The sequence below is a fragment of the Crotalus tigris genome, unplaced genomic scaffold (genome assembly GCF_016545835.1).
Source record: "Crotalus tigris isolate CLP2741 ecotype Arizona unplaced genomic scaffold, ASM1654583v1 scf7180000017740.3459589, whole genome shotgun sequence".
Taxonomy (NCBI): Eukaryota; Metazoa; Chordata; class Lepidosauria; order Squamata; family Viperidae; genus Crotalus; species Crotalus tigris.
Genome location: NW_024096607.1, coordinates 1 through 223,204, shown reverse-complemented (window position 1 = coordinate 223,204; position 223,204 = coordinate 1). Strand labels below are relative to the sequence as shown.

General features: G+C 39.4%; 2 protein-coding genes across 10 annotated transcripts; one reads left to right on the top strand and one right to left on the bottom strand.

Moving 5' to 3' along the window:
* Window positions 1–2,563: 2,563 nt before the first annotated feature.
* Window positions 2,564–141,362, bottom strand: GRPR (gastrin releasing peptide receptor). 5 transcript variants are annotated; one of them, XM_039339879.1, is made up of 7 exons: window positions 141,160–141,190; window positions 123,508–123,706; window positions 119,079–119,225; window positions 85,582–85,752; window positions 15,516–15,867; window positions 4,357–4,751; window positions 2,564–2,846 (listed from the first exon to the last, which is right to left on the bottom strand). In XM_039339879.1, exons 3-7 carry the CDS (start codon window positions 119,117–119,119, stop codon window positions 2,801–2,803), a joined length of 1,005 nt encoding a protein of 334 aa, XP_039195813.1. In that variant the 5' UTR covers window positions 119,120–119,225; window positions 123,508–123,706; window positions 141,160–141,190; the 3' UTR covers window positions 2,564–2,800. The 5 variants fall into 5 exon arrangements, with proteins under 5 accessions (XP_039195813.1, XP_039195815.1, XP_039195816.1 ...); XM_039339881.1 differs by lacking the exon at window positions 123,508–123,706 and having other exon boundaries at window positions 141,160–141,362; XM_039339882.1 differs by lacking the exons at window positions 119,079–119,225; window positions 123,508–123,706 and having other exon boundaries at window positions 141,160–141,198.
* Window positions 141,363–171,281: 29,919 nt separating this feature from the next.
* On the top strand, window positions 171,282–217,872 carry AP1S2 (adaptor related protein complex 1 subunit sigma 2). 5 transcript variants are annotated; one of them, XR_005556331.1, is made up of 7 exons: window positions 171,282–171,630; window positions 185,651–185,829; window positions 190,396–190,504; window positions 191,589–191,726; window positions 205,026–205,119; window positions 215,736–215,744; window positions 216,287–217,872. XR_005556331.1 is itself a non-coding variant. In XM_039339873.1 (6 exons), the coding sequence occupies exons 2-6, from the start codon at window positions 185,651–185,653 to the stop codon at window positions 216,332–216,334; spliced, it is 483 nt and encodes a 160-aa protein (XP_039195807.1). In that variant the 5' UTR covers window positions 171,283–171,630; the 3' UTR covers window positions 216,335–217,872. The 5 variants fall into 5 exon arrangements, 4 of the variants coding, with proteins under 4 accessions (XP_039195807.1, XP_039195809.1, XP_039195810.1 ...); XM_039339873.1 differs by lacking the exon at window positions 205,026–205,119 and having other exon boundaries at window positions 171,283–171,630; XM_039339875.1 differs by lacking the exon at window positions 215,736–215,744 and having other exon boundaries at window positions 171,283–171,630.
* The last annotated feature ends 5,332 nt before the right edge of the window (window positions 217,873–223,204 follow it).

Genomic DNA, 223,204 nt, shown 5'->3' with positions numbered 1-223,204 from the left:
CACAAAAAATGTGTTCTGACGTGCAACCCAAATGTTGGAGATGTGGTTATAAGGAGGCTTCTATCATATTTGGTGGTCATGCAAGCTGGTGGAATATCCAGAGAATTTTTAGAAGGAGGGTAAAATTTACTCCGCAATTATTTTTGTTAGGTATTGTTACAGATTGTGATACAAAGGAGGTTGTATTGATGTTAAATTTGATCACAGCCGCGAGGCTGTTAGTTGGACAATATTGGAAGAAGGAATCTTTGCCTACATTGCAGGAATGGTTTTTTTTAGCTTATCTGGCGGAAATGGCAAAGATTTCGGCTTTCTTAAAGCAACAACGCAAGAGAAGTTTTTTGCTATCTGGGACAAATGGATAAAATTTATACAATTTAGATTGGGTATACAAAAATATCAGATAGCTTTTTCATAAGTTTTATTTTTATATATATTATAGGTTTTTAATTTAATTTTTATTTTTTTTTATTGCTTAAGCCTATATTCTGCTCTGGGAAGCTCAGGGGGGGGGAAGGGAGGGTTTTTGGGAGGGGTGTGGGGTGGGGTTTTTTTTTTATATGTATTGTTTAAATATGTTGTTTTTTGTTTTGTATTGTTCTTGTTTTTCTTGTAAAATTTATAAAACTTTTAATAAAAAAAAAAAAAAAAAAAAAAAAAGAATCACATATGGAGCTGGCATCACAGGTTAGCTGATTTCCTACTTTCACAATGCACCACACTTTGCACAGCCACGGGGCCCAACAGAACTCTGCTGGGGTCGCCACCTCATCACTAAACTGGACAGGTTGCACCCAGACTGGGTGGCTTCACAGCTGTGGGCACCTAGGAGAGTACAGGTGGGCGATCTGGTCTGGACAAGGAACTATGGACCTGGACATCTCTGGGTCACAGCAGTGGTATGCAAGGTCCCTGAGCCGCTGTCATATGAAGTGGCCTTGGATGATGGTCTTGTGAAACGATGTCACATTGACCAACTGCGCTGGAGACTTCCCAGCAACACTTCCGCTCCTGGCTCTGCTCTCGGGGGGGAGAGGAGGACCACAATTACAATTGTGGACCACAGTCTCTCTGGCCAAGCACTTCATCTATTGCTCCAGAAGGGGGGTTTGCCTGGCCAAGTGGACATTCACAGGCTTCAGCTATTGCTCCAGAAGGGGAGGTTGCCATGGCACCTGCAGCACAGACACTGGGGCAATGGGACATTGGGGTAAATTGGCTATTCAGGCCACTCCAGCTGCTGGTCTTGGGCTCGAGGGACAATGCTTCCAAGAGGGGTCCATTGTGGACTTGGGGAATTCCACCCCACCACCGGACCTGGGGAATTCCACCCCACCAAGGAACTCTGGCTTGGATTTAGCGGATCCAGCCAGTCAGCACTGGGTGGGTCACCTGGGTCCTTGGGGCAACAAAGTCCTGGTCTGCCTAGCCTGGCAGGTGAGCTGGCAGGCCAGGCACACACACCGGCCATAAGAAGGTCACAGTGGGCCAAGGGTCCACCCAAACATCTTAAGGGCTATGTGAGGTTTCTGTCAAGCCTGAGGGAATCTTGCTAGTTCTTTAAAATGCAAAACAAACACTCAAATGAAGGGGTGTTATATTTCAGTGTATTAAACTTTTTGCTGTATTCTTGTACATATAAAATGCAAGATTGGGTCTGCCTGTGTGCAGGCATAATGTGTTTAACAATAACAAATGCCAATAGAACACATGTATATGTTTGCTGCTATAACAGTAAGGGTTACTTATTGTTTTATCCTGGGGGGAAGGGTGTTATGTCCTGGGCCTGCTGAATTGCTCAGCAGGCTCAGGAAGGCTGCAGAGAGTCCCGGGCAGACCACATGGTTGCCTGGGACCAGACAGGCTGTTGCCAGCCTTGTGCACATGCGCAAGGCGCGAAACCAGCCTTGCATTGATTGGTTGACGCTGTCCTTGCAAGGAGACTATAAAATGCCTGTGCATCATTTTATTTACTGTTCTGTTGCTGACTTGCAATAAAGAAGACTTGCTTTTGTGTTACTCGCTTTGTCTAAATGCCTTGGATTTGCGAACAGAACAGTAACTATTTTTGAAAGTCTTGTCAATACTTTTCCCATGACTAATCTGCCTCTGGGGAATCAAACTGAGAACAAGACGAGCTCTAGGCTAGCTATTCTCCATCCTGTTTCATCCTTTTTGGTTAAAATACATGCCAGATGTTGAAAATGTTTTTGTCATTGCAAAATCTGGAATTTCTATTTGTTTTGAGTCTATTAATATCAAAACATTGCAACTATATTACTTATATCATCTGGAAGTATAATGCTGCAATGAAGAAAAATGGTAGAGATTTTAGCAGTAGTCACATGATTACTATAGTCTATTTTTGAAAATGTAAGGAAGACATGGAGATTTCTTTTACATTTGTTCACCATAAAGAAACATATATACAGAACAATATGACTTATCTGGATACCATTGATGCATGGGCTAATGACATTTTTATAAAAACTTTATGACATTTGGAGAAATCAGTGCTTTATTCTCCCCACACTCCATCCCACATATGATAAAATGCATACACTTGTAAACATAATGAAGCTTCCATTTATTGAATTGGCACCCCTTTTCACATTCAAATTATATGCAATATACTTTTGCATTCAGATGGGGGAAAGGTAGTGAGACAAACCCAAGTAAATTCAATTCTCTTTACACCTTTTTTTAAAAACACCATGAATTAATACTGCCTGAAAAGTCACTGGAAACACCAAGTTGACAAAGTTCTTGAAAACGAACAGGTCAAGATCCTGTGGAACTTTCAGATCCAAATAGATAGACATCTGGCCCCAACATGCTTGACATCACTATTGTCAAAAAGAAAAAAAGTCTGGTTCATTGATATTGCAAAGCAGTTGATGCACAAACTGAACAGGAAAAAATGAAATATTGTGAATTGCAAATTGAAGTCGAGCGATTGTAGAGGAAGAAATCAATGATTGTAATAGTAATAGGAGTCCTTGGACAAATATCCACAGGGCTGTCTAGATACATAAATTTTGAACTTATTAGATCTGAATATTTTGACTTTGCAAAAAACCACCCTACTCAGAACTGCCTATCTACTCAGACATTACCTTAACAGTCCTTAGGTCCTTCCCAGACTGAACTGAATTGAAAACTAAATAATAATAATAAAGCTCTTCCACTTAGTTACATGACTCTAAAGAGGTTTCAACATGTTTCTTTTGAAGAGAATGGTGCTTTTCCTTTAGCAAACTAGCTTACTTTTCTTTAATATAGAAAGTGAAGAACTATGAATGCATGTTCTTAAGCTTGAATGTGGACAAATGGAGAAGTAGAGATTCTGTAAGATATCAGCCCAAGGGAGAAGAACAATCTCATGCTGTACACATTTATCCAGGGCTTTTTTTGTCATAGAATGCCCAGAACAGAGTTCCAGCACCCTTTTTGGATGAAACCTTGTAGGGTAGGCAAGGTGTTTGTATGACATGTGTGAGTTCTGGCACCTTTTTTTTTTTTTTTACAAAAAATGCACTGCATTTATCTGTTATCTGAATGCAAGTGCTTGGCATTGCTCTGCTTGGCCTTTAGAGTTCTTCAGATTGTCCTGAAGCTCCCACTGACTTTCCACTTTAAAAAAGAGAATTTAAATACCAGTGATGTACTAGGAGTGGGAAAGCTAAGAAGAACAGTTCAGAAGGGACTAAAAAGCTGGGTTTGCACTGAATCCTGTGCTTGTTTTTTGTACATCACAGAAAACCCAGTGAGGGACAGGCTCATCTCAGCAATAAAGTCCAAAGCTTCCTATATCAAAAATAGTTTCTCTGAAATTATTTTCTTTCATTAAGCCCCCTGCCTTTGTTTGGGTTTAGAGAGGTGTTTCCCAATCTTGGACCCTTCAAGTTGTGTAGATTTCAGCCTCCAGAATTCCCAGCCAGTCATGCTGGCTGCAGAATTCTAGGAGTTGAAGTCCACACATCTTCAAGGGGCCAAAGTTGTGAAACACTATGCTAGACCACCCTTTCTCTAACAGGGGCCCTCCAAATATGTTTGATTTGAACTCTCAGAATTCCTGGCTTGTGTGGGAATGCCAGATGTTGCAGTCCCTTCACATCTACAAAGCATCAAAATGTGAATGAAAATGGACCAGCATAATACAAAATCATAAAAACAAAAAGCAGGTATCGACAGCCGTTTAAGTCTGCATTAATTTTTTTTCTTGTACACTGCCTAGTTCATGGTCTGGTCACTGACCTATTTCTTTATGTACATATGTACATTTGTTGCTGACTACATACAAATAGGCAACAATGGCTAGTAAACACTTGCAGTAAGTATTAATTTCATGCATACTGTACATTTTCTTCATGGCAGTTGTGGTTGCCATTAATAAAACTGAAGGTGATCATGGACTGCTGGTTGGTGCTCTTGAAAGATGTCATCTGGGTGGTACTTCTGGCTGTACTCTGGGATCGAATGAGAAGACGGGTTTTATAACAAGATAACTGGTGATTAAACTGTTTCCGAAAACTTTTGCTGAGCAAGTACAAGGCAAAAGGATTTATGCAAGAGTTAATAAATGCCAATATTCGAGCACAAAGAGAAGTGATAAAGTGCAGGACTGATGTATCCACCTCTGAATAATGATACGACCGATATAAGTAGATGATGTGGTTAGGGAGCCAACAGAAAGCAAAGATACAGACAAAAACTAGTACTGTTTTGGCGAGGCGTTTCCGAGATTCCATCTGAAAAGAAAAAAGAGATCTTAGGTCAATAACATCAAAGATAAGATGGAACCCTATGTTTAGTTTTAGTTTAGTTTAGTTTAGTTTTAGTTATCTAGTTATTTAGTTATCTATACATGGATGCTCACACTGACTTCCAGTTCTCTTGGGTCATTCATTTATGTATTTTCTTAAAGAATGGCTTTTCTCTTGAAATTGGTCATTCTAAATATCACTCATGCTCTGCACCCGATTACAACCATTTGAAATCCCACCCAAGTACTTATAGAAATATGGCTTTTATGTCTTGTATTTTAGGACCACATTATAATGCAATTATGTAGGCAGAGGTCTACATAATCTGATTCAGGCTAACTTTTGAAATTAGTGCTCCATTTTAACTTTTACTAGTTGATACTCAGCATAAGAAGCAGCCATGTTTTCTGCATTAAATCTCATTATATGCCACAAGACCAAATGCTAACCCTCATATCAGTCATTTATTGGCTGCTATTATATGGTATGCCAAGCTTTACTGCAAGGGGCAGGGTAAGTATAGTTCAGTATGTTTAGTGATCACAGTCTTTATCTTAACCTGACACAAAAACTAGGCATTACACCAAATCATAATATGATTTAGTATTTTTTCCACTTATGTTTAGAGGTTCCTATGGAAAAGTAATTGGGAGCACACTGACTGGGTAAGCTGACTCCCAGTTACTTTTCCATAGTGAAAAGACTCACAGAATTTGTGAAAAAGCCACCATAGTTGTTATGTCCCGGGCCTGTGATTAACAGAGCAGGTGCAGGAAGCTGCAGAGAGACCCAGGCAGACCACATGGCTGCCCAGGCCAGACAGGCTGTCTCCAGCCTATTGCGTACGTGCAAAGCAGGAAAAATACATTGCATTTATTGGCTGACACTGTCCCTGCAAAAGGGTATAAAAGAGATCCGCGCCATCTTGTTGGTGGTTCTGTTGAGGTTCTGTTGAAGCTTAATAAAGTAACAACTGTTATTACTCCTGCCTCATCTCAATGCCTTACCAACACACAGAACAGAACATTGGCGACGAAGGTGGGATCGTGCTGCAGAGAAAAGTAGGCTGACCACGGAAGCCGAAGGGCTGGGAAGTTCGACTTGTGTGATTCTGCCTGTCAGTATGAAAATGCTGGAGGAGAGTTCGGCAAGATTCGTTCTGGAACCCCTTCACAAGCCGGAGCAGCACAAGGTGTTGATGAGGTCACCAAGGAGGAGCAATGGTTAAGATTGGGCGTCTGTCCAAATTCGATACAGTGCACCCTGAACGTTGGAGTTCATACATTGCCCAGGTAGAAAACTATTTTCAGGTAAACCAAGTTCAGGAGGATGGACTCAAAGCCGTAACGTTACTTTGTGTCTGTGGGCAAGAGACATTTGATATTGCTGAGAATCTGCTCGCCACAGCACTGTTGGAATCCATCGCTTATGCTGAACTTAAGAAAATGTTAAGAGAGCATTTTGAACCAAACCTTTTGGTGATTGCATGGCGTCATGCATTTGAGCAGCAGGCCCAACATCCAAGAGAGTCTGCTGTGGACTTTATTGCTGCTCTACGGCAAGCTGCAAGGCCCTGTAAATTCAAGGATTTAGAAGAATGGCTGCGTGATCAGCTAGTTTTTGGCTTGAGGAGTCGAGAGCTGCAACAAAAGATTTTTGCGAAGGAAGACGTTTCCTTCCAAGATGCGCTAAGGGAGATCACGGCTGACGAAGCAGCGGGAGTTGTTAAGGCCTTGCAGCTTTCCAAGAACCCTACAAGTTTGGGCTCCATCCATCAAGAGGTTGCTCAAGAGGTATCTGAACTGGTTCCGAAAATGAGGCCGACCGTCTGCAGCAGCCAGCAAAGAGAAGGCCCCAAGAGCGAGCTGACAAGGGGTCTGACAAGGCAGTTATATTCCCTCGGTGTTTTGGATGTGGAGAATGCCACAAGCACTCCAACTGCCGTTTTCGCTCTGCTACTTGCTGGGTGTGTGGCCGGCAAGGCCACATAGCCATCTGTTTGGGTCGCAAGAAAGACCATCCATCGGAAGAGTTGCCTCAGAAAGGTATCAGGGTCCCTAGTCAAAATAGGGTGGGCTTCTGCACGTCCCGCAGGAGCGTTTTGAGAACAGGGGCTCACTGGCCATTAAAAAAGAAGCTGTGTCTTGATGTCAAATTGCAGGGAGCTGGACATGGGTTCAGCTCTGTCAATCATTTCCCAGAAAACCCTCAAGCAGATCTGCTAAAGGAGTGGCCAGAGAATTAAACTCAGGCCATCGGATCTTATTTTAACTGACTTCCAGAATTCCTGAGTCAGTGTGAGAGGGGAGGCCATGCTCAGAGTGCAGCATAAGCATTTCAAGGGGTTTCTAGACATCGTCGTGGTTGAGGGTGGCCGCACGAGTCTAATCGGACTCGATTGGTTCGAGGCACTTGGGATTCGTGACTGGGCTACACAGCGTGCAAACAGCCAACCTTGCAGAAGTTTGCAAGGAGTTTGCTGATGTGTTCAGCCCAGAACTAGGATCATACAAGGGGCCTCCAATTGCTTTGCGGTTAGATCCCTCCATTGCACCGATTAGGATTAAGCCTTGTTGGGTGTCTTTTGCGCTTAAGCAAAAGATTAATGCCGAGCTGGATAAACTGCTACAGCAAGGTATTTTGGAACCTGTGGATAGCAGTCCATGGGAAACACCCATAGTCACCCCACTCAAGGCCAATGGGGAAGTCCGCATTTGTGCTGACTATAAATGCATGCTAAACAAAGCGTTACAGCAGCACTCTTATCCGGTGCCTGTGGTGAGCCACATTTTGGCCTCACTTAAAGGAGGCCGAATTTTCGACAAACTTAATTTGGCTCAGGCCTATCAACAGCTACCGGTTGATGATGCAATGACGGAGGCCCAGATGATCGTAAGGCACTGGGGAGCTTTCAAAGTCAGAAGACTGCAGTTCGGGGTTAACATAGACCCTGGCATTTTTCAAAGCGCGATGAAGTGAATGCTCCGTAACATTCAGGGAGTTTGTCTTTACTTCGATGTGTCCTCATCGCTGGGGAATCACTCGAAAACCTGGCTGAAAGGCTTTGGTCCATTTTGCTGCTGAAGCTCAAGCAGGAAAAATGCAAAATTGGAGTAACTTCCACTGAATTCCTGGGGTTTCGCATAGATGCCGAAGGCATCCATCCTGCTGAATCTAAGCTCAAAGGATTCAGCAGGCTCCAAGTTGAAGAGCGAGCTTCAAGCCTTCCTTGGGCTTCTAAATTTTTATCATTTCTTCCTCCCCCACAAAGCTGCAGTGGCAGAGCCATTACACCGGCTCTTGGACAAACAGGCTCCATGTAAGTGGACAAAAGTCCACAAAAGGAGTTTTGCTGAGGTCAAGGCATTGTTGTCTTCAAATGCTGTTCTCGCTCATTTCAATGAGCAGCTGCTAGTGTGTATAGCCTGCGATGGATCCCCTTATGGGATCAAGGCTGATGGAACACAAGTTCCTGTAGCATACTATTCAAGGACTCTGACTTCTGTGGAGTGTAATTACCCACAGATAGACAGAGAAGCCTTGGCCATAGTGGCTGACATAAAAAGGTTCCATGACTTTTTGTATGGTCACCATTTCACGGTCTTTACAGACCATAAGCCATTGCTGGGGTTGTTCACAACAAACAAGCAAACCCCACACATAATTTCTCCTAGAATGCTGAGGTGGTCAATTTTCCTTTCTGCATATGACTACTCCCTGGTTCACAAACCAGGCAAAGAAATGGGCCATGCAGATGGCCTTAGTAGGTTACCTCTACAGCTTGTAGAATCTGATCCTGCTCCAGGTAACCACATCCTGGCTATCCAGGATTTGCCTGAGTCTCCCATCAATGCAGGGGATGTGGCTGCAAAAACAGCCACTGATCACACGCTAACACGTGTGTTGAACTGGGTGCTGTCAGGATGGCCTGACACATGTCCTGGCACTAATTTCCAGAGTTTCTAGAAAAGGAAGCATGAGCTATCCACTTTTAAGAGTTGTGTCCTGTGGGGTAGCAGGGTAGTGATCCCAACCTCATTGAGGACTAGAGTCTTGCAATCTCTGCATGAGGGCCATCCGGGCATAGTCTGGATGAAGGCTCTTGCACTCAGCTATCTCTGGTGGCCTGGGCTTGATAAGGAGATTGAGACCCAGGTCCAGGGGTACCATGTTTGCCAACAGTCTAGGCCTGAAATGCCACAGGCTCTTGTACACAAGTGGGAGGACACACATGCTCCTTGGTCGAGGGTTGATATCGACTACACTGGCCTCTTTCAGGGGCAATTCTTCCTTATTGTTGTGGACAGTAAATGGCTAGAGGTCATTCCAGTGTCCACTACGACTACTGCCAGGACCATCCAGGTGCTGAGAGGGATCTTCGTCTCTCATGGGCTGCCAGATGTACTTGTCTCCGACAATTCACCTCTTCAGAGTTCCAGGCTTTCTTGCAAGCCAACATGATTCATCATGCTACTTCAACACCCTTTCATCCGGCTTTCAACGGCCAAGCTGAGCGCATGGTGCGCACAACCAAAGATGCCTTGAAGAGGCTCACTCACAGGAGGTGGCACTACAGGTTAGCTGATTTTCTCCTTTGCCACTGCATCATACCTTGCACAGCTACAGGCAAGAGCCTAGCTGAACTCTGTTGGGGTCACCATCTCATTACCAAACTGGACAGATTGCACCCAGACCGGGTGGCTTCACAGGTGTCACAGCTGTGGGCACTAGGAGACTACAGGTGGGCAATCTGGTTTGGACAAGGAACTATGGATGGGGACATCTCTGGGTGACAGCAGTGGTTTGCAAAGTCACTGGGCCACTGTCATACAAAGTGGCCTTGGAAGATGGTCGCATGCTGTGTCAGCACATTGACCAGCTGCGATGGAGGCTACCTAGTTACCCTTTCGCTCCTGACTCTGCTCTCGGGGGGGAGGAGGACCATGATCACGATCGTGGATCTCAGTCTCTCTGCGAAAGCAGGGGTTTGCACTCTGCAAATAGGGGTTTTGCCAACAAGGCGGCTCCTGACTCTGGCACTGGGTCCATGGGATATTGCACACAACCGGCTTTTCATGCCATACCTACTGCAGGCCTTGTGCCTACAGGACAGTGCTTCCAACAGGGGTCTTTTGTGGACCTGGGGAATTCCACCCCACCAAGGAACTCTGGTCTGGGCTTACCAGAAAGAACCAGCTGAAGTCAGATGGACAAAGGGTTGGGTCTACCCGCAAGATGCGGGTTCACCTATATCAACTGGGCCTCAAAGTCCCAGTCTGCCAAGCCTGGCAGGCGAGCTTGCAGACTTGGCATTTGCAGCAGCTCTGAGATGGTTGGAGCAGGCCAGAGGCCCTCCAAAGTTCTTAAAAGATTATGTAAGATTCCTGTCTGTAAGTGGGCAGGCCTAGTATTTCTCTAGAAATAAGAACACACTCAAAAGAATAACTTTGGAGTAGTTAAAAAATAGTGTTGTCTGTTTTTTTTTAACTAAGAGGGGAGGGGTGTTATGTCCTGGGCCTGTGATTAACAGAATAGGTGCAGGAAGCTGCAGAGAGAGCCAGGCAGACCACATGGCTGTCCGGGCCAAACAGGCTGTCTCCAGCCTATTGCGTACACGCAAAGCGGGAAAAATACATTGCATTTATTGGCTGATGCTGTCCCTGCAAAAGGGTATAAAAGAGATCCACGCCATCTTGTTGGTGGTTCTGTTGAGGTTCTGTTGAAGCTTAATAAAGTAACAACTGTTATTACTCCTGCCTTGTCTCAATGCCTTACCAACGCACAGAACAGAACAATAGTCATTTACAATTTATAAGTCCTCGCTAGCTATTTCTCATATACAGTATGCTAGCCTTTCCTGAAGTTAAGAGTTCAAAACTATTTTTTACATATGGTTTTTATGATATTTATAGGCATTATGAGCAATTACTGCCCCAAATTGTTCTATCCTTGCCCTGTATCCACTCAGGTATATATAGTATAATGCAACTATGATCATTTTGATTTGATTTTCATCTCCCTCTTGTTTTATCTGGTATTCTTTTGTTCAAGGTTGCATTTCCTACTTGATGCACTGTCTTGAACAAAAGAATGCTATTGGGGATGAGGTCAGTACTGAACACTAAAGAGACTCCCACATAGCAATTAAGAGTCACTTCAGAGGATAGATACTACACGAACCAAGGTCTATTGTCATAAATTTCAGGATTGCAAAACTCTCCTTTGTCCTTTTAAACTGAGATATAATACTTTCTTCTGCTAGCCTCAGAGATATAACTATTTTTGAAAATGGTTATGTGAAAGCGAAGTACTGCATACAGTTATGAATATAACAACCCTGATGGCTAATGTGGTATGTAACATAATGACAAAGATGCTGTGGGAAGTCCCCACCCGAGAAGGAAATATTTTGGGGGGATATTAAAAAGGACAGAATATTATATTTCCCCAAAGGATCTTAAAGGCAGAAAAGCAGGCCCAGCTTTTCTTAATAGCACCAACAGAAAGTAGGCAGAGGCCAGGTCTGTAGAAATGCAGATTTGATAATCCTATTCAGAAAGTTTGGGCCCAGGAAGCTTGGAGCTGATGAAATTAGAAAGACAAAGACCCCTAAAATCTACATTCCCCCACCCAAACTCTAAAAACATTACCTTTAGGACATAATAGGATTAACCCACCACCATCAGAATACCAAAGGGACATGCTCCAAAGCTCAGGTCAAAGTTCATGCCACAGGAACAGGAAACAACCTCAAACACAAAACCCCAAGAAGGTATAAAAACCCTCCACTCCCAGCTACATGTGGTCAGCTTTCCCAGAGCCACATTTCTCTCTGGCTCTGCTCTTCAATAAACTACAACCTTCTTTCTAAAGCAGTCTCCATTTGGTTTATTCCCGGCTTGGATTGGACCCTGATGAAGATTTTTCTTTCAACAGTGCCATTGTGCAAGAAAGACCTAGCTCTTCTTGCACCATTATCAAACCAGCTTCTTCTCTTAATGCAATAAGTATTAATAGAAATAAACATTTGTTAATCTGAAGCCTATAAAGCATGATGAGAAATAAGCTCATGTAGCTGTGAAGAAATGAAGATTCTCCAGCAAAATGGGGGAACAACTTCCATTGAAAGTTGATTCCATTGAAAGCATGGTGAATAGTGAGTTGACTCTCTTGACTTATGTACACTTTCTCCCTTAACCGACACCAGCACTCAGAACCAGCTGATTAAACAAGTAGAAACATTTTTAATTTTTTAAGGAGGCTCAAAATATGTAAGAAAACAAAAGCTGCCAGTGATTAGCCAACCATTGGTAGGAATAACAACATAGAAAATCTGTAGCAGCTTTCAGAATTCTGGTTTTTGCAGTTTTCTTTTTAATTAATACCTACATAAGGTCAACATATTTTTAGTCTCCCAAATGCATGTTCCATCACATATTTATAGTAGTTAAAAATAGGGTGCTAGATTATATCATTCCATATTATCCAGATAGCTAACAAAGGGCTTCATAAGCCAAACATGTACTGTATTATATAAGTAATACTGGACAATATATTATACCATGTAACGTATTATATGAATGCTACTAAGTGTGATGGACATGTTTACAGACTCAGAAGCACTGAAATTTATTGATTCATATAAGAGGACATACTAAGGATGAAAGCATTCTGGTCTTTCCCATTCCAGTATTTATGAAGTGACTGGAATGATTAACAGCCTTTGGTTTAGAGTTAAAATTCTTTGTAATTAATGCATACTTAACCTTCTATATAATTGGATATATGGCAAATAGCCCAATGTAAGTGGAACATTTGTTACAGCAATGAAATGTAAAAGTATAAAAGCAATGTAAAGTGGGAGGGAGGGAGGGAGGGAGGGAGGGAGGGAGGGAGGAAGGAAGGAAGGAAGGAAGGAAGGAAGGAAGGAAGGAAGGAAGGAAGGAAGGAAGGAAGGAAGGAAGGAAGGAAGGAAGAGAATTAAGCAAGAGATGTGAATGTGATTGTTCTGCCACTGCAATTATAGATCTTGGATTTATGCTGGAAGATGACACTGTATCTTGTAACTCCATCTAGAATTGGAGATGAGGAAAAAAAAATCGCCACAATGGAAGCAATTCATCTCTCAGCAAAAAAAGGGGGGAGGGGCTATAAAGTTGCCAAAGTACTATGGAAACTTGTTCATTCTAGTTTCCCTCCAACAATGGGCAATGATTGTCCTTTTGAAAATAGCAGCAATCCATTTTCCAATAATCATTCAGGCATGTAATTTATAATTCATTCTTATACAAAATATACTTAAAGTGCAAATAGGGTCTAACATTAATTTTCAACTTTCAAACTGCTAGGTAACTATTTTTACTATATGGATATTGGCTCTTGCATCACTAAAAATTGCTGGAATGAGAAAATCAGCAGTATCTTCCTTGCTGTTCTAAAGTTCTTTTTCCATATCTCATTGTCCCTTATGCATCTGTAATGAAAGATAGGAATAGAATAACCAGAACAAAGAAGTCAACACCCATCACCATTCTCACTGAATCAATAATTTGCTGGTTTGCAAAACCATTCTATTTTGATTGTGGTATGAATGTTCAGTCAGACAATATGAGCTATGCTTCTTCTGCTTTTCATGTATCTCTCCAAATGGCTGGAAGGGTTTTTGAAATTTGGAAAATTGCTAGAGGCAACACAAATTGCCCAAAGTTTCTGGGACTCAGGCAAGATAAATGGTATATAATATATTATTATGGTTAGTAGCATAGTCAGCCAGATGTTTACACTGGATTGGGATTTTTATTTGAATCCTTCTGAGGGACCTAAGATAGGCAAATGTAGTTGTTTGATAGAGATAAAGGTATTGTTGCAAGATAAACTGTTCTGAGTAAAGCTGCCTTTTGCAATTGGTGATTTTGTCAATGCTGATGGTGTTCAAGTAGTGCTTCAGATCTTTTGGAACTGCACTCAAGGTGCCTATTGTTATTGGTACTATCTTTGCTTTCTTTTACCACAGTTGTTCTACTTCTATTTGCAAGTCTTTGTATTTTGTGATATTTAGAACAGAATAGAGTTGGAAGGGACCTTGGAGGTCTTCTAGTCCAGCCCCCTACTCTAGCAGGAGAACCTATACCATCTCAGACAAGTAATTGTCTAGTCTCTTCTTAAAAATCTCCAGTGATGGAGTACCCACGATTTCTGGGGGTAAGCTGTTCTACTGGTTAATTGTCCTCACTGTTCAGGAAGTTTCTCCTTAATTCTAGGTTGGTTCTCTCTTTGTTCAGTTTCCAGCCATTGTTTCTTATCCTGCCCTCTGGTGCTTTGGTGAATAATGTGAATCCCCTCTCTTCTTTATGGCAGGTCTTCAAGTACTGGAATACTGCTAGCATGTCTCCCCTATTTCTTCTTTTCTTTAGACTAGCCAGACCCAAGGCCTGCAGCCATTCTTCTCCAGTTCTTTCTCTCCTATTCAATTCAGTTCAAATGTATTACAGCCCTAAGGTCAGACACAAATAAAATATCAAATAAGAGAAATATCACCTCTATATCTATCTCTATCTATATATCTGTATCTGTATTTGTCTATGTCTATGCAATGGTGGGATTCAAATATGTGAACAACCAGTTCTCTGTGTGGATGCCGCTTCTAGAAGTCTATTCTGGGCCTGGGCAACAAAAAATTAGCTACTGGTTCTGCCGAAGTGGTACGAACCGGCTGAATCCCATCACTGTGTCTATCCCTATCTCTGTCTGCTCTGCCCCCCCCCCTATCTATCTATCTATCTATCTATCTATCTATCTATCTATCTATCTATCTATCTATCTATCTATCTCATCTACATTAGTGTGCATAAGAGAAAAACATTAATAATGGAGTCAGAAATAAACAAGAACACAGTAACTAAAATAAATACAAATAAATACTATTATAAGATGCCCCAATCCAGCTTATCATACAAATGGTAGCACAGAACTGGGTGATTTGTGAGGTTATTTTTTAAGTTCTTGCCTGAGACTAATACCATAAATAGAAATTGCACTCCCTATCTGGAAATTTCTTCAAAACAAGAGACATCTTCTATTCTGCTAGGTACTACAACGTCCACTATTCAGACATTTTCATCTATCTTGTCAACAATTGTTAAGTCTGGGGTTTTATGTGGCAGGTGCTTGTCTGCTTGAATTCTGAAGTCCCAGAGTACTTTAGCTTCTTCCTGTTCTTCTCAACAATATTAGTTGTAGCTTTGGAGAATGCACTAAGTGCAAGTTGACAAATGTAGAACTGTTTTCAGAAATGAAGGGAGAATCAGATAATTTGGTGGGAAGGAAGAGGATCAGTGATTAATGTATCCGCATTTTCATTCATTTTCCATATTAGTATGGGGGGGGGGAGAAACCCAGGATAGCACTATGAGAAATACATGTCCATTGGACATGTAATGAAGACTTAACCTACAGCATCCCAAATGGGTGAGAATCAAGCATAAGAAGCATAATATGGTAAAACTATATATCCATTTTTTGTTCCAGACTTGTGCCCTGAAGATAGGACATAGCCTTCACCAAAATGATGTCATCTCAATGTGTTTGATGGTTGTCTATGCTGTCTGGAATAGTTCAGAACCTCAATAGAACTGAAGAAACTATTCTGAGTATCTGGATACAGCATAGTTTTCATGTTAAACTATCCTCAGTTTGGAGTTGTGTAATTTTGATGGTGTGTATGTGTGTAATAAATCAAACATGACATACCTGCTTTCTAACCTGAATAGTTCCTTCCACTGGTAGACTGTAAGCACTCCGAATCAGTTTTTTTGCGATGAAATAATAATATACTGAAATAACAGATAATGGGATTACATAAAAGATGAGAAAAGAAGCCATGGATTGAATTTTTGGATGCAGTTCATTGGTATGTGGGTAAGGTGTGCAACTAATAAATGTTTTATTAGTGCCCTTGTCATAGAAATAACGCAAGTCTGAAAACACAGCCTCTGGAATGGCAAGCAGCATGGAGAAAATCCAGATTGTAGTGGCTTTCAAACAAATCTTCAGCAGGGCATGTGAAGCTTGGATGTCCATTGGTCTCACTATGGCTTTATACCTAAAGACAAGAGAAAGAGTTCTGTTACTGACCAGATCAGAGAATTTTTACTAGGACAGAATCATATTGAATAGTGGTTTTTTAATAAAATGAGTACAATTTTTTTGGGGGGGGGATGGTTCCTTACAATATTAAAGCAGGATTGCACCTTCTGCTGCATTTCTCCACCCTAGACTTTGAATCTACAGTATATTGAATTGTGGTATCTCTTTTGTTGAACATGAATGATGGCCATTCATTTACACAGACACTAAATCTCCTATGGAAACTCTGCAGAAGTCAAACTAGAGATGAGGATAGGATCTTAAAAATAATTAATAGGCAGATTTTTCAAAAATTAAATAAAAATTGCAGGAAACTCTTGAGCTGCAAATATGAACAGGAAGAGTTAATCCTTTCTTTTGCCATAATTAATCTCCATTGAAAGGAAAGCATCTACTCTTGTCAGTGGCACATGTTTTTCTGTCTGCATATAATAGTTTAGATGTTTGCAATAGTGGCAAATATCTGTATCTCAGGTAGGATAAGGGTAAAGGTTCGTTCTCCAATCTTATGGGTTGGTTTCTGAATGTTTCGTTACTAGGCTAGGTAACATCTTCAGTAGAGTTTAGGCGATGTCAGTGTTCTTCTATTTATAAGAGCTTCTGCTGTGGGTGTGTCAAGTGAGGGTCCGGTATGAGTCATTAGTGCATCTTGTGATGACTGTTGTCATGGGGAGGTTACATCAGTCAGGGTCATTGGGAGGTGAATGGCTGGTGGGGGGGGGGCTTGCATGGGTTGGTTGAGGGTCAGTGCTGTCTCTGGTTGGCTGTGTGGTTGATTCGGATTCTTTTTTTATTAAATTTTATTAGATTTTTATAAGGGTAAGAAAGGGATAGGTTTGGTATGGGTATTGAGTAGGGTTGAGGGATAGGGTTAGGATACGTACAGTAATGGGGTTGCTCCCAACAATCATTCAACACTTTAGCAAGCGGACCATCGTCCGGGTACAGATATTAAGTAACAGTAATTAATCTAATATTAAACAAATATAATCACTAAAAATATCAATAATCATGAGAATAATAATTAATCAGTAAATATCATTCAGCCTATTAAATTTCACATTTCTTTCTCACTAGATCGTATTGTTAACCATTGATAAAATTTTCCCCATGTTTTAAAATAAACTGAGTCTTCTTTCACTTTAATCTCTAACGTTAGTCTATCCATTTCTGCACATTCTAATATTTTTGTAATAATAGTTTGGCCAGAAGGTAAATTTTCATTTTTCCAAAATTGGGCAAATGTTATTCTCGTGGCTGTCAGTACATGTAATATTAAATATTCATTTTCTTTTATATAATTAAGTTCAAATATTCCTAGCAAGAACAGTTCTGGTTTAAATTCTATCTGTATTTTGGTCATCTTTTCCAGCCATATATGAATCTTAAACGAAAATTTCTTTGCATAGGGGCATACCCACCAGACATGATAGTAAGTGCCTGGTTTTTGTTTACATTTCCAGCAATTATTCGATACATTTTTAAACATTTTCGCTAATCTAACTGGTGTCATATGCCATCTATAAAACATTTTATATAAATTTTCTTTATATGAAACTGCTTTAGTAAGTTTAGTATTTCTGTCCCAAAGCTTTTGCCAATCTTCTAAATCTATAGAATATACAAAAAAGTTTGCCCATACTATCATTGTTTCTTTTACTTGTTCTTCTTCCATCTTCCAATTCAAAAGAAATTTATAAAGTTTCTTAATCAAGTTTTCGTCTGTTTTCAAAAGTATTTTTATTGAAATTTTTATAAACATTTTACAATAAAATCCCTCCCCACCTCTCTCCCTCCCTCCCCCTCCCACCAACCCCCCCTTCCCAGAGCTGAATACAGAGCTAAAAACAACAAAAGAAACATAACAAATTAAATAAACATCAAAAAATTGTACATAAATCCTAAAAAGTTTTTAAACCCCTTTAACTCCATTACAATAAAATCAACAAATCTAAACATAACAACTTTATACAATAAGTTATTCAAAAGCTAAATAATACTTTCTAATCCCATATTTGTTCTGAACAAAATTTACCCATCTTTTCCATACAGAATTGTATCTCTCTTGTGAATGGTCTTTCAGATAAGCCGATATTTTTGCCATTTCTGATAAATAAGAAACTTTAAGAAACCATTCCTCTAAGCTAGGCAAGGAGTCTTTTCTCCAATATTGCCCAATCAATAACCTTGCTGCCGTAATAAAATTCAACATTAAAATAATCTCTTTACCATCACAATCTTCAATAATACCTAACAAAAATAATTGTGGTGTGAATTTTATCTTTCTATTAAAAAAATTTTGAATATTCCACCAAATTTATTTATTTATTTATTTATTTATGAGACTTATATACCGCTTTAAGTGCAAGCACTCTCTAAGCCGTGTACACCAGTAAGCAATGTATATATATTTTATATATAATATAAAATATATAATATATATAATCTTGATCCATTATATTTCTACAAGGCCACCAAATATGACAATAAGTTGCATCCATACAACCACATCTCCAACATTTGGGCTGTAAGTTAGAATACATATGAGACATCTTTTGTGGATCAAGGTGCCATCTATAAAACATTTTATAAAAATTTTCTTGTAAATTTTGAGCTTGGGTAAACTTAACATTCTTAACCCAAATTATCTCCCATGTATCTAATAGAATCGGCTCTTCAAAATTTTGAGCCCACTTAACCATACAATCCTTAACCAATTCTGTTTCTGAATCCAATTCCACCAAAGCATTATAAACTCTTTTTATATCGACTCGATTTTTCAAAAGTATTTTATCAAGTTGTATCTGTTCTTTGTAAAATCCCATTGATTTTACATCTTTTTCATTCCGGTGACATCACTGAGCCTTGACCCAGGGAAACGACTCTCTGTTCCCTGGGTCCGATATTCTTCTGTTGGTGGGTCCGTTTGGGCCAAATGCCACCCTGGAGAGGTGGCCACTGAAGGGTGAATCTTTGAGGAATGCTGGCCAGCAGTAACTGACCCGTTGAAGTCAAAGCAGCCCCTGGAACCAATGGAAGAAAGGTGGACCGCATTTATGCAATCCACCATTAACAGCTGATCATCAGAGACAAAGAAACAGCTGAGTTTGATAGCAGCAGCTGAGCCGGATGAGAATATGTTTTTATTTTATCTGGAAGGTGGATTTTATCTGAAATAGCCTGTCTTCTGCCTGAAGCCTGAAGGGAGGAGGGAGGAGTTTTTTCTTTTTCCCCACTCCCGCAGAAGCGGCGGTTTAAGCTACACTGCACTACAAAGGAAAAAACTAATTTGGACTACATTAAAGTTTTTTTTTCAAGCATTAATGAAACTTGGGAAGCTTACTTTCTTTTTTTAAAAAATATTTTTTACTGGGGAAAGCCATTTTAGTTATATTCCCTCACTAAAACCTCAGAAACTTTTTCTCCACTTTTAACAGTTTTTTTTTCTTCTTCCTGTTTAAATGCCTGGAAAAGATACATTGTTTATTGTTTACATTGGCTACACTGAAAGTTTTTTTTCCCTTTGTTCTTCAGCAGCTGTTATTTATTCAGTCTGGGAACTTCGCTCAATGCCCAGACAGTTGGCTGAATGCCCAGACATTCCTATCTGACTTTGATTTACTTAAAGAGACTTTTTCTTTCTCTTTGATTTGTTCTCTTTTGCTTGGCTCTGGATGTACAATATAGATTTACCCCAAGAAGAATTGAACATTAAGGAATTCTGTGGGTTTTTTTTTTTTTTGCTCTCTTCCCTGTTCCTGAATAGAATTTGCTGGACCATAAATTGGATATCCTCCTTTACAGTTTGTTTTCTTTTCTTTTTTGGTTCACAGCCTCCTTTTCCCTTTCCCCTTGTTTTCTTTTTTTAATTATTATTATTATTTCTCCTTTTTCTGTTTGGACTCTCCCTTGTTTTTTGGATATTTTTTTGTGGGAGTCTCTTCTCCCTCTTCTTAGCTTTTTTTTATTACTAGCTCAGTTTTTCCCCTTGCTGGTTTGCCCCCTTTTTGGGGATGTTTTTGGGGTTCCCTTTTACCCCCTACTGGAATTACTTTTTTCCTTTTGAACCACATCTGGTTCCCTCTCCTAGAAATAGGAGCGTTTTGGATTATAATTGGCCATCGGGCCACCTGGCAGATTATGATATAACACAACAATTGGAAGATGAGTATTCAAATTTGGCTAAAGGGGGGAGAAAGGGTGCCTCTGCCCCTGCTTTGACCTCAACAAGCCCAGTTCCTCAAAAATCAATTACTACATTCTTACAACAAGAAAAGTAGAATCTCAACAAAAGGATATCCAGGCAATACTACAAGCAATTGCAGCTCAGATGGCATCTTCAATTAAAAACATTGAAGACCTGAAAAAGGACATGGATAAAAATTATGAAGATCTGAAAAATGATCTCATTAAAATGAATAAAAAAATGGAAACTTTTCAACATGCGATTACAGATAATCAACAAAGAATTCAAAAAATAGAAGATAAGTCAGTAGAAGTTGATCAGAAATTAGAATTTTTGCAAGATGAGAATCAGAGATTGGAGCAATTTAATGTGGAATTGAAAGACAATTTGGCCATGGTGGAGATGGAAAGAGCATCATATTTTTTAAGATTTCAAAATGTAATAGAAGAGAAGGATGAGAATTTGTTAGATTTGATGAGTGAGTTACATGCAGAGAAAAGACCCAAATGAATCCAGAAATAGACCAGGTCTTTAGAGTTAACTTAAGCTATGCTAGAAGAAACAGAGTTCCCAGGGAAGTCCATGTATGATTTCTCAAAAGATCTACACGAGATGAGATTCTGAGAGCAATAAGAGATCAACCACTGAAATGCAAAGAAAAAGAGCTAGTAGTTCTTAAGCAAATTCCTAGAAGAATAAGAGAAGTCTGAAAAGAATACCAATTCCTAACAAGGAAACTATTTGATAAAGGATTGAGCTTCAGATGGTTGGTCTCAGAAGGATTATTAATCTTCTGGGACTCGAAAAGATATAGATTGGATACTCCACTTAAAGCAGCGGAATTTTTTAACAACCATAGAGCTTTTCTGGAATCCAAGAAACAAGGGGAAATGACTGTTGCAGGAGTGTCTAAACAAGCTGAAGAGGAAGAACCCAAAAAGACCCAATCAGAGGAAGATGCAAGACCAAAAGACCAGAGGCAGATAAGCTCTCCTAGAAGACTGAGGTCTAGATATAACTGAAGCCATGGAGGAGGTTGGAATTCTTTCAATAAATATAAATGGTCTGAACTCTCCCTCAAAAAGGAGAAAAACCTTTACTAGGCTACAAAAATTGAAAATGGACATAATTTGCCTCCAAGAGACACATATTAAGAGACAACATTTTAGATTTTTAGAACAACCAAAAATGGGTAAGCTTTACTTCTCCTTGGCACTTCAAAAGAAAAGAGGTATGGCTTTTTATATAAAAGAAAAGAATCCAAAACAAGTTTATGCTGATGAAGAGGGGAGAATACTAATGGTGGAAATTATGTCAAATCAAAAACAAATATTGATGGTTGCACTATATGCACCAAATGAGAAGCAAGATCAGTTTAACCAGCAACTACATAATAAATTAGTGGATTTAAACCACCAAAATCTTTGTATATTGGGAGATTTTAATGCAATAGCTGATGCAACACGGGACTATAAATGCTACAAAAAAGGGAAAAAGGGGGAAATACCCTACCTAAGGCCTTTTTAAAAATGAAAGATGAACTGCTTATACAAGATATATGGAGAGAGATGAACCCAGAAAGACCACAATATATATTCTATTCAAATAGGCATAAATCCTGGTCAAGAATAGACATGATATGGACATCTTATGATTTGAAGTCTATAATACAAGAGGTTGAAATAGAACCTAATATTTGGGCAGACCATAATCCAATTAAAATATCCTGGAAAGGAACCAGGAAAAAACTAAGATGGTCGCTGAATAAATCTATATTGAAAGAAAAAGAATTCCTACAATTAGCAACAAAAGAAATGGAATTTTTCTTTAAAATAAATAAGAAAGAAGAAACCTCTCTCCAAAATGTGTGGGATATGGCTAAAGCATACTTTAGAGGTTTGGCCATAATGTATGTTGCTAAAAACAACAAAGAAAAGAAACAACTACAGCTCCAGTTGAAAGAAGAACTTAGTAAATTGGAATCTGATTCACAAAAGAAGATTTGAAGACACAAATGGAACTAATAAAACATAAATTAAACTTAACTGAGATGGATATAATGGTACAACAGATCAAACGATCTAAACAGAACTTTTTTGAAAATGCTAACAAACTGGGAAGATGGCTGGCATATAGATTGAAGAAAGAAAGAGAAAAAAGAATGATAAGTAAGCTACAAGATTCAAAAGGCAAGGTACATTTTCACAATGACGTAATGAAAAAAATTACCAAGGCTTACTACGAGATACTTTACAAGGCAGAGGACTACTTAAAAGGAGCTGACCTTCCAAAAGTTCCAAAGAATACGTGACATATACTAAACGAGAAACTAACAATGATGGAGATTACAGAGGCAATAAAAAGGCAGACAAAAGATAAGACTCCGGGGCCTGATGGACTTCCTGTAGAATTTTATGTAGTGCTACAAGATACAATAAGTCCGATTTTGAAGGAACTGTATAATGAAACTTTCTCAGAGACAAAAATACCTAATTTGTGGACTGAAGCCAACATTACTTTGATACCTAAAGAAGATACTGACCCCACACAAATAAAAAACTATAGGCCAATATCGTTACTAAATGTGGATTATAAAATCTTTGCTTCAATAATGGCAGAAAGAATGAAGAAATTCCTGATTGAATTTATCCATACAGATCAAAATGGCTTTTTGCCTAAAAGACAGATAAAGAATAACTTAAGGATTATCTTAAATGTTTTGGAATATTATGAAAACCATCCAGGGAAACAGATGGCACTGATATTTCTTGATGCACAAAAAGCATTTGACAACTTAAATTGGCAATTTATGTTTCAACAGTTGACGGAAATGGACTTTGGCAAAAACTTCACAAATGCAATTCAAGCAATTTATAATAAACAAACAGCAAGGATATTGTTAAATGGAGACTATACAGAAAATTTTGACATTAAAAAAGGCACAAGACAGGGGTGCCCACTATCTCCTCTGTTATTTATTCTTACACTGGAAGTCCTGGCTAGAAACATTAGGCAGGATACAGAAATCAAAGGACTGGAAATAAAAGAACAGAAGTACAAATTACAGGCATTCGCAGATGATTTGGTTTTTATTTTGGAGGAGTCATTAGAAACAGCTACTAAACTTCTACAGATAATAGAGAAATTTGGAGAAGTGGCCGGCCTGAAAATAAATAGGGAAAAGACTAATAAAAAACTTAACAAACAGAAAATCCAATTTGTAAAAAAGTCAAATCTTCAAATAGCTAAAAAAGTTAAATACTTAGGTATCCATTTAACATCAAAATATACAACACTAAAAGAAGATAATTATGAAAGACTATTGAAACAAATAAAAGTAGACTTGGAAAAGTGGAAAAATCTTCAATTGTCATTGTTAGGAAGAATAGCAATGGTGATGAATATCTTACCGAAACTACTCTTTCTATTTCAAACAACTCCTGTAAAACTGGGCAAGAAATTCTTTGATAATGCAACAATATTGAGATTTATATGGCAAGGGAACAAAGCATGAATTAAAATTAAAATGTTACAAGAATCTAAAGATAGTGGGGTTTTGGACTTCCGGATTGGAGGCTTTATTACCGAGCAGCTATCCTGCTTTGGCTGAAAGAATGGATTACATTGAGAAATAAAAGACTTCTTTATCTAGAGGGATATGACCTACAATCGGGTTGGCATGAGTTTCTGTGGTACGGGAAAAACAAAGTACATAAACTTTCAAAACCATGCTACAAGGAATGTACTGCTTATAGAGTGGGAGAGAATTAAACATAAAATTTATACTAAAATACCTGAGTGGCTTTCAACAATGGAAGCATTTGCTTACCCAAATTTAATTAACTATGATAAACTTGTTACTTAAAAAGACATTTTGGATAAGGATGGAAAACTTAAAGACAGGAAAGTTCTTCAACAAGGCATTGACTTAACATGGTGGTCGTATTTGCAAATTCAAACAAGGTTGATTTGGATTCTGAGGGGTTTGTAGGCTAGTTGTAGGTCAATGTGTCTGTTGATGGAATTTCTTGTGGAGTGCCAGGCTTCAATGAACTCACGAGCATGGTGGGTGATTTTTGTGTTGCTCCATTGAACTGGTGCTGTTTCATGTTGGTGTGGGTAGAGATTAAGGATTTGGGATCGTAGCTTCCAGTTTTGTGCAGTAGCTTAGCAGCCGATGGATTGTGGGGCTCCGCACCCTACAGATGATTTCTGCCTGGTAGGGGACCCTAAATGGGCCTGACGTCACCCCATAGAGGCGATAAAAAAGGAGGGAAGTTCTGCTGAGTGTGGAGAAACAGCGGTTGATCTGGTCAGTCTGGGAAAAGCCTTCCAGAAACCAGCAGGAAAGAGGCTAGCTTCAGAGTCTAGCTCAAGCTACAAGCAGCCAAAGCCCAAAAGCACTATTTTAAGCTGACTATAAACAATGTGTTTGGAACTGGGTAAGAACAGTGATTTTCTCTCTTCTACTTGATAATTGATTTCCTGGAGGGGAAAAACCCCAAGAAGCAAAAAGCCTCCAAAAGTGAGAAGGAGGGGAATCTTTGTCCTACCCTCCTACAGACGGAAGCAGAAAATTAAACCTTTAAGTGGGGACAGAAATATACTGAAATGAAATGAATATAAGACCTAAATCTGGATAAGTTTGAAATTGGTGGAATATGTTAAGATTTCCCTTTAAAATCATGAAAATAGAAGAAAACAATTGTTTATTTTGAAAACTGAAACTGACAAACAAACTAATGCTGATATTTAGTGGTGGATGAAAATATAGTAGTTGCTTCAGTACAGGAACTGACAATGCCTAGGAAAAGATAATTTGTTTTTGGTGACCTTCAATGTCTTAATAACAGAGAACAGCTGTGACAAAAAAAGAAAACATCTTGGTCATTCTCAAACCACAGACTGATTTATGTCTGTTCTAGATGGCCATTCTCTGATAAGAAAAAGCAATATTCTAAAAGCAATATTTTTAAAATGAATGTCAATGGAAAGTTAATCTATCCTATTGGAACCAATAACATACAAAAGGCTTATCTGTGGCTTGTTTTTGCTCACTTTGATTACTCCAGAATGACCTTTCTTGCCACATTTGATGAGAATGGCCAAAAAGATCATTGGCAGTTCCCTCCCTCCCATCCAGGACATAGCACAGAAGCGTTGCTTGAGCAGGGTCTGTAAGATTATCTGGGACACTACACATCCTCTTCACGACCTGTTTTCCTTGTTACCTTGTGGGAGGAGTCTTCGTGGTATCCGTAGCAGAACATCTAGATTCAGCCATACTTTCATTCCATACAACATTAACCTTGTGAACTCTCAAGCTTCCTCCTTCCATTATATACTCAAGATGGACAGTATTTAATATTTATTTGTTATGTATATGTAGGGGTGTGGGTCTATACATATGTTATATATAGTATGTTTAGGTGTGTGTCATGTATGTGTTACAGTTTGAAAGTGGGCAACTAAATTTCATTTTTGATGTGTGCCGTTGTGCCCACAGTTAAAAAAAATGACAATAAAGGTTATCTTATCTTATCTAATTTTTAAGTTAATAGCACGATTGTTAAGTGAATCTGGCTTCCCCATTAACTTTGCTTGTCAGAAGGTCACAAAAGGGAATCACATGACCCTGGAACACTGCAACTGTGATAAATATGAGTCAGTTGCCAAGTGTCTGAATTTTGTTCATGTGACCATGGGGATGCTGCAATGGTCATAAGTGTGAAAAACGGTCTTAAGTCACTTTTTTCAGTGCCATTGTAACTTTGAATGGTCTCTAATCAAACTTTTGTAAGTTGGAGACTACATGTAAGGTCCTTCTTATTAGAAAAAGAATGTCCTTCTGTCACATTGCTAAAGTAAAAAGAGAACATGAATATGTAAAAACATTTTTTTTCTAGAGAAAAGAAAAACCAGGGGGGACATGATAGCAATATTCCAGTATTTGAGAGGTTGCCACAAAAAGGAGGGCATCAACTTATTTTCCAAAGCACCAGAGGGCAGGACAAGAAACAATGGATGGAAACTAATCCATGAGAGAAGCAACCTGGAATTAAGGAGAAACTTCCTAACAGTGAGGACAATTAACCAGTGGAACAGCTTCCCTCCAGAAATTGTGGGTGCTCCATCACTGGAGATTTTTAAGAGGAGACTGGACAATCATTTGTCTGAAATGGTATAGAGTTTCGTGCTTGAGCAGAGGGTTGGACTAGAAGACCTCAAAGGTCCCTTCCTGCTCTATTCTGATTGATTGAAAAACAATGGCTATTATTTATATGTGTATATTTAACAGCAACCTTTGCAATAAGAGTAGTCTTGTAATTTGAGGATTGGGGGAACATGGGTAGAAACCGAAAGTTATCAGATGTATATGCAGATATCTATTTATGCAGTTCTTTAAAATTAATTAAAAAATAAGATTCCAATATTCCTGGAAAGCAGAAATCCTAAATTAGAGATCTCTTCCTCTTCCACCACCAGTGGCTGAACCTGGTGACTCTTAGCTAGTTTTTTTTTCTTTGTATCAGCTCATTTCTTCTTTTTTCAGAAGCAGCATTATTTTGCCTGTTTCTTCTTCCTGCTGGTGTCAAGGTTGAATTGCTAAGATGCTTGCTAACCTCTGTGGTTACTCAACTTGCCATAAAAACAGAGGGGGAGGGAGAGCCTGGGGGAAAAATGGGAGTTTCAAGAAGCCGTCCATGGACAGTGAGACCCAAGGTCACCAAAGTAGGTTTCTGATGGAGAAGTGGATCATTCTCATAACAAACTGAAGAGATGTGATTGGGCAATGTGAACACTTGCTGGATGGGGATTATGAAAAGCTATTGTTAACTAACCAGATGGGAAAATTAGAGTTGATTTTGCTTCTTCAATGCTGGATGTGTATTCAGTAAAGTTTATATCCTATGACACAAGATATAGAGTTTCTTTGATATTGAATTCGCTAGCCAGACAGTTGACAGTTGGTTTAAAAATGTGAAGAAGAAACAGAGGCAAGGATAGTGTAGCAACTGGATGATCTACTTCCAAATGAAAATAATACTTTTTTTTATCCATAACAATGACACAGTGTATTTACAGCAGCATATCTATATCTGCATACCTCAGGATTTATTATAGCCTAGTTCTATGTCTCAAAGATGTCAATGGATAGATTGAAAATGGTGAAAGAAAAGCAGCTAGTGGAACTCCTCATGAACTCTCACCTAACTGAGATAAGCTATGTTAGTATTTATTCAGGGGTGGAAAATATGGCACCCTTTAATGACCTATGGACGTCAGTTCCAGCCATGCTGGTTCAGGGAATTCTGGGAGTTGAAGTCGACAGGTCATAAAGGGTCCATAGTTCCCGACTCCTGGATTATATGAACCTTCAGATTACTTTAGAAAAGATCATTTTTTTTCCCTAAAATAAAATAGAAATGTCAGCTGTGGCAAAATTTCATTGATTTAGTCTAATATGGTCTAAATGAGAGGCAGGATTTTCTTGGCTTTAGCTGTGCAGCTATATCAGCCTCATTCTCTCAAACACATTCTCTTATATACACAAACATACACATATACACTCAAATAAAGGTTATAGTTTTATCACATGTAATTGCTATTGTCACATCCAGTGCTTAAAAAAAAAAAAAGGTGCCAGAACTCACACATGTCATACAACCCGTCTTGCCTACCCTACAAGGTTCCATCCAAAAAAGGTGCCGGAACTCCGTTCTGGGCGTTCTATGACCAAAAAGCCCTAGTCACATCTAAATTAGTCTTAGGAGCTCAAGCTTTGTAACTAGTTATAATCCTACCCCATCTACTAGTTGGATTTCTTCTAATTTCAGGTTTTCAGGCAATTTTTTATTCAGGGATTGAATGTGGTATCTTCAGCTTGTAAGCACCAGCTAAACTACTGACCCATAGTTTGTTCACACCAGTCCCATAAGCCAATTGCACACCTTGTCTTTTGTTTTGGGATGGAGCTTGTGCTACTGAAGATGCACAAGTAGAAATAAAAGTAGAGAGGAAGTAGAGAGATTCTTGAACTTTGTGTGAGATATCTTTCTTTAGGTAAACAATCATACCTACATTTCTTTCCATAAAATTACTTACAAAGTCCAAAAGATGCTTGAGGCTATAGAAAGAAAAATCAGGTCTGGTTCCAATCCGGGAATAAAAAAATGGAGGCTGACTGCTTAGGAAAGAAGGTTCTTGTTTATAGATGAGCAGAACCAGCAACAGCATGCAGTCTTGGGACAGCTAACAAACTGGAGTTGAGAGTAGGTGGGGTTTTATACATTCTTTCGGACTTTGTATTTGGGATATCTCTTATGAAATGTACTTTGACCTGTGCTTGAGTGTGCCCTTTTGGTATTCTAATTATTGTTGCCTGACTCCCATTATGGCTTGGAGTCCTGTCCTGTCCTTGGAGCTGGGTGGGGAATGTAGATTTTAGGAGTCTTTGTTTTTCTAATACTATCAGCTCCAGCCTTCTGTGGGAGCTGTGGTTGAAGGCATTTTGCTTATGAATAGTGTGGCCCCAATCTTTCTGAATAGATTAAAAAATCTGCATTTTTAAAGATTGGCCTGCCAGAGGAAGGGAGACTGGGGCTGTTTCTGCCTTTGTTAAGATTTTTTCTCCATTTCTCCTTTAGGAAAAATATTCTATCCTGTCTTTTTTAAATACTTCCTAAAATATTTCTGTCAAGCTGAAAATCTACTGTCTTTAGGACCACTGCATGCTTCTAACTTGCCAACAATGTGAGAGGGGGAGAGGGGAACCATTTGAATCCGCAGGTGCTTCTAATCACCGTGAGAGCTGAACAATTGTTTTGGTGAACTAAAGTTTCTTCTCATAACAATTACTAGAAGATGTATTGGGCAATGTGACCTGAACTGTCAGAGAGAGGAGGGAGAATTTTACTCTTAATTATCTGTTTCCCACCATTGCTTCAGAGCTAGCTTCCTTTCAAACTTGCCAGAATGTTTATTGCATAATAAAGTTAACATTGGAGTTCATCATGTCTGTTGTGTTGGACTTATTCAACCAAAATATGACACTAAGCTAACTATCAAAAATTTCCTGAGCCCCTATGCCTTTCTGGAAGCCTCCAGGGGGATGGTGCTCAGGAGAAGATGCCTGAAACCAAGAAGCCGGCTGAAGGTTTGGATCAATCAGCGGGACTCCAGCTGGGGCTGAAAGCACTTCATAACCCCACCAGCCTCGACTCATCCTAAGAAGAAAGTTAACACAAGGAGCCAATGCCAGCCCTGGAATAGACTAGTGGGGTGGCAACATTCAACCAGTCTGAGTTGGAGAAGTGGCAAGAGGAGTTGTGGAGAGCAGTGGCAGCTGAATTCATGATGTATTGCCCTCAACCCCAGTGGAGCAGAGAGCTGGAGTGGTGGGAGCAAGAGGCTTTGGAGTGGGTAGCCCCCAAGGAGTGCTACCTGCCAAGATGTGGCAGCCAGCTGGTGGAGCAACTGAGACAGAATTTTAGCAACCTGAAGGTTCATGGAGGAGAGCTAGTCCCATGGTCCAAAACCTCAAAGGGGCTGTGCTCTGCTCCTGGTATCAGCACCAGTCCTCTCACCTCAGCATGCAGCAGGAGCAGCAGCTGTGGTGACCGGGAGAATCATTAGCCCACTTCCAGGGCCACATCCTCAGCCTGGCCCCAGTCTGGGATGAGAGCCTTCAGTCTGTCACTGGTGCCTGCTCCCCAGCCTGGGAGGGCAGATTGGCGACCATCCCCGGGTCCCAGGTATGGGGTTCCTCCATGGATGTACCCATATGGTGGAGGCTGGATGCTGAGACATGAGCCAGTGCCAGGGCTACCTCCACACCCACTGCTAAGGGCTACATTGGATGGAACCCCTGAGAAGCTGGCATCCTTCCTCAATCAAGTCTGGACCCAATGCTACTAACATGGAGAAAACTACCCTAATGACAAGGGCCAGGTGGATGTTATGGTGGCCAACCTTGAAGGGGAGGTGGTGGAATGGGTGACAATTCTCCATGACAAAATTGCCCCCAAACTGGCAGATCCCGATACATTTCTCTGTGGACTCAAAGACCAGTTTAGAGACCATACGCAAGCCCAACAAGTGGTGGTAGAGGTTCGGAAGGTCAAGCAAGGGAGTAGACCAGTGACTAAATAGAGATTTCTGGAGGATTGCAGGGAGGCTGAAGTACTGGCCAGAGCAACTCTTGACCCATACTTCTGAGAGGGGCTGAGCCACAACCTTTTCCATATGTTCCTAGTCCGAGGGATCCCAAATCAACTTAGTGACTGGTACCAGTTATTCACCACCATAGAGATAAACCTGGTGATGTACAAGGATCATGGGAGCCTCAGACCACGGCAGAAGAAAAGCCAAGAGAGATGCGTGCTGGGGAGAAAACCACCAGCAAAAGCATTCCCAATGCCTGCAGGGCTGTCAGACCATACTACCCTTATGTGCTTCTGCTGTGACTAATTTTTATGGTCACCCCAAAGATGGTAGACGACATGATCCTGGGTCTAGCTTGGTTAGCCAAGTGCAGGCTTTGGATCTATTGGGAGAGAGCCTCAAAGCAGTTGATTATGATTAAGATTAATTTACTTGATGCTAATCTAAATTCTATGGATTCTATTATTCTATATATATACTGTAGGTAAGCTTCAATGTAGCTTTTAATCCAAGAACAGTTTTTTTGTATTTCTATTTATTTCTTTAATCAGGTCTGTATTTTGGTCAATATAGAATCATATCTTACTTTGAGGGTCACCTTTTAAGTGACCATCAGCATTTTTTCCAGATTTCTAGAAACACTTACATTTTTCTCTAATACTTCTGGAAAAAGTTATTTTTCAAACGTATAACATTGAGGACATACAGAAATCTCAGCAAGGAATTACTGTTTGCCTTGAAATAAATCTTAGGTGGATTAACATGACTGCAAATTAGCCTGAATACATTTGCTTCTTGCAGTAAAATGATTATTGCAATTACTTTAAAGTGAAATCCTTAAGAATTGCTTAAATCATTTTGTGCTAAGATTTTATAAGTGAGTTCTTAGTTGACTGTACCAAGATGAGAAGTTGCTACAGTCCAGAAAAACACACAATTTGTATATATTAATGAATGAACAGCACTAAGTATTAAATTTAGCAGTGACAGAGAAGATTTGTTTTTAAATTCTATTCTTAGACCAGTGAACTGTCAGAAATATAAATTATATGTAACTGTTTTAATGTTTGAAGTTCATATTACATTTTTCCAATAATTCCATAATCCTGATTGAATGGAACAATTAATATAATTATATTTCTGTAACTTTCTTAACTTCTGTTATTGTTCTTCAATCAACTTTATCAAAATAAAGTTCAAGATGGCGGCAGGGTAGGAAGCAGTATCAGGTCATGGGGAGAGAAGTTACTAAACTAAATAGAAAGGTGCAAAGAAAGGGGGGAAAGGAGAGGAAAAAGGAGCAGAAAGTTAAATAAGGAAAATAGAAAGGATAAAGGAAAAGAAGAAATTGAAGTAAAGAGGAAAACATCAGCAAAACAGCAGTGCAGCGAATGAGTGGCTGCACATGGAGTTGAAGGCATCTGGCAGCAGAGAATGACAGATCCAGCTCAGGAACCCAACTCAGAAAAAGAGGCAACTGAGAGCAATGAACTAATGGTTGAACAGCAGACAAGAAGGGTGACTGTTGGAGGCAGCGAACTGGTGGGTCACATATATTCAGTAATTACCTAGACCCATAGCCCAATCTAGGCAGCCTGGCTCAAGGGGGCAGCCAAGCAACCCGACCCAGGGCCCAGCAAACTAAAGGCAGCCTGACTACCACAGCCCTCTTCCTGCATCCTTCCAACCTCACTGCCCACCCCAGTGACCTGCCCCAGGTGCAGGACTTGATCAACATTCCTTCCCCAGAGAGATCAGCAGCCTTGGCCCACCTCCTACTAGCCTGGCAATCCGTCTGACAGAGGACAACGGGCCTGGAGCAATAACAAAGGGAACTGGTGGCTATGAAAAATTGGTGGTGGCAAAAATCTGTGGAGGGGAGAAATATAGCAGCAAAATCAGTGAAGGGGAAAAATGCAGCAGCAGCAGCAAAAGCACATAATCTGATCTCTAAAGCTGAGTGACCAGCTGAGTGGAGCAGACCAGACAGCAGAGCTGAGCTGACTGGAAAGCTAAATGGCAGGCCTGACCAGAGCAGAGACAAGAGGCCAGAGCAGCGAACAATCAAAGGGAAGGCAACAATTAAGTTTGAGGTCCCAATAGGAAGGGGGGACAATATAAAAGGGGGGGGTATACTGACCCAAATTCAAAAGTGTTATATTTCAAATCCAGTCAGATAGTTAACTCAAAAGAAACAATCTTATAACAAACAAATATATTTTAATGAGAAAGATTACTTGCGTTCACGTTGAGATTGGTGCTGCTGAGAATACATGTTTGTTCATCTTTCAGATCCTTTCCTTAGGTAAGAAGATTTTGCTCTTTATACCATCTTATAGGGAGACCTTCCATGGCCCATGCTTCTTACAGACAAAGAGATTCCCATGTGGATTGTGTCCAGGAAGTCTCCCAAAGACCTTTGGAACTCCTCCCACTGACCCATCCACATACCTAGCATTTAACCCAATAACTGCCAGACCTTCCAACATAGAGCTGGGCCATAGAGCTATATGGGCCATAGAGCTATATGGGTCAGAACACTCCCCGCTTGGAAATTTATATTTCCACTATTAAAATAGTAAAAACGTAGCATCAAGGCATGCAATACTCATTGTGGTTAACTTGTGACTAAATAGGTAAAAAATTGGTGTCAAACATGCATAACTATAAGGTAAACATAAAACATGCACAATTATGAAAAAGGCAAGTGTTACATCAAACAATGCATAAGACAATACATAATTTGAGGTTTAATCTTCTGGTTCAGTCTTCATCGGCGATGGACCAAATCGGTGATCAGCCTGGTACAAGTGTCTTTGAGTCACGACCTGACTCACGTGGCTGGGCCCGGTGCGCAGGACCTGTGGGCCAATAGTTCTGGTATGCAGTCTTGTCTCCCAATGAGACAAGGTCTTCTTCCTGTGAAGGAAACTGGAACCAAATCTGGAACAGAAAAAACTGGAACCCAAGCTTCTCTGGAATGAGGGGAACTGGATTCACAGGATACTCAGGAACTGAAAAACCTGAAAAGACATAAACAGCTGGATCTGGAAACTCAGGAACAGTTGGGGCTGAAGAATCAAGATCAGGAACATCAGGAAACTCAGGAACAGCTGGAAACTCAGGATCAGGAACATCTGGAAACTCAGGAACAGCCGGAGCTGAAGAATCAGGAACAACAGCTGGGACTGAAGGGTCAGGAACAGCAGCTGGAAGTGAAGAATCAGGAACAACAGCTTGAGCAGTAGACTCAGGATACTCAAGAACCGAAGGGTCTGGAGCCACCGGTGGAGTACTGAAGAGGACTGCTACTGTTGTTGTCAGGGTGAGGACTTCATGTGTGGGTGTCAGTGTATTTAATGACATGGAGTCCATGAAAGACAGTAAGTCCTTGCAGGCTTCTACAAGGCTAATTCTTGGGGTGCTGAGACAAGTGATCAAAACTATGCCTAACTTCAGTTGTCTGCGCTTAGACAGGGTCTTGAAGCGGATTGGTTGACGTTTACCGGGTGTCTGAGGTTGAAGGCTGGCACTTTGATCTGAAGCTGGAAGTGCATAACGTTTTGGTCTATGTGGCATCTGTCTATTTGGACAGGCCAAGAGCTGAAGACTTTCTAGCCAGATCAGTTCTGTTATCTGTGTGGCAAGGTTGGGCCACTTTACTTGGTTGACAAAGGTCTTATTTGTTGGCACATGTTGCCATTGTTCAGGGCTTAAGGATGTTTCAATCCTTTTCTCTCTGTTGCTTACATGGACGTAGAAGTGTCCACTTTGTTTGCAGATGTAGCTTGACATCACCTTGCTGTCTGCGTAGAAGGTGGTGGACTGTAGTTCAAGGCACAATGTCTTTGCTGTCAAGTTGGTCAGCTTTACAGCCAAAGTGGTGCCATATAGCTGTAACCTTGGTACGGTGTGGCCTTCTTGTATTGTTAGTCTCGCTTTTCCTAAGAAGACACTGAGACTGCAGCACTCCCTGCTGTAGACTCTGATGCATCTTATGGTTGCAAACAAGATAACGTAAGTGTGGCTCTCCCCGCTGTAGAGTGAGACGTATCTTAAGGCTGCAGACACCTTCGTAGGCACATCTAAGGAAGCGTACAACTCTTTCTTCTGCATTGGGGCAGGTGAGCTGGAGACATACATGCGCTGCACTTGCATGCTTTGGAGACATTTTGGGAGTATGCTCCATGACTCCCAGTCTTGGGGGCATTGTTTGTATTGTTTGTCCTTTATGGACAAAGCTAAATTGTAGTAAGTCTTGCTTGTCTGAAACACAGTTGCTTCCAAAACAGGTTTGGTTGTCACAAGCATGCAGTGTTGTTCTAGGCGCGGTTGGAACACTGTTGCTACCAAAACAGGTTTGGTTGTCACAAGCATGCAGTGTTGTTCTAGGCGCGGTTGAAACACTGTTGCTACCAAAACAGGTTTGGTTGTCACAAGCATGCAGTGTTGTAGGTGTGGTTTTATGGGGTTCAATGGGGTGATAATGGTGGCAAGATCTTGTGGCACTCCCCGCTGTGCATTTGTTGCCGTTGCTGGGGTAATAATGGTGGCAAGATCTTGTGGCACTCCCTGCTGTGCAGTCGTTGCCATCAGGTTCAATGTGGCAGCAACGGCAGGAGGATCTCGTGACCTAGGTGTCGTGACATCAACTCTGCGGTTGACCAGCGAATCAGGTCGTTGAGATTCCTCTGTTCGTCTACTCGGTCTTGGGGGGCTTGTGGCTGGCTGTGGTGCTCTCATCTGTGCATTCTGGAATGCACTTTGGTTGTCACATAGGCCTGTACATGGCTGTGAGAACTTTCACTTCTTAGACTTTCCAAATTGGGCGTTGACATGGCATCTTCTAACTCTCTCTGCAGGATCGCTTCTATTGCAGCTGCCTCTTTTGCTCTCTGTTGTCACTGGAAAATCTCAAAGTTGGCCTGAGCTTTGGCCAAGTCTTCTCTATGTAGCTTGTCGTCTACTGCTACTTGTGCAGCAACGTTAGCCATTGCGGTATTGATCCGTGCTTCCCTGAGACGGGCAGCGATGCTCTCTGCTCCTGAGGCTTGAGATGTATGGCTCTGGCGAGAAGATGCCTTTGAATGGCGTGAGGGTCCTGTGACGTGCAGTTGTTGGGACATGCTGGAATGTGTCTTGGATATGTGGCGAAAAGATGAGGCTGTTTCAGACACGTGGGATGGATCTGCGTGCGACCATTGGGATGGTGCATATGAGTAGCGGGAGACTTTGGACTCGGCCCTGTCGACCAGTCTGCTTTTCTGGCGAGGCTTGGGCTGTGGGGAACCCTGTGAGCTCTCTAGAAACTTCTTGCGTTCCTTGTTTAGTGCCTTGAGGTTGTGCATCTTGCTATCGATTCTTGAGTCTCTTAATTGTTCTTGAATGTCCTTGAGTTGCTGTTCAGAGTCCATCCATTGCACATAGGCGTCTTCCTTATCTCCTTCCACTGCGTGTACCCGTTCTGGGGATAGCTTCTCCTTCTGTTCGTGGTAGAGTTTGTATAATCTCTCCCAGCTTCTTTCATGGCGCTTGTAGATTGACTCCCATCTTTCCATCATATGTGAGTGCATGGCTGCAATGGGCTGGTTGGTGTATCTCAACTAGGTTGATAGGTTGAACCCCTTCTGCTAGACCAGTAGGATGCTCAGCTATAGCTAGGATAGGTTCAGTGTCCTTCTCAGCTATTTTGAAGAGAATTTGAAGAACTTCTCTCTTTGACCACTAGGGGTCGCTACTTGTAGATCAGCTTCTGAGGTGCTGTCTGTGGGTGGAGATGCCACTGGGTGCATTCTCCTGTGTTTGTGGGTACTTCAGTGCAGTTCACCCCTTTCACCACTAGGGGTCACTTGCTGTGGGTCAGCTACCAGGGTGCTCTGGCTTTGAGGTTCACCCTTTGTCCACTAGAGGGGCTTCTCTGTGTGCGGTTAAAGGCTTGCGTGTAGAGCTTCCTTTAACCACTAGGGGGCGTCTGGAGAAAGGCTAGCCAAATTCTTCCTATTGCCACGTTACTGCTAGTGAGCCACTGAGAGAATGTAGAGGTACAAACTCCCACCTGGTCAGTTGCAGGCTGGAACTCCGGGTCATCAGCTGTGATAATAAGTGAAGGCAATTGGCTCTTGCTTCCTGTCTCTCAAGCTGGAACAGCTTAGCCTTCAGCTTGAGTGAGTGAGTGAGTACTTTTGGTAAGTTCTCTCTGTGCCCTCTAGGGGGTGTTGAAAAGGCTAGCCAAATTTTTCCTATTACCACGTTACTGCTAGTGAGCCACTGAGAGAATGTAGAGGTACAAACTCCCACCTGGTCAGTTGCAGGCTGGCACTCCGAGTCATCAGCTGTGATAATGAGCGAAGAGACTTGGCTTTGATTTCTCAAGCTGGAACAGCTTAGTGCTCAGCTTGGGTAAGTGAGTGAATGCTTCTGATAAGATCACTCTGTGCCCTCTGGGGGGTGTTGGTAGCTTGGGATAACTTTAAGTAGCTTGCACTTTAACTAACAGATTTGCTCTGTTGTGTGCTGAATTGATTGTGGCTGTTGTGACTCAGCTAGAAAAAAAAATGCATGACCACCAGGGGGTGCTTCTGCGATGATTCCTCCTTATAACATTGGCTGAAATTCCGAGCATACCTAGGGCTGTCACTATGGCAACAGATGAGTTTATTGAAAGGCAATAAACCTTGCTTTTGTTTGAACTTTAGAGGCAGTCATTAAACAGTTCTTTGTTTCAGGCTGCATGATTCACTGGCAAAGAGGGGAGGGGAAAAAGCCCAAGCTCCTTTTGGTGTTAAAATTCAAACTTTTCAAGCAAGGAACAAAAGTGTAGATTTTTGTTTTTCTTTCTCTCCGCTATAAACATTAATTTTAGAACAGGTCCAAGTACTTTTTACTTTGAAGGTTAGCTAGCAAGCGAATTAGCATAACAAAACCTCTGAATCACTCCTTGAAAGCTGTCTTTTACACAGACACGCTGGCTTTGCTTTGCAGGCTCTTACAAGCATCAAGAGAATCTTTACTTGCTTGAAGGTTTATACAGAGAAAAGGCTAACCAATTTGATTCTCTTTCTTCAAACTGTTGCAGCTTTGAGAGGAGAATTAATCTTTGCCAATTTACTATTTGGTTTCAAAAGATGGCACAAATTATGAAAAAATCTTCTTACTATACTGACCCAAATTCAAAAGTGTTATATTTCAAATCCAGTCAGATAGTTAACTCAAAAGAAACGATCTTATAACAAACAAATATATTTTAATGAGAAAGATTACTTGCGTTCACGTTGAGATTGGTGCTGATGGGAATACATGTTTGTTCATCTTTCAGATCCTTTCCTTAGGTAAAAAGATTTTGCTCTTTATACCATCTTATAGGGAGACCTTCCATGGCCCATGCTTCTTACAGACAAAGAGATTCCCATGTGGCTTGTGTCCAGGAAGTCTCCCCAAGACCTTTGGAACTCCTCCCACTGACCCATCCACATACCTAGCATTTAACCCAATAACTGCCAGACCTTCCAACATAGAGCTGGGCCATAGAGCTATATGGGCCATAGAGCTATATGGGCCAGAACAGGGGGGGGGGAAATGACATTGCTATAGGTGTATACTACAGACCACCCAACCAAACAGAGGAAATAGATGAACTTTTTGCTAGTCAGCTAACTAAGATATGTAGGAAGCACACCACAATAGTAATGGGGGACTTTAACTACCCTGACATCAACTGGGAGACAAACTCCGCACCAAGTGGAAGATCAAACAGGTTCCTGGCAAACCTAGCAGAAAACTTTGTCTCCCAAAAAGTAGAGAATGGAACTAGGGGATTAGCCATTTTGGATCTAATTCTCACTAACAGAGATGAAATGATAGACGGTGTTGGAGCCATAGGAACCCTGGGAGGAAGTGATCATGCAATATTAGAATTCAACATTATAGAAGCACAACCAATAGAACACAGTAAAACTAGAGTCTTGGACTTCAAGAGAGCTAATTTCAATAAACTTAGAGAGGGCTTGGGAAGGATTCCATGGATGAGAATCCTCAAGGGGAAAACAACTCAAGAAGCTTGGGAAATTTTGAAAAATGAGATAATAAAAGCACAGTCTAGCACAATACTAACAAAGAGGAAAAATAACAGCTCTCAAAAGAAACCAGCATGGCTGCATAAAGAACTCTCTGACAAATTGAAAGATAAAAAGGACAAGTATAGAAAGTGGAAAGAGGGGAACATAACTAAGTCAGAAGATCAGCAAATAGCCCGAGCCTGCAAAGATGAAGTGAAGAAAGCCAAGGCTCAAAATGAACTAAGGCTTGCGACCAAAGTCAAAAATAACAAAAAAAGCTTCTTTCAACATTTAAAAAACAAGAAAAAAGTGAAGGAAATGAGTGGTCCATTAGTGGGTGGAAGTGGCAAGAAGGTGACAAGCAACAGGGAGAAAGCAGAACTATTTAACTCATTTTTTGCATCTGTCTTTACACAAAGGGAAAAAACAGACAAACCTATCAAAAATAGTGCCATAAAAAACCAAACAGAAACACAAATTAAGATAGGCAAGAAAATGGTTAGTGAGCACCTGTCCAGCCTAGATGAGTTCAAATCGCAAGGACCAGATGGATTACATCCCAGAGTTCTCAAGGAACTGGCAGATGTGATATCGGAGCCACTGAACTATATTTTTCAAAGATCCTGGAACACAGGGGAAATACCAGAGGACTGGAAAAGAGCTGATGTAGTTCCCATCCTCAAAAAAGGAAAAAAAAATGGATCCAGGAAATTACAGACCTATCAGCCTGACCTCAATACCTGGGAAGATCCTGGAAAAGATAATCAAACAACGAATCAACAAACACCTAGAGGCAAACAAAGTCATTACTAAAAGCCAACATGGTTTGTCAAAAATAGATCATGCCAGACAAATCTTATTGCATTCTTTGACCAAGTGACAAAATTAGTGGATCAGAGGAATGCTGTGGACATAATTTACTTGGACTTCAGTAAGGCATTTGATAAAGTAGATCACAACCTACTACTTGACAAGATAGAAAAATGTGGGGTAGACAGAACCACCACCAGATGGATCCGTAGCTGGCTGACCGGCCGTACTCAGCGAGTGGTCATCAATGGAACTGCATCTATATGGAGGGAAGTGTGTAGTGGGGTGCCCCAGGGCTCTGTTCTGGGCCCAGTGCTCTTCAACATCTTCACCAACGATTTGGATGAGGGGATAGATGGGGAACTCATCAAATTTGTAGACGACACCAAGCTGGCAGGAATAGCCAACACTCCAGAAGACAGGCTTAAGATACAGAAGGATCTGGACAGACTTGAACACTGGGCACTAACTAACAAACTGAAATTCAATGGTGACAAAAGCAAGGTTCTACATTTAGGCAAGAAAAACCAAATGCACAAGTACAGCATAGGTGGCACCATGCTCAATAGCAGTAACTGTGAGAGGGACCTCGGAGTCCTAGTAGACAATCACCTAAATATGAGCCAGAAGTGTGCTGCAGCTGCCAAAAAGGCCAACACAGTGCTAGGCTGCATTAACAGAGGGATAGAATCAAGATCACGTGAAGTATTAATACCACTCTTCAATGCCTTGGTAAGGCCACACTTGGAATAATGCATCCAGTTTTGGTCACCACGATGTAAAAAAGATGTTGAGACTCTAGAAAGAGTACAGAGACGAGCAACAAAGATGATTAGGGGACTGGAGGCTAAAACATATAAGGAACGGTTGCGAGAATTGGGTATGTCTAGTTTAACGAAGAGAAGGACAAGGGGGGACATGATAGCAGTATTCCAATATCTCAGGGGCTGCCATAAAGAAGAGGGAATTAAGCTATTTCCAAAGCACCTGAAGGCAGGACAAGAAGCAACGGGTGGAAACTAATCAAGGAGAGAAGCAACCTAGAACTAAGGAGAAACTTCCTGACAGTGAGAACAATAAATCAGTGGAACAGCTTGCCTCCAGAAGCAGTAAATGCTCCAACACTGGAAGTTTTTAAGAAGAGACTGGACAGCCATTTGTCCGAAATGGTGTAGAGTTTCCTGCCCGAGCAGGGGGTTGGACTAGATGACCTCCAAGGTCCCTTCCAACTTTACTACTATTACTATTACCCCAGTAGAGAATAAAAATAAATACAGGACAGAAAAAAGGCTAAATAAATAGGCAAATAATAAGGACAAAAGTGGAACATTAGAAATCAAGGAAGAATAGGATTAATAAAGAGGCAAATCTTAACAAGGCAAATCTTAAATAATAAGGTAGGGAGGAATTGGAGCTCAAAAACTTTAAAAAAAATAGAGGGAAGAAAATGATAAATAAAACTAACATAATAGTAAGAAAGTTAAATAAATAACAGCAAAGCATATCCACCAACCAAAAAAGAGGGATTTTCAAACAACAAACTCATCGAACAGGTGACTGATACCATTTGGTATGCAATACATGTTCCATGTATGTGCTTATGCCCAAAGAACACCCAAATTATAAATGCATTAAATGTAAACTATGTGAACTACTAAAGGAAAAAGTAAGGGATCTAGAGGCAACTCTAGCTAAACTCCAACCTGCACAAGAAAGGTATACAACCAAACCAAATAATGAACAAATAACTCCCAGAGGATTTGCCCCTATTGATAAACCCTTGGAGGAAGACAAATGGAGGTATGTCACACATAGAAGGAAACACAATTTTTGAAGAAAGAAGTAGCATACATCTAACAAACTCCTATTGCCCAATCTAACCCAACCAGAAGCAGCCCCATTAAAACTGAGCAATCAATTTCTCCCCCTAGATGGAAATATGTAGACCCTTAAAGAAAACATGTGGGCACCTGGCAAAGAAACAGCACCAAATATCCCCTTAAAAAGTCACATCAACAAACACACCTGAGATAAACAGAAAAGCATCCCAGATTGTACTCCTCAAAAAAGGAAGGCAAGTATTAGTAATAGGTGATTCTATCCTCAAAGGAACAGAATCAGCCATCTGCAGACCAGACATACAATCCAGGGAGGTACGTTGTCTCCCTGGAGCAAAAATCAAAGATGTGGCCAAAAACCTAACCAAAATAATTGGGCCCGCAGATCACTACCCTTTCCTCCTCCTTCACATTGGGACGAATGACACAACAAAGAACCTGATAGAATAGTGAGAGATTATAAGCAGTTAGGCAATAAAGTTAAGGCACTAGGAGCATAAGTAGTGTTCTCGCCAGTACTCCCAACAAAAGGACAACACCCATTGAGGGTAAAAAGAATTATAGAAATAAACCACTGACTAAAGAGTTGGTGCTGTCAAGAAAATTTTGGTTTCCTGAATTATGGACTGCATTTCCTATGTGAAGGAATCTTGGCAAGGGATGGGCTGCACCTCATGAAAACAGGGAAAAATGTACTCGGAAAAAGACTGGCCCAACTCATCAGGAGGACTTTAAACTAAAAATGAGGGGGAATAGTGACCAATCTTTAAAATCTCTAGAACACAAAACCAATCATAAATCCCAAGAAAACAAATCAAACAATGAGGTAGGAAGTGATGAGAAAAAAAGAAAAACTCAAACAACAATTAGGAGATGCAGGAAACATACCCACGGACAAGCATAAAATGCTTATATGCAAATGCTCAAAGTTTGGGGAACAAACAGGATGAACTAGAAGTAGTAGTACATGAGGGCATGTATGACATAGCTGGCATTGAAGAAACCTGGTGGGATGAAACCTATGACTGGAATGTATTGATGGAAGGATACAAATTGTTCAAAAGAAATAGATCTACAAAAAGAGGAGGGGGAGTTGCACTATATGTAAGAAAACAGTACATATCTACAGAAATGCAGATGATCAAAGATAAAATCCCTCCACAATATATATGAGTCAATATAAAAGGGAAAAATAGTGACATCGCTATAGGTGTGTATTACAGGACAGCCAACCAATCAGAAGAAATAGATGAACTCTTTGCCAACCAGTTAACAAATGTATATAGGTAGTATTCCACGGTAGTAATGGGACATTTCAACTATCCAGATATCAGCTGGGAGATCAACTCTGCAGCATGTGGGAGATCAAACAGATTCCTAACCCATCTAGCCAACAACTGTCATCCAAAAGGTGGAGGAGGAAACTAGAAGCAAAGCTATTCTGGACCTAATTCTTACTAATAGAGAAGAAGTGATAAAGGGAGTTGAAATTGCCGGAACCTTGGGTGAAAGTGACCATGTCATACTGGAATTCAATATAATGCAAACACAAGCAATAGAAAATAATCCAACCAGTGTCTTAAACTTCAAAAGAGCTGATTTTAATAAACTCAGAGAAAACCTAGGAAAGATTCCATGGATGAAAATCCTACAGGGGAAAACAACTTAAGAAGTGCAGGAAACTCTGAAAAATGCAATCATAAAAGCTCATACCAGCACAACACCACTGAAAAAGAAGAAATTCAAGAAAAAATTAGCATGGCTGCACAAAGATCTCTCTGACAAACTGAAAGACAAAAAGGATACGTACAAAAAATGGAAAAAGGGACACATAACTAAGGAAGAATATCAGCAGATAGCTAGCATCTGCAAAGAAGAAGTCAGGAAAGCAAAGGCTCAGAATGAACAAACAGTTGCAACAAAAATCAAAGATAACAAAAAATTCTTTCAACATATTTATAACAAAAAAAGGTTCATTAAAGAGAGAAGATGGCAAGGAAGTAACAGACAGTAGGGAGAAAACATTGTAGCTTAACTCATTCTTTGCATCAGTCTTCACACAAAAAGAAATTATAGCCCAACATACCAAAAAAACTAATACAAAGGACAAACTGGAAACAAAAATTAAAATAAGCAAGAAAATGGTAAGAGAACACCTATCCGATCTTGGCAAATATAAATCACTGGGACCTGACAGATTACATCCCAGAGTTCTGAAGGAGCTAGCAGATATTATCTCAGAACAATTGCACCATATCTTTCAAAAATCTTGGAGCACCGGGGAAGTACCTGAGGATTAGAAAAGGGCTGATGTGGTTCCTATCTTCAGGAAAGGGAAAAAAACAGACCAATCAGTCTAACATCAATACTGGGAAGATCCTGGAAAAGATAATCAGAAAACAGATCTGCGAACAACTAGAAGCAAACAAAGTTATAACTAGTAGTCAGCATGGGTTTGTTAAAAACAGATCATGCCAAACCAATCTTATTTCATTCTTTGATAAAGTGACTAAATTAGTAGACTAGCAAAATGCCATTGATGTAGTATACTTAGATTTCAGTAAGGTATTTGACAAAGTAGACCACAATCTACTTCCTGGTAAGCTAGAAAGAGGTGGAATAGACACCACCACCAGATGGATTTGTAGCTGGCTGACAAACCGTACTCAATGATTTGTCTTCAATGGTACTATATCCACATGGAGAGAATTAAGCAGTAGGGTACCACAAGGCTCCGTTTTAGGCCCAGTACTCTTCAATATCTTCATAAATGACTTAGATGAGGGAATTGAAGGGGAACTCGTCAAATTTTCAGATGACACTTGTTATGTCCTGGGCCTGCTAAGTGACTCAGCAGGTGCAGGAAGCTACAGAGAGGCCCGGGCAGACCACATGGATGCCTGGGACCAGACAGGCCGTCTCCAACCTATTGCGCATGCATAAGGCAGGAGAATCTGTTGCATTGATTGGTTGACACTGCCCCTGCAAAGGGGTATAAAAGGAATCCGCACCATTTTTGTGTTGGTTCTGTTGGAGATTTAATAAAGAAGGACTGTGTTATTCCTGCCTCGCTTCAATGTCTTCACAACAAACAAAACAGAACAACACTAAACTGGCAGGATTAGTCAATACTTCAGAAGACAAGCTCAGGATACAAAAAGATCTTGACAAACTTGAACAATGGGCCTTATCCAACAAAATTAACTTTAATGTGGAGAAAAGCAAAGTACATTTAGGCAGGAAAAAATCAAAGGTATAAGTACAGATTAGGCGAGACTTGGCTCAAAAACAGTAACTGTGAGAGGGATCTTGGAGTCTTAGTGGATGATCACTTGAATATGAGCCAGCAGTGTGCAGCAACAGCCAAAAAAACTAATACAATCCTGGGTTGTATCTATCAGTTGCCTGGAGCCCCACCACACATAATATCAGATGGGGAGTCCAGTTCACCTTAAAGTTCTGGAGACCTTTTTTGGACCTACTGGGCACAGATCAGGGCCTGTCATCTAGTCATCCTCCACAAACTAATGGGGGGGCAGAATGAATGAACTCAGTACTAGAACAATACCTGAGATGCTTTATAAACTATGAACAAGACAATTGGACTGACCTTCTACCTTTCGCTGAAGTAGCCTATAACAATGCAGTGCATTCCAGTACTGGTGGCTAAGGACAGAGCTTCAACCCAATTTCTGAATTGCCAGTCAATGAACCCACCATCCTTTCCCTGAAGGAGTGGATTATGCAATTGCAAAATATGTGGCCAGTGATCAGAAAAGCCCTAGACAAGGCTAGATAAGCTTATAAAGTGCAGGCAGACAAGAAGTGGAGCCCAAGCCTTTTAGGGTGGAGGACATGATATATCTCTTTACCATGTTCCTGCAGTCTCTGCAACTATCAAAGAAGTTAAGACCAAAGTTTGTGGGACCATTCCGTATCAAACGCATCATTAACCCAGTCACAGTAGAGCTGTGACTGGGTTAATCCGGTGTTTCACTGTAGTCTACTATGCTGGCTAATCTAAAGAAAAGAAGAAACGATAGTAGTGTTCCAGTATTTGAGGGGCTGCCACAAAGAAGAGGGGGTCAAATTATTCTCCAAACCCCAGAAGGCAGGACAAGAAAAATGGTTGGAAACTGATCAAAGAGAGAAGCAACCTGGAATTAAGGAGAAACTTCCTAAAAGTGAGGACAATTAACCAGTGGAACAACTTGCCTTCAGAAATCGTGGGCACTCCATCACTGGAGGTTTGTAAAAAGAGACTAGACAGTCACTTGTCTGAAATGGTATAGGTTTTCTTGCTTGAGCAGGGGGCTGAACTAGAAGACCTCCAAGATACCTTCCAGTTCTATTCTATTCTAACATGTTTTCTCTCTATGGTAAGTGATATTGAACTATAAAGCAGAAATAATGATTTTTATAAAAATCAGAAGAATGATAAACAATATTGGTACTATCTATTATATATCTGTTCATGTAATTTAAAAACTTGAATACAATTTCAAGGGGATCTTATTTTTTAACAAATGAGTGGGATTTATTTCCAAAATATGCCTAGTCTTACAAACTTTTTGGAGATCATCTAATTGCAGAGGTTCCCAACCTTTTGGGCACTAGGGACTGGTTCTGTGGAGAAAAGTTTTTCTGTGGACTGGAGGGGTTGTGCTTTTTTGTGCTGCCTGCATACTACGGATGGGGCTTTGTTTTTTTATGTGGACTGGTTGCTGGCATGCCACGGCCCGGTACCGGTCCACGGACCATGGTTGGGGATCCCTGATCTAATGGTGATACAGATTTGTTGGGTATGGGGGTCCAATAACACTCAGTCTTTAATGTCTCATGATCCAGTAATGATTTAATTTTTAATGTTTCATCATCACAAGTATCATTGGGCTGTAAATGCACAGGTAAGTATCTATACCAGTGATGGTGAACCTTCTAAAGACTGAGTGCCCAAAAACTGGCCCCACCTTTGCTCTACCCCCTGCCCTGCCCCTGCTCCACCCCTGCCCTGCCCCCACTCTGCTCTGCCCTCCATCCCCTGCCCCCCTGCCCACAGGGCCACTCACTGCCTCCAGGGCCTGCTGCAGATTGCCCAGGCAGCCCAGCAGTGTTATGGCAGTCACGCCCTCTGCCCGCGCCCTGCAGCATCAACTGTGCACGATAAGGTGTGAGGGCAGAGTCTTGTCTATGGTGCCTGGCTGCCATGTCCTTCGCTACGCTGCTCCATGTGGGCCACGCTCAAGGGCAACTCTCCTTCAGGGTAGCTGCTGGAGAGGAGGGGGTCACGGAGGGGAGTTGAGGCTGGAGCAACGCCCCGTGTGCCCACAGAGAGGGCTCCAAGTGCCGCCTCTGGCACCTGTCTTCTCTTTGTCATTCATTCTACCAACTTTATCTAAGAGATTGCTAATTCCAGGGTGTTTACTTCTGCCTTCTCTCCAGGCACGCATATGTCTGGACTCTTCTTCTGGTAGGATGGACTTAGCTAGGTATTAGGCTTTGTCTGAAATGTATTTCTTATAAATAAATAAACCTGTTATAAAGCTTGATTCATTAAATAGTGCTGAGATCAGATTTCTGCTTTCAGGGGTGCTCAAGTGTGCACATAGAATGCTTCAACCTCTAGTAATATTTTAGCTCAAATTCTCTTTTTCCTTGACATAATATGTAGACATTGTTTTTATTTATTTGAAAGTAACAACCTTAGTTCTTTTATTTTTGATTTAATGAATCTCACAAGATCCATAAATTTTAAGTACCTCTAAGAATAATGAGATATGAGTCACAAAAGATAAATAATGAAATATGAGACACAACCATATATTTTTCCCATGGAACAACAACTGATGGAGCAGAAAGGTTAATATAATGCAGATACAACTAAAAGAACATCACACTGCTGGACCCCAACTGACTTATGAACTTATGAAAATTAGGTTTATCCCTGTACCTGTAGAGATATATCCACAGAACACTTTTTGTTTTAAAAGAAGAAAACAAAGAAATTGACTCCATATTTTCTTTAGGGTAAAATGACAGGCATATAAGGACTCCATTGTGGTATATAATAATAATAATAATAATAATAATAATAATAATAATAATAATAATAATAACCTGCTTACCAACAACTTTCAAATTACTAACTGGTGTGGTAGCTGATGCAGTACAACAGCATCTAGTTGAAAACAATCTCTTTCCACCTGAGCAGAAAGGAAACCGCCCCAATAGCAGAGGAACAAAAGATCAACTCCTAATAGACAAAATGATCTTGGAAAACTGCAAGAGAAGGAAGACCAACCTGAATGTGGCATGGATTGACTACAAAAAGGCATTTGACTCTCTGCCACATGACTGGATAATCAAGTGCCTAGAAATAACAGGAGTCAGTAGAAACATCAGAAAATTTGTGCAAAGATCGATGGCACAATGGAAGACACAGTTGCAGATCAATGGTGAGAGGCTGGGAGAGGTTAATATCAAGAGAGGAATATTTCAAGGAGATTCATTATCACCATTACTATTTGTTATTGCACTGTTTCCTCTGTCAACAATACTGAATAACTCAGGACATGGCTATCAAACATCAAAAACATCTGCCAGACTATCCCACCTCCTTTATATGGATGATCTGAAGCTGTATGGAAAAACATCATCTGAAATAGAATCGCTGCTCAACACTGTCCGTATATATAGCCAAGATATTGTAATGGAGTTTGGCTTGGACAAATGTGCCACACTTACTATCAAACAAGGAAAAATAGTGAAAACTGAAGGAATCAAGATGCCCCACGAAAATAACATTAAGAGTCTGGATGAGGAAGAGTACTACAAATACTTGGGTATCCTTCAAGCTGACAACATCAAGCACACTGAAGTCAAGAAAAAGATTAGAGGTGAATACATCAAGAGAGTGAAGAAGATCTTAAAGTCCAAACTCAATGGAGGAAATACCATAAAGGCAATCAACACCTGGGCAATTCCAGTCATTAGGTACACAGCTGGAATAGTGGACTGGACTCAAGCAGAACTAAAAGCAATGGATAGGAAGACCAGAAAAATAATGACAATGAATCATGCCCTTCATCCACGCAGTGACATTGATAGACTTTATCTACCAAGGCAAATAGGTGGGCGTGGAATGCTACAAGTACATCAGATGGTTGAAGAAGAAAAAATGGCTTTGGAAGAATATCTGAAGAACAATGATGAACATGCACTGAAATTAGTATATCAGGAAGGCTTACTGACTACTGGAGAGACCAAACTGGCCTACAAGAAAGACCAAATGAAGAACAGAATAGAGCCATGGGAAGACAAAGCACTACATAGCCAATACATGAAAAAAATAGCTGGGAAAGCAGATAATAATAAAACCTGGCAATGGCTAAGAGCAGGAAAATTGAAGAAAGAGACCGAGGGACTAATTCTGGCTGCACAAGACCAAGCCTTAAGGACAAATGCATACAAAGTCAAAATTGAGAAGACAGCAACAGACAGTAAGTGCCGCCTATGCAAAGAAGCTGAAGAAACAGTGGACCACTTGGTAAGCTGTTGCAAGAAGATTGCACAGACTGATTACAAGCAGCGGCATGACAAAGTAGCAACAATGGTGCATTGGAAGATCTGCAAAAAATATCATTTGCCTGTAAGCAAAAACTGGTGGGATCATAAAATAGAGAAAGTCATAGAAAATGATAGAATCAAACTGCTCTGGGACTTCAGAATTCAAGCAGACAAGCACCTGCAACATAACACCCCAGACTTAACAATTGTCGATAAGAAAGACAAAAAAGTCTGGATAGTGGATGTGGCAGTGCCTGGAGACAGCAGAATAGACGAGAAAGAACTGGAGAAGATAACAAAATACAAAGACCTACAAATAGAAATAGAAAGACTGTGGCGAAAGCAAGCAAGGGTAGTACCAATAGTCATAGGCTCCTTGGGTGCAATCCCAAAACAACTGGAGCACCACTTGAACAACATGGGCACTGACAAATTCGCTATTAGTCAATTGCAAAAGGCGACCTTACTAGGAACTGCTTCCACCCTGCGACAATATCTGTAATACCATCAAACATCCACATCTGCCTATCCCAGGTCCTGGGTAAGGACTCGATAGGTAGACAAAATTCCAAATCCAGCCTGAACATCTGGCTGACTGTGCGATGATCAATAATAATAATAATATGAACGGCTACAGGACTTGGCTTTGGCTAGTCTAAAGAAAAAAAGAAATAGGGGAGACATGATAGCAATGTTCCAGTATCTGGGGCAGTGCCACAAGGCAGAGGAGGCCAGGTTGTTCACCAGAGCACCAGAGGGAAGGACGAGAAACAATGGTTGGAAACTGATCAAAGAGAAAAGCAATCTGGAATTAAGGAGAAACTTCCTGACAGTGAGGACAATCAACCAGTGGAACAGCTTACCCAGTGGTGGGATTCAGCCGAAACTCACTGGTTCAGGAGAACCGGTAGCTAAATGTTGTTGAGTTTGGAGAACTGGCTGAACCCCACGTTGCCTCTGCTACAAAACAAGCATATATTTTAGAAAGCCAGATGAAAGAAAATTCAGTGCAAATTGCTTTTATCTGATAAAGTTTTAGAGAAAATGCCTAATAAATTTGTAGGTTGTACAAATACATTTGTAGGATGGGAAACAAAGATAGACTTCATAACTTGCTAAAAACATGGAAAATGTGATAGACTTAAATAATAATTGGACATGTATGACAAGGAACAGATTTAGCCACTCCTAGGTCAGAGTAATCAGTGTGCTTCAAAAAAACTCATTTAACAAGACGTCTGACCTTTTAACCTAATGACTAATCCAATCATTGATCAAGCCTCATGAGCTAATAAATTAGCACTCTTTTCCAGCAAATCATTAAAAAAGTCTCCCTAAACTAAAATTCTTAGCACATGAATTTTCTCTTGTTCTGCACAATATTCCAATTTGCATCACTTGGAAAACAAGACATTATCTTGATTAAAAAGCAGATTTCTATAATAAATCAAACTGGTACCATAGCTAGACAAATATAATATTTTTCAAAAGGAGGATTTCATTTGGGTAGCAGAAGTAATCAAGAAATACCTTTGCTAAGTTGGAGTTTTTATTTATGAGATGGGAGTTGGGAGAGGGGACATTTTTAATTATAGAAGCTCCAATTCTACCCCGAATTAAGGGATTACAGAGTTGTAAAAAGGGAAACCTATACTGATACAAACAGCTACACTGATATAAACATGACATGACAAAGCAATATCTACATTCAAGCAAAAATGTTAAGTACAAAAAATATAAAGTTGCTAGGAAAATGTGGATTTTTTAACAAGGAAGACAAGATGGACCACACAGGAATTCTAAGAGATTGTCTACTATAAAGAATGAACAAATACATAAATAGCATAAATACTGTAAATTCCAAGCAATAGATCTCTCAACTGGAAAGAGCTCAAGTTTTAATGAGTGGCAGGCAGAGCTCAGTAATGAAGGCTGGATAGAACAAGGAAGCATATTGGTTGAATAAATAAGGGGAGAGTATGCAGCCTTATGGCACTCCTTTGCCAACTTGGAGCCAAATGTTTTGCCATATTCTATTGATATTGTGGTTTTCTGAGCTATATATAAGTTTCTCATGAGAATATTGAATTATTCCAGGATTCAATAGTTTTTTCCAGTTCTGGACAGCAGAAGGCCTTTGAAAAACTGCTGATGGTGGAGTTGGAAAAGCAAGAGGACCAGCAGGGTTGTAGCAGGATAGAAAACAGAAAAGTAAGATGACACATCCTTGCATTTAGTAAAAGATAAAGCATCTCTTTCCAATTCTGTTATTCTATGAGATTCGACTTTCTTTTTGAAGAGAAAGCAAAGATCTTACGCTAGAAAACTGTATACAGACATAAGGAAGGGTATCACTGATCAGAGTGAAGAGACAGACACTGTTGAATATTTATGAGAAAATCGCAGCATTGATGAAACATTAAAAGGGCTAAAATAAGGTAAGAAAACATAGCATAAACACAACTTCTTCACTTCTGTCAATGTTCTTACTTGCACCATAGTTAGATACATGCATTTCTTTTATTTTTAACCTTACAATCTCTCCTTTTCAAAATGTTAGCAAATCTATACACCTACAATTTTCTCATTCTTTCTCTTCCACCTGACCCTTCCACTCTTCCTTTATATATTTCTTCTGCAATTGAATTCTTATTCATTCTTTTTCAATGATGAAACCTATTCAATGTACATTTTGTATGGGTTACCATTCAGCTTCCAGATAAGATAGAGAGTCTAGAACAAAAAAAGGTCAAAATATAAAATTCTGCCCAATTCTCCATTCAGTGTGAGAAAAGTGTCTTCTGCTATTTTTATATTATGTTTTATATTGTTGTTTTTCTTTTTAAAAGTATTTATATCTAGTTTTATAGCCTGAAAAGCCACTCTGAGTTTGCAACATTATAGAATGTGTCTTGTATTCAGGCTGGAAATCTAAAAAGAACCTGACAGAAAATGAAAAGGAGATGGAAAAAGAAAACATGAACTCTGAAGCACTAATTTTGAAAGTCTGCATGCTTTACTATCTAGCTATGATTAAAAAGAGGCTGTTTGGAATAACCTAGTTATGGGAAAAACACATCAAAAAATATCTGTTATTGTTGGTGGACCCGTTTGGTTGATTCTAATTTTTATCATCACTGATTGATCATTACCACAGCATCTATATTCATTAACTAGCACACGGGTGTCAAACTTGTGATGTCACATGACATGTTGCGACGTATCATGACTTTTTTCCCATTGCCCACAATGGAGTGGGTGCGATTTTAGTGTGACGCATCTGGCCCACAGGCCGGCAGTTTGACACCCCTGAACTAGCAGGACCATACACTGCTTCATATTCAAAGACTAAGGGAATAGATACAGGCGTTAATCTGTGCATAACTTGTTAAAGAGCACAGATGCTTTAAGATGCAGCTTTAAGGAGCTGCAGACACTCAGTGACTTCATTTTCCTGTCAACTCTGAAGCTTTTTTCCTTTGAATCCTAACTATCTCACATCCCTATTGATTATCTGCACTGATTATTCCTAGTACAATCTGCACAATGCACTCTAGATATTTTACAATATTGTAGGGTTTGGTAATTGGAACTAAAGAAAGAAAAAAACCCTGTTTAGCCTAACTACTGCTATCTCGCTTATGTAATCAGCACTTGCATCAGGGACGAATTTCAAGGAGTCAAAGGAAACACGGATGTACTGAGGCGGGAACAAGGAAGTGTATAAGAATGATCTATTGTCTTCCTTATATGGTAATAACTCTATTGTTGAATGATGATTGGCTAACAAAGTTTATAAAGCGATGCCATTAACTCTCTAAGGTGTGTCACTTCTGAACGCAATTGCTGCCAGTGTTTCAGATTGTGTTCCACCCAGCTACTTCACTCAATCGAATAAAATACTGTTCCTTTAAGAAGCCTCTACCTAAGTTTCCTGATTGGCTTTTCTGGTGTCTCAGGTTTGATCAAGGGCCAGTAACCTTACATTTCTGGTGCCCAAACAGGGACTTGAAGGCTGTGTTCTTTCAAGGTGGTCCCCCCCCCACTGGGATCATCTGCGAATGTGTCCTTTTGCGACTCAGCAACCTTTGGTACGACATCCGGTAAAACCAGCATGGATTGGTGATGACATCAAGAGTGCTCTTAGACCCTTTTTGTCTGGTGACCTCTACCCAACCAGCGGCCAGCAGACCCATGATCATTTGAACCCAAATGTTTAAGGAGACTTCCACCACATCTCATCCCAGCGAGAGTAGAATGAGACGAGAATACGAGAAGAATTGATAAGTAGAAACATTCCAGAACTAAGGAGGGGGTTGGGGGAGTGCAAGTGTGTGTGTATATGTGTATGCCCAAGACGCAGGAAATTTCCACTAGGGATCTGCCTGCAGAGTGATAGAACTAAGTGACTGTTGAGAAATCCCCCACAAGAAATCCACTGTAAAGATGCAAAGAAAAGAAAAACTAGGGAAAAAATCTACAAGATTTTTAAAATAATTTTTTATCTGTAAGAAAGCATCATATAAACCCCAACCAGATAAGGTCCAGGAAGAGACAAATTACTAACATTCAAATAAATGTTTACAACAAAAGCATTTCACCAAGACTCTGACCTTGTGAAGAATCTGCCATATCTGCCCTACTATATAAACATTTGCATGGGAAAGACCTGACCTACTATATAAACATTTGCATGGGAAATCCTTCCTTCCTTCCTTCCCTCCCTCCCCCCTCCCTCCCTTCCTTCCTTTGTCATATGGAAGTAACTAACTATACATTTTCCTGATATTACTAATATTACTATTGTCATTCAGAAACATAAACTGTACTAACCTGAAGCGAGTCACCCTTTAATACTTATTAGTGCTTGTATAACTATTTGGTTTATTCTAGTTTCTGTAATCTTAGTTATGCTGATACAGTTCTACAAAGAAATTATTGAGTCTGTCATTTGTACCTCTATAACTGCCTGGTTTGGCACAGCAACCAAAGCAGACACAGACTTCAATGGACTGCAGGATTGCAGAACTGCAGAAAAAAATAATTGCAACCAGCCTGCCTTCCATTGAGGATCTATACAATGCACAAACCAAAAAGATGGCTATGAAAATATCTACAGACTCACATTCTGGACATAAACTGTTTCAACTTCTTCCCTCAACATCACGTGACGTTGTAAGACATATCGGGACTTTTCCCCCATTGCCAGCAACAGGGTGGGCACAGTTTTGGTGCGACACATTTGGCCTGCGGGCCGGCAGTTTGACATGCCTGCTTTAGGGCATTGCACACAGAAACATCCAGACACAAATACAGTTTTTTCCCCATCCTATCACTCTGTTAAACAACTAATTCTCACAACATTGTCGATGCTCTGGTATGTCAAACCACCTAGTAGGGCTATATTACTTATTACCCTTCTCATCTGTCTTTACCTATATCCTTAGATTCTTATGACTATAACTTGTTGTATCTCATGATTTACTATATATTGGTTGCTTTTATTTAGTATCCTATTATGATTTATGTTGATTGCTTTAGTATCTTATGACTATCACTGAGTGTTATATCTATGATTTATGATGATCATATTTTATTATGATGATTATGATTATCACTTTTTGCTTGTATGTACACTGAGAGCTTATGCACTGGAGACAAATTCCTTGTGTGTGTGTCCAATCACACTTGGTCTATTCTATTCTATTCTATTCTATTCTATTCTATTCTATTCTATTCTATTCTATTCTATTCTATTCTATTCTATTCTATTCTATTCTTATCAATATCACAACATCTATATGCATTGAGTGTGTACATATTGCATACATATGCAATTTAAATTGATTTTCAGATCATCTCTCTGTGATGCTTAATTAGAGAGAGACCAACTATGAAACTGGAGTGGCCGTCAGGAGCTATGGAAGCTCTACAAGATTGTAGATTCAAACACACTGTTTACAATCAGTTTAAAGCAGTACTTTTTGACTTCGGTTGCTTGCAGCTTGGGCTAGACTCTGAAGTTAGGCTAGCCTTTCTCCTGTTGGTTTCTGGAAGGCTTCTTCCAGACCGATTGGGTTCACCTCTGTTTCTGTATGGTCCACAGGACTTCCTTCCTTCTTTGCTACCTCTTCAGGGTGACGCTCTGGTCCATTTAGGGTCCCCTAACAGGAAGAAAATCAGCTGTAGGATGCAGAGCCCCATAATCCCTCAGCTGCTGCACTACTGCACAAAATCAGAAGTCCCATCCTCTCTCTTTAGCGGACCTACAGTTTCCTTAACCTTTTTCTTGTTGTTAATATACAGAATATTTTCAAACATGGAATTTATTTTATCAATGGTTGGAAAAAAGGGGTAGAGACTAAGAATGTAACTTGTATTACTAAGCAAACAAATTAACCCAGACAACATGATGTTTATTAAACACTAATCAAATGTAAAAATAGAAAATCAATAAAAAAATGTAAAAAAAATAAAAAGAAATTAGCAGGCATCTTAGCATTTCAACTTTGACAATAGCTTTCAGGAATTATTTAATTGTGTGCACTTTATTTAAACATTTTATGCATATTCACAAAAAAGAACATTCTAGTTTGAATAAAATGGAATAATATAAATACCTGTTAAGAGCTTGAAAGTTAAACAGAATCAAAATTAAGAATCAGAAATAATTCTATGCCAATGGTAGATATGTGGCTGCTTCTATGGGAAAGTAATCTTTGTGGTGTGAAGAAAAAAAAATGCTTTTCTTTTATTCTGCTACAATTAAGAGCCATGTGAACCAGTGAGTTGAGTGTGGAGCTAAGCCTGCCTGAAATCCCTCTTACAAGTCTTGGTTAGATGTAGATGCCATGCTAGGCTAAAATGTGGTTGACTTGTTTATTTGATTTGTTGTATAAATCCAACCAGTGTGGTTACTGCAAATACAGGTAGTCCTTGACTGACTTGCGACCATAACTGAGTCCAAAATTTCTGTTGGCAAGTGAGACATTTGTTGTGAGTTTGACCCATTTTATGACCTTTCTTGCCATAGTTATTAAGTGAATTACTGCAGTTGATGTTAGTAACGTGATTGTTAAATGAATTTGGCTTCTCCATTGACTTTGCTTGTCAGCAGGTTGCAAAAGGTAATCACATGACCCTGGGACACTGCAACCATTATAAATATGTGTCAGTTGCCAAGCATCTGAATTTTGATTATGTGATCAGGGGATGCTGCAATAGTCATAAGGGTGAAAAACAGTGGTAAGTCACTTTTTTCAGTGCTGTTGTAATTTTGAATGGTCACTAAATGAACTGTTGTAAGTTGAGGACTACCTGTACAGACAGTAGATAAATTACCTATTTCACAATTTAGCTTGTGTTCTTTTCATATATTTCTTAATAAATCTCTTTTTTACTGTAAATATATTGAAGCTCTCAAAGTAGTTTGCCCATTTTATATTCAGTAGAAATATATAAAAAACAAATCCAACGAAGAATGCGCATTATAGCTGAATTTACTTTAAAAAATAGACACGCAACTATCCAAAATAAGAAACTAAATGCTTAAATCGGTTTATTTGGGAAAGTGGGAGTTAGTGGCATAATGGTGGAGGGGCTTCTGTGTTGATTTCTGATATTCATTTTGCATTGGTCCCTACTCTGTATTTCTGTTATTTGCTTTTTTTTCATATGTCTTTTTTTTTTTTTTTTTTAGATTTCTAAGCCCACCCAACATAGTGATTCTGGGCAGCTCTGAAAGTAAAGGGAAAAGCATTGTACATTAAACAGATAAAAGAGTCCATAGCAGGAGATGAGACATACATCATAAACTAATCACACAGTACCATCCAGGTGGTCATACACCCCAAATTATGTTAGGGCCTGGGAAAAAAGTCATATCCCCAAGACCCATTTAAAGGATAGCAGGGTGGAAGCAGGTTGATCTTCAGGGGGATGTTGTTCTAGAGGACAGATGCTGCAACCCTCGTGTCAGAATTCACTTGTTCTCTATTTACTTCTCCTATAGGCCTCTGACTTTGTTGTAATATGAGTAATTCTTTTCCTCTAGCTTTGTTTCCAGATAATATGCTTTCTTTTAATCATCGCATCAGAATGATGGCTGGTGTACAATGGTCATTGCACAAAGAGATTATCTTCATTAATTTTTAAGCCTGAAGAAAGATTGTATTTTCCTATACTTTACCCAATCCTTCCTGATTTTTTTCTTTATGCTAACCAGGTAATGGGACAGTTGTGAATGGTGAAGCTTGAGAAATTGAGGGTCAATCTAACAGTAATACAATAGGCATCATTACAAGAATTATGCCACAACAGTTATAGAAAAGAGGCATTGTGTCATTCCTGACATGGAAAAATGTATGGTCAATTTAACTATGAGACTGCCTCTTTCTGAAGATATCTCCCCCTTCCACCAGGTCACAAAAGATACTCCAGATCCCTTCTCTTAAATGTTGTCATTTAGTGGGACCTATGGAATGCACCTTCTCAGTAGTGGCCCCTCTCCTGTGAAATACCCTCCCCCAAGAGTTAGCAGAGCCCCAGCCTTCTAACCTTGCAGGTTATAAAATGTTGGCTCTATCCTTAAGGATGAGGATAGAATGAGGCTGGAGAGCTGTTTCTGGCATCATGGATTTTAGTTTTCTTTGTTGTTTCTCATGTATATTTGTACTGTTGTTGCTATGAGGTACCCAGAATGTTATATAAGATGGGTTGGCCATATAAGTCAAATAATAATAAGAGAGGAAATTGTAGAATAATATTGGTTTTGGAAAATACACAGCACTTGATTCATGGATTATTTACTCCTGCTTTAGTTATTATTAAAGACTTTTAAACCTATAATGAGTGCCATGAATTGGGCTAGAAAGTATAGCAATTTTGATATGGATACATGTCAGAACTCCTATATGTACCGCTTATGCCATCATTTCTGGCTAGCTGTATTTTTCATATTATCTTCAAACTACCTCATGAAAAGTGCCTAACAGTAATCTAACCATAAAATCACTAGTATCCTATGTTACTGCAGGCAGGCCTCCTCCAGGCAAGAATGCACCTAGTTTATGTTCCCAGAGTAGACCAAAAGTTATTTTTGCCATCAATGTTATGTTGCTGTCCAGCATCAATAAGCAACTGAAGAGGATCCTTAGGCACAAATCTGATTCAGAAGAGGGGATGCAACCTCATTCAGAACATATCCCGTCAATTCCCAAAGTCCCCCAAACTATTAACAATTCAATGTTGCCTTTGTTAAGTTTGAGCTTGTTCTTTCACATTTTGAGACTAGGCTGAAACTGCCATAACTAAAGATGAAGCAGGGACATAAGTAGATAAAAAGCCAGGAATGTTGCTTAAAGATTGCTTGGGGAGGTAGACAAGAAAGAAACAAGCAGTTAAGGAAACAAAGGAAAATGTTGCTTGTAAATGCTTACAAGATCTACATACTTCAACTGGCTGTGAATATAAGCTTGTGTAACAACATTAAAAACTTTACTTCCATTTTCACTTCATTTCAATTTTCAGAATTAGATATCAACAATATATGAATGACAGTTTCCTCCAAAGCTGCAAATAATCCTTCCCCAAACTGCACATGCCACTGCTGTTTTGAAGCAATTCTAAATTTTTGGATGATCTTCAAGTGCAGTCAAATACATTGCAGTCATCCAACCGGGAAGTGACCAAGACATAAGAGACTGTGAGCAAGTCTTCCTGATCTGGGAATGGGCATAATTGCCACAGGATGGATCCGCCCAAAGCTCCCCTGGACATAGCTACCACCTGCTTTTGAGAGGGAGCTGCAATTCCAAGAGAACTTCCAAAGTGTGTACCAGTTCTATCTGGGGAACTGTTACTCCTTCAGTCTAAATGGGTATTTTGTGCATTTGAAAAATCAGATATTAAACACCTATGCAACTGATACAGATTATTATTTTTTTCATTGTAGGTTCATCATGTATTTCCTTGTACCAGCTGCTTTGGCAAGTCATAATCTAGTTGCTGCATGTGCTTAAGTTCTCCATAGATAATAGTTTTGCAATGGAAACTTTAAAAGCACTCAATAGTGCTTTGAAAATGAAATAAAAAAATGTAGCTTCAAGAAATGTCTGAAAAGGCAAACTCCTAGACATTTTTACCGCTTCAGAATATTAATTCTGTTCTGTGTGTACACTATCAAACCAGTACTTTTAACACTAATCTGTTGAGAGAAGTAATTGATTTCTGGCATCCTGCCTCTCTCCTCAGCAGGTAATTCCTGATTTTATCCTTTCAAGAGATATTTTCTTTGCTCACCACTGTATATTCATAGCCTAGACCCAAATCACTGAATTAGAAAGTTACTCTCTCCCCAAAGCTTTAAGCAATATCACTCACCCCTTGCTTTTTTCTTGATTTTTTTCCATCACCTGGCATAATATGACATGCCATACTCAGATACTGGCAATGCCCTGTCAAGATACATTGTGTTCTCAGAAGAAAAGTAAGATATTATTATAAATATATAAATGATAAGTTTTAAAGACTTTCAATAGGAAGTAAGTACAGGGCAATAACTGAATATAAAAACAATCGTGTGATTATTGTACATCTTATATTTCATTCTCTCACCTCTTCATTCCTGCATATCTTTTTAGACTGAATCTGAGGTCAGGGGCTGCATGTTTTGCTGACAGCTCAACAGTGATGTACACATAATCCTTGATTAACAACCACAACTAGGTCCGGCAACCACAGTTTCTTGATCATGCCCTTGTCACCTCCAGATTGGACAACTGCAAATTACTGTACAAGGTTTTGTCCTTGATTAGTATCTGGAAGATTTTTGACCTTTAAAGCCCTGCATGGCATGGGACTGGGCTATCTGAGGGACTGTCTCTCCCTGCGTACAATAGCTCACCCCATTAGATCTGGCAGAGTAGGCATGCTATGGGTACCATTGGCTAGGGATTTACATTTGGAAGTCTCAAGAGACATGCCTTCTCTGCCATGGCACCTTCTTTATGGAATATTATTCCACTCCCCAAAAAAGATTAGTTCTATCTCTTTTGATATTCTGGAAGGCACTCAAGACCAGGATATGTAATCAGGCCTGGAGCTGCCAGAGAATCAGAAATATGCTCAGATGGCTCCATTGCTAGGCACCCATTCTTTCCTTTCTTTGTGAAGGTTTGGTATGTTTATTTTTATAGTTTTTATTTTAATCTGGATTTTATATTTTTGTATTGCCTGTTTTTAAATTTGATATGATTCAATGCTTCTAAGATGCTCAGAGTCATGTATTGTGAAATTGTAAATTTGATAAATAAATGAACTCAGTTACTAAGCAACATATTTGTTAAGTGAAACATCATGTGTCAGTGTTTTACTTTTATTAGTTGTACTGTGGTGATTAAGTGAATCACCCATGATTATTAAATGAAACATCACATGACCATAACTTGTAACTTTTTCCTGGCTTCCCATTTGACTTTGCTTGTTGTAATGGAATGTGTGAATGACCTTGGAGAAAGAGAGGAAGACATGCTGCCTAAGAAAGAATCAAACAAGAGGGGCAAGAAGTTGCTTAATGGCCAGAGAAAGAAACTTAGGAAGAAGCCATCCTAATGGATCAGGCACTTAGAAGCGGAGGTGGGAAACCTGTGCCTTTAGATCAGTGGTTCTCAACCTTTTTAATGCCGCGACCCCCAACCGGTCGTAAGTCGAGGACTACTCAACCGGTCGTAAGTCGAGGACTACTCAACTGGTGCAGCACCGTTTGCAGAACGGGACTTTTTGCGGGCTCAGCAGGGCAGAGACAGCCTGGACAATTCCTATTGGCTTTTGAAAGCCAATAGAATTAGACTCTATTCAAGAGAGTCTATTCTATTGGCTTTCAAAAGCCAATAGAATAAAAGGGAGTAGCACAGCTAAGGAAAAGGGGGGAAAAATGGTGGACTGCGTTGTTTGGCAACCCCCGTGAAATGGTCGTTCGACCCCAAATGGGGTCCCGATCCACAGGTTGAGAACCACTGCTTTAGACTTACAAGATTCTTTAATTTAGCTTTACAATAAAGTAGATTTAGTTCAGGTTGTCGTGTTTCCTGTCTGGTTTATCTGGGCTGCTTGCAAAGTGCTCAAATCACAATCATGTGACACGGGAACACTGTGACAGCCATAAGTTTGAGATTCGATCATAACTTTGCTTTTTCAGCACCACTGTAAGTTTGAACAGTTGTTGAATGAGGCAGCCTTTAGTTAAAGACTACCTATGTATTTAAAATGCTTTAAATAATACCTGTATTGCCTTATTGGAGCCCCAGCAGTTTCAGGACAGATATATGGTAAAGTATGGTATGCTCTAATTATTTTACTGAATGCCTAGCAATATTTCTAATATCTGTGGCTGGGACCTTGCAATCTTGCTGACTTTAACATACAAGAATGTTTGTGTTTCCCTTGATCATTAGGGAAGTGTTAAGGACACATGGATATTGTTCTCTGCACCATTTCTATCCAGATGGGAACGTTAAGTTTAATCGTGCTTCTTGTTTTAGTTTAGCATCATTTTTTAATTCCCAGAGTTAAATTCCCTTTTAATTATAAGCTTAGTTATGTTGAACACTGACTTTCTTGAGTTTTTAATATTAGACTTTTTATTAAGAATATTAAAATATGAATAATGTTATTGTCAAGCTGCAAAACCTACTGTCTTTAGGACTGCTATATTCTTCCGGCTTGTCAACAGTGCAGGAGGGGGAGAAGAGAAATATTTGAATCCACAGGTGCTTCTTATAATGAGAGTTGAAGAGTTGTTTTGGCAAACTACAGTTTCTTCTCATAACAATCTCATAAAAGATGTATTGAACAATGTGACCTGATCTGTCAGAGAGGGGAGGGGAAGTTTTACATTTTTAATTATCTGTTTCCCGCCATTGCTTTAGAGTTAGCTTTCCTTGTTTTTGCCTAATAAAGTTAACATTGGAGTTATCATATCTGTAGTGTTTTGCTTGGTTGAGCTTATTCAATCAGAATATGACACTAAGCTAGCTCTCCTAAAAATCCTAAAGGTCCTGAGCCACTATGCCTTTCTGGACGCCTCCAGAGGGGTGGTGAAAAGTCAGAAGAAAATGCCTGAAACGGAGAAGCCAGCTGGAACTGGGTGGGGATCGATCAACAGGACTCCAGCTGGGGCTGAAAGCACCTTTGTAACCCTACCAGCCTCGACCCATATTAAGGAGCGAGTTGAGTGCAAGAAGCCAACCCCAGCCTTGGAATGGACTGGTGGGGTGGCAAAATTCAACCAGCCTGAATTGGAGAAGTGGCAAGAGGAGTTGTGAAGAGCAGCAGCAGCTGAATTCATGACATACTGCCCTCAATCCCAGTGGAGCAGAGAGCTGGAGTGGCAGAAGCAAGAGGCTTTGGAGTGGATGGCACCCAAGGAGTGCTACCTGCCAAGGTGTGGCAGCCAGTTAGTGGAGCAACTGAGACAGAATTTTAACAGCCTGAAGGTTCATGGAGGAGAGCTGGCCCCATGATCCAAAACCCCAAAGGGGCTCTGCTCTGCTCCTGGCATCAGCACCAGTCCTCTTGTCTCAGCATGCAGCAGGAGCAGCAGCCATGGTGACTGGGAGAACCACTAGCCCACTGCCAGGGCCACACCTTGGCTCATCAGAAAGAGTTGACCACGAGGGAGGGGTTGGCATGGAAAGGGGACAAATTGTATGTCCCAGACTGCCTGCAACTGCAAATCCTACAATGAAGTCATGATGCCAAGCAAGCAGGCCACTTTGGATTCCTGAAAACTCTGCATCTCGCTAATCGTCAGTTCTGGTAGCCAAAGATGAAGAAAGACATTGAGAGCTATGTGGGGAGCTGTGCTGTCTCCATGGACAGCAAAAGACTACCAGAGAAAAGTCCGGGACTGTTGCAGCAGGTGGCTGACCCAACCAGACCCTGGGAAGAGATAGCTATGAACTTTATAGTGGAGCTGCCAGAGAGTGGGGAAAGCACCATGGTTTGGACTGTGATAGACTTATTTTCCAAGCAAGCTCACTTCATTGCCTGTGCTGGTTTCCCCTCAGCCCAGAAACTAGCAAAGATGTTTTTACAGCACATCTATTGGCTGCATGGAGTGCCTAAGTGCATCTTTTCAAATAATGGGGTCCAATTTACTGCTAAATTCTGTAAAAATGATTGGATCTTCCCAGTGGCTCAGTTCTGCTTTTCATCCAAGCACGAATGGATCGGCAGAACAAGCAAATGTAGTAGTGGAACAGTACCTACACTGCTATGTCAACTATCAGCAAATGAACTGGTCAGAGCTTTTGTTGTTTGCAGAAGTGGTGTATAACAATGCAGTGCACAGCAGTACTGGTTTCACTCCATTCAAGTTAGCCACGGGGGTAGAGTTTGTGCCAATTCCAGAGTGTCCACAGGAAACCCCATCCTCAACCACTCTAAGTGACTGGGTGGGTTCTTTTCAAAGGGTTTGGAGTGATGTGAAGAAGGCTTTAGCTAGAGGCAGCTGAGAGTCATAAAAAACAGGCAGACAAGAAACGAGCTCCCCAGGAAACGTCCCATGTGGGAGATAAAGTGTATCTGTCTACAAATTATCTTAAGCTGAGACAAAGTTGCAAGAAGTTAGGGCCGAAGTACATGGGTCCTCTACCCATAGTGAAAGTCATTAACCCAGTAACCTTAGAGCTAAGGCTACCAAAGTTATTGGGGAAAGTACACCCAGTATTCCATTGTAGCTTACTGAAACCATACGAGGAATCCACACTGAGACCAGTAGGGATGGCAGTCCCTGCCCCAATAGTGGTAGAAAGGGAAACACATTATGAAGTTAGTTCCAGAATCTATAAGGGGAAGTTGAAGTACTTAATCCCATGAGAGGGTAGTAGAAGTAGTGTATACCTTTTTTTAATGAAAATTATCAGCACTTTTGATCAGTGACGTCATCAAAGTAAACAAACCCACGTGTTGATTACGTCAACAGGTCATGGCCCTAAAAGGAAGTGACGTGCTCAGCCCCCACCCTCCGGATGTGACGTTTTGACCTAATCCCATCAAGATTGGGTACATGATTAGGTTAACCCTAGACTAATTCTATGGACATTCAAAACCAAAAAGAGCTAAGTAAAGTGAATAATTAGCAGAGGCCTCTGTTTTTGGGAAACAAGCCCTACTTTGGGGAGTTGTGAAATAAAAAATAAAAAAGGCTTTTTATTTCTAATCATTCTAGCCTAACGATGCTTTTAATTTTTGTGGAGTTTTAAAAATCAGTGCCTCAAAAGCTGGGGAAAAAGAAGCCCCTGAAAGGCAGCCAGAGCCTGCATTTAACCCCTTTTTTTCTAAAAGGTATTTATTTCTAGGTGGCTTTAAAAGCATTTCCTCGAATGCAGGGGAAAAAACAAACAAACCACAGCCCCTTTTAAAACCCACAGCTGGTTTTTACCTTTGTAAAAAATCTAAAGACACATATTTTGCCATTTGCACCCTGAATAAAATTTATTCTGCCCCCCTCCCCACCATAGCAAAAGACAAGGAATATTAACAGGAATTAAAATGCTCACAAGAGGCAAGCAGCCAACCAGGCTCATAAGAGGCAAGCAGCCTTGCAGTAGGGTTTTAAAACTTGTTCAGGCATGTCAGGACTGCGATTCCGGGCATGCGTGTTTCTGTCTGTCTGCTAGTAAAAAAAGGGGGTTAGGCCTTGTTTGGGACGTGCCTGGGCATGTCATGCTCCCTGTGATCTGGGCATGCGCAATGCTCAAGGGCGTGTCATTGCAAGGGGCAGGGGAGTTTGTGTGGGCAGGCCTGAACAGCTAGCGATTTAAACCCAGCAGTCTTTTGAAGATGTCAACTTCTGATTCCAAAGCTGTTTTTACACCAACAGCAAAAGATATCATCAGACACTCTGATACAAGGCCCCAGCCAGCAGAATGCAACAAAATCTGTTGCATGGGTTATGATAATTTTTTATTCAGACCTGTGTTGCATGGCTGTAGCATGGTGTGTTGTAACTTTAACGATGAGATGCAGAGTACTTACCGGACAGCCTGTGAAATGGTGAATGATACTACATTATCTCCCAGCAATGGTAAGTAAATATGTTTTTATTTATGATAATGTAAATGATGCTGGAGTGGATATACCACTAATAGGATGTGCTTTATATTTTGCAGACTCTGAATTAGTAATACCTAGACAGCAAACACTTCAAGACACCCCGCTTTTATATTCCTGTGGTAATCGCCGTGGTCACAAAGCTTCTGCAGATTTTTCTGATCTAGACTATAACAGGGATTATGAGCCATCCCAGAGACCACGCTATCTACCCTGTGAGTTAAAGAGCTGCAATTTGTGTAAAGACTGGTTTGCTTGTGAGTACGGATATGATTTGTGGGGCACAGGTGGGTCAGAGTATTATAAAATAGCATGTTATAGTCCTTTATCTTCTGATTCTGATAGTGGTGATGAGGGATATTTTTCTGATGGTGGAGCGTGCACCCTCTGAATTCTGTATAACCAATAAAAGACTGTGTTAATGTGAACACTTGAACATTTGTCAGTGGTCTTTCAGTATAACGATGCATGAAAAGCTTTTAAGCCATATTTATTATACACCGGGATGTGTAGGGAGGTATGGAGGTGTGAATGCCCTTTTTCAGGAAGCTAGAAAACATGATAAAAACCTGACCACGAAGCAAGTCAAGACGTGGCTGTCAGGGGAAGACACTTATATGCTTCATAAGCCTGCAAGAATTAATTTTCCTAGAAATAAAACAGTAGTGTCTGGCTTAGATCATCAATGGCAGGCTGACCTCATAGATGTCTCCAAATTTTCTAAGGAGAATCATGGAAAAAAGTACATCTTAGCAATTATCGATGTGTTATCTAAATATGCCTGAGCCTCCCCTTTATCTGATAAATCAGGGAGGGAAGTTACATCCGCCTTCCAGAATATCTTTCAAACAGGACGTGCACCCCGAAAATTACAGACAGATGCAGGTAAAGAGTTCTTGAATATTCAGCTGAAGAAACTTTTAGCACGTTACGGCATTCATCATTTTGTCACTCATAGCGAAACTAAAGCAGCCATTATAGAGAGGTTTAATAGAACCCTAAAAAACAAACTCTGGAGATATTTCACAGCTAGAAATACCCATTGGTATGTGGACATTTTAGCAGATACTATTCAGGGGTACAATAATGCTTACCATCGTAGCATCAGGGCTACTCCTAACACCGTAAATTTGTCTAACAAAAGGGGTGTGTGGATGAGACTTTATGGGGTAGCTTTAAAAAGGAAAAGAAAGGAAAAATGTCTTAAGATGGGAGATCATGTCAGGGTATCCAGACTGAAGGGTAAGTTTGAAAAGGGCTATCAGCAAACCTATACGGATGAGATATTCATCATCAAAGAACTGCAGACAAGGGGGGAAGAGTGGTGTATAGATTAAATGATTACACTGGTGACCCTGTAAAGGGGACTTTTTACTTTGAGGAGCTCCAAAAGGTTCCTGCTGACCAACAGCGAATATACAGAATAGAGAAAATTATCCAAAAAAGAGGGCAGGGGAGACACAGAGAATTTCTAGTCAAATGGATTGGATGGCCAGAGAAGTTCAACAGTTGGGTTAAGGAGACTGAAGTACAGCATCTTTGATATGGCAGAGTTTTACATCACCCTTCCCAGCAATGCGTCAGCAGCAATTTCCCCCCAAAACAGAAATTCTAATTTTACTATACAATTAGCAAGATCATTGGATCTTCCAGGGTCATGGGAAGTAGGGCTAGCAGAGATACAGTATCCGCATAGTTGGCACACATTAACTTCTCCTGGATATTTTGAAATTGCTAATGAGAGAAAGAGATGGCATTTTTCTTTGAGAAGCGGATACTATAGCAGCATCCGACAACTGTTAGAAAATATGAACAAGCTTATATCAAATGCCAAGAACGGCCCTAAGACAACCCTACAGTATGATGCAGTGGGTCGAAAAATTAACCTTAAAGGTGATGAACCACATACCATTCTAGTTAGCGGAGAACTTGGACATCTGTTAAGTATGTTCCCTGGATTCAACACCTTATATGTTTACACAGACATTGTAGAGCTCCAGATAGTGGGTGACTACTATGTGCCATTACTGGCTGTGTGCCTGTGCAAGGGCAAGACAATGATTTCATCACAATAACCTATGACCGTCCACATTATGTACCAGTCAGCAAACATCACATCGATACCGTTACTATAGAAATCAAAACCGACCAGGACAAAAACGTGCATTTTTATAACGGGAAGGTGATTGTCAAGCTTCATTTTAGGCCTCGGAAAAGTGAAGGATGGTTGTAATCAAGGAGCACGGGAACCCTCAAGACTACGTGGCTTACTACAGGGCACAAGCCGGTGGAGGCCTTCCAGGCTTCCGAGGAGCCCCCATTATGTACGGGACAGGGTTAGGGGGTCTGTTCTGTGGGCTTTTTCGAAAAGCAATGCCTTTTTTGAGGCATGGATTAGAAATCATTAAGCCGCATGTGAAATCTGCTGCCAAAAACATTGTCAGAGATGTTGCAGGGAATCTTGTATCTCAAGTTGTTGAAAGGGGGCAGGATGGATCAGGATTGTTCATAGCCAGGAAGAATTATGCATCGGGCCCACCTATTCCATTTAAAAAGAGAAGACTTGTAAAAAAGGCCCATCATACCAAGAGGAGATGTGCGCAGAAGAGGAAGCTCTGTGACAAGGAAGACATATTCTAATACAATATGTCATTTATTCATTCTGCTTCAGAGGAATGTGTTAAATCAGAACTGGATCTTTTTCAACTGGTGCCTACATAGACCAGTATTGAAAACAGTACCTATGTCGAGATCCCTCCTTTATCAGCGCTAACACCCAATGCCTCCCTGGAATTTTTTATCACGGGGCATGGTGAGCATTACATGGATTTAAACAACACTCTGCTGTATGTGAGTTGCAAGATTGTAAAGGTGGATGGGACGGATATTGATGATGGGGCAAGGGTGGGCCTGACTAACTACCCTATAGCATCACTGTTTAACCAGCTGGATGTTACTTTGGGAGATCGGCTCATTACACAGAGCCATCATTGCTATTCTTATCGGGCCATGATTGAACTGATTCTGAACTTTGGTAGTGATGCACTGGGTACCCAATTTACAGCTGGGGTTTTTACAAAGATGACTCAGAACTCATGGAGAGTACTCTACTGACAGCTGCTGGGAACTCCGGTTTCAAAGCAAGAGCAAGACACACGGCCGATAGTCGTAAATGGGATTTGCTAGGGCCTCTGCATAGCGATCTGTTTTTTCAAGACAGACTGCTGATTAACGGCATTGATGTGAAAGTCAAACTCACAAGAAGCAGAAATGAATTTTGTGTGATGAAGGACGGCAATGAGAATTATAAAGTGCAACTCCTGGCGGCTTCTCTCTTTGTAAAACGTGTAAAAATAGCCCCGGGAGTGCGCCTTGGCCATGCAGAAGCTTTGCTCACCTCCAATGCCAAATACCCCATTGATCGAGTGGGGATGAAGGTTTACAGCATTCCTGCAGGGAGCCTTGTGTGTAATCAGGAAAATCTATTTCTGGGGCAGCTACCTAAACAATTAGTGATTGGGTTTGTGGACAATGCATCTTTTAGTGGGGATTATGAAAGAAACCCGTTCAATTTTCAACACTGCAATGTCAATTTTTGCGCCCTGTATTGTGATGGCGAGCAGATCCCCGCAAAGCCTCTTCAGCCTGATTATGAACACTGTCTTTTTGTGAGAGAGTACATGCAGATGGTGCAAGCCACAGGCAAAGGCATGAAAGACAGGCCACTGATAATCAGCCGGGAAGAGTTTAACCGAGGGTATACTTTGTATTGTTTTGACTTGAGTCCTGATCAGGGATGCTCTGAGCACTATTCTTTGATTAGGAATGGTAACCTCAGAGCCAAAATTAGATTTGCACAACCCCTCTCCAACACCGTCAACATGATTCTCTATGCAATCTTTGAAAACCTTATTGAAATAAGTCACACAAGGAATGTGCTTTTTGATTATATATGAGTATGGACACACTGCAGCTCCTCCAATTGTTCTCTGGAAATACTGTCTTTCTAGGGGTCTACCCTTGTGACCTGCTACCCCAGAGACATATCTCCAAAAGACTTTTTGGATTAATTGTAAATACTCACCCTCACACTCTGCCTGGTGAACACTGGCTGGCCCTCTACTTCCCATATTCTGGATATGGTGAATTTTTTGATTCTTATGGAAGACCACCGGATAGCCCTGACTTTCCTGGCTCTATAGTGATGTTTTTAGAGCAGCAAGCTGAGAAGTACACATTTCACCAACATCAACTGCAACACCCCAGCGCTGTGACCTGCGGGCAACACTGTGCATTTTTTCTACTGAACCGGACTAAAGGAGTGGACTATGAAAATATTTTAAAGATGTACTCCAATATTACAAATGATCAAATGGTAAAGCTGTTTGTAAAAACTATAAAGGTGGGAAGGGGGCTTGGAACCTGTAACCATCACCAATGCATGCAGACATGCATGCCTTATTGTAAAATAAAGAAAAAGACTTAAACGTTTTTACTTGTTTCACTGTGCTTTTTTTCATTTTACAAATTGAGCCAGTCACCAAACTTGAACCTACTTCTAGGATTTAATGTCCAAGGGCTAGAGGGGGTACCAGTAATCAGAGGCTTCTGAGTCCCAAAAGGGGGTGTCATAACAGAGACGGGGTTAGTAGCAGTTTCATCCTTAACAACCAGAGAATCTTTCAACTTTTCTATTTGCTCTTTAACAGTTGTAGATCCCAACACAGAGGTTGGAACATTCATAAAGTCATCCCAGCCTTTAGGTTTCCGCTTCTCAGTAGGAGCTCAGTGTTGTGAGGCTCCTTTTACCAAGTCTAAAATATTAGTACCAGGAATAGGGACCCCTTTGTATAAAAAGGTACCACAATCACCCCAGGTTGAGACGTCCTGATGCTGTTTCATTTTGTTTAGCAAAAGTTCTGCATTTTTCCTGTAACGGGTGCTCACACCCCTTAGGATCTCATCCATCGCTGTGTCCTGGCTGTGGTGGCTGTTCTGGTAAAGTTGGAAGTGGTTGAGGCGCTTCTGGTGGATAAATGAGATTCAGTCTGTCCTTTTCAGATTCATTTTGCCTGGTCAGTCTTAGATACCTCTGCAGTGTAGAATTGTAGAGCTTAATCTTGTCATACTCAGACAAATCAGCTCTCTGAAGAATGGTACGCATCTCATCATCCAACCGGTTAGTGGCTATAGCCCCCATAGTAGGTGGCCTACCCTGTAGTTGCTCCATCTGATGACGTGACAACATGTACATTTTCTCGGCATGATCCATGGTTTATCCAGCTAACAGGCTAGTCAACAGCGGAATAGCTGTCCCTAGTAAGGGCCCAATAAAACCACCCGACTGAAGTATGATCTTCTTCTTCTTTTTGAGTGAGATCTTTCTATCACTCAATTTTTTAATGACACCTTTCTTTCTCTTTAGAGACCGGAATTGTGAAGGTTTCAGAGGAAGGTTTCCTTTTAGGGTCATTGTTAGCATTGCATAAGATGGCTTTTCTCTGTCTTGGTCCAGCCTTTACTGAGATTTTTAAAAGCCCCCAATTTCTACGTACCCTCTCTGACATCTTAAATGAACTAGTGCTAGGGTAACTGAGCTACTGCTTTTTACACTTCTTTTTCATTGTGTAAACAGTAGGCCAATCAGGCGGGAAGAGGCCTGTTCTCAACCTGTAGGATTCTGGAGTGGTGGCTGCCAAATCTACCAAAAGGTACCCATGTGGTTTGCGAGTTGCATCTTGGAATACTTCTAAAAAATACTTTGTGTTAGTGGGATACATCTGCCTGGCCAGTGTGACAATTTGCATCTGATCACGGGGGCTGCTGAACAAAACCAAATATTTGGAATTCAGAGCTATTGTTCTCATTTTCTTACCTTGAAAGAACAGGTTTTGTAGTATGAGAATAATGCTCAGGTTTCTGTGATGGATGTACTGTGTAAAAGCCTTCTCTATTTGATCGTTGTCACTGGCCGATGCCATGAGATCATCTATCACAGCTAGAGTGATTTGATTTGGCGGAAACAAATCATCATCGTCAAAAGAAGACGGAAGCCCCTCCATAAACTTAATATAAGGGATTTTATTAAGCAGTTCTTTGTACAGAGGTTGCCAACAACTATAAAACCATACAATATTTTGAGGCACTTGAGACAACACAACATCACCATGTTCTAACATTTGTTTGATAAAAAAGATTTGCCAGAATTGGACGGCCTGCTTATAATACAGGAGAAAGGGTGTACAAATTGTGCAATGTTTTCCGCCATCCTTAATAACTGTAAGGCAGCGTACAGTAAACCTCACTCTTTAATAACGTTTTATTATACACTACTTTTAGAGTTTTTCGGAGGACCAGCGTTTCTAGGGTCCAATGTTTCTTAACCATAACAATCCCCAACTGTTCTACCCCGATCTCCTTTTTTCTCTCTGCACCAGACACACAATAATCATCTACCAAATCTTTCAAGCTGTCAAAATTAACCTTGTTGCTATTACCACAGTTTAGCGTGATTCCCTTCACTTTTAACACCATTTCACCATTGGACAAAGCATAAGCATACGTTTTGGGACCGGCTGCAACAAACTCTGTTATCGTAGTGTTTGGTGGAATCTCACTTGTCAGCTGTCCTAAATAATCACCCAAAGGAGGTGTCCACGCCCCCTCTCTACTTACAAAAATGACTGAATCGGTGTTATGGTACAAGCACCTATCGCCCATCCCATCCAGTAGTCTGTATAATTCCAGCTGGGCATAAGCAGTAGTAAAGCTGGCGATAAATACATTAGTGCATGTGGATTTGGTGGGGTGGTTCTTGGCTGTTTTCCATGTCACAACAGCTGTCTCTGTATCCACAAACTCACATGAGGAAACATCATAATAGGGCACAAAAAGGTATTTGAATAAATCCTCAGGGTTTGTCACTACGGATGTGGTCAGGTGATTAGTGCTCTGACCAAACTTGCCCCACAGCGAATTTAAAAACAGCTTGGCAATCTGTCTTTTAGCAGGATTTACTTCAATGTGGTCACGTCGTAAGTGGACACCTTCCATCTTTTCATAATCCTGAATATATTGCTCTTCATCCTGTTCTGTTTTGCACCAGTCAGGGTAACCACTGGCCTCCTGTTTCTGTCTGAGATGCATGTTCATATAACCTGAAAATAGCTCATTTGATGTTCTTTCAAAATGCCAGATTTCATAGATTTCAACAATTCTGTAATCTTTTTCTAAAGCTACATTCAATTCAATGGTACACCATGTCCCAGTCAGAGCTCTTTCCTCATCATTGTGTTTACAGGGGGTGGTCTGCAGTTTTTCTGTGCAGGTTGCACACAAACTAAACATTAATTTGCTCCCTGATTTGTGGGGTAGGATTGGGAAATAGAGATTCCTTGGTGGGTACACTTTGACTTTGGCCAACCCAAAATATTGCTTTATGTCCCCAAAGTTTTGGTAGATGATTTGCGGATGGCCAATTGGGTACTCCTTGGTCTTATTCACAAAGGGGTACAAACTGGTGAAATCATAGTATAAGATTTGTTCACCGGGTTTTGGTTTGTAGTACAGGCATGTAGCATTTGTTCTACCATCAAAAAAAGCATCTCAAGGATTCAAAGGAGTTGGGAGCTTATTCTCAACTAGAAACTGCTTCAAAGAGGTGTCATCCTCCACCATGGCCCCCCATTCGTGTTCCCAGATGCAGCGCACAGCATACCCCTGGTCCCTGAGGTACTCTTCTTTAATCTTAGTACGGTTGTGCAGGCCTCCATATGTTGAATCAAGTAATTTGTTGAAGTCTTTTTCAGAGTAGCAGACAGGGCACCCATGAAAAAAACAACTGTGAAATTCAAAAGCTGTGGGAGTTCCATTTATGACAGAAAAACCATCCAAAAAATATTTGCCGACTTGCTTTTCACCCCCGCCTTCAGAGCATGCTGGATATTGAGATTCTCAGTGTGCTCTATATGCAACAACCATTGAATCGCTGGAGCTGAATACCTTTTCTGTGTCTTGTGATAACTGTCCAAAGGAACTAATGCAATGGTATAGCTCTTCAAATACATGAACCGGTACTGGGCTATACAGACAGATGCCAATGTGATATGTTGGAAGGGGTCAATGCATTAAATCGCTATCTCCTCAACCATATCCCCCCCGACCCCCCTGAAACACTCACGCTCAGTCATTTCCATCACCTGTTCCCTAAATCGAATACAGGCATCTCTTAATATATCTACATCTTGTCTGCAATAGTAAGCCAGAGCCTTCTTTAGTTTAAACACAGTACCTGTATTAGCAGAGTGCCATTTCGTGAATTCTTCTCTCTCCCCAGGCATCATGGTTTCAGGGCTGTAATACTTGGTTTCAGGGAGTGGTCCCACATAGTCTTGATTGGCCATTGTATTGAACAAGTGGGGGAAATATCCTTTGCTGCCTTGAAACCCCATAGTTTTGAGTAATTTGCTTAATTTAAGGGGCAAAAATGAGAGGCTATCAATAAACCGGATGTTATAAGCTAGCAGGGTGATACACAAAAGTTTCCCCCCCGACTTATAAGCTGAACCCTAACCTTTTCACTGATCAACTGCTTCAGTACTAGGTACCCGTCATAACCTTTGGAGTTGTGAGCGATAAAAGTACACCGTTTAAACTTATGATTTATAAAATTCTTTACAAACTGCTCCAGGCATCTAACACCATAACAATCCCACCTCACAACATCTTTATCGGTTGACATCTTCAAAAGACTGCTGGGTTTAAATCGCTAGCTGTTCAGGCCTGCCCACACAAACTCCCCTGCCCCTTGCAATGACACGCCCTTGAGCATTACACATGCCCAGATCACGGAGAGCATGACATGCCTGGGCACGTCCCAAACAAGGCCTAACCCCCTTTTTTTACTAGCAGACAGACAGAAACACGCATGCCCGGAATCGCAGTCCTGACATGCCTGAACAAGTTTTAAAACCCTACTGCAAGGCTGCTTGCCTCTTGTGAGCCTGGTTGGCTGCTTGCCTCTTGTGAGCATTTTAATTCCTGTTAATATTCCTTGTCTTTTGCTATGGTGGGGAGGGGGGAAGAATAAATTTTATTCAGGGTGCAAATGGCAAAATATGTGTCTTTAGATTTTTTACAAAGGTAAAAACCAGCTGTGGGTTTTAAAAGGGGCTGTGGTTTGTTTGTTTTTTCCCCTGCATTCGAGGAAATGCTTTTAAAGCCACCTAGAAATAAATACCTTTTAGAAAAAAATATCTTTTACAAAAAAAAGGGGTTAAATGCAGGCTCTGGCTGCCTTTCAGGGGCTTCTTTTTCCCCAGCTTTTGAGGCACTGATTTTTAAAACTCCACAAAAATTAAAAGCATCGTTAGGCTAGAATGATTAGAAATAAAAAGCCTTTTTTATTTTTTATTTCACAGCTCCCCAAAGTAGGGCTTGTTTCCCAAAAACACAGGCCTCTGCTAATTATTCACTTTACTTAGCTCTTTTTGGTTTTGAATGTCCATAGAATTAGTCTAGGGTTAACCTAATCATGTACCCAATCTTGACGGGATTAGGCCAAAACGTCACATCCGGAGGGTGGGGGCTGAGCACGTCACTTCCTTTTAGGGCCATGATCTGTTGACGTAATCAGCACGTGGGTTTGTTTACTTTGATGACGTCACTGATCAAAAGTGCTGATAATTTTCATTAAAAAAAGGTATACACTACTTCTACTGAGGGTTACCCAATTTCAGAATCTAGATGGGTAAAAGCTCAGCATGTAAAAGTGGATTATTTGGTAAAATGATTCCACACAAAATATCCCCAGAAGCCGGGACCAGTACAAGGAGAAAATTAGCAAGCATTTATGTGTGTTCTTTTATTTTCCAGGTTCTCTTCCTTCCCTGGGGGGGGGGGCAACCTATCAAGCTGCGAAACCTGCCATCTTTAGGACCACTGCGAGCTTCTGACTTGTCAACAGTGCGAGAAGGGGAGAAGGGAAAATTTTGAATCCACAGGTGCTTCTTAATATCACTGTGAGAGTTGAAGAGTTGTTTTGGCAAATTAAAGTTTCTTCTCATAACAATTACTAAAAGATGTACTGGACAATGTGACCTGAACTGTCAGAGAAGGGAAGGAAAGTTTTACTCTTTTAATCATCTGTTTCCCACCATTGCTTTAGAGTTAGCTTTCCTTCAAACTTGCCAGATTGTTTTTGCCTAATAAAGTTAACATTGGAGTTCATCATGTCTATAGTGTTTTACTTTGTTGGGCTCATTCAGCCAGAATATGACAGTTATTTTTCATTTTTTGCAATTTATCTCCTACAGTTCTCTAGCTTGCTTCTTTGCTTGCAAAATAATTCAATATTTTTTATTCTGAAGTGGCAGTGATTGTTTGCATATTCTGTCTGTTGTGTCCTGAGCCTGCGAAGGCAGGCTCGGGACGTTGAAATGGTCCTGGGCAGCTGCAAGCTGCCCGGGACCAGACTGGTCGGCGCCAGCACTCGCGTGCATGCGCGAGGTGCTCAGCGCGCCAAAATGTATCTTTTTGGCCCTGGGAACGTCCTTAAGAGAGGCTGAGAGATCTGTGCTGCCTTGAGTTGTAACGGGGCTACTGAAGACTAATAAAGTGTTCCTGAAACAACAAGAATGTCTTGCGCCGTCATTGCCATTAACCGAGGACTCAACACTGGAGACGAAGGTGGGATTGCCTTGCAATTACGCAGACAATTGTAAGCTTACCCTGGAGTCCAGCACAGCGAGGAAACGGCGTTAAATTCAGAAACTGCCTGCCAATACAGCTTCGTTGGAGGTAATCTGTCTGATAGACCCTTCCTGCTTTACTAAAGATGGCAAAGATTGGAAAACTTTCAGAATTTGATATTTCACATCCCGAAAGATGGGAATCTTACGTGGCCCGAGCAGAAAATTATTTCAGATTTAATCAAGTAAGAGAAGATGGCTTAAAGGCCGCCACCCTACTCTGTGTTTGTGGTCAAGATACATTTGAAATTGCTGAAAACTTAGTAGCCCCTGCACCTCTTGAATCTGTTACCTACACAGATCTTAAGAATTTACTGAAAGAGCATTTTCAACCCAAGTTGTCTGTTATTGCTTGGAGACATACTTTTGAACAGCGGGATCAATGGGCTGGTGAATCAGCTAAAGAGTACATTGCTGCATTAAGAAGGGCAGCTAAGCATTGTGAATTTAAAGATTTAGAGGAAAGACTGAGAGACAGATTTGTATGTGGACTGAGAAACAGAGATGTACAACAAAGACTTTTTGCCAAAGAGGACATATCATTCCAAGATGCCTTGAGAGAGGTTACTGCAGAAGAGGCAGCAAGTGGGGCAATCAAGAATATGAGGCCTATCAAAAGCTCTCCAGAACCTGTTTCTGTGCACCATGAGGGAGTTCAAGGAAGTTCAGAAGAGGAGCCTGATGAAGAAATAGATCATCTCTACCCAACCAAAGAAGGAAAGCAGAGGGAAGGCAAAGAAAAGTCTTCAACTGTACCCAAGTGCTTCGGGTGTGGCGGTCGCCACAAGAGGACCGACTGCAAGTTCCGTTCTGCAATCTGTAGAGCATGTGGGAAGCAAGGCCACATAGCAGCTGTATGTCTGGGCCAACAGAAGGTACAACCCCGAGAAGAATTGCACCTGAAAGGTACCAGGGTCCCCAGCCAAAACAGGGTGGGTTTCTGTGCTTCACAAAGAAGCATTTATAGGACAGGCACACACAGACCACTCAAAAAGAAATTGTCACTTAGGGTGAAGTTGCAAGGAGTTCCATTGGTCATGGAGCTAGACACTGGATCTGCACTTTCAATCATTTCTATTCACACATTCAGAAAGATTTGTTCTGGTAGTGGTTTTCAGGCCAAGTTTAGGCCTTCTAACATTGTACTCACAGATTTTCAAAACTCCAAATTGTGTGTTAAGGGGGAGGCCACCCTTAACGTACAGTATAAGCATTTTGAAGGTACATTAGATGTATTGATAGTGGGGGGGGAGCGTACGAGTCTCATAGGACTCGATTGGTTTGAGGCTCTGGGAATACAAGTTACAGGGCTCAATAGTTTGCAAACAGTAGACTTACAGGAAGTCTGCAAGGAATTTGCAGATGTTTTCAGCCCACAGCTGGGCACATACAAGGGACCCCCAGTGTCCTTGAAGTTGGACCCCACTGTCACGCCTATCAGAGTAAAGGCAAGAAGGGTACCCTTTGCTTTAAAAGGGAAGATTGATGCTGAATTGGACAAATTAATTCAGCAAGGAATCTTAGAACCTGTTGATTCCAGTCCATGGGAAACTCCCATAGTCACGCCTCTTAAGGCTAATGGGGATATTCGCATCTGTGCAGATTACAAATGTACTCTCAACCAGGCATTACAACAACATGCCTATCCTGTGCCTGTTGTCAGCCATATTCTGGCCTCCCTCAAGGGGGGGGGCATTTTTGCAAAGCTTGATTTAGCACAAGCATACCAACAGTTGCCTGTTGATGATGCTGCTGCTGTGGCACAAACCATTGTAACTCATAGGGGAGCATTCAAGGTCAAGAGATTACAATTTGGAGTAAACGTGGCTCCTGGAATCTTCCAAAGTGTAATGGAAAATACCTTGAGAGGTATACCTGGGGTTTGCCCCTATTTTGATGATGTCTTAATTGCTGGAGACTCCACCCAAAACCTAGCTGAGAGATTGAGGGCTGTTCTGCTGAGATTCCGGAAAACAGGCCTCAAGCTAAAAAAGGACAAATGTAAAATTGGAGTGCTTTCTACAGATTTTCTGGGGTTCAAAATTGATGCCAATGGGATTCATCCTGCTGAGTCCAAATTAAGAGCCATCACGCAAGCTCCTAGACCTAAGTCCAAAGCTGAACTGCAAGCTTTTCTGGGACTTTTGAATTTTTACAATTCATTCATTCCTAACAAGGCTAATGTAGCTGAACCACTTCATAGACTTCTGGACAAACAGGCAGTGTCGGAATGGTCACAAGCACATGAAGCTAGTTTCAATAAGGTTAAGGCCTTGCTAACATCCAACAGTGTGCTTGCACATTTTAATGAAACTCTTCCTGTGTGCATCGCTTGTGATGCTTCCCCTTATGGAGTAGGAGCTGTACTCAGCCATCTTAGACCTGATGGAACTCAGGTTCCTGTTGCTTATTACTCCAGAACCTTGTCCTCTGCTGAGAGGAACTATGCCCAGATTGACAGGGAAGCCTTAGCTGTTATTGCTGGAATTAAAAAGTTCCATGATTTCTTGTATGACAGACATTTCACGGTCTACACTGACCATAAGCCTCTGTTGGGGTTGTTCACAACTAACAAACAGACCCCTCATATCATATCCCCCAGAATGCTCAGATGGTCAATATTCCTGTCAGCATATGACTTTTCCTTAATTCACAAACCTGGCAAAGAAATGGGCCATGCTGATGGCCTCAGTAGATTACCCTTACAGGTTGTTGAGGCTGACCCCGCCCCGGCAATCAACATCCTTTCAATTCAGACACTGCCTGAGTCACCTCTCAACGCCAGGGATGTGGCTGCTGAATCAGCCACAGATCTCACACTCTCTCGTGTCTTATCCTGGGTTTTGTCCGGATGGCCGGAGAGTTGTCCAGGTACTGAGTTTCAGAGTTTCTGGCTAAAAAGGAACGAGTTGACCACTTTCCAGGGTTGCTTGCTGTGGGGTAGCAGAGTTGTCATTCCTACCTCAATGAGGTCTAGAGTCTTAGGGTCCCTTCACGAGGGTCATCCTGGCATTGTTCGAATGAAGGCGCTTGCGCGCAGCCACTTGTGGTGGCCCGGGTTAGATAAGGAAATTGAGGCTAAGGTGCATGCTTGCCACCTTTGTCAACGTTCGTGCCCAGAAATGCCTCAGGCTCCCGTACATAGGTGGGAAGAAACACAGTCTCCATGGTCTAGGGTGCACATTGACTATGCTGGGCCCTTTCAGGGTCAATTCTTCTTGGTCCTGGTTGATAGCTATTCAAAATGGCTTGAGGTTGTACCTGTCTCATCCACCACCACTGCAAAGACTATCCAAGTACTGCGGGGAATTTTTGCTGCACATGGGCTCCCGGATGTTTTGGTGTCTGACAATGGCCCACAATTTACTTCTTCTGAATTCCAAGCTTTCTTACAGGCCAACATGATTCGTCATGCCACTTCTGCACCTTTCCACCCTTCCACCAACGGGATGGCTGAACGGATGGTCCGCATCACCAAGGATGCTTTAAAGAGACTGACCTATGGGGACTGGCATCACAGGTTGGCTGACTTCCTCCTTGCTTACCGCACTACACCTTCCACTTCTACCGGGAGGAGCCCAGCTGAACTTCGTTGGGGGTGCAAACTGATTACTAAACTTGACTGGTTGCACCCGGACAGACTGCCGCCTAGGGGTACACAACCCAGGGCACTGCGGCAATTGCAAGTGGGTGCCCCAGTATGGACCAGTAACTACGGGCCAGGCCATTTATGGGTTCCTGCCACTGTTTGCAAGGTTACAGGCCCTTTGTCTTATGAGGTCTCCTTGGAAGACGGTCATATTCTACGACGGCATATTGACCAGCTGCGTACAAGGCTGGACACACCTGCAGAGACTCCTGGTTCTTTTCCAGGGGGGAGGGGGACCCCTACGGGCAAAGGAAAGGGTGTTGGCAGAATTCAGACTCTCACAGTGAGGCCACAGACGGCCTATTGCAAGATTCCGTGAGTGTTCCCAATAGGAATTCAAGGGAACCAGTTAGCGCACAGGCTACAGTGCAGACTCCAGCCAGGGAGTCACCCCGGGGGCATAATCATTACACACTTACACCTTTCAGCACTCCAGTCAGGGAGAATAACCGGGAACATCCTAATAACTCAAACATTGCAAGAGAGCTGGCACACAATCAATACAATTGGCCCAACATAGCCACAGTTCCCAGAGAAGGACACTGCCACAGGGAAGTGGGAGAAGGGCCAATTTTAGACATTGAACCCTCTGGTACAATGGAGGGGGCAACTGAGTTTTGGGACAATGCTGAAATAACAGACAGTCCTCCTATGGAACTGGGGAGTGGAGGAAGCCAACCTCACGTTAGGTCCAGTGTTGGCTTGAGAGGCCATTCAGAGCTACCCAACAATGGCAGCTTAATAGAAGGGCCAGATCGCCTGCAACTAGGCAGGTCAACCAGGTTAGAGAGAGAGCAAAGTCCTGGCCTGACGAACCCGGTGGGCAAGCAAGCAGGCCAGGCATCAGGGCACGGTCCACGGGGGCCATCAGGGTCTGAGAAGGGGGGTGAACCTATAACCTCCATGGGACAAGGTGTACTTGGAAATCATCCAGGCCTACGCAGGTCACAGAGAGATAAGAGGTCTCCCAAATATCTTGAAGATTTTATAACCTTATTGGCCAGGCAGAAACAATAAGAGTGTGTTTCTGTGAAAGCCAGAAAAGGAAACACTGGGAGTAATGCCCAGAACAATAGCTTGGTACCTCGAGCAAAGTGGATTTACCATGCTCGTGTTGAGGTCGCGTTAATTGTTCATGTAGTCTTAGCCGGGGGGAAAGGGGTGTTGTGTCCTGAGCCTGCGAAGGCAGGCTCAGGACGTTGCAACGGTCCTGGGCAGCTGCAAGCTGCCTGGGACCAGACTGATTGGTGCCAGCACTCGCGCGCATGCGCGAGGTGCTCAGCGCACCAAAATGTATCTTTTTGGCCCGGGGAACGTCCTTAAGAGAGGCTGAGAGATCTGTGCTGCCTCGAGTTGTAACAGGGCTACTGAAGACTAATAAAGTGTTCCTGAAACAACAAGAATGTCTCACGCCATCATTGCCATTAACCGAGGACTCAACACTGTCCTCATTTGTTTCAGTCCCTCTAGTATGATCTATGCATAAAAATATGGTTTAGTGCACAGGCTATAATTCTCTGTATATTAAATGAGGAATTTGAAAAAGAATCATCATAAACACATCTACAGCACATTCCTTCCCCATTATATTTTTGCAATTCTTGAAAAATAAATTCCATAATCAAAAATAAATATATGATTATATTAATTCAAATCCATTTTTTCATTTCTTCTTTTTGCCCAAAGTGTAGATAACATTATTTTATGCATATAATATCCATTTTATTCTCTGATGCAAGAATATCTGATATTTTTAACTATCATCTTCGCAAATGCTGTCATTTATAATTATTTCTCTTCTTTTTAATTTTATAGAGCACTTTCTTTTGAAAACTATGTCTGAACTGTATTCTAATTCTCTGGTGGTATCAGTTTATGCACAGTAGAGTACAAACTCAAGGGAATTTTCCTTTCCAATATGAGATCCTGGACTATCAACTTTTAGTACAGTTTTATCAGAACTCCCTTTCCTCCTGTTAAAACTAGTACTTTCAGTGATGCTGAATTTCTGGAAACAGAAGGCTCAATTCTCTTCATAAATCCCTTTTAAATTCAGTAAGACGCCTCTCTAAGTTAATAAATACCTTTTGAAATCACTCTGTAGAGAAGGTCAGAATGTGCATAAGATTAAGGGCTTCTCTGTCTCCTCTGTGTAGGCCAACTGTAAATGAAGTTGGCTTAAGAAATCCTTTCACATCATTTAACTATTTTGATACCCATGTTTTTTCTGGATTGTGCTCCTTTTCTCTTCCAATGCACACAAGAAAAGCAAGCAGTGATTACTTCCCCGATCGTGGGAGTGTCTTTTGAGGACAGGTTAAAAACAAACAAAAGCCAGAACATATTTACAGTTCTTCTTCTCACTTGGATTACAAAGTCCAGCTTTTCCTGGCAGGCAGCCCAGCACAAAATGGCCATTGAAGACCAACAGCACTAGAGCATACACCAGGTACAGGGGCATTTATTTAAGATAAAAGGTAGTTCAGCAGATGGACTGGATTGCTCCAGTTATGCCAGCAAAACATTACTTTTTAGGCAGAGGAAAAAAACTCAGGGGATATCACCTTTCTAGCATGCTAAAGGTAGGCAGGACATGAGATTATCCATTAAAGCCTTCTGAAAATGGCATGTGGCCCATCCTGAAAGTTTTGTAAGCCACCTGGAGTCACCAGAATTGGGCAGCTATATAAATTTATTTAATAAATAAACAAACAAATAAATACAGGTAACCCTTGTCTTATGACCACAATTGAGCAAAAATTTCTCTTCCTAAATAAGATAATTGTTAAGTGAGTTTTGCTCCATTTTATAATCTTTTTTGCCACAGTTGTTATGTGAATCACTGCAGTTATTAAGTTAGTAACACAGTTGTTAAATGAATCTGGCTTCCCCATTGACTTTGCTTGTCAGAAGGTCACAAAAGGTGATCAGATCACCCCAAGATACTGCAACTGTCATAAATACAGGGCAGTTGCCAAGCGGCCAAATTTTGATCATGTGACAATGGGGATGTCATAAATTTAAAAAATGATCGTTAAATCACTTTTTTCAGTGCCATTGTAACTTTGAATGGTCACTGAATGAATGATTGTAAGTTCCAACTATCCTGGAAAAGACAATCAACCAACAGATCTGTGAACATTAGAAACAAATAAAGTTATAACCAGAAGCCAACATGGATTTGTCAAAAACAAATCATGCCAAACAAATCTTATTGCATTGTTTGACAAAGTGACTAAATTAGTGAGCCAGTGGAATGCTGTGGACATAGTACACTTGGACTCCAGTAAGGCATTTGACAATGTAGACCACAATCTGCTTCTTGGAAAGATAGAAAAATGTGGGATAGACAGCACTACCACTAGATGCATTTGTTCCTGGTTGAAAAACTGCACTCAACATGTACTCCTCAATGGGACAGTATCTACATGAAGTACCCCAAGATTCTGTCTTAGGCCCAATATTCTTCATAAAAAATTTAGATGAGGGGATAGAAGGGAGCTCATTAAATTTGCAGATGACACCAAGCTGGCAGGAGTAGCCAACACCCCAGAAGATAGACTTAAGATACAGAAGGATCTCGACAGACTAAAACACTGGGCCCTATCTAACAAAATGAAATTCAATGGTAAGAAAAGTAAGGTTTTATACTTAGGCAAGTAAAAACAAATGTACAACTACAGAAAAGGTTGTACCTCACTCAATTGCAGTAACTGTGAGAGGGATCTAAGACCCTAGTGGACAATCACTTAAATACGAGCTTGCAGTCACCAAAAAAGCAATGCAGTCTGAGGCTGCATTAATAGAGGGATAAAATCAAGATTATGTGAAGAGTTAATACCACTTTATAATGCCTTGGTAAGACCACATGGAATATTGTATCCAGTTTCGGTCACATAATATAAAAATGATATTGAGACTCTAGAAATAGTGCAGAGAAGAGCAACAAAGATGATTAGGAGACTGGAGGCTAAAACCTTTGAAGAATGGAAATGAGTTTGTCTAGTCTAGTGACAAGAAGGACTAGGGATAAACTTAGCAGTGTTCCAACATTTGAGGGGCTGCCACAAGGAAAGGGGATCAGCCTACATGCCAGTTGCCAAGCATCCAAATTTTGATCATGTGACAATGGGGATGCTGCAATGGTCATAAGTTTGAAAAATGGTCATAAGTCCCTTTGTTCAGTGCCATTCAAAGCACCTGAAGGCTGCTCAAGAAGCAATGCATGAACTAATTAAGAACTAATTCCTTGAACTAATCAAGGAAAGAACTGACCTAGAACTAAGGAGAAATTTCCTGAGAGTGAGAACAATTAATCAGTGAAACAACGTGCCTCCAGAAGTCGTGGGTGCTCCAACACTGGAGATTTTTAAGAAAAGACTGAACAACCATTTGTCTGAAATTGTAAAAGGTCTTCTAATTGAGCAGAGGGTTGGACTAGAAGACCTCCAAGACCTCCCTTGTAACTTTATTATTCTGTTTTTTGGTTAAGTGACTGAAGAATATAAGGCTATTATTTCAATAAAAAATAAGTGCATTTGTTTTTCTTTATATTTGGACTGTGTTCCTCATATATCAATATTAAATATTAATTTTTATACATTTCTATACAGCATTTTTGCAAGTTACTAAAAATCCATGCATACATTTATTATTGTATACATTTTATAAATACATACATTTATTTGTTTTATATCTCATCTCATGTTGTGATCATGGCAAATTCATGCTACTACACAATCATCATATTTGTAGAAGCCACTCAGAGACTTATTATGCATATTGGAAGCAGCCTATGGTCAGCTAACTGGGTGTGGCTGTTTTTCATATTTTTAGATAAGCTATAACTTGCCCATGGAGTTATTTTTTTAAGACAACTTTTCTAAAGAAAGTATTTCCCCTTCTAAAGGACATAGTTCAGTACAAAATTCCCCCACCTCATTCTGGATAATGTGTGGAATGACTTTGTGACAACTGTATTATATGTGTATTACCTGTGTCCTTTTAAAGAACTTTATTATTGCAAAAACTTTTTTTACTGGCTTTGACACATTGGGGCTTTCAATGTCACAAATTCATTCTTCATGTTTAAAAAATGTAGTCAGATGACCAGACAATAGGATTAAGTAGAAAGGATTTTTAATCTTGTTTTATTTATGAATCTCTTCGAAACAACTCTGTAGCTAATACTAAATGAAGAGTCTCTTTGGGGTAAGCCAAGATAATAATCTTTCCTTACAATTTTAATACTAGTCTTTGCAATGTTTGAATGAGTTCTGCTTCCAGTGCATGCAATGAAAATTTTGAGTTGAATAAAAGGACACAGATGATGTACAGATGTGACACAAAATCACAGCTTTGGGGAAACGCCAATGGTTGTTCTTTTCAGTTTCCTTCCCTAATTTAGTTGCTTACATACTGCCCAGCAAGCAACCCCAACCCCAAAATAATCCCATAATTTACTTTGAAATTATGCCAGATATCAAATCTTTGTCATATTCGTTTTGGACAAAGAATTCCAGATTTTAGACAGTTAATATATTGGTAAAAAGAAACTCCTGTGTTTTAAAAACTAATTTTAAAGCAATTATGAAGAGGTACTTTTTAATGGTTGCATCTAATTCTTTTTGTTAGTAATGAGCTTATTTAAGCAATGACCTTATATATAAAATTAAATGGGAAAATTATTAGACAGACTATTCATTTCCTTTTCTAAGTAAATGCCCAGTGAATTGGTTAATATAGTTTTTTTCTTCAGTTAACCTCATCTTAAGGAATTTGTTAATTAAAACATCTGTGCAAAGTTCTATTTTGTTCTGTATCATCATTCTAAATAACTGAAGCTAAAGCATTTAGCACCAAATAAAGCTGTTCTTTCTGTGATATTGAAAGTGTGTCATTAAACACTTAAGATTTGCAGAAAAATAAATAAATGTGGATTTTGAACATGTGTTTTACCTCAATTCATCACAAAGAAATACAAACTACAAATGTGTTAATTTTAAATGATCTTAAATAGATTTATTACTAGGAAACCTCATTTTTTCAGTACAAAACACTTTAAATGTTACAAATATGCTTAGACTATTTCTTGAATTTTTAATTAAAAATGAAATGAGTAAATAATATTCCACCTGTAGGTCTGTCAAGTGTTAAAGGTTATTTGCATTGACTTCAAACATTAAAAGCAGTTAAAAGCAGCAACTCTAAATCTATACATTGAGGTATATAAATCCCATTGAACTCAAAGAGTTTACTTTGAATAAACTGGTATCAAATTGCATTATAATAATGGTTCAGCACAAAAAAAGATTACTGGAATTAAAAGACATCACAGCGATCCCCCTTGGAAATTTAACTACCTTACCATGTTTCATGTATAGGTTTAAGTGATACTAAGCATGATTTTCTTGGCTTCTCATTATAAATTAGACATAATCTTTTCCTTGATTACATTTTCAGCCATGTTAAAACAACTGCAACCTATATTTGCGTTCAGACAATAAGACTGAATCTCAAGATATGTTCAAAAAGGCACTTACCTGTCTGCAGAAAGAGCCATGAGGGTGAAGACTGACACCCCCACTGAAGTAAGCTGAATAAAAGGGATAAGTTTACATCCGACTCGACCAAAGAGCCATTCAGAAGACAAATATCTGCTGGCATCCACAGGAACACAGGTGATCAAAAGAAGCAAGTCTCCAAAAGCCAGACTGGAAATAAACAAATTAGGGACATTTCTCATGGACTTTACTGTACAAAAGATTTTAATCAGGGTGATATTACCAACTAGCCCAATCAAAATGATGATCCCATAAATAGCTGGAATTGCATATAGGAATCTGTAATAAAACAAGTCCTCGCCTGAGAAAGAGAAATTTGTATGTTGATCAGTAGAAACATTACAGAGAATAAAGTCACTGAGTTCTGTATCTAGAAAAATGCAGTCCTCTGTCATTCTTGGGATTTGGCTAGGAAATGAATATTAAATGGAAAAAGCATGAGCAAATTGTTTTGAGCTGTTTGCCTTCCTCCTCTGTAACTATTGATGGAAGTGGGTATATGTGATATTGCTTATCATGAAAGGAAAGACACTCATTATAAATAAGCTCATTCAAATGAATAAGTGTCAACCTAGTTTCATTTCCAAACCTCTTCTCTTTGTCTGTTAGTTAGGATGGTGAATAAATATTTTCCTAGTTGTCAAGAGCAAAAGATGTCATCGATGCAAAGCCATCCAGGTCCAAGATCTATGCCGCTTTCACTGCCCAAATATATAGAGCACGTTTTTCAAGAACAAATTGGTTGTTGCTGTCTTCCTCATCTTTTCAGCCTGCATTTGTAGGCTGTGTTTACAGCAAAAGTAAGGAGCAGCTCTTTTAAACACACATATGCTAGAGGCAGGATCTCTGAGACGTCAGCAGTGCTTGCTTTACTTCACACAATATTGCAACCTTCCTTCAATGGGTATATATTTAATAGGTGTAGGAAATTTCCTGCCTGGTTTTTTGGGAGCATGCCAGCCACCTACTGGACACGTTTGATACTGCTCCACCTAATAGAGTCAGAATCTGGAATATTTTTGTTCTAATTTTCTCTGAAGGATATATCTGTGGGGAAAAGTCTTAGACTTTTGCCTCTGGTTTTGGGGAAAAAAGAAAGAAAACAAAGTTGATGCTTTATTTCAGAAATGTGAGTTAGGGAAAGACTCTGAGTAATCAGCTGAAGAATGCAAATGATAGAGGTCTTCTAGTCCAGCCCCCTGCTGAAGCAGGAGAACCTATACCATTTCAGACAAGTGACTATCCAATTTCTTCTTAAAAATCTCCAGTGATGGAGTGCCCATGATTTCTGAAGGCAAGCTGTTCCACTGGCTAATTGTTCTCACTGTTAGGAAGTTTCTCCTTAATTCCAGGTTGCTTTTCTCTTTGGTCAGTTTCCAGCCATTGTTTCTTGTCTTGCCCTCTGGTGCTTTGGAGAATAGTTTGATACCTTCTTCTTTGTGGCAGCCCCTCAAATAGTAGAATACTACTATCATGTCGTCCCTGTTTCTTCTTTTCTTTAGACTAGCCAAACCCAAGTCCTGCAGCTGTTCTTCATATGTTTTTGTCTCCAGGCCTTTGATCGTTTTAGTTGCTCTTCTCTGAACTTTTTCCAAGGTCTCAACATCTTTTTTGTAGTATGGTGGCCAAAACTGGTTGCAGTATTTCAAGTGTGGCCTTACTAGGGTTTTATAAAGCAGTACTAATACTTACTAGGGTTTTATAAAGCAGTACTAATACTTTGTGTGATCTTGATTCTATGCCTCTGTTTATACAGCCCAGGATTGTATTAGCTTTTTTGTCTGCTGCTGCACACTGCTGGCTCATAGTCAAGTGATCGTCCACTAGGACTCCAAGGTCTCTCTCACAGTTACTGTTTCTTAAGCCAGGTCTCACCCAATCTGTACTTAAACCTTTGATTTTTCCTGCCTAAATGTAAAACTTTGCTTTCCTCCACATTAAAATTCATTTTGTAGGATAGGGCCCATTGTTCAAGTTTGTCAACATCCACATACTGGGAGAGGGGGCTTTCTCCTCTATTAGGTCTTTTCTTCTTCTTTCCTGTGGGTTCTGCCATACTCCTGGGGGGAAGGGGGAAACTATGGGAACTACAATGTATTTTTTTTCACTTTGCTTCAGCTGCTACAATATATCCTCTCTGCTTCCTCTATCTGTTTGCTCTTTGAACTGTTTCCCCTTGATGCCAACCTGGGGGTGAGAAAAGAATGTGCCTCCAGCCATCTGGCTTATCTCTCACTGAAGAAGACTAGTTGCAAAGACCTAACAAGAGCTTCACAGCCTTGGGAACGGCGCCTTATCAGCCTCGTTCCCACAGCGGATTCATCACCTGGGGATTGGCCCATTTGAGCTGACCGGATTAACTATTGCTCTTGCTCTTTTTTTTTTTAATTAAAAGTTTTACAAATTATAATATAAACCCACCCATCCCCTCCCCCCCTCCCCCACTTCCCAGAGCTGATTACAGGGTAACAAATAAACAAACATAGTCTAGCTAGCATAAACCAACTAAACTATCAATCAAAACCATAATACACTTTAACTCCTTCTCAAAACAAATATTAACAAATTAAGACAAAAATAAAAATCTATTCAAAAGCAAGATAATACTTTTCAGTTTCATACTTCTTCTGAATATAATCAATCCATCTTCTCCAAACCAAAATATATCTTTCTTGTGAATGATCCTTCAAATAGGCGGAGATTTTCGCCATTTCTGCTAAATTAGACACTTTAAGTATCCATTCTTCCAAACTAGGCAATAAGTTTTTCTTCCAATATTGCCCCACCAATAATCTTGCAGCAGTTATGAAGTTCAACATCAAATTAGTTTCTTTAACATCCAAATATACAATAATACCCAACAAATATAATTGCGGAGTAAACTTTATCTTTTTCTTAAAAATCTTTTGAATATTCCACCAAATCTTAATCCAAAAAGCTTTAATATCTTTACAAGTCCACCAAATATGAAAATAAGTTGCATCTAAATTTCCACATCTCCAACATTTGGGCTGTAATTTCGGATTCATGCGGGACAACTTTTGGGGATCCAAATGCCATCTATAAAACATGTTATAAAAATTTTCTCTTAAATTTTGTGCTTGAGTAAAATTTACATTTCTAACCCAAATTGTCTCCCATGTATCCAGTAAAATTGGCTCTTGGATATTTTGTGCCCATTTAATCATACAATCTTTAACTAACTCCGTTTCAGAGTCCAATTCTATTAAAGCATTATAAATTCTTTTTATATGAAATCGACTTTGATCTTTAATCTGTTTTACCAAATTCACATCCTCTAAAGTAATACCAACCTTTTTAATCTATATTCCACCTCAATAACAATTGATTATAATAAAACCAAGAATATACAATATTTTCTTGCTTCAACTCAGTTAAAGGCTTTAATTGCCAATGCTGCCCAACCAAACTAAGTATTTCCTTATAAGAAATCTTATCCAAATTTACTCCCCTAGATACTTCCTCTATCACGTGTCCTGGAACCCCCCAAATTGGAATTTTATAATTTAACCTATAGTAATACTTTTTCCAGACACGCAACAAGGCATTTCTGAAAATATGGGTTTTAAAAACCTGATCCACTTTTTTGTCATAAATTAAATATGCGTGCCATCCATATAATAAATCCCATCCCTCAAGAGATAGGATATTCTTATTTGTTAAGTTGAGCCAATCACTAATCAAGGTTAAAGCCACTGCATCATAATACAATTTTAAATTCAGTGCCTTTAATCCTCTTTCCCGTATATCCTGCATAATTTTAAATTTAACTCTCGCCTTTTTCCCTGCCCAAATAAATTTATTAATCCCCTTCTGCCATTCTTCCAAATTGGCATCTTTTTTCAAAATAGGTATCATCTGAAATAAAAAAAGAGACTTTGGAAGTATATTCATTTTAACTGCCAAAATTCTCCCCAACAAAGATAATTGTAATTTTTTCCAATCATTTAAATCCTTTTGCACTTTTACCCATAATATCTCATAATTATTTTTATACAATTTAACATTAGAAGACGTTAAATAAATTCCTAAATATTTGACCTTTCTCACTATTCAAAACCTGTTAATTTAACTATAATATCCTTTTCCTTCATAGACATATTTTTCGATAATATTTTAGTCTTATTATTATTTACCTTAAACCTTCCCATACTGAAGTAAAATTTCAACCAAATCCCTAACTGAATCTGTCGGTTGAGATAATGTCACAACCAAGTCATCAGCAAAAGCTCTCAACCTATAATCGTTCTTATTTATTTTTATTCCCTTTATTCTAGGTGACTCCCGAATTTTAATAAGTAAAATCTCCATGGTTAAAACAAACAACAATGGGGATAAAGGACATCCCTGTCTTGTACCCTTTTCAATTTTAAATGCTTCTGTTAAACCCCCATTAACTATAATTTGTGCAGATTGCTGTTGATATATTGCCTTAAGGGCAAATAAAAATTTATCCCCAAAATTCATTTCCTCTACTACTCTGAGTAAAAATTGCCAATTTAATTGATAAAGGCTTTTTCAGCATCTAAAAAAATCAAAGCCACAGGGATTTGATTGTTCTTGTCCAAATACTCAATTAGATTAACAATTTGTCTAACATTATATTTCATATATCTTCCAGATATAAATCCAGATTGATCACTATGAACCAGTTGCTTCAAAACTCACATTAATCTATTTGCCAATATTTTTGAGAAAATTTTATAATCTGTATTCAAAAGAGATATAGGCCTATAATTTTTGGGCTGGGTCAAATCTTGATCCTCCTTCGGAATCAATGATATGAAAGCCCTTCTCCATGATGGAGGTACCTTTGCTCCCAACAAAATATTATTAAAAAGTTCCTTCAATGGTTCTATCATTTCTTCAGATAACATTTTATAATAAATTGCTGTTAATCCATCTGTACCTGGAGCCTTACCAACTTTCAATTGTTTAATTGCCCAAATAATCTCATCAGAAGTAATTAAACCATTAATTTCATATCTTTGATCAGAAGTAAGTTTAGGGAAATGTGATTCCTGTAAATACTTTTCTATATCTAAAACATGTATATTTTCACTGGAATATAACTTTGAATAAAAATCTTAAAAAGTCCTTTTAATCAAATTTTGTTGATAAACTTCTTTACCTTTATAATTTATTTTTTCTATAATCCTTGATTTCTGTTTCTTTCGTAGTTGGTAAGCCAACTACCTACCAGGTTTGTTTGCATTGCAAAATATGTTATGTTTCATATACTTCAAATTAATTGCAATCTGATCAGCTATTAACATATTAAATTGCTCCTTAAGCAAACTAATAGAAACCTTTAAATTATTATCCAATGGATTTAAGATAAAAGCCTTTTCCTTAGTTTTAATCTCTAATTCCAACTCTTTACGTTTTTGCATCTGTTTACGTCTATAAGCATTATTCATATGAATCAAGACCCCTCTCATATATGCTTTACTGGCGTCCCATACCATTGGCATCGAAGTACCCTTATGCATATTCAAAAGAAAAAATTCCTTTAAATAATCTCTGCATCTCTATACATTCCCCTCAAATCTGAATAAATTTTCATTCAATCTCAAAGTCCTTCTATTCCCGTCTTCAGTAGATAACTCCATCCATACAGGACTATGATCTGACAATATTCTTGGGAATATCTTAGCATTCTTCACCCTAGAAAAAAGATCATTAGTAATTTAAAAAAGTCAGTTCTGGAATACGACTGATGCCTGTCCAAAAAGAAGGTAAAGTCTCTTTCTTCCATACTCCGTTCACGCCAAATATCTCGAAGTTCCAAATCATCCTTCAAGTCAAAAAAAGCTTTAGGTAATTTTGCATGATTAGGAGATTTAAAAGAACCCTTCTTGTCTTTACTTGAATCTAAAATGCCATTCCAGTCTCCCATCATAATTACTGATTTATAATCCAATTGAGTTATTTTCTGATGTAACATCTTATAAAAGTATTTTTGTTGTTGATTAGGAGCATATAGTCCAATGACAAGACTTCTCTTGCCATTTAATAATAAGTCAATAATAACATATCTTCCTAGTGAGTCAGAATCAATTAACTTTGGTGATAAGTCTTTCCTCACATAAATAACTACACCTGCTTTTTTCTGCGGAGCAGAGGGTGTGAAATGTACTCCCAACCGGGAGTTAATCAAATATTTTTCGTCTTTTAAAGCAATATGAGTCTCTTGCAAACATATAACATCATTCTTGTGTTGTTTTAAATAGTAAAATACTTTCTTTCTTTTCTGTGGTGAATTCAAGCCATTAACATTCCATGTCAGAAACTTTGCCATGTCTCATGGCTTGAAGCTTTGAAACACTGCATCTAAATCTGCAGTTGAAGACCTCTTCGGTCTTGTTCCTCCCACTGGCTCAGAGGTAGCCATCTGTGTTGTAACACCAGAATCTACCTTAGTTCTTTTTCTCTACGTTTATGAGCTGCACGAGTCATTCTCTGTTCTCTTGGGTCTTCTCTTATCTCCAAACACTGTTGCATAGATTCAACCAACAACTCTTCTCCTGTTGGTGACCTAGCTCCTGAAGCCAACTGTCCTTCAAACTTACTTTCATTTCTTCTAGATCTTGGAGATGGTGGTGCACCTGCTTTCAGCACAGAAACAAAAAAATCTCTTGCTTTTAAAATTGTATTTAATCTATAACATGTTCCAACATAGTTCACCACTATGCCAATAGGTACATCCCATCTGAATTGAATTTGCTGCTTCTTGAGCTCCTTAGCCAAAAAAGAAAAATCCTTTCTTCTTCTAAGTATTTTGGGAGGTATTTCTTTTAAAATTATGACATCTTGAGCTGCAATTTGAAATCTTTGGTTATAAAAGACTTGTATAATTTCATTATGAAGTGATCTTCTAGAAAAGTAGATAACCACATCTCTTGGTAAATTTCTCTGCTTCGCAATCCATGAATTAATTCTAAAGATTTTTTCAATATCTCTCAACATTTCCTCAATTCCACATCCTAAAATGGATGCCAGTTCTGCAGCAATCTCTTCTTTCAAATTCTCTTTCACATTCTCCTTCAACCCTCTTATTCTCAAAGCAAACTCCATGTCTCTATATTGAGACATTACAATTTCATTCTGTGCTGCATCCACATTATTTTCAACTCTTTCAATTCTTCCTTCCAATCTTTCAACATTTCCAACCACCTCATCCACTCTATCATCCAGCCTTTCTACATGGGCTGCAAGCCCCTTAAGAGCCAACAGAATATCTTCCCTCATTTCATGATTTTTCTCCTCCAAAAGCTCTTCTGTCTCAGATCTGATCTTTTCTACAGCTTTTTCCAAAGAGTCCTGGACCACATTCTGTATATCTTTAAGTGTAAATGCTGGAGGTGGGGAAGGTGGTGGTGGTGGTGGCTTAGATTGCTGTGTAGTCTGTGTTACTGGAGAGGAAATTGAAACTTTAGGCAAAGAAGAAATTGCAGGACGTTTTGAAGCCATTTTTAAAAAGAAAAAGAAAAAAAAGAAGTGAAGAATAAAGAAAAGAAAAAAGCCAATTCTTATAACAAGACGAATTAGAAGAATAATAAAAACAATTCCCCCATAAGAAAAAAAAAAGCAGAGTCAATTATTTTAGCAATTTTGTTGCCAAGTAAAAGTGAAAGTTCTCAGACAAAGAAGCAAAATTCCTCCACAACGATTCCTCGGCCATTTTTTCCTTTCACTCCCTTTGTTAACATAATTAACTGGAGAAGATATTAATTCTTTCTTGAGTTAAAGTAGAAATTCAGAATCACAAATCACGTCCTCCTGGACAACTCTGTCTGCTTTAAAGGTTACTCACAATTCTCTTTAAGCAGCAGATGTGGAGGCTGCGTCTGGCTTCGTTCCCGGAGAACAAAGGCTTCCTGGAATGCAGAGACTATCCAGACTCCAAAAGAGCTTCACCCTTTGTCTCCCCCCCCCCAAAAAAGCTTTGGGAGAATAGAGGAGTTCAATTTCTATCTGGAAATACTCACCTTCCTCCCTTTGCCCGGGAGGAAGGTTCCAAGCCACAAAACATCTGATCATCGCTGTCTTGCCAGCTTTTACACATTTCCAAGACAGGAGGCTAAAAAAAAACCTCCATCAAGGCAGCAACACCACAGTAAGTCCCTGCTCTTGCTCTTTTAACCTATTGATTTGCACAGGAACCCATCAGATCCTGCCTTCTATGCCTGCTGTCAGCTTCTCTTAATAAAAGTTCCTTTTGGGATGAAACCATTCCAAGAGTTCTGCTTTCATGAGAAGAGGTGTTGAAGCAGGTCCTTACAGCTTGTCATCTGGGGTGTTGGCTATTCCTGCCACTTTGGTGTCATCTGCAAATTTGATGAGTTCCCCTTCTATTCCCTCATCTAAGTCATTAATGGAGATATTGAAAAGTACTGGGCCTAAGATGGAGCCTTGTGGTACCCCACTGCTTACTTCTCTCCCTGTGGATGTAGTACCATTGAGGACTACTCGCTGAGTATGGTTTGGCAGCCAGCTACAGATCCATCTGATGGTGCTGTTGTCTATCCCACTTTTTTCTAGCTTACTAAGCAGCAGGTTGTGTCAAAAGCCTTATTGAAGTCTAAGTATACTATGTCCTCAGCATTTTGCTGGTCTACTAATTTAATCACTTTATCAAAGAATGAAATAAGATTGGTTTGGCATGATCTGTTTTTGACAAACCCGTGCTGGTTACTAGTTATAACTTTATTTGCTTCTAGTTATTCGCAGATCTGTTTTCTGATTATCTTTTCCAAGATCTTCCCAGGTATTGATGTTAGGCTGATTAGTCTGTAGTTTCTTGGGTCTGTTTTTTCCCCTTTTCTTGAAGATGGGAACCACATCAGCCCTTTTCCAATTCTCAGGTACTTCCCCGGTGCTCCAGGATTTTTGAAAGATATGGTGCAATGGTTCTGAGATAACATCTGCCAGCTCCTTCAGAACTCTGGGATGTAATTGTTGGGCCCCAGTGATTTATATTCATCAAGGTTGGATAGGTGTTCTCTTACCATTTTCTTGCTTATTTTAATTTTTGTTTCTAGTTTGTCTTTTGCAGTAGTTTTTTTTTATATGTTGGGCTATAATTTCTTTTTGTGTGAAGACTGATGCAAAGAATGAGTTAAGCAACTCTGCTTTCTCCCTATTGCCTGTTATTTTCTTGCCATTCTCTCTCTTTTTTTAATAATATATTTTATTGATTTTTTAACATGGTCACCTTAATATTTGGTAAACAGTGTGTTGCCTGGGTTTACATTTAAAAAGCATTTACTAACAGTTTCTGTGATCTATAATCCACATAATAGCTTTATATTCTCTTTTGCGAAGCTTAAGTTAATACAATTCTTGTTGTTTTGGTAGATAACAATTGAGTATAATTTTTTTTGTAATATTTCTACAGATAATAATCACATCAATATAATATGTCTTTTCTATCTAGTCATTCTGGTTGCCTCATCATAGATCCTGTTTACAGTTCTTGTTTACATTTGTTTTTCCCACAATGTTCAAAACATTTTTACTGGTTAAGATTTTCTCAAAGTTAATTACATTTAAATATTTAAGTCTATTTTTTCTCATGTAATCCATCCCAATACTTTTACCTTTCTTAAGGAACAAATAAGACTAAAAAAAGAAGAATAAGAGTAAAGAAAAATAAAAAGATAGTCTGCTTGTCAGGACCCACTTCAACTAATCCATCAAGTAAGCAGAACTTTTGAAACAGGCATTGTCTCAAAAGAAAACTTTTATTAGGGACTAGTGATAGCAGGAATTCAAGGCGAGATCTGAAGAAAAAGCCTGTGTGAACGATAGAATTAAGCAAGCAATATGCCCCCTCCCATCAAAGTCATAATGTCCATTTGAAAACCAGCCAATCCACAGGTGGCCTGGTGTGCGGGTAACTGGCACGGAAAGCACGCATCTCAAGGTCTTCTCCAGCTTTTGTTTCTTTGTAACCGTCTTCCAGATAAGGAGACACATTCCATACACAAAAGGAGGACGCCAGACAAAGAAGGAGAAAGTGAAAGTTAATACTATAAATCCCCCATGTACCCCCTCCCCCAACAGAAATGGCAGGCCCCAAAAGGATAGATGAAAGGAGAGAGCGGATGAGGGGATTTGGGGTCTGACAGTGCTACTTAAAATCCATGTTTCCCCTAATACATATTTATTTCCAACTTTTTCCCATTCTTTTTTACCATAATTAAAAATATGTTTAATCTTTAAATATTCCATTTAATAAATCTAGTCATCTAGTCTTTTAACTCTTATTCAAAACATTTTTTATCCACTGTAGTTTTCTTAAAGAGAGTACTATGTTACTGGAGGGGCTCATCCCTCTTAAAATAAAATTCATATCCAAAATCTTTCTATTTCTTTAACCATATTCAAACACGTGTTCCTTTTTTAAATATTCTCTCTGATAGATCCCATCATCTATTTTCTTAATTTTCACTTTAGCCTTTTTCTTTTGCCCAGTATATTTCTTAATCAATATGTTCTGCTGAATTGGAGATGAATTGGTTTATATTTTTAAAGTTATTTTGGATTTCTTTGTGGTTTGAAATCATTGTTGTTTGAATTAGTTGCAGCATATCATATATCTCCTCTTGAAAGGTATTTATTTTTTCTTGATAAGTTCTTTCTGCAAGTCTCTGATTTTCCATGATGGCCACGAATCAAGGTTTTCTTTTCTCTGCAAATAGCGTTGGAGTCACAGTTAAGTGGATATTTGTAATCCAAAGAGCTCAAAAAGGGTTTTTTTCCTGAAGTTTATAATTCTCTTTGTCTGCAACCCGGATTGTTTTCTTTTTTGTCACAGCTGTTCTCTATTGTTAGAGCTTTGAAGGTCAGAAGCACAGATTAGTTTTTTCCAGATTTTGCCAAGTCCTGTATGAAAGCCATAAGTGTCATAGTGTTCAACCACCACTAGATGTCAGCACCAGTTTATTTTTCAATTTTCAAAATAAACAGTTGCCTTTAAAATGAGAATCTTAACCATTCAGCAATTTCAAACTTATCCAAATTTAGGTTAAATTTGGTCGTTTTATGGTCCTCCATAAAAGGTTTAATTTGCTGCTTCTATTAGTAAAAGGGTGGGGCAAACATCCCCCTCTTTCACTTTCAGAGGTTTTTTGCTTCTTGGGATTTTTTTTTTCTTCAGGAAAGTTAATAAGTACAATAGAGAAAATTGATGCTTTTACCCACATTCAAATGTGCTGTTTGCAATCAGCTTAAAGTAGTACTTTTTGACTTGCTTGTAGCTTGGGCTAGACTCTGAAGTTAGGCTAGCCTTTCTCCTGTTGGTTTCTGGAATGCTTCTCCTGGACTGATCGGGTAGACCGCCATCTCTCTGTGGTCCACCAGACTTCCTACCTTCTTTGCCACCTCTTCAGGGTGACTTCTGGCCCATTTAGGGTCCCCTAACAGGAAGAAAATCAGCCTAAGAGCACGAAGCCCCCAAATCCCTTGGCTGCTGTGCTATCTTCTCTCTTGAGTGGACCTACAGTTTCCTTGACTTTTTTTGTTATTAATATGTTGAAAGAAACTTTTTTTATTGTCCTTGATTTCTGTTGCTAGTCATTGTTCATTCTGAGCCTTTGCTTTTCTGACTTCATCTTTGCATGTTCTGGCTGTCTGCTGATAATCAGCTTTAGTTATGTACCCCTCTTTCTATTTTTTGTACTTGTCCTTTTTGTCTTTTAGTTTGTCAAGAGAGTTTTGTGCAGCCATGCTGGTTTCCTCTTGAATTTCTTGTTTCTCTTTTTCAGTGGTATTGTGCTGGACTGGGCCCCTATGATCATACTCCTCAGTGTTTCCCATGCTTCTTGAGTTGTTTCCCCCTTTAGGATTTTTGTCCATGGAATTTTTCCTAGGTTCTCTCTGAGTTTGTTAAAATCAACTCTTTTGAAGTTTAAGACTCTGGTTGGATTATTTTCTATTGTTTGTGTTTGCATTATATTGAATTTCAGCATGACATGGTCATTTTCACCCAAGGTTCCAGCAACTTCAATTCTATCACTTCTTCTCGATTAGTAAGGATTAGGTCCAGTATAGCTTTACTTCTAGTTCCCTCCTCCACCTTTTGGATGATAAAGTTTTCGGCTAATTTGGTTAAGAATCTGTTTAATCTCCCACTCGCTGCAGAATTTGTCTCCCAGTTGATATCTGAATAGTTGAAGTTTCCCATTACTACTGTGGTATGCTTCCTACATACATTTATTAACTGGTTGGCAAAGAGTTCATCTATTTTTTCTGATTGTTTGGGTGGCCTGCAATATACACGTATGGCAATGTCACTTTTTTTCCCTTTTATCTTTGATCATATGTATTTCTGTAGATATGTAGTGTTCTCTTACATACAGTGCAACTCCTCCTCCTCTTTTTGTAGATCTATTTCTTTTGAACAATTTGTATCCATCCATCAATACATTCCAGTCACACGTTTCGTCCCACCAGGTTTCTGTAATGCCAACTATGTCATACCTGCCCTCATGTACTATTGCTTCTAGTTCACCCTGTTTGTTCCCCAAGTTTTGAGCATTTGGCCGGTGGTCAGCCTGCACCATCACTGCCGCTTGCCAGCTACGCCTCGGCCAGTAGGGGGCGGCACCATGCATGCGCGATGCTCCCAGGCCGAGGTGGTTGCTGGGCGATGGCCTGTGTTCAACCTTGGTCTGCCCAGCATGCGCTCCAGCCACAGGAGAGGAGCAGAGCATGCACGCCTCCTCCTGCCCTGCCCACAGGGAAATACAGGTAGTCCTCAACTTACGACCACATGGTTGGGGGTCGGGGCATTAGGAAAGTTGAGAACTACTGCTTTAGCCAGTGGTTTATTTCTAGAATTCTTTTTTCCCTCAATAGGGGTTGGCCTTTTGTTAGGAGTACTGATGAGAACACATCTTCAAAAAAGGGAAAAAAATGGATCCAGGAAATTACAGACCTATCAGCCTGACCTCAATACCTGGGAAGATTCTGGAAAAGATAATCAAACAACAAATCAGCAAACACCTAGAGGCAAACAAAATCATTACCAAAAGCCAACATGGGTTTGTCAAAAACAGATCATGCCAGACAAATCTTATTGCATTCTTTGACCAAGTTACAAAATTAGTGGACCAGAGGAATGCTGTGGATATAATTTATTTGGACTTCAGTAAGGCATTTGATAAGTAGATCACAACTTGATAAGATAGAAAAATGTGGGTTAGACAGCATCACCACCAGATGGATTGGTAGCTGGCTGACCAGCCGTATTCAGCATGTAGTCCTCAATGGAACTGCATCTACATGGAGGGAAATGACTAGTGGGATGCCTCAGGGCTCTGTTCTGGGCCCAGTGCTCTTCAACATCTTCATCAAGGACTTGGACAAGGGGATAGATGAGGAACTCATCAAATTTGCAGATGACACCAAGCTGGCAGGAATAGCCAACACTCCAGAAGACAGGCTTAAGATACAGAAAGATCTTGACAGACTTGAACATTGAGCACTATCTAACAAAATGAAATTCAATGGTGAAAAAAGTAAAGTTCTACATTTAGGCAAGAAAAACCAAATGCACAGGTATAGTTTAGGAAGTACCTTGCTCAGTAGTAGTAACTGTGAGAGGGATCTTGGAGTCCTAATGGACAATCACTTAAATATGTGTGCTGCAGCTGCCAAAAAGGCCAACACAGTGCTAAGCTGCATTAATAGAGAGATAGAATCAAAATCACGTGAAGTGTTAATACCACTTTACAATGCCTTGTACCACTTTACAATGCATCCAGTTTTGGTCTCCACGATGTAAAAAAGATGTTGGGACTCTAGAAAGAGTACAGAGAAGAGCAACAAAGGTAATTGGGGGTTGGAGGGTAAAGCATACAAGGAACGGTTGCTGGAATTGGGTGTGTCTAGTTTAATGAAGAGAAGGATGAGGGGTGTCATGACAGCAGTGTTCCAATATCTCAGGAGTTGCCACAAAGAACAGGGCATCGAGCTATTCTCCAAAGCACCTGAAGGCAAGACAAGAAGCAATGGATGGAATCTAACCAAAGAGAGATGCAACCTAGAACAAAGGAGAAACTTCCTGACAGTTAGAACAATTAATCAGTGGAACAACCTGCCTCCAGAAGCTGTGAAGTCTCTGACACTGGAAGTCTTTAAGAAGAGATTGGACAGCCATTTGTTTGAAACAGTATAAGGCAGTGATGGCAAATCTTTTAGAGACCGAGTGTCCAAACTGCAACCCAAAACCCACTTAAGTATTGTCAGGTGTTGGGTGGGATGGCCCATTGGGTGGGTGTGACCCATTGGGTGGGTGTGGCCATTGGGTGGGTGTGGCTGCAGTGGTAACGGCAAACTGAGTGGGACTTAAAAGTTCAATCAATCAATTCCAATTTTGGAAGATCTGTTTTTTCCCGTGAGAAGTTGATTGATTGATTGAACCTCTTTTTTTTTGCACATGGCGGTGGAGGGCTAAAGTGAAAAGGTTTTATAAAACCCAGCTGAAGACCTAGGACTGGAGTGACAGCACGCATGCCCAAAGAGAGAGCTCTGCATGCCACCTGTGGCACGCGTGCCAGAGGTTCGCCACCACTGGTATAGGGTTTCCTGCCTGGCCTGGGGGTTGGACTAGATGACTTCAAGGTCCCTTCCAACATTATTATTATTATTATTATTATTATTATTATTATTATTATTATTATTATTATTACTGTTATTATTGTTATTGTTGTTGTTGTTGTTGTTGTTACTACTACTACTACTACTACTTGTGCTGCTAGTGCCTTAACTTTATTGCCTAGTTGCTTATAATCTCTCAATATTGTACTCTGGTTCTTTGTTGTGTCATTCGTCCCAATGTGAAGGAGGAGGAAAGGATAGTAATCTGTGGGCCTAATTATTTTGGTTAAGTTCTCAGGCACATCTTTGATTTTTGCTCTAGGGAAACAATGTACCTCCCTGGTTTGTATGTCCCATCCGCAGATGGCCGATTCTGTTCCTTTAAAAATAGAATCTCCTATTACCAATACTCGCCTTTCTTTTTTGGGAGAGTGCAGTCTGGAATGCTTTTCTGTTTATCTCAGGTGTGTTTGTTGACGTGACTCTTTTAGGGATGTTTGGTGTTGTTTCTTTGTTAAATGTCTGCATGTTTTCTTTGCATGATGTCTGACTGTGGAAGGAAAACTGATTTTCCTAATATTGTTCAATTTTAATTTGTATTGGCTGCATCCAGTATCACCGGTTCTCAACCTGTGGGTCGCGACCCCATTTGGGGTCGAACGACCATTTCACAGGGGTTGCCAAACAATGCAGTCCACCATTTTTTTCCCTTTTCCTTAGCTGTGCTACTCCCTCTTATTCTATTGGCTTTTGAAAGCCAATAGAATAGACTCTACCCAAGAGACTATATTCTATTGGCGTTCAAAAGCCAATAGAATCTATTGGCTTTCGAAAGCCAATAGAATAGACTCTCTTGAATAGAGTCTAATTCTATTGGCTTTCAAAAGCCAATAGGAATTGTCCAGGTTGTCTCTGCCCTGCTGAGCCCGCCAAAAGTCCCAGTCTGCAAACGGTGCTGCAAGTTGTCTGCAACTAAGGCGAGCTTTCTGGACATTTTCACCCCTCCCTGCTGAGCAACTACTAAATGTAAGTAAAAGAGGGCCAGGGGTGGGAGGTGGGAGGCCGGCGGGCGCAGGAAGGTTGCTGATGCATGTGGGGCCCAGCAGGTGCCTTACTTCCCTTGGGCTGGCCAGCTGTGGCCCAGCTGGTGATCAGCCTGCGCCCTCGCTGCTGTGTGCCATGGCTGCCCAGGAGCGCCTGGGCCTGCCTGCCACTGCACCGAACATGTGGTGGCCATGGTAAGGCTAGCGGGGCAGCAGCAGGTGCAGGGAGGGTTGCTGGCATGCGTGGGGCCCGGTGGGTGCCTTACCTCTCTTGGGCTGGGCCAGCTGGTGGCCCAGCCGGTGGTCGGCCTGCGCCATCGCTGCCGCTTGCCAGCTACGCCTCAGCCGGCGCAGAGGGCGGCACCACGCATGCGCGACATTCCCGGGCCAAGGCGGTTGCTGGGCGATGGCCTGTGTTCAACCTCGGCCTGCCCAGCGTGTGCTCCAGGTGCAGGAGAGGAGACGGAGCATGCGCGCCTCCTCCTGCCCTTCCCGCAGGGAAATACAGGTAGTCCTCGACTTACGACCACATGGTTGGGGGTCGCGGCATTAGGAAGGTTGAGAACCACTGATCTAGTATGGTCAGAAATGATGAGAATCAGAATCCAGCAACTTATGAAGGATGTAAGCCCCACAGAACAAGAATAAATGCTGTCAAACAAACAAGCTGAATTTCACATCTGTTTATTTGGCCAGTGTTGCTTGGGGGAAGGTACCGTATATGCTGGCGTATAAGATGACTTCCGCAAGCGCTAAACTCAGCGCCAAAGACGGGGGTCGTCTTATATGCCAAGTTGTCTTATATGCCGGAAATACTGGTAGTTTCCGGCGTATAACACAACATTCTAGGAATGTGGCTCAGCAACAAAGACGGGGGTCGTCTTATATGCCGGGTCGCCTAATACGCCGGCATATACGGTAGAATTTACTGCAATTACTATAATAGGTGCTCCAGAAAGAATTACTTTTGAAATTATTTTTCTCAGGATTGCATTATGAATAGAAATATTTCTAGAAATTGCAGATGGTAAGCAATTACTAAAAAAGCAGCAACAAGAACTCCTCCAGAATTAAATAAGGAAAAAAAACAGATATCAGGAAGAACTTGAATTATTTTTCTCAGATGACAGCATACTCATAAAACTTAGGTTTAGCCTGTCTGAGGACTCCACATCATCCAAAACTCCCATAAACTCTCCAAAGCAAAAACAACTCTATTTTACTGGTAAGCAATAATACAATAGAAAGAAGAAATGGAGTTTTGTCTTTTTCTGAGTACAAATAATATTTTTTGCAAAAACACTTTCAAATGCCAAGCTCTTTTTTTTAAAATGAAGCAAAAGAGGGAGGCACAGAAATAGGAATCTTTTTTAAAAAACAAGTTTTATTAGTTTTTTCATTTTACAAACAAGTGCTTAAGAATCAAAGTGGTGGCAGGTAATCAATTGTCCAAAAACAAAGTCATACTCATATAGTTCAGATTAAATCATTAGAAACCCCCTCTCTATTCCCTCTAGTAATATATTATATTCAAGTTAATGTATTTCAAAACAACTAAGTCAATCAAAACAATCATCAATAACATTTCATCTAAAAGAATCCAAATCCTGTGTTAAGCTTTACTATTTCAATTGTTATATTCCATATTGCTAATATAAATACATAATTAACACTTCAGGTGTCTCTCCATTCCCTTTTTCCTTGACATAATCAATAATCGTTTATTAATATCATTTCTTCTTTTTTCTTACTCTTTTTCCATTACAAAATAGTTATCATTTCTAATAGCAAAAATATTAATTCAAAAAAGAAAAGAGAAAGAAAACAAAAAACAAAAACAAGACAAAAAATAAAATATACCTTTCTACTCTATTATACTTTATAATCTATCAATCCCTCAGTATTTGTGTCAAACTCCTTTAACCCCTTCTCAAAATTACTAAATCCACAACAAACATGTTAATACATAGATAAACATCTTCTTATTAAATTCAAATCTTTAATTAATTTTTATTCAATCTAACAACTTATTTAACTGTCTTAAACCATAAATCAATCCATATCAATAAGCCTTTTAAACCTGTTATATAGAACCTTGAGTCACAGTCTTAAATCTTATTCTAGCTTTCTTTTTATGCCAGACAGGTTTCCATAACAACGCTTCTATATCAATAAACAAGACACTTTTTGTGCCTTGTAGTATCCTTTGGGTCAAACAAAAGCATCCCCTTTTCTGTTTTAGATACCTAGCTCCTTTGTAAATAATCCCTTGCTGTTTTAAAGAGTCAAGCCTCCACATTTGAAGCTGTTGAATAACAGACTCAGTTATGTCCAACTTTGTAGTTAATAGTTGCTTATCCAAGCTACCATAGTTCTCGGTTAGTTGAGCTTGTCTATCCATTTCTGTTGGTTTTGGAATTGTAAGTGGTTTAATTACAGTCCTTTTTTGTTTCTCGGAGATCTCATCAGAATGCTTATGAAGTAAAGTGGAATCTTCTTTAATCTTAGTTGGTTCCACTTCTGTTGTTTTTTGGTCTATAAAATGCTCAGATAGAGTCTGGGGGTCAATTTGTAGATTCAAAACAGAATTTCTGTTTTTTATTGCTGTCGTACACTCTTTTATTTGCAAACGTATTTGGTCAGTAGCTTCATAAAGTTTTTCCAGTATGAACATAGGGTTTCTCCATTTCAAAAATAATTAGAAATAGTCTGCATCTTTTAATAGCGGCTGTGTTCAAGGAACATTTAATCAGTATCCAACCCCACAGTGTTAAGTTAAATACAGCTGTTAAGTTTCTTTGACCTTTCCCTTTTATGGTAAATCTGAAGGTCAAAGTCAATCTCACCATCAGAAAAAGAAACAGTTGCAATTTTGTTTTTTTCCACAAGGTGTCCTCAGTAAAATATAAATCTCCTCCCAGACACCAGGAATGACGTTAACAAGATCAGAAAACACACAAAAAAGGAGAATTCTTCAGATGTAGACTATGTTCAGTAGTAGATTTAATATTAAAAAAAATTTCCAAGACTCCAAAGTGAATAAAAAAAATAGAAAAAAAGTCACTTTAAATTAATTCAGTCCATTTAAGCTTCTTTTCCCACACTCACAAACGCATTTTCTTAGAGCAGGGAAGTGCTGTTTACAGGCACAAAAGAAAAAGGAGAACCAAGAGAGGGAAAAAAAGTCTCACCCGGCTCAGCCATGGTGGTTCCTGCGCTTAGATGTTCTTCTGACTTCTGGTTACAACAGCAAAGTGAATGGCCATTTTACTGGCTGGTCTTTCCACCATCAGCCCAAAGGAGCAATCTCAGGCCATGGAAGAAGCTGCTGCTCTCCCACAGATGACGAGGACCTCTTCAACGGTAGCTGCCCCTCCAGGGTGGCTTTTCGACCCAATTAAGGGTCTACCGGCAGCGGAGAATCAGCTGGCGAAGACAGCAGTCTCCTCGCACAGCTGCAAGTGCCACGATCAGGAACCCGAAGTCAGAAATGGGAATCTTTTTTTCTTTCCATTTATGGAAAGTGACGATCAGAACTGGAAAATTGGAGGACTGGTAGGGAGCACACAGAGCAGCAAAGCAGGCAATTTTCTTGCAGTTAGATTTTAACCTCATTTCAAAAGTTCACTTAAAGCATTGATATACCTGTAAAAGAATGTCAGCAGATCTTGAATTAAAAAAAAACCACCAAAAATCTAAAACATTACCAGGAAACTTTTGGTGAATGTTGCTTTATCCATTTGATCATAAATGCACATTTTATCACTGCCACATTCACTGTTATTAAAATTACAGTTTACATTGGCATTCATATTTTGCCCTGGTTCTCAGTAATGTTGGTTTTAGGACAAAAGATCTTATCATATAAATAGCTTAGGAGAAGCTTTTAAACATTTCTTTCCATGGGATCTTTAGTCCAAAACTTAATTATTCTCAAGAGGATTTTAAAACCTCTCTTTTTGAAACTGAATTTGTAGAAATACAACATATGTCACAGATGTAATTTAAATAACAAATTTGTAAAATTTGGAATGCAGGGCTAAGTCATTGTTATGTGCTCCTGGCTACTTTCCTTTGTGACCAGAGGCAAGCTCGCCTGACCAATAACCAGCCAAGACACAGTGAAGGCCTTTTGTTTCATTTATTGCAATAAGTGGGGAGTGAAGCTATCAAAACTTGGTTCTCTCCAAAGTTCCAACCCAAAATATTTCCGTCTTTATATATCCCTGTTCCAGCTGCACATCCTTCCTCGTTCCCCATTGGCTGAGGTACTATGAGGTTACACTTTTTCCGACCGCCTCCTATATATTTCCTGCTAACATATTAAATCATATTCACATATACAATAATAATAAGAAAAATTAAATATTTAAATGGTTATTTTGAACTCTGTGGGTATTTATGTCCCCTTTCTAGAACAATAGGTTCTTTCCTATTTTTCAATTCAGTGTCTTTCCTAGCTAGCCATTTCCTCTTACAGCTATTTTTTATAGTTTGTCTTCTTTCTTTTCCCACTCTAAGACCCAGCAATTTTTGCCTATGTGTTTATCTTACTTCCTTTCTTTATGCTCTCCTTTCCTGGTTCCCATATATTATAGGTTTTCTCTCTACTCAGTAAATTTCCACTGCAGCAAATTCAATTTTAAATTTCTCTTTCAATATTAAATTTTGAAGACCTTTCTTTTACTTCTATCAGTCATTAAAAAGGCAGACTATTATATTTCCCCAAAGGAAAGCAGGCCCAGGTTTTCTTAATAGAACCAAACAGAAACTCAGCAGGCCAGGTCTGTAGAAATGCAGATTTGATTATCCCATTCAGAAAGTCTGAGGACTCATTCATGAGCAAATATTGCCTGCAGAAACCCATTCAAGACAGGATCTTTTGAAATCCCTTGGAGCAAAACTGATAGCTAACAATAGCAGAATGATAGGATTAGAACCAGCAACCTTCACCCATCCAATACAGGACATAGCTATCAGCCACAGCCCCACGAAAGCAGGACATAACCTCTAGGACATAATAGGATTAACTCACCACCATCAGAATACAAAAAGGGCACACTGAACCTCAGGTCAAAGTTCATGCCACAAGAACAAGAACAACTCTAAACACAAAGCCCAAGAAGGTATAAAAACCCACCACTCCCAGCACCATGTGGTCAGCCACCCCAGAAGTATGCTGCTATCACTGAAGTTTCTGGCAATGAAATAAATAAGAACCTTCTTTCCTAAAGCAGCCTCTATTTTGTTTATTTTCAGCTTGGACTGAACCCTGATGAAGATTTTTCTTCCAACAGCAACATATTAACATCAGTTTGGATACAGCTCTGACTTGGAACGTGAAGTAATTTAACATATCGCAAAGAAACCTATTATGATTTCTCATGACATGAATAAGTTCAATTTTTGGTAAATATCAGCCTCCTCAAACTTCCCAAGATTTCCATACCATGAAAATTTCAGTATGTAGAGAAGAGGTTGTAGCTTTATCTTCAATGGACATTGAATTACATTAGCAGGACTTTCAAAGTGCTTTAGGAGAATGTTGAAGTAATGCAATACAGGGTTTTTTTAGAATTTCCAGAAATAATGGTTTGATGGGAGTTTGTGGGATCTAGGAGTGCAGTTTTTAATGTTTTTTTAGAAAATGGGAAGTACTTCTCTGTCTTCTACCATTTACTTCAAGCCTATAATCTATCCCTACATATTGTATTGGCTGTAACTACATGTTAATTAAATTTTAAACTGTATCCAATTTAAATTAATATGTTCACTTCTTGTGTCTTTTGGTGGGGGAGAGGCGGGGGTGCCTTCAAGTCAATGTTGACTGCCTGGTCAACCCCCTGCTGTTTTTTTGGCAAGATTTTTTCAGAACTTGCCTCCTTCGTAGATCTGAGAGAGAGTGATGGCCCAGTTGACATTGTACCTAAAATGGAGTTAGAACTCACATTTCCAGGTTTCTCACCTGATGCCCTATCCACTACACCAAAATGGCTCTTTTGTGTCATTACCACCTCATAAATAAGCAGCAATAAGTATGGCATCAATTCTTGCAGAAAGATGGTTTGTGTCAACCTGCTGCCTCTGTGGTAAATAAGCTTCTGAAGGCCTCCATTTGAAATGGGTACAAACCACTTCAGAATAATTCTATTTAGATTCAGGTGTAATTCTAATGAATCTATCTGAATAAATTCAAATTAAATTGCACTTTAATAGTGTACATTCCTATTATAAAAACATCATTTTGTTATCATCCATGATAATAAAATACCTATAGGGAGGTAATAAATAAAATGACTATAATGACATCAACCTGTTCATAGATGACATAGACATTGTTTTTCTTACTACACTGCATTTTCCAATATAAATATGTGCATTTAGAAAAAGAAGCAAGCTGATAAAGGCTGCCATGAGTGATTTTAATTCAGTTCAGAAAATAATTGAAGTCTGGCCAATCACAAACATTCCTTTTACAAAATACATATTACTAGTAAGCATGCCTAAGTTGTCATGAGTTTTGCTTGAAGGTAGGAATGGAATAGAATAGAATAGAATAGAATAGAATAGAATAGAATAGAATAGAATAGAATAGAATAGAATAGAATAGAATGGATCTTGGAGGTCTTCTAGTCCAGCCCCCTGCTCAAGCAGGAGAACCTACACCGTCTCAGACAGGTAATTGTCTAGTCTCTTCTTAAAAGCCTCCAGTGATGGAACATCCACAATTTCTGGGGGTAAGCTGTTCCACTGGTTGATTGTCCTCACTTTCAGGAAGTTTCTCCTTAATTCCAGGTTGCTTCTCTCTTTGATTAGTTTCCAACCATTGTTTATCGTCCTTCCATCTGGTGCTTTGGTGAACAACCTGGCCCCCTCTGCCTTGTGGCAGCCTCTCAGATACTGGAACACTGCTATCATGTCTCCCCTATTTCTCCTTTTCTTTAGACTAACCAAACCCAAGTTCTGTATCCGTTCTTTGTATGTTTTGGTCTCCGGGCCTTTGATCATCTTAGTTGCTCTTCTCTGAATTTTTTCCAACCTCTCAAATCTTTTTTGTGATACAGTGACCAAAATTGGCTGCAGTATTCCAGGTGTGGTCTCACTATGATTTTATAAAGCAGTAATAATACCTCACGTGATCTTGATTCTATGCCTCTGTTTATACCACCCAGAATTTTTGCTGTTGCACATTGCTGGCTCATAGTCAAGTGAACATCCACTAGGACTCCAAGGTCCCTCTCACAGTTACTGTTTTTAAGCCAGATCTCACCCAGTCTCTATTTGTGCCTCTGGCTTTTCCTAAAGACGGCTCTACACATGGACATCACCAGACGGTCAACATAGAAATCAGATTGACTATATGCTCTGCAGCCAGAGATGGAGAAGCTCTATACAGTCAATAAAAACAAGACCAAGAGCTGACTGTGGCTCAGATCATGAGCTTCTTGTTGAAAAATTTAGGCTTAAACTGAAGAAAGGAGGGAAAAGCACTAGGCCACTCAGGTATGAACTAAATCATATCCCTGATGAATATACAGTAGAGGTCATAAATAGATTTAAGGAATTAGATCTGATAGACAGAGTGCCTGAAGAACTATGGATGGAGGTTCGCAACATTGTACAAGAGGTAGCAACTAAAACCATCCCAAAGAGAAAGAAATGCAAGAAAGCAAAATAGCTGTCTGAGGAAGTTTTACAAATGCTGAGGAAAGAAACGAAGTGAAAGGCAAGTGAGAAAGAGAAAGATGCACCCAACTGAATGCAGAATTCCAGAGAACAGCTAGAAGAGATAAGAATGCCTTCTTAAATGAACAGTGCAAAGAAATAGAAGAAAACAATAGAATAGGGAGGACCAGAGATCTCTTCAAGAAAATTGGAGATATGAAGGGAACGTTTCATGCAAAGATGGGCATGATAAAGGACCAAAATGGCAGGGACCTAACAGAAGAGATTAAGAAGAGGTGGCAAAACTACACAGAAGAACTATACAAGAACAAGCTTAATGTCTGAGATAACCACGATAGGGTGGTCACTGACCTCGAACCAGACATCCTAGAATGTGAAGTGAAATGGGCCTTAGGAAAGCTGAGCAACAACAAAGCTAGTGGAGGTGATAGTATTCCAGCTGAGCTATTCAAAATCTTAAAAGACGATGCAGTAAAAGTGCTACGCTGAATTTGCCAGCAAATTTGGAAAACTGAACAGTGGCCAATGCCAAAGAATGTTCAAACTATCACACCATTGCACTCATTTCACATGCTAGTAAAGTTATGCTTAAAATTCTACAAGCTAGACTCCAGCAGTATGTGGATCAAAAACTACCAGAAGTACAGGCAGGATTTTGAAGAGGCAGAGGAACTAGAGATCAAATTGGCAACATATGCTGGATCATGGAGAAAGCTAGAGCGTTCCAGAAAAACATCTACTTCTGCTTCATTGACTATGCTAAAGCCTTTGATTGTGTGGATCACAACAAATTATGGCAAGTTCTTAAAGAGATGGGAGTACCACACCATCTTATTTGTCTCTTGAGAAACCTATATGTGGGTCAAGAAGCGACAGTGAGAACTGGACTTGGAACCACTGATTAGTTCAAAATTGGGAAAGGAGTCTGGCAAGGCTGTATACTGACACCCTGCCTATTTAACTTATATGCAGAGCACATCATGAGAAAGGCAGGGCTAGATGAATCAAAAGTTGGAATTAAAATTGCCAGGAGGAATATCAACAACCTAAGATATGCAGATGATACCACTCTAATGGCAGAAAGTGAAGAGGAACTAAAGAGCCTCTTGATGTGGGTGAAGAAGGAGAGTGCAAAAGTTGGCTTGAAACTCAACATTAAGAAAACCAAAATCATGGCATCCGGCCCTCTCAATTCCTGGCAAATAGATGGGGAAGAAATGGAGGTAGTGACAGATTTTATTTTCCTGGGCTCCAAGATCACCTCAGATGGGGACTGCAGCCAAGAAATTAAAAGACGCTTGCTCCTGGGGAGGAAAGCTATGGCAAATCTAGACAGCATACTAAAAAGCAGAGACATCATCCTGCCAACAAAAGTGCATATAGTCAAGGCCATGGTTTTCCCAGTTGCAATGTATGGCTGTGAAAGTTGGACCATAAGAAAGGCTGAGCGCAAAAGAATTGAAGTCTTTGAACTGGAGAAGACTCCTGCGAGTCCCTTGGACTGCAAGGCATTCAAACCGGTCAGTCCTAGAAGCGATCAACCCCGACTGCTCTTTAGAAGGCCAGATCTTGAAATTGAAATTCAAATACTTTGGCTACCTAATGAGAAGGAAGGACTCACTGGAGAATAGCCTGATGCTGGGAAAGATTGATGGCAACAGAAGAATGGGACAACAGAGAATGAGGTGGCTGGATGGAGTCACTGAAGCAGTAGGTGTGAGCTTAAATGGACTCCAGAAGATGGTAGAGGACAGAAAGATCTGGAGGAACATTGTCCATGGAGTCGCGATGGGTCGGACACGACTTCGCAACTAACAACAACAACAACAACAAAATGTAAGACTCTGTTTTTCTCCACATTGAAACTCATTTTGTTGGATAGGGCCCATTGTTCAAGTTTGTCAAGATCTTTTTGGATCCTGAGTTTGTCTTTTGGGGTGTTGGCTACTCCTGCCATGAGTTCCCCTTCAATTCCTTCATCTAAGTCAGGGCTTTTCAACCAGTGTACGGGTATCATCTCTTGTACATTGGCACCTGGTAGGTGGTATGCGACCATCCTAGAAAAGTGGTAGCGGGGGAGAGGAATGAGCTGAACCAGTGACAGCCCCGCACAAGCCTGAGCGAGAGATGGCTGGCGCTGCAGGGCTGTCAGGGCTCAGTGGAAGCGCCAGGATCAGCGCCAGGCTCCAGCTGGAGCTCGGCGCTGATTGTGGCACTTCTGCTGAGCCCAGAAGAAGCACCAATCAGCTGGAATGTTGCAGCATCTCCAGAGTCTTGTGATTTACATTCAGATGCTTGGCAACTGATTCATATTTATGACGGTCACAGTGTCCCAGGGTCATGTGAAGTGACCAAAACCTGCTGCAACCACCCAGCAGATGGGGGGAATAAAAACCAAACCCCCCCCATCCCACCCCCGCTGCCAATCCACAACAGAAATGCTCACAACAATGAAAACCTCGGACAGGAGGAAGAGCATCGCCAAGTGGGCAGGCAGGTGTCTTGCTCGGCTGTGCCTTGGGGGCACTTTTTTCAGTGCCATTGTAACTTTGAACAGTCACTAAGCGAACTGTTGTAAGTTGAGGATTACCTGTACTTTATCCCTTTTTTGCTTTTTTTTTTTTTGGTCATTAAGTTTTTGACACCTTGCTAGGTGACTGGTGGTACTTGGATGTTGCCATATCCTAAAAGTGGCACAATGGGTGAAAAGGTTGAAAAGCCCTGATCTAAGTGATTGAGGAAGATATTGAAGAGTACTGGGCCTAAGACGAAACCTTGTGGTATTCCACTGCTGATTTCTCTCCATGTGGATGTAGTGCCATTGAGGATTACTCACTGAATACAGTTTGTTAGTCAGCTACAGATCCATCGTTCCACCTTTCCCTAGTTTACCAAGGAGTAGGTTGTTGTCTATCTTGTCAAATTCCTTACTAAAATCTAAGTATACTACCTCCATTGAGTTTTGCTGGTCTACTAGTTTAGTCACTTTATCAAAGAATGAGATGAGATTGGTTTGGCATGATCTGTTTTTAACAAACCCGTGCTGGGTTTGTTTGCTTCTAGTTGTTTGCAGATCTGTTTTTTTATTATCTTTTCCAAGATCTTCCCAGGTATTGATGTTAGGCTGATTAATCTATAGTTTCCTGGTTCTGGTATATTATTTAATAATATATTTTATTGATTTTTTAACATGGTCACCTTAATATTTGGAAAACAGTGTGTTGTCTGGGTTTGCATTTAAAAAACATTCACTAACAGTTAGTTTCTATGATCTATAATTCACATAATAGCTTTACTTGATTTCCTCTTTTTCCTATAATGTTCTCTTTTGCCAAGCTTAAGTTAATTTCAGCAATTGTGCCAAGTTTTTGTTTTGCAAACCCCCTGGATTAGTTAGCTCTTTTTAAATTGGTACATATAGAGTTCAAACTTCAAACAACTAGGTTCAAGAATTTTATAGAAGACTGTTCATTGTTTGAATATTTAAAAAAGATGACAGAACCCTATATTCCATATAAAAATGTTAATATTGTTAACATCTTTCTAAGTGGTTTCTGGAGTTCTAGTCCGATAATTCCCAGTACAGTTCTTACAATGAGAAACTAAAATATCCAAGTTGCTGGGGTATTATAAAAACATTAAAAATTAAATTCAGTGTTGTAATACTGGATTTCTTTACATACAATAGAATATTTCTTCACTCAACTTCTGACTTTGCGTCATAGCAACATAGCTGCAAGATCGCACAGCTCCGCACCCCTGCCCTGCCTGGGGACCCTAAAATGGATCTAAAATCACCCCAGAGAGGTGACAAACAAGGAGGGGCACCCCGATGATCGCAGAACAATGGCAGTTGATCTGCTTGATCCAGGGGAAGCTCTCCAAAACCCGACAGGAGAAAGGCTGGCCACACCTCGGTGACCAGCTCAAGCTGCTGGCAGATGAAGTCCAAAGGCACTAACCAGAACAATGGTGAACAGTGTGCTTGGAACTGGGTGAGAAATTCGATCTCTCTTCTATTTTGTATTTGATTCCCTGGAAAAGATCCCCAAGAAGCAAAAAATCCTCTGAAAGTGAGAAGGGAGGGGACTACACACCCACCCTGCCATAGACAGAAGCGGCAAATTAAATTTTTATGGGGAACAGAAATATAATGAAATGAGGTTAATAATACTGCAGTCTGGATAAATCTGAAAACCATGAAAACTGTTAAAATTTCACATCTGAAAGAATATTGATGAAATTATAAGAAAATAATTCTCCACTTTAAAAGTTGGGAAATGAATAGCTACTGACATCTAGTGGAGAATTAGAACATAAAACTATAGCTGCATTGACTTGAAATTGGCAAGATGCCCAGAAATAGAGAATAACTTGTTCCTTTGAACTTTAGTGACTTCTAAATAAACAGAAAACAGCTGGAAAGAAAGAAAGGAAAATATACTGGGCTATCTACTACAGAGTGAGAACTATATTTGTTTAGAAACTGTTGACCTTCTGGGATTATAAATACACTAAGCTGCGATTTTCAAGCTGAAGAACTGTTTGCAGAAAAAGAAAAACCTTGACTTTTGGCTAATCTTCTAGGGGGGGAGATACTGGAAAGCTTTCAGGTGATTAAACATTCTGGACTGAAATCTTGTCAGGCTGATAATTGTAAGACCCCTGAATAGAAGAACTGTAACAAAATACTGCTTTCAGTGGTGCTTTGATAATTGGAAATGTATTGGGCTAAAAAAACTATATATAAAGATAAGAACTACATAAGATTTGGTCATTTGGATTTTAAGTGGCTGCTTTGACAAGGCTAATCAAAGAGACTATGGTACCTGTGAAAAACTATCTGGGGAGGGGGAGACAAAATGGATGTTGTACATCTATCTAAAAGTGACAGGAAACCACACCTAATATTCCCTCCTGAAGACCTCAGCCTGGAACACCAGATATCTGCAGGAGCAATGACTCAAGACAAAGCAAACAAATTTCAGGAGAAAATGTATGCAATGCTGCGACAGATTCAAATGATAATTGTTTCAAATCATGAAGAGATTAAAAAAACTTTGATGACATAAATGAGCATATCTCTAATTTAAACTTACAATTAAAAAACTCTCAAAAAATGACAATAAAGAATGAACAAACAAATCAGATAATAGAACACTAACCAGAGGAAAATGATTTAAATATGGAAGCTACAAATGAAGAGAATTACAACTTAATACAAACAAAAGAAAATATGCAAGATTTTACTACAACAAAGGAAATAAAAGAGATGTTTTATCTTCCAAGATTTCAAAACAAACTTGAGGACAAGAAAGAAGATCTAACACAGTGGTTCTCAACCTTTTTAATGCCGCGACCCCCAACCGGTCGTAAGTCAAGGACTACTCAACCAGTTGTAAGTCGAGGACTACTCAACTGGTGCAGCACCGTTTGCAGAATGGGACTTTTGGTGGGCTCAGCAGGGCAGAGACAACCTGGACAATTCCTATTGGCTTTTGAAAGCCAATTCCTGGCAAATAGATGGGGAAGAAATGGAGGTAGTGACAGATTTTATTTTTCTGGGCTCAAAGATCACCTCAGATGGGGACTGCAGCCAAGAAATTAAAAGACGCTTGCTCCTAGGGAGGAAAGCTATGGCAAATCTAGACAGCATTCTAAAAAGCAGAGACATCACCCTGCCAACAAAAGTGCGTATAGTCCAGGCCATGGTTCTCCCAGTTGCAATGTATGGCTGTGAAAGCTGGACCATAAGAAAGGCTGAGCGCAAAAGAATTGAGGCCTTTGAACTATGGTGCTGGAGAAGAGTCCTGCGAGTCCCTTGGACTGCAAGGCATTCAAACCGGTCAGTCCTAGAAGAGATCAACCCCGACTGCTCTTTAAAAGGCCAGATCCTGAAGTTGAAACTCAAATACTTTGGCCACCTAATGAGAAGGAAGGACTCACTGGAGAAGGGCCTAATGCTGGGAAAGATTGGGGGCAATAGAAGAAGGGGACGACAGAGAATGAGATGGCTGGATGGAGTCACTGAAGCAGTAGGTGTGAATTTGAATGGACTCCAGAAGATGGTAGAGGACAGGAAGACCTGGAGGAATGTTGTCCATGGGGTCGCGATGGGTCGGACACGACTTCGCAATTAACAACAACAACAAGAATTAGACTCTATTCAAGAGAGTCTATTCTATTGGCTTTCAAAAGCCAATAGAATAAAAGGGAGTAGCACAGCTAAGGAAAAGGGGGAAAAAATGGCAGACTGCGTTGTTTGGCGACCCCCGTGAAATGGTCGTTCGACCCCAAATGGGGTCCCGACCCACAGGTTGAGAACCACTGATCTAAGAAAATGGATTAAAGAACTGTCAGGGAAATCATTAAAGTTTGGGAGATAAAAAACGAACATCCTACTTAATTTGTCTTTTTTATCTCCAACAATATCTACAAAAATACAGGAAACATCCCCTGGCAAGCTGAACATATTGAATTGGAAAGCGACCTGGCAAAAGAAGTCTAGAGTCAGATTTAAGGGACTTGATTCAACTTACCAGATGGAGTACTATATGATTAAACATTTGTTTGAATATGGTTAAAAGAATAAATAAAGTTTATATATAAAGGGGTCTTATTGTAAGAGGGATAAGATATATAAGTAGTATAATACTTTTTACAATACATGAAATATAAAAATATTGGGATGGTGTATGTGAATGAAAAAATTGGATATTTAAAGGTAATTAATTTTGATAAAATTATGATTGATAAGAGTGGTTTGAATACAGTGGGGAAATTAAGCTTAAATAAGAATCTTGAAAACAGGACTCATAATGATTTAATAAGATGACTTTTATAAATACAATTGAAATATAAGCTGATTAAAAAAGATGTTATATGTTGATGTTATTGTTAGTTGTACAAATACTAAAAATGTTTATATTTAACCTTGTATGTATCAAAAACATTAAGAATTATATAATATAAACAAAAGGAGAATATTACTGGAAGAAGAGAAGATCAAGGGAATATATCATTGACTAACATATTAATTATAGAAATTAATTATTATTAATTGTTTTTAAATATATGAGCCCAGACAACACACTGTTTGCTAAGCACTAGGGATTGTTATTGTAAAAAAATCAATAAAATATAATAATAATAATAAAAAGAATATTTCTTCACTCTTCTGAAATCAACCTACTCTACATATATCCATGGTTTTCAAATGTTACCTCAGAGGGAATCTATTCCATGAGTATAAATTATCTGTATAAGTGTCTTATCTGTATAAGTGTCACTTATACAGATAGTTCTCAACTGACAACCATGGCTATAGCACTTAAACTTATATACTGCTTTGAAGTGTCTTACAGCCCTCTCTAAGCAGTTTACAGAGTCAACATATTGCCCCCAACAATCTCATCCTCATTTTACCAACCTCAGAAGGATGGAAGGCTGAGTCAACCTTGAGCCGGTGAGGATCAAATTGCTGGCCGTGAGCTGAGTTAGCGTGCAATACTGCATTCTAATCATTGTGCCACCACGGCTCTAATTGAGCCCAACATTTCTGTTGCTAAGTGAGATATTTGTTAAGTGAATTTTGTCCAGTTTTATAATCTTTCTTGTCACAGTTGTTAAGTGAATCACTGCAGTTGTTAGTAACACGTTTGTTAAGTGAATCTGGTTTTCCCATTGGCTTTGTTTGTTAGAAGGTAGAAAAAGGTGGTCACATGACCCTAGGACACTGCAACTATCATAAATATGAGACAGTTGCCAAGCATCTGAATTTTGATCATATCATTCTGGGGATGTTACAGTGGTCGTAAGTGTGAAAAATGATCATAAATCACTTTTTTCAGTGTTGTTGTAACTTTGAACAGTCACTAAACGAACTGATGTAAGTTGAGGACTATGTGTACAAGCCCATATTAATAAAAATCATCTTTATGTTTATAGTTTTTGTAATACACTCTTGTAATTGTGAAAACATATTCTATTTAGATATCTGTACAACATCATCTGGGAGAAAAATGAAACAGAATATTGTGTTCTTACTATTACCATCCCCATGATGTACTGATTACTTATCCTGGAGCCTTTAAGAAATACTGAAAAGAAAGAATAGTTTTTTGTGTATGGACAACTGTAAAAAAATGTAAGTTTTATTTCGCATTCATGCCAATATCACTTAATGGCTAGTAAATATTCAAGGACTTGATGCTGAAATTCTTGTTGCAGGTTCTTCCATTCCCCTAATACCAAGGACAGCACCATACTGGATTGAGTTGAGAATGTTTTCTCAATAAATCACAAAACTTTATGTTCTAAAACATGGGTGTCAAACTCGCCACGTCACATGACATGTCGCGACGTATCACAACTCTTTTTGCATTGCCGGCAATGGGTGGGTGCGGCTTTGGTATGATGAAACCAGTCTGCGGGCCAGCAGTTTGACACTCCTGTTCTAAGAGTTCAGGCAATAGTTGCAGCTGTTCTTTATTTTAAATAGAAATTCATTCCATTGTGTAAAAAGCACAACTTTTGATCCAAAATAGGTAAGAATGAATTGTAGTTGAAAAGAGAGGATGTAGATTTAATTCCACAATAGCCACAATTTTGTGATACAGGAAGTCTTTGATTTACAACTACAAATTGAGCCCAGAATTTTAGTTTTAAGTCATTGTTACAAGTTACTACATGCCCAGACTCTATTTTATGACTATTTTTATAATGGTTTTAAGCAAATCCTGTGGTCGTAAGTCCAAATCCTGCTTATCGAATGGGTGCTTTTGCTGGGAAACAGCAAAAAAAGTTGCAGAATGTGTCACATGACTACAACTGATCATAACGTGAGCTGGTTGTGAAATGCAACTATGTGACACCAGGGGTGATACAGTAGCCAAAATTTGAGGATAGGTTGTAAATAACGTTTTTCAAATCTTTCATAACTGTAAATGATTGTTTAAATGATTGGTCATAAATTGAATACTACCTGTACAGTGTGAGAATATTTTAAAATAAAATAGTTAGTCTTTGTATTTTCTTACCACAATATTGTACTACCAATTGATTGTCTGTGATTTTTGTGGAATGAATCTGAGAATCTGTTGAAATACTAGTCAATTTTTAGTGTGTTCTTTCTTATGGCAACCCACTGCTTTTCATGCCTTATAGAGAAGAGATACATGACACTAAACACTCCTGCTGAAGAGGCCCACTCATTTTTCTGATGTTTATAAAAAACAAGCAAAAAAAGCAGCCACTGCCTAATGAACTGAATCTATCTTTCCAGACTCCTCATTGATACCAATTATCTTCTCTTTTCAAGCACCAAATGAAGGCGATATTCTTACATCTGCCTCTAAGGTGAAGATAATATTCTCGCAGCAAAACTTGAGCAAATGAGTAATTTGTGCTTCTGGTGGTCCCTGTTTTGTTCTGGTTGGGTTTTTCTCCTTTTTAAATGACTTCTGTGGATTGTTATGTGCTTTTGTTTTGATTACTGAGTTTTCACTGTTATGGATTTGATGGGATGAAGTGGATGGAATAGGATGAAGATGCCAGGCCAAAATGTCTCTCACAATGTACACAAAATGAACATTTAGACAGTGCAAAACCTTGGTAGCTGGCTGACAATTCAGTCATCTCAATAGGTGATAATTCAGACATCTCAATAGGTGGTAAAATTTCTGTCTTGATAACATCCTGTGATAATAGATCTACACTTTAAAATTCATTTTTCTTCCCATATTGTACCATTCTGTAAAAATATTCATTACACTCGTATCACATTATTAAATATCAATCTATATCATCTCTTTTTCATAGGTTACAAACCACATGTGCAATTCAACACAATATATAAAGTTTCTGATTCTCCCATCACCAAAATAACATTTAAAACATAGATCACTAACATGTAATATACTTCTACATCAAATGTACTCAGGGCGTTACATTTTTACAATAATTCAAAATAAATTTTGTACTGATGCACCCTATAGAATTATATGATGTTGACACTGCAATTGCACGGGCTGCCTATTCTCTTGGTTAGTGTAGAATAAGAGCGTGCTTGGCTTTTCCTGAAGCAAAAGCAATAAATAAATAGACAAATAAAAAACCCACCCTTTCGAAGCCTTGGAAACCATGTCTTTTTTGACATCCATCTTGAGGTATAAGGACTTGACTGGATCAAAGGTCCTGATTAGAATATGAAGAGGAACAAAATCTTAGCTTTTCTGTGGCTTCTTTGTTGTTTTCCATTGCTGAAAACTGAACAAAGAGACCTGATACATTAGGGATAAAAATAGGATTCAAATAATATTGATACTGTGGGAACAAAATTATCAAATTCATTTAAAAGCTTTTTTTTTTAATCCATGTTTGGATAGGGAAAAAGTAGATGTTCAAACATACAATTAGAATTACACCTTGCTTGATAGGTTGCATGTAATGCAAAAAAAGAAAATGTATTTTAATAAATTATTATTTTAACAAAACCAATTTTCAGCCTTCCATTTATATTTAGCTTTTTGCAAAACTATCTTGATTTAAGCAATGTCTGCAGGTGAAGCAAGAGGAGTCAGAAAATGCTACCATAATATCATATGGACATCACTGGTTTTCATTATTATTATGATCAAAGACCTGCATTTGCTTTTGATTGTATCTATTAGAAACCACAACAATGGTATGTGTGTCATGACTTTAGTAATGACATCATAGGATGTCTGATGCCACATAATTCCCATTGATCCTCCCCAAAGATCCCCACATATGCCAAATCTCTATTCTCTCTGAATATAGGCAATGCTAGAAATGATTCACTATTAGTTTCACATCTCAATACTGTGATATAGTCATTGATATAAATATTATTTGTTAGCAGTCATTCATATACATAATATACATCCAGGCATTATAAGCAGAAATGAACAATATATCTGACTGCTGTTCTTTTGGATTTCAGTATTTCATTTAAAAACACAAGTATTTTTCCCAGTCTCTACCTTAATAGTTTTAATTTTGTTAAATATCTTTAAAGGCACTTTAGCAGATTTTTTTTTTGTTATCATTTAGAAATACTGTTCAATGTCTTTTAGCACTTATAGTAGTAGTGTAAATCCATTTGGCTTTTATCTGAATTTTTCTCCTGGTTTTATAAAATTAGACCAAACCATAAATGTTACAGTTTTCTTTGCATATTACTTATGGTTGTATTTCAGTCAGTACTAGCAAATGATAAAAGGCATTTGTAATTTATGGTAACAGGGATCAAGAATAATTGGCAACTTTGAAAGAGTGTTTTGGGGGAGGGATTCATAGGTTCCTGTGTTTAGTTTTCAGGGACATTAAAACAGATCCAAATAAAATAATTATTAATTCTTGGGGAGGCAAACTCTCTCTAATGAGGTTTCTTTTATTTCTCTATTTGAAAAGAATCAAGCTGTGATGTTTCACAAAGGCAATTTCTGATAGCAATTCATGGCATTCTGAAATTTTCTCTTGTTAATTAATAATGATCTCACCAGGGCTTTTTTTGTCATAGAATGCTCAGAACGGAGTTCCGGCACCTTTTTTGGATGGAACCTTGTAGGGTAGCCAAGGTGGGTTGTATGGCGTGTGTGAGTTCCGGCACCTTTTTTTCTTCTTCTTCTTTTTTTTTTTTTTTTTTTTTACAAAAAAAGCACTGGATCTCACCAAATTTCTCTCTATTTTGTTTGCTACCAACTGACTCCAGAAAAAGATCTGAGCAAACTGTGATCATTATCCTATATTAGGTTCAGTTCATCTGATCCTCCAGATGTTTTTCAACTTCAACACAGTGGTCCTAGCTAGTATGTCCTCCTCAGCCAGTCATTTCTGCCAATAGTGAAAGATGTTTGGAGCTATTGTTCAGCAATATTGGGAGACTTCTCTTCTTCTCTGAGATATATCCAGGACTTTAGTTTTTATGTTGCACAGGTATTTGTCAAATTTTCAATAAAGAATTCCCCTGAGGTAACTGTTTAAAATAATAAAACACATCAATGAATGACCTATTATACTATTTAAGCATGTCCTTGAAGCCTGAACATTCATTAAGTTTCAAGTACAAAGTGGACTTCAAACAGTCCCAAAGAACATTATGAAGCCTATTCTTAAAGCTTTCTTTATAACCACTACTTTCTGTATTAGTTGCTTTTATGTTTATAAGGAAAATCAGTTTGGTAGGCAGGTGATAAAATCTCTGTGTATTATATACACTTGCCTGTCAAATGTATTTTCCTTTCAGCTATTCTTGAACCCAGGAATAAACTCTAAAATCCTAGAACCTACTACGGTGCCTATAAATGCATGTTAGTATATTTCTATAGCAGTTAATATATACTTATGAACCATGGAGAGAGAGTACAATAATATTTGAAAAAGTGAGAGCTGGGGATTAAAGCAGTTAGATACAATATGAGCCCAGAATTCTATTGGCCATAGTAGAACATACTTTCCTGGTGAGACTTTATCCATGAATAGCATGACAGAGACAGGGGTGTTAATGTAACAAAGCAGCACAGTCGTTTCTCCTAACGACATTTTGTTATAGATTATTAGCCACCCAACCTTTCTGGGAAGACTGAAGCTAGTTACTAATACAAAAAGCCAAACCTTCTATTTTTTTTTCCTTCTGAAAATTAGTACATCCAAGAAATTTGGAACATTTTTAGAGAGAAACAACAGTCTCAGAATGGCAAGACGGGAGAAAGTGTTCATTATGTCCCTGTGGACCCTTTGCATAATCAGTATAATGTCCTGTCCAGGGCATTAAACAGTTGCTTGGCAGAATAGGAAAAACATAATGGAAACATTTCAGTTGTTCATGACAGAAAAGAAAAGAAAAATGGGGGCCAAACTTATACTGTGCTCCCCTGGAATTATTCTTGAATTCAAAGTGATTTTCTGTCTTGGTTGGTGAAATAGGAATACATTTGCCAGAATATATCTGTAAGGATATATGTACAACTATAGAAGTTAAAATAGTAGCTTATTCTTTATTTAATAATCTATTTTAAACTTTATGTTATGGCATAACATATCTTTCATTTAAAAATAAATTACATTGCTCTTGAAGCTTTATTTTTAAAAAACATTAAGCAGGTTGTAAAACATTTGCTAGATTTCTCAGTATAATTTAATAGTATTTTTTTGGTTGCAGATAAATGACCAAAATTAAGATTGGGTTGACATTTCAAGAATTGCATTTCCTAGTTAATCATTTTAAAAAGTCACAGGCCATGAGAGCAACTGTCTAGCTCTGGTACTTAGAACAAAATTAGTAATACCATATCTGGGCTGCAGAAATCTAAATGACCATTAGATGGCAATAAAGACATAGCCTATTTATAATTTATAGATAGTCATCTAATGGTCATTGAATTTTCGAGCCACAGTATAGCAGCCCTAGACAAAATCAAATTATTATTCAATATACAGAATGCTCTTCATGCTATTTGTCTTTTTCAGCAGTGGAGGGAGCAACACTAAGCAAAATACAAAAAAAATAGTAAACCAAAGGAATTACAAGAAAAAGAAATCTACTAAAAATAGAATAGAATAGAATAGAATAGAATAGAATAGAATAGAATAGAACTGGAAGGGACCTTGGAGGTTTTCTAGTCTAGCCCCCCACTCAAGCAGGAGAACCTATACCATCTCAGACAAGTGACTGTCCAGTCTCTTTTTAAAAACCTCCGCCCACACTTTCTGAAGGCAAGCTGTTCCACTGGTTAATTTTCCTCACTGTTAGGAAGTTTCTCCTTAATTCCAGGTTGTTTCTCTCTTTGATCAGTTTCCAATCATTGTTTCTTGTCCTACCCATTGGTGTTTTAGAGAATAATTTGACCCCCTCTTCTTTGTGGCAGCCTCTCAAATACTAGAATACTGTTATCATGTCACCCCTATTTCTTCTTTTCTTTAGACTAGCCAAACCCAAGTCCTGCAGCTGTTCTTCATATGCTTAGTCTCCAGGTCTTGGATCATTTTAGCTGCTCTTCTCTGAACTTTTTCCAAGGTCTCAACATCTTTTTTGTAGTATGGTGACCAAAATTGGTTGCAGTATTCCAGGTGTGGTCTCACTAGGGTTTTATAAAGTGGTATTAATACTTCATGTGATCTTGATTCTATGCCTCTGTTTATACAGCCCAGGATTGTATTAGCTTTTCTGGTTGCTACTGCACATTGCTGGCTCATAGTCAAGTGATCATCCACTAGGACTCCAAGGTCCCTCTCATAGTTACTGTTTTTGAGCCAGGTCTCACATAATCTGTACTTATATCTTTGATTTTCCTGTCTAAATGTAAAACTTTGCTTTTCTCCCCATTAAAACTCATTTTATTGGATAGGGACCATTGTTCATGTTTGTCAAGATCTTTTTGAATTCTGAGCTTCTTTTCTGGGGTGTTGGCTATTCCTGCCAGTTTAGTGTCATCTGCAAATTTGATGAGTTCCCCTTGTATTCCCTCATCTAAGACATTGATGAAGATGTACTTTATAACAATATTTCTAATGTAAATTTCCATACCTTTATATTCAAAGAAATCCCTTCATAATATTAAAATATGCTTAATTAAAAACAACAACACATTTGCTTTCACTCCATGAGGTGCCTCTGACATCCTCTGTCACCCAGGCCTTAGTCATTTTCCCAATCAGATATCTCCAGGTAGTAATATCAACAGACAAATTTGGAAAGTTCCAAATTGTGCCCAGCTGTTTTTTATCTGTAGAATAAAGAGAAACATCATGTATTTAGCTTGCCTTCTTATACCCACACACTTGAGAACCCTGTGTTCTATCCAGGGATCCCTTTAAAGATTAATTGGAAACTGTAATGGTTCAGAATGTAGCTAATGTACTTAATGGCACTTGTTACTGGGAGCACATAATACCTGTAAACAAATCCTGCAGACATTATTCTCCTGCTAAAACTGTCTTTGCCAATGGGGTCTTCCCAGCAAAATCTGAGATTCTGAAAAGTAAAGGGGCTGAAGCTAGGAGACATTTCTAAATGGCAGTGCCCATTCTTTAGAACAAATTCCCAGTTGAAATTAGATTTGCTTCTTCCTTAATATTGTTTAGAAAAATATACTATATTAAGGTGACCAACTTTTTTACAACAAAAAGGAGGACATGAATAAATTGAAGAAAAAAATATCGTAAATAAAAGAAACATTGTATTTATTGCAACAATAATACAGAATACGCTATAATATGATCAATGCATAATAAAAACATTTGTAACAATAACATTTTATATTGTAATTATGCTTACATGCCTATTAATTATTTAAATGAGTACTTTTCCATTGAATGAATATTTTTTATCAATGTATCATCTTCTAACAATATATTGGAAATATCTGAACAAGAAATATCCTTCATATTGAATTTTAAGGCAAGTGCTGCTGCTAGAATATCAACATTCAATCTCGATTTCTCACTTGTCCAAAAATCTACACGGCTGGACTGCGTGGGGGTGGGCGGCGGAAGCAGGTGTTGTGAGCCAGGCGCTCCAGGATGGCCACGTAGATGCGCAGGGTGAGGTGGTGGCAGCGCAGGTCAGCACTGCGTAGACCACCAGCTGGCGCGGCCCATGGAAGGTCAACTGCCTGCCACGCCCCCGCCCATAGCCGCCCCGCCAGCACCACTGCCCTCCTGTGGAGAGCCGGCCCCGCAGCTCGCAAAGCACCAGCCGAGCCAGCTCCCGGCCCTGAACCGCCCCCCAACACCACCACCCACCCTGCGCATCCCTGTAGAACCGGCCCCATGGCTCGCAAAGGCAAAGCACCAGCCGCGCCAGCTCCAGCCCTGCAGCCACCCCCCAGCTGCCCCCCAGCACCACCGCCCACCCTGCACATCCCCATAGAGCCAGCCCCGTGGCTCGCAAAGCACCAGCTGCGCTGGATCCGGCCCTGTAGCCACCCCTCAGCACCACCGCCTACCCTGTGCATCCCCGTATAGAACCGAACAGGGAAGATCAAGAGAAACTTACTGTTCCAGTCTCCTCCAGCTATATGCGGAACTAAGTAAGAGATGGTGTAGTTGGGTAGCAGTGAGGGGTGCAAAGTTCCTGCAACTTGCATGTGCAAAGTTTGCCGCCTGGGTGTTTTGGTGCGCTCAGCAGCAATTCCTATTGGCTTTCGAAAGCCAATAGGGGGAGTAGACAGCTCAGGCAAAAGTTGAAAAAAAACATCAAAAAAAGGTCCCGGAACGCCTTCTGGGCGTTCTATGAGGGAAAAAAAGCCCTGCAGATAAGTCTTCAAATATAGAAAAAGAGAATATTTAGGAGGACATTTTCGTGGGAGGACAGAACTCACAAAAGGAGGACTGTCCTCCCAAAAGGAGGACGGTATATGGAAAAGGAGGACATTTAGGAGGACACTTTTTGAGGGAGGACAGAACTCAAAAAAGGAGGACTGTCCTCCCAAAAGGAGGACGGTTGGTCACCTTACTATATATTATATATGGTTTCTATAAGCCTTCTCCATACTAACACCTTACAGATGTACTGGAATTTCCAGTTAATGTTGTTGAATGATTTAGGGTCTTTATTGCCAAGTGTACAATACCAAGCATACAGTATAGTGTCAGTGACATTCTCCATTGTGTGTGGTTTTTCTTTCAATTTCTTGTCTTCCATGCAAGGGTTATGAATACTCATCAAACACAACATCAGGACACTGTTGCACAGAGTACCTGGGAAATAGTGCTTTGTTATCTGATGTGCCTGGATTTCATTATTTTTTCTTCAGTTAGTTTTTAGGGGGAATAAAGATTGCTTTATGATTAACATTCAAATTGACAAAGAGAAATCTTATGATGTTTGCCATCAAAAGCTGTTTCAGAGACCATATAAGTAAAACTAGAACAAGAATTCAGCACAGTATTAATAGTCTGTCTGAAATTAATTCTAAATTTCTAAATTAAACAAGATTAAATAGTTCAGTGAAAAGAAATAACAAATTTTCGGAGTGATTATTGACTGCACTTTGACCCATGAAATGTTTTCTATTATTTTGAGCTGCTTGAAAACAGAAAATGCTCCTGTTACATCTAGGTATACATTCTGTTTTTATCCTAACTTGTCTTGATGAAAATTGTACCCTTCAGAGGGTAGAGGAAAGCAACAACTGCATTAGCTATCTTTCACTAATCAGATAGGAAGACCTGAGAAAATGGAAGTAGTAGAAACGTTAGGAGAAAGTGACCTCCCTTAGGAAGGAAACTAAAATGAATGTTGAATCTATTGAACCTATATCTTGGACTTTTTAATATATATATATATATATATATATATATATATATATATATATATATATATATATATATATATATATATATATATATAAACTCATAGCAATACAATATATAAACTCATAGCAATACAATTCCACAAAAATTATCAGAAATCATGAGAGATTATTTTTATACATATATTGGTAATTTTCTTAACATATTGTATCCCATAAACATAATACATTTTTCACGTATTTGATATGATTAGCCAGCTAGGTAAATATGGGCTAAAAGGAATCACAATTAAGTAGAGGGGATGTGTAGAGATGACTTGGAAATCATACTGTAATCAAAGAATGTTTATTGGTGCTTCTGTGTTAAACTAGAGGGAAATATTAGATGGGCTGACACCAGATTACGATTGTAATGTATTGGTCACAACTGTTTTGAATCACTTGCTTAATGTCTAATCACTTGTTTGAATGTCTGACTAGATTCTGTTGTTATGTAACTGCTGCTGTTACTTAAGCAAGACTTGCTATCTCCAGGCTGGTAATTAGGTTTTGGGCGGGAAACTGTTACTTTAAACCTATTGGCTGCTGCCTGGAGGCTAATCATATAATAGCTGCATAGCAGCTATTTGAGCTGCTTCTGTTCAGAGTTAAATAAACTTATTCTGTTTCAATGCTCATCTCGCTTAATGCCTTCAAGAACCAAGTATATTTAAATATTTAACAGTGGCGACAAAGGTGGGATGTGCTGCTTCATCATAAGAGTCTGAAGTCACTAGGGGGTGAGGTCAGCACAGAGCCTGACAGGAACTACGTTCCCCCCCCTTCAAGAACTGAATACTTAACAACCATGTCACCAGATATGTAGAATAGGTTGCACCATGCAAAAAAAACTCTCCTTCCTGCAACATTACCATATAAAATCCCATATAGTATCTATCACTTCAATCATAATCTACTCATCCTTTTCCTTAATGTGGTGCCCTGCAACTAGTAAATAAGGACATTGCCATTTGCTGCCACGTGACCTGTTACAGGGAAAGGACCAGAAGTTTCCTTAAATATCATGAATGGACAACGTAAATATCAATATTGCCTAGATATTGATATTAAGTACATATAAATGTAGAGTATCTAATAAAGTCTAACCTAATATTTCACATTGTCTTTCCTTAATTTTCTTAATGCTTTACATAAATTAGATATCCAGGATTTTTAAAAAATATATAATAGCTAAAATTTCAAATGTATAGGGACCAATAGTAATTAATTAGAGTTTAAACTCTAATTATGCTCCATTGATTTCCTCAGTATAATTTTACTGTCAGTGATTGTCAAGGTCATTTAACTGGAAAGATTTATATCCTTTTGTAAATGTCAATCGTTGGTTTGAAAAAATTCAAATAACCTACACCAGGGGTAGGCAACTTTGGCTCTTTTATGACTCATGGACTTCAACTCCCAGAATTCCTAAGCCAGCTATGTCATAAAAGAGCCAAGGTTGCCTACGCCTGACCTACACCATCAATTGTTATTGATTTATACCATGTGAGCTGTTTCATGAGCAATCTGGACCTTAGAAGAAGTATTTTCATTGTCTGAACTGGATTTTCTTCTTTAATAACAATAGCAATACCACTTAGACTTATATACTGCTTCATAGTGCTTTACAGCCTCTCTAAGTGGTTTACAGAGTCAGCATATTACCCCCAACAATCTGGGTCCTCATTTTACCAATGTTGGAAGGATGGAAGGCTGAATCAACCTTGAACTGGTGAAAATCGAATTCCTGGCAGTCAACCGAATTAGCCTGTAATACTGCATTCTAAGCACTGCAGATAAATAGTTATAGACAGGCCAAGGATCTGTCGGTCTCTCCTCCATGGAGGATTCCGCCGGGTCGCGTATCTCTCAGTCAAGGGAATCTCCAACACCCATAACCCCAGTGGCTTCAACTAGCCGCTTGGCACTTGAGCGGGAGAGTTTAGTCAGACAGTCCTATTCATCTGGGGTGATCTCCAAGCCTCAAGGTGACTCTCCACTAATAGAATTTATGATGCCACGTGGAAGAATTTCTGCACGTGGTGTAATTCACATAACCTTAGACCTTTATCGGTTACCATCCCTGATATTTTAGACTACCTTTTGGAGGGACTGAATAAGAGTTTATCAAATAGTACCATCCGCAGGCAAGTTGCGGCCCTGTCAACGGTCCTCACATGTGACAACCTACATTCATTATCACAGCACCCGGCGGCTGCCGCCTTTCTAAAAGGGGCAATTAACACCAGGCCCCCTACGATGCAACGATATCCCTCATAGGATCTACCAAGAGTGTTGCAAGCCCTCTCAGTGTCACCGTTCGAGCCCCTAAGGTCTTGCTCACTTTACTTCCTCTCTCTGAAGATTGCCTTTCTGGTAGCCATCAGGTCAGCAAGATGTATTTCGGAACTGGCCACCCTCTCGGTCAGAAGTGATCTGTGTATGTTTCTGGAGGACAGAGTGGTCCTTAGATTGGACCCTTCTTTCATTCCGAAAGTCAATACATGGTTCCATAGGTCCCAGGATTTGATTCTTCCAGACTTTTGTCCCAACCCGTCACATCATCTGGAGAGACAGTGGCATAAACTAGATGTGCACAGGGCTTTGCAACATTACGTTAAGCAGACTGCTGCTTTTCGCAAGTCGGAGGCCCTGTTCGTGTCCTTTCAGCCCTCTTCCATGGTTAAGAAGGTATTGTAAGGACCCACCCCACTTTGCATCTTAAGAAGACAGAACTCTTGGAATAGCTCTTCCAACAGGAATCCTTTATTAAGAGAAAATGGTTGCAGGCATGCTAGACAGGACTTGGGGTTCAAGCTCTCCCATTCCAGGTTTTAAGGGGTTCCCCAGTAGTCCCACCCAATCAACCCCCCTTCCAGTGATAGTTTCAAGTATCACAATTCCATCCCCTTTCTTCTTCCGTCTGGATGGAGACTTCAGATAACTACATGAAAGGCAATTACTCTTCTTTGATATGTTAACGCTTAGAGGCCACAATAAACACACATTCAGTCCTTTGAAGTGTGCTGAAGGAAGTGAGGGCCATAAAGCCCCTTTGCTCTCCCCCTTTTCTCCCTCTTATGGCAGAATCCAGAGAAGGCAGAATTGGGAGTTTCTATGTTTGATAATTAAAGATGAAATATAATTGGATTCTGACATCCGGCCCCTCTTAACAATAAGAGAGATCCACCTGAAAGAAAACACAAGTAAAAAATTTAGTTAGGCTTGTTAGGATACTCTGTGTGAAACTTCTTCAATAGCTTCGGGGCTCTGACGTGACGTTTATGGACCCACTCATTTTGTGAGGCAGGGAGGTGTTTCCAGGCAACTAGGTACTGAGTTGTTCCATGATATCTCCTAGAGTCAAGGATCTCTTTTATTTCGAAGTGTTGTTCCCCCTCCACCATGATTGGAGGTGGTGGGGGGGGGATTTTTGGCCGTAGAGGTGACTGATGCTCTCTTTTCAGCAAGCTGCAATGAAAAACTGGGTGTATTTGCCTGAGGTTTTTGGGTAATTCTAATTCTACTGTTACTGGATTTATGATCCTTTTAATTGGAAAAGGTCCTATATATTTTGGTCCAAGTTTTTTACAGGGCTGTAGGGACTTTAGGTATTTTGTAGATAAGTACACCATTTCTCCTATAATGAATGGTGTAGGCTCAACCCTTTTTTTATCGGCTTGTGCTTTGTATGCCCGCCTAGCTTCATCTAGTGATTTTCTGACTATTGGCCAGGTGTTTTGTAGGTTTTCCATCCATTCTTTCAGTGAAGGGATCGTTGGTTCTTTTGGGGTTAACTCTGGCATAGGGTTGAAACTTTGGCCGTTGGCTATTTGAAAAGGAGTGTAGCCTGTGCTGGAGTGGACTGCATTATTGTAGGCAACTTCTGCAAAAGGAAGTAAGTCCGTCCAATCACTCTGTTGGAAATTTAAAAAACATCTCAAATATTGCTCAAGTACCGACTGGCACCGTTCCGCTTGTCCATCTCCTTGAGGGTGGTGGCTAGATGTCAATCCCTGAGTGGTCCCTAAGAGGGATAAAAATTCCTTCCAAAATGCAGACGTAAATTGCACTCCCCTATCAGAGATGATGCGTTGGGGTGCCCCGTGCAATCTGTAAATGTGCTGGATGAAAAGTTTTGCTAAGGCCTTTGCAGTGGGAATTTTTTGGCAAGGGATAAAGTGCACCTGTTTGGAAAATAGGTCCGTGACTGTCCAGATAACAGTATTCCCATTGCTTTCAGGCAATTCCACTATAAAATCCATGGCTATTTCCCTCCAGGGGGCTGAGGGACTTGCCACTGGTTGTAACAGCCCTGGCGATTTCCCTTGCAACCTCTTTGCTGATGCACAGGTTGGGCAGCTGGCAACATAACTTTCTATGTCCTTTTTTATTGATGGCCACCAAAATTGCCGTTTAATTAAGTGTAAAGTTTTTACAAATCCAAAATGCCCTGCTGATTTTGTGTCATGGCAAAGTTGCATGAAAGTTAGTCTTTGAGTTGTTGGTATATATAACTTTTCCCCTACCCAAGGCAATCCGTCTCTCATTGTGCACACATGTTTGTTTTTCTGGAACCAATCATCTGTTTCCAAACTTTTTCTGAATTCAATCCCAGTTTGGCTGTCCAGTTGTGGTTTTATTTTGGTCTCTGTGGTTCGTCTGTTATATTTGCGAGATGTGCATCTGCCAGGAACTGAGCAAATGCTGGGACCAGCGGGCTTGTTTGGGATTGAGTTTCCTGGAAGTTTTCAGGGCTTCATCAGTCCATACCTGGAAGGGGATTTTGTTGCCTTCCAGGAACTGTCGCCACGTGAGTAATGCCCAACGTATCCCATAAGCCTCCTTCTCCCATACGGGCCAGCGCTGTTCTGTTTCCGTGAGTTTCTTAGATGTATATGCACAGGGTTGCAATACTGCATCATCATTTTCTTGTAATAGCACAGCCCCCACTGCCACATCACTTGCATCTGCCTGTATTATGAAGGGCTTGTCCATATCTGGGTGCCTTAGTACTGGTTCGGCAGAAAAAAGTCTCTTTAGTCTCTCAAACGCTGCTTGGCACTCCATTGTCCATGTTAGTGGCTGGCTAGGTTTTACTGAGGATGTTCCCTTCGTTTTTAGTAAGTTGGTGAGGGGCAAGGCTATCTGTGCAAATGAGGGGATGAATTGGCGGTAAAAATTTGCAAAGCCCAGGAAACTTTGTAGTTGCTTTCTTGTGCGGGGTGGTGCCCATTCTAATACTGCTCTGACCTTCTCTGGGTCCATTTCAATGCCCTGTGGGGATATGCGATAGCCTAGGTAGTCTATCCTTTCCTGGTGGAATTCGCATTTTGAGAGTTTGGCATATAGGTGAGCGGCTCGCAGCTTCTTTAAAACCGCTCTGACAAGTTTGACGTGTTCTTCTTTTGTTTCGGTAAAGATAAGAATGTCGTCCAAGTAAACAAGGACCCCCTTAAACAGGTGCTCCCTTAGAACGTCATTGATTAATTGCATAAAGACTGCAGGGCCCCCTTGTAATCCAAATGGCAAGACTTTGAATTGATAGCACCCCATGGGGCAGTTAAATGCAGTCTTCCATTCGTCCCCTTCCTTGATTCTCACGCGATAGTAAGCTTCCCTTAAGTCTAGTTTAGAAAAAATTTTCCCTTTCGATAGGTGTGACAGCATGTCTTTCATGAGGGGCAGCGGGTATAGGTTGCTTTCACTGATTGTGTTCAGGGCCCTATAATCCACGCATAAACGTAAAGAGCCATCCTTCTTCTCTCTAAAAAGGACCGGGGCAGCCACTTTAGGCTTAGCTGGTTCAATGAAACCTCTCTCCAGGTTTTTTTTTATAAATCTTTCCATTTCCTCCTTCTCCTTTGGGCTCATGGAGTATAATCTGGGCTTCGGGAGTTTTGCCCCAGGCTTGAATTCAATGGTACAGTCTGTGGGTCGGTGGGGGGGAAGCTCATTCGCCCTCTCCTCACTGAAGACTTCAGCAAGGTCCCTATATTCCTCTGGTATTTCTGTTAATCTTTTTTCCTCTCCTATGGATGCTTTTTCTATTCTTGATTCTGGTAGCCTCTCTTGGGGTTTTAAGTCCATAGGGTCCCCCTTCGGGAATTTGATTTCTGTCGTCCTCCAATTTACCCAGGGGTTCCATTTTTTCAACCATTCCATCCCTAGAATCATTGGGCATTCCATACCTGGGGTCACCACAAACGTTAAGTCCTCTTCATGGTTGCCCAGGGAGAGGTGTATTGGCAGAGTGGCTAGGGTAGCTGGCACCCCCCCTGCTATGGATCCATCTAGCTGGCCAAATGAGATTGGTTGTTCCAGTCTCCTGGATGGGATGCCCAGATTCCCCACTAGTGTTGGGCTAATGAGGCAGCGGGTGCAGCCAGAGTCTATTAAGGCTTTCACCTTCACAGCTTCGGGCATGGGGGGGATTAATATAGTCACTGTTTTGAAGATGGGTGTGATGCGTCCACTTACCAGGGGTTCGCCTTCCGAGCTGTCATCTGAGGCATCCACCGTCCCTGTGGTGTAGGCTGGAGTTCTTTCCCCTTGGTGAGCAGAGGTGGGGTTTTCTGCAATTTCCATCATTTTCATGGCTGTTTCTTTTGGCTTAGCTGAATACCCTCTGGGTTTGTTGATTGGGGATCTGTCTGGGTTGTGCTGGGGGGCCTTTGAGCGGCATTCTACAGCTCGATGCCCTTCTCTTCCGCACTTGAAACACTCCATCTGCTTCTTGGCTGTATCCGATGATTTCACCGGTTGGTGTGTCAGCTCAGGCGGGGGGCGGCTCCATTGTTTTCCTCGGCGATGCCTCTTCAATATGTCGATCTCTGCTTCCTCTGCCAAGACGTACCATTCCTCAAGTCGATGTGGGTCTCCTCGGGGCAGGCAAGCATCATATAGATCATAGTTTAGTCCGTCTTTGAAACGGCCAAGGAGGATGTCTTCTGGCCAATTCAGTTTGCTGGCAATGGCTCGGAATTCTTGTGTATACTCAGCCACTGGGCGTTTGCCCTGCCTCATCGTTGTTATTCTTTCACGGGCTTTGCGATCAGCCAGGGGGTCTTCAAATCGTCTTCTCAACGAGGACATGAAACGGTTGAAGTTACTGAGTTCTGGGGCATTGGAGTCATGCAGGTTCACCACCCAATCTGCAGCTGGTCCATCCAGGGCAGATTGCACGATCCGGATGCGGGCTTTGTCGCTGGGGATGTCCTGCCCATATTCCTCCATGTAGCTGAGGACTTGGGTTAGGAAAAACCCCAAGCGTGTTGGCTCCCCTTTGAATTTCACCTCCAACGGTGGACGTCTTGGAATGGATCGGTGCCTCCATTGTGGGTGGTAGTGTCTTCCGTCCAGATTTCCATCTGTGGTCCGGTAGGGGGTGGGAGCTCCTGGATCAGTAAATGTCCCTGGGGTTGCAGGTTCCACGTCCCCCTCGGTGTCTCTCCCTTTGTGGCTCCAGGAACTGGGGCGGGCGTAGGGCTCAGGAATCTCCTCTCCTAGGGAGCTGAGAGTTCTCTTCATCAGGTCAATAGCTCTCTCTAGGATCCAGTCTGAGTACGGCATACAGCTTCCTCCCTCTTCACTTGCGTGCAGGGATTTCTCCATCTCCTGCTTCCATTCTGGTTGCTTGGTCCCCCGTCTCAGGGTCACTTTTCTTGATTCCTTTCCCCACTCGCTTTTCTTTCCAACGCCCATCGACCAGCGAGGCTTGTGGTCCTGTGTCTCCACCACTTCTTCTTCTGAGAAATCTGGCCTCTCGGATCCCAACATCTGGCAAGGTTCCAACTGGGTCAGCGGCTCTCTTTCCAGGGAGTTTTCTCCCTCTCTTGCTTCGTTGTCTGACATGGTAAATTTTTGCAAAATCCCCCGGCAAGGGTCTACCTTCCAGGTGGATTAATTTTGCAAGTCCTGTCTAATGTAAGGACCCACCCCACTTTGCATCTTAAGAAGACAGAACTCTTGGAATAGCTCTTCCAACAGGAATCCTTTATTAAGAGAAAATGGTTGCAGGCATGCTAGACAGGACTTGGGGTTCAAGCTCTCCCATTCAAGGTTTTAAGGGGTTCCCCAGTAGTCCCACCCAATCAACCCCCCTTCCAGTGATAGTTTCAAGTATCACAATTCCATCCCCTTTCTTCTTCCGTCTGGATGGAGACTTCAGATAACTACATGAAAGGCAATTACTCTTCTTTGATATGTTAACGCTTAGAGGCCACAATAAACACACATTCAGTCCTTTGAAATGTGCTGAAGGAAGTGAGGGCCATAAAGCCCCTTTGCTCTCCCCCTTTTCTCCCTCTTATGGCAGAATCCAGAGAAGGCAGAATTGGGAGTTTCTATGTTTGATAATTAAAGATGAAATATAATTGGATTCTGACAGGTATCATCTTCAACCACTGGGAGATGGATCAGGGCATGCGTTGCTCATGTGTATAGATCCCAGTCTTTACCAGTGCCGACAAACATCACCACTCATTCAACATGTAGCGTGGCCACATCAGCGGCCTGGTCTACCCAGGCTTCTGTTGAAGAGATCTGTAGGGCAGCGACTTGGTCTTCTCCCTCTTCATTTATAAGGCATTACAAACTTGATAAGTTCACTGCAGCGAATGCCTCAATTGGCAGAAGGGTCTTGCAGCAGGTTGTTTCCTCTCAGGGGACACATGCCTAGACTGTCCCTTCCAGCAGAGACATGGGTGGCTTTGGTATGTCCCACTGGTGGATGCTACATCTATCATGCTGGATAAGGGGCGTTGTCTTACCTGAACACCTTTTCTCAGCGTGATGATGTAGCATCCACACCCACCCTTAACAGTCAGTCTAGGCAGGTGTAATTACAGGACGAGCCATTGCGGCAGACTTCGTCATGGTTGCTTTGCCTTGTCAAAACTAAGGAAAAGACCGCCCAAAGGAGGCGTGGCTGAAGTTTTTTTCTTCGTCTCAACTGAGCAGGAAGGCTGAGATTACCCACCGGTGGATGCTACATCATCATGCTGAGAAAAGGTATTCAGGTAAGACAACGCCCCTTTTCCCTTATTTCTGTATATCTATTTATCTTTTAAATATACATTTGTCTATAATCTATATTTTATTCCAACACTATACATTTGTCTTGGCTACCCTCTTATTGTCTATCCAATCATAAAATTGTTCCCAGATTTTGTAGTACTTAGTTTCACTTTTATCCTTGAGTTCTCATGTAAGTCTATCCATTTCAGCGCAATTAAAAATTTTCAGTCATATTTCCTCTTCGATTGGAGTATCTTTCTCTTTCCATTTTTGAACAAAGGCTATTCGTGCCGCTGTTACTATATGCAGTAGTAAATAATTTGTATCTTTCTTATATTTTCTTTCTATAATACCCAATAAAAAAATTCCGGTTTGGCTTCTATATCTATTAGCAAAATTTCTTCCAGCCATTTCTTTAATAAATTCCAAAATTTTTGTGCCTTTGGGCATTGCCAAACATTGATAAAATGTTATTTTGATTGATAAAACGTGGGGGTGCTGTCACCTATAAAGATATTTTGAATGAGAAAGGAGAATTAAAAGCGAGAAATACCTTAAAGAAAGAAGGAATTGATCTGGAATGGTGGGCATATCTTCAAATCCAATCCAAATTTAATAAAGACAAAAAGGAACGGGGCATAAAGCAAGACTCTTCAGAATTAGCTAAAATCTTATTTATTAGGGAAGGCAAGACTATAAGTAAACTATATCGATATTTATTAGAGCAAGATATGATTGAGGAACAGGTGAAAGAAACAATGATAATTTGGTGTAAATATTTTGGGCGCAATATTGATTTGGATAATTGGCAAAGTTTATGGGAAAAAAAATCTAAAAATTACTCTAGCAACCTCCTATAAGGAAAACCTCTATAAGATGTTTTATAGGTGGCACCTCCCTCCCACAAGATTAGCACGAATGAACAAGGGGAAATCCTCAATATGCTGGAAGTCTGGAGAGACCGTTGGGAATTACTACCACATGTGGTGAAACATGTGGGCCATCTCAAAGATGGCCCACAAATATTGTAAGTAAATCCAATTATTTTGTGAGGAATGACACATTCAGTATGTTTCCCTTTTACCTGAGCAAAGCAATGTCAATTAATGTATGGTCAGTGCTTTTTTTCTAAAAAAAAAAAAAAAGGTGCCGGAATTCACACACGTCATACAACCCACCTTGCCTACCCTACAAGGTTCCATCCATAAAAGGTGCCAGAATTCCATTCTGGGCGTTCTATGAGAAAAAAAGCCTGTGTATGGTTAATGTATAGCTATGAAGTATTGACCTCTAAGCCTCAGAAGCATTTAAATAATGTTGTGTCAAAACTACTTCCAGTTTAATTTTTGCCCTTTATAGAAAACAAGGGATAAATGGGTAATTAAGGGTTTTTTCCCCAGAAAATCCTTCACCTATAAAATTTATTTTAAAATCCTAATATCAGTAAATATATGATATAATGTATGTAGGCTTACATACAGATGAAAGAGGACTGTTTATTATGCTATAACTGCCAAAAAGGAAATAAACTTTAAGATAAACTGTCAGCTTGAATGCCTGCCAACATTAGGCAGCTGTCACCATATTAAAAATATTATTTTCTCCAACAAAGGAAATATAAACCAATCATTTTATAATTATTTTCCTTTTTTTAAGCCAGATTTTTGCAACATCAATAGCAGTTGGCTATACAGAAAGATGAAAAACAGATTCATCTGGCAGGTTTTGTCATGATGTTTTATATCAGGTGCGCAGATGGTGAGAAGCTATGAAGTAAAGATAAAAATATTAACAGAGGAAGAGGATAAAATCTGTATATTGTCAAAAGTATGTGGGATAGAAAAGATAGCAATGAAGGACTTCTGAACTACTTTACTTTGCCTAACCTTAGTTGACAAAATTGGCATTTGGGAAATGTAACAAATACTTACAATAACTTTATACTCAATTGTATCATGTAGTTCAAGAACTTTATAATAAAAGCTGAATCAGTTGTTTATTTGGAATAACACAGATAAATTTTGCTAGTGGTGTAAAGGTCTCCCATGAACATTAGACACAAAAATGCAGCCTGTGGGACTCATTTCTCCCATTGGCCATTGAAAACGTCTGATAACAATTCTACTTGGGTGAAAGACCAGTAGAAACTGGTTCTTCAAACAATCAATCTCAAAAACAGTAACCCAGTCTTCTTCAAAGTAGTATATATTAGATGTTGATTTTTCCCTATAGCTTTATATAGCCAATAACAGACAGCTTTCTCATAATTTAAATGTCTTTTTTTTACAAAAACATTTTAATGCTGTTTTCCTCAGAAAATGCCTTTTAAAAAGCTATCAAACATCCATGTTGTACTACATACAGATTTCATCATCACACAATCACAATCACTGAATATTCAACTGATTTACATGTGTTCCATTCAGGCCTGAAGCAATAACTCTCACTGTCTACCTATAGAGCTTCCCTGTTGGCTAATGTTGGTTGATGGCCTGTTTTGCTATCATTTTTATCCCCTGCTCCAAAAACCTCCATTTTCATGTATTCTCATTACAGAGCATTTTCAATCATCAGAATCCTGATTTTGGTCACCAGCTGTATTTTTTAGAATGAGACTATACTGTAATTGCCAGTACTGTAATAGCATGTAATTTTTGGGGGGTATTCCTAGTATTTCATTTCTGCCTTGAAAATGCAGGGGTCTGCCTCCAATTTTGCATTTTGATTCCCCAAATTTATAGTTCTGCATACAGAATATTTGACTGGCATTAGATCCCCTTCACTACATAAACTCTATACTGTCATGAAGGGTTCTGTAACTGGAACAAAAATTAATTGTTTTAGCCTAACTATTGCTATCTCACTTTTGTAATCAGCATTTGCATCAGGGACAAATTTCATGCAAGCATGGGAAACATGTACATGGATGGGATGTACTGAAGGAGAGAATAAGGAATGTGTACAGGAATGATTGATGTCTTCCTTACTATGTAATGGCTCTGTTGTCTGATTTTCATTAGCTAACAAAGTTTATAAAGCAATGCTACTAACTTTCTAAGGTGTGGCACTTCTAGATGTAACTCTGCCAGCGTTCCAGATTGTTTGCTACCCAGCTATTTTATTTGATCAATTAAAGCACTGTTTCCTCAAGAAGCCTCCGTTTTAGTTGCCTGATTAGATTTTTAATGGTATCTCAAATTTAAGTTAAGGGCCAGTGACTTTACATTTCTGGCACCCAAACAGAGAAACTAGATGTGTTTCTTCAAGATCGTTTCTCAAAGAACTCCCTGTGAATGAGTCCTACTGTGACTCAGCAACCTTCAGGCATGACATCCAGGAAAATTGGTGCAGGTCAGTATAAAGTCAAGAGCATTCTCAGACCCTTTTGTGTCTGGTGACTTTTGAACTGTTCAGCTGCCAGCTGAATCCTGAATGTTTAAGGAGGCTGAACCCTGAATATTTAAGGAGGCTTCTATCTTGTCCCAGTGGAGGATAGGAGGAGACCAGAACACAAGAGGAATTTGGTAAGTAGAAACAAGCATTCCGGAATGAGGAGGAGGTTGGAGGACTCTCTCTCTCTCTCTCTCTCTCTCTCTCTCTCTCTCTCTCTCTCTCTCTCTCTCTCTCTCTCTCTCTCTGTGTGTGTGTGTGTGTGTGTGTGTGTGTGTGAAATGCCTGAAAGGCAGGTTAGTTGTCTGCAATGTGAATGAATGATTGTTGAGGAACCCCCTGTAAAGGACCCCTGCATAAGAGAGGGCATGGCCAGCCCCAATATCGAACAAAAGATATTAAGAAATTTCTTGGGTCATTCATTTGCACTGAGCAAACGAATTGGTGTTTAGGGAAGAGGAGGGGCTGTGTTTCCAGTAGGCTGTGTGTTAGCCCATTGGAAAGCACTGACATTGTGGCAGTAAAAATAATCTTCAAGAGAGCAAGATTGAAAAAAATTTGTGCACCTCCATTTGGCCAGCTTATCTTTTTAACAACTTCAGCCACAGAAGAAAAGAAAGAAAAGAAAAATTCAAGAAGTACTGAATGGGTTTTTTCCCCCTTCTCTAATCTGGCTCTTTGGATGTACATTCAATTCCTTTCTGTTAGACACTGATGCTATCTACTGTCCTTAGAAACCATCCTTATTATCAGACGTAAAGAGAGAAGGCTGCTCTCTGCAGTTTCCCCCTCCCCCTTCACACTGGCAAAGGGCCCAATATTCAACATTCCTTTTGGTCCTTCCCCACTGTCCTTTGAATTTGCTGGGAAAAATTGGAAGCAACCATAAATGTTCCCCTCCCTTTTTAGAGAAAAATTAAAAGGGAGGCCCACTTTGGCCTCAAACCCCAAATTGATGTGTTTCTTAAATATTTGGCCATCCAGAACATTAAGCTTGGACTTGGAATGGTGAGAAAGGTAGGATGTAGTTATGGGCCTCAAAAATCACATCTTGATTTTTCTCACTTCTCAGAGGACAAGCAACAGGCCTGGAAATGTTGTCGTAATGGTATCTGTGTATATGTGTATGTATATTGTTTTGTGTTATTTCCAAGACTTGGAAGAGGGACAAAACCCTCTGATAACAAACAAAAAGGCCTTATTTAAAAATAAATGGTTTGCCTGGAAAAAGCATGAAAATGATATATCTGTATGTGAAACTGTTTATGCAAGCAGTTTGAATGGAAGTGAATGTGTGAATATGCTGAGTGTGCAAATATGTGTGTGTGTGAGTGAGTTGAAGTCCATGAGTCATAAAAGAGCAAGTGAGTTCCCCACCCCACCCCAGCTGTGAAAGAAACAGTAAATTGCAGATTTTGTTGTTGGTGTTTGCATGAGGACGTGAAGAGAGAAAACTATTTTGTTGAAAGAATGATATAAATGAGAAAAATTCAAAAGGGGCTGAGATCCCGATTCAGTTTTTTAAAATTCTGTTCAGCCTTCTTCATTACTGGCTTGCTACATTTTTTTGGGGGGGGGAAGAGAGAGACGGAAAAAGGGACAAGGGGGGGTGTTTGATCATTTTTTAAAACTTTTTTTTCTCTCTGTTTAACTCTGGCCTCAAAGAAGAAGGGAAGGAGGGGGAAGTGAAATTTGAGAGTTATTCTTGCAGCTTTTGGCTTGTAATTTTGTTGAGGAACACAGAACAAAAGAAATCTTGTTTAGCAGGGATTGTAACCAAAAAGAACTCAGAGAAAAACTTGGCATTGGAACACACTGAAAATCTTTCGGATTTAAATTGTTAGTTAACCCTATATATACTCATCAACCAAAGGAAATGATTCTGAAGTTTTGCTTAGATTTGTAAATGTTTTAAAAGCTTGATGCTCTAGTTTCAGTCTTTGCATATACATATATTTTCATTAACTCAGAATACCTCAATAAGCTTGTTTTTTTTTTCTTGTGAAATTGCTGTTTATTTTATTTGGAGCACCTGTTTTGAACCTCCCCAACTTATAGAAGCATTTTTATCTCTTTATGAATGTTGATTCTGGAATAGCAAAAGGTGTGCTAGCTCAGGACTGGGCTGGGAGAAAGAAACCAGCTGATTTTAAACCTGCCCAATTCTTGAGCTCAATGAACTAAACTGATTAGAACATGAAGTGATAGAATTGCAGACAAAGGTTTGGCTTGATTTGTTTACAGATGGATTTAGCAAAATAGCTTAAGGGAGAACATCTTGGATGTGTGGTGATAGGTGAATGAAGAAGTGAATGTTGGTGGAGGCTGGGGGGGCTCTCCCTCCCTGTGGTTAGCTCAAGCCTGTGGGCTCTGAGCCAGGCTCTGAGGTTATTCATGAGGAGAGGAAAATATGGATACTTTTCAAAAATTTGGAAAGAAAAATTGATTAATAGTAAAAAGGGAAAGAATTAACTCACATGAAGTTGGTGCAGAAGCAGCAGAAATGGCATGGAAAAGCAAGCGAATGTTTGAGGAGGAGGAGTTAAAGAATGTGTTTAGGTTTTTTTTGAAAGCTTATGGATGTGGGATGTACACAGTGACTGGACAGGTTGTGACATCTAGTGGTGAGGCCATTTCAATATAGGCCTCAGCTTTGGAAAACTTGCTTTGAAATGATGTATGTTGCACAAAAGTTCAAAAATGTCAATGAAGAAGAGAAGAAAGTTACTCACTATTTGCATAATCTGGCACAGGTTTTGTCTTCTATTCCAGTATAGGCCCAGGCTGCCCTACCCCGTCTGTGACCATCGTTATTCCTGGAGAGTGGGTTCAGGTGAAAGAACTGTTCACCTATAAGTACTAATCCTAAGTGGTTCCATCCCCATCAAGTCCTCCTGAGCACCTCAACAGCAGTGAGAAATGGAAGGAATCAAGGCGGGGCCATGAAAAGTTCCATCTTCTCCTCTCCAATGGCAAGCTCAACAGCTGGACAGCTTAACTTTGACCTGCCTCATTGAACTGTCTCCATCTAACTAGGAGAAAACTTCAGTGGACTGGACTACCCTGGAACTCGGGTTCGTAGTATATAGACTGTGTATTGCTACATTTTTCTTACATTGTTGCTGCTGTTTTCCCCACACCTTCAGACCATGGGCCCAATAATTAAAGGAACAAAAGGGAGTTGTGTTTATAACAACACTATGTATTCTACTTGCAAAGTGGGGGATAGGGTCACTTGTTATGCTCCTGTCAATAAAGCCCTACCAATAACTTCAAATCTGGACATATGGAGGGATGCGCAGACATTACCTCTTGGAAAGCTGAGCCAGGCTGTGCAAATAAAAAGAAGTGCGAGGCCACCCAGCTCCCAGCCTGCCCGGTTTCGGCAGGCAGCAGGGCGCTCTTCTCACAGCACCAAGAGGGTGAGCCAGGTGGCGCAAATCTGATGAGAAGCGCAATGCTGCCCAGCCCCCAGCCTGCCCAGTTTCAGCAGGGAGCAAGGTGCAAAGCTGGTGAGCTTCACACCTCCCGGCTCAACCTCTTGGCGCTGTGAGGAAAGTGCCCCGCTGCCTGCCGAAATCGGGCAGGCTGGGGGCTGGGCGGCAATGCACAGGTAACATTGACTCTCACGCTGCTCATGGCATCCCCTCCCCCAGAGCCCACCAAGCCAGGTATGTGAAGTAGGTGAGGGCCATGTGCTGGCCACTTCCAGGCAATTGTGACACCTCCCCAGCTGTGTTTCTTGCCTGTTTTTCTCCCTCCCTCATTTCAAATATTTTCCCACCACTCTGTACTTAGGAAGGAAAGAAGGAAAGGAGAGGGAGGGTCTGAGGGAAGTCCTGCCTTAGTCCTGCCCTGCTGCCCTTTCACCATCCCCTTTCCCCCTCCTCCTGGCCTATCCTGGGGGGTCTCCCATCCTATTTCTAAGGAAGCTTTGGATACAAAGCCAGGTTTCCTCCCATGGAGAGGGAATGGGCCTCCCTCTGACTTTGCCCTCATACCCATCATGAGCAACCTGGCTAAGAGGAGCAAGCACAGCAAATATTGTATATTCTTGCTTTTGACAATATGTAGAATTGTCTGGTAATTATGGGGTTAATACAGAGCAGAAGGGGGGTTGGGGGTAAAGCCCGGGAAAGAGGGAGAAAACATTTGACCTTCACACTAATTGGATAATGTGAGATATGACAGCTAATTTAGGGAGGGAACATGCTGATAATTTAACTGCTCAGAGGAAGAGAACTTAGATCCTAGCATCCCTCTGTTGTGCCTGTGCCGACATTTTGTAACAATAAAAGACTTTTAGGAAAATAAATGCCTGGAAGTTCTTTGGAATGTTTCATTAGCTGGAACCACAACAGCAGCAGCCTTAAGGAGGAGGTAAATACAGCTGGGCATCCCCTTGGGAAAGTGGGGTTGGGCTTGGTGCCGGGGTGCTTGAGGGTCAGGCTGGGCATTTGACCTCTGCTGTTCAGGGCTCTGGGCAGCCCACACCACTATCCAGCCCCCCCTGCATGGCCTGAGAGGAACAGTGAGGCTCCTCCAGTGGATCATGCCTTGGCACTTGCCCTGGTCCCACCCCCTTCTGCCAGAGACCCTCAGATCTGTCCCACTCCTGCCCAGGCCCCCATAGGCACCCTTGATGTGAATGTAGAGCTGGCCATGCCCACCCAGTAGGCCACACCCACTCCATCCACACCCACCCAGTAGGCCACACCCACCCTGGCCACACACCCTGCCCCCCCCCGAGGTCAACCGCAATGCTGATGCGGCCCTCAATGAAATTGAGTTTGACACCCCTGATTTAACAGATGCAACCCTCACCTTGACCACCCCAGACAAACCTATTACTTGGGCAGAAGATGGAATGTATGGTTATAGGACTCTTGTTGGTATGCTTAATAGAATTATTAGACTGCAAACTGTATTAGAAATAATTACAAATGAAGGGCAATTAGAATAACATAATGCTATTTTACTTCTCTGTACTATGCTTGCACAGAAACCTCCATTAGCCCGAGGCAAGAAACACATACAGAGAGATAAAGAAAATTGATTGGTTAAAATAAGACTACAAAAAAATGTTTTGTGATTAAGGTGTCTCCCCTGCCAGGTAATCCCTAGATGTATTAAGGCAGGAAAATATTCTACAGTCATGGTTTCAATATTTACAAATAGTGGACAAATGGACTGTAGATAAGAAAGAGGGAATAACATTAGAAGATAGACAATTGGTTATTCAGATTAAAAATCAAAGTCCGGCTCATATAAAAAGAATATACAATGTTTTATTAGAGTTAGACTCGGAAACAGAATTGGTTAAAGATTGTATGATTAAATGGGCTCAGAATATACAGGAACTGATCTCATTGGATTTATGGGAGACAATTTGGACAAGAAATGTTAAATTTACACAAGCTCAAAATTTGAGAGAAAATTTTTATAAAATGTTTTATAGATGGCATTTAGATCCTAAAAAATTATCTTGTATGTATTCCAACATACAGCCCAAATGTTGGAGATGTGGCAATAATGATGCGACATACTTTCATATTTGGTGGAATTGTAAAAAAGTAAAGGCTTTTTGGATTATGATTTGGTGGAACATTCAAAAGATTTTTAGAAAAAAGATAAAGTTTACTCCTCAACTATTTTTACTTGGTATTTTTGTTGACTTAAATGAAAAAGAAACTACTTTGATGTTGAATTTATTAACTGCAGCAAGGTTACTAGTAGGTTTATATTGGAAGAAAGATTCCTTGCCTACTTTAGAAGAATGGATATTTAAAGTATCTAGTTTTGCAGAAATGGCAAAAATTTCTGCTTATTTAAAGGATCATACACAAGAAAGATATATTATTGTATGGGGAAGGTGGATAGATTATATTCAGAAAAAGTATGGAATTAAAAAGTTTCATTTATTTTATGAATGAATATTAAATATTATAGAGAATTGTTTTATAGGTTATGGAGTTAAAGGTTAATTATGATAATTTTTTTTCTCTTTTCTTTTCTTTTTTTCTTTTTTTTAATTATTATAAATTTTGTTATTATTAACCCTGTATTCTGCTCTGGGAAGTGAAGGGAGGGGGGTTGGGGGTGGGAGGGAGGGTAAGGAGGGGTTTCTTACTTTAAAATTTTATTGTATTTTTATAAATGTTTGTATGTTAAAAAATAAAAAAAAATGTTTTGTGAAAACATGTGGTGAGTGGCTTTCCTTTTACATGCTGCTGCATGTGTGTGGAGGAAATACACCCAGCTTCTTCAGAAACCTGGACAGCTGCCATGGACACAAGCTGATTTGGAGAGATCTTTGGTGATTGGCGAAGGGAAATTTTTCTGGTTGTGTTAGCTTTTGGAGGTCTTCTGGTTTTGCCATGTTTGATTCCTGTTATCCAAAGAATAGTTACTTCTACCATCTCGGGGATGACGGTCATAGCATCCTCTGTAAGTAGTGATAAACCCCATAAACCAGCCAAGGTCCTGATTAACACCGCAATAATAAAGGAATATATGTCATTGGTCACCAAGTAAGAGAAAGCATTCTGTTACAAAATTTAAAAGGGAGGAATGAAGGGTTCTGTAACTTGAACAAAAAGGAATTGTTCAGCCTAACTATTGCTATCTCACTTTTGTAATCAATGTTTGCATGAGGGACAAATTTCATGCAAGCATGGGAAACATGTACATGGATGGGATGTACTGAAGGAGGGAATAAAGGAGTGTTCAGGAATGATTGATGTCTTCCCTTATGATGTAATGGCACTGTTGTCTGATTTTCATTGGCTAACAAAGTTTATAAAGCAATGCTACTAACTTTCTAAGGTGTGGCACTTCTGGATGTAACTCTGCCAGTGTTCCAGATTGTTTGCCACCCAGCTGTTTTATTTGATCAATTAAAGCACTGTTTCCTCAAGAAGCCTCAGTTCATAGACTTTTAATGGTATCTCAAATTTAAGTTAAGGACCAGTGACCTTAAAGTAATATACTGTAATTGAATATTACATTTCTGAACAATGTTTAAATACAAGATCTGCTATGGTTGTGCAGATAACCTTAGGAACTTGTTGCATACCATTGGTCTGTCATTTTTAATTTTGCTGCTTCTATAACACCGTATATCAAAAAGAGGTCTCATTTCTGACAATAGTTTAAATATCTTTTAATGACCCCTTGAATGGAATTTGTAATCTGTTCTTGGCATATACCTATGCTTTTTGTACTGGTTCTCTTGTATTTAGCAATTCTTGCTGTTGTTTGGTATTGATTTTAGCATTAGCTCTGAAGCATGAAATAGTAACTAAATTATTATTTGTGATGTGTTTCTTTTTCTTCAGAAAAATCATGACACTATTTCAAATCATGTATAGAATTTACACACTAGTATTCCATGTACTGAAGTTCAGTTTTGTTCTTTTCCATACTAAAGATAATGGCTTTACCTTCAGAAAATATCCTAAGTATTCTTGTAACCTGCTACTTATATAGAGATATTTTTCAGTGGGATTATATACTATTACAACTAATATACTTATCTGCACAATAGTAAAAATTGTGCTATATAAGTTACAATTTAAAAGATAATACATTTCGATTCCATCTAAAACTTAGCATTTCATGAAGTGAAATATCTGCACATTTACAAAATTTCCATTTGTCAGTTGCAAAAGACCACATTACTTGGAACTGCATATATAGTACACTGATCCATAATAGCAGGGGTCCCCAACCCCCAGCATGCCAGCAACCGGTCTGCACAAACAAGCAAAGCCCCATCCCTGGGATGCAGGCAGCACACAAAACCATGCACCTCTCTGGTCTGTGGAAAAACCTTTCTCCACAGAAAGGTTTTTCTGGTGCCCAAAAGGTTCAGGACCTCTGCATTACAACATCCTAGGTCACAGGTCGGCAACCTGCGGCTCTGGAGCCGCATGCGGCTCTTTGAGCCTTCCCCTGTGGCTCCCAGCCTCCTCTGCCTTTGCAGAGAGAGACAGAGATAGAGAGAGGCAATTGCACTTCCCTGCTTCTCTCTCTCTCTCTCTTTCTTTCTCTCTCTCTCTCTCTCTCTCTCTCTCTCTCTGTGTGTGTGTGTGTAAAAGAGAGTGCACTCACAGTGTTCTCTGGGGAGCTGAAAAGCTTACTGGGCGGAGCTCCTCCCTTTGCTGCGTCTCTGCAGGAAGCAGGAAGGGCAGGAGAGAGCTAGCTAGCCCAGCTAGGCTGACTCAGGAATTCTGGGAGTTGAAGTCCATGAGTCATAAAAGAGACGAGGTTGCCTACTCCTGAGCTTGTGGACAACAGCTTGAAGCTTGCCAGGTGAGCAGCAGATAGGAGAGGGGGGAGAAAGAGAGAGGGAGGGAGAGAGAGGGAGGGAGGGAGAGAGAGTGTGTGTGTGGGGGGGGAAGAGGAGTGGTAGACCAAGGGCAGATAGAGAGGGAGGGAGGGAGAGAGACAGAGAGAGAGAGAGACCCTTTTGACATCTAAAATGAAGATAACACTGCATATATCCTTTTTTTACCTTTGTGTGTATGTAATTTTATTCTCTTAAAGCATTCTCTTGGTGATCATTGTTTTAATAGTATGGATATTCCCAAGAGTCATATTTTTACTTTTATTTTTAATGTGTGTATGTGTGTATATATATATATATATATACATACATACACACACACACACATACATACACAAACACACACACACACACACTTATAATAAAGGTAAAAAAGGATATATGCAGTGTTATCTTCATTTTATATATCAAAAGGGTTTTGCGGCTCCCGGTGTTTTGTTTTTGGTGGGAAACGGGTCCAAGTGGCTCTTTGAGTGTTTTGGGTTGCCTACCCCTGTCCTAGGTTCTTGGGAAGAATTTGATGGTCAACTCCAGCTAAAGAACTGGCAGTTGGGATTTCACTTTATTGTGAACAAATAATAATATATTTTTGAAAGCTCCCATTACAAAATAATGTTTCTTCATCCTTTCACTTTCTTCTGCTTGAATTCAAGTTGAAGTATATCTTCCTTTTAGCCAGATTTCAATCTAACAGAAAGCAGTGAGAGATAACTAACTGAAGGTAAGAGAAACTTTAATCTCTTATATTTTCCAAATCAGTTGGTTTCTTCAAAGCAGGACAACATTCTGGATAAAAAGGAATTCTGGTTAATTCATTAAGAAAAATGAATTTCCAAAAATGTTTTAGAATAAAATGCTCCTTAATCTAATCAATGTCTATGATTTAAAACTAAGGGATAAAGGAATGAAGTACCCAGTCGAATAACACACACAAATGCATCTTTCCAGCCAAATGTTAAATGAACTTCATTAATACGAATAAAATGCACATCCACATCTAAGCTTGGGAGTGTAACTGACTTATAGTTTTACATGAATCTCTACAAACAAACTTAGGTCACTAAATATGCTTTGTGCATGCTCTTTTGTAGTGTTGATTGCAGAGCTTTCAAAATTTCTTTGAAAATAAAGGTTGGCTGATTTATAAAGCCATCCTGAATCTCTAAAACAGTGGTTCTCAACCTGTGGGTCGGGACCCCATTTGGGGTCGAACGACCATTTCATGGGGGTCGCCAAACAACACAGTCCGCCATTTCTTTCCCCTTTTCCTTAGCTGTGCTACTCCCTTTTATTCTATTGGCTTTTGAAAGCCAATAGAATAGACTCTCTTGAATAGAGTCTAATTCTATTGGCTTTCAAAAGACAATAGGAATTGTCCAGGCTGTCTCTGCCCTGCTGAGCCCGCCAAAAGTCCCATTCCGCAAACGGTGCTGCACCAGTTGAGTAGTCCTTGACTTACGACCGGTTGAGTAGTCCTTGACTTATGACTGGTTGGGGGTCGCGGCATTAAAAAGGTTGAGAACCACTGCTCTAAAATAACAGGAAGTATGCATGGATCTCATTTAAATTCAATAAGCCAATCAAACCAATATTATATTAGTACTCCATCTACTATTCTTCTGAAGGCCAAACCCACAGATAGACTTATGGACATGACATTAACATAAAAGGAACAGTTGCTGGAATTGGGTATGTCTAGTTTAACGAAGAGAAGGATGAGGAGGGACATGACAGCAGTGTTCCAATATCTCAGGGGCTGCCAAAAGAAGAGGGAGTCGAGCTATTCTCCAAAGAGCCTGAAGGCAGGACAAGATGCAACGGATGGAAACTAATCAAGGAGAGAAGCAACCTAGAACTAAGGAGAAACTTCCTGACAGTTAGAACAATTAACTAGTGGAACAAGCTGCCTCCAGAAGCGGTGAATGCTCCAACACTGGAAGTTTTTAAGAAGAGACTGGACAGCCATTTGTCCAAAATGGTGTAGGGTTTCCTGCCTGAGCAGGGGGTTGGACTAGATGACCTCCAAGGTCCCTTCCAACCTATTATTATTATTTTATTATTATTATTATTATTATTATTATTATTATTATTATTATTATTATTATTATTTTGGATCATTGCACAGTCAGCCAGATGTTCAGACTGGATTTGGCATTTTGTCTACCTATCGAGTCCTTACCCAGGACCTGGGATAGGCAGATGTGGATGTTTGATGGTATTACAGATATCGTCGCAGGATGGAAGCAGTTCCTAGTAAGGCCGCCTTTTGCAATTGACTAATAGCGAATTTGTCAATGCCAATGATGTTCAAGTGGTGCTCCAGTTGTTTTGGGATTGCACCCAAGGAGCCTATGACTATTGGTACTACCCTTGCTTGCTTTTGCCACAGTCTTTCTATTTCTATTTGTAGGTCTTTGTATTTTGTTATCTTCTCCAGTTCTTTCTCATCTATTCTGCTGTCTCCAGGCACTGCCACGTCCACTATCCAGACTTTTTTGTCTTTCTTATGACAATTGTTAAGTCTGGGGTGTTATGTTGCAGGTGCTTGTCTGTTTGAATTCTGAAGTCCCAGAGCAGTTTAATTTTATTGTTTTCTATGACTTTCTCTATTTTATGATCCCACCAGTTTTTGCTTACAGGCAAATGATATTTTTTGCAGATCTTCCAATGCACCATTGTTGCTACTTTGTCATGCCGCTGCTTGTAGTCAGTCTGTGCAATCTTCTTGCAACAGCTTACCAGGTGGTCCACTGTTTCTTCAGCTTCTTTGCATAGGCGGCACTTACTGTCTGTTGCTGTCTTCTCAATTTTGACTTTATATGCATTTGTCCTTAAGGCTTGGTCTTGTGCAGCCAGAATTAGTCCCTCGGTCTCTTTCTTCAATTTTCCTGCTCTTAGCCATTGCCAGGTCTTGTTATTATCTGCTTTCCCAGCTATTTTTTTTAATGTATTGGCCATGTAGTGCTTTGTCTTCCCATGCCTCTATTCTGTTCTTCATTTGGTCTTTCTTGTAGGCCAGTTTGGTCTCTCCAGTAGTCAGTAAGCCTTCCTGATATACTAATTTCAGTGTATCTTCATCATTGTTCTTCAGATATTCTTCCAAAGCCATTTTTTCTTCTTCAACCATCTGATGTACTTGTAGCATTCCACGCCCACCTATTTGCCTTGGTAGATAAAGTCTATCAATGTCACTGCGTGGATGAAGGGCATGATTCATTGTCATTATTTTTCTGGTCTGCCTATCCATTGCTTTTAGTTCTGCTTGAGTCCAGTCCACTATTCCAGCTGTGTACCTAATGACTGGGATTGCCCAGGTGTTGATTGCCTTTATGGTATTTCCTCCATTGAGTTTGGACTTTAAGATCTTCTTCACTCTCTTGATGTATTCACCTCTAATCTTTTTCTTGACTTCAGTGTGCTTGATGTTGTCAGCTTGAAGGATACCCAAGTATTTGTAGTACTCTTCCTCATCCAGACTCTTAATGTTATTTTCGTGGGGCATCTTGATTCCTTCAGTTTTCACTATTTTTCCTTGTTTGATAGTAAGTGTGGCACATTTGTCCAAGCCAAACTCCATTACAATATCTTGGCTATATATACGGACAGTGTTGAGCAGCAATTCTATTTCAGATGATGTTTTTCCATACAGCTTCAGATCATCCATGTAAAGGAGGTGGGATAGTCTGGCAGATGTTTTTGATATTTGATAGCCATGTCCTGAGTTATTCAGTATTGTTGACAGAGGAAACATTGCAATAACAAATAGTAATGGTGATAATGAATCTCCTTGAAATATTCCTTTCTTGATATTAACCTCTCCCAGCCTCTCACCTTTGATCTGCAACTGTGTCTTCCATTGTGCCATCGATCTTTGCACAAATTTTGTGATGTTTCTACTGACTCCTGTTATTTCTAGGCACTTGATTATCCAGTCATGTGGCAGAGAGTCAAATGCCTTTTTGTAGTCAATCCATGCCACATTCAGGTTGGTCTTCCTTTTCTTGCAGTTTTCCAAGATCATTTTGTCTATTAGGAGTTGATCTTTTGTTCTTCTGCTATTGGGACGGTTTCCTTTCTGCTCAGGTGGAAAGAGATTGTTTTCAACTAGATGCTGTTGTACTGCATCAGCTACCACATCAGTTAGTAATTTGAAAGTTGTTGGTAAGTGTTGGAATATTCATGAACAGGAAGAGTCATGTGGTAACTCAGTCAGCCAATGTGAAGAAAGTGCTATTGAGTCTGTGCAAAAGAGTATTGAGTTAGTTAGCTGGATTTCCAGTCTCAAGTTCTGTCTCTGGTCTGTCTCTGTAAGAAGCCTTCATTAAGCTATGTTGCTGTAAAGAAGAATGGTATTGTAAATATTTTTATATAAATATAAAGTTATTTGAATCAGCTAAATGCAGTCAACTGTGAGAGCTTCTGATTTATTTTTCACCAATAGAGAAATTAAAATTCTCTAACATGTTATGGGCCCAGAGCTTACTAAGGACTGCATTGTAATTTAAAGCTTGGTAGAAATTCTAGCCCACTGAATAACACCAAACAGCAAGTTGAAATTAGACAGAGATTTATTGGTTACAACGGTTTGCAAAGCGTGGTGGACTCCAAATGAATATTTGAGCCACACCTGGTCACAGCAAAAACACACATTATATACATTCTATCCCGACGCCTTGGCCCCTCCTCTGAGGTTACAGTCTTATCCGGATCGCCTAAACAAAATACATTATCCCTGCCCCTTACTATTTTGCTTCACCTATTCCCTTATATGTACTTTATCATGAAATCCTATAGCTCAATGTGGAAATCCTATAGCCTACGTGCAGAACTCTTTCAAGGTACGTGTACACGTAGAAATTGTGTGGAAATCTTGCAGTCTATGTGTAGAAATTTTGTGTAGAAATCTTTCTGTCGGTGGTTTAGAAATTTTACAGAGTACGTGTCACTTAACTTTACTTTTTATTCTAAAATTTTATTCCTAACAGATCCACCCTTTTTCTTTTCATACTTAATAAAATTTAGAATCTTCTTAAATTCATTTCAATTTCTTCTTTGTGTTTATTCTCTATTATGTCTACTTTGTCTTTGATTTCCTTAAAGGCTAACAGTGCCTGTATCTTTTCCTCCTGTTTGATGCCATCCATTATACTGGTTATAGTTGTATGGACTAAATTTTTAATTATAGGAATTAGGCAGGGCAAACATATTAGTCCTACTAATATTATGCCCACCATGAATAATGCTTGTTTCCAATTGCGAAAGATTCCTCCCAAAAATCCACCTTCATCTAAAAGACCAGTCCAAGTCTGGACTGGAACATGTACAAGTTGTCTCATTTCAGTGGTTAATTGCTTCACTTCTGCACCTGTTTCATCTATTTGTAAGCAAAAATTCGTTAAATTAAACTTCCCACATACCCCTCCTTCCTTAGCTAATATATCTTTTCTTTCTTTATAGTGATATAAGTTAATGGATCTGTTCCTGTTCCGTCTATCCCAAATCCATAACTTACTATATCAGAATGGTTCTTAGTGATTTCCAACTCCATCATATTAGTTCCATATATTCCTTTAAATTTGGTAATACCATTACATCCTGGATAACCTCCTCCAGTGTAATCACACACACAACTCCACCCTGAATATTTAATAGATCCCCCACAAAGTAACCATTGATTGGGGTTTCCATTTGCAAAGTTCAAATTAGTGGAACATATATTTATGATTTTGTTTATGTGCTATGATCCAACTAGAGTCTCCACACTTTGTGGCGAGATAAGATAAACTTAATACTGTGCATGCATCAAATTGTATCAAAGCTTTTTCTGTCCCCTTTTTCTAATATTTTAGTAGAATTGACGTATATTAATCTTTCTTCACCTTCAGGTCTTTGTCTCACTCCTACTTTAGCTAAACCCACATATATACTGAAATTCAAATATGTTGGCATCGATGGATCATAGCATTGTATCTCTTTTTGTCTCTTCCCTTACAAACTGAATATTGTGTTTTATTTAATTGACATATAGATTGAAATATACACCCCTTTGGTGGCATTGGTAATGCAGGCTTCACATCCTTCTGCTTCTGTTGCTCTTCTATATCACTCCCTAGAGAGGGAGAGATATACAGCCAGGGACAAATATTCACATTTTATATTAATTTATATTAATTATATTTTATATTAATCTTCTTCTAAACTGTGATATTTTATGAAGGCTTCTCATTGTTCTTCCTGGACTAATTGGATTGAAGGAATATCTTTTAGAGTATATCTTACCACTCCAGTCAATGTCTCAGTATATTCCTCAAAAGGTTTCAATTTCTTTTCAATGAGTACTATATCGTATGGTCCAAAATGTTCTTCACATCCAGTACATCTTACACAGTCAATACAATGGAAACAACAACAATCAACATGGCATTTACAGTCAAGTACCAATACATTTAAACAGGAATTTTACAAAGTATCAATTTAAACGAGTCATCACCCGGAACACAGGTCCACTGTCCTTTTGGTTCAGCTACTGGTCCCTTTACTCGTGTATAATGAGCCCACCCTTTTTCTTTCATCTGAACTGCAGTTTCAGAGGTCAGCAACACATGGAATGGTTCTTCCCACTTAGGTTGCAATTTCTCCTCCTTCCACATTCGGATCAGGATCCACTGTCCCACCTCAAACTTGTGGACAGGAAATTCCAAAGGGGGTGTTTGGATCAGCAAGCCTTGTTTCCTGCAATGATCAAGATACTGCGACAGTTTATGCACATAATGTCTTATTACTTTATCCCTTGTTACTAAAAAGTCCATGGAGATGTTTCCAGGCATAAATGACACACCATACAACTTATAAGGAGACAATCCTAAATCTTTCTGTGGTTGTGTTCTTATTCACAACAATACTAAAGGTAAACATTTTATCCAAGTCATTTGAGTTTCATATTGTGGAATTTCCCACTTAAGGTAATTTAAAATCAACTTGAATACATTGAAATAGCCTCACCATTAGATGTTATAGAACATTATATATATTTGTCTACATATCATACTTATCGTATAACCAACCATATATTAACCATAGAAAAGTATCAATTATCCCTCCCCTAGCCATTCCTTTGTCCGTATGTATTTACAAACAGATTACTTAGTAAAGAGCCAACACAGAAGCGCTCACCAAACTGCTTGAGTTTGTTTGCATACAAATGTTTATTCAAAACAACATAGCTCATTTATAATCCCAAAATTTTTTTTTCCTCAACTCCTTCATTTTAAACAAGGGTTGAATTATAATTCCTTCAATTCTCTCAGGTATTATTATTTATTTTTTTATCAGTGTGTCCTGCACAGAGATAAGAACATAAAAAAAATAAATAAAACAACAACAACAAAAAGCAACTCCACAAAATAAATAAATAAACAAGCTTAATGAAATATTCTGAGTTACTGAAATAGTTTTGTATCAAACTCTAGTATCAACTCTTTGGTTTTAATATAAAGTTAGTCAAATTCCAATTTAATCAGATTTCATTCAGATGAAAACAAATTTCCATTAAATAGGTTAAATCATTTATAAATCTAAACAAATCAATTCAAAGTCATTTCTATTGGTTAATGGTTATATAGGTGTATTCCAGTTCTTCTCATATTTCATTTATTTTTTAAAAAAAATAACCTTATTTCTTACTGCAAGAATGGGTATTAAATTTCACATCCAGCTCACCTTCCTCAAACTAGAATTCTAAGCAGAAAAAAAGTTAAAAAGATCAGACCCCCCTTTTCTTTTCTGTCTTTCTTGCTCTTAAAGCAACACAGCCGGCTGGGGGTGGGGGGAAAGAGACAGGAAAAGAAGAAGAAATTATGCAACAATTTCACCACTAACAAAATAGTTTTCTCTTCACATGCATTTTCCATTTCACTTTTACAGTAACAAAAAAAAAAAATCTGCAGCTTACTGTTTCTTTCACAGTCTGGGATGGGGGAGAAACTCACACACACACACACACACACAGGATCAGCATAGCCACACATTCACTTCCATTCAAACTGCTTGTATAAACACTTTCACATACAGATATTTCATTTCATACTTTCTCCTGGCAAACAAATAACTATTATTATAATTTTAAGGAACTGTTCAAAAGCCAATGAGCTCCTTTCCTCTCCCAATTTCCTTTGCTCTTAGAGCTTGCCTATTAACTTTCTTGCAAAATGAGACATCCGGCCGTTATTTGTTTCACAACAGTGAAAACTCTCCTGTAGCCATACCTTTCAGAAACACGTCTTCTAAAACCCTCATGGAGTGTTTGGATTACTTCACGTGTTATGGCTTTATTCAACACCTGCTATCCATCAGGTAATATCCATTTTCCTTCTGTATTCTTTTTCTTTTGTTTTATTACTTGGTTTATTGTGGCAACCATCATTTTATTCTGTTGCCTAAATTTCTTTATATATACCTTTGCACATATACCTTTTGTGCTACCTTTAACAAGTCATCTATAATTTTCCCTGTCCATCCCTCCAATTTTTGTAGTTTTTTTGCTTATATCCGGCCAGGATTTTACCACAAATTGTATTTTTACTAGAAGAGTATTTGCTGGGTCATCTGGATCAGTTCCAGAATACTTCCTCATTCCGTCTTTCAATCTTTGGAGAAATGTAGCTGGAGATTCTTCTTTTTCTTGTTCTATCATTAAAGCTTTACTCATGTTCTGTGCTTTTGGAACAGCTTCTTTTATTCCTCTTATTAATAATACTCTCATATCTTCCATGTTTTGTCTATCTGCAGCATTATTATTGTCCCAATTTGGTCTTACTAAAGGGAACTTTGCATCTGCCAAAATTGCCCCCTGTGCTTGGGGGTTATGTTCCCTTGTCCAAATGTCTCTTGCTGCTCTTTGAATTAACTGTCTTTCTTCTGCTGTAAATAACGTGCTCTGTATCACTCCTAATTCATCCCATGTGTATATGTTTGCTCCTAACAACAGATCCAATTGCTCTGCTACCCTATTGGATCTTCTATCATGCTTTTCATTTCTTAAAGGCATAATTCAGATGCCTTTAAAGGCTCATGTACAAAACTGATATGGGCCTGTCCTTGGCCATCTACTCCATTGGGTACTTCTCTTAAAGGAAAAGCCTGTAGTGGTTTATCCTTAAAGGGAAAATTCTTTATATCTTTCTTCAATTGTTCCAATTCTTTTATTAATACCTTATAGGGTCCACCTCTCACAGCTCCCTGGGCTTGTGTTACAGGAGCTGGTGGAATAGGTATTTGTACATTTGTTGGTTGTGGTAGATTAGGATTATAAGGTGGGGGTAAATATTTCATGGATTTTTCATCATCTTCTTCCTCTATTTCATTCTTCTCTTCTTCTTGTAAATATATTGAGGTTACTTTATGAGGGCTAGGGCCACTCATAGTCAAGGTGACCCATTTACCTGGGTTCCAAATTAAAGCATAGTCTAACTCACTGACTAATGATTTACATGTTTTCCTTGACACATACTCATATAAATTCTGACAAGCAAAATAGTCATTTGTTCCTAATCTAGGCCACTCTACTTTTTCATCTTCCCACCAGACAAAACAACACAAATTAACCATATCTTCCTTGGTTATGTCTAATTTACTAATTATTTCATTATACGGAGGTTTTCCCCAATTACTCAATAAAATCCCTAATGGACTTTCTTTATCTGTATTTAATTTGGGGTTCCTCCTTATTTTTCTCAAACACTTCTTTCCTGGAGTACTCCCTGTGTTGCCCATACTGGTTTACCGTCCTGTGTATTCTAATTGAGACTTCACATAAATTCCTTAATTCACTTCCCCCTGATCCCCCTAGATATGCACTCACATATCAGAGGTCCACTTTCACTAAGCGGATACTTGGGATGTCACACACACAGTCTCAAATTCACACAGGCCTACCCAGTCTTCCCACCGACTGCCTAGGCAGTGTATACTGGCCACCCCAGAACACTTACCTAGGTCTGTGCACGGAGTTGCCCAGTTCCCGGAAGCCAGCAACACACACACACACCGGTTCAATTCTTGTCTCTGTCCAACATCAACTTTATGGGTTCGCCGAGGAAAGCGCTGCTGCTCCGTTACCAGCAAGATGAGATAGACTGTCGAAATCAACAGGGCATGCTTTCCACATCACCTTCTGGATCTGGTGCAGACAAACGATCCTGGTCTCGAGCCCCATGTTGGGCGCCAAAACTGTTGGTAGAAATTCTAGCCCACTGAATAACACCAAACAGCAAGTTGAAATTAGACAGAGATTTATTGGTTACAACGGTTTGCAAAGCGTGGTGGACTCCAAATGAATATTTGAGCCACACCTGGTCACAGCAAAAACACACATTATATACATTCTATCCCGACGCCTTGGCCCCTCCTCTGAGGTTACAATCTTATCAGGATCGCCTAAACAAAATACATTATCCCTGCCCCTTACTATTTTGCTTCACCTATTCCCTTATATGTACTCTATCATGAAATCCTATAGCTCAATGTGGAAATCCTATAGCCTACGTGCAGAACTCTTTCAAAGTACGTGTACACGTAGAAATTGTGTGGAAATCTTGCAGTCTATGTGTAGAAATTTTGTGTAGAAATCTTTCTGTCGGCGGTTTAGAAATTTTACAGAGTACGTGTCACTTAACTTTACTTTTTATTCTAAAATTTTATTCCTAACAAGCTGGAAGAAATTGCCTGTGTTTAGAAAATATAAGAACAAGGCAGAATTAGCAGAATGGCTGCAATGGAATTTGAGGAAAACTCTGTGCCTCGTTTGGGCCAGAAGAATTACATTGTATGGGCTGCAAAAATGGAATGTTTGCTGAAAGCAAAAGAGCTGTGGTATATTGTTGAAAATCCACCACAAGTGTTTGCAGCAGTTGATCAGAAAAATCATGATACAGCAAGGGCTTATCTTATATTGAATTTAGATGATGCAGAATTTCTAAATGTTGCAAATTTAAAGACTGCAAAGGAGATTTGGTTGAAATTGAGAGCTGTGCACGTGAATGTTTCTGCTTGCAACATAGTGCAATTGTCAAGAAAACTTTACAGAGCCTGTTTGCAACCAGGTGAATCTGTGGAACAGCATTTAAATAAAATGCAAAGTTTATTTTTGGACTTAGAACAACGTGGGATTAAATTCCCTGAGTCCCAGAAATTTTATTGGTGTTGAACAATTTAGATAAAACCTGGGACACAGTTTCTGCAATATTTGAATGCAAAGAAGAGCAAGACTTAAAGTTTGCGGCTTTAAAAGCATGTTTGCTTAATGAAGAAGAAAAACGCCATTTTAGAAGCAGCTACGAGGAGGAGAAATTCCTGAGGAGGGGGTCCAGACTGCAAGTCTCCAGAGGAGAAGAGACAAGCAGATCATGCCTGGACCAAATTGCAACAAAAGAGAGATTTTGCAAGCAGAGAGCTTTGCAAGGGAAGAATTGCTACATTTGTCAAAAAAAGACACATTTGCAAAGGAACCATTTGCAAAGGAACTGTTTGCAGCAAAGGACATTTGTGCATGCAAAGAAGACTAATTTGCAAAAGGAACATTTTGGTGTTGCAAAAGTTTGCAATAGCAACAACAGAGACAAGTGGCTAATAGATAGTGGGGCAAGTCAAACAATTGTTAACGACTCTGAATTATTTTGCAGGTTTGTTCCAGTAGCACAAGAAGCTGTGGCTTTGGCAAATGGCCAGAAAGCAAAAGTCATTGAAAAAGGCGATGTAAAAATTCCATATTTGGAATCAAAGTTTACCAATGTGCTTTGTGTGCCTGAGATGGAACATAATTTGTTAAATGTGTCTGATTTAGACAAACAAGGTTTTGAGGTCATTTTTGTAAATGGGAAATGTCTCATCAAAAGGAATGGGAATATTTGTGCAGAAGGCATAAAGGAAGATAATCTATATGTATTGCAGGGACAAAAGGTTCAATGTTCCTATATATTTAAGAATGTTGCAGAGCATGATTCATGTGTTCATCTTCTGCATAGAAGACTTGGCCATGCAAGCTTTAAAGTTTTGCAGCAAATGCAAGATTTTGCAGAAGGGCTAAATTTGAAAGGATGCAAAACATATTTGGACTGTGCAGTATGCAAAGCATCGAAGTCAAAGGCATTCCCAGTTAGTAAATATAGCACAAGACAAACAAAAAGAGTTCTAGAGCTGGTCCATGCAGATCTGGTGGGACCTATGCAAGCCAGCTTGGGAGGAGCAAAATATGCACTGGTAATTGTTGATGATTATAGCAGGTATTCATTTTGCTATTTGCTTAGAGCAAAGACAGAGGTGCTACAACAATTCAAACAGTGGGTAAGTTTTGTAGAGAGAAGGTACAGACAACAAGTGTGTCAGTTGCAAACTGACAGAGGTACTGAATTTATGTCAACAAAATTCCAACAATGGTTGGGGCAGTTGGGGATAAGACACAGACGTACAAATCCTTACACAGCAGCAGAGAATGGTGTAGCTGAAAGAAGGAATGGTGTTTTGCAAACAATGAAAGATTCATTATTGGAGGATTCTGGTTTGAGCAGGTCATATTGGGGAGAAGCCATATTGACTGCTAATTATATAGTTAACAGGCTGTGGAGTTCCTCCATTAATAATACTCCATATGCCATTCTATATGGGAGAAAGCCATCACTGGCACACTTGAGAATTTTTGGAAGTACTGCATGGGTACATATTCCAAAAGCAATCAGAAGAAAGGGACAGCAAAAGGCAAGAAAGCTCAGGTTTGTGGGCTATGAGCCAGGGTCAAAAGGATATCGCTTAAGCGATGGAAGTAAAAGAATTATAATTTCAAGGTCTGCTAATTTTGCAGAACAAAATTGGGACAGAATTAATGCAAATTCTGGGTATGTCTCACTTAATGGTGATCTGTTTAGTGACAATGCATCTAATGATAAAAAAATGATGATTGAAGATGTCCATGTTCAGGGAGGAGAGGCTGAACAAGACATGAAACCAGAAAGACTTGAGACACAGGAGCAGTTAATACCACGTAGGTCAGAGCGATGTAACAAAGGAATTCCACCTGAGAGGTATTCTGCCAGCAAGGTGAAGGTTTGCAACGTGTGGTATGAGCCAAGAAATTATAAAGAGGTGTTGGCATTACCAAAAGCTGAACAAGAAAAATGGAAGGAGGCCATGGACAAAGAGATGAAATCCATGGGAGACCATGAAGTATTTAAATCAGTGACTTTGCCACAGGGAACCAAAGCTGTGGGTTGTAAGTGGGTATATAAGAAAAAGGTATTGCCAAATAATGATAAACAGTATAAGGCCAGGTTAATGGCACAAGGTTTTTCACAATTTAAAAATGTGTTAAATCCTTTAATGAATCGGTTCCATTAGATACTTGGGAGATTATTTGGGTGAGGAATGTCAAATTTACACAAGCCCAAAATTTACGGGAAAACTTTTATAAAATGTTTTACAGATGGCACCTTGATCCACAAAAAATGTCTCGTATGTATTCAAACTTGCAGCCTAAATGTTGGAGATGTGGTTGCTTGGATGCTACTTATTATCATATTTGGTGGTTATGCAAAAATATAAAAGCTTTTTGGATTAAGATATGGTGGAATATTCAAAGAATTTTTAAAAGAAGGATAAAATTTACTCCACAATTGTTTTTGTTGGGTATTGTTTCCAATTTTGACAGTAAAGAAACTATATTAATGTTAAATTTAATTACAGCGGCTAGGTTGTTAGTAGGGCAATGCTAGAAGAAGGAATCTTTGCCTACTTTGCAAGAATGGTTTCTTAAAATTTCCTATTTAGCGGAAATGGCAAAGATTTCGGCTTTTTTGAAAGATCAATCGCAAGAGAAGTACCTTTTGGTATGGAAAAGATGGATAAATTTTATACAATACAAGTATGATATAAAAAAATATTATTTAGCTTTTGAATAATTTATATTTAAAGTTTAAGATATTTTTTAGATATTTTTTTTTTCTTTTTAATTTCTTTTTTTCTTCTTCTTCTTTTTGTTTCTTTTCTTTTTCTCTTTCTGCTTTTTAAATATTGGCGTTAAAGTATTTTATGATTTGTTTAATTATTGTAACCAAATTTGTATATGGTTTATTTGTGTTTAAAAAAAATTCTTTTAAATTTTAATTAAGCCTGTATTCAGCTCTGGGAAGGTTGGGGGAGGGTTGGGGGGAGGGTTTGGGGAAGGGAATTTTTTTTTTTGTAAAATTTTAAAAATTTTCAATAAAAAAAAATGTGTCAAGTCAATAGGTCTGATGTCTCTTCCTGTCATGAAGGGAGGAGTGTTGGAATATTCATGAACAGGAAAAGTCATGTGTAACTCAGTCAGCCAATGTGAAGAAAGTGCTACTGAGTCTGTGCAAAAGAGTATTGAGTTAGTTAGCTGGATTTCCAGTCTCAAGTTCTGTCTCTGGTCTGTCTCTGTAAGAAGCCTTCATTAAGCTATGTTGCTGTAAAGAAGAATGGTATTGTAAATATTTTTATATAAATATAAAGTTATTTGAATCAGCTAAATGCAGTCAACTGTGAGAGCTTCTGATTTATTTTTCACCAATAGAGAAATTAAAATTCTCTAACAGTAAGCAGGTAATTAGCCTGTAGTTGCCTGGTGTTGCCCCTTTTGCTGGATTTTTCATTATTAGGTAGGTTTTCCTAATTGTTAGCCACTTTTCAATTTCTCCTCCTTGTAGTATATTGTTGAACTGCTTGGCAATGAGTGGGTATATAACAGTTAGATGTTTCAACCAAAACCCATGCAGTTCATCTTCACCTGGTGCTGACCAATTTTTGATTTTCCTTGCTCTTTTTTCTATCATTTTTGTTGTTATTACTAATTCTTTCATTTCAACTTCTGTTTTATTTGCATCCACCTCTTTTAATCAAGCCGCATCCTTGTTGTATTTCTTTGGGTTATCCCATATCTGCTTCCAGAACTGCACTGTTTCTTCCTTGTCAGGTACTGACTGATTCCTTGTAGTTTCTCCATTGATGGATTGGTAGAAACGTTTCTGATTGGATTGAAATTGGAGGTTCTGCCTAGAGTTTGCAATTCGAGCTTCATATCTACTGATTTTCCTGGCTATAGCTGTTATTTGTTGCTTTATTATTTCCAGTGCTTCCTTGATCTTCCTTGTTTCTAAGTGGTATTTCTTGATTAGGTATTCTTTGGTCTTCTTGTTCTTCAGCTTCTTTTCTGTCATCTGTTCTAGCTTGCTTGCATGTGATCTTAACTTGCTGATCTTATTTTCTAGTCTAACCTTCCATTTTTCTGGTGCACTGTTTGTTTGTTTTTCTTCTTTGTTGATTTTGCATCCCAGGTATTCAGTTATAACTGCAGTTGTGCTGTACATTAGTTGGTTTGTTTCTTGCAGTGAATTGGTGCTTATATTTGATATTGCAGTATTTGCATCTTTTAATGCTTGTGCTAGCTGTTTCTTTGGAACAAGCTTCAATGCAGGTAGCCTTATTCTGTTGTTTTTGTGCTGTTCTAGATGCTCAGTTATTCTTTGTTTCAATTCTTTTATTTCTTTAGTTAGATGGTTTTGTTCTTCCTGAGGTAGAGGTGCCTGGTTTCCAAATGAGAACAGTTGTATATCTCTGCTAGATTCCTTCACTGCCAACTCCCCCTGGTTTGCCTCTACATTCTGAATTACTTCTGGTAAGGCTTTGATTTCTTTGCCCTGGGTAAACCTTTGCAGTTCGTCCAAGTCTGTTTCTGTGAATATTTTATTTCGTGTTATAAATCGGCGTTGATCTGCTAGTCTCTGTTCTGTTATTTCTGATTCTGGATGTTGTTCTTTCCAGAATTGGTGCATTCGTTTTAGATATCCTCTTCTTGTTGGACTTGATCTGTAGTAACAGATCATTATTTCTTTGTTTTCCATCACTGTGTATCTGCGACGGGTAAACAACTTTTCTTCCAGTAATTCTGCAGCTGCGGGCCCTGGTTGCTCAGCCAACAGTCCTGAGTCCTGTAACCCATTTTTCACCAGATATCCAGGAACTCCAATATCTAGCGCGGACCTTGTTAACCCGGGCGACATCTGAGCCGGTATGGCATTCTGAAATTTACATCTCACCATATTTTTTTATGGGAGAGACACTCTTTGTCTGACTCCTCTGATGAGACCTGTCCAGTATGGTTGAACCTCTGGCATAGCTCTCATCTTCCTCAGAGTACACAAGCCCCAAAACCACGTCAAGGTAGTGCCTCACTGGGGGTTATTATTATTATTATTGATGGATCATCACACAGTCAGCCAGATGTTCAGACTGGATTTGGCATTTTGTCTACCTATCGAGTCCTTACCCAGGACCTGGGATAGGCAGATGTGGATGTTTGATGGTATTACAGGTATGTCACAGGATGGAAGCAGTTCCTAGTAAGGCCACCTTTTGCAACTGACTAATAGCAAATATGTCAATGCCAATGGTGTTCAAATGGTGTTCCAGTTGTTTTGGGATTGTACCCAAGGAGCAGCTGCTTCTTCTTCTTCTTCTTCTTCTTCTTCTTCTTCTTCTTCTTCTTCTTCTTCTTCTTCTTCTTCTTCTTCTTCTTCTTCTTCTTCTTCTTCCTTCTTCTTCTTCTTCTTCTTCTTCTTCTTCTTCTTCTTCTTCTTCTTCTTCTTCTTCTTCTTCTTCTTCTTCTTCCTTCTCTTCTCTTCTTCTTCTTCCTTCTTCTTCTTCTTTCTCTTCTTCTTCTTCTCCTTCCTTCTTCTTCTTCTTCTTCTTCTTCTTCTTCCTTCTTCTTCTTCTTCTTCTTCTTCTTCTTCTTCTTCTTCTTCTTCTTCTTCTTCTTCTTCTTCTTCTTCTTCTTCTTCTTCTTCTTCTTCTTCTTCTCATTATTATTATTATTATTATTATTATTATTATTATTATTATTATTATTATTATTATTTTATCTTTCTCATAGAAATCTTTCAAAAACAAATAATACACAACAGTAGCAGGTTACCTTCCATGCAGTCAGGCAATGGCACAATGAATGAAAGAACCATCAAATACAAAAAGCTCCCTTGCTATGTCCTGTGCCTTAAAATACCTGATTATTATGACCCGGGGCTGGCATGGAAGTGATGCAGCCAAAGTGAAGGGTTAACTTCCTTTTATTGCTCCAACTTTCCCCCAACATTCTCACCGTTTACAGGGAATCCAAGAGCAAGCTCTAAACACACTCACACAAACACACACAGAGTGGGTTTGCTGGGAATGCAGCACCACCTGGAGCAGAACTGTGTCACTACAAGGTCCCTCACAGCTAGACTAGGCATGACAAGGCAAAACAAAGCTCAGCAGGGCAATTTAACCAGATGTCAGTAACAGCAAGCGTGCCCAGCAAAACGCAACACTTGTTCCTGACAAAAGCCCCTCCCCACAGTGTCTCCTTAAAACCTGTTCTCCAGGTGAGCCTTGTGAAGAGGGGCAGGATGCCCTCCTCCCAAGTAGCTGGGTTGCCCTGCGCTGATTCCACCTTCTCTCCACTCGCCACCCTTGGGGATCAGGCGGGGGAGGCACTTGCTCATCTCCTGAACTCCATTGCTCTTCTGGTCTATTGCCTGCCCCTTCAAGCTCCTCCCCCCTCACTCGGTCATCCTGTCCACTTTCTGCCTCTCTGGCAACCCTTCTGAGGCCCGAGGGACCCAGGACTGCCTCTTCCTACTCCACTGGTCATTCCTCTGGGGCCAGAAAGACAGCTCCATCTCCCTCCATTGGCATCAACTCCACCTCCACCTCCTCCTCAGATTCAGGCTCTGAATCGGGGCCATGACACTGATTCATTCCAATGCTCCACCTCAAAACAGCTACCCATCAAAAGCCAATAAAATATTAGAGACAAGATTGCAAGAGGTGAGATGATTTCCAGTCATTTTGCCTAAAACAGCATAAAAAACCTGAGAACAGTTTCACTTGTGTAGTTGGTTTATATTTGAAAGAAAACCCACAAAACATAGTATTTATTTGAAACACAATTGAAAACATCAAAACATTTCAAATTTAAATTGCTCTGTGCATTTCTTTTTATACAATTATGTTTCTGAAGAAAGTACAAGAAGAATTCTTGCAATATTCTTGTAACTTTAATAAAGTTTAAATATTGTAATTAAATAATCTGGAATGTGATTCTGGGATGTTAAGACTTTTAAACTCTGCAAACTTCTTTCTGTAGCATCCTTTAGATTCCATGTTTGGAGACAAAGACAGATTTTAGTAAAGTAGATCAGAAATCTCAATAATCAATGACAAGGATTGTGTGCATGCTAAGGGATACATATACGTCTCTGCTTAAAATAAAGCTGACCAGGAGCTGGTCAGTTACAGGTGTATGTCTGGCCAAGCCTTTGTTCAGATTATATTCTAGCAGGGCTATAGGGAAGAAAGTTTGGATACATTGCAAGAAATTAGCCGGAGCAATGGAACATTTTAATATAGGAAAAGTGAGAAACACTCATCCTTTCTGTTGTTTCTTTCTCCTGAGCAAAAATACAATAGAGGCAATGTTGGAAATCACCCCCCCAGAGAAGGAAATATTTTTGGGAATATTAAAAAGGCAGAATATTATATTTTCCCCAGAGGATCTTAAAGGCAGAAAAGCAAGCCCAGTTTTTCTTAATAGTCCCAAGCAGAAACTAAACAGGCCAGCTCTGTAACAATGCAGATTTGATAATCCATTCAGAAAGATTGAGGCCCCATTCATGAGCAAATACTATTGGGCAGAAGCCCATTCAAGACAAAATATTTTGAAATCCATTGCACCAAAACTGATAGCTAACAATAGCAGAGTGATAGAATTAGAACCAACAACTCCTCACCCAAAAATCCAACACAGGAAATAGCCATTAGCCACAGCCTGAGGGAAGCAAGACATGACCTTTAGGACATATTAGGATTAACCCACCACCATTAGAATACCAAAAGGGCACACTGAACCTCAGGTCAAAGTTCATGCCACAGAAACAGGAACAACTCCAAACACAAAAACCCAGGAAGGTATAAAAACCCACCATTCCCAACTTAATGTGGTCAGCCACCCCAGAAACACATGCTGTGTCACTGAAGTTTCTGGCAACTCAATAAAGAACCTTCTTTCCAAACAGCCTCCATTTTTTTATTTCCGGATTGGACTGGACCCTGATGAAGATTTTTCTTTCAACAGCAGGATTTAGGTTTATCTTTTTCTGCTACTTGATTTACTGAAACAAAGAGGAAGAGGATGAAAGACAACAGTATTGATTTACTGAAACAAGGAGGAAGAGGATGAAAGACAACAGTATCAGTAACATCTAGAACTAACACCTCAATGAATATATAATCTTTACAAAAGGAAGTCCAAGGTAACCAGTAATACAAAATGACTGTCATATTTAATCAGTAAACACAATATCATAATACTTAACAAATTACAGATGTTTAAAATCTAGGTGTGATTGTGACTTTTATAGGCAAACAGAACATCTGCCATTAAAGCCAAAAATGCTCAAGTCTGTCTGACACTACTTGTATATCTACTTAGAGGGAAGGTACTACCTGAGATAGCACTGGAATTACAGGAATCACATTATTCTCCAACCACTTCAGGCACAATTTCTTTTTATAAATCTGTTCTCATCGAATGGTCAGTATGTTCTCTCCAAATGTTATCAGGAATAATTTCCAATATAAAAAAGAGCATCCTTTTAATTGTCCATTTATATTTCCCTGTGAACTCTCTTGCTAGTACACTTTGTCTAATGAACAGGTGTCCTGTTTCAGTGTGGGTAGATATTTTTCAGACAAAGGAGCAGGAAAGATATTTTCTGGGGATTTTGATCCAAAATTAAAAGAAACATTGAGGAAAATAAGATCCAAACTTTTTTGCAAATTGATAAAATACAAAATCCCTGTATTGAATGTCCAATAAAAATAAAAATCAAGTAAAAGCCATTTCATTATCCAGGAACATGCTCTGGTTTTCCTTATGGAAAGCCAGGAATTAATGAAAACAGGAAAATAGATCAAAGGGAAGAAGCAAAAAGAATGGATAAAATCCAGCAGGGAGTTGAAATAAATCAGCATTCAGCCAACCAGTTAACTTTTAAAGATAAAAATCAAAACAAAACAAAAACTTTAAAAGTGAAGTTAAAACCCAGGCTTTTTAACTTCTTAATTTAATGTGCATAAAGTTTGAGAACAGTCTGCTGAAACAGTGGATGAAAGACCAGTGACTTTCCACTGCTATCCCCAGTGGAAATCTTCAAGATTTCCCCTACCGGGTAGGTCCACAGCCATCCAAAAGTCATCTTGAGTTATTCCTAAATGTCCCCATTCAAATCTAGGGAACAACGCTGTCAAAGAATCAGCTTTGACAGCAAAATCAGAAGACCATCAGCAAGAGAGAAAAATCTCTACTGGTCAGCAGCCCTCTTGGGAAGGAGATTCTGCAGTAGCCATTTTTTTGAAACAATAACGGGGACATTATATGGCAGAAGGGTTATACAAATACAATAGTAAAAATTTGTCTTGGTAGTTAGAAGATCTCTGGATAAAGGTGGAGAGCTGAAAAAAGGATAAACATAGGAGAGTACTTCAAGAGTCTGGTCCCAGCTTAAAGCTCCAAGGCTGTGCAAAGATGACTTAGAAACAGAACATTAATAGACATAGATTATGGAGTACAAAATGGATTTTACACCTTCCTCTTATGAGTATCTATGAAAACCCTGATTTAAGTTTGTAAATCTGCATGCAAGGAATGTCTTATTATTTATCTTTGTCCATGCAAAAACAATTTTGACTAGTTTTTAATTAAGATGCTTCAAATAAGTGTATTAAAGATATAGCTATAACAAATTAAAAATGTGAACCTTCAAAAATCAGGAACATAAAATGTGAATTCTATTATTCAAATGGAGAAGTCTTTTTTTGCCTTCTTAGAATAAGTATTTAAAAGCCTGCTTTCCTTATGTTTTTCATTTTAAACATTACTGACTTGGTATGTGCTTCAATTAATTTTCATTAAATGTATTCATTTTCCCCTTGAGAGGAAAATGTGTGGTAAACTTCAGTCACGCCCTTTCAACAATCTGAGTTCTAAAATAGCATGTAACATTAGCTCTAAGTACTTTTCAAATACTGTATACATCTCCATTTTTTATTATTTGGGCTTATGGTGCCTGTCTGACTGCATGAAGCAGAAAAACATCTTCCTATGCAATCGTTTTCAGTTAAATGTCCATTCCCAATGAACATGTAATTTTACTGTCAACAATTTAAACATACATATGTCAGAAGAAATTTTATGCACTGATAAGCAACATTAAGAAGTTAAAAAGCAATAAGCAGCCCAATCATCCTATCTAGGATTATAAGCACAGGGGTACTGTATTATGTAATTAGAAATAAGTTTCAATGTAGGATAGTAAGCTTTATAGAATATGAATTAGTTACTGGGTTTATCTGAAGTTCAGATAAATATTCAATAAATATTGATTTTAATTTTCAAATTATTATAGAGGATAATATATTAACCATAATGTAATAGATATAATATATAAACCCTAATACAGGGGTGTCAAACTGCCGGCCCGCGGGCTGGACGTATCACAAGCAAACCGCGCCCACCCCATTACCGGCAATAGGAAAAAAGCTCATGTGACGTTGCGAGTTGACATGTCTGCCCTAATATATTAACCATTTATATGAAGGAAATTCAGAAATAAACGCCCGTTTGGTTATCAATGAAAGACACTCGCAGATACAGAACTTTTATCCTATACATTAGAAAACTACATTACATTACTTTTTGACATAATTGCCAATCAAACTGAGGCACTTGTCATACTGTCTTACAAGGTTTGAAATTCCTTCTGCAAAAAAATCTTCCACTTGGGAATGAAGCTATCTTATAACAGCATCATGAACCCATTTGGTGTGTTTTGTGCTCCTCAAAAAGGACTTTTGGTACCCAACAAGCACAGAATTTGCAGTATCCCAAATTTTCTGTCACTACCTCGTACAAAACAGTCTGAGAAATTTGGGGGAAATGTAAAGAAAGTGCAGATATCATGAAACAATGGATTTCATGGACCTTTTTGTCAATTTCCTGCACAAGTTCATCGCTGACTACAGATGGGCGGCCACTGCTTGCCTCATCGTGCACATCAGTTCGTCCATCTTTAAACACGCGACACCATTGACATATGACACATTCACTCATTACATTTGATCCATAAACATTACAGTTTGCAATGAATCACAGCTGCCGAAATTTTTCTTGCACACAGGAATCGTATTAACGCATGCACTTCACATTTGGTGGGATTTTCTATGGCAGGGTTCATTTTCAATTGACCTAGTGCACGAGTCAAATGCAACACAACCTTCTCCTTCCATTCCTCACTGCCTACTGAACTACTGCTCATAGTGCCATAGGATGGGCATCGCTATCCCCACTTATTTCTCGCACATGCTCAAATGGAGATTTATTTCCGAATTTCCCTCGTATAAACTATTAAACTCAGAACCTTTCTATTTCTTGACACTGATGAACCACTTTTTCAAATCATTCCCTTGGAAATTTAATCCTAAATACTTCCTAATATCTTAAATTATTTATTACTTAATAAATAAGCAGTATAATTATTTATTAATAATATATCTAGGCTTCATGTCAGATATGGTATACTACATATGCTAAACAAATTTCTCAGGGGAAGAAGCTATTTATGACTGTTATGAATCAATAATTATCTAAATTTCCATCCTGACCTATAACTGGTGCAATTTAAATCCTTTTTGATAATTTATTTTAAATAAATTAATAAATTCAATTTATTTTCAGATGTCATGTCATGCTTTGTATTTCACTCATTTGTGCGATAAATTGGGAAGCCTTCTAGTTCCTTTTTGCAATAACATAGGTGAAAATTCTATTTAAAATTTTTTCTTTGTAAAATACTTATCCAAACCTATTAAAAGAATAAATTATATAAATACAATTACATAGTATCTTTGAACTGGTACTGGTAAAAATCATTTATTTTAAGGCATCTTTCTAATGTTACAAATGCATGTATCTACTCTGAGAAACAGAATATGAATACAGAACAAACAGAATATGGTACTCCAATCTGCACAAACTAGCCTGCACTTTTGTAGAAACTTTTTTTAAATTTCTCTTTGTGTGTGTGTGTGTGTGTGTGTGTGAGAGAGAGAGAGAGAGAGAGAGAGAGAGAGCACTGCAGAAGCCCAGAAGAGAGCGCAGCAACGCCCCCATGCGCGGTGCGCATGCGCGGCACCGCCCCCGGAGGGGAGAAAATGGCGGATCGCCGCCTTTGGTGACCCCCGAAAAATGGTCGATCGACCCCAAATGGGGTCACGACCCATAGGTTGAGAACCGCTGGACTAGATTGATAGTAGGATCTTATTTCAAGACTTGTGAAAAGTCAGGATATTCCACCATAACTAATAAGTATTTTAAATAAAATAGATGGGGAGTCTTTATATCCCACTCAATAATTCTCAGCCTTCCAGCATCTGCCTCTTGAAACAAACATGTCACTGGTCCTTCCTACATCTTTGTTGTTCACAGACAACAAAATGTGTTTTTCATACAAACTAATTATTTCCTAGTAATAAACCATTTAAACCTGTCCTGCTCTCGGGGAAATTGACAACACTCTTCCGGAATAGAATATCCACCATTACCTTATTTAGGAAAAACAGTGTTTGTAGAAACTTAATTGTTTTCCTGGCCTTCTAGTTTCCTTGCCATTTATCTTGTATATTCTCCTGCAACTGATTGCACGTTAATTATTGATTGCACACAGCAAAAATAATTTCCCTGCGCAGCTGCCTATATGTTGCAGTTGGTTAGCCATAGGCCACGCAAAGTCGCTTCCTCGTCTCCTCCCAATTTATGCTGGGTAGTTCTTTTTGTAACAATATTCTAATTCCCTAACTTGCTTAAAAATCAATGCATAAAATAAAAGAAGAAAGCGCGAGATGTTAGGAACGTCTAGCTTAACGGTTATAAGCGAAACGTCGCTATCAGCAACGCAACGGCGCATGCCCATTTTATTCTAGTCGATGTATCGGTTTGTGCCCGGATGGGTAAAAAAAAGAGACAACCCCTCATTTGGCTTCTGATGGCTAATGTCACTCCTTGCTGTCTTCTGATTGGCTATATAAAAAAAAATCTACGTTTACTTCTTGTTCTGATTGGTTCCTCTCCCTCCTTGCAACCTGCTGTATTTTTCGGGTAGTACCAGCGCCGATTCCTACTCATTCTATCTTATCGCGTACATTTTCTGTTCATGGATTGGCTACCCAGGGAAACCTTTCTCCTCCTCTTTCTCTCGACAGGATAGACTCTCTTCGGAAGAGCGAATGAAGTTCGACGGTTAGAATTGGACTGTATTCCCTCCCTCGCGCCTTCTCTTTTGGCCCCGCCTCTCGGGCTCCTTGCCGCGAGCAGCCTCTCTTCGGCCAGTGGTTCGGGTGGGAGGTTGTCGGCTGTGTCTACTCAAGCGAGCTCTGAGGGGATTCCTTTTTTTTTTTTTCTCCCTCAGCCGTGCGCGCACCTCCCAACGCTTCTGGGATAACGGTAAGTATGGGGCAAGTCGAGCCGGGAGTGCGGCGATTGGCGGCTGCACCTCCGAACTCGCGTGGAGCTACAAGAAAAAAGCGGTCTTGGCTGGGATGGGTGACTGGGAGAGCTGTGCGGCTGGGGCTCTCTGCCTCTCCTCGTCTCTTGTACGGCTCCATGTGTGTTTGCGCGTGAATGCTCGCTCCGTATAATTGGAGGTGTAATTCGAGAGGGGATTGTGCCGGACTCCGCGCGCGTGTGCCAAAGCCGGCTCCAGCCTCGAGGGGTTGGGCCCCGTTTCTGGTACCCGCGTGACCTCTCATGCTGTTGACGGAAGGAGGAGTGACACCGCTGCTCTCGCGTGGTACTTGGTGCGCTTTACTGGGTGGTTAAATGGAAATACTATCTCCTACTGACTTTTCTCTCGAAATCTTGGCGATCCACCTGGTTATTTTTTCATTATCCGAAGTATTCGAGAGTGGACTCCGCTTCCTCTTTAAACTGGATTTGCCTGCCGCTGGACTTACGTGTATCTTTCTGCGTGGTTGTGTGAACGGGGCAGATAGTTCATTAAATCATCTCTACCTAATTTCGTTTCGTCTGTTTTTCTTCCCTCCATCTTTCAAACACAGCTTATATAAAACAGAAGTGCTAATGACGGTGTTTTCCAACGCACTGTTCTGATGTTACACATCATAAAGTCCTTATACAGCTGTTTTGTCTTTTGATCAACAAATTTTTCCTCCAGATGGAGGCAATATAAACATGGTAGGAAAAGACAAGAGTTATGGTTGTGGGCTCTTGTTCTTTTTTTCCCCTTGCTATTTTGCAAAACGGCAAGTCAGTTGACAATAAAAGTCTTCCGTGGAATTGCAGAAACAGCAAAATTTGTGGTGATTTTGGATAAATGAAATGAAAGTGACCAGTCATACTGGAATTTAATATAATGCAAACACTAGCAATAGTAAACAATCCAACCAGTGTCTTAAACTTCAAAAGAGTTGACTTTAACTAACTCAGAGAGAATGTAGGAAAGATCCTATGGGTGAAAATCCTAAAGGGGAAAACAACCCAAGAAGTGTGGGAAACCCTGAAAAATGCAATCATAAAAGCCCAGTCCAGCACAACACCAATGAGAAAGAAAAGCAAGAAATTCAAGAAGAAACCAGCAAGACTGCACAAAGATCTCTGACAAACTGAAAGACAAAAAGGACAAATAGAAAAAATGGAAAGGGGGGCACATAACAAAGGCTGGTTATCAGCAGATAGCTAGAACATGCAAAGATGAAGTCAGGAAAACAAAGGCTTGGAATGAACAAAGAACAGAAATTGCAACAGAAATTAAGGATAATAAAAAAGTTTCTTCTGACATATTAACAACAACAAAAAAGTCAAGGAAACTAGGTTCATTAAAGAGAGAAGATGGCAAGGAAATAAGAGGCAACAGGAAGAAAGCAGAGTTGCTGAACTCATACTTTGCATCAGTTTTCACACAAAAAGAAACTGTAGCCCGATATACCCCCCCCCCAAAAAAAACCCACTGGAAAAGACTTATTAGGAACAAAAATTAAAATAAGCAAGAAAATGTTAAAACACCTATCCGATCTTGATGAGTATAAATCACCGGGACCTGACAGATTAGCTGATGTTATCTGAAAACCATTGCATCATATCTTTTATAAATCCTGGAGCACCGGGGAAGTACCTGAGGTATGGAAAAGGGCTGATGTGTTCCCCATCTTCAAGAAAAGAAAAGAAAAAAACAGACCCAGAAAACTACAAACCAATCAGCCTAACTCAATACCTAGGAAGATCCTAGAAAAGATCATCAAAAAACAGATCTGTGAACAACTAGAAGCAAACAAAGTCATAACTAGATCTTGACAAACTCGAACAATGGGCCCTATCCAGTAAAATGAGTTTCAATGTGGAGAAAAGCAAAAGTTTTATATTTAGGCAGGAAAAACTAAAGGTTTAAGTGTAGATTGGGCGAGACCTGGCTTAAAAACAGTAAATGTGAGAGGGACCTTGGAGTCCTAGTGGACGATCACTTGAGTATGAGCCAGCAGTGTGCAACAGCAGCCAAAAAAGCTAATACAGTCCTGGGTTGTATAAACAGAGGCATAGAATCAAGATAACGTGCAGTATTAGTACCGCTTTATAAAGCCCTAGTAAGACCACACCTGGAATACTGCAGCCAATTTTAGTCACCATGTCACAAAAAAGAGAAATTCAGAGAAGAGCAACTAAGATCAAAGGCCTAGAGACTAAAATATAAGAAGAATGGCTGCGGGACTTGGGTTTGGCTAGTCCAGACATGTCAAACACAAGGCCCGGGGGCCAGATGCGGCACGCGAAGTGGTTTCATGTGGCCCACGAAGCCATCCTGGAAACAGTGAGGGAATGGCTCCCTCTGCCTTGGCCCCAGCCCTGGCCGGCCGGGAGCCAATGTACAAATTTGTGGTGGCCATCTATGCTGAAACACATTCAATCTTAGCTCCATAAGCCCCCCCCCGCATGGCCTGAGAGGAACAGTGAGGCTCCTTCAGTGAACCATGTCTTGGTACTTGCCCTGGTCCCACCCCCTTCTGCCAGAGACTCTCAGATCTATCCCACTCCTACCCAGACCCCCACAGGCATCCTTGATGCGAACAATGTGGAGCTGGCCATGCCCACCCAGTAGGCTACACCCACTCCATCCATGCCCACCCAGTAGGCTGCACCCACCCTGACCACACCCACCCAGCCCCCTGAGGGGAACCACAATGCTGATGTGGCCCTCAATGAAATTGAGGCTGACACCCTTGAGCTAGTCTAAAGAAAAAAAGAACTGGAGACATGGTGGCAGTATTCCAGTATCTGAGGGGCTGCCATAAGGAAGAGGGGATCACGTTATTTACCAGAGCACCAGAGGGCAGGACGAGAAACAAAGGTTGGAAACTGATCAAAGAGAGAAGCAACCTGGAATTGAGAAACTTCCCGACAGTGAGGACAATTAACCAGTGGAACACCTTGTCTCCATCACTGGAGATTTTTAAGAGACTAAACAGTCACCTGTCTGAGATGGTATAGGTTCTCCTGCATGAGCAGGGGGCTGGACTAGAAGACCTCCAAGGTCCCTTCCAGATTTTATTCTGTTCTATTTTATTCTAGGCTTAAAATATATGTTTTCTTAATATTTTCTGTAACCACATGGGTATTTTTGACAAAAAAAAAATTGCTTTAGGGCATGTGCACCAAAGATGATAGTATGTGCCTGGCTTTTGCCTACATTTCCAACAGTTAGTAGACATGTGTTTAAACATTTTTGCTAATCTTGCAGGTGGTAAATGCCATCTATAAAACATTTTTCTAAATTTTTTCTAAAACTATTGGAGTTATGCTGTTCAAAAGGAATGAATACTCTTTCAAATTCTCCCTAATGATACAAGCTGACAAGATAATTTTAAAGTCAACCTAGGCAAAAAGGAGGTCAATTAAACCATTGGGAGCTTGGATGCTTTCTACTTATAGTTTTTTTCAGTTTCCCAATCTTATGAAAAAGGGGGAAAATATTTATGTCCTAGGGAGTTTTGTTTTAATATGCAGATTATTATTTTGATTAAAGCCATGATTTGCAGAGTAAAGTAAGGGGAAACAATATTGAATGATCATAACTAAGCCTCACAAAAACAGGCTACAGAGATATGATTAATTATAATACAACTATTTTAGAGGAAGGACTTTTTCTATATAATAGTTTTTTCTTCAGTGTTAAAAATATGCCATATTGTAATCTCTCTTCATTGCAAGAAAGACTTGAATTACAATTTTAGCTTATTCTATGATTGATCGTTGTTTTCTTAATAGTGGCTTAATGTGGCTGAGCAGTATCTATAGTGCTTCCTCACCTACTAATTTCAGTTTCAATTTCTATATTTTGGTCATCTTTTTCTAGAAAAATAATTGCTGTCTCAGAATAGCTCTTTTACAATAGGCTATTTATATTGGTGGCAAAAAATAAAATTCCTGGTAGGGTAGTCAAAGGAAATAAAATACTTTTCACTCGTTTCATTAAAGAATAGTTACTATTTTTTAAAAAAGTATCAAGGATGGATTTTATGTCCCATAATTGTGCTATATTGTGCTGGCATCAAAATAGATAATTTTCTACTGAAATGAAAACTCATCTTCAAATAGTGATTGTAAAATATGACTCTACATTTTAACCATATATACCCACTTCCTCCTTTTTCTGAGTTAATCAGTTAAAAGGATAGGGTATATTACCTGGCAATATAGGTTGCACTTTTAAAAATCAATAAAATTAGTGAAATCTGGGATATAAATAGCCTTTTTTATTACTGAGCTTTCATCAACTTAACTGTTGACATCATCAGAGTAAGGGCTGAAGATTGAAAAGAGCCTACATACATGCTTGTGTGACCATTTTATTTATTTATTTATTTTATAATTTTTTTTGAATCAACATATGTTATTTTTTCCAATCAACAAGTTGTCTGGAGTTTGCTATGTTAATACATGTTCAGTTCCTAATCCTTCATTCTCTTCTTTAACCAAGAATAAAATAAATTCAAAATTTGATAGTAGTCAGTATCTTCTTTATCGTTAACCTCATAGTTAATCTGTCCATCTCTGCACATTCCAATATTTTCCTGATTATTTCTTCCTCTGATGGCAGTCCTTCTTTTTTCCAGTATTGTGCAAAAATTATTCTCGCTACTGTATTGATGTGTAAAATTAAATATAGTTTCTGCTTATTAGTCTTTTCAGGCATAATGCCTAGTAAAAAAAATTCAAGTTTAAAATCCACTTGTTCGCCCAATATTTTTTCTAACCACATATGTATATTTTTCCAATAGGCCTTTGCCTTACCACATGTCCACCAAATGTGGTAATACGTGCCTATATTATGTTTACACTTCCAACATCTATCTGACATATTTAAAACATTTTTGCTAATCTTGCTGGTGGAAGGTGCCATCTATAAAACATTTTATACAGATTTTCTTTGTATGAAGTTGACATTGTTAATTTATAGTTTCTCTCCCATAACATTTGCCATTTTTCTAATTCTATATTATAACCAAAAAATTTTGCCCATCTTATTCTTTCTTTCACTTATTCACTTTCCATATCTAAAATTAACAAAAAGTTATACATTTTCTTAATTAATTTCTCATCTGAAGTTAACAAAATCTTATCAAACACAGTTTGATCCTTGTAAAATCCATACGTTTTTACATCTTTTTCATATCTACTTTGTATCTATAAATGTGCCCACCAGGACAGGTTAATTCCCTGATTTTCCAATTCTTGTTTAGATTTTAATTTTCCATCAATATCTAAAATATCTTTATATGTCCATATTTTTTCAAAGTCTACTAGGTTTGGATGTATAAATGCCTCCATCGTTGATAATCACCCTGGAATTTTTGAATATATTTTAGCTTTAATTTTTTCCCATACTGTTAACAAGGCATTTCTTATAAAATGATTTTGAAAGTACTTATGGACTCTGTTTTTCCCGTACCATAAGAAAGCATGTCACCCCAATTGTAAATCATGTCCCTCTAAATACAATAACCTTTTATTTCTGAGTGTTATTCACTCTTTCACCCATGTTAACACAGATGCTTGATAATATAACGTCCATTCCGGCAACCCAAAACCTCCATATTCCTTAGCATCTTGTAATGTTTTCATCTTAATTCTAGTTTTCTTCCCCTGCCAAATAAAGTTCAAAACCAACGAATTTAAATCTTGAAAGAATTTTCTCTCAAGTTTTATCCAAATCGTTTGAAATAGAAATAAAATCTTCGACAACACATTATTACTGTAGCAATTCTTCCTAATATTGACAGCTGGAGATTTTTCCATCTTTCCAAGTCTAGCTTTATTTGCTTCAATAATTTTATATAATTGTCTTCTTTTACTGACAAACACTTAGCTCACAGGTCGGCAACCTGCGGCTCTGGAGCCGCATGCGGCTCTTTGAGCCTTCCCCTGTGGCTCCCAGCCTCCTCTGCCTTTGCAGAGAGAGACAGAGACAGAGAGAGGCAATTGCACTTCCCTGCTTCTCTCTCTTTCTCTCTCTTTCTCTCTCTCTCTCTCTCTCTGTGTGTGTGTGTGTGTGTGTGTGTGTAAAAGAGAGTGCACTCACAGTGTTCTCTGAGGAGCTGAAAAGCTTACTGGGCGGAGCTCCTCCCTTTGCTGCGTCTCTGCAGGAAGCAGGAAGCAGGAAGGGCAGGAGAGAGCTAGCTAGCCCAGCTAGGCTGACTCAGGAATTCTGGGAGTTGAAGTCCATGAGTCATAAAAGAGACGAGGTTTTCTACCCCTGAGCTTGTTGGACAACAGCTTGAAGCTTGCCAGGTGAGCAGCAGATAGGAGAGGGGGGAGAAAGAGAGAGAAAGAGAGAGGGAGGGAGGGAGAGAGTGTGTGTGTGTGTGGGGGGGAAGAGGAGTGGTAGACCAAGGGCAGATAGGGAGGGAGGGAGAGAGACAGAGAGAGAGAGACCCTTTTGACATCTAAAATGAAGATAACACTGCATATATCCCTTTTTTACCTTTGTGTGTATGTAATTTTATTCTCTTAAAGCATTCTCTTGGTGATCATTGTTTTAATAGTATGGATATTCCCAAGAGTCATATTTTTACTTTTATTTTTAATGTGTGTGTGTGTGTGTGTGTGTGTGTATATATATATACATACACACACACACACACACACACACACATACACAAACACACACACACACACCTATAATAAAGGTAAAAAGGGATATATGCAGTGTTATCTTCATTTTATATATCAAAAGGGTTTTGCGGCTCCCGGTGTTTTGTTTTTGGTGGGAAACGGGTCCAAGTGGCTCTTTGAGTGTTTTGGGTTGCCTACCCTTGACTTAGCTGAAAGATGAATACCTAAATATTTAACTTTTTTCAATATTTGTACCTCTGTTTTCTCTAGTATTTGCCTTTTTTGTTTATCTGTGAAGTTCTTTACTATTACTATAGTTTTTTCTTTATGTATTTTTAATCCTGCCATTTCTCCATATTCTTCTATCTTTCCCCATAGTTTAGGAATCATCTCTAAAGGTTCTTCCAAGATAAACACTAAATCATCAGCAAATGCTTTTAACTTATATGTTTCATCTTTTATTTTCAATCCTTTAATTTCTGTGTCCTGTCTTATCCTTCTATTTAGTACTTCCAAAGTAAAGATAAATAATAATGGAGATAGTGGACACCCTTGTCTCATACCTTTTCTTATCTCAAAGCTCTTATCTCCATTCACTATCACTTTTGCTGTCTGGTTGCTATATATTGTTTTTATCACATTTGTAAAATTCTTTCCAAAATCCATTATTTGTAATTGTTGAACCATAAATTGCCAGGAAACATTATCAAACGCTTTTTGGGCGTCTAAAAACACTAATGCTAATTGTTTCCCTGGGTGTAATTCATACTAGTCTAATACATCCATTATCACCCTTAAATTATTTTTAATTTGTCTCTTCGGTAAAAAGCCGTTTTGATCTGGATGTATAGACTCAACTAAGTATCTTTTCAGTCTCTCTGCCATTATTGAAGTAAAAATTTTGTAATCCAAATTGAGTAATAAAATCGGTCTATAGTTCTTAATATACATCAAGTCTGAATCTTCATTTGGTATCAAAGTAATATTTGCTTCTATCCATGTATTTGGAAGTTTGGCCTCTAGCAATAATCCATTACAAACATCTTTCAGTGGTTCGCTTAATATATCTTGTAGATTTTTATAAAGTTCTGCCGGTAGCCCGTCTGGGCCTGGTGTTTTCCCGTTCTTTTGTCGTTTTATACCTCTAATATCTCCATCATTGTTATTCTTTCTTCTAACATAGTTTTGAATGTCTCTAGAATCTTTGGCAATTTACTTTTTTCTAAATATTGAGCAATTCTTTCTTTTGCAGCCTCATCTTTGCTATACAGTTCCTTATAATATTTCTTCATTATCTTTTTTATTTCTTCCTTTTTAAATTGTAAACAACCTTTCCCATCTACTAAGTTATGTATTATTTTCTTCTCTTTCTGTTTTTTGAGCTTATAGGCTAGCCATCTTCCTGGCTTGTTGGCATTTTCAAAGAAATTTTGTTTTCTCTCTTTATTTGTTCCGCCAATTTTTCTGAGTCCAACAAATTCATCTTATGTTTTATTATTTCCATTTCTCTTTTCAAAGTCTTTTCCTGTGGGTTTTGTTGTAATTCTGTCTCTAACTTTCTAAATTCTTCTTTTAATAATAAATATTGCTGTCTTCTCTGTTTGTTTTTCTTTGCCATATACGTTATAGCTATGCCTCTAAAATACGCTTTAGCTGTATCCCATACATTTTGTAGTGATGTGTCTTCTTTATTTTCTTTAAAGAAAAATTCCATTTCTCTTTTGGCCAAGTCTATTAATTCTTTATCTTTTAGTATAGATTGATTTTAAATTCATCTTGGGTTTTTTTGTATTTCTTTCCATGTCGCTTTTAAAGGGTTATGATCTGCCCATGTGCCTATTTCTATCTCAATTTCCATCTTTAATTCAGGAGTCATCCAAATCATGTCAATTCTTCACCAAGATTTATGACTATTTGACTAAAAGATATATTGTCGATTTTGAGGATTGATTTCTCTCCAGACATCTTGAATTCCAATTTCTTCTGCCATATCAAAGAATGTCTTGGGTAATCTTCTTACGGGTTTTCCTGTTTTGAATGAATACACTGGAACGCCGGTATACAACAAACTCATCGACTGGTTTATTCCAAGGATGAAATGAAGTCAGCACTGGGAGTGGTACTTCTCCGGTGCTCTATAACTGTTTGCCACACCCTGTTTCCCCGCCCCCAGCCCCAAACCGAGATCCGCCTAAACTCATTAAATGCTCCACCCTCTCCCTGTGTCCTCCCTTTCACCGACGCCGTCCCGCCTCCTCCTTCGTTCCCGCCACCAAGTCCTCCCCAGCTTGTATCCCACCCGCCTGGTAAGTATTCCCCGCCCCCAGTCCACCCCGAACACGCCTGCACGGCTATCTAGTCTTTTCCGCCGCGCTCTATCTTGCAGTGTGCTGCTCTGCTTGGGTTCCGTGTCTATGCACCAGTGTCCCCCCGGCATGCCGGCATCAGCTGGAGTTCGGAACGGGCCAGCAGCAGCTGGTTGTCGGAAGGACCGGAATCCGGAGGCGAACTTGCGTCTGTCCATATCGGCATGGCGGCACTGGTAAACAGGTCGTAAGGACGCACAGCCCCGGCTCCCTGCCTGGTATGGTCCTCAGTTGTGGCTGCGTGCGTTCTGGCATACTCGGGGGTTGGGGGGGGTGCCATCCGCGTTCCCTCGTCCCCGTGTGTATGTCAAGCCTTTGGGGGCTTGACACTTTTGTAGTCCATTGTTCCATCTACTATCGCATTAAAGTCTCCTATTAAACAAATATTTTGGTATTCCATTTCTATTAATTTCCTGTGTAATCTTTGATAAAATTGTTCTTGACTATCATTTGGAGCATAAATTGCCACTAACAATATTTGTTTTTGATGCAAATATATTTCAACCATTACAATTCTTCCTTCTTCATCTGAATATATTAATTTAGAGTCTATTGTCTCTTTAACGTATATCGCCACCCCTCGTTTCTTTTGTTGTGCTGATGTATAACAAAGCTTCCCCATTTTTGGGTATTCCAAAAATTTGTAATGTTTTTTTATATGTGTCTCTTGTAAACAGATTATATCTATATTTAATTTCTGAAGTTTCCTAAAAATTTTATTTCTTTTTATTGGGGAATTTAATCCATTTACGTTTACCAAAAAATCTCATTTTTTTTCTCCATTTCCTCTTTCATTACTTGTATTTTGGCATAGTTGATCTTGTAGTCCTTTGTTCTCTGGCAGTTCCTTCTCCTTTACCTGTTTGTTCACTTTTCCCCCTCTGTTCTGCTTGTGCCATTGCTCCTTGGGCTGTCTCTCCCATCTGCTTATCCTCTTGTTGCTGCAATCTTTCATCCAAAATTACTTTATTTCTTACTTCAAAGTCCTCTGCTTTCCAAATTGAGTCCAGTCGATATCTTGTATTGTTCCAGTTTATTAAAATGCCTTCTGGTATTAGCTATCTGAAATTTACGCCTTTGGCAATCAATTTTGTAGTTAGAAAATGGTAGTGTCTCCGGGTAGTGTCTCCCTCACTTTCCTGGGTATCTGTTTTAGGACCACAATTTTATTTTTATATTGTAAGGGTTCCTCTCTCACTTTTCTCAGTACTTCATCTCTTGTTGATTTCTTCATGAACCTCACATGCACTTCTCTTGGTAATCTGTTTTTTCTTGCATAGCTTGAACTCATACGAAAAATTTGATCAGTCTCATTCTGAATATCTACTCGGTCTGTGTTTAAAAGTTCTGCCAACAGCTCAATAATCACCGTTTCTATATTTTCTTCACTGTGTTCAGGAATATTTTGAAACCTCAAGTAATGTTCCCCTTCTCTCATTTCTACCATTGCCATAGCCGGTTCTAGCTCTTGATTTGTTTCTTCCAGTCCTTCATTCTTTTGCAGTAACATTTCCACCTTTTTGTCAATGTCTTGAGTTTTATTTTCCACTTCCTGGATTTTCTGTTCATTTTTTATAATCTTTTGATTTTGAGCTTCAAATTGTGCCTTTATATCCGTAATTTCTTCACTTACTTTCTCCAGTTTACTTTGTGTTTCCTCATGGTTTTTCTGCAAAATTTGTTGAATTAATTTTAAAGAGGCCTGTGTTTCTTCTTGGGCCATACTTGCTTTTTCACGCTGTAGCAATGTGCTGACAGAATTCTGGGTTGTTGGGCTGGCTTGTCCGACAGAGGGTGCTGAAGAGGTTTTCTTTGCAAGTCTGGAAATATTAGATGTACTCATTTTATTGCTCACAGTCTTAAACTTATATCCAAAGTGTAATCAGGAATCAGCTGTTGTGAGGCAAAACTACCTCCTCCAGTCTCTTCTTGGATTTAAAATGTTCTCTTTTTCTTTTCCCCAGATAACGTCTATTTAGTCTTTAGCTAATGTCAACAAGTATAGCTATAAACAGTCTTTCATTTATTATCTCAGACCAAGACTTTGTTTTACTCAAGCTTTTCAAGGTCACTGTGTTTTTAATTCTTTAATTCTTAATTCTTATTTTAATTCTTATTTTTCGCCAGTAAATGTCCTCGTTGGCTTATTTATCAACTCTCCACACTCCGGTAGCCCGGTAATTTGTTATTCATTTAACATTTCCCCTTAATGTTAAATTGCTGCTCCAAAAGTCTCTCTGGGGGTCTTTACTCTTTCAAGTTCTCCCTTTCAGGGTCTCAATATTTTCAAACACAAGGAAAAGATTTCAGCTCACCCAGACATAACTTGTTGAAGATCAGCTGTTTTTCATAGCTTCCCTTCCGGCTGCAGACAACTTGGACTGCCTCGGCTCTTCTGGAAACCTTTCTTTCGCCCCTTTAGAGGAGGTATTCAGTACGCTTAGATTGATTGCCACCAAATCCAAGCTCCTGAAAGATCCCTCTTTCTTCGTTGTCCCTCCAGGGCAACTTTCCGTCCCTTTAAGAGATGCTAGGCAAAGTGAAACCGGACTGAGAGGCTGGAGACCCAGCCTCCTATGGCCGTCTCATTCCCTCACCAGAAGTACAATGCATTGTGTGACCATTTTAATGGTCAGGTCATAGAACATATAGTCAGCACGCCCGCCACCTGCTCGCCTGCATTTAGCCTCACTAGTTCCGGCTTTGATGTAAAAGCTGGTCTCAATCTGAATTTTGAAAAAAACCACCTCACAGTGGTTTGGCCCATCAATGTCACTGCGCTGCGCGCAGCCACACATCAGTTGTTAGTGTCCTCATGAGGCATGCAATCAGCCTGGTCACCCCCAATATAAGGTTGCACTTTATATTGTGCTTAGACTGAGATGGTGATTCTGTCTAACATTTTTTTCTGTGCAGTTTTGAAATATGCAAGAGGAATACCACACATAATTTATTTAAGACACTTTGATGTACAGGATTTTGAATAGATTGTGTTTAATATTTTGTGCACCTGAAACTGCATCCAAATAGTATAGGCCTATACTGGAAATACTTAAATGAAATAATAGATTTTTCTAGCAGAAAAAACTTTCTAACATTAAAGAATAAATTCCAGGAATATAAAACAGCACTGGCAAAGTTTCTTCTTCTTCTTCTTCTTGTGCCATATCCGTTATCGGATGTTGGCAATCATGTTGGCGATCCTGTTTTTATCAGCAGCCGCACGAAAAAGTGCTGCTGAGTTTTCTCCAAACCAATCCCTTAGATTTTGAAGCCACGATGTTCTTCTTCTGCCTGGACCTTGTTTGCCTTCAGTCTTTTCATGGAGGATTAAATGGAGTATGCCGTATTTTTCTGGGTGTCGCATCACATGTCCGAAATATTCTAATTTTTGTTTTTTAATTGTTTTGATGATTTCCCTTGGCTTTCCCAGGTGGCTTATCACCTCCTCATTTCTGATCTTGTCAACCCAGCTTATACGTAAGAGCTGCCTGTAAATCCACATTTCAAATGCTTCTAGTCTCTTCAGGTGGCCTTCTGTCAGAGACCAACTCTCTACTCCATGGAGCAGGATAGAAAAAATATAACATCTGACAAGCCCGAATTTCAGTCTTAGGCTTATGTTGTGACTGCAGAAGATCTTTTTCATTTTGAAGAATGCTGTTCAGGCTTTTTCTATCCTTGTCTTTACTTCAGCGGTCATGTCCCACTTTCATGTAGATTAGAACTGAGGTTCGTGATCCTTTCAACTTTTTCTAGTGGTATTCTTTCTGAATTTATCGGTAAATTAACGGGTTGTTTGCTGACCACCATGATCTTGGTTTTTGAGGTGTTAAGCTTCAATGGCAAGGATTAAAAAGAATAAGTAGTAGCTTAGAATATTTAAAGTTCCTTTGCACTTATAAAACTATCAAGTTGATAATTTTTGAATACTCATTACTGTGATATTCATTTTATATATACTTGGTATAAAATACAGCGGCATATCCTATAGTTTTGAACCTACTGAACTTCTGGTATAATGTACTACTGTTGATTTAAGATTGTGAGAATGGTGTTCTGCCACCTGAAGGATATTGGATTGGAACAGGCATTACAGTATGCACTACAAAATTTGAGAAGTGTAGTGTTTTAAAGTTTAATTGAAGAAAAATGTTGGTGCAAGAAAGTTGGCTTAGACCAGGGCTTTTCAACCTTTTCACCCATTGTACCACTTTTAGGATATGGCAATATCTGAGTACCACCAGTTGCCTAGCAAGGTGTCAAAAACTTGATGACCAAAAAAATAAAAAAGGAAAAAAGTGATGAAGTACAGGTAGTCCTTGACTTACAACAGTTCACTTAGTGACTGTTCAAAGTTACAATGGCACTGAAAAAAGTGCCCTCAAGCCACAGCCGAGCAAGATGCCTGCCTGCCCGGCAGTGCTTTTCCTCCTGTGCGAGGTTTTCATTGTTGTGAGCATTTCTTTTGAGGATTGGCAGTGGGAGTGGGGTGGGGGGGGTGTTTGGTTTTTATTCCCCCCGTCTGCTGGGTGGTTGCAACAGGTTTTGGTCACTTCACATGACCCTGGGACACTGTGACTGTCATAAATATGAATCAGTTGCCAAGCATCTGAATGTAAATCACAGGACCCTGGAGATGCTGCAACATTCCAGCTGATTGGCACTTCTGGGCTCAGCAGAAGCACCAGGATCAACGCCAAGCTCCAGCTGGAGCCTGGCGCTGATCCTGGCGCTTCCACTGAGCCCTGACAGCTCTGCAGCTCCAGCCATTTCCCACTTAGGCTTGTGTGGTGCTGCCACCGGTTCAGTTCATTCCCCTCCCCTGCTACCATTTTTCTAGGATGGTCGCATACCACCTGCCAGGTGCCAATGTACCACAGGTGGTACCCATACCACTGGTTGAAAAGCCTTGGCTTAGACGTTATACAATGTGTCAGAAAGGCTAACATGAAATATTTTATTTAATTCAACAGATGCAGTTTATGTTGCTTTTTAGTCGCCAGGGAAAACTGAGACTTCAAAAATGGTATGTCCCATTATCTGACAAAGAAAAGAAGAAAATCACAAGAGAACTTGTTCAAACAGTCTTAGCCCGTAAACCGAAAATGTGCAGTTTCTTGGAATGGAGAGATCTGAAGATTGTCTACAAAAGGTTGTATTGCCTTATAACCATAAAATGAACACATCTGAGAAAAAGTAAATGGGATCAGAAAAACAAGTGTTTTATTTCCTTATTATAGAAAATGTTTATTTAATTCATGCCTAAAATGCTAGTTATATATTTTAAAATATAGTGAAAAATTATGCAATTATTTTGTATGTGTGCGTGTGTATGTGATAGATAGATAGATAGATAGATAGATAGATAGATAGATAGATAGATAGATACATAGATAGATAGATAGATAGATAGATAGATAGATAGATAGATAGATAGATCTCCCACCTTTTCAGGTACTTACCACACTGGTACACTGCACCAGTGTATCACACGGGTACATTGCACTATATAAAATAGTTCTGTATTCAGTTGCCATATAGGTTTCAAAAGATGTTTATTTGCTGTGGTTTAAAAAATTACTTCAAGCTAGAATCTAATTTCATCAAATATAGAAAGTCCACCAAAATTTTTCTATACTAAACATACATTTTTCATAGATTGCCATTGTAATGGTTATTTATATCTTTAGCTGAACATTTGTCTGACACCAATTCTGTATGATTCGAATTTTGATTTGAATTTTGAAACTGCTCCCAAATCTTAGTACTTGACATCATTTTTTATAACAGGTTTTGTGTAAGTTAATTTATTAATGCTGTATTCAATATAAGGATAAACTTCTATTGAAGTATCCTATTCATTACTTTAGTTTTTTAATGTGCGTTAAACATAGTGGTGCTATGGGAGATTGGATGTGTGCTACTTACATTTAAATTGAGATTGCTAAAGTGACCACCTGGAGTGATGTTGAAAAGAAAACTGTAATCTCTAATCAAAGATGTTTTGTGACAATTTTCCCAAAGAATTCAAGCATAATGTTTAAGAATTGTTTACTAAAATTATAAATACCTTATTTTCTTGTTCAGTCAAAGAATGGATGCATTTTGAAAACAGAATAGCAATGTTTTTTTTGTTTATTGCCATGCTGTAGCCATATATTTTCATGTGAAATAAAGAACTCAATGATTTATGTTTTTTCAGTGATGATCAAAGTGTTTCACAGACTCCAAAACAATGTAATAATCAAATAGTCAGTGGAACATAATGTGAGAACTAATTATGTAAAATACCTAACTAACTATAACCTGAAGAGCTGTTTTAATAAAGCTGCAATATATACATCATCACTGTGTGGGGAAAAAAGTGTACTTCCGTATTGATACATAGACTCTTCCCAATTTATGTAACATTCTATTTCAGAAAGACTAAATAACTCATATAAATATGTGCTGAAGACAAATTTTTATGCAGTTTGAAATTTTTAGAAATGGTTTATATGCCTTAACTTATAACTTATATAAGTCAGCACTAAGAAACTGATGAAAGATTGTCTCCTAAGATTGCTACATTAAGGTTTTCATAGTCCTTGTGTAATAACCATGCAAAAATTTCTACCATGTTTAATTTTTATCTTGTTTGTGGAAGCAAAGCTATATTTGCCTTTTTGGATGTTTGTATTTCAAAACTCTCAGTTAAACACACTTCTTCTCAAAGTCAGACTGAAAGAGTATTTGCGCCTTTGCGACTTCTCTGTGGTAGTGGTCCCTGGAGGGCGCCTTGGTTTACTGAGGAGCTCCGGGAGATGAAGCGCCACAAGAGACGTCTAGAGCAACGTTGGAGGGCCAGTAACTCTGAATCTGACCGATCACTATTAAGAGCCTATCTTAGGACTTATTTAGTGGCGATAAGGGAGGCAAAGCGTGTTCACTTTTCCGCACTTATTGTGTCCGCAGAATCTCGCCCGGCCGCCTTGTTTAGGGTGACCCACTCCCTTCTTAAAGTGGAGGAGGTGGAGGAACCCTTGCAGGGGTGAGCTGAGGAGTTTGTTCAGTTTCTCTCGGACAAAATCGCTCAGATTCAGAGAGATCTGGACTCCGACTGGGCAGTGCCAGCCGAGATGCCGGGGGCTGGTCTTAGTCATGTTATCTGGAGCGAGTTTGAGCCTGTGACCCCTGATGAAGTGGACAAGGCTGTGAGGGCAATGAATGCCGCCACCTGCTTATTGGACCCATGCCCCTCCTGGCTGGTTTCTGCCAGTAGGGAGGTGACACGAGGCTGGCTCCAGGCGATAATCAACGCCTCCTTGATGGAGGGGTCTTTCCCGCAACCTTTGAAGGAAGCGGTGGTGAGGCCCCTCCTCAAAAAGCCTTCCCTGGACCCAGATGTTTTGAAGAACTTTCGTCCTGTCTCCAACCTCCCCTTTGTGGGGAAGGTTGTAGAGAAGGTGGTGGCGTCCCAACTCTTGCGATCCTTGGATGAAACTAATTATCTGGACCCTTTTCAATCTGGTTTCAGGCCCGGCTACAGCACTGAGACTGCTTTGGTCGCACTGACCGATGACCTCTGGCGAGCCCAGGATAGGGGTCATTCCTCTATCTTGGTGCTTCTTGACCTCTCAGCAGCTTTCAATGCCATCAACCATGGTATCCTTCTGCGTTGTCTCGGAGAGGTGGGGGTGGGCGGCACCGTATTGCGGTGGTTCTCCTCCTACCTCTCTGACAGGTCGCAGTCGGTGTTGGCGGGTGGACAGAGATTGACCCCTAGCTGCCTCGATTATGGGGTGCCTCAGGGCTCGGTCCTGTCCCCCCTCCTTTTTAACATCTACATGAAACCGCTGGGTGAGATCATTCGGCGACACGGGTGAGATATCATCAGTATGCGGATGATACCCAATTGTATATCTCCACCCCGTGTCCTTTCAGTGAAGCAGTCGACGTGATGTGCTGGTGCCTGGAAGATGTGAGGGTCTGGATGGGGGTGAACAGGCTTAGACTCAATCCTGACAAGACCGAGTGGCTCTGGGTCTTGCCCCCCAAGGGTCATCTTGATGGTCCATCATTAGTCCTGGGGGGGGGGTAAATTTACCTCAGTGCAGGCACGCAACTTGGGTGTCCTCCTGGACTCACAGCTAAATTTGGAACAACATCTATCGGCTGTGGCCAGGGGGACCTTTGCCCAGGTTCGCTTGATGCACCAGTTGCAGCCTTATTTGGACCGGGAGGCTCTACTCACGGTCACTCATGCCCTTGTCACTCAAGACTGGATTACTGTAATGCGCTCTACATTGAAGAGCGTTCTGAGGCTGCAGTTGGTTCAGAATGCAGCTGCGAGAGTGATTGTGGGTGCGCCAAGGTACACCCACGTGTCACCTATCCTCCGCGAGCTGCACTGGCTTCCTGTGGGTCTCCGGACACAATTCAAGGTGTTGGTTATCACCTTTAAAGCCCTTCATGGCTTAGGACCAGGTTACTTACAGGACCGCATACTGCCGCATAGTTCCCAGAGACTGGTGAGGTCCCACAGATTGGGCCTCCTTCAAGTCCCATTGGCCAGACAATGTCAGCTGGTGGGCCCTCGGGGAAGGGCCTTTTCTGTGGTGGCTCCGACCTGGTGGAATCAACTTCCCCCCGAGATTCGAACTGCTCCCACCTTGCCAGCCTTTAAGAAAGCATTAAAACTCTCCTGTTCCGGCAGGCCTGGGGTTGATGTCCCCGGGGGGGGGGGCGGGATACAATTGGGACATGCTGTATGAATGTACTTATTTTACTGTTTATTGTTATATTTATTGTTTTAATTTTGTACGCCGCCCTGAGTCCCTAGGGATTGGGCGGCATATAAATTTTAAAAATAAATAAAATAAATAAATAAGTATATACAGAAACAATGAAATTGAGTGTTCCTGAAAACATAAGAGGAAATATTTCATCATTTTTTGAAGAAAAAAGCAGTATTGTGGTGCAAATTCTTCTTTTGGCTTATCGGCATTATTGTGGGCACCATTGAGGAACATGTATAAAAAGAACAGGGTAGCTGCTCTTGTCTTTGATCCCCATTGTTCTTCCCAATGGGTCAGATTAGTAATGAAAGTATAACTGACCCCTTTGAAAATTCTTACAATTATACAACTTTTAATGCCATACTTTTATGGCTGCTTTTCTTGATGTCATAACTACCCTTCCCCTTGTTTCTTCTGGCTTTGACCATCTAAACCTCCTTTTTTGTAGTTTGGGTTATAAGTAGAAACAGAAAGTTGTACTGTACAGTAAATTAATTAATGTGCTTTTCTATATTATTGTTTTCATTTGGCCATCAATTGTTGGGCACACACCCTTTTGTAAGATGTATTTATTAATCAAATTTGTATTACTGTTCATCTCACAAAAAGGCAATCTGGTAATTTAAATTATGATGAGAATAAAAACTCACCTCTCTAGAAGAGATCAGAAACTTTTCAACAAACTTTCTTGTTCTGAACAACCATACTTCACAACCAATATTTTAAAAAAGTGAAGGGGATTTTAAAAGCATTTTTACTAGTTCATAGTTACCTTAAGTTTACTTTTAAATACTAAGTCTAACATTTTATTGTCAATTTCTCCAATTATGACATTTTAATTTTATTTTAAAGATTGAACATTTTTGTTAAACTGTTATTGAACATAGTTAAGATTGCAAAAGTCTGTCATGTCCCTACTAAATTAAATATGTGTCTTACAGGTATGCAAGCCTCTATTTCTGCTGTGCCATTGAAGATCAGGATAATGAGTTGATAACCTTGGAAATAATTCATCGTTATGTAGAATTACTTGATAAATATTTTGGAAGTGTAAGTTATTCCCTGTATTTTTTTTCTAGTTTTTGAAAATCTCAGAGGTAGTTTCATTGGTTCTCAGTGGAAAAGAGAAGTAGCAGAAAGATTTTTCTCTCTGACACTTGAATAAAGCCCATCAATAAAATCAGGATTCCATAAAACAGCATAAAAAGTAGTGGTTACCTGGTGGGACAGAAAGAAACCAGAGAAAATACTATTCTGAATTCTTCTTCAGGGAAATCTCTGTTGTAGGATGAGATATTTTTCTATATTTTCATGGCAGAAAATTTAACATTTTTGAATTTGAAAATATGCAGTGTACATTGAAAAAATAGCCTGTTCACAAAATGTCATCAAAATGAATATGACCAATTACATAACACTACCAATTTAAATTGGTACCCAGTAGCTCCCTCCAAATCTCCAACGCTTTACCCCTAGGAAACTCTGTGTATTCAAAGAGATTACTGCAAATTTGTTACAGACTGGTGCCTTGGTTTGCAACTCTTTATTTAACTTTTTAATTTAATTTTTTTTAAAGTTAGATGGCCATAGAGCTTGCGAGCACAGTAATAATCCCATGAGTGCTTTTCATTGTATCTTGTGGCTAAAGACGATTAAAGGAATAAAGGACATTTTTTGCAAAGAGGACTAGTTCATAGTTATTCTGCATGTTGTCTTTAAAATGCTAGTTTACTCATATATTCATTATTTTCTCCCTTTATTTTGTCCAAAATTGGTAATACAAAAATTAATTTATGTAGCACTGTAGGCTACCCAAGATTCTGCAGATGCTGATCAGGCTAACAGTCAAATTAAAAATGCAATATTACCATTAAGATATTAACATCAGTAAATATCAAATAGATGTAATCAATAAATAAACTAATGTATTAAAAATAAATAGCTAATCAGTGAGCCATAAATAAGCTAATTAAGGACTGAATGCACAGAGACAAAATACTTTGGCTAGTTTATAAAATGTCAACAGTGTTGCCAGGGTAGTGGTCATTCATAGTTCTGGAAGGGAAGCATTCCATAGATGGTTGCAGAGAACTCCTTTTTGGGCATTGCATCTTTCTTTTTTAATATTTTCTAGGTCTGTGAACTTGATATCATCTTTAATTTTGAGAAGGCTTATTTTATTTTGGATGAATTCCTCTTGGGAGGAGAAGTTCAAGAGACCTCCAAGAAAAATGTTCTTAAAGCCATTGAACAGGCAGATCTATTACAAGAGGTATACAATTTTTGTTTCTTTGTTAAAGCACACCAGCATGCTGGGCTGATACACATTATTTTTTTTCCATTTCTTCCAAGTTGCGAAAAAGCTTTTAATAACTTCTAACACATAATGCTTTTATTTTTTGTATATTTTATGCTGCTACATAATTGTATTCGTATGGATTTAGCCACTTCTCTGTTCAACTTATATTCCGTCTTTTTTAATTAATTGAATGATTGAATAATTTTGTTATACTTATATGTCTCTTTGCTTTTCATTGTTGAAATCCAAAAATTAGATCCTTTTTAAAACACTTGTGGTCATTGCTATTATTAAGTGTTTTTTAAAAAAGTCATTTTGTTATAGCTAATGTAATTTGATGAGTAGTAAGTGGATTGGATTGGAACTATATCTGAACTGCTAATTATTTCATAACTTCTAGTTTTTCTGGCCTGTAGTGCCTAAAACCCCTTGGCCTAAAGTGATTTAAAATTTGAACTTGGATGTTAATATAGTAGCTAAAATATATTTCTTTATTTTTTTATTAATTTAGGAAATGTTTTTCTTGTTTATCTAAGTGTGACAGAGAAGTAAATAATGCCTTTTCATCATTCTTTTATACCTATACTCTTTAAACTGTAATATAATAATACTTATATTGATATATTGTGGTAAAATAATTTTGAGTATAGCTGTATCACGTTAGCAAAGTCAGTTTTGTATGTTGCTTTAGGGAAATTGTGCTTGGCTTGCTATGTAAATAGAAACAATTGGGATTTTTTTTGCTAGCAGTACATGGGATATGTTAATAGATGCATTTATTTTATTCTCCAGCATGATGAGTGTAGAATTCACCAGTGGGTAATTTCAGCCTTCCTGCTCAGAAGAGACTAAGTCAGAACTTTAGCCACGCCTCCCTCTGGGTGTGTCTTCCCAGTTTTTGACTTAGTCTCAGGCTCAGTAGGGCGCAGAATTTGTGGCTCGTTAGTTAGACTAGGTTACTTGGCTTTTAATTGAATTTATTTCCTTTTTTAACTTTGGATTCATTTGGCCCAATTTGCTGTTGGATACTTAATCAGGCCTTTTGGCTTCGAGCCTAACAGGCCCTGTGCGAAAGCTGCAGGCCATTCTCGGGTGGGGCTTTCAGCCTAATCAAGAGGATCAGCGGGAGCACAGATCAGCCGGCCAGCTGGCTTGCGGCGAACGGAGCCTTTCCAGAGCTCTGACAGACCGGAGGTTTTCTTCTTTTACGATTTTCATCAAGGCCACAAGGCTCTCTCTGAAGCTAGCAGTTTCGGATCGCAGCAGAGGCTGCGCAACAAACAGCAAGTGCCTTTTACGAACGGGGCGAAGAGGGCTTTGCTTAATTTGGCGGATTTCTAAAAGCCTTTCCCTAGCAGGGGCTTCGTTACTTCTCTTCCCCTTCTTTCAGCTTGTCGCCATTTTAAGAGGCACTGTAAGGGCGCAGCTGCCATTTTGACTGTGTGCTCAGTTGCGGCCGCCATTTTGAGAAGGCCATCAGGCACTGCCGCCATTTTGTAGGGACCTTGCGTTCCTCTGTGATCTATTGGGGCCTGCCTTGATTATTGCCTTGGCCTGCTGTGTCCGGCCTGTGCCGGGGGGAAACATTTAATATCATCTCAGGATAACTTGGAGTGTTATCAGGAGATCCAATTGTGGTTGCCTCGTTGTATTTGTATTATTATTCTAACTACTCATTGAGGTCCAGGTACTTATCCTTAATACCTGTAATATTGCTATAACTACTCATTGAGGTCCAGGTACTTATCCTGTGTGAGTGGAGCAAAAGGGAATTTTATTTCAGAACCACCTGTTCCAATTAGTCTGTGGTACTTTGCCACAAGGCCTAGACAGGCAGTTCTAGGGAACTGTCTGGCTGTCCTTTGCCATTGCTGTTGTTCAGAGCGAGGATTGGTTTTCCATCTCTGACAACTTGATCTGCGTGTTTGGGTTTCCCCCCACTTCTGGATATCTCCTACCCGGATTATCCAGACTGCAATGGCAGACAGTTCCTCGCCCAGGCATACCAGGGCTCTGGTATTTCCCCTGCACAAACAAATCACAGATCAACTGATATGGGTGCGGGGGGGAGAAGCCAAGACAAAATACTTATCCACCAAAGAGACCCAAAGGCAGCCAAGCGAGAGACCTCGAGGAGACATCAGGCGCTGGAGAGGGAATTCTCCAAAGCCCAAAGGCTCAGCTCCAGTGAAGCTGAAGTGGTTCCCCCCATTCCATTGGACACTTCTCCATTTGAGCCTCCATTTGCGCCTTCCCAGGATGCCCCTCGGGCATGGTCTTCTCAGGGGGAAATTGAACAGGTTGGTCCCCCTCGCTCCTCCTCTTCTTCTATACAGCCTGGTCCTGAGGCAACGTATGTCCCAATGGAGGTTGGGGCTAGTTCTATGAAACAACGAAATATATGGTCTGAAAGGCAGTTTCAGGCATTCATGCACCATGAATATATGCAATTTGTGTTATCCTCTAGCAGTACTACGGTAGAGGAACAGTGGTCATCTCTGGCCACATCACCATCTCCCGATAGCACAGAAAAGAAACTTTACAACATTTCCTCTTCTTTTGAGTCCCTTTTAGAGGTGCCTGCTGTGGACACTCCTCTAACCTCTCTGTTTTTTCCACTTCTGCAATTCCAGGGGATATGGATGAGGCTCTGAAGGCAGAGCCTACAGGCGGTCCAAGTGTCGCCAAGGAGGACTCCCCCATGGGGGTCGCCTGACACTGTTCAGCGACGTCTGGGAGGTCTCCACCACAGACTCTTGGGTCAGGGAGGCCATAAGATACGGTCTCTCTCTAGAGTTTTACTCTCCTCCCCCAGATCGTTTCGTACAGTGCCCAGTATCGCAAACACAACCAAGGCAGAGCTAGTAGCCACGGCCATCTCCCATTTATTAGAAATCGAGGCCATAGAACTTATCTCATGAGATCGGAGAGGAGAGGGATTTTACTCCATTCTGTTCGGGGTTCCCAAAGCCTTCGGGGGATAGAGGGCGATATTGGACTTAAAGGGTCTGAATCACTTTCTGACCTACAGAAGGTTCAAGATGCAGACCCTAAAGGTCCATCTTGGCCAGCATCCAAAAAGGGGACTTTCTCTCCTCCATAGACCTTACAGAGGCATACTTACACATACCAATACTTCCAGAACATCGCAGGTTTCTGCGGTTTTGTTATGAGCATTGGCATTACCCATACAGGGCCCTTCCTTTTCATCTCTCTTCTGTCCCAGGGGTCTTCACAAAGATTTGGCAGTATTGGCGGCTTACCTCAGGATGAGGCCAGTGCACGTGCAATGCTATCTGGACGATAGCCTCGTGCAGTCCAGCTCTTTCCAGTCAGCTCAGTCAGACCTGGAAATCATGATACATACGCTTCAAGTTCACGGGTTCTCAGTGAAATTCAGAAGAGTCACATGGCCCCCACAAGGCGCTTCCTTCATCTAAGGGCGATAATAGATTCAGATCCTTGCAAAGTTTATCTTTCACAGGAGTGTCGGGTCAGCATCCGAAGACTCGTACATCAGGCTCGGAGAGAGAAAACAGGGCCATTGGTCCTGCTGTCTCAATTCCTGGGAAGGATGGTTTCTTGCATGGGGATCGTCCCATGGGCCAGACTTCACTCCAGAAGCCTTCAGTGGTTCCTCCTTCCCTTCCAGAAATGGAACCTCATTGCTTCCACCAGAAAGGTCAGGGTTCCTCACCATACTCTGTCATCTTTCTTATGGTGGGCTACCTCCGCCATGGCCGAAGGAGCCATTTTCAAGGAGCCTCCCAGGCTCACCTTGACCACAGATGCCAGTGTGTTCAGTTGGGGTGCTCATCTTGAGACTTATCTGGCTCAGGGACATTGGTCCCGGTCGGATCTAGACCACAACATAAATTGGCTTGAACTCAGAGCCATCCACTTAGCACTCTGCTGGTTTTCCTCCCTAGTGTTGGGAAAGCACGTCTTGACTCTGACAGACAAGGTTGCAGCCAAGGCTCATGTCAACAAATAGGGAGGGACACGGGCCTGGTCACTCATGCAGGAGGCCTTAAATCTAGGCCTGTGGGTAGAATCCACCCTGGGTTCTATCAGGGCGGAGCACATATCGGGGGAGGCAAATGACAAGCAGGTTCCCTGAGCAGGGTCACAGTATACCAATCGGAGTGGCACCTGGAACCGGTATTGTTTAGAGAAATCTTGATCAGGTTTGGTCATCTGCATCTGGATTTCTTTGCCTCCCCGATGAATGCCCAACTCCCCACGTTCTTCACCAGGTTTCTGACACGGGGGGTGGAGGGAACGGACACCCTCTGGTGCAAGTGGCCGGGAGGACTGCCTTAAGTTTTTTCTCTCCTTCCGTTGTTACAGGCTATCTATCACTCTTGCCACCGTGGAGGATTCCCCCGGACTGAGTGGCTCTCAGCCAGGGGACTCTTCAACATCCAGATCCATAGTGGCTCCAGTTGGCCGTCTGGCACTTGAGCGGGAGAGTTTAGCTAGGCAATCCTATTCATCTGGGGTGATCTCGATGATTCAAGCCTCAAGGCGCCCCTCGACCAGTAGGATTTATGACGCCACGTGGAGGAACTTCTGCACGTGGTGCACTAAGCAACAGATCAGGCCGCTTTCAGTCACCATTCCTAACATATTGGAATATCTGCTGGGAGGTTTAAATAAGGGCTTATCGCCTAACACTATCGGCAGGCAGGTTGCGGCCTTGTCAACGGGTCTTACCTGTGACAACTTGGTTCCTCTATCACAACACCCGGTGGTTAGTACATATCTGAAAGGGGCGGCTAATGCTAGACCACCTGCGGTACATCGCTATCCATCTCGGGACTTGCCTAGGGTGTTACAAGCTTTACCCTCTCCTCCGTTTGACCCTCTCAGGTCTTGTTCTCTTCATTTTCTTTCCTTGAAAGTGGCATTCCTCGTAGCTATCAATTCAGCCAGGAGGATTTCAGAAATGGCCTCACTCTCAGGAGTGATCTGTGTACCTTTTTGAGGATAGGGTGGTCCTTAGATTGGACCCTTCCTTCACTCCAAAGGTTAATACATGGTTTCATAGGTCCCAGGATCTGGTTCTTCCAAACTGTTGTCCTAATCCTTCACATTGTTTGGAAGACAGTGGCATAAGTTGGATGTGCGCAGGGTTTTGAGACATGATGTCAAGCGAACCTCGGCCTTTCGCAAGTCAGAGGCTTCGTTCGTGTCTTTCGGCCCTCCGCCATGGGTCAGAAAGTCTCCTCTTCGACCATTGATAGGTGGATCAGAGCATGTATCGCTCGGGCTTATCTTTTTCAGTCACTTCCAGTTCCTACACACATCACAGCTCACTCGATGCATAGCGCAGCTGCATCAGCGGCCTGGTCCACCCAGGCTTCGATCGAGGAGATCTACAGGGCAGCGATGTGGTCCTCCCTGTCCTCATCTGTCAAACATTACAAGATTGATAGATTTGCAGCGGTGGGCGCTGCATTTGGTAGACGGGTTCTTCAGCAAGTAGTTTCTTCTCAGGGGACACAAGCCTAGACTTTTCCCTCCCCGTAGGGACATGAGCGGCTTTGGTATGTCCCACCGGTGGATTCTACACTCATCATGCTGGAGAAGGGGCGTTGTCTTACCTGAACGCCTTTTCTCAGCATGATGATGTAGAATCCACACCCTTCCTTTGAGGCAGTCTAGGCAGGTGTCATGGATTATTGGAACCATTGCGCCAGACTTCGTCATGGATACTTCGCCTCATCAAAAACTGGGAAGACACACCCAGAGGGAGGCGTGGCTCAAGTTCTGACTTAGTCTCTTCTGAGCAGGAAGGCTGAAATTACCCACCGGTGGATTCTACATCATCATGCTGAGAAAAGGCGTTCAGGTAAGACAACGCCCCTTCTGTTCCCTTATCATATTCTATCCCTGTTATCAGTTGAAATTCTTAATATAGCTATTTAAGAGAAATGCATCTAGTTGTATTTGCTGATAAAATGTAGTTTTCTTGGTAATTAGCCATTCTAGAAGAAACTGATTATTTGAAAGCTTTACTTATTTAAAATATTTACTATAGATATTAATGAAAAAGTGGAAGTTTTTCACATATAAGTTATTAACATAGTGTCTTATCACAGATATTGGCAGGAGAAAAGACAAAAAAATTGCTTGTTTGTCTGCTTTAGGGAAGATGCTCAAGGTTTTCTTGAAGTAGCTAAGAAAATTTCCTGGTTGCTTCTTCTGAAGAATATTATTGCCGTGAGGATAATCAAGGAAAGGATAGGAGGTCAGGAATTGTTACAAAATTCCCAAGGAATCCCTACTTCTATAGCTCAATGATTTAGAAAGAAGTTAATTATATAATATGCTAACTATAATAAGGTGACCAACTTTTTTACAATGAAAAGGAGGACACAAATAAATTGAAGAAAAAAATATCGTAAAAGCTGGCTCGGCCCATGGAAGGTCAATCGCCCGCCACGCCCCCGCCAGCACCGGTGCCATGCCGTGTAGAGTGGGCCCCGCAGCTCCCAAAGCACCAGCTGTGCCGGCTCTGGCCCTGGGGGGCAGCCCGCCATCGACACACTCCACCTGCAGCCGCCCCGCCAGCACCATCGCCCACCCTGCGCAACCCCATGTAGAGAGGGCCCTGCTGCTCCCACAGCATGGGGGGCAGCCGGCCACTGCCGCCCCTCACACTCCCGCCCGCAGCACCCCCGCCGTCCCTGCCTCTTGCGCCCGCAGCCATTATTGTCCTAGCAGAGCCGAAGATCAAGAGAAACTGCTCCAGTCTCCTCCAGGTATCTTCGGAACTAACTAGGAGATGGTCTAGTTGGGTAGCAGGGAGGGGTGCTAAGTTTCTTCCAATTTGCCTTCGCTGCAGACAACTTACATGTGCAAAGTTTGCCGGCTGGGTGTTTTGGCGTGCTCAGCAGCAATTCCTATTGGCTTTTGAAAGCCAGTAGGGGGAGTAGCACAGCTCATGCAAAAGTTGAAAAAAAAAACCATCAAAAAAAGGTGCAGGAACGCCGTTCTGAGCGTTCTATGAGAAAAAAAAGGCCTGCAGATTAGTCTTCAAATATCGAAAAGGAGGACATGTAGGAGGACACTTTTCGAGGAAGGACAGAACTTACAAAAGGAGGACTGTCCTCCCTAAAGGAGGACGGTTGGTCACCTTAACTATAATAAGAAATTTAATAAAAGTAAACTAAATAACAATACTATGTATTATATTCCTTTTAAAAGTCTTCATAGACGAAAAATATCCAAAATATTTTATATGTAAAACCATGACAAATATGTAGCTTCAGTTCCTGTATAATCTCACAGAAATTAATTGTAGATGCATCTGCTCAAGATGTTTTTTTTAATTGAAAAGTTTTATACAAGTTTTTAACAATATCCCCCCCTAGAATAACCCCCTCCCTCCCTCCCCCCCCACTTCCCAGAGCTGGTTACAGGGTTACAATAAACAAGCTAATTCTAAATAAACTTATCCAACTATACAAATAACAAAATCAATAATGTGCTTTAACTCGAATACAAAACAAATTTAAGCAATTTTTTTTAAAAAAAACAAAAATAACAATATAAGCAATTCCAAATTAAAAATTAAAAAATATTCATAATCTAAATAATACTTTTTAATCCCATATCAACTCTAATCATAATTTATCCATTAAATCCCATATTTATTCTACATGTAATTTATCTATCTTCTCCACGCCGAGGTTTATCCATCTTCTCCATGCCGAGATGTATATTTCTTTTAAACAACCATTCATACATAATAAACACAAGATTTTCCCTCCAATATAACCCAACCAACAAACTTACATTCAATAAACTTGGCTCTTTGTTTTTTTTTTTTCCCCCATCCTTAAATAAATTTATTAATACCCTCCTACTTAGAAAGATTTAGCAAACCATTCATCTTAATCACTAAAATTCTCCCCAACAGAGATCATTAGAATTTAAATTCTTTTACACCTTTACCCATAATATCTCATAATTATTTTTATACACTTTAAATTAAAAAAAAATATAATATATACTCCCAAATATTTAAACTTTTCCACTAAATCAACACCTATTATTCTTTTTCTTTACATCTACATACTACACAAGTCATTCACTATTCCTTTAAAGCATACTAAATCAAACTACCAGCTAAACTAACATTTATTGTTCTTTTTCTTTACATCTACATATTACACGAATCATTCATTATTCCTTTAAAACATCTTCTATCTCAAAAAACTACTACAACAGTTCATCATTTCCTTTTCTTTATTCCAACATCCGCCTTCTGCTGTTCTTTTTCCTTATGTCTATAGGCTGCACGAGTCATTCTCGGTTTCTTTAAAAAATCTTCTGTCACAAGAGACTGCTGCAGAGGTTCAGCCTGTATGTCTCCTACATCCAATAACATAGCACCTTCAACCGGCTGCTCTTCCAACTTTTCTTCTATTATCTCAGGTCGTGAAGATGATGGAGAGCCCGCCTTCAAAACAGAAGTGTAAAAATCTTTTGCCTTTGAAATTATATTAAGTCTATAATACATCCCCGCATTTAATTCAGCACTATTCCAGCCGATATCTCCCATCTGAACTGGACCTGTTGTTTTTTGAACTCATCAGCCAAAAAAGTAAAATCCTTTCTTTTTCTAAGAATTTTTGAAGGTATTTCTTTTAAAATTCTAACATCTTGAGCTGCAATTTGAAATCTCTGCTTATAAAAAGCCTGTAAAATTTTATTACGAAGTGATCTCCTAGAAAAATAAATAACCACGTCTTGTGGCAAATTCCTCTGCCCTCGCAATCCTTGAATTAACCCTAAGATGCTCAAGATGTTTTTAAAGTAATAACATTTGTCACTGAATTGATTTATATACTTAAGAGTTTCGGAACAATACATATTCCTTTTTTTTACCTGAAGTGTATTTGTAATCACAAGAGTCTTGAAATGTAATATCTGTATTGGATTTCTACTATATTAATAAGATACTCTTAGGTAAGAAGAAAAAAATTAAAATTTAAAAAATTTAAAATTATTTTAATAAGTATTTAGCTTGATCTCTACTTAATTAATGTTTTTATTCCTTTGCTTATGTAAATAATACGTACATTATATTCAATGACCTCTTCAGTAAAATAAAAGACTTCTTATGCAAAATTAGGCAGAGAGTTCAAGCTAACTGATTTATTGAATTCTGCCAAAATAAAGGAATCTCCCCAGAATGCTTGTCTTCCCTTGGGAATAGATAGATAAGTTCCCATGGGGTTTGGAGGAGAAGGATCAGTCTTGGATCTCTTATGGCTGCACAACAATTCAAGGCTAATTTCCCCCTTGTTTTTTTTTCTCTGCCTGCCTGCCTGGGCATTTCCCAACAATTTGCTTATCTCACATTTTTCATTAATACTGTACAATCTTCCCTCTTAAGAAAGATTTGTTTTTTGACTCTATTTGATGAGCTTCATTGCTCATCATTTCATTACAGAGATGACACCTAAATGCCCATCAATAAAAGTACAAGCATAAATTAAGAACATTTTTTTTTCTTATTTGGGCATTATTGTCAACAGTATTAGTAATATAATGAAATTAATTTTAAAATGTTATCATCCCTAGTAAGAACTTGTTTAATATGATATTGAAGTGAATAACTTTTTTCACTGCAACTTTATTATGTTAAATTGTATAGCATTAGTTACAGGGGTTTTTTTGCCAGGTCTTCAGGTAGACAGTTAACCACTTGCAGAAGCAGGAGTTTTTATAATGCCATGTTTATGCACAAGGTAAAATTCTACTCATATGTACAAATGATTTGTGAATACTTGTTCAAGATAACCCATTAAATTGGCTTTATTTAAAATACTAATGAATCTCTGGTTCTGACACACTAATTGTTTTTTGTGAGAAAAGCTGGATTGGAGTCATAATAAAGAGCTGAAAATATGTGAGGAAATAATAAAGAGCTGAAAATATATGAGGAAAGTTACAATGGAGGAAACAACAGCTTAGGAAAGTAAGTCTTAACTTGCTTAGTTATTCCTATAAGACTGATACTCTGATACAGCTGAGGAAAGAAGTACAAGCAATAAACATAGGCATTCTAAGTGCTAAACTTTTTGTATATGCATTTTAGACTCTTATTATTATTCAGGTCACTAGTGATACAGGTTGCCAAACCCAAATCAAATAAAAATATATTTGATTCAATAAAAATAGTTTTAATCAAAGTCCTAAATATAATTAGGTTTTTAAACAAATGGAGGAAACTCAGTACCCTCATACTTCGAGCGACATCACTTCCTGCTCATTAAGACACAGGCGGCTCGTTAAGTGCACATGAGGTATCTCAAGGTGGGGAAAGCATGGGAGGCCTAGTGATGGAACAGGAATCCAAGGCCTCCTGACCCACTAAAATAACTCATGCTTCCGCCTCCCTTTTTGTTGCACTGGACTCACTTACCTTGAAAATGATCTGGAGCAGTCCTCTGAGGCCTGGATCTGACCTCCGTGAGGCATGCGGAAGCTTCCCCGGCCTCCATTCCGGGCAGCAACAGCTTAGAGCAGTCCTTCAAGGCCTGGATCAGACCTCCAGAGGCATGCAGAAGTCTCTCCCCGCCTCTGTTCCAGGCAGCAACAGTTTGGAGCAATCCTCTGAGGCCTGGATCCGGCCTCCACACAGAAGGCTCCTCTGGCCTCCATTCCAGGCAGCAAGGTCTTGGAGCAGTCCTCCAAGGCCTGGATCTGACCTCCAGTGGTATGCAGAAGCCTCCCCTGGCCTCCATTCCTGTCGGCTTGGAGGAGGCATCTGAGGCTCTGGGGACAACGGGTTCACTTCCCCCGGTGTGGTGAGCTCCCGTGGGCTGGATGCGGGTGCAAGGGGGCTGGCTTTCTCCCTCAGTTGAAGGCTTCGGGCCTGCCCTCAGGCAGAAAGGAGTTGGGGGCAGGAGTAGGAGACAGGCACTGCAAATACCTTTTCCACACAGAAGGAAAGTTTCTGAGGTTCATGATTTGATGCAACTTCAAATACTTGTGCAAGATCACAGACTTCAGAAACTTCCATTCTCGGCATGAAAAGCATTCCCAAGCTGACTTTCCTCTCGCCCAAAGGGAAAGAAACAGTGGCAGAGAGGATTTTTGCAAGGTGAGTCCGGCACGGCAGAAAGGGAGGGGGAAGCAGTTGTAAGGGGGGGAATAGGGTGAAGGTTGCAGAGCCTCTGCAGTCATTTGTAAGGGTGAACAACTGCCATGGTGCTGCAAGATTCATGATTTGGGGACTTGCTCATAAGCACTAGTGCAGTGTTTCTCAACCTTGACAATTTTAAGGCATGTGGACTTCAACTCCCAGAATTCCACAGCCAGCAATGCTCGTGGAATTCTGGGAGTTGAAGTCCACATGCCTTAAAATTGTCAAGGTTGAGAAACACTGCACTAAGGGGTCCTTGTCACGTAACTTCGAACAGGAGCTAAGTGAATCTTCATAATTTGGGGATTACCTGTATTATATCTAATGTAATAATGTTATATCTAATCCAGGGGTCTTCAAACTTGGCCCTTTTATGACTTGTGGACTTCCAGAATTCCTCAGCCAGACACGCTGGCTGAGGAATTCTGGGAGTTGAAGTCCACAAGTCATAAAAGGGCCAAGTTTGAAGACACCTGATCTAATCTCACTAGATTGGTCCATATAAAATTGTGATATTATCACTCTCCTATACTTGTTATTCTAGTTACAGAAAATAGGATAATGTGTAAAACCAGGTAACTGAGAAGAGATACCTATGTTCGGAATTGAGTTATACATTCTATGTTGTCATAGTTTTTCTCATTTATCTTGTTCCTATCACTGTAATAGCTACATTCAATTGACACAGCAGTGGCATAAAATCAGTCTTAGGGATCTAAACATGTTGCTTCATTATATATATGCTGAATATGTTTAAAATAAATTAATTGGGCACCCTGATAGTACCTGATTTTCAGAGAAGTTGTACATCTATGAACCTCATTCATAATGCAGGAAATAAACATTTCTTTATGTAGAAAAGCTATATAATCTCAATCACAAACTTTGGTTTTAAATTTTAAAACTGTCACCACCCTGCTTAGGTGTTTGGTGTTTCAACTTGAAATTACAGAATTTTTAAAGTATGCCAAGGAGATTGTGCTAGAGCTGTTTCTTTCCATTATTTCTCGTGTTTTACATTGTAGTTTCTAAAGTAAATTTAGATATAGTTTTGATAGACATTTATACAGTAGTTGATAAATAATTGGAGCAGAACCTGTATTTGAGTACACAAACAGTTTGAAGAGGATCTTAAAAGAACCTTGTGGAAGAAAGATGCTGAAATTTTTATTCTCTTACAGCTTCCTTGTTTTTTTTTTTTTTTTTTTTTTCCCAATTGGAACTGCACTTTCCATGTTTCTGGATCCATTGTAGGTAGTTCCCGATATATTGCTATGATTGGGACTGGAATTTTGGTTGCTAAGAGATGTAGTCATTAAACAAATCATCATGTGAGTGGACCTGATTTTACAACCACTTTTACTGCGGACATTAAAACCACAGTTGTTAAGTAAATCACATGATTATTAAGTGAACCATATGGTCATTAAACAAATCTAGCTTCTTGAGTTGATTTTTCTGTTGGAAGCCAGCAAAGAAGGTCGCAAATTGCAACCACATAACACAAGACACTGCAGCCATCAGAAATGCAAGCCAGTTGCCAAGTGCCTGAATTTTGATCAGGTAATGGAGGTAGTGCGATTGTCATAACTTTGAGGAGGAGTTGTAAGTTGCTTTTCCCAAGACCATAATAACTGCAAACCATCATTAAACAAATGGTTGTAAATCAAGGACTCCCTAGGATTGTCTGAAAGGGAATAGGAAGATTCAATCTTCTCTTGCTTGAAGAAAACAATCCTCTTATCCACCCCCTCTTTATATGTGAATGGGGTAGGCAATGAAAAAGAAAGATGTCCCCGCTACTGCTACATTTCCTATAGCTTTTATAAGCAATCCTCTTACTGTTCTGAAAATCAGTACCCTAATTAGGAGTTTGGCAACCCTCTGGAAAAGTGAAGACTCACTGCTTATCATATGGTAAAAGTGAGGTGTATTTGTGTAATACATTCATTTTTCTTCATATTTTCACTAGCTTTGTACTTGTTAATACTCATGCAGAAAACCCTAAAGAGTACTAATATCCACAAACCTATGTGAAGTTGATTATCTTTACACAAACATGTAAAATGCACTATAAAATATTCAATTGTGCTTAATTTTGTTTGTAGAGCCAGAATGAAGACTGGGGAGGTTTGTCTGAGGATATCTTATGATTAAGAACAATCTAAAGCCTTAGCGCTTTGGCCCCTACCTGTACAATTGGTAACTACCAAATTTACCTTTTAGTGGCATGGATTACATGAGTGCTTTGCAGAGGTTTGCACGTGTAAAAGAACCCTTGTCTGTTAAGCAAGAAAAAGAACAAAAAGTGATGAGTAATGGACTTATTCTTTGTCATATTTGCTTGACAGAATGGACATTTGCTTTGGATGTTCTGTCTTAACTTTATTTTTCATACTAACAGCATCAATTTTGAAGTGTGTGCTGCATGGTTTTGTTCTAATGATGTTAATCATTTTTGTATGCTGAAAGGCTTAAAAGATCCCCACATTAACCAATAAACAGATCACTGATCTTATAAAGTAGTTTAAACTATTTTCTGGAATACAGTATATATCATGACTTGCAGCAGAAAAAAGATGTGTGTTAAATATAGTTCAGTGTGTAAATGAAAGAAGCTGCAGTATTTTATAATTAATACATTAGTGAATTGCTGATATAAAAATTGTCTTAAGGAAAAATGATATACTAGTCCCAATTTATTTCAACATCTGAATTTCTTAAAATGTAATTGTGTAATTGCCATTTTAAATCCCATATTCCACAAAAAAGGGTGCACAAGGAAAAAATACGGTAATCATCTAAAAATATTTTAGTATATTTTACATTCAATTTGAATTTCTGTTCCTCTTAAATAATGTGGCTTAAATGCATTAATTAAAACTAACCATACTCAATCCTGCATTTAAAATGTTGATAAAGCAGAAATTATAACCATCAAATAAGCATGTGTATCAATAGATTTTAAATTATAGAACTTTACAAAAATGCTCTTTAATCAACCATAATGGCTTGGATACAAGGTTGCACGATTATACTTGAATGAGTAGCATCTTTCAGGTAAAATTCCCAAGCTTCTGGAATCGTTTTTCCAAAGTTGAAATAAGGACAAAACTTTTAAAATGTTGATAGCAAGTGCTCTAAACGTGACTCTCCATCAAAATCAATAAATTGACATAATAGATTATGTACTGATACAGTATGTGTAATTATGATTTACTGTGACTGTCTCATAAATGTGCATGTTTAAATACACAATTTAACTAAACCTAATTATAATTTTCTAAGTATAATTTTAACTGATTTTATAAAAAGTTGTTTGTGCTTTTCTTCATAGAAATCAATGTCATTTTAAACATATTAATAGGGGTTTAGTTGTGGACTGATAGTATGTACTAAAGAGAGTCTTAAATGTGATCAGCATGTTAACATGAAATTTGCCTCTATCAGCAGTGTTGGTCTCATAGTGATTTAATATTTCATCAAGATTCTGAGGTATCTTATGTTTTAAAGTTATCCTACCAGATCAGGTTAAGGACAATTTAACAGTCATTTAATTTTGTTAAAAGGATATCTTATATATTTATAAAATGGACAAAAAGATTCTCGGCTCTGTTCAGATCAGGAGGAATCCTTGTGCAATGACCCAGGGCCCCAAACGGAGGCAAAGCAATTAGCTGGTCAGAGCAATTGTCTTTGTAAGCACTGCCAACGTTCACCCAACAGCCCCCACATATGGTGGCACAAGTTCATTAAAACAGTCAAAGAAGTTAAACAGTTCTTTAAAGTAAAACAGATAACAAACAAAGTATGATCTTTTCAACGTCCAGCTTGCCTGTAACCTGCAAACTGCAAAACTGAGGACAGCAAGGAGAACTCAGCAGGAAACAAACTTGATCCAAAATACAAAGAGTCCAGGTACAAGAGCTCACATCACAAGAGTTCATGTTTGTTCCCGGCAAATGCCCCACCCCATAGCATCTCCTTAAATCCTACTCCCCAGATGTGCCTTGTGGAGTGGGGCATGACGCTCTCCTCCTGAGCAAGTGAGCAAGTGTTCCTTCCTCCTCTCTGCTCTCCTTGCTCTGGGATCTGGTGGGGAGGGGCCTTGCTCCTCGCCTGAGCTCTGCCTTCCCTGTTCCAAACTTGAAGGGCCCTGGCCTGCTTCAGCCTGCTCCTCCCCACAGTCCTCCGAAGCCACAGACACCCCCTCCTGGGCCTCAATGGGGAACTCAATGTCATCCTCAGAGTCAAACTCAGAGGGAGGCATGACACCTTATACAGTTTCTGCATCCTAAAATATTTCACTTATTTTTAATCTCCCATATTAAATTTCCAAGGACACGTGTTGAAGGATAAAGACAATAAAATTGAAACAAAAAGGACACGAGCAATATAAACAAGAGAAATGCCTCCCACTATTAATTCAACAAAGAATTTGAAGTAGGCATTGTGACCTATACTGTGACAAGAATATTGATCATTCTGTTTTCTTTTTCTCACATTTTTCCAAGTATCATCAAGGCATATTTGTCAGGAATAGATGGAAGTATTTCAATTTCTTGTTGGATAAATGCCTGCATTTAAAATGTGAAAGCATAGCTTCCTTTTTAAACTATGAATACTTCCAGTAAGGTCAGAACAGCATTGGAAGCCTTCTGGTAATATTAAAATCTTATTTTGAAATCATTGTTTTGCACACCCCTTTTCTTACATTTTATATTTTTCCTAGTGAGTAAGAACATTTATAATGGATAATTTAACTTCTGTCCATGACAACTGAGCTTAATGTGTTGAATTATTTATTTTTATTAAGGAAATTTTATTTGACTTCATGAGATTACTTTATTAAAACTAGAACTACAAACAGTAATCTGACCTAATAAAAAGTGTAGTACTGTAGATGATTAAAATTTATTACAGTCATGGATTGGCATTAAGGTATAGAATTATTTGGTTAGCAAAGAATACAAGAAAACAAGTAACTGCACCTTCTTCACAGCTATTTTATGCTTTTTCCACATATGGCTTTTGTAAGAATATAATTAAATAGGCTTTTTTAGCTTCCTTTTTTCTCAACATAGATATAAAAGTAACTATAAGTGTTCTAGAACAGCCTGCTTGATGAAGTTAAGAATGCAAAACTTAGTTCATGGTGTTGCTAATTAAATAAAACAAAGATTTAGAAGGCTGCACGAGCAGGGCTTATATCAGTGGTTCTCAACCTTTCTAATGCCGCGACCCCATAATACAGTTCCCCAAGTTGTGGTGACCCCCAACCACTTATACATCACCGGGTGCCAGGGGCGTGGCCAAAGAAAAGGGGAAAAAATGGCGGACAGCCTTGTTTGGCGACCCCCGTGAAATGGTCGTTCGACCCCAAATGGGGTCCCGACCCACAGGTTGAGAACCACTGGCTTATATACATTCACATTTCTATAGAAGACATATTCATCTGGCCTAATTGCCCATGGAATTAGTTAATTCAGATACAGAATTCACTCCCATCATCTTGAGGGTTATTAAAAACCATGCCTTTTCCATTGGTGTTTCTCAATTGCTCCAACAAGTTGATTTCCAAGATGACTTGTAGAGTTCAACTGTCTCTGAAAGTATATTATTTATCCCACATTTTATCATAGGCCCCTGCACAATACTTACTTAGATGCTCTTCACTTCACTACATTTTTAATGAAGGAAAGGTTATGAAATTAGTTTCTTCAGGTTTAAAATAAGAGCCTTAACTCTAAGCTTGTCATATTTCTAGCTATTTGTATTTATTATATATGGTACCTAGAAACTTGGGGTATTTCATTAAGAATAAAACTGCATCTTTTTACTGCAGTAGGGTTTTGCAATTTTCTGATTGAATGTATTTTGCTGGTTTCCACCCATTGTTTCTACTTTTCAAGATCTTTTTGAATCTTTATATTATCATTTGTTTGTTATGTGTCCTAACTTTGCTTCATCTATTCATGTGATAAGTATATGTTTTAACCCTTCATCCAAGCACTTTTATATATGTAGAACAACTCAGCGGTAGACTGGAGCTTTATAGTATGCCACTTGATACTTGTTTCCATCTTAATATGAAGTCATTAATGTAATATGATTGTTCAGCTAGCTCTCTATATTTTACTTATTTATCCTGTCTTTATTATTTTTTATAAATAACACAAGATGGCAAACATACCTAATACTCCTTCCTCCTGCTATTTTCCCCTCAACAACAACCCTGTGTGGTGAGTTGGGCTGAAAGTGACCTATGCTGGTACTGTTTATAATCATAGCATGTCCTGATCACATTTTGTTTCTTTATTATCATTCTCTACTAGAATCTTATGGAAGACTTTGTTGAATACTTTTCTAAAGGCAGGGTGTGCTGTGTCCACTATGTTTCTATGCTAATTGAATTGGTCACTCTTAAAAAAAGGGAAAAGTCAAGACATTCATCAGGATGGTATAGCATGATTTATTCTCATTAAACTTGTGCTAGCTCCTGCTTACAAACCAACTGCTGAATAATCTGTTTCTCACTTTTGCCCTGTATTATAGTCAAGCTGTCTGGTCTCTAGTTACCAGTTATCTTTTTGAAGATATTTATAACCAATTTCTTTAGTTATCGCTCCTTTTTTGGGGTCTGACAACTAAACAAAGTAGGAATAGAGGAACTCTGCCCTCTTCTTGCTATAATTGGAATAGTACGCAAGTGTTCTTGGGGCTGTCCTTTGGCCTGGTGATTTCTGACCATGGGTTGCTCCCTAATACTACTTTAAGCTTGTAGAGATTGACTCTCCTCAAATTTAGTGTGCTTGTATTGTGCTCTAGTTTCTCTTTCTACAATATCTTGAGCCTCCTGGAATTATAATCACTTCCTCCCATAATTCTTACTGCTTTTATCTTGTCCACTAATTCTCTGTTGGTTTGGAATAGATCTGAAAAAGCAAAACAGAGATCTCTGGGGGATTCTTGACAACTTATAATCTTTCTCTGAAAGTTCTGAAATAAAATGATAAGGCAGTGAGATATCTGCAATTTTCTTGGCAAGATTTCACAATTGGCTTGCCATTGCCTTCTTTCAAACTGTGAGTGACCAGCCAAAAGTCACCCAGCTGTATTTAGGCCTCAGGGTCTCCTGGTTTCTTGCCTAGTGCTTTAATCTCTTGGCTTTCAAGTGTATAAAAAGGCAAGTGGAGCTCAGAGGTCACATCCCTGCTTGCTTTTTACAATTTTTGAACTGACAGTGTTACAATGAAATAAAAGAATAATCGAAGAATTCCATCAGAATAAAATTCAAAATGTTTTGAGTATTCTGACCATAAGAACAATGGGAATTCAAGACAAGCTCATTGTTCTCTTGCTTTGATTCAAGCACTAGAGGAGGTAGCTGTTCATTCTGGTCCATTTTTTTCAAAACAATTGGTCAATAGGGTAATTCTTAATTGTGATATATTTTAAAATTTCATTGCTTCTAAGTAAAAGCAGCAAATGACTTGGTTATGGAAAAAGCTCTTAGCACTGGGTTGTCATAAGATATAACTTTCTCAGGAATTACTATTTATAAACCAACTTTATAAATCATCTTGTTAGTTTAAAAGTCTTGATGCTTTTAAGGAATGTCTCAAGAGCTGATTTCTTTTCATTCTATCCTTTCTTGGAAACTCTCCATATCGGTTTGGTAAGTCCAAAATAAGAAAACTTGTCCAAGTTACTTTTCTGAATTGGAATCTATACATCCAAGTCACCATTTTGATTTATTATTTGTGTGCTCCTTTAGCTATTAAAACATCAATTGGTTTCATTTGTAAATTCTGCATAACATCTTTGTCAATTTTTTTTGTTTGTGTGCCGCCTCTCCCGTTAGATCCTTCTTGTATCCTGTCATTTTTAAACCCATATCCAAAACATCCCGATTCTCAGTTGCATCTTCTTCTATTTCCTCTTTTGAATCCATTTTATACTGTTGGATAATCTAAAAAGAAAATTCTGAATATATTGTTGCCAAATATCCTTAAATTCCTCCAGATTTAAAATACTTCTTTCTATTCTGTAATAGAAGGTCTTTTCCTTTAATTATAACCTTTCTACTTGCTTCTAGTAACCAACCACCAAGGTCTCCTTTTTTCATGCTTTTCCCAATCCACAAAATTTTCCCAGGGAAAGATTTCTTGCACTTAAAATTCAAAATCTTCATACATTTTAATAGGATTTTAAACTAACCACAGAAATATTTTTATAATTATTTCATAATCTTATTTTGAGTTAATCTGGATCCTTAGTCCATTTAAAACCTTTCCAAAATTAGCATTCCAATTACGTTTTTGCTGCTTAGTTTCAAATAATAAAGTTTTTAAGTTCTTACTTAAAACTTATATGAACCTTCTATATCTGAGGATTGAAGGAAGAGCACCTAGTGTAATAAAACTTGTCCTTCTGAAGGCTTTTAATAACCATAAAACAATTTTCAAACCATTTCCAATGAAAATAATTAAGGAAGGTGAACCCAGTGTCTCTTGAAGACTCTGAACCATGGCTTGGGCAAAACTGACTCTCCTGGCTCCCAGAATTCTAAAACCTACTGGAGACTGCTCTTTTATAATCTTGTTGCAGGAAAACACTATGGGCATCCAAATTCTCTCCCTAATCCAGAAAGGAGTTTGGGGAGGAATTGGCTCCTTTTTCCACTGTGGTTGTGGGCTATGCTCTTGCAAGTTGTCTTCAGTTCACCATGCCCCTTGGAATATTTTCAAATGGCAGCTTCCCTTGTTCTGATTCCAAAAAGAAACTTTAGTTTCAAATCCTATTTTATTGTTTATATATTTTATATATATTTCTATTGTTTATATTTATTATATATGCAATCTCCATCTTTATTATTTTAATAAATGATACAAAGTGATAAATATACCTAATACTCCTTCGTCTTTTCCCCATAGTAACAAATCTCTGACAGAGAATGACTGGCCTAAGCCAGCTTTCATGCCTAAAGTGGGACTAGAACTCAGTCTCCTGGTTTCTAGCTAGAAAGACGCTAAAAGTTGCACATGAGTTTGATTTTTAGCAGATAAAATTGAGAATTGTTCAATTTTGATTATACATGATGCAGATAATTTATTTTCACTTTTGAACCATTCCATAGAAATGTTTAACCTACAATTCTTAATATTTTCATAAAACAAATTAAGAATAATATAAATGAATACATTAATCACCAAATGGTGTTATTTAACTACTTGTAGTTAAAAACCTGAGCATCCATGAAGTGAAAATCTATATTAAGGCGATGTAGTTATTAGGCCAAATAGATAAACTGAAGGAAAAAAATGTATTCCTGCTGTACCAGTTTATAAGCATTGAAAGAATGTGGAGAAGACAGCACATAAGCAAATTAGGCAGGTGGAGAGTATTTAATTTTATGAATTTGGATATATTAATCACAATGTATTGGGGAGGACAAAGATAATTGAATATTTATGTTCATATGATGTCTGGGAAAATGTACTTTTACAATTTGCCAAGTTAACAGAAATTTATAACATGTTCTCCATTGAATGAATTAATCTCAGAGTATCTGTTTTAGCAAAACTTTCTATTTCATTATTTTCTGGGAAACCTATATTTCTGAGATAGACTTATAGAAATATTCATAGTTAGCATTAGATATTGATTATTATGCTTGAAAACCTGCACATTCTTATATAGAGAAAAAAAGATAAAGTATCTGTAGTTGTTTGTAGAACTAGGTTTATGAATGATGTAATTATTTTGCTCCTAAGATAAGCACAAAAAAATGTAGGAAATTAATGATGCCAGTTCTCCATCCCTGGGTAGTTGGATTAACAGCTAGCTGGCCTGGAATGTTAATACAGGTAGTTTTAAAGCAGCTTAAAAAGAATGAGTTTATTGTTATGATTGCAGCCCTTAAAATATGATTTATAATTGCACCATTGAAGAAAAATGAAATTTGGACATAAATTAATTGTGGTCTACATACATTGCCATAAAATTCAGTAATTGTACAATTGGATATTGATACATCAGAAACATCTTTGAAATAGCTTGTTCGAAGTGTAAAGTGCATATGCATTCTATTTTCTCTAATGAAATATACTGTTGTGCAAAAAATGATGGATGTTTGGCAGTAACTGTGTACACATCAATCCTTACAATCCTTAGTTTAAAGCAAACCACCCAGGATATTAAATATAGTTTGTTAAATCATCCATTACAATAAAAATATCTTAAACCTCTATCATCATTATTACATAATTCCAAAGATCAGAATAGAGAAGAATGGAAGTAATAGAAATCCATTTGTTTTATTAAATGCATGCTAACTTCTGTACTATTTATAAAGAATATACATTTCTTTTATAGCCACGTCATGAATACTTTAATGTCCCAGTATATTAAATGACTTCATTCATCATGCACACAGAGAGGCACTAGACCTGGCTTTCTTATGGCAGAACATTTTTCCTCAGCTTGGTGAATCCAATCATCTTGAACAAACTAGTGTATATCACAGTTGTGTGTTTTGTTTTTGCTGTTTGTATTTTTCTTTGTCCTGCCATTTACAATGTTTGTTTTTCTTCATATGTTTTGTCAGCATGCTGTAATTTTGTTGTTAAACTATTTAAATCTATCTCATTAGCACTTGACATAGCATGTAAAATTCCAGCTTGAAATACTTTGCTTAGCCTCAATCTATCATTTAAGCATTTAACCAAATTCAAAATATATATAAATCTAATTTATGCAGCTAGCACATAGAAATCAACTGATATTAACGTATACATTTTATCCCACTAAACAAAATGTTTTCCAAATAGCGCCTTCTACACTTACCATGAAAAACAACCCTGAAGGCCACAAATTGTTATACATATATATTAAACAGATTTGCTTCACTGCTAACTAAGTTTAAAAAATAAGTACATTGATCTTGTATTCTCTAAACTATGCATAAGGTATTCCTTCTGCATGCAAAATCTTTTTTTCATTAATTTCAATATTTTAGAGTAGACTTATGTGGATATCTTCAGTGCATGAATGGAGCTGATCCAAATGTTACAATAGCAATAAAAATGTTCATAAATGTATAGAAGCAACTACCAAAGTATATGACTAAAAAAACCCTCTTGATTTCATTTTAAAACAAAAAGTCATAATAAAAAGGAAGACATGACTGCTGTTACAAAGTTAGGCTTTCAAAATGGCTTTTAAAAAAAATAGAAAATGGTTTCTGCAACACGATTAAATACAGATAGAGCATACTAGAGAGAGTCATTATTTCAAACACGGGATTAACGTCATTTCCCATTACCTCTGGGAAGCATGCAAGAAGCATTTATATTGCAGATCTCTCTCTCCCTCACTGTGAATGTATATGGTTTTGCTTCTCTGAATGTACATGGTAAATGCTGCTTTGCATTCTTTTAATGTCTGGCTCTTTAAACTGCAGCAAATGGAGTGCTGATGATGGTGCAGTATTGTTGCACCTTTATGTATGCTTGTAAATTTATCTGCATGCTTGTAATTACTGTGAATTTTTGGGGGCATGTCTGTAATAAACTATTGCATGCACTTCTCATGTGACTGGCTTTTTCCCCCCTCCATTTCTTTGCTGTGAAATAATTCATATTTGTGGAATTTACCTTAATTCTGATTTGCAGACATAACATAGGAAATCCTTCTGATAAAAGATAAAACTTTGCTATTTTAAATAGTTGCACATTCACAAAGAGCTATTGTTTATACACCTTGAATGGTACAGCTACTTTCCCCAAGTGGTATTTGAGATGCGGACTTATTAAGGGTATGCTGCATCATTCTCATAGTACATTATTAGAAGTATAAAACACATTTTTTAAAAATACTATGATACAAAAATGCATACAGTAATAAGGGTATGCAGGTTCTTATTAGAAAATATAGTATATCTTCATTATATTATGCTGGCCTATGACCATAATAAAGATTAAATTTGATTTAGACGTCACATAAAAAGATCTATTAGTGCAGGTGAAATCCAGTTGTATTTCATTTATCGGATTACAGCTCTAACTTTCATGAGAAATTGCCAGAATCAAGTGGCAACCTTCTTGAAAGGGAGCCATTGGTAATCTTTCCTTCTCTAAATCAATCTTGTTTTTGGAAGTTTGCATAATGAATGAGGATGCAATCTCTGGTAGTGAATCTGCTGAATGATGAATCTTCAGAATCATGAATCTAATAAAAACTTATTTTTCATAACAAAATTAGTTCAATCCTCTATATAAAATTTATATATGTCAGCAGAGAACAATATCTGCTAGTTATTAATACAATTCAGAGATGTTACAATAGTGCCTTCATTTTGGGAATTAAGATTTTTTTTTAATTTATATCTGCCTTTACTATTTTTTAAATAACTCAAGATGGCAAACATATCTAACATACCTCCACTTCATATTTTCCCCACAGCAAAAATTGTGACCTGACTGAACTGTTCAGATTTCGTTGTTTGTTTATTTATTTATATCTGCCTTTACTATTTTTAAATAACTCAAGATGGCAAACATATCCAACTTACCTCCACTTCATATTTTCCCCACAGCAAAAATTGTGAGGTGATTGAATTGAACTAAAAGAGTACCTGGCCCAAAGTCATCCTGCTGGCTTTTATGGCTAAGGCAGGACTTGAACTCACGTTTCAATTTCTAGCCTGGTGCCTTACTAGACCAAACAGGCTTTCATGTTCTTGTATATTTGTTACATTTATGTGGAAATATTGCTAAAATTCTGATTTTCTTTCTTTTTGGCTATACCTTTTTTAGGATGCTAAAGTAAGTGTTTTTATACAAAAATTACTGGCTGTGCTTTGAGTATATTGATATAAGGAAAATATAACTTGCTTTGACATTTTATTTGAAATTGAACATTTAAAACAATCATTAACTTCACTAGCATAGAAATAACATTTTAATTGGCCTTTACAATTATTCTCTAAAGATTTATCCGTATTTGTTAAATTATCTACAATTAATTTTATCTAAAATACTATTTCTTTGGTTGAATTCCTTAATAAGGTCAAACATTCATTCTTATCAAAGTGGCTAGTGCCTGTGGGAGTTGTTCAACTTTATGTAGGTTGCCTTCTCTCTTTTATGGTACACCAAAGCATTTCACATAATAGAAACTGTTTCCAGTCTACTCAGTTGACTAAGGAAAGGAGGGAAGAATTACAGAAAATGGGGAATATCAATTACAGTTATTTTTAAAAAGGTGAGATGTAACTTCCTGAAATTCATTAATTCTTAATATATCTAGCTTGGCAGAAGCAAAAAAAAATAAAAATCTGTTAATTGTCTATTTTCTTTCTCCACAGGAAGCAGAGACCCCTCGTAGTGTTCTTGAAGAGATTGGACTGACATAAATCTTTTTTTATGTCTTTACAGTGGCCCATATAAGTGTAAATGTTCACTGCCTCCATTTAATGTTAGTTAATGGTGTTATGATGCTATTTGTCAGTATTATTGTTCTGCTAAGCTACTTATATTCAGGTTTATGAGCAAAAAATAATTATTATAAAGTTGAAAAAGGGAACAAAGTTTTTAAATTGGGGAAGGGGATTTCACAGCAATTTCAGCCACATTAGTTTTAAATTATTGAGTCATGACAATTTCAGTAATTATTTTTTTGTGAATTACTTTGTTAAAACACAATGTATCCAATACTGTAGATTGTGTTATATCCTGAAAACTATTACATGTGGTGAAATGTGTTAACAAAAGAACTTGGCTTTGTATAGCCAAAGACTTTTATTAAGTCATTTTAGGTTGTCACAGATGATTAAACAAGTATTTACAGCTGTTTTATTTATACCAAAGAATTATATCAAGATCTGCAAATCAAACTGTTGTAAGCTGTCATGGCAGATTCATTTCTAAGAATTCAGTTATAAACATTATAACAATTCCTTGGAGTGAAATTCTAACTTGATTTAATATTTTGCAAAGGAATGTAAATTGAAATTATATAAAGTGTGTTACTTTTTATAAGCGTAAGTACTGAAATATTCTTTTCAAAAGGATAAATTCAGATATTGAAACACATTTGACAAAAAGGAATTGTTAGAAAATATCTACTTGTTACCAGTATTATATGCTGTGTTTTTGAAGTCAATCTGAACAGGTACATTACTAATTGTAGTTGCCCATTAATATTATTCCACCATAGATTCTAGATTTAATCATAGTGCATTGTGGACGCAGCAGAGAAGCAAACCTTACAACATGCCTTTGCTCAGCTTGTTCAGTTTTGACTACCATGGTATGCATATGCATTTTTATGGTGTAGTACGTATCAAACAAAATAGAATTTTTAAATATGCATAGGATCAGACTGCATGGATATTACAAAGCAATAGTTTGTTATCCTCATGTGCATTTTGCTAAATATTCTGTAATGTGTTTGAAGCAAACTTTGTTCAGAGCATTTTATTTCTGGAAGTAGGTTGCTTTACATATATTTGTGTGTGGGTACATAGACTTCTACTAAATTGCCTTCTAGTGCATCAATTTGATTAATTGATATTCTCAAATATTGTAAGGCATTAATATAAGTAATGTTACATCAGAAATATTATTATATCATACTGAGTCCAATAGAATGTTATGGAATTAGTAATGATTACATGAAGTACATACACTGGAGTCCTATGTTTAACTTAATGGGAACTGGAAGAATGAAGTTCACATGGCATTAGAATGATCCATTTGCTATGTGTGAGGTTGAAATTGGGTGGAATTACTTGACATTTTAAAATATCAAAAACAATTTTTATGCATTCAAACCATGTTTAAAGTCTGCACTGTTGCCTTGTGTGTTTGTTTAAAAAAGCTTTGTGGTGTAAGATAAGCTGTGTAGTATATCACACTGGTTTAGTTGTAATAAATGTCCATTTTTACTCCATTATTGTGCCTGTGTATTCAAAAACTTACAGAATGTTTGTGTCAGCACAATACTTTACTAAATAGTCCAAAATACTAATATTGCCTTATTTTAAAGGTAAGTTACTCAAACATTATATAAATCATTGTAGGAGTAAGTTAACAGTCAATTTCTTTAAAAAGTAATGGGGCTGCTCAACATCAGCTCATTTCTGTTATGCCAGTGCATGGAAGTAATCTGTAGCCATTTGCAATGATAAATATATGGACTCTATATGTATGATACAGCTTTACATATTTGGAAATAAAGCAATGTTAAACTTACTGATACCAGTTTCTGAAAACTGAAGTACAAAATTGCCAACTAAGACCCATGTTAGTCTATGGTAGCCAAACGAGTTTCGTAACACCTCTTGAAATTTTATTATAAACTTTCGTGAGCTAAGGTCACTTCATTGATAATAGAGTAGCTTAACTGATAAAGGATTTAAATGCATAGGAATGAGGCAATCAATAAAAATGTAGGTGCAAATCGCAAAGTCTATGTCTTATAAGGAAAATGAACACTGGGCACTAACTAACAAAATGAAATTCAATGGTGAAAAAAGCAAGGTTCTACATTTAGGCAAGAAAAACCAAATGCACAAGTACAGCATAGGTGGCACCATGCTCAATAGTAGTAACTGTGAGAGGGACCTCGGAGTCCTAGTAGACAATCACTTAAATATGAGCCAGCAGCGTGCTGCAGCTGCCAAAAAGGCCAACACAGTGCTAGGCTGCATTAACAGAGGGATAGAATCAAGATCACGTGAAGTATTAATACCACTCTTCAATGCCTTGGTAAGGCCACACTTGGATTACTGCATCCAGTTTTGGTCACCACGATGTAAAAAAGATGTTGAGACTCTAGAAAGAGTACAGAGAAGAGCAACAAAGATGATTAGGGGACTGGAGGCTAAAACATATAAGGAACAGTTGCTAGAATTGGGTATGTCTAGTTTAACGAAGAGAATGACAAGGGGGGACATGATAGCAGTATTCCAATATCTCAGGGGCTGCCATAAAGAAGAGGGAATTAAGCTATTTTCCAACGCACCTGAAGGCAGGACAAGAAGCAATGGGTGGAAACTAATCAAGGAGAGAAGCAACCTAGAACTAAGGAGAAACTTCCTGACAGTGAGAACAATTAATCAGTGGAACAGATTGCCTCCAGAAGCAGTAAATGATCCAACACTGGAAGTTTTTAAGAAGAGACTGGACAGCCATTTGTCCGAAATGGTGTAGGGTTTCCTGCCCGAGCAGGGGGTTGGACTAGATGACCTCCAAGGTCCCTTCCAACTTTACTACTATTACTATTACTAAAATTGTTAAAGTCTTATACCACATTCTGATTTTCTACAGTTTATAGTTTTATAGTCCTATGATAGACTGAACTATACTTATTTAGAAAAAATGTTGCAATATATAGCAATGGTTGCTGAAATTGGGTATGTCTAGTTCAGGGATAGGCAACCCAAAACACTCGAAGAGCCATTTGGACCATTTTCCCATCGAAAACAAAACACTGGGAGCCGCAAAACCCTTTTAACATCTAAAATGAAGATAACATTGCATATATCCATATACACACACATACACACACACACACACACATACACAGAGTTATCTTCATTTTAGATGTCAAAAGGGTCTCTCTCTTGACATCTAAAATGAAGATAACACTGTATGTATGTGTGTGTATGTATGTGTATGTCCCTCCCTCCATCAACACAGTGATCTTTTTTACAGTTTCTATGAATGGGGGGGAAATGCAAATAAGGGTAGAATGTGATAGAAACTGTAAAAAAGATCACTATGTTGATGGAGGGAGGGATATAAAGGAACCAGGCATATATACTCAAAAAAGGAGGGCACACGAGGGCTTGTGTGAGGAGGAAGGAGATATTCAAGGGATTCAGTCTGACATGGAGTCTGAGAACATTGACAATGGGGTGAAAGAGCAAGTAGATGTCAGACGGAATGGCAATGACAGAAACGGAGTTTATGCAGCCAAAGAGAGGGAAATGGAAAGCAAGGGATGGGGAGAAAGGCTGAGAGTGCTCCCCCATAGAATGAGGGATGACAATTGGGGAGCAAGTAAAGATCAGAAGAAGGAGGAAGGAAGGAGACACGGAGGTGTGAAGAGGGAACAACTTAGAGATATGAATGACCAAAAAAAGGGGAGGAAAGAACCTCCCTAATTCAAGGCAGTGGGAGGTAGAGGGGAATAATGACACACCCACAAGCAGTAAAAGCAAGAAAAGAGGAGTCATCAGTATGGAAGCCGTAATTAAAAACCAGTTAAATCAATTAGGACCTACGACAAGATCTAGGAGCCGTGTGCAAATGACGGCTCCCACAGACCAGCATTAACCCTGATGATGTCAGAAGTATCTGACAAAAGCTTGGTGATCGGTGATGGTATTAAACTTTTATAGTTTATTATATTCCTGGTGTTCACGCTTTATTGGTAATTGATTATATATATATATATATATATGTTTTCTGAGGTTTTCGCGGGTGTTTGTATGTAGGTCTTTGGCTGTTCGGGTTTTCTCCCACGTAAAATTGGAAGTGTCTTGGCGACGTTTCGACGAAGTCCCATTCGTCATCTTCAGGCTGGTGTTTTCAGCCTCGTGCTTTGAGCAGCAATGTGTGGTCTTAGCTGTTTCTTCCTTTTAACTGCCAGTGGGGGTATGAACTGATTGGGTGGGAGCTTGGCTGTGTTCTGATTGGGTGGAGGTGTGTTCTGATTGGTTAGGGGCATGGCTGTGCTCTGATTGGCTGTGGCTGTGCTTTGATTGGCTGGGGGAGTGTTCTGTTTGGTTGTGCTCAGGTTAGTCTGAGTTGCAGGGGGGTTTAAGATTTTGGGCTGCCTTGCTATTTTTTGGCTTCGCGTTCGTGGTCGTGCCTCCTCTTCATGGAGGGTGTCAGTTGCTTCATGTATGGATTGGAGGGCTTTAAAGTGGCTAATGATGCAGCTCTGGTCTGGCTTCTGGTTTGTGGTCGTGCCTCATCATCGGTGTGGCTTTGGGTTTGCTTTTTGCGTGGATGTGTGGTGGTGACATCCTGTGTGGTTTTTGTGAGTGTGGGTCTGGTATCATTTTTTGTGTTAGGGAGTCGTTTGTCAATAAGGGCGGGTTTCCAAATGGCTGGTAGGCGGGAGGTATCATCTCGCTTGTTCATGCTGTGTGGGCGTTTTTCTATCTCGATGGCTTCTCTGATTATTCTGTTATTAAAATGTTCACTTTTGGCAATGGTTCTGGTATTTTTAAAGTCAATTTCATGTCCTGTGGCTTTAAGGTGTTGGACCAGGGAAGATGTTGGTTCCTCTTTTTTGACTGAGTTCTTATGTTCTTCAATGCGTGCACTTATTCTTCTGTTGGTTTGTCCGATGTATGTGGTGGGACAAGTGGTGCATGGGATTTCGTATACTCCTTGATTTTCTAATTCAATTTTATCTTTGGGGTTTCTAAGGATGGTGGATATTTTTCTGTTTGTGCAGAATGCTGTTTTGATGTTGTGTTTATGAAGGATCTTACTGATTCTGTCTGTGGTGCCTTTTATGTATGGGAGGAGGGCTTTGCCGTTTTCTTGTTCTTTGTCTTGGATTTTGGTGGGGGTTTCTTTTTGGATTAGGTTTGTAATCTTAGTTCTATGGAATCCATTGGATGTTAGTACATTGGTGAGAGTGTGTAGTTCGGGTTTTAGGTGTTGTTCGTCAGCTAAGCGTTTTGTTCTGGAGATGAGTGTCTTGGCTACAGAGTTGATCTGTGCTGGGTGGTGGTGTGAGAGAGCGTGCAGATAGCGGTTTGTGTGTGTTTTCTTCTGGTAGATGGTGTGTCCTAGGGAGCCATTGGATTTCTTGTAAACTAAGACATCCAGGAAGGGAAGTTGGTTGTTAGCGTCTGTTTCCATGGTGAACTGTATTTTGGGGTGTAGGCTGTTGAGGTGTGTGAGGAAGTTGTCCAGTTTTTCTTTCCCATGTGGCCAGATTATGAAGGTGTCGTCTACGTATCTGAGCCAGAGTTTGGGTTTGTGATCCGATTTTTCTAGAGCTTGGGTTTCAAAGTGTTCCATGTAGAGGTTGGCAATGACAGGTGAGAGGGGTGATCCCATGGGTGCTCCTTCTGTTTGTTTGTATTTTTGTCCATTATAGATGAAGTATGTGTTGGATAGGCAGTGGTTGGTCAGATCTAAGATGTGTTTGGGGGGGTTATATTTGTTTTGAATAGCTGTCAAGGCTTCTTTGATAGGCACTTGGGTGAAGAGGGATATGACATCGAAGCTCACTAGTAGGTCGCTGGGCTGTAAGTTTTGTTTCTTTATGATCTCTATAAACTGGAATGAGTTTTTTACGTGTGAGGTGATGGATTCTGCATAGGGCTATAGTTGTTTGGCGAGAAATTTGGCTAGGTTTTGTAGAGGTGAGCCTATGGAGCTGACTATAGGTCTGAGTGGGGTTCCTTCTTTGTGTATCTTGGGGAGACCATAGAGTTTGGGGCATCTGGATGATTTCTCTCTGGGAATGATTCTTTGCTGGATCTCTTCGCTAATGGGGGAGGCTTTTATTTTGGATCTGGTGGTTTTTTCCAGGTAGGTGGTGGGATCTGTATTTAGGGGTTTGTATGTGGAGTCTTGGAGTAGGTTGGTTAATTTGGTTTGGTAGTCAGATGTGTTCATAACCACTGTGGCGTTGCCCTTGTCTGCTAATAGGACAAGGGCAACGCCACGCTGTTCATGCTGTGTGGGCGTTGTTCATGCTGTGAACATGAACATGCTCTGATTATTCTGTTATTAAAATGTTCACTTTTGGCAATGGTTCTGGTATTTTTAAAGTCAATTTCATGTCCTGTGGCTTTAAGATGTTGGACCAGGGAAGATGTTGGTTGAACAAGCGAGATGATACTTCCCGCCTACCAGCCATTTGGAAACCCGCCCTTATTGTCAAACAACTCCCTAACACAAAAAATGATACCAGACCCACACTCACAAAAACCACACAGGATGTCACCACCACACATCCACGCAAAAAGCAAACCCAAAGCCACAGTGATGATGAGGCACGACCACAAACCAGAAGCCAGACCACAGCTGCATCATTAGCTACTTTAAAGCCCTCCAATCCATACATGAAGCAAACTGACACCCTCCATGAATATGAGGCACGACCACGAACGTGAAGCCAAAAAATAGCAAGGCAGCCCAAAATCTTAAACCCCCCTGCAACTCAGACTAACCTGAGCACAACCAAACAGAACACTCCCCCAGCCAATCAGAGCACAGCCAACCCCCAGCCAATCAGAGCACAGCCA

Excerpts from the sequence above, each read along its gene's own strand:
- AP1S2 (XM_039339873.1), top strand. The coding sequence starts at position 185,651 with ATGCAGTTTATGTTGCTTTTTAGTCGCCAGGGAAAACTGAGACTTCAA. Across the intron at positions 185,830-190,395 it reads CTGAAGATTGTCTACAAAAG|GTATGCAAGCCTCTATTTCT; the intron begins GTTGTATTGCCT and ends TGTGTCTTACAG. Across the intron at positions 190,505-191,588 it reads TTGATAAATATTTTGGAAGT|GTCTGTGAACTTGATATCAT; the intron begins GTAAGTTATTCC and ends AATATTTTCTAG.
- GRPR (XM_039339877.1), bottom strand. The coding sequence starts at position 85,997 with ATGACAGAGGACTGCATTTTTCTAGATACAGAACTCAGTGACTTTATT. Across the intron at positions 15,868-85,581 it reads ATGGCTCTTTCTGCAGACAG|GTATAAAGCCATAGTGAGAC; the intron begins GTAAGTGCCTTT and ends TCTTGTCTTTAG. Across the intron at positions 2,847-4,356 it reads TGCCATGAAGAAAATGTACA|TGATGTCAAGCATGTTGGGG; the intron begins GTATGCATGAAA and ends TTTTGACAATAG.